At 39.4% G+C, this 253,310-nt stretch overlaps 1 long non-coding RNA gene and 2 pseudogenes across 2 annotated transcripts; 1 reads left to right on the top strand and 2 right to left on the bottom strand.

Annotated features, from left to right (window-relative positions):
* Nucleotides 1-340: 340 nt before the first annotated feature.
* LOC106828671 (uncharacterized) lies at nt 341-158,777 on the bottom strand. 2 transcript variants are annotated; one of them, XR_011506529.1, is made up of 4 exons: nt 158,487-158,777; nt 122,656-122,809; nt 870-974; nt 341-606 (listed from the first exon to the last, which is right to left on the bottom strand). It is a non-coding gene; the product is annotated as an uncharacterized lncRNA (long non-coding RNA). The 2 variants fall into 2 exon arrangements; XR_011506530.1 differs by lacking the exons at nt 341-606; nt 870-974 and adding exons at nt 38,562-40,082; nt 43,449-43,538.
* LOC106828667 (E3 ubiquitin-protein ligase RNF167 pseudogene) lies at nt 11,875-13,704 on the bottom strand (annotated as a pseudogene).
* Nucleotides 90,048-93,114, top strand: LOC106828670 (transcription initiation factor TFIID subunit 11 pseudogene; annotated as a pseudogene).
* Nucleotides 158,778-253,310: the final 94,533 nt, after the last annotated feature.

A 253,310-nucleotide genomic window follows, 5' to 3' on the forward strand; every position in this document is an offset into this window, starting at 1 on the left:
CCACAGAGAGAGCCCAGAGAGAGCTTCTCTGCAAAGGTGATGGGTGAAACAAGCCCTGAAAATGTGAAAGAACAAGCCATGTGGAGGTCTGGGTCAAGAGCACTCCGAAGACAGGAAACAGCAAGCATAAAGTCCACTGAGTTGGAATAAGCTTGATGTATCCAAGAAGAATAAATAAGGGTAGAGTTGCTAGAGAAAAGTGAGCAAGAGGAGAGTGAGGTGACATCTGAGAAATAGCCAAGGACCACATCCTATAAGGTCACGTATTAGTTATCCATTGTTATGTAACAAATTACCCCAAGACTCAATAGATTGAAACAATATTTATTATTATCTCCCAGTTGCTGTAGGTCATAAATCTGGATGTAGTTGGACTGGATCCTCTACTTCAGAGTCTCTCATAGGCGGCAGTCAAGGTGTTGGCCAGAGCTGGGGTCATCTGAAGTCTCAACTCAAGAAGGATCCACTTCCAAGTTCATTCATATGGTTGTTGCCAAGATTCAGTTTCTTGTGGGCTGTTGAGCTGGGCTTCAGCTTCTCAGCAGTTGATGGCCAAAGGCTACCCTTCATTCCTTGTCTTGTGGGTCTCTCCAGCATGGCAGCTTGCTTCATCAAAGTGAGCAAACCAAGAAGTAAAGAGTCTGCTAGTAAGATGGAAGTCATAGTCTTTTGTATTCTAATCTTAGAGGTCAGGTCCCATCGCTTTATTTTATTCTATTCGTCAGAGCAAATGACTGGGTCTAGCCTACATACTAGGGGAGGAAATTGCTTAACAGCATGAATACTAGGAGGCAGGGATCATTGAGAGACATTTTAGAAGTCTACCTAACAGAGGTCTCATGAATCAAAGAAAGGAGTTGGAATTTTACCTTAAGAGTGATTGGGAGGTATTGAGGAGTTTCAGTCAGGAAACTGTTACGATCTGATCTTCAATTCAGGACCTGGCTATTATTTGAAGTGATGCAGCAGGCCAACTGTGGAAACAGGCAGAAAATAAGAAGCTATTGTAATTACTCATGTGAAAAGTAATAGAGCTAAGAAGATAGACGCTGTCAAATCTGATATCTGTTTTAAAGATAGAGCCTACAATAATTGCTGATAGCTTGGTGAGAGAAAGAGACAGGGACCCTAACAATAAAGCCTGAAATGGATGGACCACTACCCACAGAAAGATTTCCCTGGAAAATCTTCCAAGAAACAGATGTCATTTTTCCTTGCACTTTCTTTATTCTTTCTTCTTCCATCTGCTTTAACAACTCTCTCATGATCTTCATAAGTGACTTCATAGTGTTGATGCCTAGAAAAATCTAGAATGTCCACACTTTTAATATACCACAACATAAAGTCACAGTGCTCAGAGCTGTGGGGAAGCTGGAGTGTAAAAACTAGTTGTCATTATTTATTACTAAAAATGTGACACTGCCTTTTTAAGTTTGTGCCCCAGTTTCTCTTATTCACCAGTAGATTTAACATGCCCTCATTATTCCTATTTTCACGTAAAAATGGAAATATTTTTATTCTCTTAAGCAAAAAAAGTTGCTAATAAAAAGAGAAAAGGAATTCATTTCTCAAAAACATTAGGGGGCTGACTGTATATTTTTAATGTTTTGATTTCAGTAATAAATTGCTGTACTCTGAAATCACAGCATGGTTATTAGCTATCCCTGGGAGAATCTGACTTATGGCACCCATCTCCCTTAAACTCCTGAGAATCCAACATATTAAACAGGGTAAGCCACATATTTTATAGGCCTCCTTGATTCACTTAATATATTGTCTTGGGCTAACTCTATGTGTAACCAAATGCCAAACAAACCAACCTCAACTAGGTCATAGTTAATAGTGAACAATACATTTTTTCTCTTCTGGTTGTAATCATTAACCCAGATTGCTTTATGACTAAAGTAACTGATACCATCTTTGCCCTCAGCAAAACGATAAAATTTCTCTTTGGAATGTATTTACTTCACTTCGTGCCCCTTTATCTCTCCCACCTACTTGCTGTACACAAGGTTCTATCTTGGGTGTGTGTTTCTCCTTGGGAATAGTATCCCCCAAGGACAGTTAAGATCCACAGGAAGAAATATCCCATAGAGCCTGAGTTTCTCCCATCACTCATCCTTGATATTAGCAGATGGGTAACCCTTACAGTTAACTAAAAGCATGACACCCTCCATTTTATAGGAAACGTGTGCACTCCTTCAATCTCTGTGACAATTCTTATGTGTATTCTACCAAAAGTCAAATTTAGCCCAATAACAAAATAACACATTTTTCCTGACTTTCATATTACATCCCTTCAGGAAAAAAGAATAGTTAGACTGCTTCTTCTAATGATTTCCCATGGTTTCAAGATGTCTGCTTTTTTCCTGGGTTGGGGGGTACAGAGAGAGAGAGAGAGAGAAAGAGAAAGGAAGACAAGGGAGGAGGAGAAGGCAAGGAGAAAGAGAGGCAGAAATGGAGAATATGAAAGAACAAGATTGGAACACTGAAGTTGAAAGAGGACCACTAACTCCAGATTTAGTCTTAAAGAGCCATGTGAGACTTGCCTATTCAGCTGAAAATTTGCCAGCTCTGGAACTATATACATATATATTTGATCTCAGGATACAGTTATGAACAAGTTGCTCAAGCAAAAAGAGATTGGGTGAGGTACCTAAAGGCACAGAGTTAGGAAAAAACATCTAAACAATAACACAGGCCTCTTGACTGCCAGACTTAGGCTTCCAAGGCGCTCACAGAGACCTAAAACTATTGCAGAGGCGCCAGCTCAAAGACAACTGCCTGAATTCATATCAGAGGCAGGAAGGGCTCCTCAAACTATATGCATCCTTCTTTTTAAATCAATTTCTTCAAAAAGTAGAAATAATTCCTGTAATTTTCACTGTCAGTGTCAATGGTGAGCAACTTGAAGCTTCCTTTAAGGAATACATACAATGTCAGGCGTGCAGAACACAAAGACGAATAAGACACCCTTTGTGATTCAATTCTATTTTCCATGTCTCATCAATAGACAACCCCCAAGAGACCAGCTTCTCTGCACTGGTTTTGGTTTCAATGTTCTCCAGTCCACCCTTCACACCAAGTCCGCTCCAAAATGCAATTTTTCTTTGCCCTACATTAAAACTCTTTTTTTTTTTTCCCATTTCCTACATTTCCATTTTCTCCTTCTGCCACTTTTCCACATGGATCTAAAGAACATCTTATGTTTTCTTACCTTACTCCACACCCTCCCACTGCCCTAATATTGCATAGTCTCTTCCTGCCATTCTACACAGGATCTTCATTTACAAAAATCCATTACAGTTCCAAGATTCAGGCCAAATCTCATCACTCAACTGACCTTCCTTCATACTTCCACTGACATTGAACATATGTCTACTTATCATTTCACAATTAGTGATTTATATGTCTATCTCTTCCACTATACCATAAACCCCTCAAGGGAAGGAGCGGTCCCTAATTCATCTCCAATGCCTAGACTCACTGTCCAGTACTTTGTAGATACTGAATAAATTTTTTTAAATGAAAAAATGCACCGTGTTGGTTAATGATAATGTAGCTAATATTTATTGAGTACTTTCAGGACCATAGGTACCATTATGAGCGCTCTTCGTGATTTAATTAATCTAATCCTCATATTAAGCTTATGAAGTAGTAGCTATTAATACCCCATATTGCAGACAAGAAACCTGAAGAGCAGACTTAGATAAATTGCCCAAGTTCACAAAGCTAGAAAATGGATAAGGGGTGATTTGAACCCAGGCATTCTTAACCACTGGGCAATATACTAGCTGTGGATTAGGAGTACGTAAACTTTTTCTTGAAGGGCCACATAGTAAATAGTTTTGACTGTGAACCAAACATAACTGTTGAACGTCGCTGTTGTAGCAGGAAAGAAGCTATGGACAACATTTAAATGAATGAGTGTGGCTGTGTTCCAATAAAACTTCATTAACAAAGATGGACAATGACCTGATTTGGCCCAAGGCATGTGGTTTCCTGACCCTTACTATAGACTCTGCCCTATGCATCCCAGTATTGCAGTCAAGCAGATAAGATTTAGAAAGCACATTCAAGTATTTGAGTACTAAAAATAGACCCACTAGGTCAATTTTGGAAAAGTAAGATACATCCATTCTCAGCAGCAGAGGGAAAATAGCTGCAAATGCTTACTGTGACAACTGAAGATTGACAGTGGTTGCAGTGGGCTGTTGATACGGCTGTTTGGTCTTATTTCCTGGGGAGTTAAACTCATCTGTTAGAGTTGCCAAGACTTTCCTAGACTTCATAATATGGTTGCAATGACTGCTGATACTGCTTTTAGCAAACCAAACCCCATTTCTTCCATCAATACCACACTAAAGACCTTTCCTGCAGTTTCATCTTGGGCTTAGGGCTTGGTGTGGCTAAGGAGAGGGCTCCAGAACTACTGTGCTGCTCAGCATTTGATGCCTACATGCCTAGGAGATAAATTAGGATGGATGTCAAGAAAACGTCGCAGTCTATTTCCTATCCATTCAGTAATCGCTTCTCTCAGAGATATCACGAGCCATGCCACATGCAAGCCTACAGGCCAGGTCAGCTGGGGGTTGAAGCCCACCTGTCACAAAGCAAAATAAATGTAAAGATATATATAACAGCAGCATTGTAAAGAGTCTCTGTTTGTTTGGTTCTGGAAGGGGAGTGGCTGCTGGTGGTATCCCTACCAAATTTTCAGATTCCTGAGAAAAAGAAATCAACCCTGATATATCTTTGTAACCCATGCATTGTACCAACCCCATCATTAGTGCTCTTTGCGTAGTGTTTGAATGAATCTGCCTTCTGTCTTGCTTCTGGAGCTGTGCTGACTGTTGACATTGGCTCACTCGCACTACTCTCAGTTCTACTCCCACAGACTCTGGGCAGCTGAAGCCCCTGATGTTTTATTCGATGCCAAGTCCCTGCCTGTGCTCTGTGGGACCCAATGGATTTCCTTTAAGCAGCTACCACTGTATTTAAAAATTTCTAAATTAATCACCTAGCTGCCTCTCCGCATTTATAGATTTAGTTCCGAAACTGATGGGAGCAACCTACAGCACACTTTGTTCCTCCTCATATTGTCCCAATCTCCTTGATCACCCAACCTTGCTATTTGCCTATCATTTACTTTCTTGTTCTTCTAATTTGACATAAAATCCTTTCTCTCTGGACTCAGCCTTTTCACTTACTTTTCTGACTTGGCTTTTGTCTTTTCTTCTGGGTTTGGGACTTTCATAATCCTTTTGACAGCCATGCTCTCTCATCTCTACCTACGTCCTCCCCTCCCAACAGGCGTCCCTAGGACCAGTTTGCCTTCATCAGTTCTGGACATGAAAAAGGAACCTGTGCACACCTTCTGCATCATCCTCCATAGCTTCTTATCTTTTAGGCATGGTTCAATCTCTTGCAAGCCACGTTCCACTCCATCTTGACATTTTTTTGTGCTTTCCAACCCTCTGTGTGAATAGAGAACTCTTAATGGGGCTTTTTTTAAAAAAAAAATCAGACTTGTTATTTCCCGTCCAAATTCTGACCAAGAAAATAATAGCCAAATAGCCCACTTCATTGAATATTTAAGAAAACCATTGGCTCGATTTGAGCAATTAAGAATAAAGAAATATCTCACTATTTTCTGTCAGTCACTTTTTGCCTATAGGAGAAAGAAAAAAACAGTAACATATTTGCATTCTTCACATGTTTTTCTGTGAAGAATACAGATGAAATGGGTTTAATGGCCCATTACATGAAGATTTTGTTTAGTTACTTGCTTGTACACTACGAAAGAGCTCCAAGAAGTCCAAATTTTATACTTACTGTTAGAAGCATAAAATTACCCAAATATGGAGTCTTTCCAGATATTATTTTATTTATTTGCTTTATTTTTTATTTGTTGTACCATCCAAAACAGATGTGAATATATTTGTTCTCAGTGAATTTTTAAATCACTCAAGGAAATATCAAATATTGTGTTTCTTCATGCATTGTTCAAAGGCTGCTCTGGTGGTTTGAAAGAGACAAAAGACATCTCCTAGTGAACACTGCTGTTCCTCTAGGGGAAAGCTCTACCCATCTAAGAGCTATTTTAAGATGTTGAAGATGCATTACCACAGGCTGCAATTACTCTGTGAATCCCAATTTGAATTGAAGTATCATCTCTCAAGGGTGTAATCCTAGGGTCACATTTCCTTTTCTAGGCAAAGTAAACCATCTCTTTGACTATTAAGGGCACTGCAGGCAATCTCAGACAATCAAAGTTCCTCTTCATCTTTAAGTAAATAAAATTATCTTTAAAAAACAGGCAATTTGAAATTCACAAAACAGTAACCTAAAGTGATAACAAGAACAAATCAGCCACAAATAATCGCTAATTATGGTCAAATGTTAAATAAAGATCGCATTTACTAATGGACAGCTTTACACATCATATCTATGTAGTACTGAAATAAATAGGATAGGAATACATCTACGATGTCTAAAATTTCGAATGGGCTTTTATAAACCAATAGGATCATGTCTTCATGCAACAATTATTTAATGTATTTATCTTCTTCCAAAATTAATGTCCCAAATGCCTTAATGCCTTTTTCAATCAAGAGGACAGAAGCTTAAGACTTGAAGTGCCCTCCCACAGTCTTCATTCCCTTCGAAAGAGACCACAGGAGACCCTGACCCTGCACGTAGTCTGTCCAACCACATTATGTTCATAGGCTTGAGGGCATGTATATTAAGCACAATCTGGCATCTTGTTTTGATTTTTCTCCCAAATTAAATAACACACTTACAAGATACCAGAAAAATATCTACTCTATTTAAATTTCCTGCTTTGTTTCTTCTACCTCTTCAACTGTAACAAAAGTTAATCGCTGTTGTTAAAAGGAAAAACTAAACAATAGCCCTCAAAAATAAACTATGAAAAATTATCACCTTTATGATGATGATACAACTGACCTACATAGAGACAGATGTTTGACCTATGTTTTCTGATTGTAAAAATTTATTCATTTGGATCTTTTCATGTTCTCCTAGCCTCTTGTAACTAAGAGTTTACTTGAATGATACCATTGTTTTTTCCTATCCCACAGCCACTCCTTGAGATCAGGGGACCATCCTCTCTCTCCTGGGTTACTGCACCATTTTCTAACTGGCTTCCCAGGCCCTAGTCTTTCCCCCATCCCCCTAGTAATCCATTCTCTACACTTCAGTCATGATGAGAACTTCAAATTCTCTAACCAGTTTATTGAGCCTTTCGAGTTCTAGCCCTGACTCATGGCAGCCTCACCACTCCTTACTGTCTGCTTCATAATCCAGGTCCTAGAAATACTGCAATTCTTTTTGTTCCTAGAAGATGTCACATTCTCTTCCCCTGTATCTTTACCTCTCCTCATTTCTTGGTCAAACTCATACACCCTTGAAATCGGAGCATAATTTTCATTTCCTCCCTCATGCTTTTCTAGATCCTTCTTTTTCCACTTCAAGACCTGTACTCTAAGAAATATTGGAGATATAAATTTTTCTATCACAGTATTTATCTCATTTTATGTGATGGACTTAATACTCTCTTCTCCACATAAAGGCAGGGCCACAGCTACCTTGAATACCATTATATAACCAATATACAACTTAACATTTACAGAATGAATGACTGGTTGATTAGTTGAGTGGAAGGATGGATGGATAGATGGATGAATGGGTGAAGAGATTTTTTAAAACGTGTGGAGTTAGAATGGCCATCTGAGATAAGAGCGGAGACAGTGGAACTTGCAGTGTCCTGCTAGCATCAATACATCTTCAAAAACATTCCACTGATTTCAATCCACATTGACTTGACACAGGACATACTCAGGAGAAAAAAAAAATGTTTACAACTTCAATTATATAATCAAGTTTTAAAGTAGTGATTTAAAAATATTAATTTATGTGTTCATTCAGGTATGTGGTGGTCACTGGGCTAGTACCTCTGGACAATGAGATAAAATTCATTATTTCTTCCCCTAAAAAATTTACAGTCTAGGGATGTGCTATACAATGAACTTTTTAAAGAAAAAAAAAGTATTTTCTAAAGAAAAACAAATTAAGCCATAATAATTCTGCATTGTCTTTTAAAAACTATTTTTACACATCACTTTTTAGAAGGATCTAAAGAATTCTAAAAATGGTTTTGACTGAAAAAACCCGTGAATTTTTAAATTTAAATACAAAGATATTTCTGATTTGTCTAATGATCAATCTTATGAATTCTACAAAGATTAAATAAAGTATATCCATATGAGGAAAATAGCAAAATAAGTGTGGAGGGGACAGACTCGATATCTGGGAGCTAGGAAAAATGATCTGAGGGGGATTGGGAGCAGAATCTTACTTGAAGAAATGCTCTCCTGTGGTGTGTTGAGAAAAATATTCCATGATAGTGTCTGGAAGGTGATGAGCTCCATCATGTCCAAAATGGAAACCAGGACCGAGGGGACATAGCCCTGCCATTTTTGGATAATGGATGGATAGCGCTTTCCAATGGTGAAGGGGAAGTTGAGGTTACGCCAAATAACTCAAGAAATAGTTCTAGCATAGGGAGCTTTCAAGAGAGAATCCACACAAAGCCAGGCTGCTGAGAAGAATCGTATGAGGAAAAGCAGACAATTTCAACAGTGCTTAATGGGTGTCACAGAAATGTGGTTGTAGCAGAAATAGGATAGACTATTTGAAGTGCTGTACTTGAATACCTTCATCTAGTCTGAACAATAATCGTGCATTTGTGATCAACAATACTAAAGGAATAATGAAGGAGAGCCTGTGAATTTTATCTTCCTCATGATCTGCTGCAAAGCAGAACACAGTCAGAGAGAAAGAGGAGGAACTTGAATTCTACTGATGATCTCGGCTCATTCTCCCTTTTCTTCTTCCTCGTCCCCTCATTCCATCCTTTCCAATTGTGCTCACACAGTCACTATGCAAATTTCTCTATTAGCTCTGCTTTATTCAGTGGTGTGCTGGAAAAGGTTTAACAATCTGCTCTTGTGGGGGAAAAAAATGCATGGATGTATATATGTATATAATTTTATTATAATTTTTACTGATGCAAAGGCGTGTTTAGTACACAACTTACAAAAACAATAAAATATACAATACTCTTTATTGTGAATATCACATAGCCAACTTATTCTCACAGAATACTTAGCCTGATTTTTGCTGAACTCTTGAATTCATAGCCAAACTATGGTTGCAATTCAACCATGATTTCATAAAATTAGACAATGAATAAATGCTTGATTATTTCCCAATTCAAAGAGATTCATATTGGTGACAAACTAATATAGTTCTGAAATAAATATTAGTTGGTATTTCCATGTATTTTAATGATTAAGACAAAAGGGGAAAAATAAAGATGTGACAACTTCACTGATTCATCAGTGATGTGAGGACTTCTTTGCCCAGGCAGATAATAGTTTTCAAATACTGGAAGACTATTTCCTCAATTTTTTGTGCTATTCATAATGTAATGGCTATAGATATGACATATATTTAAGTTTTATCTGCATTATTAAAATTTTCTCCATTACTTTCTTAAGTCTAGATAATCAACAAAGCAATACATCAAATCGTTATGGAGTGAGGTGAGGGAAGAAGCATTTGTCAATTTCTGTGGTGTAAATATTCCCATCATGACCAATTTCAAGCTCCAGTGTAATGTCACTGAGCACAGAGATGGGAAGATATGCTCAGTAGCACACCGTTATATGCTATTTTCACCAGACAGACCTAATAGACATAGAGAACCTCAAGAGCATAAATGATAGTAATATAATCAGTAAGTTATGAGTTTTGAGTATGTATTAACTTTATTTTTAATATAACCTATTTAATGGTTATTTTATATAATTTTATTTTTAATAAAGCCCATGTTTAGCAACAATGTGGCAAAGTTTCTGAAAATTTCACCTCTTGAGCCAGTATGAGCCACTCCAGCATGCCAGTGGATTACTCTTTCTAGATCAGTTATCCCCTCTCTTACTATTTGCCATGCTATGTAATGACTGTATACTTGTCTGTTTTCTCCTGAAGATTAGAGAATTGGGGATGGAATCTTTCTTCTCTGTGTCACCAGTCCTTGCAGTGCCTGGAACATTATAGAAGCTCAGTGGATACTTGTAATGAATACATGAAACACTGAACAATTGCCCCTTTCTAGCCTGGGATCTGGGGAAAATCCTGTTGCAAACATTTAGCAGTCTTTATTTTCTATTTTCATCTCATCACTGGCTCAGCTTAACAAAGGCCACTCTCTTGGTATTAACTCACATTAGAGGAAGCTCATAGAAATATTAATTAGGCACATTCTGTATATTGTTCACATTTGGTACTAACTTCAGAGTATTATATTAAAACTGAAAAGATCCCTGCACAAAGTGAGCTAGTGAAGTTTCTCACTCTTGTTATTCTTTGGACTCATCCACCCTTAGTAAATCCTTATAGTAGCTGCTGCAGCGGTCTCCCCAAACCCACCCTCTTCAGGACTGACCATTCATTCCTCCAGCTACAGAGGGCATTGGTAGCCAAAGGGTCTCAGCTGAGTCTCTCTCCAGGAATTGTCCTTGTCTGAACAAAGCTACCTAGCCCCAAATCACTCCTCTTCCCTGTGACAGCCTGAAAGATATGACTGATCGGGTCAGTGGCACATGGATCCAGCCCTCTTTGATTTGAGACAGCTCTGAAGGGCCATGCCAGTGCCACTGCTCTCTGGAGGATCTGCTGAGGCTGCCACTGCAACCACACTGACCTTGAACTTTTATCTCCGCCTAGTTCTGCTTCCCTAACTGCTCCATCAATTTATGCACACAAAACTCCACCTTAGGGTCTATTTCTTGGGGACCCCAACGTACTGCAGCCACTGATATTGTGTAATGCTTATCAATGCATAAATTTCAATACAACCTCATGCCAAAGGATGCATATTATGCGAAACATCAAAATCAAAAAACTGGTGCATAACATCAGTGACTAGAACAGATAATCAAGTGCAGACGTATTGACCATTGCCTTATAGGACAATCTCAGCTCTAAAACTGTGATTTTCAATGCATCCTTAGAGAAATAAAATATATATATTTGCTTAAATAATAGATTTTCTTATCACTCCTGATTCTGTTTTCCAAGATAGAAATCTTCCAGTGTGTTGTAAGAGGTTCACATGAAATAGAACATTCTAATCCAAATAACAGAGCCACACTGAGCATACTTAGTCATTTGTATTATCAATGCAGCTTCTGAAAGTTTGAGGTGAGTTTAAATTGGCCAAATAAGTGAGAACTAGCTTAGCTTCCATTAACAATCATTAAAGAGTGAAAATGACCTTAATTTCTAAAAAGAAGGGCATATTTAATGATCTCCTACTAGCTAACCCACGTCTCATACAATTACACATAGGCAGCTCCAGACACAGAAAATACAATTACCACTCTCAGGTGAAAAGCATTTCATGTTGCATGTTTCCTTCATTTAAATGGGTTTTTACTTCCAAGAGATAAAAAGACACAGCTAAAAAGCATTCTCTTAAAATTCTACCCTAATTAGCCATATTAGAATCCTAAAGGACCAAATGATATAAAGCAATTAAATCTGTTGTATTTACAAGCCACTTAACACACAGAAAAAGCAGAGGACAACTGACCTACAACCAAGTTATTATTTGCATGACTATGCAGATATTTCAGAGGTTTTGAACTCTTTAGGCATTAACTGATGACAATTAAACATGTAGATAAGTGTAGATTACTTAATTTATATTCACCACCATCAAAAATGGTTAAAGGAAATGCACCGAAATTTTTACAGATATGAGAAATTGCATTATGAGGCCAAATGTGAAATGTTAATATCCCAAAGTAAATTTGACACTCTGAGTAACTTAAAATAATGTTCTACTTATTTTTTGTCATTTTTGACACAAATTATAAAAATATGCTCTTTCAAATTATTTTTGACAGCTTTCACCTATGGTTTTCACATGTATCTGAATGATTTCTTTTTGTTTTTGTCCACAGAAACAATCTTATTAACCAAGTAAGTGAAGACCCAGTTCCTTTGCACCCCCAACCTCCTCAAAATGATGGAGTTGGCTACGAGAGGAACCTGAGGTGGAGACATCCTCTCACACAGAAGACTCAACATAGAAGAATAGAGGAAGGAAGAGGAGCTGCACAAATAGACAGTCAGAGGTAGGAAGGAAGGGGAGTGTTAGACCAGGATGGCAGCTGAAGAGAAAGAGGAGGAAGGAGAGGCTGAGGGATCTGTTGAAGATCCAGGAAGAACAAAGGGGACTGGGGCCAGGGAGCCAAAGGATGTGGGAAGTGTGGGGCCAGACCCAGAAGTGCAGTCTGTTCTGAGGCAGGTGGTCCCTTGGCTCCCCTTCCTCATCACCCCCTTGCCCCTGAGTTTCTCCCTCCCACTCCTCCACCCCAGGACCCCAGTGAAGAGGCTCCTTGCAGATGGGGCAGGTCTTCTGGGTCTGAGTGAGCTAGGGGTCCACACAGCGGCTGTGATAGGCATGAGCTGAGAGAAGTACCCACAGCTTGTCCCCATCCTCATATTTGCCCAGGTAGATGGCACAGACAGATGTCATACTGGTCTCCCTTCTGATAGTCATGTGTAGGAAGCTGTTTCAGTTGCTCTTTGGTCAATTGATTCTGCTGGAGCTGCTTCTGGGACCAGATACAATGAGCTAGCGCCATTGGTCCCATGGCCAAAATTAGCAGTCCCACAATCCCTGTAAAAAGGATGAGGCAACAGCCCAAGAGGAAGCTATTGTCTGGGACCAGAAGCACCTGAGCCCCCTTCTGGTAGACCAAAATGGCACGCAGGCGCTTGGTGCTCCTTTCCCTGATAAACACAGATGAGATGCAAATCTGCTGCTGAATTTCCTCCTGAGTCCACCCCATGCTCGGAAGTTCACGAGAATTCACACTGTATACCACAGCTGCATCATACCCAGGCTTCTGAGCCTATAGGACCTTGAGGGCAAAGTTGGAGTCGAATCTTCGAAACAGCGCAACAAAGACTGACCCGTTGACGGAGGCTGGGAGTGGTGGGGCAATGGGGCTGCTGGCATTGGCTGGGTGAGCCTCCACAAGGAAGCCCTGACGGCCCTCCTGTCTCAAGGCAGCCTCAAAGAGAGTTGGGAGGTCGGCAAAGTCCATGCAGGCACTGTGGTCCAAAACAGCTCCAAAGCGCCCTCAGTTAGGGGCCGCTCCCCACAGCCCAGGGGCTGCAACCACAGGAAGCGGGAAGGCCCCAGGTGCACGGCAGCTGGAGAGGAGAGGCTGAGGAGGTCGTGTCCTCGCAGCAGGAGCGGAAGCGGAGTTCTGTGCCCTCTCCGCCCCTCCTTCAGGGTCCCAGGGTACCAACCACCCCAGGTCCCACTTCCTAGCTACGTGCGGGTGCAGGGAAGAAATCTCCACTCCAACCCGTTTAGTGGAGCTGGATGTGAGACACTAAATGGATCCTTTTCTGGTATAGGGATAAAACGGGAAAGAGGACAGAGACAAGCACAGGTGACACAAAAACTTCCAGAAGGGTGCGGGAATTCAAGGAGGTGGGCTGTCCAGCGAGGTGAGCCATCTTCCTATCTCCTGGAAAAGCGTTACTGGTAAAGAAAGGCCGCTTTAAGCCCTGGACGCTGAAGATGAAGGACTTCCGATCATCTTCCGCGCCCTCTGGGCACCGCAGCAGCTGCAGTACCTTCAAGTCTCGCGAGAGTGCTCACCACGCTTCCCTCCAACCAGCTGAACTTGCACTGAATCTATCGCGAGAGCTCCAACTCTGGTTAACAGGGTTCACTCCATCTTGTGTCCAGGCAGGCCAAGCTGGGAAATTTCTAGCCGATTACTAATTTTAATGTAAGTTTCATGGCAGATGAATCTAAATTAAGAATGCACATCAGTATATATGAGTGTGAGTCCTTTGTGATCCTACCTTCCAAAAAGGTATCTGAAATCTGAGATAATTCACAAATAAATGCCACCATTATTTGTAAATAACCAAGGATCATCTATTTTCAAAGAATTTAACACTTTAATCATTTTATCCCTGTGATTCAGTACAATCAATACATTTCTATTTCCATTTCAAACAACATGGAGAGATGGTAAAATCTTGTTTCTTCATATGAACCAACTTAGGTTAGACGAAGTTAACTTGCCTAGTGTTTCGATGGTAAATTTTTCTAGACTGCTGTAGAGGCCTGGAGGTTTTGTTGTATAACTGGATCCACATGACCAAAGAAATAACCAGGATATAAAATTGTGGAAAACTGAGGTAGATTCTTCTTCTTGTGGGCCGTTTTATAACATGAAAAAGTATCCGTTGGTTCTTAGATTTTACATTTCCATACAGCTACCCTCTTTCTCTTTGTTACAGCTAAAGGTCAAAACCTAGATTAGCAAAGGAAATTATAGAGCACTTTAAATAAGACGTGCCTGATCTGCCAAGTCAGAAATGGAAAGGTTTTATTCTCAGCCCGCTGCCCCAGGTCGTCCCTCCAGACTTGGGTGGCCAGTGTCTCACATTACAGGATTTTCTTGCCATTTTGCCACTTTGGTTCCATTTGCCAAAATATTCTTCCAGACTTGTTTCTTCTCCACTTTCCTGCATTTTCCAATTTGAGAGTGTAACAGGTTATTAAATGCCACTCTTCCTGCTTCAACATAATCCCTCTGAAGTGAAACTCAAAACAATAAGCCCCAAGTACACCTAGTACTTGAGGACAGATGCTGGTCTAAACTATTCCTTCAGGATTTTCAGAGGTGTGGAGGAGTCCCAAATTGGTCCTGCCAGCCTAAAAAGAGTGAAAGACTGAGACAATTTCTTTAGAGTGAGTTGTCAATGAGCTATATTGACCCACACACCCCCACCCATGGGGAAGCAGAGGTGGTGCTTTCCCTTAACCTCAAGCCAAGGGAAATGACAGAGACTTGTGAAATTTGAAGCCCAGGGAAAAGGCTGGGGGATGCATTGGGTCACTGCATTTTCACACCCAGAGAAGTTTCTCAGAGTCCAAAGGTGGACCTTGCTATGGGACAGCCCTTAAAAAGTATCCTCCAGAGGGCTCTCCCTGAAAGGGCAAAGGGACACCAAAATGGAGGGGTGGATACTGGAACCTAAAGGCAGAGGAGGAGTCACAGGAAGCCAGTCCCAGAAAGACATCGTCCTCATCAGGTCAGTAGTTGAGAAGATTTAGGGGAAACCATTGCCAAGAAACCCACCAAAGCACCCTATAAGAGAAAAGGGATCAGTTTGGGATTTTTGCTGTGCCAGTAGGCACCCACACCAGACTGCTAGTGCACCAGCCACCTGTGGCTCTTCCTTGTCGAGACCAGGCTTAGAGAGGTCACGAACAGAAGCTAACCAGAGCAGGAGGGGAGCAAAGACAAGAGAAGCCAGCACTGCCCTCTTGGAAACCTTCAAAGCCTGATTTCAACCTGGCCTAGGGGAGGAGAGAATATTTAATGAGTCTTGAGTTTTATATTCTACCAGACTACACTAGAATTGTGCAATTATCAGACTAGACTGAATGCTTTTGTGCTTAAAGTGGTCAGAGATAGGGATGGGCCTGAAGGTTTTTTAGTCCTGGAGTTTATCAATTCGGAAATCTTCTTCAATTAAAAAGACAACTGTATTTTCAAAATCAAGAACAGGGCCTTGGAGGGGCCCATTCAAATGGAGGGCCCTGAAACAGTCTCCAAGTTCAGGAGAGTGAGGTGGTGTGTTCGAACTCTCTTGTCTATAGGACAGGGATTCTGTCCTAGAAATAAAGTTGGAGGAAAACTTTTTACCAAAACCTAATCACCTCATCAAGAGACTATAATATGACCAACTATTATTGGTATGTGTGTGTGTGTGTAATGGAGATAAAATATATTATGTAAAAAGTAAATATGTGTGTTATAACTATATATGTATGAATAGATAATTTTAAAATAATTCTCTCTTAAATCAAATACAAATTCATTAGCTTAACTTGTTAAGCTATCTTCATTTGGTGATTAGATATTCCAGATCAAATTCTCATCAGTTATCATGGATGACTGATAATTTTCTCAATCCAGAATGTTTAGCTTATAAAGACTCTCAAAACTATTTGCCTTTGCTTGCTGTTCTTCATATGAGTTGACGTATGTTTAAGGATCTCCACAACTTCAGAAGCCTCCTAACGCCATCTTTAACTTTCCCAAAGAACCCAAAGTTCTCCTCCCTTCTCCCCTATTCTGTGTAGTAATGGTCTTCCCAGAAAACCTTAAACAAAAGAAAATGTTGAATGTAGAACAATAGGGCCCCTTGATATGGTATCTGGGATCCAGCACAAGCCTTCAGATCCATATTGTGTCCTTCCAGTGGAGGAAAACAATCAGTCAATTCAGCAGTGGAAAAGAGTGAAGTTGTTGATGGGCATTGTGTTATCTAAACAATTGGTGATTATATAGATTTTTCTCAATTTTCAACTCATTGTCCAAGCTGCAGGCAGACACAAAATTATTTTATTGAAATATAATCATCAATCAGTCACTCCAGTTTGCAAATATAAATGATTTTTGAGTTAAAAAAGAATACATATTAATTGTGCAGTATTCCAACCTCCCGACTGCCCGATGCTTTACCACTTCTCTTTATGGCTTTCCGTGGCCTAGTCATCACCCTTTCCTTCCCCACTTGATTCTTTTGGGTAAGATTCTTCATTTTCCAGCTTGTAAGGGATAATTTACATTTAGGTGGTGGAGCCGTTGGAGAGAAGGAGAAAAAGGAAATAGAAGAAGCTAAAGCAGCTTCCAGAATCCTGACCTTGTCATTCCAATGTTCCCAGCCAAGGCCTGTCCAGCTCCTATGCACTAGATCCCATCCCTTCGTGCCCCTCAAAGTCCTCGCTCTAGCAGTTCTCTCTCTCTCTTCAGAGTCATCATTTCCCCCTCTTTACTCCATCCATTCTGTTAGCCTATGAACATTTCTCTCAGGATTAAATAAATATGAATGAATAAATGAATAGATAGATGATAGATTAGATAGACACATGGAGAAATAGAGAGATAAATTGATAGAGAGAGAGAGAGAAAACAAAAAGTCTCTTTTGACTCTCCTTTCCTTTCTAGCTGTTTCTCTCTTTCTCTTCTTCCCTTTATAGAAAAACTCCTTGCAAAGGGCCTTCTACAACTCACTTTCTTCAATTTTGCCCTTTCTAGTAAACTTTCTCCAGTCATGATTTGTCTCCATCACTCCACTGAAACTGCTCTTCTCAAGGTCACTTATGGTCTCCATACCGCTAGACCCAATGACTATTTTTCACTCCTCGTCAGACTTGACCTATGGGAAGCATTAGCCCAGCTAATCACACCGTTTCCTGGAAACACTTTCATCCCTCGGCCTCCTGATCTGTACCTTCACCTTCTTTTCTCCCTGTCTCTCTGACTGATCTTTCTTGTCTCCTTTGCATTCCTCTTCCTCACCCCATGTCTAAATGTTGGATGCCCAAAGCTCAGCCTTTGTATCTATTCCCTGTGCTATTTGCATTCACTCCCTCAGGGATTTCAGCCAGTCCCATGGCACCTGTATTCTCCCAAATTAATAACTACTGCTCAGACTCAGGCTCCTGCTGCCACATATCACTCTCATTACCATCACCTGGTCCCAGACACTATTGTCTCTCTCCTTAATTATTGTAAAAGTCTCCTGATTGAGTTTTTTGCATCCCCTCTTGCCTCCCTTTACTCTGCTACTTCTATTTTCAACTCAGAGCCTGTTAAAACATAAGTTAGTGTCACTCTTTTAATCAGAAATAGCCAATGGGCTCTATCTCATGCAGAATACAGGGAGAAGTATTTCAATTACATATAAAGTCACAGACATTCTATGACCCCTTCCCTCATGAACCTTCCCCTTCTGCTCTCTCCTTTAGCCACACAGGCCTCCTTTCCCATCCTTGAACAAGCCAGAATTACTCTACACACAGGTGTTTTGATGTTCCGTCAGCCTGGAACGCTCTTCCCTTGTATATTTGCATGACTTGCTTCTTCACTTCTCTGAAATTTTTATTAAAAATCCCCTTCTTAGTGAGAACTTCACTGGCCAACACCCTCTCCAACAGACCTTATAGACTTGTTACCAGTGCATTTGGTTCTTATCATTTACAACAGTCTGACATGTTACATATTTTACTTATTTTTCTTTTTTGTTGTCTATCCCTCCACTAGAATGAATGGCAAAGCGTCATGAAACTGAAACTGCTTTTCTGTTTTATCCACCAGTGTATCCTCACCATTCATGAGGTTATTGAACAAGTTGTGGATGTTCAACAAGTATCTGTTGCTATTTATTGGCTTCAGATTGGAATTGGAGATTGGGATGGAGATGGGAGTTTGTTTTGGGACTGGAGAGGGAGGGATGAGAAGAATGATTTCTGAGCAGCCACAGGATATGGGAAATATTGGTAGGGAGAAGAGCAGAGAAGAAGATTTTAAGATGCTAATGCAGTTTACAAATGAGTTCCCCTCTGTCATTTTTAATAATATCAATTTAATTTCTTTTAATTAATTTTTATAACTAGATTGTGTTTCTGTTAATGTGATCTATGCAGACAGTATACTTCTGAAGATCAGGTTTCCGAATTCAATAAAATCTAGTTTTAAAAGTTTACTTTTGTGTATTAAAAGTAGTTTTTAATCATTAAAAGAAATATAAAACTACCCTTGCTGCTAAGCTTAATTCTTTTTGACCTCTGTGCAACCTTAACTCAGATTTAAAATAGAAGCAAGAAACATCAACTTGTCCTAAAATCAACCATGAAATTTGTGACCTTTGTACCTTAAAAAGTTTGTTTTCTGTGTGTTTCTCAAAAGGGCGGCCTGATTTTATGTATCTTGTCTTTATGTATCTGTCTTCTTTCTACTTTTACCTCTGTCTCCCTTCTTCCATGGTCTGGGTGTTAACCATAATGCCTATGACATAGCACTGATTCCACAGATTGACTTCCCTCCATTTGTAAACTAAAGTTTAGAAGTCATCACAAAAAAACTTAGAATAGCATTTTTTACTATTATTAAGTTGGATTTAAAAGCTTGGCACTGAAACCTCCGAGGTTTGGAATATATAGGAATGTATTAGTTAGCTCAGGAATTTTGGAACCAATGTAAAATTCATTAAAATGGCATTATTCACAAGATGAAAGTGCATGGAAGGATTAAGTTAAAACATAGATTCACCTTTAGGAATAACCCATCATAGGGGAAAAACGTATTTCTCCACAGTCAAAAACTTACTCTAATCTGCAAAACCTAAGTAAATGTTACTTACTGTTATGAGGAACCATCCCCGGGGCTATGTACCGTTTCTCTAGTTTAAAATTTAAGTTCCTTAAATTCATGAAAGTTATAAACCTGAAATTCTAATACCAAAGCAGAAGCAAATCAGCTGATGTTTACAAATAATAACCAACTTAACAGGTTGCAACTCAAAGTAATTTGTTTTTCAGTAAAGAAAGAAGTGGAGATATAGAACATTGCAGATCACTTCTTAATAAATGGCATGATATTACTTCCTCTGTATAACATTATTCCCAACTCAGTCACTGTGCTTTAGAACTACCAAAAAAGAAAAATCCTTCTACTTCCTTCTTTGACTAGGAGTTGTCAGCGTAAACCTTCAGGCTCCTTTGTTCTGCTCTTTTTTTTTATGTTGTATCTCACGTATGGTTTCTAAAACAATAGTAGTTGATTGCCCATAATTTAGAGACAATGTGGCTTGTACACTCTAAGATCTTAAATCTTGAATTAACCTAGAAAAAAATGAATAGATACTCAACAAAATTCATGTATTCAGGTCATACGTCAAAAACCTCCTTGAAGGAACCAAATAGAATTCAAACCCAATAGGCTAAAATGTGTGCCCACGCCCCCACACGAATGTTCACCTTGCTTCATCTCAATCTAGAACTAGAAGATTTAAATGATAACAAGTTGGCTCCTAACTTGAATTTAAGAGCTCAAAGTCAATAAAATGGATAATAAATATGAGCAGAGACAATTTTCAGGAAGTAACAAGATGGATCCTAGAAGTGATGGTCTGCAAAGTTAAGCCTGAATGTCCAAGACAGCCCTGAGCCAAAATGAACAAGCTTTACCTAAAAAAGTTTGACTTGTGCATCTAACGAAAATGTCAAAACTAGTGAAAGGAGCTTAACTTTCCTACTCTGAATATGAGACAAAGTTTCTGTTAACCAGAAGTGTCAGTTACTCAGAAACCAAGAATCCTCTTTGTGGGAATAAGGTGGCTCTTTGTCTGCACATGCGCACATTCACATAAGTAGTAACTCTGCATGCAGACGTGCTGTTAAACGCTGTAGACTTACTCTGACTTTCATCCAATTGAAAAACTGTCTTCTGTTTTCAGGCAGGGCAATGTAGCTTCCTCTTGCCTGAATCTTGCCTAACTAGACTAGCCCAGTCATGTGCTCCATACTACTTTTTCATTAAAAAGCCCCCATGATGAGTGGTGTCAGGGGAAGCTGCTTCTTACCTGAGAAGGAGTTCATTCTCCTTGGACTCAGGAGGAGCTAGTCAGTATCCATTTTTGTCTCTTACATAGCAATTTCATTTTCTGCCACTCAAGTAGGCCATGTTTTCTATCACTTAGTGATTCCACTTTATATGGAGATGTAACCAGCATCAGCTGAATCTCTCAAAAGTGTGCTGAAAGAACATTTTAGTGTTTGGGGAGACTGCGGAGCCACAGAAAGCCCTAAGTGTGGGATAAACAGGTGTTTACAGTAGTAGGGTTGCTACTGGCAGAAACCTAAGCAGCTTAAGCAAAAATAGAAATATATGGATGCATGGAATTGATGGAACAGATAAAACAACAAAGCTGGAGTAGAACTGGGGTGTGGGTAGGAGTCCATGGGCTTGCACAGCATGGGGTTATACTTGTCCCTTATTTCTGCATCACTCTGTGTATTAGCCTCTTTCTCCCTTACTGCAAATTGGCTGTCTGCATGCAGCAAGACCACAGCCCCTGACAGCTCCTGAGTTCAGCTTCTTCCTGTCTACTTTCCAATACAAGTTTAAGTAATGGGCCTGTAATGCCAACCCTGAGTAAGAGAGATTGTTGTATCAATTTTGGCTGGACATGTCATGGACCATTGTTTGCCATCTCGCTTCACATTTTGGCGCATGCATGCAATACATTTTATGTGTTTGCCTTTATTTGATGGCTATGCTACTTAATACAAGAACAGGATCTATTCTTATAGATTGAATTTTACTCATGTTTTATGCCCTTTGGCCCTTTCAAGAAAAAAGCATAAAATTTCATGGAGTCAAATGTTTGATTGTAAGTTGGATGCTTTCAATTTGTTTTCCTTTACATATAGATAAATAAGTCACAGCTTATTATTCATCTTTCCATAATATTGTATTTTTTTATTTTTACATAATAGTATAAGTATTTATTTATTAATTTTTTTTTTGAGGAAGATTAGCCCTGAGCTAACATTTGCTGCCAATCCTTCTCTTTTTGCTGAGGAAGGCTGACCCTGAGCCAACATCCATGCCCATCTTCCTCTACTTTATATGTGGGACGCCTACCACAGCATGGCTTGCCAAGCGGTGCCATGTCCACACCCGGGATCCAAACTGGTGAACCCTGGGCCACTGAAGCGGAACGTGTGCACTTAACTGCTATGCCACAGGGCCAACTCCAAGATGTATTTATTTTTTAACTGAAGGGCTTATTTAGAGAATGTGAGATTACAGCATTGTGTAATGTTTCTTTTTCCTAATGTCATTATCAGTCATTAAAGGTAAATTTAATAGCAACTAAATTATGCATAAAATTAGTTTTTTCAGTTTATATTTTCAGTAGTGAAATAGACTGTGTACAATACCCATGACTTGGATATTTTCTCTTTTTTGGTGAATCTCAAGCTAAATTTAATAGGACCTTTTGGAGATGGGTGTTGAACTGACTTAGTTGTATTCTTGAACTTCTGTATTCCAATTAAGGTCTTCTGGTAACCACAGCCACAAGAAAAGTCATATTCATGTGATTTAAGTCAACAAACACTCTGAGGTCACTCTTCATGGCCTTCACCACTCCCAATTTCCTACTCTCTCCTCCCTGGTCTGACTTTGCAGAAAACCATCAAGTAGTCTACAAATCATTATATGCCCACCTCTATAATTTTAATTTCTAGGGAAAAAAGTAGTGCAGATTTATTACTGTTCTTAAGGGACTCATTTTTTATTAGTTTCTCTACTAATTTTTCTTAAATAAGAAATTAGACATGGGTAGAAAGAAAATGGACTAAAAGATCCAGGTTCTGTTTGGCATTAAGATTCTAAGAGATTCATTCATGTTGTATATACTTTTATAAGAAGATAATTCAATCAATTTCACAGATATTTCAATTGTGGTCTGAGAATTGAATATTGAACTCTTAAAAGGGTCAAGAAGCACTTGCAGACCACAAATGGAGTGGGCATCTTATCAGTGATCCTCGCTCTAGAGAGATGCATGGTTTCACTGCTGCAGAAAAAAGAAACCTGCTTGCCAAATGCAGGTGAAGATTGAATAATAGGCATCTTTTTTGAATGCATAGAATGTGTTTTCTCCTCAAATTCTATCTACCTTCCTCACACATAGATGCCTCTCCGTGATTCCCATGGGAACACAGATACACTTCACGAGAAGTAATTGAAATAAATCAACATTGATTTTTAAAAAGGATTTTGTAAAAGGTAACTCTCAGTTTTTTTCTGAAGATACTGATGAGCAAGAGCTGCTGGTCAATCAACCTTACTTGGCTGGTTCTCTCCACTTCCTCTGAGTTGAGTCAAGCCAACCCACATGAACTAGGCCCCTTTTGTGTGCCTAGAACTGGGAGAAATAACAGGAGGAGCCCCACTTTCAGGAAGAGAATCTGCAAGCTAAAAACAAAACCTTCATATGGCCGAAAGATCATTCTTATGAATTCATTATTCTATAATAAGGAGAATACACTTTAACATTATTCTGAAAGACAAAAATTATTTCTCAGACTTGTTGTTAAATTCTATTTTAATAAAACATTATTCTGAAAGATAAAAATTCTGCCGAAAAAATTGTTATGAAGTCAATTCATGAAAGTTCTTGAGAAATAATGATGACAACAGTGGCAACAGTGACTTAGAAGAAGATACAGTCCATTCCTGTTTTGAATACTTGTTTGAAATGCAAATTTTGTTCCACCACAATGATATGTTAGGGAAGAATTTGAATTTCGCAGTTGCTTATGGTTTCATCTGCGAGAAACACCAGGTGAATGCAGAAAATACAACTCAACTAAACTGAGCCAAGTAGGAATATACAAACATACAAACACTGGGCATCTACCAGCTACCTGAGTTCACTCATGTGCTAGGGACCACATGTGGTGTTACAACATTCTGATGACTCCAAAATAACTGACCTTCCACCACTTCACAATGACTCACAAACTGTACCAATTTTACAAGCAAATTCAGGTTAAAATGCCATGTTTATTATAGTATTAAAATTTTTCTTAACCCTTTAACATGTAAAAGATTGTGCTACCTGTTTTATTAGGTTTCTGTCTTTTCCTGTGTCAGTGACAAAGTTTTTGAGTATTATACCCCTAATCCCCATTTTCTCCAAAAACCCTGTCTTTAATAGTGTGATTTTTTCATCACAGAGTGATTTTTAAGAATACATATACCATGTTGTAGTAGATCTGACTGTACCTATACTTTTCAAATTTAAGGAAAGTTTATCAAAATAAACAACATCAAACAATCCAACAGCATACTAGAGTGCTGTGTAACATAAGGAAGTCCACTCCTGAAGCACATGGATGACCACTCGTTTATTTAGCTGAGAGATCTTGTTCTAAAATGAATATATTCAAACTAGATCCACAGCTTGAGCCCAGACACATATTACAGGAGGACTCTAACATACCATAAATGTCACTGTGTTGTCCCTTATCAAGGTAATTCCACCACCATCTCTTACTTTTCTAACAGACCTCCTTGAGAAACAATATGTACTATAAATATGAACATAGGAGCAGAAAGATGGACTGGAGAAAACAAAGGGCTTAAAATCATTTTAATGCCACTAAAATGGAATTAAATGATTTGATTCACATTTGCTTAATAATCAGAACAGAACTATTTTCAAATATCCCATTCTCGTATAGTTGCAAAATTCAGTTCCTGAAGTCACATAGTATGCAACATAGCACTGTCAAAGGGCTTATGCACCGGTGCAGCTTATATCATTGTAATTTTTTTCTTCTCTATCTTGGATAGAAGACAAAACCTTGTCAATAAACAACTATTTTATTTCTTCTCTGGCTAAGAGTTTAATAATGCCTTGGTTTTAATTTACAAGGCAGTCGTTAAATGTTATTGTAGGACAAAGGTTGAATTTGTTAACAAAATCTATCAGAAACCCGTGACACACCTCCTATTAAGAGTTTTTATTTTTGATTTTGTTTTGGGGGAGGGTATAGCATTTGCTAAATAAGTTAATTTTTGTCCTAATGCTGTCAGAATATGACACTAAAAATGGAAAAGAAAAATATGAGCATGGCTGCTAGTTAAGATTTTAGTTAAACCTTTATAATAAAAAGGTTTCCATGCTCCAGTTTTCTTCCTTTCTAGTAGAAAGAAGGATAGACTAAACAATAAGAAGCAAAGTGAAAATTTCACCTTCTCTGCTGGTTTCATCAATCAAGATAGGACTGGGTTTTCCAGAAAGAATTAACAAACCTGTTCCCTCTGCCTGGCCTTTTCTCCAAGCCTTAGGCACCCATGTCTTTAGTTTGCACTAGGTCTAGCTTACACCACCTTGGGCTGACCAGAGCAGACCCATCACTCATCTGCATTCATGCTTGTCCACGGCCCTGGATTTAAGCACTAATGTGTATTGAGGTAAGCTCTTTGCACCAGTAGGTGAGCACCGCACAACCATCTCAACTAAATCAACACAAGTGATCTTCTTCCTAAATTTTCCCACTCCAAAGTCAGGGTGGTTTCTTCTGTGACTAGAAACCTCTCCTCACTTGCAATTTCCTTCTTGAAGATCTTGTCACTACTAACCAAACTCTTCAATAATGCCACTGCACCCCCACCACAATGAATGACTGGGATTTGTCTCCTTATTTTCCACAAGCTATAATCAAGTATTCATTGATGAAGGTGGAAAAGAAGAAAATAGGATTATTTCTAAAAAGTCATCACATTTTACCAGGTCACATTAAGGGCCTAAACCTAAAGAATCTGATTGAGATCTGATGGAGTTCATTAACAAGTTTAAAGAAAGAATATGTTGCTCCAAAGTGGGCTAGGTGAGTTATGGAAGCTGTAAAAGGAGAGTCAGAAAGTACATGTGAGCATCAAACATTTTGAATAAGCAATGGACCTAGCCAGCAGACACAGAATACTGTAGTCCATTGTCAATACTATAGTCTTATTGTGGTGGTGGAAACAACAGGCTAATTTAGCTTATTGCTGAGAAACATTGCAGTTCATCAAACTAATGCTCTATGTTCTGATGCCTCACTGGCCAGTATTCTCATTGGAATTTGGCTTCCCTCACAGCCAACCTAAAGGGAGAGACATATTGGTGCTGAGGTCTTGGGTTCTCTGGTTCCCATGGCAGTTACAGCCATCACTACAAATGGGTAAATCTGCATTCTACATCCATATATCAGCCTCGAGCTCAGTTAATACAAACTGAGCCATGGAGATCGATGATTCTCAATTGCCTGACAAAATCAAGTTTCCAAGTCTATAAGTACAAGCACCTTAATAACTCTCTAATTTAATGCCTCCCTGACAGGTATCTAGGGGGAAAGAACTGCAGACAAAAAGTTGTTCAAATGAGTGAGTCATTTTTATTGAGATTTCTAAATTCCCAATCAGCTCATTTGTTGGGTCCATAGTCTACTGACACGCCTGACTTCCTACAGGAAAAGCCTTTTGAATTTTCTGCTGTGTAGACACCTACTCATTATCACTACCACCATCACCACGTTTGACTTCTCAATTACCAACATCTTCTGAAATCAAATATTAACTTTCCACATTCTTTAGTATAACAAAAATTTATTCCTACTTGAGAGTTTCCCCTCCAACAGAGTCAGTTCTCACTTTCTCACCTGATTCCAACTCCTCCTCTCTTCTAACAAAACTCGATGCAGGATAGCCATACAGAAATGAACACCTTTAAGACAAGATTCTCCAAGGTCTGCTGCCTACCTACCTGAAGCCCATTCTAGGCATGAAAATATTGACTCTACTAATCATAGTTTATACCCCATCAGGTGTCTTTACAAACAATATCCACAGAACATCAAGAATGTGGCAAATAATTTAGATGGGAAGATTGAACCCATACCCTATCATGAAAACAGTATTGAACTCATTAGGCATAATAATTGTGGTAATGGAATATAATGCCTACATATATCAGACTCAAGTTCCTACCAAGGAATTGGTGATTATTCTTGGCTTGTTATCACGGGTAACAGAAATGTTCTGGAACAGCCTGTATGTTTTCAGTGTGTCCTTTATTACACTTGTCTTGTAACTCCTATATTGGAATATCGGCCACTTGCTTCAGGAAGCTTAGTTAAAAGTCTTAGACTTACTAATGTACCTGATCAAAATACCACTTTTTAGAAGAGAATATTGACCAACATACTTTTATGGAACGCTTTGCCTCTCTCAAACATAATCACCCAATGTTAGTTACAGCTTTGTCAAACTGCCTCTAAAACCCAAATATTTTCTGCTCCTTTTTTCATTTTCTTTGACATTAAGGTTTCTAGCCCAATAAAGTTTCCCCTTTAGGATCAGCATCCTTTCTGCTGTATAGACACAGTACTGGGCTGGATGTAATGGTAAAAAGACAAGCCCTGCCCTCAGTAAGCTTCCAGTATGTAGGGAGATCAGATATAGTCATATAAAACAATTCTTTCTAGAAAGAGGAAATAAGCCAATGCCAAGTGATTAGTAACAAATAAAATACACCTATAGCTGAAGAGATCATTTTAAGTCAGAATGGTCCTTGAGATTTCTTAGAGAAAGGAAAGTTTGATGTGGACCTCAAAGGATGTATAGGTTTTAGACAACCAAAGGACAGAGAGAAAGGAAGAGCTAGGGGGCAGGGTAGGTTGAAGAGGGTGGAAGGGAAATGGTATATGCCATACATGTTTGGGGAATGGTAAATAACTGGAAGAATCCATTTGTTGGTAGTCCCCTCATGAAGTCACTGATTTTGCAACATACCAACCCTCACACAGACTCAGAATTTTCATGCATTCCCAGAACAATTCCATTCTTACCAAATGCATTACTGAACAAGGTCAAGTTAGCAGAAGATTTTGTAAGGAAGATGGAGGAGTATTTTCCATGACACAATAACCAACCCACAAATAGAGACCTCCACTCAAATGGTTTCCTCTCTGGGAAATCTTGTTGCCAAAGAAGCCAAAAGTCTTTCTTCGCAAGATTGTACCCACTGGAGCTCTATTCCATAGCATCTCCTCCCTCTCTCCTTCCTTTGTTATATAGAAGAGCTTCCCTCTTTCTATTGCTGAATGTCTTCCTGAGCATCACTTCTCCTTTTGGGGGTCTCATCAAGACTTCTTTTTCAAACAGTCTGCCATTCTACTTCCAGCTGCTAAGAAGTGGATATTTTCCTGCATATTACCCCAGTAGATAGGTGGGAAAAGAATTCACTTATGGGGTTCATTAGAAGTAAGGATGGAAAGTCAGGTTTCGGCCAAAAGATGGAGAGATCTTGGAGTTTAAACACTACCAGGGACCATTTAGAAATGTATAAGCAGAGTGACATAACAAAAAGGGTATTATATGAGAATTAATCCAAAGGCAAATGTTGCCTTCATGGCCATGTGGTATGTGCAGTCAGACACGCAGGGCCCTGGACTCAGAAGAGGCATACACATGGTTTAATGCTCTGCTCTTGCCATCTTGAAATTCTTAATACTTTTCAAACAAGAGCCTTGCATTTTCATTTTGCATCGGGTCCCTTAAATTAGGTAGCTGGTCCTACCAGGGACAGGCTGGTGCTCAGCCTCTAGCAAAACACCTGGTGCATATGGGTTAAATATTTGTTAAGTAAAAGAATAAGGTTTTTCAAAAAAAATAAATTGTGCAGAGGAAATTGAAAATGAAAGCTATCAGAATCCAGAAGCCTTTTGCAGATGTCACAGTACAAGATGATGGCGATTGTATTTGATCCAGGGGAGGCCGTGTGGAGTAGTGGTCAAAAGCATAGAACTGAGAGTCAGAAGACACGGACTTGAGAACCAAATTTCTCATTACATCAAAGTCAACTTTCTGAGGTTTGCTTTCCTCACAGGTAGCTAAGATGACATCCAGCCTCACTGGGGACTTTTCTAATAATATTTGAAGATATTCTCAAAAAAGAGAGAGAGAAGAAAAAGATAACTGTGGGAGACATTGCACATATGGTCATTTGAAATATATTGAAATATATCAAATGAGATATAGTCATTTGAAAATATATGGAATTTGAGAAATAAGGAAATGAGGCCCTTAGAAGGAGAGAAAGAAAATGAATTTGCCACAAGAAAATAAATAAAGCTAGGGGACCAGATCAAACCCTACCTGATGAGCAGTTGACCCAACCCAAGAAAAGTATCCCGCAGAAAAGAAGCACTTGATAAACTGTTTCTTGACTCAAATTTTTCTTTCTTCCAACATTTAACAGAAACTACAGCTACAGTTTCTGGTCGCTGTTAACCACACAATTTCTTCCTTCATTTATAAGTCCAAAGGAATCTATTATTCATAGTTTTGGTTTATTTACATTCAACTCCCCAAAATGTGATTTGTGAAGAGATATTTAATTAATTATTATTATTAATTGTTAGAACTCATGGTACAGTGTGATGGCAAACTTACAAATACTACAGACCTATAGCCTAAATGGCATCAGGCCTTTCCATTTCAAAATGGCCCTGGAGTTGGCAAAGGGTCTATTTCTCCCTTGAGTCTTTATTAATGTCCAAAATGCTTTGCAGGGGATAATAAATATTAATATCTGTTTGGCAAACATTTATAGTAGAGTAGATATTGAATTTGGTCTGTGGGGTTGGAGCCATGAGCCCTATTAAAGCATGCTGAGTATTGACTTTTGTGCCTCCTGCTCTGATTTTGTTAGTCACTCCAGACGAAGCTTTCTGGCCATGTTAAATGCTCTGCTGAAAGCAGAAACTCAAATGTAAACATATGGTTTCTAGCCTGGCTGCTTCATCAAATCCTGATATCCCCATATTTTGTTGGCCTCAAAATATACATTCACAACTACCAATATATTGTCGACATTACTGATCTTGTTAGTATGTTTCACAACTATTTCAGAGACCACCACCAAGTTTTAGTTCAAACATTTTATTCTACCACTAGCGTAATTTATTAAAATAAAACTTATTTGTTTCATATAATCTTACATCAAACCTCAAAAGTACAAAAGCCCCCCAAGGCTATTAAGCCCTCAATTAGGAAACGTCCCAAGCAGCCAATTACTGTTTTTTCTTCTTGACAGTAAAATGCCATTTCCAATTTAAAAAAAAAAAAAACAACTCTATGTTTATTCCAGACCTTCACTCCAGTATTAAATATCAGGCTATCTGTGTACTACATTATTTTTTGCATATTTCTAATGAGCATTACTGCTTGACTCACCTGTTTATGCCCATTTCTGTTCGTTCCATTATTAATTTGATTTTAAAATATTCTCTATTTTGGTACCGTTTCAAAATGTCCTAATTAATTCTATCTACTTCTACAGTTTCATCATTAAAATGAAGCTAGATGTGAGGTTCAAGATCAGGATTAGAGAATGTAACTTGGCAGATAATTTTCCCCAAATTGTAATTTTCTTTGTCTGCCAATGCAAAAGAGACACTGATCCTTCTTCAGCATCCTCCTCCCCTTTTTGCTGGCCCCACATCTTTAACACTTCTAAAGGAAAGTCATATATTACCTTGGTTTTCTTGACAACATTACCTTTTGTAACAATGCTATCTCAGAAATGAAACCTGGTTTGGCAGATCCATCACTTCTTTTAAATAACTAGGAAAGTATTTAGAGGCTGAGAATAGGTGCGCAAGTCAACAAACACAGTGAGTTCAGAGGGGCCAGGAGGCTTTCTAACTTCTACTTCTATCACTGTCTAATCACAAATGTTTGCAATTAAGTTAATAATGGGAGAAGCCTTTATTCGACATTTAGATAAGAATTTACATTCAACTATGTTGGAAGGGATATCACAGTGCATAAAATTCACAGTAAAGAGATTACTAGATACTTTCATATATTCATGGTGCCAGGTTCCATCACTGCAGCATAAGAGGAAATGCACCACCTCATAGGGGACTAAATGCTGCTTTTAGTAGCAATTAGAGAAATAATGAACTCCTCAAAACTCACCACTTTTGCTAAAGTCAGCCCTTGGAATGAATGCAAAATTCAGCTTGTGCCAACATAAATGAACATAGTATTATATCATATGCCAATGTAATACCCTACTCTGAAGCTGGTTGCTCACACACAAGCTGCATCAGCTTGACTCTGCGCTAGGAACAACCTGCTTCATCATGGAAATAGCCAGATTTATCAAGCTCATCATAGGCAACAATTGAAAAGAATATTCTACATGCTTAATACCGTGTCCTTACACCCAACAGTATGATTCAGTGTTCTATGCACCGCTGTAAGTGTGAAGCCATTAAACAATAAAACCTTAGTGAGGCAGAAAGCAGATGGCCTTTAATCTCAGCTCCGAGAGCCAATGGGATGCTTGATCTCCAGAGTAGGGGATGCACCCCAGAATGCACAAAGCAATTTATGGAACTGGAAGAGAAAAAGACGAGAACATCTATTTTAATTTTTATCGTGACCTTTTAAAATTCTGATACCTGTGTGTTTGTAAAGCAGGTGGTAATGCATGTATATAATTTACAATTATATATATAATAACTATATGTATATATACACATACATATATGTGTAAGATTATAAATATTTATAATGGTAAGGTTCTTGGGCACATGCCTAATAGGACAAGAGTTCCATACAAGGATAGAACAGAACATTTATACATATTTGAGAGAAGCATTCTGCACTAATTGTTTGTTCAGAGCAATTCTCAGGGGGAGAATATTTCACATTAGAGAAGAATAACACTCCCAGCTTTCCACAGGACTTTGAATGGGCAAATAAAAACAAAAATGGAACAGGACAAAAACAATTAGTGGACAACTTTCTCAACAAGGAAAGGATACTGAAACTGGGTGGAGGAGAAAAGTCATTGTAACCAGACAAGAACATGCTGCTATCAACATAATAATAATACCAGGAATCTACCAGACTACTGTGGGACACAGATATAGCCAACGAATACTAGCAGATGATTCAAACAAGCAAAACAAAAGGAAAAAAGAACGTATGTCAAAATCAATACAAAACTCCTATCTTAGCCATTCTTTGCAGGGGTGCTTAATGCTAAGCTAATAATTCTGCTGTAAGAATACTATGCCATAGTTCCTCCTCAACACTGCTTATGGGGGCTGTGTTGGTGGTGTTAGATCCATCATATGTGCCTCATTTTCTAGTAAATATCAGTTCTGATCAAAAGATTTGAACAGATTTAGAAGAAATTTCAAGTGAAATTAAAAGATATTTGAAGCAATTGGCTCCAAGTGATATTTGAAGTTACATTCTTGTATAGGCAAAGTAAGTGGCATCTTTTAGTGAATAATTTCTGAAGAAGGTTCATTAATATGTGATTGAATCACATCTTGGAGAACAGCCACATAACTTAGTGAAATAGGATTTTAAAAATGTATTTTGCTCCATTATGTCATTCTATACTCTGTTATGCTAAGCGAGTGTATGTATTATTTATTTTTGTCATATTTAGGCCACATAGAAGTATCAATCATAGTCATGTCAATTCATCATTTCTTCATTATTTAAACCAGGGGTATACAAATACTGAATCACTATGTCATACATCTAAAACTAATATAATGCTATATGTCAATTATACCTCAATAAAAGATAAATAAATAAAAATAGAGGTTGTCAAACCATAACCCGTGGGTCAAATCTGGTCTGCAACCTGTTTTTGTATGGCCTGCAAGTTAAGAACATTTTCAAATAGTTTAAAAAAAATTAAAAGGAGAATATGTCATGATACATCAAAATTATGTGAAATTCAAATTTCAGTGTCCATAAATAAAGTGTTATTGAAACACAGCCATACCCGTCCCTTTACAGATTGTCCACAGATGCTTTCACACCACAACAGCATAGTTCAATAGCTATAACACAAATTTGTGGCTCCCAAAGCAGAAAATACTTACTCTCTGGCCCTTTACAGAAAAAGTCTGCTGAGCCCTCATTTAGGCGGACCAAAATCTGGGATCATCATTTCTCATCTTTTATTTAAAGTCAGGACACACTTGCCTTTTTAAAGTCTACTTGATTCTTTTACTACTTTTTCAAAGGAGGTAAATTCTGAATGGTTTTACTGTGATTAGGCAGGAAAAGAAAGGCAGATTTTTCTTATGTATCTAGAACTATTCTAATTGCCCACATGGGTCATTTGTTCTAATGCCCGCCTTTACTTAATTAATTTTAGTGGGTAATTAAGGTTGCTAATTCATTTCACAACTGTACCACCCTCTGCAGCTGCGTGTCTGAACAGATACCGCCTCAGTTGCACCTGAGCCAGACCTGGTGATTTACGTCTTATCAAAATGAGCTTAAGGACGTGTTAAAATGGAATTAGATCAGCAGAGGAGATACTTTGTTCCCCTCTAAATGCTGGCACTTCTCTCCTTTCTTGAATAGTATCCACATAATAGCTTTCTCCATGGCAGACCTACATTGAGGGCACTTTCAGAAATACTACTAGGATGAAATTATTCCAGAAACATGGCTCTTCACAATAAACATGATGTAATGGGACAGCTGACTATTACAGAGCATCTTCATCTCTTTAAAAAATATCACAAGAGACATAAAATGACAACAAGACAAATGAGATGTGATGGGACAAGGCCTTAGAACAGGCTTGGAATTTGTGCCCTTTTCTCTTTCTTATGATTATCTTTCCCCTTCTATTTTTCTCGTCCTACAATGTCGTCCTCCCTTCTTTCCTGGCCAAGCACGTCTTCAGGTTTGAGCTCACATCGCTGCCATAATGATGTCTCTTCTCTGTTATTCCAAAGTACTTTGCTTATGTCCTTATTAAGACATTTTCACATGATGTTACAGCTACTTTTGTTTTGTTTTGTTTTTAACCTATCTGTATCTTTAGTTGGATGACTAGCTTGCTAGAGGAAGAATTCATGTTCTTGGCATCTTTGGCTCTCAGCAGCAGCCTAGTGTCGAGCTCATAATAAGTGCTCAGTAAAAAATAGTTCAAGTGATTTAACTTTTTTCTGTTCTACAATTTAAATATTTCTTTCAGTAGTCATTTCTCATTATCACTCCCACTAGTGACATATTGATTGTGCCTCTAATCAAAACAAACATTCAGGCATAAAATTAAAAAACTGGTCTATTTCAATGAAGTAATTTATCACTAAAAAATTAAAATGTTACTTGTAGCATCACAGCGACTAATTTTGGGAGGGGAAACCAGAACGCTGGCGTGTTCGTGTTTTCTCTCTCTCTCTCTCTCTCTTTCCCAGGAGGTACGTGGGCAGGAAAGAGAGCGAGCCATGCACAGCCGTTTGACTGTCGACCATCCGCGCTTCCTCCTCACACCACAGGCTCTCTTTAGGCACTACTTTTCTCCCACGTGCTTTGCAGTGCTAAGGAGAGGCTGTGCCCACCCACTGCAGAGGCAAGAGTTGGGCTGTCTGCCCCCAGCCCCGTGCAGCCCTGGGGAGCCGAGTACACCCCTCCCCGGGCCCTTGACTCTCCAGGGAGGAGAACACGCCACAGGCATCGAATGGAAGCTATTGGCCACCGTGACAGCGTCCACTCTGCTCCTGCTGGGTGACTCCCGCTGCAGCTCCTGATCCCAGACTTGCGCCTTCTCTTGATGTCTGATCATTTTCCAGACCCAGACCTTCAGCCTTGCTGTGATTGGCTAACAGTGTTTATCAAAAAACTTCCTTTTTGTCTAAGATGAGAAGTGCTGCTTTCTCTGGCTTACAAAAACCCTGACTAATAAAGGTAGTATCAGACAAGGCTATTCAAGAGCTCAAATTTAGCTGTCTGGAAAAAGTGCCAATGTATTTAGTGAATAACAATAATTATTATTGTGTGATTATATTATAATTATATATAAGTATACTATATACATTATTATATATGTATACACATGTATACATATATACATGTGTATATATAAAGTGTTTTGAAAACTGCTATCCATGTGAAAAGATATTAGATTTTTTAACCTGTATGTTTGGAAATTTGAAAGTCCATGCTGTTTATTGTCATTGGGTTGGGGTATCTAAAAGAAATGCATGCGTGGATGAGACTCGTTTATGAAACGTCACTGAGTGCATTTTAAAGAGCCAGAACATTCTAGAATGCATAGGACAGCTCTCACAACGAAGAATTATCCTGCCCAAAATGTTAATAGTGCTGAGATTGAGAATCCCTGGTTCAGCCCTTATGTTGTTGTTATCTGGAACTTTGTTCCAAAAGAGGCTTTTGGCTGAGAACGGTATATTTCTGTGCTTTTTCCTGAAATGGCACCTGGAGATTTTAAAAGACACATATCCGCTTGAGCTGCATGTGGATAATTGGAAATTACCCAACATAATTGCTTTTATGCAGAAATTCTTGCCCAAATGACTAGAAATAAATGCTACAGATGAATCACTCAATACATGATATCAAATTTCAATTAGGCAAATTGAAAGGAAATTCAAACAGGAAAATTATTGTTTCTTTCTCAAACATCAGAACAAACAGCAAAATATTTGGTAATGACTCTAAGATGGAAGAAAACAAGCAAGGTAAAAGGAGAGGAATGAAAATATTTTCCATCTTTAGCCCTGAAAAGCAAGTAAGAGGAGAAGTAAAGCTCAGTGAAAAATAAGACTCCTCTCCTAACTCAAGAGCAGTCTTCTTTATTCTTACCTCCAATTTGTTCTCTCAGTACATACCTTCCAAATGACCGACATTATTACTGCAGCGCAGAGATATTGGGCTCAAATTGACTCCCTGTTCTCCACCCTCGCATACAATACATAACCAACCGTTGTTGGGGATACCATGACTCCACCGCTGTCCTTGGTCCTGAGCCTCAGTTTTCTCATACTCATCCCCAAAGACAGGGTTGGTCCCAAGGCATCTTTCAGCCCTAACATGCCACTATGCTGTGATACCATCTGCAACTATTTAGACCATCAGCTGGTACCCACTAAGGCTGGGCTTTCAGAGAAATGCCTGAATATGGATAGAATTAGTTCACAGTTCCCTTAGGTGCATATATCTCCAGTGGAAACAGAGAGAAATAAAACAATTGTTTTGCCGTGCCTTAAAATTTTAAACTACATCATGTAAGTGTCAACGTAAGCATAGATGTAATTTGGAAGCTATGCCAGAGATGAATACTGTAAAATTAACTTTATCATTATCCTTCTGTATCATAATAGATTTTATACCTATAAGATGGTTGGAAACATCCTGAAGACTTTGTTGAGAGAAAAATCATGATATTTTCTTGAATAAATTAAGTACTAACAGTAATAAAATTTACTGTAAGAAAGATATAGTATAATCCAAATGTATCAAACTTTACTTGCTTGGAAATAAGATTGAAGATGAATCATTGCTTTTTTGTAAGACTCCACCAGTTTTATTGTCCTATATTGGCTCTCATGTAATTATCCCTTAGCTCTGAGGACTCATTTTGTAGAATAATATGGCAATTAGGAAGAGGGGCTTTGCAGGAAGATTGCCTGGCTTCCAGGCCTGGCTCTGACATTTCTTAGCTGATCTTGGACTTTCTTTAATCTTCTGCATCTTAATTCTTTTATCTGCAAAATGGGGATAATAACAGCAACTCTTAAGGTTGTTGTGAGGATCAAGTGAAATGATTCACAAAAAGTGCTTAAAATAATGCCAGGCACATAGACTTTAATAATTGTATTCAATCATTTATCATTATTATTATTATTATTATTATTAACATTCGCATTAGCATTACTGTTTTCTATTCAGGGTATCTTTTCTTGCTTCCAGACCTTTGCCTCTACTGCTGACCCCTTTCATAACTTCATGCTCTTCCCACATCGCGGTCTATATTCAGTGATCGCTGTAGAAATCTCTGTCGCTAGTATGGAAATAGGACATTGCCCATGTTGATTTCAACTTGAACATGGGAACAGGCTCTTTTTTAATTCCCTAGTTACAAGTGAAATCAGGTGACAAATTTTAATAGGCTGTGCCGGAGGTCAGAAGCCATGGATGGTTATAGAGTAAAAGGAATAATTTATGATTCTTGCACAAGCCCAGACCCATATCTTATGGACAGAGCTCTCTCTCTCTTGCTTACATCTGGCAGCCCCTTCCACTTGAACAGAGTCATATCATTGCTCCCCCAAATGCCCAAAGCTCCCTCTATTTTATCTACTCTAGATGTCTTCATGCTTTAAAGTCTAGAAACAAACTCACTCCTAACCCCCAAGTGAAAAAAAGCGTTTCACCTTACCCCTGTTTAATGACCTTCTCCCAAATTTCTCTTTCAAGATGATTAATGATAAAAAATATCCAATGTCCATGGGAAGCCTGGTAGTGAAATGGTCTGACCTTACAGACTCAAAAATACATGTAATATTTCCTATTAAAACTCTCACTCTCCAAACTTAGAAACAGAATAGATTCAGACAAAATTGGTGAGATAGGTCTATTTAGAGGAAAGGATTACCTCAATCCCCAACTCTTACTATTTAGTATCCAAAATTCAGGAATGAATAAATTCAGATAATTCACAGTGGTCCTTGTTGTCTGAACTTACTATTGGAACTCCCACTGTCCCAACTTAGAGACTGAATAGGTTTGAATAACAAGGGATAAGTGGATTATAATCATAGCATAGTTCAAAGTTTGTATATTTCCTAGAGCCTGGATTGATCATTCTTATTCATTTTCTCCCTATTAAGGTAGAAGAGAGGATATACAAATTTATTTCATGAAGCTGGCATACTTCCATATCAAAATCCAGAAAGGATAAACTCACCAAAAAAGAAAAAGGCAAAGGAGAAGGATACAAAAAAAAACAAAAAAAAATAGGTCCCTAATGCTTGCTGTCCATGGTTAAATGAGCATAATTTTGGATTGCTATTTCCCTGCACATAGAATACTAAAGATAATCAAATACAATATCTCATAATGTATGCTCCTGTTCTTTCAAAAGCCTGTATTTCCTTCACTTCCTAAGAGGATAAAGATTAAAAACTCATCATAACATCTGAGGCCAAGAAATTCTTAATTAAAAATCTCTCTGGTTAATTTTATTTTTCAGATTACATCTTTGATCAGCTCTGTCAAAATTAAGGTTTGGATTTTTGCCTTGTTTTGGATTCCTTCAATGTGATTATAAAAATGTATCGATCTAACAATGAATTTGAAAGGGCCCCCTTTTTGTAGAAACAAGCAAAAATACACACCATTTAGATAACGTTTTAAAAATAATTTTTCAACAGTTAAGTAATAGAACTAATGTGTATTCATGTGTGCATGGGCCATGGGTTGAGAATAATTAGTAGTATCAGCAGAAATCATGGCCACTGCAAACCTTCTGCTCTCCCCTGAGCCAAGTGATTCTTGAGACGCAGTCCCTCGAACAAGTGGGTGGATTGGCCAGCTTAGAGATAATGAGTCAGATGGGAAATAAAGATTCAGATCCCTGGGAAGGAGCACAAAGCCTGTAGAACAGATGCCCACACAGATGGAGGAATAGGGGACAGCCAGGGACCAAAGTATTCAAACAGCTTTTGGGTTTCTTGGACACAATAAGCTAATTAAGCACATTAGGGAAAGAAGCAATAGCATAGAAGCCTAAGATCTGTGTAACCATAGAGAAGTCATTTAACCTACACAACCTTCACTTTCTCACCTATTAAGTAAGAAAGTTGGAGTAGATGAACTGTAAATCTCCTCTTAATTCTAAAATTCAATAATTCTACCCAAATCACTTCCCTTGACTCATTTGTACTTGAAAACTGTCAACTATATTGGTTAGTAGAGGAAAGTAGTAAAATACAAAGATAAAAATCATGGATAATGAGTTTTGACTGTCATGGTGTGGGGCATTTATGGCAGTAACTTCCTATTATGTTTTAATTATGCTATTTTTAAATTAATGACTTCATATCAGGATTCAATTGAAAAAGATAGACAGCGACACAGAGGCAAAACAGTAAGAGAAACTAAAAAGAATAAACAAAACTGTATTTGTATCACAATCGTCTAACAAAGCATTACAAAAATCCATAAATTATGAGCTGCCTTATCTTGAGCCATTGACCTTCAGACATTGCCTATTCTGTATTGATAAAAAAAATTCATTCAATTATGAGTGAGCCATTATTTCTTCAAGAATCTTGCCATTACCACTTCATTAGCAGAAAGTGGAAATGAAGACAATCGATAAAAGGCTTTGCATAAAAAGAAATGTATAATATTTCCTACTTCCCACGATTTCAATCTAAAGATATAGTTGCAAGATCATAAAGTAAAGATAAATGTGACATCAATTTAGATAAAAGAAAGTTATAGAAGTCAGATCCATTTATTTGCACTTGATTTATTATTTAACCGATATTTTATCAGTCTGGTGATCTTTTACCCTGATATCAAGAAATCTGTTTAAATTTGCACCATTTAAAGAACACTGACTAGTTTTTCCACTTTCATAATGGTTCCTATAGAATGACTTTTTCTCTGAGTCTCAATTTGTTACAAATTATTCAGAGCAAGTTAGATTGTACCAACTGTTTTCTTTCATTGGCCATATCCAAACTAGTCATATAGAATCTGGGCTCTTTACAATACATTACAGTAAAAATAACTGTTTCTCCGTAACTTTTGAGTAGAAATTTGCATATTATTACTTGAACTGCTTCGACATTGTACTTTATGTTATTTAAACTCTTGTCATTTGGCATGCGGCCTTCTCCTAAGCTGGCTGACTGATTCCACCACTTCATTTTTATGAATGTCAGAATATCATTTTGTTAAAGGAAATCTCATTTTTATTACCTGGTTCCAACAAATGAAGTGGTTGAAAATGTGTTATGTGCAAGCCACAGGCACCAATAAAATTCATTTTCTGGAAGGAATGAAAGCACACATAATAAGTCATTTCTTCTTTACTGGTGTCAGAGCATGAGCAGCATATTCAAGCAAAGGAAGAGAAGAGAATGTTGTAAGGCAAATTGGCCCCTGGAAACTCATAATGCTCTCCTTCAAAATATAAGCAAAAGAGTGAGAGTTCTGAAAAGGTAGATATATTTCAACCAAGCAATTTTCTTCTGTTCTCTTTTTAGTGTCTTTATAGCTTAACTGATAAGTGTGCTTTTCTTGACCTATTCTTTAGTGTTCCTACAGTATTCATCTTAGAAGAACTATAAGCAAAATGTTCAGATTTTCATGTAAGTCTACAAAACATCATTTTGCTCTGTCACCAAATAAATGTCTGCTGTGGATATTTAGATCCAGAGAAGTTTATGGAGAAGGTTTTTGAGCGTGTCCTTTACGTGGCTTTGAGAAAATTTATTTCCCATCTTCTTCTTGACCTCACTTTCGGCACTAGGCTTCTTCCACAAACAACTGCTTTGATAAGTTGTGAGTGTTTCTCTTAATCACAGCAACAGAATTTTCTTTCAAAATACCCTTCTTTGACATTGCTCCCAGAGAAAAGGTGTCATGGCAGGTGAAGCATAAAAAGGAAAATTCTTTTGAATATTCTTCACACACCCAAATACCTTTTAGAATTTCCACCTAAAAGTAAAGAAAAAATAATTAGAGATATACAATATCATACTCTCCAGTCATCCTTCTAATTAGCAAAGTCCTTCTCCCTCTGTTGCTCCTGAAGAAGAAAACTCCGTTAAGTACTTGTTGACACAGGAAACACAATGATGGGAGCTGATCAGAAGCCATTCATGAATTTTAGGGTTTGTTTTCTTTTTAGACATTGCTGGTTACCAACAGAAAGAGGTGGAAGAGGGCTACTATGTTTCTATCCTGTCATGTCACAACCATAGGATAGCTTATGATGAAGGAAGACTGATGGCTCTGATGGAATTTAGCTATCGTACAAGAAGGCAAAAATAGTAACATATCCATTCGCACATACAGTCATGTACCTGTTCTGCAAACCAAATCGTCTTTACTCTCCAACCTGGAGACACGTAAACCCCACTTTGCCTAATATGTTCATTCAAAGCAGCTGTGACAATATCCTAGCAGCAGGATTCAGTTAACAGTCTGGGCAGAATCAAACAGCAAAATCCTCCACGTGCAGCTGCCACAAAACTGATGGGAATCCTAGGCCTACAGCACTATCCAGCAGAGATGTAAGGCTAACTAGAATCTTACACCCTGTTCATACAAGGAAGGTCATGCCTGAAAAATACTCCTATCAAAATTCCAATGGAACTTTTCACAGAAATAGAAAAAACAATCCTAAAATTTGTGTAGAACCACAAAAGACCCTGCATAGCCAAAGCAATCCTGAGAAAAAAGAACAAAGCTGGAGGCATTACACTTCCTGATTTCAAACTATACTACAAAGCTATAGTAATCAAAACAGCATAGTGCTGGCATAAAAATAGACACATAGACCAATGGAACAGAATCAAAACCTAAGAGCAAACCCCCACATGTATGATCAACTAATATTTGACAAAGTCGCCAAGAATACTGAGTTGGGAAAGGATAGTCTCTTCAACAAATGCTATTGAGAAACTGGATAACCAAATGCAGAAAAATGAAATTGGACCCCTATCTTACACCACTTGGCATGGATTAAAGACTGAAACATAAGACCTTAAACCATGAAACTCCTAGAAGAAAACGTAGAGAAAAAGCTCCTTGACATTGGTCTTGGCAAAGATTTTTTTGGTTGACATCAAAAGCACAAGCAACAAAGGCACAAAATAAGTACATGGGACTACATCAAACTAAAAAGCTTCTGCACAGCAAAAAATAAAATCAACAAAATGAAAAGCAACCTATGGAATGGGAGAAAATATTTGCAAACCATCCATCTGATAAGCGGTAAAAACCAAAATATATAAGGAACTCATACAACACAACAGCAAAAAAGCAAATATTTAAAAATGGGCAGAGGAACTAAGTAGACATTTTTCCAAAGAAGACAAACAAATGGGCAACAGGTATATGAAAACGTGCACAACATCACTAATCATCAAGGAAGTGCAAATCAAAACCACAATGAGTTATCACCTCAGATGTTTTAGAATGGCTGTCATCAAAAAAATGAGAGATAACAAGTGATGGCGAGGATGTGGAAAAAAGAGAACCCTGTGCACTGTTGACAGGAATACAAATTGGTGCAGCCACTATGATAAACAGTATGGAGGTTCCTCACAATTTAACAATGTAACTACATATGATCCAGCAATCTCATTTCTGGGTAGATATCCAAAGGAAATGAAAACAGAATATTGGAGAGATATCCGTACCACCATGTCCACTGCAGCATTATTCACAATAGCTAATATATGGAAACAACCTAAGTGCCCATTAACAGTTGAATGGATAAATAAAATGTAATATATATTATACACATACACACACACACACACATATATATATACACTCACACAATAGAATATTACTCAGCCAAGAAAAAGAAGGGCACTTTGCCATTTGTGACAACATGGGACCTTGAGGGCATTATGCTAAGTGCGATAAGTATGTATGTATGATCTCACTTATATGTGGAATTTGCAAAAGCCAAACTCATAGAAATAAAAAGTAGAATGTGGTTACCAGGGGCTAGGGTGTGGATAGGGAGATATTGATCAAAGAGTAAAAACTTCCAGTTATTAGATGAGAAAGTTCTGGGCATCTAATGCACAGCATTGTGATTATAGTTAACCATACTGTGTTGCATACTTGGAAGTTGTTAAGAGAGTGGATATTAAATGTTCTCACCACAAAAAAGAAATGGTAGTTATGTGACATGATGGAGGTGTTAGCTAATGCTACAATGGTAATCATATTGCAATATATAAGTGTACCAAATTGACACGTTGTACACCTTAAACTTACACAATGTTGTAGGTCAATCATCTCTCAACAGAGCTGGAAAAAAACATTTGAGCCAATCCACATATCTTAAACATGAATTGTTTCACCAACATCCACTATGCAATAATTCTTAACTTTCTAGGACTGATCAAAAATAAAGTTAGCTGGCACATTCTTACTAGTGACTTCTGAAGACTTATGGGGCTTTGACTAATTTTTCAAATGCTAACCATTCACTTCTAGAGTGTGTATTTCTGGTTAGAGTACTACGAATGTTAATTAACTGATCCAAGGGATAAAGTATACTGTGTGTGTCTGTATGTGGATGTATGTGCATCCCCCTAAATATGCCAAAGTATTTCAAAATAAGTTACACTCTGGGGCTGGCTCTGTGGCCGAGTGGTTAAGTTCACACGCTCCGCTGCAGTGGCCCAGGGTTCGGATCCTGGGCACAGACATGGCACTGCTCATCAGGCCACGTTGAGGTGGCATCCCACATGCCACAACTAGAAGGACCTTCAACTAAGATATACAACTATGTATGGGGGGGGGGAGGGATTAGGGAGATAAAGCAAAAAAAAAAAAAAGAAGATTGGCAACAGTTGTTATCTCAGGTGCCAATCTTTAAAATAAATAAATTACACTCAATATAGTCATTTTTGAGGATTCAGAATAAATCCCTCACTCAGCAAAAGTTATGGATTCTCTGGGCATTGTGCTAGATCTGACCTGAGAGATGTAAATTAAAGGTCATTGAATTAGTCGCCTTCCCCCTAAAATCCACCACCCCAATTACTGTAAATGACACACAGGAATAATCAACAAACATTTCTTAAATTGAATCCACTGAACTCAGAAAGAACAGTCTTCTCACACTCCTTTAGGCTCCAACTCCAGGATAGCCAGTAACCACCGCCGAGCCTGATTTATTGTTGAAAACATTCACTGCCAAGGCTCCAAGACCCCAAAGTCAGGTTCAGATAGGAGCTAAATTGTCCGTCTGGGGACTGTGAAGACAGCCTATGCCAAGCTCAGACTTTCCATTCAATAAAACTTCAGTTCTTAAAAATTTCATCAAATACTTACAATCATTATGCTTTAGATGACATATATTTCCTATGTCTTAATTCTTTTTCTCTGCTCCTTGAAAAAATGTTTTACAAAATTGCCAGGATTCTGTTAAGAAGAAAACAAAAAAGATGTTTATTAAAGAGAGAAAAACTCTGGGCCAGCCTCATGGCATAGAGGTTAAGTTTGCATGCTCCACTTCAGCGGCCTGGTGTTCGCTGGTTAGCATCCTGCGTGTGGACCTACGCACTGCTTACCAAGCCATGCTGTGGCAGGCATCCCACATATAAAATAGAGGAAGATGGGCACAGATGTTAGCTCAAGGCCAATCTTCCTCAGCAAAAAAAAGGAGGTTTGGCAGCAGATACTAGCTCAGGGCTAATCTTCCTCAGCAAAAAAAAAAAAAAGAGAGAGAGAGAGAAATATACACATTTGATAGCTCTTGCTGTGAGGATGTTCAAGAATCTGGACCAAGCTCCTTCCAAAGCTTGTTGACTTTTTCTGCTGGCAGACGATTGAATGGTGACAGGTCCTCAGCGTTTAGCTTGGTAGGACACTTCTGCTCAGCTCCCAAACTACGTGGCAGCTGGGAAACCTGCCAAACATGAGTGTTTCCTGCCAGATCTAATTGGTCTCACAACTGATGTCTTCCTACTTGTTGCTCTATTTTTCATACTTGACTATAGAGAAGAGCCGTGTTTGGGGACAGAAGCTTCTTTAGTTGCTCACAGTCAGAAGAAGAAGAGATTAAATTCATCCCATCCTCTTAATATTTAGCAACAAAAGCGATTTGATTTCAAAATTGACATTCACAGTGCTTGGTGTTTAGTGTTACCGTGGACATTCAGGCACAAGACAAGGATCACCTAGCAGTATTGTGTGAACCAGTAGCCACACCGCTGGTTTGTGCTCCCACTAGCTTCTTTCCTATCTTGCTTGAAAAGTTGACCTTTAACCCTGACTTCAGCTCACATAATTCTCTATGGGGAACACTAGCAGTAAATAAGAACATAGGAGTCAAATTATTTGTGCATGTTTCTCTCTCCTACTATCATACGAACTCTTTAAAACCAAAGGATTCACAGTTGTATTCTTAGCATTAGCACTGTGCCTGGCATGTTGTCAGGACCCTTGAGGGGCCCAGGGGTCTCTAAATAGCATGCACCTATTCCTACCCCTGCTAGACAAGTTCTCAGTCCAACAGATTACCCGGTGAGGCCATAGGCCCAAGAATATGAAATTCATGCTGCAGAATAAATCCATCAGGAGGAAAAGAGTGACTTCTCTTTCCATGATTTAAATATCAGAGAAGATGAACAGGACAAAGGGTTGGCTACTTTCAACATTCTGTATTTAAATGGCAAGAACAAGCCTGGGTAGACTAGAAATGGCATGAGTTTCCTGCCGGGCAGGAAAGGTGCTTGGGAATATGGGGCAAGAAGGCCAATCAGAGGAAGGCTGGCACCAAGACAGGCTTCCCTAAATTCATCATCACACCTTGTGTTGGCTCTAGCATGAGCATAGCATTAGGAAAATTTGGAAGCAAAAGAAATAAACAACCAATTTCAAAAACAAAATGAACAGTGAAAAGCATAAAAAAATCAGATTTCCCTGATCTAAACAGAAAGTGTAAATCACTATGGTTAACACAAGACAATTTTCCTAACTCTGCCACTATTTCAATACTGGATTAGCTATTAGCCATCCAATTAATCACACTACAAATATGAAGTATGATTGATAGCTAGCTAGCCAGCTGATACACAGTAGATAATCTGCTGTAATTTCTAAACGCACGGTGGGGTCAGTATCATTACATGAACCAGGAAAGAAAAGTTGCTTGAAATTAAATACTTTGATGGATCACGCACAGGGAACAGCAACAGTGAATTGCAATCTGGATGCCTGATCACACAGTTTGGTCTCACGTGGCTTCCCTTTCAGTTCTTACCTGTCAAATAGATGACATGAAAAGACAGGGGCTGACCCTGTTAGCCTAATCTTGATATACTCAAAGTCCAGAGAAGGAAACAAATCACAACATTAAAAGGAGAGGAAAAGAGGAGCATACCAATTGATAGGAGCTATTTTATTCAAAGATGTAAGAGTTAGCATATAAAGAAATTTACAGTTTGCAAACGCACTTCACATTCAAGGCATTAACATGTGAGTTTCATTGATGTGTTGAGGCCTATACTCTGCAGAATGACAACTAAGACGAAAGAGAAGCATTAACCTACCTTAGACCATTGCAACAGCACAGAGTATAGGGTTATCAGATAAAATGCAGGACACTCGGTGAATTTTGAATTTCAGATAAATAATATTTTAGGGTAAGTCTATCCTAAATATTTCATGGAGTATGCTTTTATACTGAGAGATTATTTGTTGTTTATCTAAAATTCAAATTTAACTGGGTATCTCATGTTTTTTCTGCTAAATCCAGCAACTCTATCTGGTTGTTAAGATAGACCTGAATTTTGAAACACAACAAAATATCTTTTGGGGGCCAGCTCAGTGGCGCAGTGGTTAAGTTTACATGCTCCACTTTGGTGACACAGGGTTTGCTGGTTCGAATCCCAGGAATGGACCTACACACCACTGCTCATCAAGCCAAGCTGTGGCAGGTGTCCCACATGTAAAATGGAGGAAGATGGGCATATATCTTAGCTCAAGGCCTATCTTCCTCAGCAAAAAGAGGGGGATTGGCAGTTGATGTTAGCTCAGGGCTAATATTCCTCAAAAAAAAAAAATCTTTTGGCTTGTCATAAAATTACAGTCAAATGGTCAAATTCCGACAGATAATCAAAGGCTAATAAAGTTTCCTGTCATTTATAGCAAAAATTGAACCATGAACACTGCCTGTATTTTAAATTCACAGCAACCAGACATATTAGGAAAAATAATCAATATTCTCTCCCTCTAGTACCTGACGTCCTGGCCTCACTATTTCCCTTGGATTTTTTTTGTGGTTCTTTTTGGTGAGGGAGATTGTCCCTGAGCTAACATCTGTGCCAGTCTTCCTCTATTTTGTATATGGGTCACCACCACAGCATGGCTGACAAGTGGTGTAGGTCTGTGCCTAGGATCCGAACCCAGGCCACTGAAGTGGAGTGCTCTAAACTTAACCCCTAGGCCACAGGGCGAGCACCCTTCCTTGTTTTTTAAAGTGAATCAGCAGTTGCAGGTATAAAGATTCCCCATAAAGTTCTAGGGTGGGGAATACAATGATGTAAGTGGGGCATTCACTTGAGCACAAAATTTTAGGAAAGATACCAAAAAATTCAGTAATCAAACTAAATAACATTTTAATGCAATATTTTTAGAAATCAAAATTAATGCAAAACTTTTATGATGAATAAAATATCAAAAATTTGAATGAAGAGAGGATGTGACCCTGCATTTTCATGAGTTGGCCCCACTTGCCTGCCTCTAGTCCCAGCCCTGGTTGTTAACCTTCAAGACACTGATGAACACTCATGTTCACCTTGAAGCTTTTCCTGCTTGCTCCATTGATAGTGAAAGCTCTCTCCTCAGCTCCTGTGGTCCAGCTATGTGAGTTGTTATCTTTGTAATGTGGACTGAGATTCCCTGAAATAAGCCCAGGCCACTCATACACCATCAGGCTGTGCAGTACACCGCAGTGTCATATCTAAAGGGACACCGTGATGCAGCCCGGTGGCATAGCAGTTCATGCGCTCCACTTTGGTGGCCCAGGGTTCGCCAGTTCAGATCCTGGGCATGAAACTACTCATTGCTCATCAAGCCATGCTGTGGCAAGCAACCCATATATAAAGTAGAGGAAAACGGGCACAGATGTTAGCTCAGGGCCAGTCTTCCTCAGCAAAAAGTGGAGGGTTGACAGCAGATGTTAGCTCAGGGCTAATCTTCCTTAAAAAAAAATACATAAAAAAAAAAGGGATACGATTTCCTTTGTAGACATCATAGATGAAGGCAATTTTTTTGAATTTGTATTAAAATGCTCTATGAACAAGCAGTGAATCCACGACTTTTAAGATTGAGTCTGAAATTGTAATGCAAGTCTAACCTTTCTCAGCCAGAAAGTGCTGTCTTTCAAGATGAAAATATGCAATGTTTGCTTGCCCTCATTTTAAGTAGATAGTCCTCTTTCTGCATGGTAGTACAGATCATATAAATAACTGTGCAAGCTGAAACCATGCAATGTGGTCTTACTAATCAATGGGGAAAATTACAGTTTTTCTATGACCTTTAACCTTTTTTGTCAAAATATCAAGAACTTTCTTACGGTTGGTTATAATGTATATGAAAATTTAAAAAATAATAAAATTAATATTTATGTAATGCACTGTAATTTAAAACATTAGAAACATTGAGAATAAAAATTTATTTCTCTGTTAAAAAACAAGCTTATCAAGGGTAGTTTGAATAACACTTGCTTTCCCCTCATCATATAATTTACAATGTGAAGCGAGCAACTTTTCCATGCCTTGGCAAATTGTCATACTCCTTTCAAAGTTTGGATCAACGTTCACCATTTTTTCCTTTACACTTTTATGTTGTGAGATGTCTCCCGTTCTTCTAACGTAAGGTTTCTTGCCAACGTCACTTCCTCTGAGACATCTTCATCCTTTTCGTCACAACCACTTTCTTCACTTATGTCGGTAAGTTCTCCATCACTAAGTTCTTCTGGCTGCACATCTAGAGGCTCTCAAACGGTGAGAGTGTCACCATTCCCACAGTCAGCTAGTCCTTCTACAGCTCTGCTGACTCTCGATGTGAATTTCACTCCCAGGGTTATCAGTTTTTGTTTCTCCACTGGTCTTTCGTCTCTGTTGGCCAATTTCCTCTTCCTCCTGTCTGATTTTGTGAAATGTCATGTAGGTTTATCACTGAAGTCAAGGAGGCAACACAGCTACATGCTTTGCTCTTGGCGTGTGAACCAAATAACTGATGCACAGTGGTCAATCATTACTTTGAAAAAAGTAATCTAATTAGTCATCTATCATGATGCCCATCTGTCATTTATGTAGTGATTTGTGGACTAAAAAAGTGGCAGTGAAGTTTATACTTTGTGCAATTACACACAATTAATATACTGTGGCAACTGAAATTTCAACCATATCAAGTTATTCAACTAGTCTGTGGTAACTGAAATTTGTGCATATTGGAACTTTACAAAGTCAGGACTGCCCATAGTCTAATCTCTCTCTCTTAATACTCCTTCTAGAGTTAAAGCAGAATTCGCTGAATATAAACCAAGTTACATAATTAAATTTGGCAGATTTTTCTCCCATTCCCAGTCAAAGTATATTTATACAAAGTGTATTTTCTTAGCTTCTCAGTCAATTTCCCCTTCTGAAATAATACACATTCTAATAAACTTGTCCGTACTAACATACTCACGGAAAAGGATAAAGGGGATTCCTAGGCCCATTCTCCTTCCCAGACAACACATGCAGGGCATTGTCTAATCCCTGAGCAGCCATGCTGAGGTCAAGCCCATCCCAACCTCCTTAGAGCATGCCCCCCTGTATAAATTAGAGCCTGAGTACTTCATAGTCTCCTCTGAAGTGAGGATACTGCAGAAGAGCCAACATCTGCTAAGCAGGTACAGCCACAGAGACTTGGAAGATGAAAGTTAGCACCAAGCGCCTCAGGCTCCCCTGCGGTCCGCTGTGGTGGTAGCAGCAGAGATTTTTTCAAGGCTCAGTCCCTAGTGTCGTGAGTGCCAGGAAGCAGTCCCAGCAGCAGCAGTGGCTTTCCACTGGAAGAGTCCCATGTCATGCTGTAGCATACAAGCCTGATTATCCAGCGCTCCTGGAAATTACATAAGCAGCCCTATACCCCCTAATAAATCCTCTTCTGCTTTAACTAGCCAGAATGGAAATTACTATTTGCAATAAGTACCCTGAGAGATACAAGTGTTAATTTGCAGGCTAGTTCCAATGAAGCTACATAGCCAACCGCTTTCTTTCCTGTGTAGATTTTTTAGAGAGAAAACAATTTCAGTGAAAGAGAAATTACCTCAGACAACAAATAAAAATAGTTCTACCCAAATCCAATGAACCATACAGATTCTATTTGCAGCTCATTAAACTTCTTAAAATTAAATCAATGAGCCATAAAATTCAGACATCTTTAAGTTCAAGTGTGATTTGATTTTTCCATTGGATTAAAAATTGGCTTCCTAAACACCTAGATTTCCAGGTCCTTATATCTGCCCCCTATGATTCCTTCTTAAAAATAGAACCTATACCTTCTATTAATGGCATGCCTTAGAAAACAAGCAACACAGAACAAAGGATGGAGATGAAACATAACAAATGCTGTAGGAAAAACAGTAAGAAACTGACTGGCTACTTTATCCCTTCAAAAGAGATGGACCACAGTTACTTCCACAAGAGAAGCAAATAAATAAAAAATTTCTTTAAGAATGTCATGGAGACACTTATCTCCAGTAAAAGCTCAGGTTTATTTCTTTAGTCTAAAATGTTGAAAGTGCCATGTTCTTTACCATTCTCCCTGTTGCCGTGATAACTAATGATTAGAATTAGAGTTAGGTAGTTGAAAGACTTATATTTTTATCCAAGTTCTGATACCAACTACCTCTGGGAGTGTAGGTCAATCGTTGAACCTGAGTCCCGTTTCCCAAGCTATAAAATGAGAAATGTGGTCTAAATAGTCTCTAAGATTTCTTCCAGTGCTAATCTGGTTAGTTTCTATGATTTTTGAATGTAAAACTTATATACTCCAGAGCCAAAAACTGTCATCAGAACTATGAACTCATGGTATGCCTTCAATGAGATAAAATAGATACCATGGGAACAGAAGCGTTCAGTTCTCCATAGGACATCCAAATAATATAATGTATCACTCTGGTTACAAATTTAATCATGTTCTCTTTATTAATGGTACATTTTCAGCTAAATGAGTTATTGTTTTTTTCTGCTTTATCTCCCCAACCCCCCGTACACAGTTGTATATCTTAGTTGCAGGTCCTTCCAGTTGTGGGATGTGGGACGCCGCCTCAACGTGGCCTGACGAGCGGTGCCATGTCCGCGCCCAGGATCCGAACCCTGGGCCGCCACAGCGGAGCACGCGACCTTAACCACTCGGCCACGGAGCCGGCCCCCTAAATGAGTTATTTTTAATTCGTATTTGTTGAGTGATTACTATCAAACATTGCCAACACTTTATGTATATGATCTTATTTGTCACAACCCTATCAGATATTGTCCATTTTTTACAGATGAAACAACTGAAGCAGAGAAGGGATAACTAAGTAGATCCAGGAAATAGAATTTCTGGGTAGAAAGTCTGGAACTGAAACCTAGAAATTTGACTCCAGAGTCTACGAATTTAACACCAATGCAATATTCTTAGCCCTCGTTAACCAACTTTAATTTTTTCCTGAAAGCCTTGCCACCAAGGGAAAAACCTTTAAATAAAAATAATTCCATTTAAGAGTAAGAATTCTGATACGTTTTATCCAACATAAGATAGTCAAGCAGTTTTGTAAATAGAGGAATACATCAATTGAACGATGAGAATGAGTTTATGTAAATTAATAAAAAAGCAAGTTGGAAGAAAATAAATTTACTATATACATAAAATATTGGGAAAAAAATGTAGGATACTTGACACGTAATATCATAAAGTTTTACTGAAGGCCCCAAAGGAGAATAGTACGTGATAGCCAGTGGAGAAAAGGAAGAAGGTAGCGTACTTTGCAAGGAGAATTCTTCTTTCCACACCATTTTGTTCACCAAATTTTTCAGTTTTGGGGCTCACTGTTATCTTGCATTCAAATTATACTTAAAGTTACAGCATAGAAAAATAAAGTTAAGGAAAAATAAAGCTAAACACAGCCTTCAGAAACACAGAAAGCAAACTACACGTGTACAACAGACTGAAGAGTCGCAGAAGATACATTATTTTCATTTTCTTTGTTTGGCTACATACCTGAGGGAAAACATATTAAGTTCTTTTAAAAACGGTGCATCTTTCAAATGCATTCCATATGTTATTACATAACTAGAGCCTGTTGTGTTGAGTAACTGGTGTGTCTTTGCTTGAAATATTAATGTTGAAGTAGAAACTACTTATAGCATATTTATTTAGTGTGTTTTGGGGTGAAAAAGTCGTCTGCTGACCAAATAAAAGGAGTTGTCTGAAAAATGGTTTCACATTTCAATAATTGCTAAAATTAAAACTAGTTAACTCAACAGTGATTATGTGAGAAAAGTCTGCATGACTTCACAGCTAACACATAAGCTCATAGCTCCAAGGTTATATCTCATTGATCTGACCGATGACACTCTGTTAGAAGCAATGGTATAATCGCTCTGTGATGTGTTAACTTGCCCAGGCTGAACTACAGTCCCCAGAATTCCCTTTCTAGTTTGTTTCTGGTTGGGATGAGCCATAGGAGAGATTCTCTTAGAAGAGGTGGAGGATAGCAAGCAGCAGTATTTTAGTGCACACACACCTCCTTACAGGTACTCAACCACTGATCCAGGCGCTGCTGTGAATGGATTTTGCAGATGTACTTAAAGTCCCTAATCAGTTGTCTTCAAGTTCATGAAAAGAGAGATTATCTTGGATAGTCCTGACATTATCTGTTAGAAGTCCTTCGAAAGATGGCTTAGGCCTTCCTTGAGCCCAGAGGCCCAATCAGCAGCTGAATCTGTAATTGCTCCCTTTTCCCTGGATCTTCTTTTTTGACCATCTGTCTGTGGACAGCAAGCTCTTGTCCACTCACGATCTTCCCTCCCCGCCTGTCTGCCCTGTGGTCTTTGGGCTTGTTTGGCTGGCTGCACAATTAGGTAAGACAATCCCTCAGAATAATTCCCTTAAAATGTGTATCTACTGATTTTACTTTTTGGGTGAACCCTGACTGATACATAGAGTATAATTGTAATTTGAAAATCACAGTTGGAAAAACCACTGTATCAAGGGGTATAGACACCAGAGGTTGAACAAGTTGGTTTATGAGAATAGAATATTAGACTATCTACTTCTATTTATTTTTTATCTCATTGAGAAAGGTATAGTAAGAAATTAACCTTCACTGATATTTATAATACAGATGAAATCTCAAACCCTCACTCAACCTCTATGTGAAAGGGACATTTGTCACCCCCAATACATGAAGTGTCCTGAGAGAAGACTACAGAGTTCCCTAACATGGAGGGGCTGACAGTGGAACTCTCTTCATTCACTATCAGCAAATCACACCACACTCGCATTTTGGGTTATATAGAAACCATTACTATGAATATATGGATTTGTGAAATACATACTGTCACCTAGAATAATATTTACAAAATGGACACCTAGTTTAAAACACTTTAGCAAATTTATTGAATTGAGTGAATATCAATAATTCAAGAACAAGTATACCATGGGAAAGTGGTAAAACCAGCTCTTCCCCTTCAGGAACAAGTTCTTCTTCAGCCAGAAATCCAGGTAAAAAAAATAATGCAATAATAAGGTCTGACAGGGAATTGGGGGGAAAAACTTTAACTACCAATAAGATTATTTTAAAGTATATATATATACATAAAAAATATATCCACATAATATATACGTCTGTATATATACGTATATAAATATACCTATATGTATATATCTATATATGTGTGTGCATACATGTATGTATATAAAATAGTGAATGTTGTCCTATGTATGCATTTTTCTTGAGATACTATGAAGTCATCCTATTTAGCAATAATTTTTTTATTATTATTTATTCCACTCTAATCCTTAATAGTTTCTTTTTTGGTGAAGATTTTATAATGTATACAATATATTAGTATAGTAATACGTGAAATATTCTAAAATTAAGTAAATAAAAAATTGTTGGTACATGCAAAGTTTTTAAAGATTTTTGCCATAAAAGATTAACATCTTTCAAAAGCTCTAAAATATTAGCTTTTCTTCTTTTTCCCTTTGAGACTCTAATAAAAGGTATAAAATGACTGAGTCAAATCAGATCATCTCTGATATTCCTTCTAGCTTTAATATCTTTATGCTATGAATCTTTAACAGCCTTTCCTTATCCATGAATTTTTAAATTCTGTGACCCACCTCTTGTTGAAAAACACTTCATATTTAACAAATAAGCTTCTTCCTATCTCGTCTTCATCTTATAACTTCCATAGTGAGCAAGACATACTTTTCTTTGGCAGGATGTTAACCTTTAAACTCCCAAGTGACAAATAATCAACCTCCTCCTTGGATACCACCTATTTCCTCCTCGTGCTGCCTGGACCACAGAGGCCACTGTTGTTAGTATCATCCAAGGCGAGCAACAAGGTAGAAGGAGTGTGGCACCCTCACGCCACAGAGCTCTTGCTATTCCAGCCCTGGATTCACTTTACATGACAGAATAAAAAATTCTATCTTGCTTAAGCCACCATAATTTGATATTTTTCTGTCACATGCAGTTTGACTTGACCTAAACCATTTACACAAATATTTACATAATATGATTTTCAAATATTTAATAGTATCATAAAATATTGTGCTACAGAATAATAACATATCTTGACAATCTTTCCAGTGCTAGAAATATAGAACTACCTTAATCTTTTAATGGCTGCATCTGTTCAATTAAAACACATTTATAAGGGCCAGCCAGGTGGCGTAGTGGTTAGGTTTGCACACTCTGCTTCAGGGGCCCAGGGTTCACAGGTTCAGATCCCAGGCATGGACCTACACACTACTCATCAAGCCATGCTGTGGTAGCATCCCACATACAAAATAGAAGATGTGCATAGATATTAGCTCAGGGCCAATCTTCCTCACCAAAAAAAAAAAAAAAAAAACCCACATGTATGGAATGTGTACATCATACTTTATTTAACCATTCCCCATTGCTAAAGGTTGTTCCCCGGCTTTGGCTATTTTAAACAAAAGCCCCAGTCAACATCTTTGACTGTGTCTCTTTTTATATATAGGAAAGCATTTCCCTAGCATTCATTCCCTAGTGTAACTGCTGAGTCTGGAGGTATCCACATTTCCATTACTCATAGAAATTCCAAGTTGCCTTTCTAAATACCTTCCTAGTTCATTCTCTCATCAGTCGTATGCCAGTTGTAAGTGAAGGTAATGTGTATCAATCAAATCTCTCATCTTTTTGCTTTATAGCTCCTCTAAAATTTCTCTGTTACAGACCAAACATTCCCTGTACCTTTTTCCTTTACTGTATAGCATAGTTTTCAGACTTTTTATTGTCGTAATAGCTCGTGCCAGTGTATCAATAACCTTTTTAACTATGCCAACCAAAACTGTTCGTATTACTACAAATCAAGAGTTGGCAAACCTTTTTTATAAATGTCCATAGAGGGGCTGGCCCAGTGGCACAGCAGTTAAGTGCGCACATTCCGCTTCACCGGCCCAGGGTTCACCAGTTCAGATCCTGGGTGCAGACATGGCACCACTTGGCAAGCCAGGCTATGGTGGGCGTCCCACATATAGAGTGGAAGAAGACACGCACAGATGTTAGCTGAGGGCCAGTCTCCCTCAGCAAAAAGAGGAGGATGGGCAGCAGATCTTAGCTCAGGGCTAATCTTCTTCAAAAAATAAAATAAAATAAAGGTCCAGAGAGTAAATATTTTAGGCTTTGCAGGCTAGATCATCTCTGTCACAAGTAACCAAGTCTGCTATTGTAGCACAAAGGCAGCCCCAGACAATACGTCAACAAATGATCATGTCTAGTTTCTGATTGACAAAAACAGGTAGTTGGCCAAATTTGACTCATGGGCTATAATTTGTCATAAATTATATTCTTATTGTGATTTACCATGCTCTGAAAAATAGAACTGATGGCTAGTGGGGGATTAGGTGTGTGTAAGGGGAAATTAAATCTAATTTAGAGCCCAGTGTACAATGGGTGCACACTGAATGTTTGTTGAATTAATAAATAGGACAATCATGTATGAAGTCTGTGAATAATTCTACAGCTAACCACAAAGGAGAATACATCTGAAAAACATTATTGTGGGCAAAAAAATTCATAAGAGAATATCTTCTCAGTGTTCTCACTAAGATGCAAGCATAATGTGTTAATAAAACTGGAGTGAGAGTTCATGGAAGAGAAAATGCTGAAAGGAAAGCAAAGATGGAGAGGAGCTGGCTGAAGAAACTCCAAATGCAATAACAAAGTGCAAGTCTACTTTCAAGGCAATAAGTTACATAATTGAGATGTATTTTATCTCATAATTTTGGATTTTCTGATTATAAATGAGGTTGAACATTTTTTTCTAATTGAACATTTCGTTATAGTTTGGCAAAGATTAATATTCACTCAAATAAGCTGAAATTGAGTGCCTACCTTAGGCCAGCCACTAAATAAGGAACGTTCCATCATTGTCTCATTGAATCACAACAACCATACGAATTCAGTAAGGTTTTTTTCCATGCTGTACAAATCAGGAAATGAGAGCTGAGGGCAGTTAAAGTAACTATACCAATGTCACAAAGCAGATGTTCTGTTTACAGTAACACTCGCTGCTCAAAAGCTCTTTGGTGCATATTAACCCTTTATATTCTCTCATGATTCTGTGAGACAACTGGTGTGTTCTTCTTCTTCTCCCCATGATTGCGGCTGCAGTTGGCAGAGGACTTGACTGGACTGGCTCCTTCACATGGTAGAAAATTGCTCTGGCTGTTGCCTGGGAGGTCAGCTGGAGCTGTCAACCAGAGAGCCTCAGTTCTTCTCCATGTGGAGTCTCCATGTGACATGTACTTCTCACAGCAAGGCATTTGAGCTCCAAGAAGCAGAAACTAAAAGGTACCAGTCTTCTTGCATCCTGAGCTACATCTTTTCCGTCGCATGCTATTAGTCAAAGCCAGCTGACTAACACAGGTTCAAGGAAAGGGCAGATAAGCTCTACCTTTTGATATGAAGAGTGACAAAAATGTGTACCAAGAGTGAAGAAATTATTGGTAGCCATCTTTGGCGCTAACAATCACACAATAATTAACAATAATATATAAGCAAGAAATAAACTATATGAATTATTTCTCACTTAAATGACAATCTGAAGTGAAGGATCCTCCATCATCAGGCAGCTCTCCTCTGTGCAGCAATTCAGACACCAAAGCCCCTTTCACAATTTACAAGTCACAATCATTTTATCTAGCAAAGGGAGGTAAGGAAAATATGGAGAAGGCACCCCACTTCTTATAAGCCTCAGAGGAAGTGATATATACTCCTTCCAATGACAATCCATAATAAATAATCACATAACCACACCCAGATATGTGCAGGGCCAAGAAATATTCTCAGTCACTGGCTGGACAGCCATTCCATCCATCTTTCCCTATTATCTCCAAAAATCCAACTTGGCTAATTATCTTTGCCAAGGCCACTAAGAGGAAAAGCCAGGACTGGACACTAGAGCTACATAATTATGGAACACATGTTCCTTCCACTATGCCTAGAGGAAAGAGGGGCACTTACTACAAAGACCCCACAGGAGGAGGACCCATAAACTGACTTAAAAATACACCATACTAATTACTACAATTACAATATACATTAGGTACTGTGGGAGAATTAGGCACAAAAGAAATGGAGAGTGGCAGTAGATGAGGTTAGAGAAGTAGAAAGGAGACAGATGGGGAAATATGCTATATGCAATAACAGGAAACCATTGAAGGATTTTAATGAGAGAATGACGTGCTAAGAATTTAGGAACATCATTCTATCTATAAGATTCTCCATAAAGATTGAACAATGGGTCCTCAATGAAACCTTGAGTTCTTCGATCCCAAAAAAGGTCATTTATCTGGGGCACAAGGTATCCTCATGAAAAGGATTTAAATTATCTTTGTTATTGATGTCTTATACATCATTTCTTTTATAACGTACCTATGCTATTCTTTCCAGTATAGAGATCATTCTTCTTATTAGAAAAGACAAAAGAAAGATAGGAGTTAAAAATTGTTTTTCTTACAAAAAGACAGCTTGTTCTTTTTGTTTCAGACATAGCTTTACATATATTTTTAAATACTCATCACAATTTTTAGCATTAATTCTACATGAAAAGACCAAGTAAGTTATCACAAAGCACTTGAGATAACTTTGGAAGATGAAGCTAACGGATTGATAAAGAAGTGAAGGGCAAGCAATCACGAAATTCCATGTCATCTCATTGGAAAGAGTAGGAAACAGATTTGTTCAATGATAAGCTTCACAGGAACATAATTAAAAGTGTTGCAAAGATTTTTTGAGGCCACATCTAGGAGTCGCAGGAATGACATATTTAGAAGTTGTACTTTGTCCACTAAAAAATGCAAAAGCCTTCAAACTAAAAAGCTTCTGTATGGTAAAAGAGACAATCAGAAAAGTGAAAAGGCAACCTATGGGGATGGGAGAAAAAATTTGTAAACCAGCGTCTGATAAGGGGCTAATAGCAAAATATATAAAGAACTCATACAACTCAATAGCAAAAAAAAAAAAATAATAAACAATCCTATTTGAAATTGAGCAGAGGAACTGAATAGACATTTTTCTAAAGAAGACAAATCAATGGACAACAGGTACATGAAAAGATGCTCAACATCACTAAACATCAGGGAAATGCAAATCAGAACCACAATGAGATATCTAACCTCACACCTCTTAGAATAGCTATCGCCAAAAAGATAAGAGACAACAAGTGTTGGTGAGGATGTGGAGAAAAGGGAACATTTGTGCACTGTTGGTGGGAATGTAAATTAGCTCAGCCACTATGGAAAACAGTGCTGTGATTTCTCAAAAAATTCACAATAGAACTATCATAGATGGTGTCAGATGGCAGTGTAGGCAGACTCTGAACTCGCTTCCCCTCATGGACACAGAAAATTTACAACTACTCTTACAACAATTACCCTAGGAGAGAACTGAAAACTGGATAAAAAGAACCCCCACAACAAGGGACAGTGCTGACCAAGGTGAAAGAGTCAGAAATTCCTTTCTGGAGAGAAAAAAGTCAGCTTTGAGCTGTGGCACCTCATGGCCAGCCAGGAGAAATCTTAAGGTATGAAGGCCTCCCTGGAGGAGTTGGGGATCCGAGCAGGGGAGTGTTACCACCATAAGCAGCTTTTGGACTTAGCACAACCAAGACAAGTGTCATAATATCTGGCATTGCTGGCTATTAACTATAATTGGGAAAATCCCCAGAAAAGCTATTGGACATAAGGGGGAAAAAAGCCTGTTGTTAAAGGGTACATACACAAATTCACCTGTTTCTGAAAGTAATCTAAAATAACAAGAAAGAAAGGTGCACAGTCCTTTGGTGAAAAGACACTCACTTGATAGGCTCTGGGTGCATCTCCATGAGAGGTGAGACCTCCCCAGGGACAGAGACATTGGCAGCAGCCATTATTGTGTACAGGCATGTTGACACATACACTGGCAGATGCCATTGGAGTTCTTCCCCTGGCCAGTTAGCACAGGGTTCTGCCCCACCCACTAGAGCACCAATTTGGTGCAGCTCAACCAAGGCAGGCAGCCCACCCTAGGGACTGGCATCATCCAATAGCAAGCCCTCAGGCAACTTATGGGCCCAGATTTGGGGAGGGGGGTGCCTGGAAACTCCACAGCCAGGTGAGTGGGTTCACCTCTGAGGGACAGGGCAGGCATGACAGGCAGGCCTGCAGTGGTGGATTGTGTGGAGCTTCTGCAGTGGGATGACTGTGTCTGCTTCAGTGATTTGGGGGACACACAGGGTAGGACAGTGTTGATAGGCTCTGTGGACCTGCAAGAGGTGGGGTTTGCCAGCTGCAGCAGACTCTTGCTTCTCAAACTGCCACATAGGGGATTTGCACCACCGTCCAAAGCCTGAAACAGTTGGGTGCTCCAATGCCTGGGGCCAGCCTCACTCAGCTACAATCCTGAGAGAGCCGAAAACAGCCTTGCAAACCAGAGGCCTATAGCAATTGTAAGCCCCTGAGCCTAGCTACAGCCACACTGGGGGCCTATTCACTTAACAGAAAAACTGCAACAGGAATGTACTATTAGACCTTGTAGCCAACTGTGCCGAGGCTTTCCACATCCAATAAAATGTCTGTAAGGTCCCTAGCAGCCACATGCAACTAAGAATGACAACCAGCCAGTGAGGGGGACAGTCTAGCCTCCCTACAAACCTACAGCAAGAACAACCCTGCCGCAACAGAAGGACACATGCAGCCCACACAGGGGACAGTCCTGGAACATTTGGAACTAGTGACAAGAGAGAAGCAAACTGCTGGACCTCATTAGGCAACTCTTACATAAGGCCATATCTCCAAGATCAGGAGTTGTAGCTGATCTACGTAATGCACAGGTATAAGCACAGAGAAAGAGGCAAAACGAGGAGACAAAGGAATACATTCCAAGCAAGGAAATAGGAAAAAAAAAAAAAACAGAAAAGAACTAAAAGAAACAGAAATAAACAATCTACCAGACAAAGAGTACAAACTAAGAGTCATAACGATGCTCACTGATCTGGGGAGAAGAATGGACGAACTCAGTGAGAACGTCAACAAAGAATTGGAAAATATAAGAAAGAACCAAACAGAAATGAAGACTACAATACTGGAAATGAAAAATTCACTACAGGGGCTAAATAGCAGAGTAGATAATACAGAAGAACAGATCAGCAAGCTGGACAAAAGACTAGAGGAAATCACTCAAGCTGAACAGATAAAAGAAAAAAGAATTAAAAAGAATGAAGACAGTCTAAGGGACCTCTGGGACAACATCAAGTACATTAACATCTGTGTTATAGGTGTCCTAGAAGGAGAAGAGAGAGACAAAGAGGCAGAGAATCTATTTGAAGATATAATAGCTGAAAACTTTCCTAACCTAAGGAAGGAAACAGACATCTAGGCACAGGAAGCATAGAGAGCACAAAACAAGATAAACTCAAAGAGGCCCATGCCAGGACACATTATAATTAAAATGTCAAGAATCAAAGATAAAGAGAGGATCCTAAAAGACTCAAGAGAAAGGCAACAAGTGACATACAAAGGAAACCCCATAAGGCTATCAGCTGACTTCTCATCAGAAACCTTATAGGCTAGAAGGGAGTGGCATGATATATTTAAAGTAATGAAAGGAAAAAACCTACAGCCATGAAAACTCTCCCCAGCAAAGTTATCGTTCAGAATGGAAATAGAAATAAAGAGCTTCCCTGACAAGCAAAAACTAAAGGAGTTTATCACCAAGAAACCAGCCCTAAAGGAAATTCTAAAGGGTTTTATTTAAGTGGAAAAAAGAAGACAAAAATAAGAATAAGAAAATTATTTTTTTAAAAAAGCATAAAATCACTGGTAAAGGCAAATATACAGTAAAAGTAGAAGCAGATCAACCACCTATAAAACTAATATGAGGTTAAAAGAGAAAAGTACTAAAATTATCTATTTCCATGATAAGAGGGTAACAGAAAGACACACACAAAAAAAGAGGCTAGATACGATATCAAAACACAAAATGTGGGAGGAAGGGAGTAAAAGAGTAGAGCTTCAAGCAAGAAGTCAAACTAAAGAAACCATCAATTTAATATAGATCCCTATATATGCAGGTTATTATATATGAACCTCATGGTAATCACAAACCAGAAACCTATAATAAATACACAAAAAAGTTAGAAGGAAGAAATCCAAACATAATACGAAAGTCATCAAACCACATGGGAAGAGAGGAAGAGAAGAAGAAAGGAAGAGAGAAGAGCTAATAAAACACCCAGAAAAAAAGTAACAAAATGGCAATAGCTACTTTTATCAATACCTACTTTAAATGTCAATGGACTAAATGCTCCAATCAAAAGGCATAAGGTGGTCGAGTGGATGAAAAAACACAACCCATACATATGCTGCGTACAAGAGATATCCTTCAGACCTAAAGACACTCACAAACTGAAAGTGAAGGGATGGAAAAAGATACTCCATGCAAATGGCAATGAAAAGAAATCTGGCATAGTAATACTTATATCAGTTGAAATAGACTAAAACAAAAACTGTAACAAGAGACAAAGAGGAGCACTACATAATGATAAAGGGAACAATCCAATAAAAGGATATAAGACTTGTAAATATCTATGCATTCAACATATGAGTGCCTAAATATATAAAGCAATTATTAACAGACCCAAAAGGAGAAATAGACAGCAACACAGTAATAGTAGGGGACTTTAACACTCCACTTACACCAATAGATAGATCATCCAAACAGAAGATCAATAAGGAAACACTGGCCTTAAATGACTCATTAGACCATATGGATTTAGTAGATATACACAGAACATTCCAACCAAAAACCACAGAATATACACTCTTTTCAAATGTGCAAGGAACATTCGCCAGGATAGATCACATATTGTTACAACACAAGTCTCAATAAATTTAAGAAGATTGAAATAATACCATGCATCTTTTCTGACCACAATGCTATGAAACTAGAATCAACTATAGGAAGAAAATCAGAAAAGTCACAAATATGTGGAGATTAAACAAAATGCTACTGAACAACGATTGAGTCAATAAAAATATCAAAGGAGAAATTAAAAAATACCTGGAGACAAATGAGAATGAAAATACAGCATGCCAAAATTTATGAGAACCAGCAAAAGTGGTTCTAGGAGGGAAGTTTATAGCAATACAAGCCTACCTCAACAAGCAAGAAAAATCTCAAATAAACAATCTGACAGTGAACCTAAAGGAATTGGAAAAAGAAGAAAAAACAAAGCCCAAAATCAGTAGAAGGAAGGAAATAATGAAAATCAGAGGAAAAATAAATGAAATAGAGACTAAAAATTAAAAGAAAAATCCAATGAAACCAAATGTTAGTTCTTTGAAAAGATAGACAATATTGATAAACCTTTAGCTAGATTCAACAAGGAAAAAAGAGAGAAGGCTCAAATAAATAAAATCAGAAATGAAAGGAGAAATTACAACAGATACCCCAAAAATACAAAAGATTACAAGAGAATACCATGAAAAGCTATACACTGATAAATTGGATAATCTAGAAGAAATGGATAAATTCTTAGAATCATACAACCTCCCAAAACTGAATCAGGAAGAAATAGAGAATTTGAGTAGACCAATCACCAGTAAGGAGATCAAAACAGTAATCAAAAACCTCTGCAAAAATAAAAGTCCAAGACCAGATGGCTTCCCTGGTGAATTCTACCTAACATTCAAAGACGACTTAATATCTGTCCTTCTCAAACTCTTCCAAAAACTTAAAGAGGAGGCAACCTTCTTAACTCATTCTATGAAATCAACATTAGCCTTATACCAAAAACAGACAAGGACAACACAATAAAAGAAAATTACAGGCCAATATTATTGATGAACATCGATGCAAAAATCCTCAACAAAATACTAGCAAATGGAATACAACAATACATTAAAAAAGGTCATACACCATGATCAAGTGGGACTTATTCCAGGGATGCAGAGATGGTTCAACATCTGCAAATCAATCAACATATTATACCACATTAACACAATGAAGAATAAAAACCACATGATCATCCCAATAGATGTAGAGAATGCGTTTGCCAAGATACAGCATCCAATTATGATAAAAACTCTGAGTAAAATGGGTGTAGGAGGAAAGTACCTCAACATAATAAAGGTCATATATGACAAAACCACAGAGAATATCATTCTCAATGGAGAAAAACTGAAAGCTATCCCTCTAAGAACAGGAACCAGACATGGATGCCCGCTTTCACCACTCTTATTTAACATAATATTGGAAGTCCTAGCCAGAGCAATCAAGCAAAAAAGAAATAAAAGGGATCCAAATTGGAAAAGAAGAGGTGAAACTGTCACTATTTTCAGATGACATGTTTTTACATAGAGAAAACCCTAAGGAATCCACCAGAAAACTTTTAGAAATAATAAATGAGTGATACAAAGTTGCAACATACAAAATCAACATGTAAAAATCAGTTGTATTTCTATACACTAACAACCAAGTAGCCAAAAGAGAAATTAAGAATACAATCCCATTTACAATTGCAACAAAAAGAATAGCTAAGAATAAACTTAACCAAGGAGGTGAAAGACCTGTACAATGAAAACTAAAAGAACATTGTTGAAAGAGATTGAAGAAGACACAAAGAAATACAAAGATATTCCATGCTCTTGGATTGGAAGAATTAGCATAGTTAAAACGTCTATACTTCCTAAAGCAATCTACAGATTCAATGCAATCCCTATCAAAGTTCCAATGACAGTTTTCACAGAAATAGAACAAAGAATCCTAAAATTTTTATGGAACAACCAAAGATGCCAAATAGCCAAAGAAATCCTGAGAAAAAAGAACAAAGCTGGAGGTATCACACTCCCTGATTTCAAAATATACCACAAAGCTATAGGAATCAAAACAACATGGTACTGGCAAAAAACAGACACACAGATCAATGGAACAGAAATGAGAGCCCAGAAATAAATCTACACATCTATGGACAGCTAATTTTCAGCAAGGGAGTCAAGAACATATGATGGAGAAAGGAAAGTCTCTTCAGTAAATGGTGTTGGGAAAACTGGACAGCCACATGCAAAGGAATGAAAGTAGACTATTATCTTGCACCATACACAAAATTTAACTCAAAATGGATTAAAGACTTGAATGTAAGACCTGAAATCATGAAACTTCTAGAAGAAAACAAGGGCAGCGTGCTCTTTGACATTGGTCTTAGCAGGATATTTTCAAGAACCGTGTCTGACTGGTCAAGGGAAACAATAGAAAAAATAAATAAATGAAACTACATAAAACTAAAAACTTCTGCACAGTAAAGGAAACCACCAACAAAATGAGAAGACAACCTAACAGTTGGGACAAGATATTTGCAAACCATATATCTGATAAGGGGTTAATAGCCAAAATATATAAAGAACTCTTACATCTCAATAATTAAAATCTATCAATCCAATTAAAAAATGGGCAAAAGATATGAACAAACATTTCTCCAAAGAAGATATTCAGATGACCAACAGGCACATGAAAAGATGTTCAACATCACTAATTATCAGGGAAATGCAAATCATAACTAGAATGAGATATCACCTCATGCCTGTCAGAATGGCTATAATTAATAAGACAGGAAATAACAAGTGTTGGAGAGGAGGTGGAGACAACGGAACTCTCATCACTGCTGGTGGGAAGGTAAACTGGTGCAGCCGCTATGGAAAATAGTATGGAGATTCCTCTAAAAAATCAAAATAGATCTGGCATATGATCCAGCTATTCCATTGCTGGGTATTTATCCAAACAACATGAAAATACAAATGTGTAATGATACATGCACCCCTATGTTCATTACAGCATTATTCACAATAGCCGAGACTTGGAAGCAACCTAGGTACCCATCAGGGAAGAATGGATAAAGAAGATGTGGTATATACAAACAATGGAATATTACTAAGCCATAAAAAAAGATGAAATCTGACCATTTGTGACAACATGGATGGACCTTGAGGGTATTATGCTAAGCAAAATAAGTCAGAGGGAGAAAGTCAAATACCATATGATCTCACTCATAATTAGAAGATAAAAACAAAAACAAACAAACACGTAGAGACAGAGATTGGATTGGTGGTTACCAGAGGGGAGGGGGGGATGGAAGACGGCAAAAGGGATGATTAGGCTCTCGTGTATGGTAACGGATTTTAATTAGTCTTTGGGTGGTGAACATGATGTAATCTACACAGAAATCAAGATATAATGATGTACACCTGAAATTTATATATTGTTATAAACCAATGTTACCACAATAAAAAAATGGAACTACCATATGATTCAGCAAAACCACTTTTGGGTATATTTCTGAGGGAAATGAAATCACAATCTCAAAGAGATATCACACCCCCATGTTCATAGGAGTATCATTCATAAAAGCCAAGAATGGAAACAACCTAAGTGTCCATCAATGCATGACTAGATAAAGATGTAATATTATTCAGCCATAAAAAAAAGAAGGAACTCTTACCTTTTGTAATAACATGAATGGACCTTGAGGGCATTGTGTTAAGTAAAATAAGTCAGACAGAGAAAGACAAATACTTAGAGGTGGAATCTAAAAAAGCTTTACTCATAGAAATAGAGACTAGAATGGTGGTTGCCAGGCACTAGGAGTGGGGGAAGTGGGGAGATGTTGGTCAAAGGGTAAAAACTTCCAGCTACAAGATGAACAAGTTCTGGGTATCTAATGTACATCATGGTGGCTACGATTGACAATACTGTATTACATAGTTGAATGTTGTTAAGTGAGTAGACCTTAAATATCATCACAACAACAATAAAAAGGTAACTATGTGAGAGGATAGAGGTGTAACTACCCTTATCACAGTAATCATTTTGCAATATAAGTGTATCAAATCATCATGTTATACACCTTAAATTTACATAGTTTGTATGTCAATATCATCTTAATAAAGCTGGGAAAAATCGCAGAAGCTTTGAAGGGCTTTGTGGAGATTCACCTTATCTAAGCTGCGTTTTTAGAAGGTAACTGGAGTACGGTTTTGAAGAATGAGAGAAATAAAATTAAAGTACTGTCTTAGTCCACTTGGGCTGCTATAAAAGAATACTATAGACTGGGTGGCTTATAAACAACAGAAATTTGTTCATCACAGCACTGAAGGCTGGAAAGTCCAAGATCAAGGCTCTGGCAGGGTCGGTGTCTAGTGGGGGCCCTGGTTCACAGAGGGCATCTTCTCACTGTGTTCTCACGTGGTGGAAGGGGCCAGGGAGCTCCCAGAGGCTTCTTTTATAAGGGTACGAATGTCATTTACGAGGGCTCTACTCTGATGACCTAAGCTCTTCCCAACAGCCCCACCTCCTATACATTGCAGATTAGGTTTCAGCATATGAATTTGGGGGTGGGGGGGGCACAAAACCATTTAGTCTATAGCAGGTACCTAGTGATGCTGAAAGCTATGCCACTGGTATTTCAAATACCAACAGGATAACCTATGGTGGACAGGTTTCAGTGGAGCTTCTAGATTTTTAAGACAGACTAGAAAGAAGGACCTGGCCACCCACTTCTGGAAAAATTGGCCATGAAAACGCTATGAATAGCAGCAGAACATTGTCTGATACAGTGCCGGAAGGTGAGAAGATGGCGCAAAACGACCTGGCAGGGTCCTGCTCTGCTGTCCACAGGGTCACTAGGAGTCGAAATCGATTCCGTGGCACCAACAGCAAGGCACCTAGACCAGTTCAGAGTTTATTACAGTCATGTAGGTAGGAGATATATATGAAGGGCTGGACTAAGCGGTGGCAGAGATTAGTGAGAAGATTTGAGCCCTAGAGGAGAAGTTGGGGAAATGGAAATTGACGCTGAGGTTTTTCCTCAATGAAACTCGAAGAATGGTAATGCGATGAACGCAGATAGGTCACACCTGAGCTTGGGAGGCTTAGGAGACAAATCTCTTTTTAACAATTTAAACTACAGGTTGTAACGTGGCATCAACATGGAATGCCAAAGAAAAGATTGGAAATTCACATCCTCTGACCAGGAAAGAGGTTATGGTTACATAAATTTGAAGACAAGAATAGCTGGTCCAGGTTCCCTAGCTACTGGTTCCTAGAAACTGGTTTTTGGCACTATCTTCGTAGCAACAGTCAATAAAGTTTCCCACATATATGTGGGTTATTTGGGATTTTAATGATGATACAGTCAATGTGATACACACAATGTGTGTGTGTGTGCGTGTACACACCCACGCACATATTCATTTTTTATTAACTAATAAAAGAAAATAATCAGAAATGAAAGTAATAAAAATTATTGAGTCAATAATTGCCAACTTGCTAGTTCAATACCACAGAACCCTCAGCACAGTGACAACTGGATTGTCCAGAGCAAGGAGAATGTATTTTCTTTCACAATAAAATTGTCACCTGACAAATTCTTCCTCTGTTGCTGTCATTTGACATTTACTTGTACACCGAAGGATTACTGCACAGCAGAAAAAGCACAGTTATTGTGACTATATAAAATTAACTTTTTATATCCCCCAAATCACAAATTCCTACAGATCAAAGCTCTGACTACCGAATAAAAAGTAAAATTCAGACATGATCATAAAACTAAACTCTTTAAAGTTCTTATGAAATTTGCGGTTAATAAAAGTCACAAGAAATAATCCCCTGCATATAAAAATCTATTGATCTACATTTTAATGAAAACTGAGCATTTCCTAGCAAAAGTAGTCTTTTAAAAGCATGTGAAAAGAAATTCACCTCAGAAACAGGTCTGGAGTTCTGAAAACTCTTCTGTCTTTTAAAACATAAATCCTCAGAAATTCTTCAGAGACCTAGAATTTGTAGACATACTTTATTCTTCCCATTCCTACCCCTTATCTCTCCTTTTTGATTCTAATTTACAGCATTTGTCAAGCCCAGATAGGATGAAAGTAATGTAAACAGGCAGCTATGGGCAGATTTTGTTGTAAAAATAGAAACTAAAGGCTTGAAGCTGTGTCTGAATCTCGTTTGCTCGGCAGTGACGTAGATGTTCAGACAGGACAAACTTTTGCTGGAAGGTATGGCTAGAAATAAAAATGTTTCCAAAGAGAAAGTAACAAAATGGCGTCTCTTTCTATGTGAGCCCACGGTTGAGATGGATCTTTTCCTCAGTTAATCAGACTTAAATTGAGTTCCCTAATCTCTAGATGAGACACATTTAAAGTCCTGGTTATAAGCTGGAGCAAAACCCCTCACTATGAATATGAACTGATCCATCTTGTAATTAAGCAGTCAGAAGAATTTAAAGGCAGTTCAGCTAGTAGTTGGTGAAAGGAAGAACTTGAGGATTATAAAGGCACATTCCTTGGTCCAGGGCCCATCACTGTCACTGCTACCTCACCCTCAATAAGACAGCTGTCCTGTTCTGTGTTCTAGCACCTTTGCAGTCTTCCTCATGGCAATAACTTTTTAAACCCATTTTTACTGGGATAAAAACTGGTTCAGAGAACTGATCTGTCAAGCAGTTTTAGGGGCATCCTTGGCTGAAAGAAGTTACGAATTATAAAAAATGAATAATGATATCACGCTTCAAGGGGGAGAAGACCATTCTTTTCAACTGAAAATGTATGTGATCCATAATTTTAAGAACTAGAAAGCTGAAAAATGATGAATGTTGACAGAAGAAAGGAGAAGTGGTATCAGAGGTTGATGTCAGATTAAGGCAGCAGAGTCAGAGGACGTGACCAAAAATTCACATTATCTAGATAGACAACACACTGAACCAGCCTGGTGGAGAGGCGGAAGTTGATTGAGAAATGGAGACTGCTTCTCCTGCCAGCCTGTGAGCTCTATAAGTGATCTGAAACAAGCCTGCTCACCTAACACTGCCTTGCCAGCCTTTTAGAAGGCGTACTCATCTTTTTATGAGCATTAAAATCTTATATCCTTTTTTAAATATAGAATTGTGTACAAATGCAGGTATTTCTTTATTTTGGAAATATAAAATAAGATACTAAATATAGTGTTTCCAACTATACTCAGGGTGCTTTGCCCTTCTATAAAAGCCTTCTAAAATCTAACAGTCAATAGTGTGTCCTTCCAGATGATTACAGATGCTAATTTAATTAGCTGCTATGTCACTGTGTGCTACCAGGAAATGTAGGTTGGTTGGAAATTATCAACTGTAGCTTCCGGTTGGGGAGCCAGTGCCACAGATGCTGGTTCCGCTGCCACAGTGCTGCCAGAATTCCCATTGCACCAAAAAACAAGTCTGTTGCCACCACATACCCACTTTTAAAACCCCCATCTCCTTCCTGTTGCTTTGAGGATGAATTCCAAATTTCACGCACCATAAACAACCCTTCACAGTTGACTCCAACCTGCCACTTCCGTCTCACCTCCCATCATCAGCATCTTTCTCACAAAATCTGGGCTGCAACTAAAATGACCCTCCCTTTCCATTCATCACTTCACCTGTACACTCTACTATTTCGACCAGGAATAAAATAGCCTTCTTTATTTCTTGTGGCAAAACACATGCTCAAAGTTCCTCCCTTTTGTGGTGAGACCCAGAACTACTCCAAGCAAAAATAGTTACCCTGCCCTCTACCTCCACATATCTATCTGTAGCATAGCTACAGAGCTGAAACTAGCCTTCACATATCCTGAGGTTCGGAGTTTAGGCTCTTCTCATTTACTATGTACAAAGCATTGTGCTAGATACATTGAAATGCAATATAATTATGTTTGATTGTGGAGATCAGAAAGAACTTACGCAAAGACTTGGTGTTTGACGTGAGCCGTGAAGCTTGAATAAAACTATTTACCGAGAGCTGGGTTAAGGGACTGAAGAAGGGTGTTTGGGGAAAGTGGATTCCTCTCATTGGCCTGGAGTGTGGGAAAGCTGGGGCGATAGGGTAGCAAACTTTGTTTAAGTTCTTCCTCTCGACCGTGGTCGTGCATTCCTGACTGAGAAATTTATGTCTCATTTCCATAGCAACCAGAAACCAGAGCAAGGAAATGTCAGGATCAGAGCTGCCCTAAATTCAGTAAAAGGTCCCTATGAAACTTTCAGGGATTAAGAAATTATCTATGCTGACTCTAAAAAGCAGAAGAAATAACATGAGCACTGATTTATATTGCTTGATTCAAATTAGTTTGTAGTTAACAAGAACGGCTGTCTCCAAATGATTCCACAAGCTTCAGCAGAGAGTATTAAGAAGAAAATTAAAATTTCTTAAACTGTACTACTTGGCCATTAAGAGATAGATAAAATAACATATGTGCCTGTTTGAATTAAGATAAACAGAGAAGCTGTTGCTATATGATACCAACACAAATTGTGTATTGAGTCAGCATGATTACAAAGTTAGTTAAGCAAAAATGAATTAATCAAACCAATTAACACCAAGTAAGTGAAGCAACGGGTACTGTGAAATTGTTGTTATTCAAATTTTTTGTTTTAATTTTCAACTGCAAACCAAGGTGAAGGAGTCTCTTCAAGCTCATGGTGTTATAAATATGGACAAATCCAAAATAAATTTACCCCTAAATTCCTGCTGTAACTATTGCATCATTAAATTAAATGTATATTCAAAATAATGGTTCCAAGTAATATTTAAATATATTTTCACTATACAGAAGTTAATATGGTAGCTTATTATAATATACTTAAAAGAATAATCCCCTTCTCAAAAGGGCAGTGATTTTTTAACCTAATGGGAAAAACGAATCTTTAGATAGGAAACAATAATTAGGCAGATAGACTCTAGAAGAAACAAATAGAAGCCTGAAAGAATTATGGAGACTTCTCAGAAACCAGAAAACGTTTTAATTTTGCAAGTCTTAAACTGATGATTTCGCTGAAAGCCAGTAAAATACATTTAGTCACAAGGTTGCGGAAAATAATATATTTTTTCATTCAATTAATCACACTTCAAGTCTCGACCAACCTATTTTTAACAGTAACCACAGCTGCTTATGTTCATGATAAATCTAGAAAGAAACCTAGTGCTATGTCAGCTCTTTTGAGTTATAAATATTGGTTTCTGCTATCTACAGGGGAAAAATAATTTTATGAAATCATTGGTGCTAAAGAAGACAAAGCTAAAATTCTACTCATTTTTCCCCTGAATTCCAGGAACATATGTTAATCCTAACTCAGGATTAAACTAGAAAATTTAAAAGTTAGCAAAAAATTTGGCATCGCTTCACCCCCACTGGATTTTCTCTGGTTAAGAAGAGGAAAGTAACCATTAAGGGAGGAATATGCATCTTCTCGAGGCATGACTTAGCAGCCACTGCATGCACCAACGCCATTAACTCGAGAAAGAGTTTGCAGAAAGTATCTAAGGATATGTATGCATTCACACTTAGACCTATAAAACCCGTACAAACAGGCACTAAATCACATACTCAGAAATATAAAGTCACATACAACCGAAATGGCCAAAAATATAAAATTTGATGATTTCTATAAGAGGTCCTTTCAGAACAATGCTTGCAACATTAGTGGGTTCTATCACGCCAGGATCCTAATCAAAATGATTCCCAAACCAACTGTTTAACATGAAATCGTGTAGACACAGCAAGATGGTTGAGAACTGAATGAAAAGTATTGAGTGTATTATGTACACATCACTTAGGGTATGCTGCTATTTTTAGCTATAAACAATATGTGGGAATAATCACAGTGCGGTTCTGGTGTTAATGACCTCTTGTCCAAGGTCAAAAGTCAAGATCTTCACCTGGAAGGAGAGAGTATCATCTCAGTGTGATATCACTTCTTTCCACAGGCTAGGCCTGCCTGCTCTCTGCCTCTTGCTACCTATTTCTACATCCTTCGCTCCTTCACACCAAACTAATCACTTCCTCGTATTAAACCAATATACTGACTGCATGCTTTTACATATGTTTGAATTTGCTCATAGTCTATTTCTTAAAGTGTTTCCCTCTGCCTCAACCAACAATGCTCTTGCTTTCTATTTCTGTTTCTTTTGGTGCTGCCTTTTTCTGCTTCTAATTACAATTAGAAAATCTGCATAAGGCTGGAACCGCAGGAGGCATGACACCCCTGAGTAACTTCCTTGGAATACAAATGCGGTTTGCTAATATCTTCTGTGGTTTGCTATGAGTGTCAAAAGAGGAATTCTGTATTTCTTCATAACTTCAAAATCAGAAAATAAAATAGTAATGGTATCTTTTGAGGGTAAGTGATGGACAAAAACTTTTCTTTTATCATTGTGTCTTGTCTCAAGTCACAGAAGTGGTTGAAGTTAAAATCTATTCCTTAGGATGTACTTTCAAAATTTCATATCCACTATGTATAGGTTACATATTAACATGTTTTCTTCGGGAAACATTTAAAAATATAGGCACTGTATTTGTTAGAAAACATCACTATCTATTCTAGATTCAGTACCAATATATATTTACTGAACAACTATTATTCATTGAGCAACAATAATGTACGTCAACAGGAAGTTATACAAAAAAACACAAGATAAGATCTGTGCCCTTATGAAGTTGGTAATGTGTTTATGAAGATAAGAAAGAGCGTCACACAAAGATAACAACATGAATACCAAATGAGGTTTATCCAGCCTTGTATCTACTTAGCACTTTACAAAGTACTCTCATATCCATTAGCATATTTAATTCTCACACATTAACCTTGTAAGATGGGCAACTCTATATTAAAAAAGAAAAGACTATAGTTCATAGGGGTGGAATTAGTTGCTCAAAGACATAATTAATAACAGCAAAGTTGGAATTGTTGTTTAAGTTCTTTCTTTGCTAAATATGGAGTTTTTTCACTACATCACTCTATCAGTTAGGGTCTAGTCAGGAAAAGATAGATGATGCCAGGAAGTTCCATAGAAGGAATTTGACTTGTGAAAACTAATTAAAATTACTAATTACAAGAGCTTGAAGGCCAAACATGGAAAAGCAAGCCATGTCAAAGATTAGCAACAGCCAATATCCCCTTTAGGTCTGGAAAGACATAGAGATGGTGTGGTGATATTGCCACAGCCCAGTGGCCCAGCCCAGGGCCCCCTGGAGAGAACTAGCCCTTTGTGAGAGATGCCTGATAGGGCTGAGACCATAACCAGTGGGCTTCCTGGAGAAAGCTAGAATCCTAGAGAAGTCACCTGAAGCATGTGAGACAGAATGCAGAGGGAATAAAAAGAAAGACAGACATTGGAACCAAAGAAAGAACACTTAGTAAGTTTACTTGCAGGCAGTAAACCTGATACAACACAAGAAAACATTCTAGGGACTGAGTCTTGGTAAGAAAAGTCCCTTTTTGTAGCTGGGAAACACAAATAACCTCAACCCATATTGAGTGCAATGGATTGAATGGTGATTCTGGGGTAATTGATTAGGCATTTGTATCAACCCTGGGCTGACCATTGTGGTCTTTCCAGGAAGTGATCCTTGCTGTAAATTTGAGATTATGGCTATGGTGCCCCATTTGTCCTCTCTGTGAGTGTGAGATGCCAGATTCAAGATGATGGTGCTTCAGTAGCTCTTTTAGCAGAAGAAAGATCGTCTCCAAGATCAACAGGCCAGACAAGTAGATCAGGTTTTGTACCTGGCTTCCTCCTTCCTCTCACTCTCCAGTTTCCCTCCAGTTCCTTCCATTGGCCTAACGTGGAGGGAAGACATTTGGCAAGGGAGACTGGCAAACATACTGGGAAAGGCCAGCTCTTTGAGTACAGAAGACAGCAGAGAAAAGGAAGAATATGGATCTGAGAATGAATAGGAAAATAGCCAGCCCAATTTCATTGGAATTGAAAAAAAAAATCGGGACAATTGGAGTTTAGAGGAAGAAAAGGTCATTTTGTGCTAAGATAATCAGGAGTGATTTTATGGTAAAGATGATCTTTGATGTAGGTCTTGAATACATTTTAAAACATGGAGAGCAAAGGGGCAGATATGGTAGGAAAGTAAAAGTAATAAGAGTTGCAGAGTCCAAGAAAAGAAATGTCTGAAGATAATGACTTAAGCAGTTGGCAGAAATGTTGGAAGCAACTGGGAAAGGAGATTGAGAGTACATTGGGGAGAGGCTCAAAGTACAAACCAAGGTGCACATGTTAAACCCATTTGATGTGCGAGGCCAATAATAGGAAATCTGGAAGGAGAATGAGACAATGCAAGTGATGTGAAGCCCAAGCAAATGTGTCAGATTAACAAAAGTTTGAGTTGCTGATCGGTTTTAACTACTCACATCTCCTGAAATTATCCACCCGTCCCTCTCCACACAGCCAGGACCCCAATCCAAACCACCATCACTTATCACGTGGGGGACTGTGTTATATTTCTAAGCAGTCTCCCCACATATCCTCTTACATGCCACCTACATCCTATTCCACAGAGCAGTCAATATGATCTTATAAAATTTTCACTGAATCTGGTCTTTCCTCTGCTTAAAATGCTTCACTGCTTCCCTATTGCATTTAAGAGCAGTCTTTAACATGCCCTACCACGCTCCCCATGAGGCGATCCTGCCTCCCTCGCCACCTCTTCTCCATCCACATTTTCTCTTGTTCTTTCTGCTCTAGCCACGCCAGAGTTCCTTTAGTTCCTCAACTAGGTATGTGACTCAATACCACTGTTCCCTTTACCAGGAACACTTTCCTCCTTCCCTCGTCTTCCACTTGACCCAGGAAATTAATTCCTCTAACTTCAGGTCAAAAGCTATTTCTCCAGGAATGCCTTCCTTGACTAACCAGACTAGATAAATTCTCCCAGTTGTACGCTTTTATACTACCTTTAAATGTTATTACAATTGAAATTGCATAATATATGAAGAGGCATGACAGAAAAGGAAGAGTCAAAAATAACCCCTAGAATTCTAACTCGCATAGTAATTGAGTGGTAGGAAGGACAGAGAAGGAGGAAGAGATTTGAGAAGGAAGATCAGGAATTGAGGATTTGGACATGCGGAGTTTGAGGGGCCTTTATGACAAGCAGAGGAGATTATCAGATAAGAGCTTGGTTGTCCTGGTCTGGGACACAGAGAAGAAATCACATCAGGAGTCCTTATGACTTTGTAATGTCTAAGCCAGTCATACCCAAGCTGAGCCTCACCCATCTTCCACCAGAGCCTACACGGTCCTCAAGCTATGTCATGAGTTCTCTTGCCACTTATATTTTCTTCCTAGGGGATCTCTTCCCTTCTCCTGGATTTAAACTTTATAAAGATAATCCTAAATTTCATACTCCAGCCTGATTTCTCCTCTGGGCACCAGAACCTGGAGGGAGTGATAGCATCTTGAAACACATTAAGTAGAAGGGAGAATATTCTAGGAATGTGGTGGGGAATTTTAAGCCAAAGAGGAAAATAAAAACTAAGATAACAAAAATAATTGTAGATTGTGTACATTATAAGTTATCATTTACATACTTCTAAATTGGGATAAATGTTATATGAAAAATTAAAAAGAGAGAGAATTAAAAAATGGAAACCTACATTTTTTAGGTTCATCAGAGTGCCAAGGAAGATCTTTCTGAAATTAAATTTAACCTGAGAGATAAGAAAGAGTAGATTTCTAAGAGTGATATGTTTGGACAAAGGTAAGAAGGGAGAGCCAGGCGAAAAATAAATATATTTCAGACAGAAATACAATATGTATAAAGGTTCCAAGGTGAGAAAACTCTTGGTAGGCTTGAGGGACTGAAAAAGTTCTTGTGCTTGAAGGAAACTGGCACATAGTGAGGTTAGAGATGTAGGTGGGAATAAAATGATGAAGGTCTCTCAAGTTCACCATTACCTCTAAGCCCACTCATAGCTTGGTCTGGAAGGTCTCTCACCATCTACTTCCATCTTCCTCTATAAGTCAATCTCCTATCACTTCACCCCACACATCCAGTGCCATAGCTCTACATCTCTTCTTTCTCTCTGCTGGAATGTCCTCTTTTCTTACCTCGCCTTTCTCTACCTTGTAGTCTTTCACTCAACTTTCATGCACAAAACCCAATAGTAAGCAGAGGCTGTTGCTCCATCCTCCGATGCCTGTAGGATACTTTGTTCATAGCTCTACAGTTTTTATTCCTTGCTGCAGTATTTATATAATTTACCCTTTCTTTGCTACTAGAATATGTTATCCTCTAGTTTCTTATTTAACCGTATCTTATTTATCTTTGTATCCTCAGTGCTTAGTCTTGGCAAATAACCAATAAAAGTTCCTTGAGGAATAGACAGATTTGTAGACAAGAGATAAATATTAGTGGGCTAAAATATTATTTGCTTAGGTAGATTTAAATTATATGGATTACATCAAAAAAGAATAATGATAATCAAATCCATGTTTTGAAATCTCTGCATAAGAACCGAGGTAATTTGTTCTTTTCTGAGCTGAAAGAATCTTGTGCTTTTTGTTGATCAGTGTGTTAAGGAAGATAATGACACTTTTAAACCAAGCTGAGTCTGTGAAACAGCATAAACATCTTCTCTTGCCTCCATTGATTCCTGCTTTCCATTCACTATTTCACATAGTCATTCCCATACCTTGATTATTTGGATGATATTCAACAAAGAGGGAGAGTTGATGTGGTGGAGTAGACAGAGCAGAGCATAGAGACAAAAGGCAAGTGCCAGCCCGGTTTAACAGCTTCCTCTGTCCTTGGCAAACGATGTAAAAAAGCAATGGCTTTCACCACCATCTAGTCCTACCTAAATACTAGCATTAGCAGATATCCTTTTTTTTCCATAACATTTTGACCCTCTACAGGTGACAGATAGAGCTACCAAGTGCCCTGGCCATTGAAAAGGGGAGTATCCGTAGAGGTCATTCTGGATGGAACTCAGAAAAATGGGAGGGCATAAGCCAACAACAATTCTATTGAAACGATCATGCCAGGCAGCCATGAAAGAGGAGCTACATGAGTCCTTAATACAGTTAACATGCAGGCTTTAGGGTGGCAACAGGAGTGTCTGCAGCCATTGACTGGGTTCACATATACTCATTCCCTGGTGTTGGTCACAGACAACACTGGGCCCTCCCTCAATGCTGACCTGACTTTCCCAGTGGGCCCCTAGGTGTTGTCCCTGAACTCAATTCCCACTCACCTCTTCCAAAGCCAAATCCCATCCAACTCTCTTTGCTACTCTCAGCCAGGGCACACTCAACTCTTCTAGCAAATCGGACTCTTGGGATTTTTTCCTACTCCCTTTCCAATACATCATTATGAATAAACTGTATATCCTGCCTCCTTCAGGGATCTTCCTTTTTTATTCTCAAGAGCATTTCTTCTCGCAGCAAAATCAGGCTCTTACAGACATGATTTTGACTAATCCCTTCTCTTGCATTGCAGGTACAACAATCACAATTTAACTCAAGGTAAAGTGGAAGCCTCTTTGCTCAGAGAAGAGTCATGTGCAAATGCAGAAGAGAAAAGCACAAGGATTAATAGATAACATTTCAAAAGCCTATCTCCCTGTGTATGTAAGTTCTCAGCCTTATTTACCTATTCTCAAAATGGAGATAATATCTGTCTTCTCTGCTTCATGGGACTGTTTTGACAAAATAATGCATGAAAATATGTAAGTGGAGTCTCATCTTAGGCAGGGCTTTGGTGCCTAAAAAGCAAGGTAAAAATCCTATATGGTAAGAAAAAAAAAAATTTACCCTTAAAAATTTCTTAAATTGTCAATAAGGAATAGCATACAAGATTTTGTGCCTAAAACCCTGTGCCATCATTCTTAGGCACACTAAATGCTGTGAACCACTCAGCTAGATAGAAAAAAGTAATCTATATGAAGATTTTCAAGCATACAACCCACTTCATATTTAAGAAAACTATCAAATGTTAAGTTTGATAGTTAAAAACTATCAAACTGTAAATGTTCTCTTTTGCCTACAAGGTCTAGTCCATCCGGGTTAATAATAAGTCATTATAACATCAATAGATTGGGGGGAGTGTAAAAATTAATGAAAAGAGCAACAGAGTCCCTTGCTTTCTATCGTGGCCACAAATACCAGGGAGACACCATTGCAAAGCCTTAAAGCGGTGTGTCAAAGGAGTCGGCTCACACAATGTCGCTGTGTCATGACATAGAGCCCAGTGGCCCATCAGAAGATGTTACTGCTCCTCTAAAAGAGCCCAAACCAAGGCTCTCTGCTCACAGACTCTGCCGTCAAGATCCAGTCCTCTCACCCTGGGCTGCACCTCTCACTATGCAAAGACACTGGCCCCCAACCTTTCACAACTTCTTCCTCTTCAGATCTAAATTCTTTTAGACTCAGACACCAACAACTCACTTCTCACTTCAATGCCAGACCAATGGTGACACCTCATAGGAGCAACTACCAGTGTGGACACAGTTGGCAGGCATTTTCTCTAATCACAACCATCCGATACATTAAGACCTACGGAGTTTTCTGGTGCCATTTACCTGGAATATTTTGGATGAGTGTAGAAAAGCTGGAGGCAAAACCTTCCTAGAAATTCTACTTTAAAGCACTAGCTAAACTTTTCAAAACGGGAATTTCCTCTTTCCATATCAGTGGGAAAATATGGAAATGCATGCCCCACATTTAGCAATCACTGCCCCTCTATTGTGCTATGTAAACAAAGATCCATCATCTACAAACCAGTGCTTTCATTTCGTCTTAAATGGCACTAAAACCTGCTCACTGCAGATCTGGTGGCCATTAGGAATATAGATCTCCAAACTCTCATAGCTCTAAATTTCACCTTAGCCAGTATAGGATGGATGCGGGCTCTGAATAGCAAGAAATACTACTCTTGCCTTCCCAAAAGTTAATGGCTAAGGGTTTAGGGCCAGGGATGAGAGGAGTGGATGTTGCTATAAAGAGGCAAAGAGATCTTTGCGATAGTGGAACTGTTCTGTGTCTTGATTGTAGTGGTGGTCACACAAATCTATACATGTGATAAAATTGCGTAGAGCTTTACATACAATTGAGTGCATGTAAAACTAGTGAAATCTGAATAAGTTCTTTGAATTGGACTAAGGTCAATTTTCTCGTTCTGACATTGTCTGTAGTATGTGAGCTATTACCATGAGGGTAACTGGATCAAGGATGCATGGGAGCTAAATCTTAAATCCTAAAGGCCTTTATTTTTGCCAGTTAGTGGTCACAGTTTACCATTCAAATTAATTTCTACAATATCAAAACCTGTATGAACACCTTTTCATTTTATCAACAGAAAAGCTTTAGGATTTATCTCTTCTTTCATTTTATATAAAGGTATATAAAATGATGAATCTGATAGATTTATAACCTTTAAACTATATGTATGAGTGATTTTTAGTCTATCAATATCTATTCCCAGGCGTTCTCAAAGTGTGGTTTCTGGACCATCACCTTTAGGGATCTTGTTAGAAATGCAAATTATCTGTCCCTTGCCAGACCTACTCTTGGGGCCTTGGAAAGGCAGGGAATCTGTGTTTTAACAACAAACCCTCCAGATGATTTTGACGCGTGTTGAGTTTGAGAACCACTGCTCTTTACCACCATTGCTGTGACATTTGGCAAACATTTACGTTAAAAAAGAGAAAACAAGCAAATATGTGCAATTTTAATGTCTGGTGTAATGCCCTCCTGTTGCACCTCCCTCCATAGTATATGAACTCCTGGTACTCCCTAAAGACCCGGGCCCATCATGCCAGGTCATAGAGCTCCAATTTGCTAATTCCAAAACAATTCCTAGAAGCTCTGTCAAGAATATTGAATGTAAACAAAGTCTGATTCACTGACATCCAATTCTGTTAAATTAATGCTTGAAAACTGTTGTCTTGGTGATAGGAAGTATTTTTCACACCCTTACGTTATAATTCCCACAGTAAATATTAATTGATTACACTTTTCCATATATCTGTTTGACTCTAGAATTTCTAAAGAAGAAATGTTGGTTGACAAGACTAACAGAGTACTCTGATATGGATAATTCAGATCAAATAAATAATCTCAAAGTCATTGCTGTTTAACCTAGAGTTAAGCACATGATCTTCCATTTGTTTATTTTGAGAACAGTAGATTTTCTTCTTAATTATACTTTTTAAAGGCTGGTATCAGTGAGTTCACAGTGCCAGGATGAGTATAGTTAGCCTGGAACATTCTGAGTGATGTTAATAAGAAAAGACAGTATTAAAATTGGCTACAACTAATCCCCAAAATATATTTCTAATTTTCATTTTAGCCAGTGTCCTGCAATGGGAAGTCACCAAGCCATTGGCTTCAATCCACCTCCACGTTCATTCCAGATGGGTAACTTCTCACTTGACACCACCTAGGTTGATGTAACTTACGTGCATAAGTGAAAGGGCAGTGAAACTCTCTGATCAGATAATCATACTACATAATCCCAGGTGCTTTAAAGTTAATTACTTAAAATCAAATATATGTAGACTGGTAACATGTAAGCCCTTAAAATGTGGGGCTTTCAGAGAAGAAATGGAATAACATCAGCTGGGGGCACAGACTCATCTCTGTAGTTACTAATATTCAAATAGGTAAGAGTAATACTGTATTTCACATGTAATCTCAAGACATCTCAACAGAACACGAATAATAACTCATATTTACAAAATTCACACCTGAGAACTCTGAATTGAGAAACACTTCCACTCTTTGGAGATAATTGCCTGTAATGTTAAATAAATTTATTTTATACCATCACTTTCAAGGCAAACATTAGAATAAAGCAGTAAAGAATGCGAACCGAAATTTCACCTGGTGAAGGTGTTCTCCAAAATGGTGACAGCCTTCAGGTAAATAGTGAGAACTGCGCTTACTCTTCGCCCCCCCCCCCCAAAAGAACTTCTTTTAATTTTTTTATTTCAAAATCAATATATGTTCACTGAGAAAAAAACTCAAAAAATAAAATTGAGCAAAAAATAAATGCCTATAAAACCCCCAAAAGGGGAAAATAAGAATGATCTTGCTAAATCTTTCTCAGTTATACTTCACCTGTGGAAAGATATTATGTCATGAGAGATGTCATACCGGATAGCAATTTAGAAAAGTGCAGTTTTTATTACAATAAAATTACTTTTCTGCAAAGCACCACAGCAAAACAAATACAGGAACTCAAATAAAATGATAAAAATAATATGAGGCCACTGTTCCCTGTTACCTATAACAGCAGGAATTTGTGTTTGTTCTGAGAAAGTAATTATGGGCAATGAAGGAAGTGCGATTGGAGTATGCGCCTTCCTTTATTCTTTCAAAGGATACCTACTCAGTGCCTATGAAGTGCTGAGAACATAGCAGTGACCAAGACACAAAATCCCTGCCCTCAGGGATCTTACCAGCTACTAGGTGAGACCAGAGGTAGATTTGCCCTGAAACTAAGGAAGCAGAGCTTCAGGGCCCCTCATTTGCCTGAATCTTTCCAAGAGACCTAGTATCTAATTTGGTACTCAGAATTTTGAAGTCTTTTCTTTAAAAGGATCACTAAAATTGTGTAAGCTTCAGACCTAAACAAAACCTGGCTTCATCTCTAAATCAGACGTTAGTGAGCAAGATATAAACAAGATAATTTCAAGTGCCCATAAGCACTAGGCAGGAAATAGAAGTTGACTTGATAGAGAGTGGCGGCTATGCTAAAAGGGGAGAGCAGGGAAGAACTCAGAAGCTGAGACCTAAATGAAAATGCCTCAGAGGGATTTGGAAGAGCAACGACTAAAAGTTTTTAAATCTTGCTTCTCATTGAATTTATTTACATACTTAACATATATTAGATAGATAAAATTTATTGTTGCAGTAGAATGATGTTAAATTTAGAGATTAATTCTAACTTTGCAGAAGTTAAGCAAGGCTCATATGTTGTTTTTCATGGGTGTGTTCAATAAACTCACAAAAAGAGATCCTTTTTATGACTTCCAGACTTTGCAATGAATATATTGGTGTTTGTTCCATTTGTTTTTTGGGTTTTTTTTTTAAAGATTGGCACCTGGGCTAACAACTGTTGCCAATCATTTTTTTTCTTTCTTTCTTTTTCTGCTTTATCTCCCCAACCGCCCCCTCCCCATACACATTTGTATATCTTAGCTGCGGGTCCCTCTAGTTGTGGGATGTGGGACGCCACCTCAACGTGGCCTGACGAGCGGTGCCATATCCGCGCCCAGGATCCGAACCCTGGGCTGCTGCAGCGAAGAGCAAGAACTTAACTACTCGGCCACGGAGCCGGCCCCGTTCCATTTGTTTTTATTCTAATGTCTCATGACTCTTCTCCTAGAAACATTTGAATATTTAAAAACTAATACAAATACCTACATATATTTATATTTATACAAATATATATTTATAGACAATATTTTAGCAAACAGTGAACTAAATCATTCTGAATTAAAACACAATGTGTGTATTTGTATGTGTATGTGTGTCTAGTTCTGGCTTTATAATGGTTTTCATTATTCATTATTATCTATTATAAAATAAATTTAAAAATTTGTATTGAAAGTAAAGGGGAAAATTAATGTTCATAAAATCTTTAAATTACTTTTATGTCTTCTACTGTAAATGGAATAATTAGGAAGTAAGAAATGGTTAGGTTCTAAATACCATTTTTTAGCTTTAAAGTAATATAAAAATATTAAGTGTGGTAGTTTATATTCATACTCACCAAGTAGCATTTTTTTATATCTTTTCATATTAAGAATTAGAGGCACCTTACTATAAGATCTATAAATTCGTGGTCTTTTTTCACTCCGAAGCTTTTGCTTGGTGTAAAATGCGTACACTACTACAGCTATACTTCTCTGAGCTCTGAGTCCGTAAGTAAACACTTATAAAGATATTTCTTACCTAATGTTAACTTCAAATCAACACATCTCGAGCCAAGATCTATTTGGAACATTTCTAGCTTGCTAAAATTAATTTAAAATAGCTTCCATCAGACTCACATCTAACTTCATAACTGTGATTTCCTTTGCAATAATGGGAAGCATATTGATGCTGCAATGATGGCTCCAAGAGTCGAAGAGGAGAAAAAACAAAAAGAGGAACAGAAGAAGAAAGACAAAAAGTCACAGGAAAAAAGGAGAGAAGGAAGAGTGGATATGGAGATTAAACTCCATAGGAAAGAAACAGCTCAGGATTGAGGAGGCATTGACTCTCAGACTTTGCCTTTTCTTGTCTTGGTGAGCTGGACCTCTACTCATTGTTTATTGTAGTAGTCAACTCCATTGCTGGTGCCTCAAATTCACCCCTGTGGTCAATGGCAGTCCCGCGTTTTTTTATTTCCTTCCATTCTACACACCAGCTAATTTTCCACAGACTCAGCTTACAAAGCAACCATGTCCCCAATCCACAATCCCACATCTGGACTCCTCCAGGTCTTTGAGAATTTCCAGGTCATGAAATCCTGTCTGACCCCTGATAGTCAATTCTACACTCTGGATTTTAGTTAAAAGAGCATTTACATTTTTTCATGAGTACCAATGTTGACATTACATTTCTTCAAATGCAATTACTATATGTTGGAAAAGCTTGGTAGAATACAGTGTCTCTATCACATAAACAAGAGTGCAACAGAATCACTCCCTCATCATCAGATCCACCTAGTCTCCGTATAAGAATGGAGACTCTTTACCGTATAAGAATCCTAATTACCATAATATTTTATATCATAATTCTAAATAGTCCATATAAAATTATATATACATATAAATATTAATAATTTTATATATACAATAATTATATATGCATATATATTAGTTGAATGTGTCAAGTCTGTTTGAAGTTGAAGTGTTGGTAACTGGATATTATCGATCTGAGGGCTCAGAGAAACAAAGTAGTAGAGTACCAAACAGAAAAAATTAAAAGAAATTTGTTAAAAAGAAATTTGTTAATGGTTGTTAAGAAGAATTTAGTGTTAATGGTACAAGGAGAGTGATTAAAAAAACAGGAAATAATCAATTTAGTAAGTTAGAGTTGAATGAGCTTTTTGACCTTAGGAAAAATGCATCCTGAACAAAGATAATATCTGAGATTAAAAGCTACAAAAAGTTGATTTGCTTCATGCCATAAGAATCAGATCTTTGTTGGCCCCCAGCTTCTTGCTATTCAAGGTGTAGTCTACAGACCAGCTTACCAGCAGCACCTGGGAGCTTGTTAGGAATGAGGAATCTTAGGCTCCATTACACACCTACTGGATCAGAACTGGTATTTTAACAGGACTCCCAAGTTATTTATATGGACATTAAAGTTTGAGAAGCACCGCTTGATCCTACAATCTCAATGATAAACAAACCTGCACATACATTGATGGGTCATGAATGTATTTGAATAAATAACAATTATTATGACTTTTCATAACTGAGATCTGCCAAATTATTGATTTCTGGTAGCCACTGAACAGAAATTATTTTTATAACATAATTTAGAAACACTGTTAAAAATACGTAATTCGATGGACTTGATATTACATAATAAGTAGACCACGTGAGGTAACAAACGTCATTTCTGAGCTAATGTGCATATATAAAACCTAGAGCACAGAAAGACAGTAGGAAAAATAAAACTTTTGTTTCAAAAACAAATTCTAAATCTTGATAAGAAACTGCTGATGTTAATAGCAAAGATGCTGACATTTTCACATACAAAAGTGAGTTCTCAGCTCCCAAAGACACCTATGAACATATGACAACATAATTATTATACACTTAAATGTCAAAAGTTAGCTTTTTTTCTTCCTAGAACAGAGATTATCTGACTGCCCAGAACTATTTATGATGTACTGGACAGTGGCTGCATCAGTTCCAAACCCAGTTCTTCTGGACTCCTTCCCGGATGATTCCATATGTTCTGGTAGATTTCACTGGGACTTTCCCTCATTTTTTTTCTTATTCTTGTATAAATAATCTCTAAAAGCTATTAATCTACTCAGGGCTCAAAATGTTAAGGGAAAGCCAATAGAAATAAAAAGCCAATACAGTGAAATGGTGTCGCTGCTATGGAAAACAGTATAGCAGTTCCTCAAAAAATTAAAAATAGAATTACCATGTGATCGAGCAATTCCACTTCTGGATTTATACTCAAAAGAATTGAAAGCAGGGTTTTGAAGAGATATTTATAGACCCACGTTCATAGCATGATTATTCACATTAGGCCAAAAAGTGGTAGTAACGCAAGTGTCCATCAACAGGTGAGTGGATAAACAAAATGCAACATATAATACAATGGAATATATTCAAGCTTAAAAAGGAAGGAATTTCCGACATGTTACAACATGGATGAACCAAGAGGACATTATGCTAAGTGAAATAAGCCAGCCACAAAAAGACTAATACTGTATGATTCCACTAATAGGAGGTAACCAGCATAGTCAAATTCTTAGAGACAGAAAGTAAAAGGACGAAGGGGCCGGCTCTGTGACCCAGTGGTTAAGTTCACGCGCTCTGCTGTGGCGGCCCAGGGTTTGGATCCTGGGCATGGACATGGCACCGCTCCTCAGGCCATGTTGAGGAGGCGTCCCACATCCCACAGCTAGAAGGACCTGCAACTAAGATACACAACTGTGTACGGGGGGTGGGGGTTGGGGAGATAAAGTAGAAAAAAAAAAAAGATTGGCAAGAGTTGTTAGCCCAGGTGCCAATCATTAAAAAAAAAAAAAGAAAGAAAGTAAAAGGATGGTTTTCAGGGGCTGAGGGGAGAAGGAAATGAAGAATTATTGTTTAATAAGTACAGAGCTTCAGTTTTGCAAGATGAAGAAAGTTCTGGAGATTGCTTTCATGACAATGTGAATTGGCTTAACACTACTGAACTTTACACCTAAACATAGTTCAAATGGTAAATTTTATGTGTATTTTACCACAATTAAAAATTTTTAAAGGGAAAAAATACAAAGACATAAAACTCAGGTGTTTATTGTAGCATTCTTCATAATGGTAAAACACTAGAAATAAAATGAAATTCCATCACTAGGTGAATGGCTGAATACCTTATGATATATCCACACCATAGGGAAAAAATGAAGATATTAACTTAAGTTAAATCAGTTGATTTGGAATGAATTCCACAAAGTATAACTCAGTGAGGAAAATAAGAGGAAGAAAATTGTGCATATATGATCACATTTTGAAAAGCAACCTATCAACAGATTTAAGAATAAAATAGTAATCACACTAGTGACTGACACTATTGAATATTCAATATATACTAGGTACTTTTCTAAGCATGTAGGATGAACTGATTCACTTAATCTCCACAACTTCTCTGTTAACCTCACTTTCAAAGTAAGGAAACTGAGCCACTGAGAAGTTAGCAAGCTTCTCCAAGGTCACACAGCAAGTGCCAGCACAAGGTGCAAATTCAAGAAGTTGATCTCCAGAAGCCTATCCTTCAATGTGTGGATGTGTCTCCAAATGCATGATTCCAGATGAAATACGCGGAAGGACACATAATCCATTGATGATGTGAATTATACTCAGTAGAGACAGGAATGCTAATGTGGGTGAAAGGGAGAAGAAATACAGAGGGTGGAGCAAAGAAAAAAGAGGAGAACCGGAAACATAAATGATGTGCCCATATTTATGCATTTAAGTAACGTCACATGTGTGTAAGGGGAAACATTAAAATCCAAAATAATAAAAATGACTAAAATTTATTCTAGAAATTTTTTTTTGCTTCTTGAAAGTGCAGCAATGTTATTTATGAAAATGAAATTTGAAATTATCAGAAAACATCATAGACCAATTTCTACAACTGCATTTGGTTTGTGTATTTGAATAGTTAACAGATATCAAATATTTTCGACATTTTACATATGCCTTTTATCTTGTTTCAAAAGTCTGAGATTAGTCCTACTACTGTTTCCAAAATAATAGCAAATATACATCCATGATCTATGGAATGATAGTAGGTGTTTGTGGCTGGGAGGCAGAAGGGAAACACACTTGGCAGTCAACAGTACGGAAGATACAAGGTTAAAGAATTTGTACCTTAGATCATTTGTACCTCAACTCATCCCTTAATATGCTGGCATTTATTGCAAATCTCCAAGAGGGACTGAAGTATACATCCCTTTCCAATGTTCTTTGGCTAGAGAACAGTTTTTTTAATGCCATGCCTATTAAACACTGTCCAAAATGTCATTCCACAAAACAGAATCTAGAAGGCAACAACCTACAATATAGGTTTTCTTAACTTTCAAAACTGCCAGAAAACCCTTCTGGAAGGAGGTGATGGAATGGATGAACAGAGAGTACAGAGAGGTTCTGCTTTTTTGTCTTCCCCCTCAATTCACCAAGTCACGTTTTCACATGCAATATTTTATCATGCATGATATATTGATAGCCGAAACTCAAATATGAGCTCAGCCAAATGTTGTATTTATCTTTTGGAAAATAAGGAGTTTGTTCCTATAATAAGTCAATTTATTGACCCTTGGTATTACAGTACCTGATTTTCATGCATGAGCTTAATATTATTTACAAACTGGTCTGTCTAGAGCTATTTTTATGTTAATGTACATTTCATGTCCTTTTACTGTGTCGAAAGTTTTGTTATCAAGCCTTAAATGCCTACTTCAAAGTAAAGAAAAATCCTAAAAAATAAATCAACTAAGACCTCTATAACTGCTCTAGTTCAATCATTACCAATTAGGCAGTCATCGATATTTAAAACTTACATGAAATTTACTCACTAAGTATCTACGTTTAAGACATTTCAGTAAAGGCCATGGAAATCCTAAAGCAGCTAATACCTTATACTTCCCTCAAGGAGTATACAATCTACTAAAGGAAGTAAAGGAAGGAAAATCTACACAGTGACTGAAATATGTTTAAGGAAATAGGAAGAAAAAGGAGGAAAAAAGATATTATATCCTAGTCAAAAATATCATTTCCACTAATGAGGTGCCTTTCTTAGAGGTTTGACAGCCATGCTGGGAGTAGTACTAATGTGTTACAAAATCTTATCTTAAAAGGCTGCTATTGCTGTACTTCCTAAAGCCTACCGCTCACTTTTGACACAGGCATGGATATTCCTGCTCTTTCAACTTCATTAGGTTTTCATGAGGATCTAGTGAGAAACAGATATGAAAGGATTTTGAAGATTTCCCAAACATAATTTTACTATTAGAACTGAAAATTGTGCATCTGTTCCACAATTGTTGGAATCGACAGGGCTCCGTGACAGAGACTCCCACTTGTCCTCCAAAATCTGTCTTCCCTTCTCCTCTGCATGTGGCCACCCAGCCTCATTTGTAGTTAAAGGTATGGCCATGTGTTTAGGTTCTACTCTCAGGCCTAGGTCTCAATTTCAGGGGCATGCCTCGTCTACACTCTCTTCTTAGTGCCAACTGGAATCCTTTGCAATCAACTTTCCCTCATGGAGATGATGACCCTGCCCAAGGTGATGATGGAATACCATAACTGGAACAACATGGATCCCTGAATAACTAACAACGTGGAGCGCAGCTACTCACCCATCTGGAATGATCAACTGTCTGTTATGTGGGAGATAAATAAATGTGAATTATTGAGTTATACGATACAGAAAGAATTCCACTACCTGAGTTTTAGTAGCAGATTTGCCAGTGCCTGACTGGATGATCTCAGACCAGTTGGCATTTCCTGATTTCTGAAATGAGAGCGTCTGGCTAGATCAGTGTTTTAACAACTGTGCTTCACAGAACTCCTCTTCTCACATTTTAAAAATTATTTGAGAGGATGGTTTTGGTGGAAGATGAAAGGATGGAGGCCAGAGGAGGAGACAGGCATAAGAATCACCAGGCTGTTGGTTTGCAGACCCCTCAGTTACTTCCTCATCAGCCAGGGCAACTCTCTGTTTTATGTATTGGACATCCAAAGAAGTCTTTGAACAAACAATTCTGCAATTAACAGTATTTGTCGAAAACCACTGAGCTATAAAACTCTATGATACATTTACTTTCTGCAATTCTATACTTTCAGGTGTTTAAAGTTGTTGCTCAGTAATAATCATAGATTTTTCCCTGAAACTTCTGTGTACTTTTCCTCCCTTGTCCTTTATGATCAGTGACATATATTTCATAAGTGATCTAAGTTAGTCATAGAATCCATGCTTATAAAATGTAATTTCCTTCGTGCAAATTAGCTAGGCTACCCAGGGATCTAAGATACGATCTTGACCTCATTAATATTGTACTTAACCAACTTAGCTAAAAAAGTAGTACGAAATATTTTGATGTACTTAATGAGTTCATCAATATCTGTTTGGTGTCTTTTATGTTTGTTTTGGAAGAATCATGAATGAGTGACAAAATTAATTGTTTCATCATGTATTAATGTCTCTTTGACTCAATACCCTACTCCATGTCTCTTGTAATGGTGTCCATTGTATGTCATTCTGCCATATAGGCAAAGTCTTTCCTTTGACTCACTGGCAATCGAAATCTGATCAATCTGGATACCCAAGATTACTTTAAAGAGGTAACATTTCTTGGTGTCAAATTTCACTCTTCTTACTTATACAATATAACACATTAACTTATGTCTAAGACTCAATATTTAGCATTCATTATACACTTCATAAGTAAAAAATCTTATTTTTAACAATTTCTCAATACTTGTTCTATCTGTAGACATGCCCAATTGTCCTTCAACAAGTCAATTTTTTTAAAATCTAAACCGGCACTGACAACAAAGCTCAATCAAAAATGGCAGCCTAAACTCCCAAAGCACTCCCAGCTAATGCCATAGGATTCAATCCTTAATAACATACTATTTTTTATCAAATAATTATTATAAAAAGTCATGGTAAAACTGCATACAAAAGCAGTGGTGTTTACTCATTTCGTGAATTTGATGTCATGGAATTTCATGTTCTTTAGGACATTAAACATGATTTATATCAGTTGTCATAACTTTCAGCCGCAAGTACCAGAAAAGTCTTTTAACAGTAGATTAATTTAGGGGCTTATTTTCCCAGGAAGCCAGAAGTCTGCAAGTAGTAGCTCTGGCATTGGTTCAGCAGCTCCGTGAGGAGAGGAGCCGCCACCTTGGGCTTCATGGCATTTCCATCCTGATAGCAAGAAGGATGGCTCAGCTCCAGGCATCACATCCACGTTCAACACAGAAGAAGCGGTAGAGGGGTCAGTGAAGTGGTATAAGTCTAATTTATTAGGAAAGCTTAAGCTTCCCCACAAGCCCCCGAGGGGAATTCCGCATAGCCCTCTTTGGGAGAAGAGTGCCAAACGGCCATCTCAGCCCCGCCCAGGAGGTAGCGAGAGGAACGGCTATTTAGGTTTGCTGTTTTGCCCTCCCCAGCCCAACATGTTCTCAAAGCACCTGAAAATGGACATTCTGCCTAATTAATTGAGGTAATTGTGCAGCCATTTAGGTTTTCTAAAATGCAGCTTTATAGATATGTCTTCTTTTTACTGCAAATGTTTCCGTTATTACCACGAAATGTAAACTTTCAGGAACTCTGTAGCAGACAGAATTCTAAGAGATGGCACGGTGCCAGCCCTTAGGGGACACATCCTGTGCCTCGCCCTTCCTGTGTGCGTCAGCGGAACCCTGCACAGCGTGATTAGGTTAGGAATCAGGTGACTGAGGAGATCCAGTGAGATTCTCGGGTGGCTCTGATCGCATCCTGGGAGCCCTTTATAAGGTACTGGGCCCCTCCTGAAGTCAGAGAGTTCCGCGCTCTGATGCGACTACACGTGAGGGAGCTTCTCCACTGCTGGCTTGGAAGAAGGACCCAGTGCGAGATTTCTGACCAGATTGTAAACCGGTAAGTCAGTGGGGTTTGTTTAAGGTGCTAAATTTCTGGGAATTTGTTGTACATCGCTGTAAAACTAATCTAAGCTCTTCTCAACGTTCTCATTGTAGGTCGCTGATCAGACAACCCTGGCGCAAAAGCCCACGTCTTCCAGCACCGGGATGCTCAAGGCCAGCACGTCGCTCTCGGACAAAGATGGGGACACAAGTGTGTCAGGTGAGATGCCAGCTGTCCCCATGGTCCTCGGGGCCAACGACAAGGACGGAATCCCTGGAGACGAATTTAGGGAATTGAAGGAAGCCTCCGAAGACGAAGGCGAGCTCCGGTGTCCGGACGGCTCAGATCTAATGGCAGGTGAAAGGGAAGACGCCTCATTATTTCCTCCTGCAGCCAAAAGACTAAAAAGAAATACCAAAACAGAGAAGGAGACGAAAGAGAAAGTGGATGAAGAGGAGGTTCAAAGGATGAAAATCCTGCTGTCGTCTTTGAGCGAGGAGCAGCAGAATCGTTATGAAATGTATCGCCGGTCAGCTTTCCGGCAAGAAACCATGAGAAGTCTGATCCAGACCATAGCGGGCAGGTCGGTGTCCCAGAACGTGGTCATTGCCATGTCCGGAATGGCCAAGGTCTTCGTCGGGGAGGTGGTAGAAGAGGCCCTGGACGTGTGCGAGAGTTGGGGGGAAACCCCCCCACTCCAACCGAAGCATCTGAGGGAGGCTGTTCGGAGGTTGAACTGCAAGGGGCAAATTCCCAACGTCAAGGGCAAGAAGATCTTATTCTTCTAGGCCAAAGTCAGGAAGGGCCTGTTGGTGAAGGAACGAGTACTGGTTGCAGACTTTCTATGGCCTGAGACCATGCCGTGCCCCTTCTGTATGCCAGGCCACCATGGATTTACCCAGGATTTTAACGTCTTTCTGAAAACTCTGATATTGATTCCACGTAGAAAAGGCCAGCAGCCTGTTTAATACTGGCCTTGACTTAATATCCTGACCTCTTAGGGCCTGTTGAGCATTTCCCTCTTTCTGGTGGTTAGAGGAAGAAAGGCACAGGGCCCTGGGATCCTCTGGTCTGGAAACTACTTTGAAAGAGAAAAAAACCCTTCCAAGGGAGCTGTGATGGTCTCACACTGAAGCTGGAAGTTGCCATGAGCAAGGCTGTTTCTTACACGTGGTTTAGGAAGTTGAAACAACCAGAAATTTTTCACTTGTGATCCTTTACCCTGAAGAATATGGGGATAACAGCAGAAGTGAAGTAGTTTGGCTTTGTCAATATTTAAGGTTATTTTGGCTTTTATTTGTGTGATCATTAAACTGTTTTCCAATTTGCAAAAATAAAAATAAAATCATAAATCCTTTTTGTCTCTAAAATGGCTACAGATGGTCCCAGACTTAGAATGGTTCGACTTAGATTTTTTGAGTTTACAAGGGTGCGAAAGTGATATGCTTTCAGTAAAAACTATACTTCAAATTTTGAATTTCCATCTTTTCCCAGACTAGTGAGATGCAGTACATCCTCTCTCGTGATGCTGGGCAGCAGCAGTTCCCAGTCAGCCCCGCGATCACGGGGGAAAACCACCGATACACTTACAACCATTCTGCACCCATCCAACCGTTCTGTTTTCACTTTCAGTATTCAATAAATCGCATGAGATATTCAACACTGTTATAAAATAGGCTTTGTGTTAGGTGATTCTGCTCAACTGTAGGCTGATGTAAGTGTTCTGAGCATGTTTAAGGTAGGCTGGGTTAAGCTATGATGTTCTGTAGGTTAGGTGTATTAAATGCATTTTCAGTTTATGATATTTTCAACTTACAATGGGTTTATCGGGACATAACCCCGTCATAAGTCTAGGAAGATCTGTATTTTCATTTTCCTTCCCACAGCGTTTTGTCAGTGACTTTTGACCATATTAAAGCAGTAACGTAGTCTTGGAGCCTCATATAAGACTAAAGAAAAACTCGGACCCCCCAAAGCCACTTGGAAAATAACTAAATTACATTATGGTTGTTTGTGCAGTTTCTGTTTGCTATACTGTGTGAAATTGCCAGTGTTTCTATAGGCATCAACATTTATTTCAAAACATTGTCTTAAAATACACTTGATTTTAGTCATTGTACCAAGAATGCCCTTAGAAATGAAAACCTGGGTAAAGCAGCAGGGGAGCGACGCGGGACTGCGCAGGCGTATCAGGACTTGCAAAATTGGTACATATTCTACTTGGGCACGCGTTGTACAAGAGAGCACTTCTTCATTATAAAATAAAGCTCTGAGATTTATTTTCAAGTGGCTATCAACATTCACAGCACAGCTCAGATGTCCATATCACTATTTCGGTCTGTTTAACTCTGCCAGGTGCCCCCCGAAACACAGAGTAAACACAGGCAAAAAGGTATAACAGCCCCCACCGGGCAGCTCTAATGCGGAATGGGTAATTACCGCCATTCTTCTCTTCCTAAAGCCAAAAATACACTCCCACAAAATGTAATTTTGTTTCCTCTTATATTTACTTTTTGCATTTTAATTGGGACCTATCATAGATAGAACCTGTGATTGTTTTGGTGTTTTGGTTATAGTAGGTTTTCAAAGTATAGCAAGAATCAGCAAATTCTATTTCACACCATCATATTCTGTTACACTCTCATTTACCAACTTCCCACATCAACGGTTGTAACGAGCTAGACCAGGAGACAGAGAGATGGAGGTTGCAGGTTCTTGGAAGGCGCTGGGAGGACTGTCTCAGGACATAAAGTGATAGAGACAGGAAGGAAGGAAGATGCAGGGATTCAAATTCTCCCAATCTTTACATGGCTCTCAGCTCATTCCTCTCCCCATGTTCAGTGGGGAAGTCTTGGAAAATGTTTTCTGGGTACACAAGGCATGTTTGTGGCTTTCTGAACAGTGGAAGCAGAGAGAACCTAACCCAAGCGGGTGGAGGTGGGGATCAGAATCTGGCAGGGAGCAGTGATGGTGTCAGTTGGATGCACAGCTGACAAGGTCTTCTGGCTCCTGTAGCACTCATGCATTCAGAGGAGCCCTTTCTAGATTTCAATACTCATATGTCCCCTCTCCTTGAAATTGATCTTCCGGTAAATTTCCCTGAAAAAAGTTTTTATGCCAGCACTTCTTTTCCTTCATAACTGCCCTCTTTCTTCTTGGCAAAAGAAAGGCATGCCTCTTATTCTGATATTATTATGATGCAGTTGTCTGGGCTGTAAAAACTTGCTGGCATACCAAACAATGGCATGATTTACAATCCTGCTTTCAGGAAAGACTTTAGAGGCCAAAGGATAGTAAACTCTTGGAAGGGCTTCAGGTCTTTCCAAATTATACATGCAGTTTTATTAAAGACACAATATGGCATTAGAAGCAAGTTCTTTTGCCTATGTGGGGATTTTCTGCATTCAGATATATCGTACTTTGGGGAAATGAGAGGGAGCACAACCTCTGTTGAGTGGCCTCCTATTGTAATGTATTGCTGCCCAGGAAGATACCTATGATAGGATTGTTAACGATAAGATGAAACGATTTTTCTTATGGACTTTCCTGACATAAAATGCATACCTTAAAAATATTTTCAAGCAGAAATCTGAGAACATAGAGTTTTACACAGTCAACACAATTGGCCTTGGAAACCTCTTAAGAATGAGCAGTACTCCGCAGAAGCCAGAGAATTTTACAAAACTCCAGAAAAGATTATAATTCCCAGGGTGCTATTGATGGCTAAAGGTGTTGCTTGCCAAAGCCAACACTTCAATTTAGTTAATTGCCTATTTAGATGCCACAATAGTGATGCATAAAATGGCAGAAGCAAGCATAAAATGGAGACAGAGTTGGTCAGCAGATTGTGGCAAAAATTATAGCCAAGAAAAGTTGTACCTTACAGTTGGACAAATTGTCATATGTTTCCTGTCATTCTCAGTTAAGTGTTTATGTCTGGTTAAATCAGAAAAAAGAAAAAGAATGCATTACGAATGAGATTATGGCCTTTTAACAAATATACTCCTATAGTAAAAGGAATCAAAATTAACACTATTTAAATTTATGAACACTTTCTAAGTAAAACAAACATGGCACATCCAGGTAAAAGAATAACAGATATAATTCACACTTTTTGGTATTTTTCGCAGAAATTGAGAGAGTGAATGACCATAGTGACTGAGAAAACATCCATTTTTCAACATAGATGGCTGCAAATGCTTTGTTTTCAACCAAATAGTAGGAGGTCCTAATTGAATTGTCAATTCATAGGTCACTAAAAATAATTTTGAAGCTGGATCACTGTGTGATTTGTGGATTATAAATCAGAAGAAATTTCATTAATTGAGTGTCATGGCTGTGATAAAACAGGTTTTTCAGTTCTTACACCTTTAAAAGCAAGCAAAAAAGGAACAGATGACGCAGAATGGGATCTCATTTTAGCAAAAAGAAATATGCTCACCTGGATATGTGAACTGATTAGGGAAAACATCCTTATCCATCTCATCAATAGGTGCATTTCCAAAAAAAAAATAAAACCAAAACTCTTAGAAATGTCTATGAGTTCCGTGCAAGAAGTAATATGGATAGTATATAAGACTATTAGGGGATTCCTTTTCTATAAGTACTCTAGAGATTAAAATATATATATATACTCCTGAAAATAAAAAGATGCCAGTAAAATATTTGGACATTTTCAAAAGGCCGCTGAGTATGAACTTTACATATTCTCTTTCTGCTTCCAGATTAGATTAAACCTACAAAATTTGAGGCATGTGGTTGTTCTCAAGTTCAGCTGATGGAGGAAATGTGCTGTTCATCTGCATTTATTCCTCTGGTTTTCATTGGCCTTTGTAGACAGGAACGTACCCCATGCGATCAGGAGGGTAAACTACTGACACATTTACAATCATTCTGTACCCATCCAACCATTCTGTTTTTCACTTTCAGTATTCAATAAATGCATGAGATCTTCAACATTTTATTGTACAATATGCTTTGTGTTAGATGATTTTGCCCAACTGTGGGCTAATATAAGTGTTCTGAGCATGTTTAAGGTAGGCTAGGCTAACCTATGAAGGACTTCAGCATAGGAATTTGGGGAAGATGAAACTTAGTCCATAGCAGTGGCTTTAGTATTTTGCATTCCCACCAGCAATGAATGAGAGTCCTGTTGCCCCACATCTTAAGAAGCATTTGATGTCATCAGCTGGATTTCGGCCATTCTAATAGATGTGTAAGGACATCTCATTGCTGTTTTAATTTGCAGTTCCCTAATGATATATGATATTGAGCACATTTTCACAGGCTTATTTGCCATCTGTGTATCTTCTTTGGTGAAAGTGGCTGTTCAGGTCTTTTGCCCATTTTTAATTCAGTTTATTTTCTTATTGCTGAGTCTTAAGAGCTCTTTCTTTATTTTGTGTATTTTGTTATCTGGTAATGGATAACAGTCCTTTCGGTATTAGGGTAAAGCTGTTCTTATAAATTAGTTAGTTCCCACAACTAGAAGGACCTGCAACTAAGATATACAACTGTGTACAGGGTGGGGTTGGGGAGATAAAGCAGAAAAAAAAAAAAAGATTGGCAACAGTTGTTAGCCAAGGTGCCAATCTTTAAAAAAAAAAGGAAGATTGGCAACGGTTGTTAGCTCAGGTGCCAATCTTTAAAAAAAATAAATAAATAAATAGATAAATAAGTTAGTTAGAAAGTATTCCCTCAGCTTCTGTCTTCTGGAAAAAATTGTAGAGAATTGGTATAATTCCTTCGCTAAATGTTTGGTAGAATTCACCAGTGAACTAATCCAAACCAGATGTTTTCCGTTACAGATGGTTATTAATTATTGGTTCAATTTCTTTAATAGATACAGTCCTATTCAGATTGTCTATTTCTTCATGTGTGAGTTTTGGCAGATTATGTCTTTCAAATTGGTCCATTTGGAGAAAGCCCTGATGGCCTAGTGGTTAAGTTTGGCATGCTCCACTTTGGTTACCAGACGCAGAACTCCATCACTCATCTGTCAGTAGCCATGCTGTGGTGGTGGCCCACATAGAAGAACCAGAAGAATTTACAAATATATACAACTATGTCCTGGGGCTTTCCGGGGGGGGGGGGGGAGGAAAAAACAAAAGGATGAAGATTGGCAACAGATGTTAGCTTAGAGCAAATCTTCCCCTGCAAAAAAAGAAAAAAGAAATTGGTTCATTTGATCTAGGTTATCAAATTTGTGGGCATAGAGGTATTTATCACATTTCTTTATTACGTTCCATATGATCTTGAATAGACAATGCATTCCACCATTGTTGGATGAAATGGTCTATAGATGTCAATTATAGCCAGTGGAGTGACGGTGCTGAGTTTAACTACGTCCTTAATGGTTTTCTCCTGCAAGGTCTATCAATGACTGATAAAGGAGTATTTAAGTCTCCAAATTTAATAGTGGATTCATCTATTTCTCCTTGCAGTTCTATCAGTTTTTCCTCCTGTATTTTGGCACTCTGTTGTTAGGCACATACTCATTAAGGATTGCTGTCTTCTTAGAGAATTGATCCTTTTATCATTATGTAACAGTTCTATTTATCGCTGATAATTTTCTTTGCCTTGAATTTGGTTTGATCTGAAATTAGTGTAGCTACTCTGGCTTTCTTTTGAGTAGTGTTAGCATAGTGTATCTTTCTCCATGCCTTTACTTTTCATCTATATGTGTCTTCCAATTTAAAGTGAATTTCTTTTAAACTACATGTTGTTGGGTCTTGTTTTTTGATCCACTCGAATGATCTCTGTTTGGTTTTTTTGTGTATGAGGAAGAGTGGCCCTGAGCTAACATCTGTTGCCAATCTTCCTCTTTTTGCTTGAGGAAGATTGTCCCTATGCTAACATCTGTGCCAATCTTCCTCTGTTTCTTAGATATGGGACACTGCCACAGCATGGTTTAACGAGCAGTGTATAAGTCCACGCCCAGGATCTGAACCACAAACTTGGGCCATCAAAGTGGAGCATGCGAACTTAACCACCATGCCACTGGGCCAGCCCATAATGATCTCTGTTTTTGATTGGTGTATTTAGGCCATTGACATTTAAAGAGATTATTGATATAGTTTGATTAATAGCTACCATGTATGTTACTGTTTTATTTCTTGTTCTTGTTCTTTGTTCCTAGTTTTGTATTCCACTATTTTTCTACCATATTTGAGCATTTCATATGGTTCCATTTTATCTCCCTTCTTAGCATATCAATTACATTTCTTTTCTGAACTTCCTTTTGTGGTTGCCCTACAGTTTGCAATATCCATTTACAACAAAGTACACATTCAAATAACACTACACTCCTTTACAGGTAGTGCAAATACATTATAATAACAAAATATTTAAAATTCCTGACTCTCATCCCTTGTATCAGTGCTATCATTCATTTCCCTTATACATAAACTATTATCATCAAATACACTGTTGCTGTTATTATTTTGAACAAAGTGTTCTCTGTTAGATCAATTAAGAATAAGAAAGAAAATTTTCATTTTCCCTTCACTTAATTCTTTTCTAATGGTCTTCCTTTCTTCATGTAGACCCAAATTTCGGACCTATACCTATTTTCTTTCCTCTGAAGAATTTTTTAAGGCATTCTTAAGAATTTTTAAGAATTCTTATAAGGCAGATCTACTGGCAATGAATTTCCTCTATTTTTGTTTGTCTGAGAAAGTCTTTATTTCTCCTTCACTTTTGAAGGATAATTTTGCAGGAGACAGAATGTAAGTTGGTGTGGTTTTTTCCCCTCTCCACCCTTAAAACATTTTGTTCCACTCTCTTCTTGCTTTCATAATTTCTGAAGAGAATTCAGATATAATTCTTATCTTTGCTCCTCTCTATGTATGTGCTTTTGCCCTCTGTTTTCTTTCAAGATTTTGTCTTTATCTTTGAGTTTCTGCAGTTTGAATATGATATGCCTGGATCCAGTTTTTCTAGTTTGTTGTTTTGTTTTGGTTTCCATTTACCCTGTTTGATATTCACTGAGCTTCCTGAATCTGTGGTTTGGTTTCTGGCATTTATTTGAGGACTTTCTCAGTCATTGCTGCTTCAGATATTGCGTCTGTTCTTTTCTCTCTTTCTTCTTTTTCTGGTATTCCCATTAACTTGTGTTACACCTCTTGTCATGGTTCCACAGCTCTTGGATATTCTGTTCCATCTTGTTCAGTCTTGTTTCTCATTGCTTTTCAGTTTTGGAACTTTCTATCAATATATGCTATAGCTCAGAGATTCTTTCCTCAGCCATGTCCAGGCTACTAATGAGCCCATTAAAGGCATTCTTCATTTCTGTTATAGTGTTTTTTACCTCTAGTTTTCTTCTTTGCTTCTTTTTTAGTATTTCCATCTCTCTGCTTACATTACCGATCTGTTCTTCCATGTTGTCTGCTTTTTCTATTACAGCCCTTAGCATATTAATCATCGCTGCTTTAAATTCCAGGTCTGATAATTCCAACATCCCTGCCATATCTGGCCTCTTGCTCTGCCTCATCAAACTGTGTTTTTTGTCCTTTAGTATGTCTTGCAATTTTTGTTGGAAGGCAGACGTGATGTGTTCGATTAAGGGAACTGTGGTAAATAGCATTCTATAGTCTTATGATTAGACCTCAGTCTTTCAGTGGGCCTGGACCAGTAGGCTGTGAGCTTCACAATGCTTCTCAACTTTTTTCACCCCCTTTGGTGGGACAGAATGGCTAGAGGGGGCTAGAGTTGGGTGTTTTCCTTCTCCCACGTGGAAGGCTAGAGGGGGCTGAAGTTAGCTAGTTCCCTTCCTCCCGGTCAATTAGGCTCTGATTAATCTCCAACAGATTAGACTCTGGTAAAATAGTTTCTCTTGAGATCAGGCTTTGCTAAGAAACCAGAATGCTCTGGCACATTTTTAAATGATTGCTTTTCTCCTCCCTCTGCCAGAAGCACAAAGGACTTTTTCTCTGATCTCTACTGTGAGAACCCAGTGGAGCTCCTGGAGGTAAAACTCACAAAAGTGAGAGAGCTATCCAAGGACTGGGTTCTCCTGGAGTTTTAGCTCTCATACTTGTCCACACTGGGCCTCTAGAAGTTTGTCAAGTACGGTTCAGATTTTCCCACTTCACTACTTGTTCCCTCAGAGGTTTCTGCTCGTGAGTTTCTACTCAGATGAGTTGTGATTCTCTGTGTCCATCTGTCCATCTCTCTAATTTTGGAGGCAAGGTTTTGCCCTGTGATTTCACTTCTCTGAAGGATCCAAGAAGAATTGATTTTTCAATTTGTTTGGCTTTTTTTTCCTTTAGTATGTCTTGCAATTTTTGTTGGAAGGCAGACGTGATGTGTTAGGTTGTTAGGTTGGAGTGATGACTTCTAAGCTCTTTACATAGCAGACCAGAAACTAGAAGTCCATTTCATTTTTAATATATATTTATCATGCTTTAACTTATTTGTCATTTTGATAAACTACTTATTCATAATAATATTAAAGATAAGTCAATTTCAAAGAAAATATCTAATGCTTAAAACCTATGCTCATAGAAAATATTGTTGTATTTTCATTTTTATGTTATACATATAATTGTTTTACAGAAAAACACAAAGAGAGATCAATAAAGTTATTTAAAGCATAAAAATATATTACACTAAGACATAATTCTCTTGGGGAGAGGGCATGGAAATTGGTTCAGAGAATAAAATAGACACTAAAATTTCTGGCTCTTAAAGAGCTTTTAGTATACCTTTTAAAATTTAGTAGAAAATATGATTTGCTATATTACTGACATTAAATTGAATAATTTAAAAGAATGATTTACTATTTTACTTTTAAATGCCCAATATACAATATGCCAAACATCATTTGCAACTATTTAAACTTGGTAATGAAAATCTTTAAATGTTGACATAAAAATGTGTGAAGGATACAAAGATTTTAAAATTTGAAAAGATTGAAAACCAATGTCCTAGACCATTTATTTATGACATAAGCATTAAACTGATTCAGATTCTAAGCAACTTGCTTTGTCTGCATTTCTTCACTAATTCTAAATTTTATCTTAGAAAATCAAAGATCTTAGGTTCTTTTTTCTTTTTTTTAAAGATTGGCACCTGAGCTAACAACTGTTGCTAATCTTTTTTCTTTTTTTTTTTCTGCTTTATCTCCCCAAATCCCCCCAGCACATAGTTGCATATCTTAGTTGCACGTCCTTCTAGTTGTGGCATGTGGGATGCCGCCTCAACGTGGCCTGACGAGCGCTGCCATGTCCGTGCCCAGGATTCGAACGGGCGAAACCCTGGGCTGCCCCAGCGGAGCGCACGGACTTAACCGCTCAGCCACCGGGTCGGGCCCCAAAGATCCTAGGTTCTGACTAAAGAATTTAGCAGCCACTCTCTCATATGAAGATATTAGTCCCTACTTGAATCAAATCAGTTAAAGAAACTTTCTTTTTGATAGATTTCCTTCTTTTTTATTGTATTGGGCTTTAATCAATATTACATTAAGTATTAAAGGACCTACATTTTAATATTGTAAAGTGAAAATTGGGCAAGAGTTTGATAAGTTTCTTTGACTCACGTTCTGAGACTTTAATGAGTACAGGACACAATAGCCAGATCTAGAGCTTATATGACAACATCAAACAAAAGTTCATCTAATACTAAAACTGCTGAATATTTCCCCTACTATAAATTTAAGGACAATCTAATCACTTGACTTTAGGGATAGAATTAACAATTAGAATAATATTATGATCTTCAAAAACAGGGCTTCGAATTGAATCCATAATAGAATATTCAAAGTTCTGGGAATTTATCCTGCTTTGGAGTTAAATAAAAATTTCACTTAACTAACATGAGGGTGATAGATGTGGTAGAACTACCCCTGTGAAATCCATGCTTAATTCAAAACCTTTACTTCTTCTCCAGCAACACATATTTATCCCAGAGCCTTTGCAAGCCACATAGGACCTTCCCTTTTCAACCTTCGGGACAATCACTAGAGACATGGCAGGCAGATTGCAAGTAGAAAGAAACTGCAATTCAAGGAATGAGAACCATTCATAAATTGAAAGTTAAACACTGGGAAAAAACAAACACAAATACATACAGTTTTGATAAACATCAACTATACAGTTCTCTCTCACTGTACTCTAATGAAAGGTTCAATTTCTCTAAGCTTCTTTTATTCTTCATTTTTCTCTTAAAAACTACGTGGTTCTTTACCCACAGGCTAGAGAAAGGCCTGAATCAATAGTGTCTGAGGTGGAGTAGGGGTGGGAGGCCATATGCCCTAAGAAGTATGCAAGATAGTCAATTGAGGCAGGAGGAAAAAATATTGACTTCTATTTGTTTATCTTTATCTAAAAAGAAAGAATTAAACATTTACTAATATTGAGTATACAAAATGACTATCACACATGAATAAAGACTACAAATAAGTAGCTGTATGTTGGGTTATTCAAAAATATTTTACTGATGAGATGCATGATAAAAGAAACATTGGAAGAGGCTACTGGGTTTAACTCTTCAAAACTACACATCTAAGAGATGCTAGTGAGTAGAGCCATCTGCTCTTTCCTGCATAGATTTGACAGCCTTCCACATGTACCATCATAGACGGGAGAACCAGCTCATGTTTCATAATGCTCCAGAGAAAAATTCCAGACACATTGTTTAACACATTTATCTGCTTTCCAAGCCTCAGTGTCAAGATCATTTTTTTTTTTTGAGGAAGATTGGCCCTTAGCTAACATCTGTTGCCAATCTTCCCTTTTTTTTCTCCCCAAAGCCCCAGTACACAGTTGTACATCCTAGTTGTAGGTCATTCTAGTTCTTCGATGTGTGAAGTCCCCACAGCATGGCTTGATGAGCAGTGTGTGGATCCGCACCCAGCATCTGAACCAGAGAACCCCAGCCGCTGTAATGGAGTGCATGAACTTGACCACTCCACCTCCATTGACGTGCTTTGAAAAGATAAAAGCACTTAACTTTCTTTTCTTACTAAAATGTGGCATCATTCTTGATCCCGTTACTGTTATTCTTGCTCTAAAACCCCTCATAATGTTTTTTTAAACATTACTTCCTTTTCTAGTCCATGCTCAGTTCGAATAAACAAAAGAAAAACTTATGCTAGAAAGGTCATTGTTATTTTGCAAAATATTTTCAAAAGTATTCCTAACAAACAGAACCTTCTTGGATCCAATTTATAGGGTACTGGCAGTGGGGAGTGGTGAAACTGTTGTTCCCCAAGAAGACGATACATAGTTAATTTTCAAATTAAAAAATGAGAGAAAGAAAGAAAGAGAATAAGAGAGAGGGAAGAAGGGAGAGAGAGAAGAAGGGAGGAAGGGAGGAGGGGAGGAAGGAAGGAAGGAACCAATGAACGAACAAAAGAAGGAAGGAAAGTATGCTTCCCTGTTTTCTAGATCTTTGACACCCTCTTTTTAGACTTATTCTACTACACACTCAAACAATTATTTTTCAACAAATATTTATTAAACATTTTTCTACATGGTAGGCATCATGGAGGAAATGGTATAAATATGTATAAGATTCAAATCTTCTCTTCCTAGAAATCAAAGTCTGGTATTTTAAGCTATTCTGAATTTTTCTATTCTAGATATGATAAGGGGATTCCCTAACCCCCACAGCCTTTCAGAAAACCAGTCAATATCTTAATGGTCCTAAGCCTACCAAGCAAAGTCTCACGATTATATTTCCTCCTTGGTTTGTGCTATTGCACTGTTTTAATTATGACACAGATATTTAATGTAGCTACACAGTTGAAAATGTCTAAAGTATTCAGAGACCATAAGCTTTCCTCTATATTTTTACAAAATTTGTTGTTGAGTATAAAGTTGGTATCAGCAGAATTAGCACTGTGATGACTCAAATAAATCTGGGGTTAAAAAAAAAAAGCACTGTGCTTACAAGCTATTTTCACACGCTTCCTTTTTTTAGCTGTACAATATGCAGGAAGAAAACTCACTAGTTGCAAAAGGAAGATGAGTTCCTTTTACGGTAGAACATAGGGGTCACATGGACCAGGAAGACCCACTCCAACTCTTCATTCTACTGGATCTAAGTTGGTCCTGCTCTCTCGTGGTCACCTACATCTGTTAGGGAGTGTGGAAAGATCAAGACAGAAGAAAATAGAAGAGAGAAAAGGAAAATAAGAGGGGGAAAAAAACAGAAAAGAAAGGGAGCTATGCTCTAGAGTAATTGGCATGTTCTTAGCGGTGGAAGGACAGAATTCAAACATTACACTGCTCTTCTCTCCCCTAGTCCTTCCCCACCCAACAATCTGGCTCCTCGAAGCCTCTGTCTAGAGATCTCTAACAATGTTGTGCAGGCTTTCCCTTGCCCTATTCATCTTTAAACTCTCCTCCCATTCTTGGATAATGAGAATCAGCTGGAGACATCAGCATCTACAGGATTTATATGCTTAACTAATTCTTATTATTGGACTTGAGTTCCAAGGAGGTGACAATCATAGCATACCAAAAAGCATATGTCTTTATTCTTAATATCTTTCATATTGACTCTAGGATATATTTATCTTGGAAGCATTTTTTCTTTCTTTTTTGTGTAACTATTGTCTTACCAATAAAACTCTCTAGGAATATGAGAAGCAGATTCTGGGATAAATCAGAATAGAAATTTTTCAGTGTCTTATCCAACTGAAGGTTGTCACTAATTCTTTAATTAGAAGGCAATTGGAATTTATTATTAAATGCACTATTTTAATAGTTGTATAGAATTAAGCTTATATTAACTTTCTTGTAAAATGAATGTACTTTATATTATGTAGTATAACTCAGTTATAATCAACCAAACTTTGAGTCATCTTCAAAATACCCCAAGTTAAGAGAAAAAAATTCACAAGCACAGTCACAGAGAGCATTCTAGACTGCTGTGTAAATTCTGCCATCAGAATCTTGCACTCCAAAATAAACAAATCCGGGGAAACAAGGGTCCTTTATAGGACCATCTCAGCATTGTGTACATTTCACTATGTGCAGGGAGGACAGAATGAGGAGTCAGACATGGGCCTCACCTCAGGGAGCTTTCACTCTAGGGACAAAAACAATGATAGATGCCTCTAACAAAAAAAGGAAAGCAATATGACATATCCCTGATGGCCTAGTGGTTAAAGTTGGGTGCTCTCATCGCGTCAGCAGCCCAGGTTCTCTTCCCAGTCATGGAACCACACCACCCATCTGTCACTTGCCATGCTGTGGTGGTGGCTCACATAAAAGAACTAGGAGGACTTACTACTAGGGTATACAACCATGCACTGGGGCTCTGCAGAGGGAAAAAAAGAAGATTGACAACAGATGTTAGCTCAGGATGACTCTTTTCCTGCAAAAAAAGAAAAAGAAAGCAATAAATTCCAAGGGAGCCCAAAATTCAGAAGTTGGGATAAATCATCTCAACAGCTCTTGAAACCCTCAAAATTGCCCATTTCCCCATTCCAACCCAAGTATTATCAGTTGCCTCTATTTGTTTGTCTGCCAGTGTGTCATTACATCTTTATGATACAAAATCCCTGGCCCACCAGGGCCCAGTTCCATTTTCAGTAGTGCAAGTCCTTTACCCCTGAGCCTCTCAGAGGAGATCACCATTCTCCTAAAAGCTAACACTGACTGAGCACCCTCCTAATTCCTTGCATGAATTATCTCATTTAGTATCAGAAAAACCCATGAAGGGGGTACTTTAATGTCCACATTTTATAACTGAATAAACTGAGGTGCAGGGAGTTTAAGAAATTTTCCCAGAGTCACAAGGTAATAGGTAAAGGGGTCAGAATTCACACCCACCAGTATCTGTACACAGCTTACACTCTTATTTGTTCTATTACATTGTCTCCAGACTAGGGAGAGCCGTCAAACTCCCTGATATGTGAAATATTTTAAAACAGAAATCCATCAGAGTGACAATTTTCGCTTAGAACTGGACCAAACATATACTAAATTCTATGTAAGTATTGGAGCTTGCATTCTGGATATACCTTCTTTCAGCTCTGCCTTATCCTCCCTTTTATGTATTCCATGCAATTCCTTTCTCATTCAAATCTGTCCTCAAGATCTAGATTGTTCTATCACTCTGTTATACATTTTTTGTTGTTGTTAGAAATTTGATGACTGGTTATGCATTTTCCCAAGGTTTGATCTTTACCTGTGAATGAATTGCTTCATCCAGTATGCTCCGTTTTCCTGGTAGTGGATTGACTATGGGAGTTCTTGTTGCATAGGCCTGTATCTTTCTTTTTCCTGGTAGAATACTTTGTTCTGACTATCTGCCTTAGGAGCTGTGCCCCCTGAAGCCCCATGGCCTCCCTCCCGGGTTCTATAACGCATCATTCTGGAATGGAGGGTTTAAACATGAACCCTTGTAGCAGGTCGGCAAGAAAAGGAACTACTAATTTGTCCAAGCCAAAAATAGATTCCCCTATTTTGTAGAAAGATATAAAGAAAATTACTCCTATGTAACACCTTTAAATACTCCTGGTCTGAAGGATTCTAGAATTATTGCTGCCTAACCATGTTACTTCCAACATCACTTAGGTTACATTTAACATGTAAATTTGTTCTTAAAATGAAGGTACATAAAAATAGTTACCTAATAGTAAATGATCAAATTATCTCACATACACTCACATGATGAAGAGGAAGGCTCATACCCGAGTACATGCACTTATACTAAATAAAAGTTAAAAAAATGGATGCAGATTGTGTAAAGTTCTGATATGTTGGAGGATTTGTTCTAAGAATAGAACATAGCCTGGATTTCATCTAGAAACTGGCAACGTGGATTTACAAACCAGAGAAGTGAGTACCTGCATAACTAAAACTATGCAAAGATTGTAAAAAGTAAAGCAGTGTATAAGGTACTTAGCAAATCTATGAGTCAACTAGCCCCTTTTAAGGATACATTGCTGTTCTTAACATAGAGGTCTCAAATATTTCAAATATTTTTTCTTGAATATCTGTGCATAAATGCATGCTATTATTCAGCTTTCTCGTATCCTTCATCATTTTTTGCATATTTTCCTATGGTGTTTTTGTATTTTGACCATCATTTTAGGTTATTCATTAAATCTGTCAACTCATCATATTTCAAACTCATCTTATCAAACATCTCCTATCTCTTGAATCCATGTCCCAAAGCAAACCAATACAGACACACATACACACATATACCAAGGTGCTAATGATGAAAACAAATTCACAAGGCCAATCAATAGCAAAATGGACACTTAAGTACAGATATTTTTACATTTTAGTTCAATCAGTGTTCGGCCACTGATTCAATCACTGAACCATGCTACTATGGTAGGACAGCCAGTACGTTGTTACTGATCAGCAATTGCCAAATGTTTACCAGTAAAAATAGCTTTGTGCTCAACCTATGAGTGATACCCAGATCAAAGCAAAACTGCTTCCTAACGCCACATTATTGTCCTATCTATTGTTCCCAAATCCTGGGCTATAGCCAGCCCACAAAATCAGCCTTTCTTGGTGGGCTTAATTACCTATTTTTATCACAGCCATAGTTCCCCCAATAAGAATAGCAACCCTGACTAAAGCAAATCACAGTGTTACCATTCTGGAAAGAAGGGCTTGAATGTAGGTGACTACTGGTGCCAGCATCACTTGCCAGGTGAAAACACAGCATAGTGTCATGGGACTTCCCAACAGAGACATTAGTTGCCTCCTGACACAGACGGTTGGATGTGACTCATTAGATATTTATTCAGTTTTACCGCTGTTCTTCATTTCGTCTGCCTACATCAAGCCACCTCTATCTGGAATTTTCTCTGAGGAACTGAACTTTTAGCAGTATCCATTTGACTTCCAAATCATCAGTCTACAATAGAGTTTATTCACTGACATAGGACCAGTTAAAAACATGTTCAAAGAGCATACGTTCACTTTTGATGTTTGCATATATGCCTTATTCTAGTAACTATTCTATTCTCTTTACAACAAGCAAAGAAGGTATTTTGAGCAGGAAATTAATTTGATATTCACAAAACTTTGGAGCCAGAAGGGTGTCACTTCTAAATTTGATAGAACAGAAAACTGTGGTCCAGAGAAGTTGAGAGACCCTCCTAGGTCTTACAGACCAGGCTAACATCTGAAGTGAGGTACCCAGACTCTCCGTGTAAACTCATCATCTTCCGCAATGTGCTGCTGCTTATTAGACTATCCACATCCAGCAGCCACTGTCTACCACTGGCCACAAGACATCAGCAAGTGACTTCCCATGACAGTGTTGGTTTTATTCTGATTATTGGCTGTTTTCTTATATTGATTAACAAAGATAAGAAGTACTCTAACAGCTCTTAGATGCTTACCTATTCTTAAACACGAAACAAGTGAACAAGTAGAAAATTCCTATTAGAAGCTAAATAAAATTATCAGTTATATTCATAAACATAGATAACAGCAACCAGAACTCTTAGTAATGGATTAGCTTTTAAAAAGCTAATTTAAAATATTCAAGAAGCCTTTCTTTTACTGTTAATCATCAAGATATCAGAATAATAAATACATCAAACATCTTTTTATTCTATTATTACTTAGAAAAAAATTAATCAATATTAACTGATTTACTTATAGAATTTAGTATCACAGGAAGCACAGCATAGAACAGTAGTTCTCAATCTTAGCTGAACATTTGAAACATCTGGGGGACTTTTTAAAACCTCAATAGCCGGGCCATAGTGAAGACTAGTTACAAAAAATCTCTGGAGTCAGGACCAAAGCATTGGCATTTTTAAAGCTCCCCAGGAAATTCCAATCCACAACTAAATTTGAGAATCATTGAAATAGTCAGAATAACACAAGCTTTATCTTCAACATATATGGCATCTGGCCCTGCCTCTGGCCCTCACTTTATACACTTGGGCAAGTTTCTTATCAGTCTGTGCTTCAGTTTTTCATTCTGTAAAATAATAATAATTATGATGATGATACCTACCTTGTAGGGTTGTTATGTGGATCAGTGTTAATATACGTCAGACTAAAGTTAGTATAAACAACAATTATAAACTTTAGACAAATACAAAAAAGCAACTGTTTGAGGGCATCAGTATACAATCCAAAGCAGGCAGAAACTGAAGAAGATGAGTCCTAAAGTGAGGGGAAGCACACTAGGTGAGTTCCATAATTAGTTGACTTCTCCTCCGAGGATACTTTCAAGGTTATTCAGTGCAAAGAGAGACTAGAAGTCAATCAGGAAACAGCATCCTATTAGAAAGAGGACACAAAGTTTGCAGTATGCACTTCTAGTAGAGCAATAAATTGGAAGAAAATCTCTAGAGAGTAGGGAAATACAGAGGGGATACCCACAATCACCAAACCATCGCTGATTTCAGGCCCCCCTCCAAAATAGATGAAGACCTGCAGATGGGAAGGCAGAGATGGTGAACTCCTCCAAATTTCTGATGGAATCTTGGATCGACTGAGATCATCCTATGTTCTGAGATTTTATTCTTCCAATCTCAAAATAAGGGTTTAAAAGAAAAGTGGCATTTAATAGAAATATACAGTTACATGTTTTATACTTTTGAGTTTATAGACTGATATTTTACACTTGCTATATGTGTCTGCATTTGTATAAGACCAAAAAAAAAGCCTGGAAAGATGGAAAGATGAATATAAAACTATGCATCAGTATATGTGAGGGTCCATTGGTCTGTTGGCTAAAGAACACCAGGATCTCGGTACTGCGATCCTCATGCCATGAATAAGATCCAGGAACTGAGGCTGAGGGATCACAACTTCATGCCTCCCAGCTCATTCTCATGGTGGACACACACTCACTGAATGGAATGAAAGGCATGATCACTCCTTATATGTAAATTCTTACTCTGTTTTTCCCTTAGTCAAGCTATAGTTAAATTTTCATATCTCAAACGTTCCTATAACATGAATCTGCTGTGTCAGCAGAGAGTTAATTCTTTGCATAACTTTTAGCATTCACTGGGTCTTAGAAATCAGGAAAGGATTCATGTGTTTATGAAAGATTAAGGACACTATCAACAAACGGAATAAGGATAAATATTCCTTATAAGCCTCTTATTCCTTTTTTATTTTTAATTTTTTTTCTTTCCTCCTTTCCTCTTCTCCACCCCCAGAATGGGTAGCATTTAGGTAGAGATTGTGTTGAACTAACCTGGTTCAGGTATACAGGATCAAACTGAAGGACTTTGAAATTTATAATACAAACAGTTCTGGTCATTTAATTTATGAAGAAAGGCAATGTCAGTGGGACTCAGTTGCAAGGCAAACTTGACAATCCTCCTCTCGCTTGCCTTTCTGAAACCTTCTTGTCTTACTGCTTATATACGGTCTTCCTACTGCCAATAGCATCATCTTCCCATCAGCTGCCCGAAGTCCCTCCTCTTTACCAAAAAAAGAAAAAAAAGCCCTCTCTTTCTAAATCCCTACCTTCAACTCCTTTATCTGATTAAAATAATTCATTTCTAGTCTGATGGAGAAAAAACTCACAAAACTTCCTGGAAATAATTTGGAATTTAAAATAATTCTCTACTCTAAATAGTCTTTGCTCTGCAATTTGTGGAGTATGGTAGCATTCCTGAGTTCTTCGCTTATTTCTTGCTACCCCAATACATCCCATGCTCTGTTTCAATGCACGCCCATACACATACTCGCATTGTGTTTAAAACAGAACTAAATAAAAATAGTTATTCTTTCAGGAGAATACAATGGCTGGCTCAACAAACCACAAGTCACAAATAGGAGGTAAGGAGAGTCTTTTAGACTTTATTTCTGGCAAACAACTTGAGCCAGTGTCCTCAAAAAATGCTTTTAGCCTGGTATTCCCTGCTAAAATTATCTCAAATAATAAATGTAGAGGAAGCTACCAAATCGATTTCTTTTCACCAGTTTAGGGGTTTTGACCAACTTCTCTATCACTATACAATCAATCATAACTTCCACGCAGAGGTCCAACTTTGCCGTTATCATAGCTAAGTGGTTCAGTTAATACATTCTCAAATCAATTTTTTAGTCACAAACCATGACCTCAGGCTTTTATGACCTTATTTTATTTCCTTCCGTTGTCATCAATATTTTCTGGTAAATTTCATAATTCCCTAGAGCTTGAACCTGCCTAAACGGTCACTCTATTACTAATTGCTAATATTATTAGAGAGATTGACTCTCCACTATTGAAAATCTAAACAGACAATGAAAATTAGTAATTAAAGTTGATTTTATAAGATATTAAATACATTGACATGTAGTAGACATTTAGTAAATATTTGATGAATGAATGAATGATCTAATGAGCAAATTAATTGGTACTATTTCTAAGCTACAATGTAAAGGATTGATGTTTGAAAGAGATTATAACTTTTTTGCACCTAAGCATTATCATACACTTTGAAAGAGTTCCTCTGGCTTTTCTTTATAGTTACAAATATGTTCCAGTTTTGAACTATGCATTAGCAAATGACTTTCCCCATTTGCTCCAACACCGCGGTCAGAGAGAACTTACTTTATGCAAACTGTATGCTCATGTTTTCTGGAAATTCCCTATCAGTTCAGTTCACACACAGGAAAGAGAAGATGAGGTGGCACTTGGCTTAAGCTTGAAGTCAATTTCATTCTTGCACCTGGTCCCACACAGCTCAGACTCTGTGCTGGGAGCATGATCCTTGTGTTCTAATCTTTGGCCGGGGTTATTGACCTTTTCTTTGCAGACCTGCAGTTCCCGGGCTCTTGATTCTCCAAGCTTCTCCTCTGAGTTTCTGATCTCTATTACCTGACTTCCATGTTTCTTACCTGCCTGGGACCCATTGTGCTCAATGACTTCTCTGTGACCAACAAACTTCTCTGGATCAGAAATCTTGACCTAGTCCAAATTCCAAAACCAAGCCCTCCAGCCTGTTGTGTCCTTTTGCCATACCCACTTGGTATTCTAGCTATTCATGGAAGGCAAACCGGGGCAAGTGCACTCCCTTTATGAAATTAGTTCCTGAACTAGCCTTTATCTTATCTGCAGTCCAGTTGCATCTGTCAACCTCATTCCAACCCTCACTATAATTTCTCAGTCTTCCCTGAGCTATGCTTTCTCAGTCTAGTAAGCTACTTATTCAGTTGTTTCTGGATCCCACCAGCCTGCTTTATTTCCCTACTACAACTTTGTCCTCTTTGAAGTGGTATAGCAGTAAAAACAAACAAATAAATAAATAAGCAAACAAACAAAAACAAAAGAAACCAAAACTTCTTTTTTTCTTGGATCAAAACACCCCATGCTTATGAACTGATGGATAATACTGACCAGGTAGAATTCAACAGGGATTTCAGGTGTAAAAATGATAACAATGCCTCTGCTGAAAATGAGGGGAAATAGGATAGTGTTAATCCTCAACTATGTGAAGGTGCGATGGCCACGTACTCACCTAATGTTCGGCTGGCACATGCTGGACTTTTAGTGCAAATTAGAAAATTTCCCCGTCCAGGTGGGTGATTCACAAAAAGACATTCTCTCTGGGTATTTGATGTCCAGAAGCTGATCCAGTCCTAAGAAACAGAGCCCCAGCCACTGTGCCCCACACTAAGCCAAGTACTTCCTAATTATAGTTTAACTTGCACGTGATCTCTAGAATTCCAGAACTCAAGGGATCAATGCAGTTCTTAAGTACAACACAGGTTATGGAATATGTTTGTGTATGCAGCAGGCCTCCTGAGCCCATCCCCCCCCTTAAATTCTGATTACTGACTGCTCCTTGTGGTAGACTGTTTTCGGAAAAGGCACAACAATTGCCCCATATTTAATGCCAAAAGGCATGGTGGAATATTGATTTAAATTTTTACTGTTCTTGTTTTGATCATCCCATTCTTAGCAAAAGACGGGCATGATTGCAAAATAGCATGGAAGATGCAGACATATGAGGATAAAATGTACATACTTTGGGTTTTGCCATGTGTCTACCTGAGCATTTCCAGATGCAAAAGGAAAGAGATAGATTGCTGACTAATCAGAGGGACTTGCTTTATTTTACATTTTTATAGTTGCTGTGTAATTTTTCCCACAAATTAGAAAAAACCTTCACCAGGGAGGAGTGGGAGGTTGAAGGAAGAGTGATGTAAAAATTCTAGATAACTGACTTCAAGTTTTGTGGAACAACTGGAACAACTCTAACCAAGGACATTATTTAACTCTGCTTTATGTTTGGGATTCGAACATGTAAGTATCTTGTCCTTTACATATACCTATTGCTGTGGGAAAGTTGCTGTGTGAGTTCTGCTCACGTTTCATTCTTTGAAGGGTCTCAAGACACAGTAACCCATGTGACCTGTTTTACACTGCTGAGAGAAATATACTAGTCAAAACCGCCCTTGGATTTTGAGAACCATGATTATAAACAGCCAGAGGAAAACAAATACTTGAGAAAGACTTTCCTCGGAAAGATATCAGTTATTGAGAGAAGGAAAAACCCTAAAGCGAAACATCGTGATTAATATAAACAAAGAAGCATACATTTTATTTATAATTCATCACTTAATTACACAAATAATTTCCATTTTTCATTGCTCCCATGATCAGTTTCCACACTCTAGTACACTAACACCCATTTCTATTTCCTAAATGAGATATTTTTTTTCTGCAAGGCAACTTAATACATTTCAAATTCATACTGTTTATCCAATTTATGTGAGCTTATGAGAATATTATTTAGCCCTTCTGCTCCAAGGGATATGAAAGAGAGGAAAAGACCAGGCAGAGAAACCCTTAAAAAGAAAACACAAGTCAGAGTAAATACCTAAGGAAAAAATTAAATATTAATGCTTGAAATGTTTAAAAAAGGAAATAAAATTGGGAGCTGGCAAAAATTCCTCAGTAGAAATTATTCTTGAAGTGTCCCAATGGAAAGGGCTTCACCTGTTACAAAAATTCATTTATATTCAAAGGAGTATAAGGGAATCCTTTGGAGGTGATGAAAATGTCTCATATCTTGATTGTGATGGTGATCTTACAGGCATATTCAACTGTCAGTACTCATCAAACTGCACCCTTTAAATGGATGCAGTTTTACATGTAAATTATACTTCAATAAAGTTGGTTACAAAAAGAAGAAAGGAAAACACTTATTTATAGTGCTTAGAAAACAGTTAAGTGTATCGAAAATAAATAATCTGTAAACAATTGTCAATTTTCACAATTACACAAAAGTTATTGCTTTGAATGTACTCTTATACTCTAGTATTTCCCAATAAGATTTTTAAAAGTTATGACATATAATAAATGTGAAGTATCTCAAATATAATATTCATCTGCGATCACAAGAAAAAGTGGATTTGTTGCTTTTTTTTTTGTTATTTGATCTAAAACTTAGAGTTCTACCCAATTAATCCTGAAAAAATTTGAAATATTTCATATATTATGGTAGAATATAGGGTCTATGGATTGGAAGATAGGAATCTGAAATGTGGTGAGTATCAAGAATTGTGAAGGGGCCTGCTCCATGGCCGAGTGGTTAAGTTCGTGCGCTCTGCTGCGGCGGCCCAGGGTTCAGATCCTGGGCGTGGACATGGCACTGCTCGTCAGGCCACGTTGAGGCGGTGTCCCACATCCCACAACTAGAAGGACGTGCAACAAAGATATACAACTGTGTACAGGGGGAGTTTGGGGAGATAAAGCAGAAAAAAAAAAAAAAAGGAAGATTGGCAACAGTTGTTAGCCCACGTGGCAATCTTTAAAAAAAAAAAAAGAATTGTGAAGGCCCTGAGAATTCACCCAACTTTCAAGCTGATAAGTCAGCCTGCCAAAAGTTTCATGGATGCTGGTAGAAGCCACAGGATCCCTGAGTCAGAGACAAAGGATAGTTTATTACTTACAGCAATAGCAGTAGCCAGAGTATCAGCATTTTTGGTGTCAGTTCTCCAGTCCATTATTCTTGCAAAATGATTCAAAGAGGGCCAGATGACATCTGCATGCATAGTGGGTTGTGTTATAGTGGAGGAACCTGAATTTAAGGAACTCAAATCTTTTAAAATGGGCAGTAAGCATGCCTTCCCTTTGCTCCAGAGGGAAACATTATCTCTGTCTTCCAAGGCTATTCACAATACACATATCCATGAAAGGATAATCCAGAGCAAAGGACAGTCAGTTCCTCATGAGACATGCAGAAATACTAAAGGCCTGTGGAGAATGGTCTTCCGATAATAACAATTCTATTGTTAGAGGAAGTACTTCAATGTACCTTGAATTCTTTAAAGGAAATTATAACTCATTTATTAAAAACCTCTGGTTCCCCAGATCCAATTTTTATGTTAATAAGCATATATAAAATTCTGTATGCATCAGAATATCAAAAACAACACAAGAAAATGTATATTAATTAATAGTCAGAAAAACAGACAGGGCAACGTTCAGCCCACCCCCTAAGGCACCCACTGAACTTCCTTGTAAATCACCTGTGCAATCATTAGAAAACCCAACTGTTAAGAGCTCTTTCAAATGATGAGCTGCTTGTCCAAGAAATTCATTTTTTATTTACCAAGGTAACATGGTTGAAATGAATCCAGTCTTCAAATCACCTGCTCATAAACACAAAGTACATATCTTTAATACATTAAAGAAGCCAAAATGGAGGAGTTTTATTTGGTTTACAGCCTGCTGCTATTTAGAAATAAGGTGCTAACAAATTCCATTCCAAAATAATTATATCCTCCACCAGCTCAGTAGCTGCAGCCAGAAATCCGTACATCACTCGAGATTCCAACCTCTCTTTACCTTCTCGCATGCGGTCCGTTGCCCACCCGCACCGTCTTTGTTTAATAGCTATCATCTGCTTGTGAGCAGGGACTGTGTCTTTTTTCTGGGTATCAACAACACCTGCCATTATGCCAGACACACAGTAGGTACATAATAAAAGTTTGTGGAATGAATAGCTCTACTGCTTTATCAGAATCAAAAAACAATGCACAAAGAGACGTAGGAGGAAGATCCATTTTTTTAGCAAACATGCATGCTACCTTCTGAATAATTGTAGATACTTTCACATAATTGATAACATGAGTCTATATAGTGTTTAATGGTAACCCCCAAATCCATTCAAAAACTGCAAAATTTCTTCTCTGGCCCTTGTTTAGATCACCCAGCTGCACTTAACTGTTTAGTTTCTTAGAGAAGAAGGGACTATCATTACGAGACATATGCATCCATGGATAAAACTTGAGATTTGAACTATAGGACACTGGTGGCATTCTTGGCCCCATCAATTTGATGCTGTAAAGTCTAAAATCATACCTGAAATGCGCCCCATTCATTAGAAATTATTTATGTTTATTTAGGCCTATTGTGCTTGTAACCAGGTAGTTATTCTCAAAATATACAGCTTCTGTTGGGGAAGATACAGGGAAAAAATTCAAAGAAATTAGTCTCCAGTCCTCATGGAAAAAATTCTAGGAGCAAATTCTTCCTGTTAAAAAAATATTAATTAAAAAAATTAGTGAAAAGATAATATCCAGGCATGTTATGACAGTTTAACCATTTCAAGATGATGTAACGGTTTTCTCAAATGTAGGTGCGGTGCATCTGCTACCCAATGGGACAATGGCTCGGGAGACCATTTCAGGGAGAGCTTTTAGTAACTGCCCCATACAGAATTAGCCTTCGCTATGGCAGTGTCTACACAGTCAGCATTCCACTCTGCCCTGGACCACAAAGCTTACTCTAAGGCAAGAAAAACGCCAATCATATTTTCGGCATACGGATAAGTCAAGACCTCATCCAAAAGATAATTTTAAAAATTTGTATTTTTAAAATTAACTTGATCTATAAATCATTTTACTCAATTTGCTTCTTGAGCACTAAATTCCTTCTGTCAAGTGTAAACTGTAAAATGTTTACAGTTCAAATGAGAAAAAAAGAAGCAGCACAAATAGAATTGGTAACTATCAGAAAACTTATTCAGAAAATGAGCTATATTTATAATTCCAACCAAACTGTTTTAGTCTTCTCAGGATGCCATGACAAAATACCATAGACTAGGTAGCTTAAACAACAGAAGTTTATTTCTTACAGTTCTGGAAGCTGGGAAACCAAAGATTAAGGTGACAGCTGATTTGGTTTCTGGTAAGAGCCCTCTTCCTGGCTTGCAGATGGCTACCTTCTTGCTTTGCCTTCAGACATAGGCGGAGGAGGGGAGAGAGAGATTGAGAGTGAGCGCTCTGGTGTACTAATCTTATAGGATTAGGGCCCCACCTTTAAGCCTCATTTAACCCTAATTGCCTCCTAAAGTCCTTGTCTCTAAATGCGGTCATATTGTGGATTAGGGCTTCAACCCATGAATTTCAAGGGAACACACTTCAGTCCATAACACACACCATAAACTGTTTTTAAATTAATTTTTCAGGTTTTAATGCAATTTTGAGAAACATAAATTTGATGTCTATATTTTAAATCGCGTAAGTATTACGTAAACAAATTCTGAAAAATTTAAATAAAATAACCTTTCAGTCTGGCCACCCTCATCACCCACCTCTGAGCACTTTTTTCTGCACATTTACTTAGAAACTGCTACAGTTATTAGAAGGTCTGCCATATATAGAACCATTTTTTTCACTAGAAAGAGCCACCAAAAGTGAAATTCCCTGCATTAGAAAATAGTGATTTGTCTATTGCCGGAAGTTTTTAAGCAGGCACTTGACTGATTTGGAAGGAGTGTTACAGAAGAAATTCAAAGTTTGGATGAAGGGATGAGAGGATGAGTTTTAAAGAGGTGTCTTCTTACCTTACTCTACACGATTCTAAGCCGTAATTATACCAAAGTTATCACACACACACACACACACACACACCCCCAGTTCCTTGACTTCACTGAAACCCACTTTCCCCTTCAGATCCTGTTTCTGCTCTCGAGTGGGGACTTGGGACTGTGTTTTCTTTCAAACCCCAAATATCTTAGGGTTGGAAGTGGTACTCAATGCCATTTCCGGACCAATAGTTGCTCTCTCTTTTGTAAGCTTCTCCTCTGAGCAGCTGGTCATAAGAACATTTTCTCCCTGTAGTCATCACTTCACCATCCGGTCACTCATTTAAAATTGAACAACGATTCACAGTCTTCCTTTCAACTCAAGCCTGCCATAATGCTAGGCAAATTCAGCATCATACGGATGCATGATCACCTTGGCGGGCAGTGTCCTAACTTGATATCCAGTGATCCTTTCTATCACTCCACCTCCAGTACCAGCTTCCACAGTCACACTATGAATTTGGTCATCATTAGAAACTGCATTCCAAATAATTCCACTATGACACATTCAGGTACACACATATACACACATGCACGTGTCCACACACCACCTTTAATCTTTTCTCTTTTCAGTTGCCTTATTGTAGTCCCTTCATTGCAACACTTCTGCCTGCCTCAAGATCTGCAGTCCAATGACACTGCCACTTTCTCTACATCCATCAGCTTCCCCAGTACCCCACACCTCTCCATCAGTACAATCAACACCGCTTCCCTCTCTCTTTTCTACCCCTAGCTCCTAGCTCCATATTTCATCTGCTTTGTTCCTACTCATCCTTCAGGCCTCATGTTAAGTGTCACTTTCATGGGAAACATCATCCCAATGTCTAAGCTCGATGAAGCTCCCCTATTAAACCATTTTCTGAATTCTATGTACTTTCTTCAAATACAATAATTATCATAATTATGTCATTGCGGATTTGAACATAGGAAGTCTGTTTTGTCCTAGATTGTAAATCGGTTAAGGGTAGAGACCATGGTTGTTTTATTCTCAACTATATCTCTACTAGCGTCATACCTGGCACATAGAAGATACTCAAGAAATATGTATGGAGCAACACACACGCACACACACACACACTCTTAAAGTTTTCTTCCAGTAGATGAACATCTGTATTATGCAAATGATGTTAAATCAAAAAGAACATTTTGGGGGTTTTTTGCTGCCTAACACCAAAACTAATTGCAGTCACTTTTTGAAAAATACAATAACTTACAAATAACCTCTTCCTGGTTTCTGGGTTACAACTGTCTCCATTCTCTGCTGGATGTTCACTGGCTGAGAGAGGCGCCCCACCAAGAGTCTCAGCACTTCTGTAGCAGAAAGTGTAAAGAGAAGCAGCAGAGATAAATGAATATGTGGAAGAGAAAGTCAAAGGGTGTTTGTAATTCAAAGATGCCAGAATAAACCTGCAATCAGAGGCTGTGTAACACAGGAGGGAGGAGGGAGATTCTAGTTTTATTGTTAAGAGCAGAATTCCTCAAAGATAACTACATTAGTAATCAAAGCTCAACGATGATGGAAACACCAACACTTCCTTCTCATTCAGGATATGTGGCTGCAACATAATTTCTCCAGACTGGGGAGATGGAGGAGTCTTACTTCCCCACCCTTCCAAACGCATCTCCCAGCCAATCCCTGATTTCCCAAAGAGGTCAACCCTATATCCATGACACACTACAAATTACTGTCCTCAGTATTGTCAAAACATATCTTCAACTAATTCTTGGTGGCGGTCTGAAAGAAGAGGAAGGGGATGGGTGGGGGGAGAGGGTGAGTTCCAAATTATTTTGCAGTGCATCAAAAAGAATCAATTAACACCAAAATACATGGAGAAATGAATGACAGAAATCACCATAGCAATGTGTTTCCTCATTACTCCTTCAACCAGACAGGCCCAAACCAAGATATATGAGCAACCTGGACAGCTGAATAAAGATGTCTTCAACATATATTTAGAGAAAAGGCTGAAAACCGAACGGGGTAGGAACAGGGAGAGGTAGGAGGGAGGCAGAGAATGGAGATGACTGGCAGGATGCTCAAGTGCATGGCCATTGTCCTGGGCACCTCAGCTCTAGCCCCAAAGTTGTGTGTCCTTCTCAGCAGCCCTAGAAGTCATAGGATCCTTACAGGCACTTTAGCCTGTTTCTTTGGGATCTCAGCCCCACCCCTCAAGTGGTTTCAAAGCATCCTCTATTTACATACAGCGCTCTCTTTGAAAGGAGGCATGATAGATTTTTATCCGTTTTCACAAATAAACAAACTGGACTTCGAAGGACTATGCAATTAGCAAAAATAGCTGGGTCTACACATTGCCGAGAAATAGAACAAAAAAATCAAAATATACAATCGTATGAAAATATGGGCTGGTATAGGCCAAACAGCTGACTGATTTAAATGAGTTGTTTTTTTTTTTTAAATCAGTCAATTAAGCACTTCTTAATTCAGTCACTTTGGCAAGAGTCAAACAAAATCTTTGAAACTACAACACACTGTAGACAGTAAATACCACTACTGTTCTTTTGGCAAAGAAGGTTACAAATAAATCTCCTGATATCCCAGGTGTAAGGAAATGCTCTAACAAGATCCACTTGTATAAAATCACTCGACTCAGGCAACTGATTTCTTACTATTTACTCAGAGCAAGAGAGAGGAGGAAGACAAGGCTTTAGGTTTATTTATAAAAGGCTGTGCCACAGGAAGGCAAAAAAGGAAGGAATACAATGTAATTTGATGGTGGATGAATTTGCAAGCAAAGGAGTCTAAAAAAGAAAGATTGTGCTGACCCAATGCTCACAGTTTACTTTTTAAAGTTGTGGGAAAAAGAAATGGCAAAGCTTTCTATTTTGGTAAACTTTTGTTCTAAAAGATAGAATTAAAAATAACAATATCCAATCATCTCTAAATTACTTCCACTAAAAACACCACCAAGGGACTTATAATGTTTTTAAGGACTTTATTCTCATAATTTCTTCCTTGGCTCTGAAAACAATGGTTTAAAATAACTTGATTTGCATTTCTTCCCTTACTGCCTGTCTACGCATACATTTTGAAATGCTTTCTTATGGGAAGGCCATTGCATGCTTAGCTTTCATCATTTATGAAATCTCTCTACTTTTCTTCACCCCAAACTTGCATGTCCTCTGTTTCTAGCAACATGGAAGATTTTCCAATAAGGAACATCCTTTGCTAAAAGACATGTTCAAAACATAGCTAAATATATTTAAAATACATAATTGAGCTCCCATGAAAGAAAAGAACTCAGATGCCAGAAACAGGAAAAATTGAAAGGCGGACCTGGAAACACGTGAGCTGGCCCAGTGGCAGCTGTAACTAGAGTTAGTTAAGTAACCAATACTACACCCCTAATGACATCTGCATTTGTAGCTATGGCGCCCAGGATAAGCTTCACAGAGCTGCAAGCATACTATTTCTTCAAGTGAGGATGAAGTCCTGGATGAGCATTTACTTATTGAACTATCCATTATATTAGAGTCAGAGCATTGTATTTTTAAAACATACACATATAAAGCTTACATTGTCAAACATTATTATTTCAGAATAGAAAAGGAGTTTCAAAATATTGTGTCAAATCATATGAAATTGTTGATGCTTTACCATTTTCTTTTTTTCTCTTTTTTTTTAAGATTTTATTTTTCCTTTTTCTCCCCAAAGCCCCCTGGTACATAGTTGTGTATTTTTAGTTGTGGGTCCTTCTAGTTGTGGCATGTGGGATGCTGCCTCAGCATGGCTTGATGAGAGGCGCCATGTCGCTCATTGATTTGAACCAGCGAATCCCTGGGCCACCAAAGCAGAGCTTGAGAACTTAACCTTTCGGTCACGGGGCTGGTTCGTATCATTTTGTTAAACTATCAAATTATCAAATGAGACCGTTGGGTCCAATAGTTTGCTTTGCCTTATACAACTGATCCTCAATCTCAGTGAGCTTGGAAGTCCATCATTCACTTCTCAGTTCCCCCATGTAATTGACTGTCTCTGTTTATCAGAGCATGTCCCTTAGGAACTCCCACTCCCTCACATCCCACCTCTCCTGGCCTCAGCTTAAACATCTGGTTATTCTGTTCTGTCCAATTTCCTCTAAGTGGATCTACATAGGGGAGAAAAAGTACTAATCCATGAATGAAGTTGAGACTGAAAGAGAGGCAGGAAGAAACTTGGACCTCACTAGTGCAATTCAAGGTCAAGCCAGCTCCAGGACCATTAGCCCTGTCACTCCCAAGGATGCTCACCTCATGCTGTATGATGCTGAGCATCTCCACCACTGGCTCTGCTTTGAGTTAAGTTCTATAAGTCCCCTTCCTATCATCTAAGCTTGGTGAGTGTCGGGCCCCAGAAAGGAAGTTATAGGAAAAGGTAAAACTGCCTTCCATATTGATTTGTGCAGAATCTTCCCTTTTCAACCATATACCAGATGGAAAGAGGTGTTCTTACTCTAGTATCATCTATCATCTCAGAGCTAGGATCAATTCATATAATGATATAGTAGGAAAAAAGCAGAAAAGTGACCTGGTTTTAAATCTTGTCACTGCTGTTACGGATTGTGCTTAACTTCTTGACCTGTGGTTTCCTTGTCTATAAAGTGGAACCTAGGCCACGCCTAGCCACAGAAGCTCATTATAAGGATCCAGTAAAATAAAGTCTGTCAAGTGTTTTGAAATGCCAAGGTACGACCAAGTGGTCAGGGAAAGTTATGTCGAGAGCAGAGGTAGGACGTCACAATGGTAGAAAAACCAGAGAGAAAATCAGAATGAGCCAAAGTGAAGGGTTCTACAAATTCAATCCCAAAAGGAATATGTATTTAGGAGACATAAATGAGTCTACTTAAGTCACAAACACAGCCCACACTTAAGGATAATGACAGTCACTTCCGTAGACATGAGTCCACTGACTCAGTGGATGTTCTGAGATCCAATGCTCTCCTGGGTTCACATCCAGATTAACATCACCTCTTGCACTGAGGTTTGCAGGGTAGGCTCTGTGAGCGGCCAGATATCTCTCAGTGTTCTCCTTCTACCCAACACAGAGAGAAAAGGAGAGTCAAGTCTTTCACATGGGTGCACCCCATGCCTTTAAGGTCCCATTATGACTTGCAAGATTTAATTTCAAATATTGCAATATTTCTTCATACAGTAATCACCTTAACAAATAATTCCCATATTGAAAAGAATGGAGTGACAAATTTGGCTACTGGAGCACAGTCATTATTACTGTACATAACAGAAGTGTAAATTGCCAGAGAACATAATTTTATTTGAACGTTTGACATATGAATTTAATATTTAAATTCTTTTTGTCACATACATCCACACTTTTCTTTGTGATAGTCTTACCTGAAGCTCCTGGAAAGATAGGTGAAGATCTCCTTAAAGCTCTTAGGTTGGAAGGACATAACTGCCCCAAACTCTTAAAAGTTGACTCCAATGGGACTTCTGTTTACAGGTAGAATGCAGTCAGTTGCAGAAGAACACATTCTTGGTAGACCAACTGAAAAATACAAATTGATTTCAAAAATCATATTTAAAGAGATCAGAGAATTATGGAAACAAAAAGAATTAAATGAACAAAAATTCTGGAGGGCAGAGAGCTTTACGAAGGTGAAGAGTCTTTCATGGGCTGTTTCCTTCCCTGGCACATTTGCCGATTCTGAGCACACTCTGAAGATCAGACCTGGTCCATGCAGAAGAATCATAAGAGGACAAAGAGAAAAACAAAGTTTTTGGCATTCATACAAGGGACCACAACCATTTAGAAACTAAAATATCCCTAAATGGTTGGCAGTTTTTTCTGTAGTACCTTTGTTGAATTCTAGAGCTGAGCACAAGTTTAGGAAGTTTCTGTCACACAGGCTAAAATCCCCAATAATCGCATAGTAACTAACAGAAAAACTCTCACTTGAGAAAAGAGGCCAGGCTCAGAAACATGGCTGGTCTCCACAAGACATCCATCTAATTTGAAAGGAAGGTGTGGCAGGATGCTAAAGAACAGACCTAACCTTCCATAGTCTTCCAGAGCTTTCAATCAAAACTGCAGGAGAGACAGGCCTAAGGGGATAAGGCAGAACTGGAGGTGAAGGGACTCTTACTAAAACTCCATCCCTAACCCAGATCAGTCCCCGTGGATGGAGGTGATCAGCTCCTCACCTTCTCTGCCCCACAGAGGAAAAACAGAGCCCCATCTGGTAGAAGGAGCATGAAACAGAGCTTCAATGACAAATTACTAACATGAAAAGAGGCAGCAAAATGTGACTATTAACCTAGTGGAACAAACAATATCAGTGGATACAAGGAAAATAAATGGATATAGTAGTTAGCATTCAAGGGCTTTGATACAATGATTAATATGTTCAAGAAATCGGAAGAAAATATAGGCAAAAGTGATGAAAGGATGTGGAATTTTATCAAAGAATTGGAATCTGTAAAAAAATAATCATTCTAAGATGGAAAAATGAAGTATCTGAAATTAAGACCTCATTGGATAAGTTTAATAGTGCAACAGAATATTTGGTAAATGATCCCAAAGAAGGATCAGTATAAAATATTTGACTAAAGCACTGAGAGAACAAAAAAATACACGTATCAGTCACATGCAGGTCATAGGGCAAAACCCTATTCCTTGCTATTAGAGTTAACTGGAGGAGGAGGAGGAGATGATGGTGATGATGAAGAGGAGGAGGAGCTAACATCTGTGCCAATCTTCCTGTTTTTGCTTGAGAAAGACTGTCACTGAGTTAACATCCATGCCAATCTTCCTCTATTTTGTATGTGGGACACCACCACAGCACGGCTTGATGAGCAGTGTGTAGGTCCATACCTGGTGTCCAAACCCGTGAACCCCAGGCCACTGAAGTGAAGTGCATGAACTTAACCATTACGCCAGCAGACCAGCCCCTCTGTGTGGGAAATTTTTTAATTACTGATTTTATTTCTTTAGTAGGATTATAAGAAGATTCGGGAAGAGGAGGAGGAGGAGAAAGGGAGAGAAAGAGACAGAGAGGAAAAGAAAGGAAGGAAGGAAGGAAGGAAGGAAGGAAGGAAGGAAGGAAACAGGACAGGATAAATATATAAAGAAAACATGGTCAAGAATTTTCCAAAGTTCTTAAAGAAAGCAACCCTCATATTCAAGAATCTCAACTAACCCCAAAGATGATAAATATAAAGAAAACCAAAACTAAGCACATCACAATCAAACTGCTGGGGACAAGATTCTCCCTGTTTCTGATAGGCTGGATGGCCACCGTGCTACAGGTCTTATGTTAAACTCAGATAGAATGTACGACAAATTATTTTTTAATACTGCTAATTTTAAAAGGAAAATTAACTTCCATATCTTCAAAATAAGACCAAGTGGAAGATGCATAAATTGTGTTTATTGTTTGAAGATTTTAGCTGCTTTTCAAAAATAATAGAACTCACTTGTTCCAATTTGTCCTATAATCAAGATAAATAAAAGCAATTTCAAGAAGAATCTCCATGCCTGACTAATATGAATAAATCGGAACATTGAGAAAGTAATCAAAGAAGCAGAGGTAAGAATACGAATTCTTAACTCTTCATGTATTTACTCTAGAAAACACAGATATACAGGGGCTGGCCCCGTGACCGAGTGGTTAAGTTTTCCTGCTATGCTTCGGCGGCCTGGGGTTTCGCCAGTCTGGATCCTGGGTGTGGATATGCTTATCAGGCCATGCTGAGGCAGCGTCCCACATAGCACAACCAGAAGGACCACAACTACAATATACAGCTAGGTACTGGGGGGCTCTTAGGAGAAGAAGAAGAAGAAGAAAAACCAGATATACAGAAAGCTTTAGAAAGCTTGGCTGAGGTTGTTCATGATAGAATAGTAGAGAATCAGGCATAAATTGTGGATGGACTTAGAGGTAAAGAGTCAACATTTACTGAGCCTTTAATTACAACAATTATTGAGCCTTTAATAGGTGCGAGGCATTATTCCAAACTTTTTACAGAAATCATCATGGATGTGAAATGAACTTTACATAGATACATACACAGATATGAAAATGAACTCATTTACAAGCTGAACTTCCATAGTGTAAATCATTTCAGACAGTACACTATGTTCAGGTCCACTAACTCTTTTTTCCTTTTAGTTAGAGATAAACATTCATTCTAGCTGTCGGCTTCTGCATTTTCTCTGGAGTGTCGCAGATCCCAGTGGAATCAACCTGGGTTCTCTCTGAGTCCCTTTTTCACAGACCAAGCCTGCTCTACTCTCCTTTCTCGTCTCAGAAACTGCCAACCCCTCTCCCTTCCTCAAATTACACCATCCCCTTCCAGCCATAAGCCTGGCTATGAAATAGGATATAGTCCCTCGACTTTTCTCTTCCCTTCCAGCACACACATCCATTTCCTCCTAAATTGTTTTTGCTAATCACTTTGGGAAACAGGGATAATTAAAATCATAACATGAAGGAATTTAAAAACTCATAATATTCTTGGAGCCATGCACTCTTTATTCTTTCTGGAGCACTCTTTTCTCTGCATCTGAAATTCTAACCAAGCTCAGTTGGGATTCTGCCCCCCAATATCAGTCACCAAATTTCCTTCTGGGCCCTATCCCTTGATTAAATTAAATCCTGCTGATGTCATAAAAACATCTGGTGTGTCTGGGCTCCAAGGGCTCAGTTCACAACTTGGAGGCCCCCTGAAGTCTCTGCTCTGACTCTACCAGCTATTTCCTCCATAACATGGGACTCTCCAAGGTAAAGGGTCCATCAGCACCCAGTACCTCTCATTCCCCCGTCCCCTGAGAGGAAAAAGAAAAGAAAATTTGGAAGAGAAAGGTTCTCAATATCTAACAAGGTGACATTATGTCCTAGGGCCTTCAGACAGACCCATGTGCCCAGCTATCATAAGTAGATCTACACAACAAGACATTTGCCATTATGAAATTCCTAACATTCAAGCCAACTATAGATATCGTCCCACTTCACTCAATTGAGTCATTATCTTCCCAAGCTGGACACACAGGAGTCATCTTTCCTTCTTTCTGTATCCTTTACATTCAGTCTAAGGTTACTATTTATTCCCTTTATTTTTATTTATTTATTTTTTTTGAGGAAGATTAGCCCTGAGCTAACATCTGCCACCAATCCTCCTCTTTTTGCTGAGGAGGATTGGCCCTGAGCTAACATCCGTGCCATCTTTCTCTATTTTATATTTGGGATGCCTGCCACAGTTTGACTTGATAAGCGGTGCATAGGTCTGCACCCAGGATACAAACCAGCAAACCCTGGGCTGCCAAAGCAGAACGAGCAAACTTAACTGCTGTGCCACCGGACTGGTCCCTTTATTCCCTTTATATTTTATAGTCACTTTTTCACCATCACTCTCTTTTTTCTGCTGAATGTAAGTATTTGCTAGTTATATGTAGTCACCTTTAAAATATCTTGGAAGAAACTGACACCAGTTGATGTTTGAAAGATTTCCTTTCTCTCCTGCTCTCTAATTTCTTTTTAATGATTGCCCATTCTGTTGTTTTGGCTTAATACTTATTTTTCGTATCTTAAATAATTTACTTTCCACAAGATAAGAGTTTTTCCAGCACTTCCTGCTTACGTCTCTGTAAACACAACAAAACCGGAAAGGCAGGATTATGTCATATGTACCTTCCACCAATCTACCTTTGATTCTAGGCGTTTAGCATCAAAAGCAAGTCTATAGAGCCGCATAGCAGTGAGAGGCGTTTATCACTCCCCATGCTTTCCTCCCCGTTATTAATCTGCCTACAGAACACATCACTCTGGCTGCTGGGAGATGTCAGTACTCAGAAAGGAACTTTAAAATTATGTAAGAAATGAGTTCACTGACCTCTATTTCCTTGCCTATTTGGTAAATAATTTGTGGTTTTCTGAAACTGGAAGCATATTTTAGAGTTCAAGCAAGCTTGGCAGTAAATTGTCCCAAGGCTCATAAAAATGTGCACACGGGGTTTTGCAGACACCAAATCAAGTAACTAAAGTGAAATGAAACCAAAACAGAGCTGCGTGTATGCACACAGCGTACCCCAGTCCCAGAACTATAGACACAGTGGTCTGTCTTCTGGTGTGTAGCACAAATTCTATAACAGTAAATAGTTCAGTAGTCAAGCTGTTTGTTCCAGTTGCTTTTTTCCCCTAATTTTTACAATATCTCTACAGTCAGTTTTGACTGCTTTAATGAAAGACATACATTATGGGTTGCAACCTAGACCTCCAGAACCTCTCAGGGCCTAGCAAGGCCATTGTCCGTTGTCTCTCGTCTTCCGCATGTTCCAAGGAAGGTCAGGAAGGCAAGTCAGAGCTGATAGCAAAGACACTATGAGGACGGAGGTGGGGTGAGCAGAGGCACACACTCTGGCTTTGGGAAAAGAAAAGAAAACCACATTTAGGGATCCCAGCAGGCTACACATCATGCGGAGGAAGAGGAAGTTGGCTCAGACATACACTAACCGTTCAGTTCTGTTTCCCTTTCTAGTAAAACGTTCAGTCATTGTCCCAAGACCCTCCAGCAGTTAGAAGGAAGAGCTCCTACTGGAACACAGAACTTGAGACCGGAAGTCCGCTGCTCGTTGGGCATAGGCCCAGTTCACAAACCCTTACAACTAGGACTCCTGTGCTCTCCTACTGTTTTATCTCAAGACACCTACCAGAATGATCCTGTTTTAAATAAGCCAGATAATAGAGCATGTTCACTCCTCTGCTCAAACCGCCCAATGGACTTCCATATCTCACAGAGAAAGAGCCATAGTCCTCGTGATAGCCTCCAGGGTCATCCACCATCTGGTGAGCGCACACCTTCACCTGACCCCTTCCATCCTATTGCCTGACATCTCAGATCTCATCTCCCACAGGACCCCTTCTCCGCTCTGTTCCAATCACTCCCTCTTGCCTCAGTGCCTTTGCACATTTTAGTTTTCCTGCTATTCCCCCTGATACCATCGTGACTTGTTCCTTCATCTCCTTTAAATCTCTGCCCAAATGTCACCTTCTGGTGAACACTGTCTGCCCATCTTATCCAAACTTATAAACTGTGACTCCCCAAGACTCCTTATCCCCAATCCCATTTTGCTTTTCCCTACACCTTCTTATATTCTATATAATATGATTTCACTTTTGTCTCACCACAATGTAAGCCCTATGAAGTGATGAGGTTTTCTCTCTTCTGCTCACTGCTGAATCTCAGCATCAAAAATAATGGCTAGTACACAGGAGGACTCAATAGTGATTTATAGAACAAATGAGTAGAATATAAAGACAGTTAAACATTTTCTTCATACTTCAATGTCATCACCAACTAGCTTTCTGATCTTACACAGATGACTATTAACTTAAACAACTAACTAGCTGTCTGATCTTAAACAAGTGTCTGCTCTCAGCCACTATTTTCTCATTTGAAGATAATCATTCTTCCCTATAAGGATCACATGAGATAATGTATTACAAAAGCACTGTAAAAAGTATTGTGCTATGTAATTTAAAATTATGATTAGTAAAATCATTGGTTTAGTTAGCAGCTTCTCATAAATGAGCAATAGAGCTCATCCAAAAGAAATAATGCATATCTATATATAGAGATAACATATATCTACATACAGATAGATACAGATAATATATATCTATATAGGTAGATATTGATAACATATCTATATATATAGATAGACATAGATAATATATATCTATATAAATATATATAGACAACATATATCTATAGATAGATACAGATAATACATATCTATTTAAATATATAGATACAGATAACATTTCTATATAAATAGATAGATATAGATAACATATATCTATATAAATATATAGATAGATAAATATTGATATAAATAGACAAATAGAGAGACAGAGATGAGAAATCAAATATCCATGGCTAAATTTGAGAATAGGTTTGTGTAATGACCATTTTTTCCCAATTAAGAAGTTAATGAAGAAACAAGAACTGACAAAAACAAGAATAAAGCACATGATGATAATTCAGATTCTCTCTTTTAATTTAGTGACTAAAATTTTTACAGCTTCCTCTTATGAAATAAATTATTTGGCAGAATGCAACTTCTTAGGGGCCAGGGATTTTGAAACGGTCACCAGCATATCCTCTGGGTCTAACAGAAAGTAATTTGCTCAACATTTGGTGAATGAATAACCAGCAGAACTGGTGACAACTGCAGCAGAAAAACAGGGACATTTCAAAATAAAGGCTGGCTGGGGACTGAAGTTTACTTGTATATCAAGCAGCCATCTCTTCCTTGATCTGTTACTTTGAGGATGAGTGGACATTTGTGAAAAGGTATATGGTGGTTCCTTTGCAGTTCAGCACAAGTCACTGTAGACTCAGGGTGTCCTAGACACAGGGAGCATGAGTGGGTGGCAGAGGAGCCCAGGGGGAAAGCAGTAATAACCATCAGGGTGCTTCGTAATTACTGTTTGAGCCCTCATACTTTTTTAGAATCCTGAAAGTTTGGCATTTCATTGCTTACTTAATCGTTTAAATCCTCACGGGCATTCGACCTCTTCAACCTCAACTTCAAATCATAAAAGAAAAAAAGGGGGGAGGGATCGGTGAATGAGAGTCTTTTCTTATAGCTGCCTTGAAAAAAAATAAAATCAAACAAAATTAAAGCCTACTGAAAAATAAACTAGTAAGACTGACATTTCTCAAAAAAATAATTTTAAAGAGACTGAATAGGGGTTGGAGGGGAGATGGAGTGTTCCTTTGTTGTTCTCTTTCGATCTTTTTCACTGCTCCAACTTTATTTTAATAACATGTCCAAAGACTGATTCAACCTCTCTCCCACTTTAATAAACGTTCAGTGGTGGATTAGGAGAGATTTGAAACTGAGCCCAGTGGAGTCAGCAGAGACAATTTCCAAAGAGCCACTCAGCGCATTTTGAAAAGTACCAAGCTAGCAACCTGGAAAAGATCCACCAATCAAATTTGGTTGTAGTTGTGCATGTGGAGCTCCACTGGGCAAGCAAACCATCTCCACTTCTAGATGGGCGAGAGTGACAACATTACCCATTGAAACTAACAAGGCAAAGAGTTTTGTGCTCCATTCAACCAATCCCAACAAAATAAACACAGTCCATCAGCATGGAGAATAATAAGGGGAAAGCTGACCATCCAGCATATATTATTGTGATAAAAATAAGCAAATAAGTGCTGCCACCTGGTATCTGCTACTCCGGGATCCCATTGTTCCTTTTGAAATCTGCAAAGTCCATTTCAATAGTAGCGTGTCCCCCAGTCCCACCTGGCCTAAAAAGAGATCATCGCAGAGTGGAACTAGGGAGTAAAGTGTCTATTTCTTCCTTTTTTTTTTTACTGTTTTCACAGGTTTTTCAAAATTGCTTCCAAAACTAATGACATCTTGCAATATACAGGTAAAAATAGTACAACTTCTTCTAATATTACCAAAAATGAGGATAATAGTTAACATATAAGCACTTATTATGGATTTATCTAAGAACTTTATAGCTATTAGCTCATTTCATATTCAAAACAACCCTGGAATAGACACTCTTGGTTGTCTGATTCAACCTATATCTATAGTCCCCTTTTCTTCCCAAATTCAAGCAAGGGTGGCCATGAGACGCAATTCAGGCCCATTTAACATAAGTGAAATTCCGCTTACCGGAACTTGAGGAAACGTTTGATTTTGTGAGAAAAGGGCAGACTCAGCTAAAATTTCCCCAGAGCTCTTTCCCCTTCTTCCTATGTAGAAAGTGGAACCACAGACAAAGTGTGACAGAGACAAAAGATAGAAAGAATCTCACTTCTCTGACACTATTGATCGGCAGCGCCAGCTCTTCCAACTTCTCTGTGTTTAAGCCACTAGAAGTCACAATTTCTGTCCCTTGCAACCAAAGGTATTGCAACAGTTTCTGTTATTAGTCCTATTTATAGATGAGGGGAAAATGGCACAAAAAAGTGAAGCAATTTTCCCAAGATCATCCAAGTGGCAAATGGAAAAGCTTGGGTTTCTATCCAAGCTGTCTTTCCCCAGAGCCCATATTATTAACCACTACAACATGTTGCGATGCTCCTGACAACTCTTGGCTTACAAATATGGTCATTTTTAAATCAAAATAAAGCAGGGATTTCCCCTCAGATTTTAAAAAAATGTAGCCATTATCATGATTATTTTACTCAAGCTCTCAACACAATTTTCTCATCAGTTACAAATGCCCAAGACAAGTTCTGGATCACATCACTTCACCTTGCATCTCTGTTGTCATTTCTCCCAAGGAAATCTAGCCAATATTTTCCTTTAATTCTTTAATCTTATGTTATTTTAACTTGTAGAAAATGCTGGTAAGCCTAGAGAGAGAGAAAGGAAGAAAAAGAAAGAGGAAAGGACGGCAAGGGAAGGAGGTGGGGGTAGGGAAGAAGGAGAGTGGAGGAGGAAGAAGAAAAAAAGAAAGAAGATGTGGAAAGGAAAGAAAACGTTTTTATAACTAATTTTGCCAGAATTGATACATTATAGTGTAGTTACTTTTTTAACTTTACGTTTGAAAACAATTTCAAAGTTATAAAAAGTTGCAAAAAATAAAAATACTACAAAGCTCATCCATTTAATCTTCACAGATTCTGCTGTTGTTAAAAGTTTACCCCTTCTGGGAGAAAGTTATGGCCAGTGACCCACGAGGAAAGTGTCACAAGACAGAATTGTAGAACTTCTCTACAAAAGGCTCCTAGAAGAGGGTGCGGTCAGCCACGACAGTGCTCACAAGGCTGAATGGCTGCACACAAGGAGCTCAGGTCTTTGTGGAAAGACACCCTGGGTCATGGTCACGGGCTAGCGCTAGACTCCAGCCAAGACCATCTCCAAGATCTTCCTGTGTGTTTCTTTTTCTGAGCATGTTTGTCTGGGGACTCATTTATAGAAATACAGTGTTCCTGCTGCTGGCAGTGACTAGGCACACTGAGACACATATTCTATCTCATCCACAAAAAGGAAGTTTATCCCATTTGCTTTGTCATTTGCTATACATGGTAGATAGATGAGTGTGGATGATAATGATATAGATAGAGAGATAATGAATATTTGTGTTCCCCCAAAATTCTTATTGTGAAACCCTGATCCCAGTGTGATGGTATTTAGAGGTGGAACTTTGGGGAGGTAATTAGGTCATTAGGGTGGAGCCCCCATGAATGGGATTAGTGCCTTTATAAGAAGAGATGAGAGAGCTAGCTAGCTCTCTTTCTGCCATGTGAGGACGCAGCAAGAAGAAGGCCATGTGTAAACCAGGAAGAGAGAACTCATCAAGAACTTGACCATACTGGCACCCTCATCTCAGACTTCAGCCTCTAGAACTGTGAGAAATCTATCTTTGTTGTTTAAGCCAACCAGTCTACGGTAATTGGTTATAGCAGCCCAAACTAAGACAGATGGTTGACAGATGAGAGAGAGAGAAAGAGAGAGAGAGAAATGATAGATTTTTTCTGAACGTGGTTCTTTACCCCTAAATACATCAGAGTATACTTCCTCAGTAAAAGAATATTCTTTTCTATAACAACCGTATAGTTATCAACTTCATACATTTACATTTACACACTTTTATCTCATCTACCAGCCATTCTAATTTTACCAGTTGACCTAACAATGTCCTTTATAGAATTTTTCTCCTACCATTGCAGACTTGGGGGAGCTTCATTGTAGGAGCTCTTTTTGTCATTTTTGTTGTTTATATATTTATTGAATTCTTTAGTGAAATATTTTTCAGTCCCTTGAATAGGGGTCAATCTATCGACATCCCTTCTCGGGATTCAAACTTATAAAAACAGTTCACACTTTACCCAGTTTCTCCCATATCTACTCTCTGTTTTATTTGTTTCACTCCTTTTTGTCACAGGAAGCTAAAAGATGGCAATGCTGACTTTAGACCCAGGTGCTGGGCTCCTGCCTGGGTTCCCATGCTCCAGGGGCCCCAAACTTCCACGTACCTTCTCTGAAATGTTCTAAGATTCTCTACCACCACGCCTCTGGTGCCTGGGCCTGACTGGAGCTGGTAGTGTTGTGTGGGCAGGTTCCCTGAGTCTGGGTTGAGCTGGCATGTATTCAGTCTCTGTTTCTACCCTTCAGAGTTCTCTCCAACCCTCTACCTTGTGCATGGGATGGAACTGATGCCCTGAAGAGCTCCAAAACTTGCGCCTGTGGGGTTATCCTGAGGCCCTAAGGCTGGGTTCCAGTTCCAGGAAAGCAGCCTGGCCAGTTTATCAATCCTGCTGACAGACACAGTATTGCTTTCATGGGATGCTGTGACATTGGGCTACTAGAATGGTGCTGACATTCTGATTTTGAGTGATTCTCGCTCACTTGAACACATGACGAGTTCTGGACTCCCAATAGTCCTCAGTTGACCCTTGAGTTCCAGCTACATGTGTGGTCTCCTGCATCTTCGATCTCCCTTCATGCTCCCACTGTGGTGCTGCCTCTGGTCTATAGCACCCAAAGTATCAGGTGTCACTTACCCTGTACACCGCCCCTGCTGCTGGCACCCAGGGCAGTCATCTCATCCTTCTGCAGGCTCTGCATCACACGTAATACAGTCCTTGGGGGTGACGCCACCTATCTTCTCCAAAGGCTTTCTACACTGTTGCTTTACAAGGTCAATGGACCCTTCTAATCCGTGTCCTCTCACCTCCAATTGATGTGGTGACTTTGTGCTCTCCTGGGTTAAGCTGAGCCAGATGAGGGTCAGGGATTCCTTGCATAAATAGAATCACTCTTCTTGCTCTCCTTACAGGCCCCTCCCCTATCCACCCCACTGGTGATGGTGGGTAGAAACCAGGGGTGCAATCAACACAGAAAGAAATCACATTTTAGAAATGCTGTGATTATAGCCTAAAGAGTTCAAGAGAAGACATAGTTGGATAATGTGTTGTTCTATATTTATGCCATAAAACTCCAAATGATAAATTTGACATGACCATAAAATAAATTATTGTTCACATTTTCCTGCATACGGTGTGCACTTGTGGTCATCTTCAAAGAAGCACAGGAACAATCTTTGAAAGAGCTATCGGAAGCCAGTTCTCACAGGCAGTAGACGGATGGTGCAGCATCGTGAATAATGATGTAGCAGCATGAAACAAATGGAATTAGGGCACTTACATCAAGAAGAGCTATATTGTTTCAACCCAGACATGTTCTGACACACTATAGGACTTGAATAATAACCATGTTACCTTTTCCTCACAGTGGGAGATATGAAATTACCCAGTACCTGCACATTTGACAATAAAGAATATGAAGAGATTATTCCTGGATTTAAGCTGAAAAAGATGACGTCTGGATATTTTGAAGAATCACCAAGTGCTTTGATTGGACAATAAACAAATAACATTAGTACTTCTTCTCTACCTACCATTCTAAATCTTTTACTGATAAATCACTATGCTGCCTATGTGTGCACAAATTTTGTGAAGTATTTTTAAAAGGCATTGATTACATAAATGGGGGAACCACAAAAAAGAATATTTACCCAAGGTCCCACACACCCTAGGGGCGGCCTTGAAGCAAGAGGTGGGGTATAGATAACCACCATGTCCCAGTTCTAAAAAGTGCATCACAAAGGATGAGAACAACACAAAGATGACTGAGTTTCCTGACAACTTGATGAATTCCTGTCTCTTTTTAACAGTCATGGGAAACAGAAATATTACAATTGGAGAATTTATCTGATGGAAGTCTTAGGTTCTGTACCAGGCAAAAATGCCAGTTGAAGCTTGAGGCCAATGTAGGAGAAACTGACTTCAGCCTCAAAGAGTGAAGTCACCAAGGCCATATAAACACCCTTTGAACAAAGAAGAAAGAGTCAGGAAAATATAGTTTTGCAGCTGGACAACTTGAAGAAATAGCATAGGAGGGATAGGCTGCCAGTCCACCTAGAGAATGGAATATACAATCACATTACTGCGAGCTGAGAAGAAGGACAATTGGTTATGACAAGAAGGTTCTCTTGCAATCTCTAAGGAGTCACTGTGGTTTTATTCACTACTAAAACAAACTTGGAAGAGAAGTCAATCTGTTTTCATGACAGGTTGAGTCCTAGTCTTTGTCCTAGTCTAGTTCTTTGGCAACTGTTTTCTTTTCTTTCCACTCATTTTGTACCTACTCATACAACATATTCCTAGGGCACCAAACCCACTGCTCTGTACCATGAGAGCTCAGCCAAATTCAGTCCATTCTGTCCCTCACTCAGAACGATGTTTGCACACTCAGAAGTACCAACCTATGCATGGGCTCTTCTGTCAGCTTCATTGTTTTGAAGCATAGTTATTCCCTCCTTTGCTTTGCCAGGATTATGCCTGTTGGCATCTCCATTCATTTCCCAAAAGGCAGTGAAAAAATGCATAACCAGAGCAACAGAAACATAACCTATTGCTACTTCCTTTTTCTGGAATCCTTTGCTTACGTCAGGGTACCACTTGCTATATTAATATTCCGTCAGGAAAATTTACAAAAATAAATTAGTTCTATTTGCAAAAGAACTCTAATCTCAGCCATTACTGGAAACCACCATTAATTCAAACAAAACACGTACGCAGTTACTCTAACATTTAGGAAAGCCAAGTTATGCTATCCTTCCTTTACTTAGGAAAGCATACTCCCCTAAGGAGTCACTAATTCTCTTTATTTCTGTCACTGAATTGGGAGGGGAAACCTGACAGAGGATACAGCTTCTTTTGGCAAATTTCAGACACAACAGAGAGAAGGAAAATATTAAAGAAAATAAAGAGTATGGTACAAGGAATCTGTGAAAGGAGGAGTGGGAAGGGAAAATAAAAGAAACAGGTGCTCAGATAGAAGGGAGTAGAGTACCTCCAGCAATGGCCCGTCTGTTCAGGGAGAGGCCCCTGGGCCATAGTTATCTGCCAGGTGTTTTATATATATGTAGTGTATATATATATATATATATATATATATATATATATATATACATTGGTAGTTTACATAACAGGAAAGCAAAGGCAGAGGTTGTGTGTTAAAATGAATTGGCTAAGGAGGATTGAGTATCTTTCTCAACATATGTAAAATGTCAAGGCTAATTATTACAGATCAGTATTATTTTTCATTGTTGCATTTCATTATCTCTCTTTAAATAAAAGTGAAGGCTGTGATGCAGTGACAATGAAGCCAAGGTTCACCTGGCATAATACTCTTTGTTCCAGCAATTCTATCAACATAACAATAATTGTAACAAATGCCAAATGGAAGACTTTGAACACACCGTTTTCATTCTGGCTTTACAAGGACCTCGGGGTATGGGGAGATTTCCTTACTTCAAATATTTTCCTGAAGTTTGTAAATAACATCTCCCATTTAGTGAGTTTTGATGATGCTCCAACACACTTTAAGGTACTAGAAATGTAATAATTGATGGAAATCTCACAACAGCCCTACTCTCACTTTGTACATGAGGAAACTCAGTTCAGAGAGACTAGGCCACCCTTCGAAACTGTCACAGCTAGTAAGTGGTGGAGCTGGGTTGTAACTACAAAGCGCTTTATTCAAAAATACCTTTGGAACTTGAACAATTCAAAGAGATTTATGCATCCCTATGTTCATCACAGCATTATTCACAATAGCCAAGACATGGAAGCAACCCAAGTGCTCATCAGCTAATGAATGGTTAAAGAAGATATAGTATATACATACAATGAAATACTACTCAGCCATAAAAAAGACAAAATTGTCCCATTTGCAACAACATGGGTGGACCCTGAGGGTATTATGTTAAGTGAAATAAGCCAGACAAAGACAAACACTGCAGGATTTCACTCTTATGTAGAAGATAAACACACACATAGATAAAGAGTACAGTTTAGTAGTTACCAGAGGGGAAGGGGGTTGGGATGTGAGCAAAAGGGATAAAAGGGCACACATATATGGTGATGGATAAAAATTAGAGTATTGGTGGTGAGCACAATTCAGTATACACAGAAACTGATAAATAGTAATGTACGCCTGAAATTACACCACGTTATAAACCACTATGACTTCAACAAAATAAGTGAAAAAAAATACCTTTAAACTCTCAGACATTCCAAAATGATAAATAAATTAGCATCCACTAGGAAAAAAAAAAACACATGACTTCTTGATTTAGTTCTACTTACTGCATCTGCAATTAATGCCACTTACCTACAAAATAAATATGCTTACTCACTGGCCTGATTTTTATAGAGCTGTGTTCCCCTGGATCTGGCAAAAGCTGAATATTCATTCAGGGAGCAAACAGCTGGTGGAATCTATTCACACTGTCAGGGAGAGTTTAGTGATTGTTGATAATCCACAACACCCTCAGAACTGGACAGAACGTGAAAGAACATTGTTCCTGCCCCAGCCTCTAAAATAAATCAGAGTGCCTCAGAGAGAAAGCGGAACTTTCTACCGCCTGTATCAGGTGGCACATCATATGCTGTTAGGGATGTCCAACCGGACTTGCAGTGTTTCATCTTTGACTTTGCACCCCAAAGAGAAAGCCAGCAGAAGAGAAACTTTCCTAAACCGAGTAGCCCCATACTGCTTTAATAGCAGGGCTCGTAAGGGCTGGGTGCTGTGCTTAATTTAATTCTGGGAACGAACATCCGTAATGGAAACCTGATCCTACAAAACTGTACCTCTGGGATAGCATCACCTTTCAGTCTCATAACCTTAATTACCTATATCAGCCGTGCTTTTATAATGTAATTATGGGCTCAGACCACATCTGCACACAAACTTTACACAGGCAGTAAAATGGACGTAAATCAATTACAACAGCCTGAAAATCAAAGACGCATCTCTTAGTCGTTACTTATCCGTATGCCTGTTTAGCGAAATTTACCCTCCCTCTTAGAGCTAATAGTTGTAATTCAAAGAAACAGACCATCCCTTCATTTCCATGTCTGTTTTGTCCAAGGACAGCTCCAAACTTGGTTTTGGAACTTTATCTCAAAAAATATTCTCTCAATGGTAGTACTCTCACAAATGTAGAAATAATTCAATATTAACAACCAGCCTTTGGTGAGCTTTTTAGTTTGCAAAGCACTACCCCTTATATTATCCTTCTAACACTCTAAACAATGCTGTGAAAAGTCAGGCCATGTGATGACCAACACTTTACACATATAAAAATTGTGAACTGAGAAAGGTGATGTAACATGATTACTGGGCACATGGCTAGGGGATATTACAGGTAAGATTCAAACTCAAGTTTTCTGAGGCTGAAATGTTCAGCAAAAATCCCCTTTAATACATATCAGTCCATAGCCACACAAATCTTATTAAACGAAAATCAAGAAAATATTCCAAGAGTTGACTGTAAGTGTTCCCCGGAGGTATTTTCTGTAAATTCAAGCATAATATAGCTCATCACCACACAGACAAAGGAGCAAAGCCAGGCTCAAAATGAAAACCAACAGAGCTATTTTTACTGCCCACGCTGTATAAAAGTCAGGGAGGAACAAAAAGTCAGATCAAATGACAAAGAACTTTCTAAATCTGTCACTTAGTAACATATTGCCAAATTCTTGGTGTTTTTAACCCAAGAAGTTTAAATTCTGCATCCGACTACCGAAGTGTTCATACTTTCTCTTTCTCTCTCTCTCTGATTCTCTATACACCACCCTCTGGGTACAATGGCAGAACAACAGGCTTTCTGATTAATGCATGTATAATTCAGAAAAGTTAGACAAAATATTTTCTTATCTTTTTTCCTTTTTTCTTTTTCTTTTATGTGGAAGACTAGCCCTAAGCTAACATACATGCCAATCTTCCTCTACTTTTTATATGTGGGACGCCTACCACAGCATGGCTTGCCGAGCAGTGCCATGTCCACACCCAGGATTCGACCCCTCGAACCCAGAGCCGCTGAAGCAGAACGTGTGCACTTAACCGCTGCGCCACCAGGCCGGCCCAATTTTCTTATCTTTGAGATTTTCTGATCCTCCCATTTTACTAATTTTCCAGGTATGACATTGTCTAATGAAGACACGGGGTACTGCAGAGTCAGATAAAACACAAAGGTCATAACTTATGCCTGGAGAGATGCATAGGTACACACAGAAACCGCCCCCTGAGCTGCTTCCTTCTTCCTGTCTCATTTCAGACCACCTATAAAACATCTGTGGGCAGCTGATAATTCTGTCCAAATCCATATTTAACCTTCTGAAGTCATATTAGCTGACATTTGTTGCCTAGAAAACAGATCAATAGACTCTATATTTTGAAGGGTATCAAATTCTCCCCATCAGGAGCAGAGAGGCTGTGGGGTGGAGGAGAGCCGGCAGCAATCAGATCAAGCCTCATGGAGCTGCTCCCCCCCGCCCCCGCCACAGACAGAATAGAACCTTTCAGAGGCTTGTGTGGCATTACTCGCACGGCAGGGGTAGAGATGGTGCGCTTATCCTGGGCACTCAGAAATCCATCAACCTGGGCCAACAAATCATGGCCAAAGCCCAAACTAATCACAGTTTACAGGTGGTCAGAGCAACCCCAATAATACCCCCATGGTTAAACCTCACAGGGTTCTGAAATGTCAGCAGATATGAACATTTCAGAGCTGCCTCATCTCTACAGCATCTACAGACCTTCAACGAACTGTCAGGCAAGATTACAGGAGATTCTCCTTTCCATAGCATGTATTCCTGTAACAACTGAGTCGTTTTAAATAATAAGCAGATAACCTTCTTATCAGAAAAAAATAAGATGCTTAAAAATTACCTCTAACTTGATACTCTTCCTAGTTATTGCTATACCTTGAATAACATGTACAGACGAAAAGTATCTTGCCTGTGTTTCAATTGACATGACAGTTCAGGGCTGGGATGCTTCAGTTCATTTTAAATGACGATTTCATTGTGGAAGGTGAGTAGGTTTTCTTAGGGTCTTCAGATCTGTTTCTAGGTTGCATATCACAAAGGCTGTGCCATTCACAACCATGAGTAAAATGACAATATGTGAGTAAAATGTAGAATTGCACACTGTTATGGGATGAATTATGGCCCCCAAAGGTCATATGTTGCAGTCCTAACAGCTAGTACCTCAGAACATGCTCGTACACTGCTGGTGGGAATGCAAACTGGTGCAGCCACTATGGAAAACTGTATGGAGCTTCCTCAGAAAATTAAGAATAGATCTACCATATGATCCAGCCATTCCACTGCTGGGTATTTATCCAAAGAAGCTGAAAAAACAAATGCATAAAGATACAGCTACCCTTATGTTCATCAAAGCATTGTTCACAATAGCCAACACGTGCAAGCAACCTAGGTGCCCATCAAGTGACGAATGGGTAAAGAAGATGTGGTATACATACACAATGGAATACTACTCAGCCATACGAAATGACGAAATCTGGCCATTTGTGACAACATGGATGGACCTTGAGGGTATTATGCTGAGTGAAATAAGTCAGAGGGAGAAAGTCAAATATTGTGTGATCTCACTCATAAATAGTAGAGGAAAACAAAACAAACAAACACACAGCAACAGAGATTGGAATGGTGGTTACCAGAGAAGAAGGGGGTAGGGGGGAGGGCAAAAGGGGTGATTAGGCACATGTGTGGTGATGGATTATAATTAGTCTTTGGGTAGTGAACATGACATAATCTATACAGAATTTGAAATATATTACGATGTACATTTGAAAGCTATATAATGTTATAATGCAATGTTACCGCAATAAAAAAATAAAATAAAAAGAAACTGAAAAAAAAGAAATAATTAAGGTAAAATGAGGTCATATGGTTGGGCCCTAATAGAATCTGACTGGTGACCTTAAAAGAGGAGGAAATTAGGACACAGACCCACGTGGAGGAAAGACCGTGAAATCACAGAGAGAGAGCCATGGAGAAGCCAAGGAGAGAAGCCTCAGAAGAATCAAGCCTGCTAGCACCTTGATCTCGGACTTGCAGCCTCCAGAACTTGAGAAAACAAATTTCTGTTGTTTCAACCACTCAGTTTGAGGTATTTGTTATGTCAGCCCTGGAAAACTAATACACACACACTGCAATTTGACCTTTTCCTTAGAAAAGCTGGAAACTCTGAGTTCATTCTGGAAATCCCTTCAATGGAGTAAGTTGGAAAAATTCCACCAAACTAAATTTATTTATTTATTTATTTATTTATTTATTTGAGGAAGATTAGCCCTGAGCTAACATCTGCTGCCAATCCTCCTCTTTTTGCTGAGGAAGACTGGCCCTGAGCTAACATCCATGCCCATCTTCCTCTACTTTATATGTGGGACGCCTGCCACAGCATGGCTTGCCAGGCGGTGCATAGGTCCACACCCAGGAAACGAACCAGCAACCCCGGGCCACTGAAGCAGAATGTGGGAACTTAACTGCTCCACCACCAGGCCGGCCCCCCACCAAACTACATTTATTTTATATATAAAACACACCACATCCCACAGCTAATCTATCAAAAATGCTTTGGGCTCTACCTTCAAAGGCTGTCTAGTACCTAACCACTGCTCACCACCTCCACTGCTACCACACTGGCCCAAGCCATTATCTCCATCTGGATTATAGAGTCTTGATAGATCCTAGAGAGCCCCCTGAAAGTCTATAGAAACCACATGGCCCTTTGAAAATATGTCAGCTCACGTTACTTCTCTGTCAAATACTCTGCAATGGCTCCCTCATTCCCTCCAAGGAAAAGCCAAAGACCATAAAAACAGCCACCATGCCCTACTTGAGTTGACTCCAGCTGGAGCTCTTCCCCTCAACCCTCTGATCCAGCACAGTGGCCTCTTGCTCTCTGCAATCACACCTTTGCTCTGGCTCCTCCTTCTGTCTAGAAATCTCTCCTCCAGATGTCTGCATAGCTACATCCCTCACCTCCTTCAAATCTTTGCTCAAATTACCCAGTTCCAGTGAGGCCTTCAGGGAGTAGCCCATCTAAAATTGTAACAACCACTCCCTTCTTCCCTCTGCCACTGTCTTACTCTACTGTTTTCCTTTCCCATAGCATTTAGTCTCTTCCGGAATGTTACACAAATTACTAACGCATTGTTTGTTGTTTAGCCTATGTCTTTGTTCGTTTGGTTCACCCATATATCTCAAATCACCTGGAGTCATGCCTGACCCATAGTAGGGGCCCAGTAAGTATTCAACCAACAAATGTTGAATGAAAGACTAGCTGGATATGGAAGCTAGAACTTTCTCTTTAAGCACTACAACTTTTCAAGCATTCTCCAATTTAGAAACCCTTACCAATACAATGCATTGTAAATGTTAGGAATTTTTTTTTCTTACTTGAGGTTCTTGTGTGTGTGTGTGTGTATGAGGAAGATTAGCCCTGAGCTAACATCTGTGCCAATCTTCCTCTATTTCGTATGTGAGATGCCTCCACAGCATGGCTGATGAGTGGAGTAGAGCTGCACCTGGGATCCGAACCCACAAACCCTGGGCCACGAAAGCGGAGCATGCAGAACTTGAGCCACTCAGCCATGGGGCTGGCCCCCTTACTTGAAGTTCTTAATATTGATTCACTTTTCCAAGACAATTCCCAAAGAAATAAAAGACATTTCAATCCCTCTCTTTCTACTCCAGCCAAAAATCATACTTTTGTAAGGAAGACAAAATGAAAAGTAGGCCCTTAAAGCATGTGAACTTGAAAATACTCAATTGTTCATGAAGGTTTGCTTATGTCTATGTGTTGCTGGAACGGCCTCACAAATCGTGACAGTAAGTCAGGCGAAGCCAAGTGAGAAAATTCAACTGGATATCATTTGAAATATCCATCAAAGTCATAAAGTTTTAATACTACGAAAGCATGCAGAATCATATCAAGATTAAAAAGATCTCTATTGTTCAACAGAAAATATGCTTTTAAATATCTTGAGATTCCATCAAGTTCAATGTTTTTAAGAAACTGAGGGAAAATATATTTAGAGATCTTATGATCAAAGAAATGTGAAGTTCTATCAAGTGACCAACCTGGGTGGAATCTAAAGACTTCTGTGAATAAAAAGAAGAATTAGGGAATGGGGACAAACAACCTGAAGCCAGAGATGTGGGCCCCAGGACTAAAGAGAGCCACCCTTTTGAAGTTTTAAAGCTCACGACATGTGAAACATAATACCAGGCCCATAAGCCACTTGTAGGGTGAAATATTTTACATACACAAATTTGAAAATAGGAAGTTTGACAACACGAACTTGAAAGTATCAACATTATCATAGAAACATGAACAAAAGGCATAAAATAGTAGTCCTAGACAGGAGCATGCATCAGAACCACCAGAGGGCTTGCTGAAATACAGATTTCTGGGCCCCACTTCCAGTCTCCAATTTAATAGATCTCAGACACAGCCTGAGAATCTACATTTCTAACAAACTCCCACAACGCTGATGCCACTGGCTCAAGGAGCACACTTTAAGAACCACCGGAATAAGCCCTAAGATAGTTCCGCATTCAATTAATGTGTAAAATGGGAACAGTAAATTGTCTTGAGGCATGAAGAAAAAGGTACGCATTGTTGGTAGCTATCTGTAAAGTCAGTCCTCTTCATTCACCTAAAAAGATATTTCTCCAGAAAGGATGTTACAATTTCGCAAGTCCTTTTTGTACATCACCTCCTTTGAAGGTAGGAAGGCATCCCTGGCAGCACCCTCCCCCTCTCCTATTGCTAAGGTGGCCTCCTCACAGAGTGGCTGCTGACCAGGGCCCATTTTAGAAGAAAAACAGTGAAAAAGCCCCTAGCTGGCTGCAGAGAATCAGATTCTATTAACATGCCCAGTTTGAGACAAAACATTCAGGTCCTCACTGGTGGGTGTGAGTGATGCCGGCCCAGAGAGAGCCATCCTGGGGTGTTTAGAGGCAGAAGAAAACCGCTTCGGGTCCCAGCAGTGCCGGATGCTTTGTGTGCGGGTCCCTCGGGCCCCCGGTGGCTGCAGCTGGCCGTCCATCTGTCTGATCTCAGCGCAATTTGCGGACGAGGTAAGAGGGTAATGCGAAGGTCAAGTCTAAGTGATTCTTTTTCTTTTTTCTTTTTTTTTTCCACAGCTACTGATGGTTGGCCAAGAGATTAAAAGCAGAAAATATCAGACCTCCCTTTTCAATCCTAGCAACAACGAATGCAGAGAAAAAGGCATTTTAGGGGAACTACAAAGAGCTATTAGACAACAACACGCATTTACCTTTAACAATGAGCCGGCTGCATTTACGATGCTCTCCCCGGTCACTGTCCTTCACATGTTTGTCCTCCATATGCCTTATTTTTCTTTTTAATAAAATTTGGTGTTTAGAGTTCAGAAAGGAAGTAAATATGATATATTTTAGATTTATTTTATTTTTCTCTAAATAGCTTTTTAATAAAAACTTTTAATCTAATATTCTGTTTCATAGTTAATGTTTTTGGGAAGTGAAAAAAAAAGAAAATGTCAGGGCCAGCCCCATGGCTGACTGATTAAGTTCACGTGCTCTGCTTCTGTGGCCCCAGGTTTGCCAGTTCGGATCCTGGGCATAGACCTAGCACCGCTCATCAAGCCATGCTGCGGCAGCATTCCACGTAAAAGAACTAGAACGACCTGCAACTAGGATATACAACTGTGTACTGGGACTTTGGGGAGGAAAACAAGGAGGAAGATTGGCTACAGATGTTAGCTCGGGGCCAACCTTCCTCACCAAGAAAAAAAAAGGTACACCTTTAAAAAAAAAAAAAGAATATGTTTACCATACTCCTGGAAAAATCATGAGACATATTATAATAACTTTTTCTTTTATAGGAGAGCTATCTTCTGTGTCAAGTTTGATTTAAGTAATACGTTTTTTTTTTAGATACACATTCCTGGTAATCATACTCTGAATTAAGCAGAGAATAATGTGCTTCTATGTCTATAAAACATGCTCTGTTAAGTCTTCAAGATAAGCAAGGATTTTCAAAGGAAATATTTATGAAGACAGTTTTCTTTTGAAAGCCCCAATTTCAAATATGTTTTTGTATCGTCACATTCTGTATGTCAGTTTTTTGTTTGGACAATATGGCATTATCAAAATGACAGAGTTAGACCACACATTGCATCACAGATCCTTCCATCTGACAGCATAGGACACTGAAGGTGAGACAGCTTTGAAGCCTTGCTCAGAGCCACACAGCGGGTTTGTGTAACAACCAGAGTTTCTGACTCCTAACTCAGTGTTCGCTCCTGAATCATGAAAGCTTCTCCAGAGTCCTCAGGACCCTAACTCTGAATCACCCACTTAAACAGCTCTTTCCTTGTTGAGAGAAAAGTGGGCTGGGATGGGAGCAAGGTAAGAAGATTTCCCTCAGAGTCTGTCTCCACAGTCCCTAGGGCAGAAAGGCCAGTAGGATTACCACTATTTTCTCGATTTCCAGGTGGCAGGTCATGAATCTGATAATATCTCGGTGCCTTACATTTGGGTAATGGTCATGATCTGTAAGCCCCTCTCATCTTTGCTTTTTGAATTGACTCTTCTAGCTACAGACCAAGGGAAATGTCTGAAACTCTGATCTGCCCACATTAGAGGTGTGAAACCAGGCAAATCTCCTTAGTATTTCCATCCAGAGGATGCTGGACAAATGAACAGTCAGAGCAGTCCCTGAGGGAAAGGAGAGGTCCCAGGAGTACACCTTGAATTCTGAACGAAAAGCGTGAAGGAAACTCAGCACGCAATTGGACATACAATCTTTGTCTTCACCAGGCTGGTTTCTTACCCGGCTCTCAGTTGAGAAACCTGGAGCTGGCTGGAAGTTGTTCGTGTGAATCTCAGTCTGTTCCTTCTCACCCCAAATTAGCCGGTGTTCCAAGATGGAGCCAGGATCCTTGATTACACCAGGGCCGGTCATCTGTCTGGCCTGAGCACTGTCCAAGAAGGGGAGGCCAATCTGTGTCATCTCTTGTTTAATTCTAAGAGCTCCATCAGGTCCTCAGTCAGAGAGCACCTGGTGACCAGTCTCAGAAATATATAGAGCATTCCCTTCCTCTCTTCATGTTCTTACTAACAAAGCAAATCCTTTCTTTCATATGTGTCAGTCCATGATCGCCAAGAAGCAGACACCGAGACAGAATTAGGTAGTGGAGAGATTTTGGTGGGGGGAGGGAGAATCCTTGTGAAGGATGAAGGGGAGGGGAGAGGGAGCAGGGATATTTTGGAGAGAATCTTCAGGCTGAGCTGCAGTTTGGATTCCTGGGAAAGGAGAGAAGAAAAGATCGAGGATGTGCTAGGAGGACGGTCAGCCTGCAGCGAGCTCTGAGACCATCTTGTCCAGGTTGGACGGAGCTCCCCCGTTAGAGGACATCTACCTTCTGCAGGAATGAACTAGAGCTGATACCGCTCACCAACCTCTCAGATTTCCTTGAAGGGATTGCTGAGCACAGCACCTCATGGCACCACACACATACATCTGCTACCTTGATGTTTGGTTAGCTCTAGAATAAAGCTCCTGACATGAAAGGGAGTAATTCTGCACCTCAAGAAGGAAATAGCGTGAACAGTATATGGTGTAGGCATGCTGGTAGTACTTTTCAATTTTTTGGATAAGGAAATAATTCTTGTCATGAAATAAGAATATCATGTTTCTTTCACACAATTACTATATTGTAGGGATGGAAAGGGGCTTTAGAAATAGTTGATTCAGTTTATAAATGCAATCCAATTTAATCTAAATAGGTTTCCTTCCTTACCTCTTACCCCCATACATTCTGGAGCAGGGTCTCTGACCCTTTCTTCCAGATCTTTCATTGAGAAACCAGACATCTAGATGGTATAGTCTGATGGCCCAGATGGACTGCCCAGATTTTCCCACAATTCTCAGAGAGGCTTATGTACGGATTTAATATCTAGTAGGTCATTCTGAGTCTCACCTAAAATTTAAGAAATCTTATCTCACAGAATTTCCCCAAACTGCACACATTTTATTGAAATAAACTGGGCTTCTCCTTGTTCTGTCTTACAAATACTCATTACACTGTCCCTTCTCTGCTCCTCTTTTCCATTAAACCTATTCTCATGTTATTCCCGTCTACGTTGCTCTTGGTACAGCTCATATTGGCTTGAGTGCTGCATTTTTTGAAATAGCCTAGAGTATGTCTGTTTTCCAAGTTTTTTGGTCTTCTAAACTCGGTTGCAGGATTTTTCTTCAAAGCTCAGCAACCTGATTCAAATTGCCTAGAAAGCTTTGAATAGTGGCTTATTTCTAAGGCACACTAACACCAAATATGTTCAATACTCTGTAATAAACACTGGAAAGCCCATTTCTGCTTTTTTTGGCACAGGATAACTGGAACAATCAGATTGTTATTTAGCTGGCATTGCATAAGAACAGATTTGCTTCCTTAACCTAGAAAAGCAATCAAAATACCACACTAATTGACTTGAACGTTAGAACATGCCTTCATTTCCTATATTAGATAGGATTCTCATTGTTTACGTAGAGCTCAAGACACCTCTTCATAGAATATTAAGTTTCAGGACAAGGGCCAGTCATTACAAAAATCCCTTTACCCATTACTCATTTGTTAACTTGTCTGTTTTAGTCTAGTATAGTGAGTTGACTTTGAACTTTGCTCATTCTTCATCATACTCTCACTTTTTCCTTAAGATTTTTAAGTAGTTCAAAAAATATTGAGTACTCTCTAGGTACTAGGTACTGTATGCTAGATACTGTGTATACAGTAGTAAACTGAGTTCTCTTAACTTACACTACAGTGTAAGTTCCTTTAGAGTAAGGGCTTTGCTTTCTTCATTACTGCTCCTTCTGTACCATGAAGAAGTGCTACCTAGAGCTACTTGAGTTGGAGAGCAAGTCTAGTCAGATACCTAGATAATAATAGCTAACATTTATTGAGGGCTCATTAGATTGATAGGCACTGTTCTCACATCTTTATGTATCTATACCTGTCTGGATAGACATACATTGGTATCTGTGTGTACATATCTAGATATATACACATAGATATCTAAGTATACCTATTCTATTCTCTCTTTCTGTATGTACATATACACAATTGATTCTCATTATTCATAGTCCTTATATTCTATAAAGTCACCACAAACACTAAATTAGCAAATAATGAGCATTACTTCTAGGAGAGTACAGAGTTAGCTTCCTGCAAACATCTGGTCACAATATTTTCATCAGCTGATCAATACAAAACTTTGTTTCTGTTTAAAGACACCTAATTTAATATAAGTGGTTGGTTCATTAACAGCAAACTCACAGCCAACAGCACTGTACCTCACAACTAAAAGAAGTTTATCTAACACATGTATTTTCTCCATAAGGCACATCACAGCCTTCCTGCACTTAGGAATACCAGACAGGAAGGGCTTCAGCACTGTTCTTGTGGGCCATTTTAAACAGTGAAATCACCAAAAGAAAAGCACAAAGATGAGAAAAATTAGCATTAATTATGTTGGGAAAAGTACACTCGTTTTCCTTATGAAAGCTGACACAAGAAGGCAGAGCATCGCCTTGTTCAAGCTCACTGGGAACATGGCATCAGGCGATTCAAACATTTTGCCACCTGTGCATGTCTGCAAAAGCCACAAAAGTGCCATGAGTATTGATTTGGGGGTTACAAATAAATTTTAGCAAGTAGGGAAATTTGCAAACACAGAATCCACAAACGATGAGGATTGACTCTATATGTGTATATAAGGATACACAAACCACGCCTACAGCAAAACTACACACCTTTAACATAGACAATGAAGACACTGACATTGTTAAAGATTTGGTTTTCTTGGTTCAGTCATCAATTTGAATGGAGACTGCAGCCAAGAAATCAAGAAAAGCCTGGGACTTGGAAGGGCAGCAATGAGAGAATCACCCACACCCTCCTATTTCCAGTTACTATGTATGGGTGCAAAAGCCAGACAGTGAAGAAGGCTGACAGGAAAAAAATATTCCTTCATTTGAAATATGGTGTTGGAGGAGAGCTCCACAGATACCCTGAACTGCAAGAAAGACAAACAAGTGGATCCCAGAGCAAATTAAGCCTAAACTATCGCTGGAGGCAAAAATGATGAAACTGAGGCTGTCTTACTTTGGGCACATCATGGGAAGGCAAGATTCTCTGGAAAAGACAGTAAGGTTGGGAAAAGTAGAAGGCAGCAGGGGTAGAGGAAGACCAAATCTGAGACGGATCGACTCCATAAAGGAAGCCACAGACATGAGTCTACAGGAGCTGAGTAGGACTGCTGAGGACAGGACATTGTGGACATCACTCATTCATAGGGTCGTCAGGAGTTTGAGTTGACTTGACAGCATGTAATAACAACAATGTATATGTATTTGTGTGTGTCTGTATGGCTGCTCTCAGCATTAAATGTTTGTACACGTTTAATACTGACAACAGCTATCTGTGGCAGATAATAACCCCAACTCTAGTTTATAAATGAAGAAAACTGAGGTTCAGAAAAGTTAAGTAGGTAGCTGAAGGTTATATTGCTGATAAATTATGTGAACCCAGGGATTCAGACTCCAGAGCCTACTTGCTTGATACTCAGTGTCAGTTATTAGTTGTTTTGTTTTTCCTCTATTTTTGAATATTTTCATTGAAATCTAGCATGAAAGCAGAAAAATCCATGTATCAGAAGCATTCACCTTGATGAATTTTCATAAAATGAAGAAACCCACACAACCAGCGCTTAGTTCAAGAAACAGATCAGATACCCTCAAAGCCCCTTGGGACCCCTTCCACTCACCAACCCCCAAGGGCAACCACTATCCTGACTTCTAAGTATTACCTTCTATTTAAAGTGTGATTGACACCACCTGGATATTAGTTTCTAATACCATTCCTCAATAAAAGGAGTTAGGGCTCCTTGGAGAAATGGCCGATTCTAGGACTAAAGCAGGAAATACACAAGATAAGCCTGGAGCATCTTATAGTGCCAGAAATTAAGGAAGTGCTTCAGAAAAAAAAAAAAAAAAAGGAGGGGCCAGCCTGGTGGCATAGTGGTTAAGTTCATGTGCTCTGCTTCAGTGGCCTGGGGTCTGTGGTTTTCATCAAGCCACACTGTGGTGGTATCCCACATAAAACAGAGCAAGATTGGCACAGATGTTAGCTCAGGGCCAATCTTCCTTTCAAGAAAAAAAATGGAAAGTCCATAATGATGGGCATATCACAAGGGCAGAGAAGCCAACTGAACAAGTTCCTGATGGCCAAAGCTTGAACAATTTAAACAAGAAAATCAATAAAACCTATTGGACTTATAACCCAAAGTATAAAATAAATAGCCAGGAGTCCATACTGATATAAATAAATGATTGAATAAATTTTTAAAAATGGGAGAGAGTAGACAAATCTCTCATGCATAAGGATTCCAAACAGTTTATGTAGATAATCGTCCCTCAAGAAGGTGGAGAATAACTCTCCACTCCTTAAGCAGAAGCTGTGCATAGTTACTTCCTTCTGAACAGCGCGGTCTACCCTGTCTGCCCCAGCCCTGCAGGCAGTCTAATCTTTACTGGTCTGTTCTTTAACGACGTCCCCGTGGAGGAGAAGCACCCTGTTATGCTGGAAATACATTCAAATAAGATTCAAGAGACCTTGCCTTATTATTGCCTTCATTCCAACACACACTGTTGTGCAAGCCACAAACTTCAAATCTTCAGATTCCTCTTTGAAAAACTGAGGAGAGAATTCCCTTACATCCTTATAAATTCACCAAATTGTGGTTATGTGGACAGGCTCTCTAGACTAAGTTCAAATTCCAACACTGCCACTGACTAGCTGTAGGAACCTAAACAAGCAACTTGACCTCCTTCAGCCTTAATATCTTCTCCTATAAGATAGGGATAAGAGTAGTGCTTACATCCTTGAGTTTTTATAAGGATTAAATGATAGAATACATAACAAGTACGTAGCACTTGACATTGAAAACAACCAATACATGCTAGAGATTAACAATAATAACAACAATAATATGCCTGGTTTTGGAAACAGTGTATCCCTGGTTTAGAACATCACCTGTCTAAGACAAGTCTTGGTTGAAAAGCACAAAGATCTCATTCTCTAGACTTCTTGTTCTTATGCTTTTATGGCTTTTCAATCCCCATCTGTTGGACACATTCTTCCTTTAAATACATTGGTACATTTAATTGGCCAAGAGTTGAGTCCAACTAGCTTAGCTCATTTTTGCCCTTAATCAATATCTGCAAATCTGTACTCTACACCCCTATTAATTCAGTTTTACAGCATCCTCAGGGGGCCTTCTCACTTCTCCTAATGTGATGGTCAGAGTGGACTCATCATAGTCCCAAGTTTGAGCCATATACTCTGACTAGAGAATCTTTGTGGTTTCTTTGAGTACATGAATAACTCTATAATTAGATTTCAGCTATAAACATACCAAATATGTACATACAGCTCCTTACCACTTGATCTCCATAAAGAGATAAATCAACTGAAAGAAAATGATGGATGAGGCTGTCACCCTTGCAAATTGAATAAAAATGTTAAGCACACCCATTTCTTTACAGACAAAGCCTGGTGGAAATGTACTATCTCATAATAGGCCTTTATTCAGTATGTAATTCCTATATATACTAGAAAAAAATACACTGCGGTTCAAATAACTCTAAACTCCTATGTACTTTACTTTCACATTAAATTCTTTCTTTATTAAAGAGCAGAAGTAGAGTACTAACCCTCTGCAGCTGAGACACAGACATCTCTGGCAGGCAACCATGAGCTCCTTTAGTCTCCATCTTCCCTCTCATGTGAGTGCTTGCATGCCAAAATTTCATCAACTGTGCAATTTTACAAACTTTACAAACTAATCTGTTTCCTTATTAGTAGTCATTATTAAATGTCTACAACACACACACGAAAAGATTTAAGCCCCTATGTACAAGCACTAGTAAAAAAAATTATTAGGATGTTAATAATAAATTAATCCCAACCCCATGATCCCCTCCCCACTCAATGACTGTGAAATACGCGAAGTGGTTAACATAAACTAACGTCTTAGAAAATCAGGAAATATAATTTGATGATCAGTAAGTTGCTCAAAGTCGTAAGGAGGCAAATGAACATTCGATGACAAGAGGTATAAGGGGTGATAAAGCGAAAACCACTCCCAGAACTGGTTAGACACCTTGAGCTGAGCGAGTCCAGAGGGTTTTGAGAAAAATAGGGCTTTAAACAAGAGTGGAGAGAGTCTTCCTAATGGATATGTATGTTATTACTTCACAGTATGTGTATTTATTTCCCAAATTATGACCATGTGGAAAGATAGCAAGGCCAGGAAAACACTGGACTTCGAATCCCAAAACCTGGCTTTAAATATCTACTATCATTTACTAATCAAACGTGAGACTGGGAATGAATCAGAAAAACATTGCAATGTAACAGTTAGCATTCAGCTGCCAATAGGAACTGAAGCAAGGCAGACATTTAATTCTCTCACATGGAAGGAAACCCGAGGTAAGTGCTTCCAAATTTGGCTGGGTAATAAAGTGATGTCATCAGAGATGTAGGTTTTTTCCTATCCTTCCTTCTGTCCTTTTTATCTTTTTTCTATCTTCTATATCCCAAATTTGATTGCTTTTTCTTCTCATGGTCCCAACCAAGATGGCTGCCATAAGTCCAACCATCATTTTCTCACATAAGTGCCTTCAGGGCAGGAAGATAGGAGAAGGGGCAGAACCAGAGAGCTCTCCCCTTGCACTTGACCCTTTCACAGGAAAGCAAAATCTTTCCCAGAAGCCCCCAAGTGGAATTCTATTTATAACTCATTGGCCAGAACACATGGTTCTGTCACATGGTTAGCCTTAATGGCAAGGGTAATCACTTTTCAATTCTCAAGAACTTTCCAAGGAAGAAGAAGGGATGATTCAATTGCTTGATATTCAACTAACAGTGCCCATCAAACACATACCTGGTCATTAATGTAATTTTGTGTTACTTTATGTCTATACATGCATACACAGAATCACTTGTATGTTTCAATCATAAAATAATTGAGATCTTTGTCCCCTTTTTGCAACTCACTGGAACAAGGCAGATACGATCAAAGGGAGATTTCCACCCTTGTCAAGAAAAAATTGAGACCTTTTAAGATTACTTTAAAAATTAATTTGCTAACAAAAATTCCTTTCAAATGTTCCTTAAACTTTGTACTTGTGCTTAAAAATAATAAACCTATACTTGTAATAATTTTAAACATATGAGTCTTCGCAGAATTTGTACCAATCACTGGAGTTTTACTACACCTGTAATTAAAGCCATTTTTAGTTTCATTTTTAAGACTTACATTTTTTCACTGTTACTTTTAAAATAATTTGTTAGAGGAAAAATATAACCTTTTACCAAAGCAATTTGGAGTGTAACCCGAACTTTTTTTCATTCCAACTCTGACTGTTCACTACTGTGGAGGAAATTAATGCAAATAATGAAAATGGTAAAAGCTAATAAACTCAATTCCCACTGGGAATGAGGAAAATTTTCTGCCTCTTATAAAAGGGAAAAATTATACACATCTGGCAGGAGTCATTGGGATATTCAATACCACAGAGATTGGCCTAAATAGTGACTACAGACCATTTGTAAAGAAATATGAGGGGGTTGGCCTGTGGCATAGTGGTTAAGTTCATGCACTCCGCTTCAGCAGGCAGGGGTTCGCGGGCCCAGATCCCAGGCATGGACCTAGCACGGCTCACCAAGCCATTCATTCAGGGACTTTGAATGTCATATTGCTTACGGAAAAATGACTATGCTTCTAAAATATCTAACACATTATAAGAAATCAACAATAAAAAGCAACCACAGGTTAGAGTAAGCAGGGTTGGTAATAGTTAAGTATTACCGATCACACACAGATACTCATTTATTTACACTTTGTGCTACATATTTGTCTTTTAAAATGATGTACGATAACGCTGCTATAAAGAGTTGCTCCTTTTTTCGTTGGTTTTTAAAAGACAGATATAAGTTAAGTATTAAAAAATCTTACTACCACTCCACACTTACCAGAACATAAGCTCCATGAAAAGAGAGACAGTTTCTAACTTGTTCCTTTTTATGCCTCCAGCATATAATACACCATAGCGCTCAGCGAACATTGGTAAAATGAGTGAATGCCCGTGAAATCATGCAGACCACAGTGCAGTTCATTTGAAGCCAAAATGATGGAGATAAACTTTCTCTGCTAAGAGTAGAGATATTAACATGTAAAGGAATACTGCAAATATCTCAAACATCCAGGAAAGGCGCAAAAATGTGTTGAGTCATCAGGATCTGCTTCTCCAGAGAGCAGTCATAGCTCTTTATGCAACATTTAGTAACCATTACTAAGTGACGACTTACCTGACACTTGTAGAATCATTAGATGGACTCTCTTTCCTTAAACTTTGACCTAACTCCACCCTCTCTCAAGAGGAGACAACTGGACCTCCCGCCCTACCTCCACCTACAGGGATTTCAAGAGGGAAAGAGACTTCCTGTGCCTCCTCATTGCTCCTCCAAACCACGTCTCCCCCACCTGGCAATAAAAACTGCAATGTGGAAGCTAACGTTATCTGACTCTATCAATCTCTTCTGCCAAACTCCTGACTGTCCCTGATATTTGCTGAGAATTTGGATATCCAGCCCCCAATTTTTCTTCTCTACCTCTGTTCCTGAAAACACTGGGTATGACATCCGTGTCTGAAAATAGATGATTGATTTTATACCCTGGTATTGAATGCTTAATACCCTTGATCTCCTCTACCACAAAAACCTTTCCCTCTAAACCCAACTTAGCCACCCCCTTCCACGGCAACCGTAGGTCTTTGTCTTTACTCTGAAAATCTCCCACTTTCACTTTGTCTTCTGTTACCACAGACTGCTTTTCTTCCATGCCCCTCCATGCTTGAACTTCACTATCTTGCCCTGTATTTAAAAACCTAGCTTGAACTCTCATCTTGGCTCGTGGAGCCCTCTGCAATCCATCCACTGTTATTCGTCTCACTTCCTTTTTACCCCCCACAAACAGGATTTTGTCTTTTCAGACATCCTGAAGGTCTTGTGTTTCCAAGCGGGCTTCAAGCTTCGGAGTGGTGCACATTTTGCCCTGCTTTTCCTCCTTTAATTCGCTCTCATTCGGTCTCTCAAAACTGGTCTTAAAAGCATGCATTCCTGTTAAAAGCCTTCCCATGCCCTGCCTGCCCAATCTAGTTTATTTGTTTTTCCTCCTGGTTCCCAGAACAGCCTTCGTATAACTCCAGCACACACGACTTCAGAGAGGGATCATGTTTTCCTCACATGTGTAACTGCAACACCTAAGACGTGTTGGGAAAATGGTAGCTAGTTCAAGCCCTGAGGATGCTTTCCGTTAAATATTGAGAATTGACACTGGAGAAACTGGAAAACAGCAATAGTTCCAAGTTTAAATTTTTCCCACTCCAGCTTTATATTGTTTGCTATACCTTTAGGTATTATTATTCACCCCTAGATAGTGATTGTATTTTATTGTCTTACTAAAGATAAACACTATTACTATTACACAATGGTGATGGGCAATATTTAGAAGTTGAAAATGGAGCGTGATCAAAGGAGGGTAGGCTTTCAAACTGAAAGATGGGGAAAATGGAAGAAAGTAAGTATTCCTATAAACTTTAAAAGTCAGCAAACAATAATTTCTGTTTCTGAAAGAGTGTTCTGCAAAATGTAAAGAGGCTCACCACTTGGCTAAAATTTTAGTTATCAACTAAATTATTTAAAACAAGAAATTTGAACTTGGTTCCATTTTCAGACAAGAAAGCAAATCAGCAAAATAAGTCTTCAGAATTATCATATAAGAGAAAAAGAATTTATTAATCTCATCCAATCCACATGCTACATGCAATTATTAAAAAGCTATTACACACAGGGGCTGGCCCCGTGGCCGAGTGGTTAAGTTCGCGCGCTCTGCTGCAGGCGGCCCAGTGTTTCGTCGGTTCGAATCCTGGGCGCGGACATGGCATTGCTCGTCAGACCACGCTGAGGCAGCGTCCCACATGCCACAACTAGAGGAGCCCACAGCGAAGAATGCACAACTATGTGCCGGGGGGCTTTGGGGAGAGAAAGGAAAAAATAAAATCTTTGGGGAAAAAAAAAAAAAAAAAAACAAGCTATTACACACAAATATGGGTGATTACCGCCGTGTAAGCACTTGCAGTTTAAAATAGAATTACAGCCAGTATCTACAACACTTAGAGTCTTCTCCATATCTGAGTTCTCCTTTAAAATCATCACCAGTACCCTGGTGGTCAAAAGATTAGAGTTGTAACTCAATCTGTGCCATTAATTGTGGAATCCTAGGTTAGCTGATTAACCCCTCTGGGTCTCAGTTCCCTCACTTGTAAAATGAGAAGAGATTAGATGAGTGGCTTTTCAAACATTTTGTTAATGGACAGAACACCCTTCTTTTTCCCAAAGGAAATCTTACTGGGAATTCTAACAGAGAAAATCTGCAACATAACAGCTCCAGCAAAGGCAAGATGAAGCTTCAGCCTCCCCCTTGCCAGTGTAAGCACATTGCAGAGCTCTGGGACAGAGTTGGAAAACTACTGGCACAGGGTGACCTTTGGGGCCTTTCCCAACAATTTTGGCAGGTCCTTGGGTGGTCTGGTGAGTAATGATGATACCAGGGCAGGTCTGTTAAGCTGAGCACCCAACTTTGTCCAAGTAGAAAATAGCACATTTTTCCTAGTTCTCTCTCAAAAAGTAGAATGGGAGATTTGTCCTGAAGTGGCCTTGGAAGAATCTGTGCCCACCTCCCCAGTTAGGATGGTGACTCTTTGAACGGCATTCCTGACTGCCTAACTGACTTCCATGACCACTTATCCCTCTCCACAGTCTGTCCCTGGCAGCTCCGTCCCCTGAGCCCACTGGCCTCATCCTCCTCCACCTTGTGTCTCTCAACACCTGCAGCTTGGCCATGGACTCCTTCTGAGCACCACAGCAGGAAGCTCTGATTCAAGAAACCTCAGGTAGATGAAACAGACACATAATTAGAAAGCTATAGAAACCTTGAACCGCAGAGTTAAGAATTTGATCTAATAGCCATACAACCCTCACCCCAATCACTACTGTCTTCTAGTACACGTGTAACATTTACAAATAGTGATCACAGAATAGGATACATGGGATGTTCCAGATCATACAGATAAGTAGAATTGCACAAACCCTAGTCTCTAACCAAAGTATATACAATTACCAATCATTAACAAAGAGACAATCACTCCTCCCACATATCTGCATGATCAAAACACACTAAGGCGTAATTCATGTGTTAATAGGAAAACCATAATGTCTGTCTCTTTGTTTCTCTGCCTGTCTCTGTCAGTCTCTCTGTCCCTCTATCTCTCTATCACTATGTCTCTGCCTTTGTTTCTATCTCTCTGTCTCTGTCTGCCTCTGCCTCCTTACTTTCTCCATCTGTCCATTTGTATCTCCCTCTGCCTTTCTGATTCTGTTTGTCTTTTTGTCCTTCTAATGTATTTAATTGGCATCTATTTGTTGGTATGTGTTCCTATAAAACGCATACTATTTTGTGAGTATGTCACAAAGTGACTAGTAAGGTAGCCAACAGTTTAAGAAAAAAAAAGAAGAAAAGAATCCACCCCACCCCAACCCCTGCCCTGGGGGGTTATCATAGCTGGGAACCTCAGATTCCTCAAGGACAGTAGGAGGAACTTTACAACAATTGACCTTGCAGGCCTTTAGGACCTAAAATCTCTAAAATCTCCTTCTCTGTCTTGCTCAATTAAAATAACCCAGGGCTTTGCTTTTCCTCTCACCCACTCACATTCAAAGATCCAGTGCACAGGGTACTTCATTGTCTACATTCTCAATCCCTAAGGCAAGGTGAAAAGATGCTTTCAAAACCAGGGCAAAATTTGGCTCCTTTTAACTCTTTAGGGAAGGAAAGAAAGAAAATCTCACTTTATTTCTACAACTTATTTCAAAATTTGCAAAGGAATTCCCACAGAACTATTGCCGTTAAAAAAAAAATCAGCCCACAAAATGTCCACAAATTCTTAAGCACCCACAGCCCAGTTGACAGTTGGTGACTCACAGATCACCTACTCTTCTCCTGATTCACTGTAAAACCCTCGCACACACAAATAAACAAACGTCAGAGAGCAAACACAGAGCTCTCTCCAAGCGATTATAGTTTAAGGAATTATAATTCTCGTGACTTTATCTGTCCACTGTCTAAATATTTACCTGTCCCGTCAACGTTTTGGGCATCCCAGACGTGCCTTAGAAGCCTGTATTGTAAAAGTGAGAAGACAAATAATGCATTCCAGGGGTCTCCTAGCTGATCTGCATCCAGTCCCATTGCAGTGGCCTGCTTCCACTCCAGCTTCCCCTTCTGGCTCCTTCAAAACCATCTCCTGGGGCTCGGCAATCTCTCCCTCCAAGGAGACCAGAGATGAGGGGACTTTGAACTCGAGAGCCTGGACTTTCTGTTCTAATGAGATTTCGTTGGTGCCCATTTAGTTAGTAAACAACAGGTAGGGAGGTGTTCGTTCTGCTTGCTGGGATGATGAAATAACAGACTCTTACCCGCTAATTTCCCCTTGCTAAAGTGCTAGCTCACCGCAGGATTCATGTAGTGCCCCGTGGGAATGGAGAAAGAGAGTGCTTGTCAATAATACATGAGCACAGAAAGCCCTAGAAATGTGTGCTTAAAGCCAACTTGAAATGAGGGTGGGGAGGGGGTGGGATAGGTCACACGGTGAGGTCTATCAGATAAAAAAGCTCTCTCGGAACCTAGATTCTCTACAAATTTTCTTTACGCAAACTGACTTTTCTCCTACTAACACTTCCACCTTCTGGGTCTATTTCATACTTAGAAATCCTGAAACAGGAAGAGTAACAAACACAGTGCTTTCAGTAAAAAGGCAAGAGAGGGGAAGAACAAAATGAAACAGGAGAGCATCGATCAAGTGTGTGTGTGTGAGTTTGTGTGAGTGTGTATACGTGTGTATCTGGGTGTTTCAGGCCATCTTTATTTTTATTCCTTTCATTCTTCAATGTTTATGTGTCACAAATTGCCCCCACTACGCTGGTAACAATTTCAAGGCAATGATTTTTTTCCTTTGAAATTTAACTTCCCATCTTTTTATCTCAATGGTAAGGTACAACACAACATCCACATCAATTTTCCAACATTTCAAGGAATTGATGGCTCTTTATAACACTTCACAGATCCATAAATTTATTTCACTCAAAGTTTTCTTTTAAATAAAACATTTCATTTATTATAAACTTATTTTCCTTCTTTAATAACATATACAGCATAATTCAAACTTTTCCTGATAGCTACAGATCCTTAATTATGAGCAAATATTTTATCATGTTGTAATATAATCAGCTCCTGATGGGCCAAGACACTTAAGATGGTGAGTTTCTACACAACAAAATGGTTCAGGTTTTCTTCCACTCAGAGCTGACCACAGCCCTTCTCCACCATCATGGCTTCCTATTCCCTGAGAGCCTGTGTCAATCATCATCTCCACTGTGGGCTAGTCGCCACTCCTGTACCCTTCCACCAGCCTATGCTCCCCGTATTTTATTTTATTTTGTATTGCTTTATTTTGTTCTACTTCTCCTCTCTCCTCTAAGCTGCTTTCCCTGCCCTTCTCCTGTTCTTTCAGCTCTTCTGATAGAGTGTGTGTGATAGAAGAATATGCTGTTTGGTTCTACTCGGATAAGCGACAATTTCACCACATTGAGCTACTTAGGTCTCCAGCTCTCTTTTTTTAAATTTATCCCAGCTCATTTTGCTGTTGGAAATGCTTTCTTCTCCTCCCTCCACATCTCCCAACTTAAGATTCGGTGCCATCCTGAGAATGGGAGATTGCCCCGAAATGGCCCTCCAGATGCGACCAGACTCTGCAATAATTTCTAGATAGGAGATAAGGCATTGACAGTTGGAGAAGTCAGAGCAAGAGGTTCTTTCCTTAAAAATATACCAACCACAAAAAGAGTTGGAATAGGCACATTTGGAGATGAAATTAGAATTTTGGCCCTATGAATGAAGAACCTAATATGAAATATAACAAGTAAATTCAGCAGAATATATGCTGCCCAAACCTGAAGGATGCTTCTAGTCTCCTAAATGGTAACCCGTGGTTAAACAGTGATGTTCACAGAGTCCATTCTCTAATGGGCTTTCACGTCAGAACCAGGCTGTGTTCACCCTCCACAGTTAGGGAGCACCATCTTGCCCACCCTTTGTATTTCTTCCTTTAAAGGAAGAAAAGTTGAGGGCTGTGGCAGCCTGTTTCACCCTCCCCTAAAGCTATTAAAGCTATCAAAATTGTAGTTGACAACGATTTGTTAAAAATAGACAAAAGTATCAAGTTTTCATTTGCCTATTCAAACGCCCAAGCTACCTTCCTAGGGAAACAGTAGTTTCAATTACATTTGAATTAAACTTTAGAGCAGGGGAGGGGGAGTTACGTCTGTGAGTTGTTCCTTCATTTCCACATTTCAGTTCCTTTAAATGCTTAAGAGACATAATGATACTTAGTCGGTCCTGTTTCCCCAGATTATCGTCAGGCAGGCCTGAGAAATAAGTTGAACTATTCTGGAACAGTACTAGTATATAATAGTACCTTTCAAGGAGTTAAGTTTCAAATTCCTTTAATATACGCAGTCGCCCACCACCCCTTTTCTCCACTCCCAGTCCATCACTTAAGTCATTAGTTCTTTCATAGGAAGTGAATGTATTCTGGTCCCTAAATGAATTGAGAAACGTTTTTCATAGCCTGCTAGATGCCAGGCACAGCTGTATGGAGCTATTCACACTCTTACCCTGCTGGGGCCACAGGTGGTCCGTGGAGCTGTGGTTAATGCAGTCCTGGCTGACTTGGAGAACACGTTGGGTTTCACTGAGGTGGAAAATACACAAACCTTTTCAACACAACTGCTAAATGAACAACCACATTTCATTCCACCCTGGAAGGTAATGCTGCTTGATCAGGAAAAAAAAAATGCATCTCACCTCATCTATGACCAAATCAGGCAAAGCTGAATGCTTTAACCGTTGGTTCAACCACTGTGAAGTAGGTAGGATTTGACTGCTAAAGCCAGTATTGGTTTGTCATCGCAACAGTGTCAGTAGATAGAAAGCTGCCAGGCTTTGAAGGAGATTTTGGAAGGCGAAGTCCTTATAAATGGCCAGAAATAACACAAATTTCACCAATACGACCCACACCATGGAACAATCTTAAGTGAACATTTAGTAGAAGTATCTAGTTGTGAGGGACTTATCGTAAATGAGAAGTTGCAGATTCCTTCTGGAGTCTATGACCAAGATAAAGCTTTATAACTGACCAAGATTTGAGCCACAAAAGCTGGGTTGCTCAGTCCAACTTGGTTATCTACCGTATTATTTGGCTAGGAGTGTGGTAACCAAGTATGACAGACTGGGTGGCTAAAACAATGAAAATTTATTGTCTCACAGTTCTGGAGGCTGGAAGTCCAAGATCAAGGTGTTGGCAGTGTTGGTTCCTTCTGAGCTCTGTGAGAGAGGATCTGTTCCATAATTTTCGCCACCTTCTGGTGTTTGCTGGCAATCCTTGGTGGTGTTGGCTTTTAGAAGCATTGTTCCAATCACTGCCTTAATCTTCACATAGTGTTCTCCTATATGTGCATCTCTGTGATCAAATTGCCCTTTTTTATAAGGACACCAGTCATACAGAATTAAGACCCACCCTAATAACCTCATCTTACTAAATACATCTGCAAAGACTCTATTTCCAAATAAGGTCACATTCTGAAGTACCGGGGGATAGGGTTTCAACATGTGAATTTTGGAGGGACATAATTCAACCCCTAACATCACTCTAGGGATGTATGCTAAGGTCCAAGAGAGGAGGCCATGATGCAAATCATGAGAGAAACCTATTTGTCAGCTGGCCACTGAGTGAAGGCACGGTTGAAACTGAGGCATATAAATCTATAGCCATGTGGGGTTTGTCATACCCTAACTTTGATTTAAAATCAATGAGTTTATTATATTCCATATTTAGAATTCAGCTTCACTTCATCTGAAGATGAAAATACATTCAAAAGAACGTGCAAATCTCCCTCCACTTACTTTTGTCATAATCCTGCATAGGTCAGTACGGTTGGGCATTTTAGACAAAAGATTCGAGAGAGTCAACATGGCATTGGACACATGCTGTTTACTCAGAACAGAGACAATGAGAAAGAGCTTGCACTAAGGGCTTTCTGTACATATTTCCTTTCTTTACACACACAGAATACAAGTCCACTAAGGGTAATATCCTTAGATTAAAAAGATTATCAAACTATGATTTTGAATTCCAAATAATACATGTAGATATACCTGCCTCCAGGTGGTGGAGCTTAATCCCTCCACTCCATTGAGTGTGGGCTGGACTTAGTGACTCACTTCCGAAGAAAGAAGGAAATAGTAACTTTACAGCGTAGAAGGCTGGTAAGCATGATCTTAACCAAGTGATCAAGTTAATATCACCAATGATGTCACGTGGACATCATGTCAGCTCTGATACTTTGTGATGCAAAGGACATTTCCTCTCTGTGGTTTTCTGCCCCCAAACCCATAACCCAGTCTAATCAGGAGAAAAACATCAGACAAACCCCAATTGAGGAACATTCTATAAAATATCTGACCAATATTCTCAAAACTGTCAAGATAATGAAAAACAAGAAAGATGGAGAAACTATCACAGAGCGGAGGCGTCTAAGGAGACAGGACAACTAAATGCAATATGGTATCCTGGATGAGATCCTGGAACAGAAATAGGACGTTTGGGGAAAACTGAGGAAATCTAAATATAGTCTGGAGTTTAGTTAATAGGAACATAGCAATGTTGGTTACCTAGTTTTGACAAATGTACCGCAATAATGTAAGATAATAATATGGGGGGAAACTGATGCTGGGGGAGGGGTATTCAGGACTCTATACTATCTTTGTAACTTTTCTGCAAACCTAAAATTATTCCAAAATCAAAAGTTTATTACGAAAATATCTATGTATAGATATATGTCATTATGAAGCAGACCATCAAGCCTTATTTCCTACAATATTTACGCAGCCTAAATGAAGTCTAAATATAAAACCACATTTAAAATCCTGTATATACCACAGAGTCTGAAGTAAAAAAACTTCAAATTTGAACAAAAAGTAACAAAATGCCTCTACTTGTTTACTTTATTAAAACTTACAAGCTTTCCTGTGTTCCAGAAGGTTGAAGGGTCACGGGCCATGTCATGTAGGATTATTCATGACACAAAACATACTGAAACTCCCTGCTTTTAAAACCAAGGCTCTTATTCTAGAAATGATTCAAAAAGTATCTTCTCCACATGTCAACGTTATTCATCCTGAACCAAACAAAAAACATCCTAGTGGGTTTTTAAATGCAGTTTTCTGCCCCAGATCTTGAAAGAATCTCAGTTGAATGGCCCGTCCTTAAAGTGAGCCCTGGGAATAGGGAGCCACACTAGAGTTTGTATGTGTTTTTCTTTGAATCTCTGGTACTCAATTTTCTCATACTTATTCAAAATTTAAAGCTCTGGTTGTTTAGATTCAGTAGAACACTTTGTTTACACATATATGAAGAACACTAAAAGGAAAGAGTTTATTTCAAGGTTCATGGAATTTTAAAAAGAAATAAAGCAGACATCCACTGTAAACTCACTGCATCGTAAACTAACATGGCATCTTGCTCAGAACAGAGGGAAAACCAGTTTTTATGTTGAGGAAATATAGAGAAGTCTGTTATATGGAGAGTCTACCCTATTGCCTGTACCATGCAACAAACTTGGAAAACCCTTTTATGCTAATTTTCACAGGCACTCCAGCCTTTCCTAATCCCACAGTCCAGTTGTTGATTTGGGGCCTTCAACTTTCTTCTTTCAGCCCAGGTCATCATCAGAACAAAGTAGAAAGAAAACTCTCATTAACACCCTCACTAACATTATTTAACTTAGGTACCTGCATAAGGCACTTCTGACCCAGACCACAAGTAATGTAAGTTCTGGTTCTAGATGTTCCACCTCCTTCCAATAGTATCACTCACACACTTCAAATTCCCTGAGATAGATTCCGTGTTCCTCCCTCTAGAATATCACTGGGTAAGCAAATATCTGAAAGCAAGATCCTGCTCTGTAGCCCCTCACTCATAGGATGTCTCCAGGGGTAATTCTATACCTGCTTCTCAATATTTATCCCTGCAACCAGGACCTGAAAACTTCACAGGATCCAGTTATTACTGTCTTCTGTCTCGCCCCTCCAACCACCTGACAAACAATTGCTTATTAAGCACCTAACATGTTTGAGATTCTGCCAACATATAAATGCTATCAAATTAAGAAAATATCAATTAAGAAATGCTACTTCCTATTTTCATAGAATAATATTAGTTCTCAAAATTCCCTAGGAACAATGGTAGGCAGAATATTACCCCCCACCATCCAAAGATGTCCATGCTTTAATCCTCAGAACCTGGGAGCATTTTAGGTTCCATGGCAATAGAGAATCACTGTTGCAGATGAAATTAAGGTTGCTAATCAGCTGAACTTACGATCAGGAAGGATATCCTGAATTATCTCGGTGGGCTCAAGTTAATCACAGGGGTCCTTACGTGGGAAAGAAGGAGGTGAGAGGGTCAAAACCAGAGAGACTGCAGTATGAGAAAGACTCTAGCAGCCATTGCTGGCTTTAAAGATGGAGGAAGCGGTCATGAGCCAAAGACTACAGGCAGCCTTTAGAAGCTGGAAAAAATCCCAAGAAAACAGATTCTCCGCCAGAAATTCCAGAAAGCAATGAGCCCAGCCAACACCTTGAGTTTAGCCCAGTGAGAACCATTCCTGACTTCTGACCTCCGGGGGAAATAAATTTGTGTTGTTTAAACCACTAAGTTTGTGGTAATTTGCAATAGAAATGATAGGAAACTGATAGACACTAATTATAAAGTTTATTTTCTTCATTGAATTACCTCTCTTTCTTCCAGAATTAATCATTGTATTTTCATCTTGACTCTTTTCTCTCATGCTGGCAATTTTCCTTAAATGTCTCTGATCCTTCGTTACCTGTTCACATTTAGGAATATAGCCTGCCAATGTAAGACTTTGTGTAGTTTTCTTCCCCCACCAGTCCTCTCCCTGATTGGCAGTACTGAATCCTAGCTCTCTGTACATGGCCAAGAAGTAGCAACAGAAAAATCCTCTTCAGAATACAGTGTTCCTACTCATCACTTTTGTGGTAGAAAATCTGCAAAAATGATCATCAACAATCTCCACCATCCATATCGATACATGCTGTATTAGTCAGGATTCTCCAGAGAAACAGAACCAGTAAGAGATGCTAGATAGATGATAGATAGAGAGATAGATATTGATTTATTATAAGAAATTGGCTCACTTGATTATGGAGAGTGAGAAGTCCCAAGATCTGTAGCCCGCAAGCTGGAGACCCAGGAGAGCTGATGGGTACTTCCAGTCCAAGTTCAAAGGCCTGAGCACCAGGAGAGCCAAAAGTGTGTGTTCAGTCTAAAAGCCAGCAGGCTCAAGAGTCAAAAAGAGCTGATATTTCAGCCTGAGTCTTAAGGCCAGAAGAGAGCAATGTCCCAGCTCAAGCAGTCAGGCAGGAGGAGTTCCCTCTTACTCATCATTTTTGTTCTATTAAAGCCTTCAACTGTTTGGATGAGGCCCACCCACATGAGAGAAGGCCATCTGCTTTAGCCAGTCAATGAATTCAAACATTAATCTTATCTAAATATTCCCTCACAGAAACACTCAGAATAATGTTTGGCCACATGTCTGGCACCCTGTGGCCCAGTCAAGTTACACAAAATTAACCATCATACATGCCATTCCTCCCACCAAATGGTAGAGTCTCTCTGTCCTCTCTTTCAACCTGGCCCAGCCTCATGACCTGCTTTAACCAGTGGAATAGGGTGGAAGTGATGCCATGTGACTTAAAGGAGCTTGCATCTTCCATACAGCTACTATGATAGAATCCAGCTACCGTGTAAAGAATCTTGGATTGGGCTATAGAACAGTGAGAGATCACGTGGAGAGAGAGAGGCCCAGCAAGCCCAAAGACATTGCAGACACTCCAGCTGAAGCACCAGACATGTGAGTGAAGCCATCTCGGACGTTCAACCCAACTGAGCTCCCAACAGAATGTAGGTGAATGAGTGACCTAGTCAACACCACATTGAGGAGAAGACCCACCCAGCAGAGCCCAGCCAACCCATAAAATCCAGAGAAAAAAGAAAATTGTTTTAAGCCACTAAGTTTTGAGGTTCTTTGTTATTCAGTAATAGACCTTTCATGTCTAAAAGAGAAAGGCTTTAGTCTTTGAGGTCAACCCTCACCTAGGAGTGCTAGCTAAATACATCCTGCCAGGTCTTTAGAGAACAAGTCTCTGGCTTTTCTTGGGCAGCACATGCTGCTGCTGCTGCTGCAGTCACTCCACATGATTCAGAGCAGAAATGCCCTGAGCAGGGGTAGTGGAGAAACCTGGCATCACGTCCTTCACTAAACCATCTCTCCAGTAGCTTCCCTTTCCCATTTTTTCTTGTTTGTAGACCCTGAGTATGAACCCTCTCAGCCTCTATCAGTATGAACAATTCCTTCCTCCTCCGTGGCCTTCTCTCTACATATTCTGGACTGTAACATCCTCAGCTCTCTTTCATCCATCCAAATGATATTTGTGTCTTCCACAAATGTATCAAAATCACTGACCAACTTAGGGCTCTTCATCCTATTTTCAGAGTCCTTGTGCATTTACTCCTGTTGTATTTATTTAATGTGATTCCAATGGAATCGGGGTGAATATGGGGTTACAGACACATGTTCAGTCCATCTTCTTTAACCAGAATGAAAATATTGAAAATAACCATAATCATAATAACTCCAATAGTCAATACTGGTGAAAGAGTGGTAAAAGAGTCACCTTTATATATTCCTGATAGGACTGCCAACCGATAAGGTAATTTGATCATGTATACGGACACAAATGACAAAGATAGACTGCTCACCTAAAGTCCGCATTCTCTAGAAATGGACTTAATGAAAAGACTTGGGCCTCTGAGACCTTGTCCCTGTCACAGGCTCTTACCCACTTTGCCAGTGCAGACTGATCCACAGCATCCTCCTGACCAAGGCAGGCTGGGATTAAAGTTAGTTCTCAAGGACTTTTCTTCCTGAAACTAAATCCAGTACCTTGTTACTGGTAGATGCCCAGAAGTTTGGGGAGGGTGTTTTCCCTCTGGGGAGGAAAAAAAAAAAAAGAAGCTGAGTAGCAAATGAATGAAATGAAGCTGACTGCGGAGCCCCGGAAAGAAATAAAGTCAGAGAAAGCCCTGGGGCCGTTTAAGTGCCTGGCTCCAGCCGGAGAGATGCACTTTCCCTTCCTGCTGTTCCAAAGACAAGATAGTTCACATCTAATAAATTCTCCCTTTATTTCTAAGCTGGCCAATGTTACTCAAAAAGAATTATGTCCTGAATAACATTTGTTTCAAAAGTCATCTAAAAGAGGTTTATAAATTTTCACACATTTATTTCCTTTGTAGAATTTTCTCCTGAAAAAACAGTCAAAATCCTAGAAGAATCTATAAACATAAAAGAACATGCATTGCAACATTTGTCTCATTTGTAACAACAACAAAAAAAAATGGAGTCTAGATAGCCAGTTGTATGGGAATTGTTAAATAAATATCATTTCATAACCAATACCTTTGGGGCTGGCCCACTGGCGCAGCGGTTAAGTGCGCACATTCCTATTCTCAGTAGCCCGGGGTTCGCTGGTTCGGATCTCGGGTGCAGACATGGCACCGCTTGGCACGCCATGCTGTGGTAGGCGTCCCACATAGAAAGTAGAGGAAGATGGGCATGGATGTTAGCTCAGGGCCAGGCTTCCTCAGTAAAGAGAGGAGGATTGACAGCAGATGTTAGCTCATGGCTAATCTTCCTCAAAAAAATAAAAATAAAATAGATAAAAATAACCAATACCTTTAAGAGTGCAGTGTGTTCATTGAGTATGGTGCATATTTCCTTGTTTCCAGATTTTTTGCTGTTATAAACATAAGTAACATTTAGAACACTACGTTTTAAAACATCAGGATAAATTCTCAGTACAACATGATTACAATTATTCTAAAAAATATGCACTGGAAAAAAAAGTCTAGAAGGAAATAAACCAAAATTACAGTGTGAATAATACATGCTACAGCTTCTGGCACACTTTTGCATTTTTACAGCAAGCAATCACTGGAAAATTGTTGGAAAATTAATAGTTATCAATTGCATAAGTGAAAAGTATGGCCCTTTCTGTCTTTTGACCCTCACAAGTACAAGAAGTTGAGGGGATCTTTGGGACCTACAGTGTTATAAATATTATATTCTAATTTCTTGAATTCTTAATCACCATTTAAAGATGCAAATCATAGGCACTTCGCTGCTCTTTGATTTTCAGTTAACCTCTGTGCTTTGCAGAACCAAAACGGAAATGCAGATCGCTACTGGACAAGCTTCATGTTATCCCTACCATTATTGTTTCTTAATCATGCAGTTAACCACCTAGGGCGACCAGTTTTTCGATGTCCCATAATCATTCCATTGAGGCAATGACATGTTCTCCAGTTTCATTTTTAAACAGCTTTTCAATGGAAGCAGAAATTCAACAACTTAAATCAGCTGTCCTTTGCCATGTGCTTGCACAACTGAATAAAATCTTCTTTGTTTAACAATTATTAACAACATCCAAATTATTGAAAAACTCTTTAAGAATTATTTAACATTAGTGCAACGTGTTCGTCATTGTATTAAAAAAGAAGAAAGAAAAAAATGAATCCCCAGCCAGTAATTAATACTTGTGACTCATTAGCCCAGAGCAGATTAACAAAGGAAAATGCAAGACAACTTTTCAGGAGACTCAAATTACTGCTCTAGAATTATTAAGGTAGCTATTACAAGTTAATTGAATATCAGTTGATTATGTAAAAGAACACTTGCTGGGTCTTTTCAGAGTGCAAGGATTAAATTCAGCAAGCAGCTAGCTATTCAGGTAGCAACTTTTTTTTTTTTACTTCCACCTTAATGTCTAGCTGATCCACATATGACCCAGTTACTCGAGTCAGTTAATACGCACCTGTTTAGTGTTTATTATATGCTTTGTACACACTGGAGATCCAGAGAGGAAAACACAAGAAGAGTTTCCTGCCCAGATGGAGCTGACTGCCAACCATCCTCTGATTTCCTCATTTGCATTCAGGATCTCACGTAAACCAGTTCTCACACGCTGCTTTGTGATGAAGTCTGTGGCACCTGTTATGGGCCCTTGTCCCTGGACAGATCAGAAACACAGTTGTAGAGCCAGCACCTGAGACACATCCCTGATTTCTTTGCGAAGCTTTTTCTTCTCAAAGGGCTAAAATTAAGAACTACTACAGCCTTGGGCTGCACAATGCCATATTCATTCAGACAGGCTGCCCAGAGGAAGCAAAGCGGAAAGTGATTAGAGTGTGGCCAGCTTCTAAGAGCACCGACTCTTTCCTCCTCTTCTTCTGTCAGCTCAATATTAGGTTAGGTCATCAAGAAAATCCTACACCTTCTTCTGCAAGAATCACATCTTTCTCTCACCCAAGGAAATGGGTTATGCCTAGTCAATTCTTCATCTATGTCAATTAGGTTGGGGTATTGAACTGGGATAAGATTGAAAGGCTCAAATTGGGAGCAAAGTAAGAAAGAGGAGGTCATATGTAACTAATAGCCAATTGCATAAAAATGCATACTAGGATATCTAACTTTGTATTTATCAAATGAGATGAAAAGGTTTTAATACAGAGACCAAACATGTTTTTATGTTCTGCAAGCTATGTTGTCTGTTACTCTGCCTACGAAGATAATGTTAATGTGGAGATGCTAGTAGACATCATTGCCATCACAAGTAAAGAACGGACCTCAGAATGACACCAGAAAAGCCCAGACGTGGAGTGACATGGTCCTAATGACAACATTTGCACTCCTGCTTCATCACAGCAAGCAAATGAAAAAGAATGCAAACAAGACAAAACTCACAACCTAATCTTGGAAGCAACAACCCATCACTTTTGCCATATTCTGCTCATTAGAAGCAAGTCATTAAATCCAGTGAACACTCTAATGAGGAGATTGCACAAAGGCATAAATACCAGGAGATGGGCATCACTGGGGGCCAATTCAGAAGCTGCCTACCTAGAACAAAGAAGCACATTGAGCTCAAGTGAGATGATTGGTCTTGGAGGAAGAGGAATACTTATTTCATCATAACGGAGCAGGAAAGAAATACAGGTGCAGGTGGAGGCAGATTGATATCATTGGTAGTGACACATTGCAGACTTAAGTCCAACGGCATTTTTTTTTTAGCTCCGTGAAGAATGAGGCAAGGTCATCTGCTGAAGGAGAAGATGTGGTAGCTTGGCGGCAAGAGGAAGGTATGAAAGACCCACCTCAGGTGAGAAAGCACACCTACTAAAGAAACACAGTAGAAGTACCAGACAACGCCAACTGGAAGTCGAAAACAACTTGAAAGTCAAAAACTAGTCAGCTCAGTTGTGTGATTTTCTCCACCAACTTTCAGCGGCCAGAGTACCAGCTCAGAGAAAGTGGCGAGAGATATATGCCAGCTTTGGGGTAGGAAAAACTTGTCTTCCACATGTGAATGCAGCCAAGAAATAATAGTGTGAATTATACTCATTTATATTTCTCTCCATCTGATTCTTCAAACCTACCCTGCCCAGCAGGTATCTTTCTACTGAGCAGGCCAACAAATTAAATAGCCTGGTGTGTGAGCTTTTGATACAGCTCTCTAGGATCTGTAGTGCATGCTAATTCTCTGGTTTTATTCCTCCCTGCACCCTATGTAGCTGCTCAGTGGGTAAAACTCTCCAGGACTTCAAAAGAGTCTGTAACAAGGAAAAGACCCAGGGGCCCTGTCTGCACACCACAGATAAATATTGATGATGATGACCTTCAAAATACTGCTATACCTTCTGTCCTAAAACTATTTAAATCTAGCCAACATTTCTGATAGGAAACATATACCACTTATGAAATAATAGGTTCTGGTGCACTTTTAAGATACCCAGAACTTGGTTGGTTGGTTGGTTGGTTGGTTGGTTGGTTAGGTCTAAATTTGTAGAAAAGACAAGCCACATAAATATAGCAAAAACAGCACCCCTCCCCACCAAATGCACATTTGTATTAATTTGCTCAGGCTGCCACAATAAAATTCCATAGACTGAGTGGCTTAAACAACAGAAATTGATTTTCTCGTAGTTCTAGAGGCTAGAAGTCCAAGATGAAGGTTCTGGCTGATTTGGTTTCTGGTAGGAGCTCTTTTCCTGGTTAGAAAATGGCCACCTGCTTGTGGTGTCCTCACATGGTAGAGAGAGAGATCCAGTGTCTCTTCTTCTTCTTATAAGGGCACCAAACCTATCAGATCAGGGTCCCACCCTTATGACTTCATTTAACCTTAATTACTCCCTTATTCCAAATACAGTCACACTGGGGGTTAGGGCTTAACACATGAATTTGGGAGGCACACAAACATTCAGTCCATAACAATGTGCCTGCTAGGATGACCAACTCATCCAGGTTTACCTAGGACTTTCCTAGCTTTAGCACTGAATATTCTGGGAAACTCATCAGCCTTGGGGAAACTGGGATGGTCGGTTCCCCAAGTTTACCTACTAACCCTCTCAAGAGTGGTCCAGCAGCCAGACTGCACCTGAGAGATTTCCTATGGCTGATCTTGTGATAACTTCTGATTCGCAGCCCATCCTGAGCCATAGCTCCTTCCTGACAACCCTGGCCCTGTATGCAAAGCTGACAGTACTTCCTAGAAAGAAACAATCTCTCAGTTTATCACTGTATTCATTTCAGAGTTAATTAAATCTCTCAAAAAGATCCCCTGGATGCTTATTATTTGCACAGTCAGTACCAGACATGCTGGGGACACGGAAGTATAAAAAATTCTTCCTGTCCTCAAAGAACTTATTTGTGAATAGAACAAAAATTCGTGGGATGAAAAAGGTCAAATGATAATAAAACTAACATGACAGGACTAGAATTTTTTTAAAAAATCATGAAGTGGAATATGATTAATTGCCAACATGCCCTTAGGAAAATAGTGGCTTTTAGAGTCAAAAGTTTTGGGGTTTTTTTTTTTTTTGGTTTCTGTTTTTTACAATACAAAAGCAGCATTTTTAATGACCTGCAACCACTGGTTGAATAAAGCAGAGAGGAATGGGTGTCACCTCAGACAACTTTTCAAGCTTGGAAACTGTGAACTTTCAAGAGAGATGCAACAGGTGTCAACGTCATCGCTACTCCATAATGAGTGGTTGCGAAACATCAAAACATCCTTTTCCTCAGCTGAAAATTCAGGATAATCTACTTCTATCTTAGGGTTGGCGAAAGAATCCCATGAAATGTGGTTCATAATCACTTAACATATTACCTAGCAGATGTCAAGTGCTCAATAAACAGTTACTATTATGATTTGTGTGATTATTAATATGTTGATAGCATGCATTATTTCCTCTTCTCTCCACATTTCATAATTGCTCTAATCTGGAAAGTCCGGTGCAATTCAAGTTTTATATTAAGTCGCAAATGCTGCTTCATTGCCCCCTAGATTTAAAAGGAATATAAGAGTTTTGCATGTTCTTGTCTGAATGTATTTTCATTTGAAATGCTGTTCATGTTGAAATTGCCAAGCTAAGGTCATATGTAACGCAAAAATTAGCACAGCCCGCAATGAATTTAAATTAACCTTATGTTTACAAACTTGTCTTTCCCCTCTTGCTGCTGTATTAGTTAGCCACTGCTGTATAACACATTACTCCCAAAAGGTACTGACTTAAAACAACACACACTTATTATCTCACAGCTTCTATGGGCCGGGATCCAGCCATGGCTTCCCCCCATCCATTAACTTCAGGGTGTCTCATGGGCTTCAATCCAAGTGTGGACTAGGCTGTGGTCACCTTATGGCTCAAATGGAAAAAATTCTGCTTCCAAGCTCAAGTGATTGCTTCCAGGATTCGGTTCCTCACAGGCAGTTGAACTGAGGATCTCAGTTCCTCACTGCTGTTGGCTGGAGGCCACCCTCAGTTCCCTGTCCTGTTGGCCTCTCCATCATGGCAGCTTGCTTCATCAACATGTTCAAGCCAAGAAGACAGTAAAGAGAGTCTCTAGCAACATGGAAGTCACAACCCTCTGTAATCTAATCCTGGAAGTGGCGTCCCCTCACCTTTGCCATACTCTGTTGGTTGGAAGCGAGTCACTGGGTTCAGCCCTCACTCAAGTGAAGAAAATATCACAAGACCACGCAACCAGGAGGCAGTGATCATTGTGGGCCGTCTGAGAAGCCAGCCTACCACAGCTATCCCTGAGAGGCACTCAGCCATGACTAGCCTGCAACAAAGTGGAATAACACAGATAACAGTGAATAACAAACGAAAGCTACAAAATGCACAGGGTCATCAAAACAACAGACACTGAACCGCATGCCTTACCCCTGAGGTAGCTGCCTTGTTGATTTGTAGTCAAAACTAGACCACTTTGGTGCATCCTACAACACAACATTCTCTGCCTCTTCCAGTATAATTTGAGCAAAATTGGGTTTACCTGAACTAAATCTCAGTCATTTGAGGAGTATCACAATCAGTGTTAGAAGCACTCACAATCAAGAGAACACACTCCTAGAAACTGCTGGAAACTTGCCCTAAGTCACAGAAAGCAAATAAAATTAAGCTGTATGCTTTGGGCCAAGGCACCAACCTCTGCGCCTCAGTTTCCTTTCAGAAACATAAGTGCTATACCAGACAATCTCTCTGGCTCCTTCTAGCTCCAAATTGTCCCAAGATTGTGCAACCAACTGTTGATCAAAATGCGGCTGCATGCGAAGGAACCCTTCCCAAAATCCAAGAGCCACTCACCAAAGACGTTACAGCCCTGGGAGTGCTAATACAGGGCGATTTGCAATTCAGAGGTCTCAAAAGCTTCATCTGCAAAGCAGAGCTCAATTTTGTCCCTCATTTTGCCACCCAGGAAGCTAATGAAAATTATCAAAGCCTATCAGAGCATCTGGAACAGCAGGGCCACATCAAACACTGAGAAGGACTCAAGTAAGGCAGGGAGCAGGGGAAGAGCTTGCAGATATTTCCAAGTGGAAACACATTGAGCCAGCAGGGCACCCCCTGCTCTCTCCCAAGGGACCCGCAGACTGGCATTAGCCAGAAGTGGATGCACAATGAATACTCATTGACTGAACAAATAAGAAAACGGTTTTATTTTCTACTCGCTGGACATGAGATCTGTTGTCTTTCAGGTGCTTTTTCACAAGTAACCAAGTATGCAAGAGGAGCAAATGTCCCTTAACTTATGCCAATGTCCACTGACTCACCAAACTGAGGAATGCCAAGCAAACCTATAAGAGGAAGAAAGAACTATCTTCAGTTAGTGGTCTGGTGAAGTTGGAATCAGAACACAAAGAGCCAGATTAATAGGGAATTTAATGTTATTAAGCTACGACCTCTACAATAGGCATCAACTGGGGTCCTTAGCACTTCAGGGTTCTTGGCTAAAACCCGCTTTCCCTAGATGGTGCTTAGATGGGGTAACAGCCCATCTGCCTTGAGCCTCTCCTTTTATCCAAGCTTCCAAGTGGCTGAACCTCCCTGCAGGAAGACAGTAGTGACACAGCTAAAGCAAGAGCGTTTTCACCAGGCTAGAGGGTCCCAAGAGCCATTTTGTCTTTTTAAAGAATTCTTTGTATAACAATATTCTAAGCCCATATGAGCTGATTTCAGAGTTTAACTCTCATTGGGAAATCTTTTTTCCCAAATTCTAGGGAAACAGGAAACAATAGTCTCAGCACCTACAGTGAGCTGAACTTTGGGGCAAATGCACATTCTTTTATGAGCCACAAGACCATAAAACAGGAATCAAAGCACAGAGAGCCTATGCTATACCCCGTCTACCAGCTCGTACAACATCTCGTTGATAAATCGCTCCATTTGGCAGCAAACATGGAAAGAGGGCAAGAACGTGAGCTTCAGACATATAATGAATATATAGTCAAAGCACCATGATTCGTGTGGCCATGAGACCAGATAATTCCTTCTTTGAGCTCTCTCCATAATGGGAAAAAATACAAAAAGGGTAGAAATATATTTTCCTCTCCAATTTAATTATACCTATTTTATTACTTTTCCTATATGCACATAAGCAATAACAGCTAACGTAAAGTGGATACTGTAATAAAATTTCCATAGTACGTCCTTTTTGTCTACAACATTATGTAAAAATCTGTCTTGTCCTTTTGTTGGGACCATTTGCAAGCCTGGGGGCAATTACGCAGAGTGTACTGGAGTCACCCGCACAAATCTCCTAATGGCAGCTTGGCTGACAGCCAAGCTTTAAGTCAAGCCTCAGGGAATTCAAATTTAAAAGTCAGTTACATTAGAGGCACTGATTCAGTCTGGAGAAGAGATCGCCTCTCATGATTTATTACAGCCAGCGCTCTCAGTACATTTAAAGGATGATCTAGTGTAGTCGCATCTCGCATCTCAGAGGGAGCAGTGCTGCCTAAAATGAGAAACATCTGAACTGGGAGTTACCAGAAAGGAGAGACTTGATTAGACCTTGAATTATGTGTAAAGTACATAATTTTTCTTAGAAATGATCGTCAAAACCCCCAGAATCTGCAAAAATGAGCTACATTTTCAACCTCTGCTATCTAACCTGCGGGTTGATGGGTCTGTTATTGCCAAGTATTTTTAAATGATTGCAAAGACGTTAAGTCCCGACATGAAAAGCAGTCATTTAGTATTAACAGTAAACACATGATTTAAAATATTAATCTTGCTGGTGTTTATAATCTATAAGAAAGCTGTACTCACTCTCAAAGACAACTCCAAATCTTTCTCCTCTCGGTAACCCAGGAGAATTCTCGCAAAGACTTATGACCTGAGGGATTCTCACTGGTTTTCTCCAACGTGCGCCTTTGATGTCTTTTATCTCTATTGGAGATACACGAGTGAGTCAGTAAATCTTTTCAAAATATTTATGTTCTGTAATATTCAATTCAGATTTAGAGAAAAAATAGAAGCTACAGTTCTATTTAGAACAAAGTAGTTTTGAAAAAATATTATTTCTGTAAAAATACATCGATCTATACATGTATTTTCCTTACTCATATATTTGGTAGGCAAAAACAACGCCATGAGCTTCAAGTTCACTTCCCACTAGTGTCTTCATTTTTATATTTTACTGCATTCCGCAGTGGTTTTGCAACCAGCTATATCAAAAGTTTCCAAGAGGAATGTAAATAAGACCTGTGCAATGACTCAGACTAGAACACATGAATATGACTGGGAGCAAAAATCTCTACTGAGAGATCCCAAGATGAATGGTCGTGCTACATTCCAAATCTCTGCCAAGTTCCTTCTGGCAAGCATAGCAGGAAATGAAATCTACCTACCAGAAAGGAACCAGAAAGACTCTTCCATCTTTAGGAAAATACCAACTCCATCCTCGTAATAACCTTGTAAGTAGGAGAGTTATCATTTTGCGTATATATGTAATAAGACAACATTTTGAGATATAATCGAAGTTTTTTTCCTGGAATCTGTGGTACTCCACTTCCTTGAGAAAACAGTAACTCAAAAAGACATGAGGGTCAACTTCACTCATTTATTCATCCATTATTTTTCCAACAAATATTTATTGAATACCATCTATGAGCAAAACACTGTCCTAAGTGCTGAAAATCATCTTTATCTTTATAGATCTTTACATTCTAGTGGGGAGAAGTCAATGAGCAAACAAACTTTTTAAAAGGACCACCTGATGGAAATGCTATAGAGAACAATTAAACCAGACACAGGGATAAAGTAGGACAGAAGAGCAGGTGAAAAGCGGAAAGTCTCAGCTTTTGAGTTTCAAAAGCCTAGATCCCGATCTAAAAAAACTTAGAAGCAATACTCAGGCAGAAGCTATTTTTTCTGTCCCCAGGATGAGATGAAGTTTGCTCAGGTGAGAAGAAGGAGGAGAGAGAAAGATTCAGAGGAGACAAGGAGAACTCGAAGCTGGTGGGGGCCTGAGAAGGAGCGCCACGTCCTGCCCCGCTCTCCTTCCTGTCCCCAAAGAAGACAGACAGACTTGGGCCCGAGACCTGCTTCCTGGAAGGGCCCAGACAGGTCCTGGGAAAGCAGGAGGACCCCAGATTTGACTGATCAGTGTGTTAGCACAGTGAGGGCGGAACAAAAGGACAGGATGGTTACACAGACAGGAGGGGGGTCTAAGCAACCTGCTGGAGGCAGGGGAAGACTTTTCTATGGCTCATGCTTGGGAGGGATTCAGACTGAGAACCAGAGGACCCGGAAGGAGTGTGATCTGAATGAACCAATGACCAAAAAGCTTGTAAGAAATAAGTGTCCCCAGCAGAGGGTGATGTGGATTGGGGGGAGCCAGACCCCCTCCAACTCCCACTGGGCAAAGGCATGTCATAAAGCTCCTTGAAATAAGGCTGGACCCAATACAAAATGTGGAAGCTGGGGAGTGGGGACTAAATTAACTTAAAGGTTTTGCTGCCTAGTATAATGAAGATTTACAATAGGAATTAAATTCCATTACCGAGAAATACATTGTTACATCTCCTGTACTCAGGAATCTGTGGCTTTTGATTTCCACTCACGTGTTCTTATGTTTAAAAAAAAAGAAAAGAAAAGAAAAAGACGGTCAGATCTATTCCCAAGTCCAGAGAATACAAAAGCAATGAGAAAGGAGAAGAGCTGGAGAGCTGGAGACGTTATGACAGAGCATCTCTTCAGTCCCCAAACTAAAACTTTTTCCAGGGTTGGAGCTCCCACATCAGGCCCCCTTCCTTTAGGGAGTTGGGAGCTGGGGATTGGCCCACATTTGCAGTTGTCAGATGATTAGGTAGCCCATTTCTAAATTAAATCAAATTCAAACTTCTACTCACCTGAAATGCCTATGGTTCAAAGTAACAGGATTCATTAGTCTTCTCCGAGAACGAATTATTATGATCAGAAAGAGTATGATCTGCATTACCTAGTTATTAAGCCCCGTGACATGCCCATTATCTTACCAAGCATTGGACAGAGTGAAGCATAGGAGAGAGAAAATAAACAAGTAATACGTGTGTTACATTATGTAGCATAGCTAATCTAAAATGCATATTAGATGTTTATGCTCTCAACCAAAAAAATAACACCAGCTGCAATTTTTTTTCAATAAAAAGAAAAAGCTAAGATAAAGTTTTCAATCCAAGACCTGAAAAAAGTTTCTGTTTCTGAGCCCCAGAGCGATGAGGAAGCTATGCTGTTAACTACTTCGTTTTTAGTCCTAACATTCTGTTGTGACTCCTTGGCACAGAGAATGGTTCCGAAGAAAGGAGTAAATGAGGTGAGGAACAGAGGGCAGGAGTGTTGCAAGTGTCAGGTTTAAGAGGCTAACAGGCAGGAGGAAGTGTCAGGGGCACAGCCTGTTAGCCGACTGCACCAGCCAGCTCTCTCTGAGACACAAGGTGTGAGTCCAGGACCTGCCTGTGGGCCTTTGGTCTGCCCTGCTACATCCGCACACAGGTTCCCATTGGGTAACCCCCAAGCTCGCTCCTTTTCTCACACTCTGACAGATTGCTGCAAAGCCCTGAATGTCCTGGGATTCAGAAGGCCCCTGACAAGGCTTCGATTAACTCACAGTGATGAATATACACCAGACTCCCTCAAGACTCAGCAGGTTTCCTTTTTCCCATTGTAACAGAAAAATGAAGGGGAAAACAGTGAAGTTCTCAAAATCCAGAGAGAATCAACTGCTATGAGAATGGTTAGAGCTCAGCAGTTTGGGGAAAAGAATTGCAAATCAGAACGACTCTTTCCTACGAGGAAAATTTAATAAAAAATTAATTATGAAAGAGTAAGCCCCATGTTTGATTCACAGAAAAATCGCCGTAGTGAGGCATAACCTGAAGCTTGGCACTATTTCACAATCTTTTGATAGAAGTAGTTCCATCCAGACCTGAACATGTCACGTGTCAACTATTCAACTCCTGCCTTCCTCACCCATCAGCAGGAAAACTGAGGCTTTTTGACTGAGATTGGCTAAATAATACTCTGCTCCTGTATCACCACCATTATCACCATCAACTTGGCTGCATCCATCTTTAGGCTCACTTCCTTGCCACCAGAGGCAGAGAAAGGGCACATCTCTTCTTGTTGGTCGCACCTGTGCGTTGCATTCCTGCCGCACCTCCCTTCTCCAGAGCCTTGGGCCATCAATAGTCTTGCCTCTCATCTATATCTTCTGTCTCTTCATCATTATCAGCTCCTTTCCATCAGCATTTAAGAGTTCAAGTTCCCCCATCCTGTAGAAGTAAAGATTTCATGAGAATAATTTTAAACATACCAATAAACTAAAACAAGAGAAATAATTGGAAGAAAAAGTAGGCCTATTCTATAACACCTTCAACAGCAACTATAAAAGTTGTTAACTAGTGGTTAGACCTTTAAACTTTTGATTACATGCCACATTTTAAGTTGATATTGAAAAATCTTTTATTGTTAGTTTAAATGGTTGCAAAGGAGAGACTTTCTGGCATCATACTTAAATTTTGATATTTTAAAACAGAACTATTAATTTAAATATCAGAGCAATTTGGTCCTTACCATTATCCATTTTTAAAATATGTGAATAAACTCTTTTGTGAAAATCACAAATTGTACATTATTCCCTTTCTCCTTAAAATCACATTTTTACTTCATTTTTCCACATAATTTACCATAAGGGATATATTTTTCTGATTGAATTTCGTCATTGATCACCGAATCATAAGAGATCAAAAATAGGTAGATAATTTTAAATTTATACAGTGTTTCAGTCACTGTGCTCACACAGTTCTAAGGGAAAGTTTGGAAAGTGGAGGTTTCAAGAATCGATAATATTATTATTAATCCACAACTGATCAAGACAACATAATACATAAGTTTTGTAATTAATAATCAACAAAAAGTAAAATTTTTTGGAAATACATCTCAATAAGATAAATAGGCGAGGTTTTGGTGCCTGAATTAAAAGAAACTTCTCTGATACCACTGTAGTATTTTGAGCTGTCCATTTTGTTTGGCCTTCCTGAAGATTTTTCATCACAAACAAGTCCATGTATTAAGAATTATCACATGAGAGGGATGTGCTGTTGGTTTGTTTTTTGGGTTTTTTTTGCTTTTATTTATTTATTTATTTTCCCAGCCTTATTGGGATATAATTGACACGAACGTTGTTTAAGTTTAAGGTGTACAACGTGCTGATCTAACACATTTGTGGATGCAAAATGATTACCACCATCCATGCTGTTCTTTGCAAAGAAGCAAAATCGAAATTGTGAAAGGAGAGGTGGGAAGAAGAGTGACTGAGCACCTTCAAGGACATGTTCTGAGTCAGATCACTTTCCAAGAAAGAGAACAGAGAGAAGTTGAGGATTGAGAATCTGGACGCATTCAAAACTCTCCAAGATTCCACCCAACCCTTGGAAAGTCTGCATCTACTGCACGAGGTATGCACGTTCCAGCTGGAATACACTAAGTGAGATTGTTGCTTCTCCATGGCATGGCTGACCCTCCTTCACCTCTTTTCCTGATGTTTCCTTCCCTAGGTTCTGTGGAAAGGGAAACTAATCTACAGCAAAAACACGAAGGTTTCTCCTCCTTGGTAGAAATAGAGTACTAGTCAGGCCGTGTAACATTTGGCATGACATTTTCCCACTATTCATCCCACAATTTGAGACCTTAAGAAAAGTGATATTTAAAAGGTCACGTCTTTAGTTCATTCATGGGCATGCCCCTCACCAGTGTTGCTGGGAGCATACCTGCATGTAAGTATCAAGGTTCTGGTGTCAGAGGCGTCTGCTACATATGGAGGACACCCCTTTTGGACAGGAAAAGCAGGCCAATGGAAGCATCATCTGAAGTTACTGTCACATTGCTTATAATTATAACAGACACATGCAGAGCTATGGCTGCTCCCTCACAATGCAGGGAGCAATGGAAGGACATTTAGAGGCAAGAATTGAAAAGATTACAGTGAAATATCACATACGGTCTCCTTCCTCTACTGGAATCTAGGACAGAGGTCAAGAACACATGGTTGACCATTGCTTCAATTTGGAAAACCTATTTGAAGAATCATAATCTAGGGCAAGCTGCAGGTAAACCATGGTGTCTCGTGTTTTCCATGGAGATACTTTGAGCAATTGGAAATTAAAACTTTGAGTTCTTTTCCAAACGTCCGTTGAAGAACCATTTAGGAATCTTTAAAACTCAGATTACTGGGCCCAACCCAAGACCAACTGAAACATAACCAGGGATGGAGAGAAACAGTAATCAGCACTTTTAACAAGTAATCCAGGCTTTGAGGACCAATGACTTAGAAAATCAGGCTCAGAAAAGAAAAAGTGAACCTGCGAGATTTCTAGCTCAGGAGTCCTAAACATTTTTATTGTGCAATTGGACTTAATTTTATATTATATTCATCGTGGTATTAATATTGTAACATCAAAAAATAGAAAAATGTAAAGGATGAAATTTTTAAAAATATAAATCCTAATATTTTCTTCCCACACCCAAATAGATCATCTGGTTCCCAACACCCAACCCTGTGCATACACCCCACTTTGGAGACCATCCGCTTCCAGGCAAGGACAGAGAATAACACAAAAATGGGATGAAGCCTCCAGAGAGGTCTGTGTTATGAGGAAAGGGTGGCCAATGGGAGGGGAAATTTTTAAATGAAGGTTATCGTTTTTACTTCCTCTTGACAGCTTCCCTGTGGCCACAAATTATTTCAGTTATTTTCACAGCTTTCTCAGACGTCTGAATAGCCTTTCAACTCATTCTGGAAAAATATTACTTACTAAAAATTGACTGAGAGCATGGAAGAGTTATCCTTTTAGAAACTGATAGGAAAGCAGACTGTTGTGGACTACCTAAAAGAAAGATATTGAATTGAGATCCTGATCTTTAGAGGTCAAGCTAATACAGTTTGAGATATTAAATGATTTTTTCCTCCAGTGTTTTTCTCTTTCCTTTCCAAAACTCTCAGCACCTTCCCCCACCCCATTCTATTTCAAGCAGAGTTCTGTTTGCATGAGTTCAGAAGCTCAGAGCTTTTGGTTTCCCAAAGCCTGATTTCCAAATTGAAGTGAAGTCCCTTTAGAATTTATGCTTAGGGCAATGCAAAACGAGAGAAGGAACTCTCTGACAGAAGCATGCCTGGAGAAGAAAGGGTTTTTCTCCAAAGACCAGAAAACAATTCTTCTAGGCTAGGGAAATGGGGGGCATAAAAAAAAGATTTGGGGATGCCTAGAGAAAGGACAGGACATAGAGGGGCCATGTGAGCAGGAAGAAGGGATGCAAGGGGCTTTGTTTGAGCCCCCCAAAGTCTTAGGGAAACTGAGCGATCCACCCCCTGCAGACTCTACAGCCACCCCGCAGTGAGCATTACCTGTGCCCAAGGACAGTGCTGCTGTCCTTCCCACCCTCATCCTGTGAGGACTTTGCTTCAGCAGCAGCCGGCTCACCTGTGATGGCAGCCAGCAGGAGGGATACCCCATCCTGCTGCAAAACTTTGCTCATACTGTGTCTGTTCAGCTCAAAAGAAAATGGAGACCATCCCTGAGATCAGCATACTGGTAAGGAAACTGCTGAATGGAAGCTGCCCCAAGACCCTGGAACTGAGACAGAGGTTCACAATGCTGCAGGCTTTTGCTCTCACAATACAGGCAAACACACGTATGCTCAAAGTTCATTCCTTCTCTCACACAGTGGGTATGAAATTACCAATCAACTTAAAATTTTTAAATATATCAGCTAGCACTTCTGACTCTTCCCCTTCTTCCCAGGATGTCCTCCTTGCCACTCAAAAAAGCGCTGAGGAAAGAACGAAGTCTTATAGTGTGATCTAAACAAGCTGTGGAAACCATAAAATTCAAGCTATGTCATATGTCTCTGTCACTGTTGAATAAGCTAAGACACAAGTACAATTTGGTGACACATAAGCAAGAAAGCTAGGAGTTACCTGTTGTGATGGATAATTTTATATGTTAATTTGGAAGATGTTTTTGGACGATTAACATTTAAATTGATGAACTTTAGGTAAAGCAGATTGCTCTCCATAGGGTGGGTGGGCCTCATCCAATCACTTGAAAGCCCCAATGGAAAAAGAGCGGCCTTCCCAAGCAAGAGAAAATTCTGCCACAGAATGCCTTTGGACTGGCACTGCCCCATCAGATCTCTTGGGTCTTGAGCCTTCCAGGCCACACTGTAGATTTTGGATTTCCCAACCTCCATAATTGCATGAGCCAATTCCTTATAATAAATCTCTTGATAGAAATAGAGATAGCGACATAGATATAGTACATACAGTATATATAGATGTAGTATATAAATATAGTGTACAGTATATAGATATACAGTATAGATATAGGTATAGTGTATAGATATAGTGTATATGCCATATAGCAATCTCTATCCCTATATCTATATATTATATATATACTACTGGTTCTATTTCTTTGGGGAACCCCAGCTAATACACCCATACTTTCTTTTTCCACATTCCCCACATCCAAGCCTATGCATTCTACCTCCAGTACTACGGTAGAATAAAAAATACATATCTGATCTTTGTTCCCATTCCTAGCACAGAGTTCCTAAAACCCTTGGAATTTCCTGAGTGATAGGAGTGCTTTGTTATTCATAACAAACTCCTGTCAACCATACCTGAGTTTGCTCTGATGAGACGACTCTTGGCAGGAACCCTAGCCAGCTTCAGGATGAGGGCTGGTCACCAGAGGAACCAAGCCTGTGATGAGAGGCTGTGAACTTTCACCACCTGGAGGGAGGCTGGCGGTGGAGTTCAATCACCAACAGCTAGTGATTTAATCATCACGCCTGTGCAATGAAACTTGGATAAAAAACTCTGAAACAACGAGGCTAAGGAAGCTTCTGGGTCGGTGAAGGCATCCATGTGCCAGGAGGACGGTGTATCCTGCCTCCACAGGGACAGGGGCTCATGCCCTTGAGACCCTTCCAGACTTCACCCTCGGTACTGCTCATCTAGCTGTCGGCTGTGTCCTTTATAATAACTATGATAGCAAGTATAGCACTTTCTGAGTTCTGTGAGTCATTCTAGCAAATTACTGAAGCTGAGGGGGCATCATGGGAACCCCAAAATTTGTAGTCAGCCAGGCAGAAGTGTGGGTAGCCTAGAGATGTCACGTGCAGCTGGTGTCTGAACTGGGGGCAGTCTTGTAGAACTGAGTCCTTAACCTGTAGGGTCTGTGCTAATTCTGGATAGTTAGTGTCAGAATTAAATTGAATGGTTGGACACCCAGCTGGTATTGGGGAATTGGCTGTTGCTAGAAAAAAACTGCACAAATACATATCCCAATTCCAGTAGAACTCTCCATCTCCACCACTGCCATTCCAGTCCAATCCATCTTCACCTCTCTCCTGGATTTTCCTGTGTAATAGGCTCCTTAATACTCAACCAGCAGAGTGGGCTTTTAAAAACATAAATCACAGTATGTCACTCCTTGCTTAAAATCCTCCATTGGCTCCCTATCACACTTAGAATAAAATACAGTCACCTTACTCTGGTTTTCAAGGCCCTCTGTGGTCTGCCAGCTATGGAACCTTACCATGTACCACACCCCTTACTCACTGAGTCCTTTCCAAGTGGCCTTCTTTCTAACTTTCTGTTTATCTAACCTCCCAATCTTTTCCTTGCCTTGGAGCTTTGATACTTATCCTCCCTTGGCCTGACATGTTCAACCCTCTTCTAAACAGGCCATCCTGAGCTATTATTCAGAATTCAGCTCAGAGATGCCTTCCTGGATGACCCAGAGGTGGAGAGTCACCATCACAGCGGGCTATTCTGAGTCTCTGCGCTCCTTATCAGCATCTGACACATTTTGTGTTTATTTATCTGTTTATTGTCTGACTACACCCACTACATTGTTAGCTCCATGAGAAATGGGACCTTGTCTGTCTCATCTATCACTTGCTCCCCAGCTTCCAAACAGGATCTGACCCACTTGATCAATTGATGAATATTTGAAGACTGAGCAGTTGAAGAAAACCTTCTCACAGGAGGTGGTATACCAGGGCCTTCCCGATGGCCGAGTTAATTTACCAGAGACCGGCAGAGACCATGATTACTCTCAGCTAATTCTGTGCTATAGTGTCTCACTGGCGATAGGGACTCATGTTGGGAATGAAACTATTTCAAGGATTTGTCCCATGAAAAGGACTGTTTATTAGAGCATCAGCAAACATAAACAACTTCTATGAAACCAAAGAGGAGGGCCAGCACCAAACAAGGTCGCTGGCAAGTTTCCTTGCTCAGTGCAGTGCATTCTCCACTGTTCCCATGAAAACCATTCATGCTGCAAGGCCATCAGCCTCCTGTCTCCTTGGGCACTAATTGCTCTGCTTGGTTAGGCAATTTAGGAAAATGCACCACTCTCAACATGGCGTAAGGGAAGGGGAGAGAGGGGGTCTGGCTTTTCAAAAGTACAATGTGTTCTGACAAAAAGAAAACACAGAAAATTATTCCAAGATAGGAGAATGCTTCTAAGTGGAAATGAACGATCTGAGACCAGGAAGGGGCCTTGGCCCTACAACTTCCATTCTCCAGGAAGCCCAGAGCACTACTCAGAGATGGAGAATTACGGCATTTCATTTCGTGAATCTGGCATTTGAAATGCAAAAGTCTTCTTCCTAAACACACAGACCCTGACTGCCATCCGCTGGGTCTGTTTGCTGTTCAAAAGCAAATAGACAACTTGGTACATACTGATATTCAAAAGCGTGGTTTCCATAAAAATGCGGCCAGCAGCTAATGCCAATGATTAACTCTGCATATTTTTTCTCTGCCATAAATTAATCCATCTCACAAGAGACATCTCAAATTTCCAAAGGGAAACCCACGTATAATGTCTAGTGAAAACCCTTTAAACAACTATAGCTTTTTATCCAATAACTCTACAACCAGAAATTCATCCTGAAAGGAAACAATAAGGAATGCAGACAAGAATTTATTCTCAGGAATGTCCAAATCCTAAAACATTATAAATGATCTAAATGTCCATCAATAGGGACACAGTAAAAAAAAAAAAAAAAAAAAAATCAAATGTGCCTGTGATGGAATGTTACATAGTTGTTAAAAATTATATTTATAGGGAAATTTTAAAAGCACACTTGTGCTTTAAAGAATTCCACCATGCTTCCAAAAGGTTCACAGAAACACTGGTTAATCCCAAAGAATTTCTTAATTTTCTCATATACTTTCTTTTTTTTTTTTTCCTTTTTTGAAATCAGAGATGTTGACATGCCATGGTGTTAAAACAGGAGAAGTTGGTTGCGGAGGACTGTAATTCTCATGTAAATCTATATGCACACAAACAACAAACTCTCCTGTCTTTGCAAGAGAGGAAGTATGGCAGAGTCAGAGTTTTGAACGTTTCTTCCTGCCATCTGCTGATTCTACACTTTCAAACTATTTCTTAAGCAGCTGCTAGGCAGCTGTTTCAGCCTCCTGAGATAGGTAGAGAGGAAAGAAATGAAAAAGAATAAAAACTCTGCAGAGACTTCCACACCATCCTGACTCTAGGTAGAGTTACACTATTTAAGATTTTTATGGAGACAATCATGTTAATTTCTCTCAATAGAGACCCACCTGGTTGGGTAAATGCTTAGATAAGTCTGCTTGGTGGCTGGCCCTCCAGGGCCTACGTCTTAGTCAGTCTGGGCTGGTCTAAATTGCTCTACCTATGAAAGGGGAAGTGGGGGTAGGATGTCACTTAGAAGCCACATGGATGAAGGATTAGGAGAAGCCTGGAAGATGAAGGAATGTGAGAGAGAACAAAGATACCTCATCCGTCTCCCAAAAAGCCACCAGAAAAATCTGTTGCTCAAGCAAAGCTAAATTTACTAGACTTCCTGTAATAAAGGAGAACAATGCTTGACGGAGTTTAGCAGTGTCTCAAAATGGGGAAATTGGGGAGACATATGTATGGAGTTTTGAGGTCTGAGTGACTTCAAGATAGGTCTTGCAAAGTGAGGAACTGGTCAGGATTGGCCAGAATTTATCACGTTAACAGCTATGAATTAATAGGAACAGTGATGTGAGGATTTTGGAGAGAGCCCTGGAGAGCAAGCTACTTAGTGGTTCACGGTCTTGACGTCCAGGAGCAAGTGTTTTCTGGGGCAAGTAGCTAAGATTTCTGTTATTGTGTTTTGTTTTGTTTTGTTTGTTTCGTTTTGCCAGCCTGTTCTCAGCATTATTTCACATACAGGCAGGAAAGTGTACCTGACCCCCGGTAACACAGGGACAGGAAAATGTGTTTGGTCCCCATGTTGTTTAGCACAGAGACAGGGAGGGATATTGTTTCGGTTCTTATAGGAATGCAATGCCATTACTGGCTGTGTAATTGCCGCCCTCTCCTTCTATCTCCCTGGACATCTTTGGTAAGATCTACATTACTCACTAATGCTTTGTGACGTGCTTTCTTTGGTGGCTGTAAGGAAATGTGCTGCTCTATTTCCAGGTTGGAGTAGTTATGAGAGATTGCCCTTTGAACCCTTGCTCTCGTGTGGCGGTAGACTATGTCTTCTACCACTATATGTTCAGTGCCTAACATGATACTCAGCTTACATAGAAAATAAATGAGTACTAGAGAGGAAACATGTAAAGATGAGCTAAGCATGTGATAAATGGTGCTAGCGATGAGAATGCAGAGGAAGACATGCTTGCTGGGTTTCAAAGCAGTGAGGGAAGACTGCAAGAATTTAAGATCACCCTTGATAAGAGGTGTGGATGAAGATGAAAGAGAAAGACAGTCAGGGATGAATAAGCAGGGTCTGTCCCTGTGGCCATAGGCCATTCTAATGCCAGTGACGAGGTTGTTTTGGACAAATAAGAAAGCTAAGGGCTCTGCAAACAAGACAGATGGATATAAACTAAGAGTGTTTGAATAGCAATGGCAAGTCAAGAGGAATTTTTTCAAGAAAGTAAGTCTAGCTAAAATATTCAGCTTGGAATAGGGAGGAAAGAGGAAGAAGCCAATTAGAAGCTTGTTGTGCAAGGTAGATAAGCCTTGGATAAGGACATTGGCAAAGTTCATGGAAAAGGAAGTATAGATACAAAATACAAGCAAGCTACAGAACTTGAAGCAGACCAAATATGAGTTATCAGACACAAAGAAGAGTCAAAGAGAATTCCACATCCCCAAGCCTCTTGATTGGAAGAATAGTGATGCCTTTGAGAATCAGAGACACGAGACACAATAGGGACAGGGGGAAGGACACGTACAGTTTGGGGCAGTTTGGGTTTCTTTAAACATGAGGATATCTAAGTTATACCTCCAGAAGGCAGTTAGAAATATAGGGGTGATGCTTTGGTGAAACTGCAGATGAATAGAGATTGTAACAACCGCCACATCTCAAGGGCATTCCACAAACAAAACACAGTGCTACATGGTCACAGAGAGATCTCTACTGGCCTCGAGTTAGTGGGAAGAGCAGGTAGGCACAATCCTCTCCCAGGAGAAAAACCGGCCATTTACAAACATGCAAAGTGTGAAGGATGTGTGAATGCATTTCAATCTTTTTCCAAAGACACCTTTAGTCTCTACACAGTGGGGCTCACGTGGGCATCGGGAAGTATTCCCAGAGTCTGTCTCACTCCCACTGCTTCCAGCCTTCTGATCTACTCAAGACAGCCGGTGTGTCTTGACACTTGCTCCAGGCTGGGCCTCTGGAACCCATGTCGCTAACTCCATCCTGGGGGTCAGCTCCTCTGAGTTGGGGATCCCCTCTGTCTCTCACGGGAGTAAACAGAAGTCTTCCAGACTCTTCAGTGTGAGGCAGCTACAACACAAGCAAAAACCTTTCTCTGGCTAATTTTGAAGGATTCTCAGCATAATTCCATGCTTTATTGTGATTTAAAAATAGCTTCTTCCTCACAAAAGGTGAGGAAGAGAGACAGAGTACAAAAAGTTGGGACTGGGAAATTTGTTTTTCGAGCAATGAAAAAAGTTATCCCCTAAAAATGACTTTATTTTGGTGCTAAGGCCTTTCTTGCAGCCCTCTAAAACTTTATTGTGTAAAGAAGAACGCACTTGAGCAAGTTAGAGTGAGAGAAAGAGAGAAATCAGCAGAGTAGAGGAAGAAAACTGGTCAGGGAAATGTAGTAAGATGTTGGAAGGGTAACTGCAGCAAAAGCCCTGGACAATAATGGCAGATGAAGTCACCGGATGTGACAGTGAGAGAGACGGTGACCTTCTAAAGAGGAGCGTCAGCAGAAAAGGGTCGATATGATCTGCTTGACTCAAATCATCCAAAAATCATCCCCTCTAAGCCTGTACGTCTTGACCCAGCTCACCTGACTTCTTATAAATAACCATGCGTCAGACTCCCCAGATTTTATTGGTTAACTCCAGAAAGCAGAAGAACACTTTGAGTAGTCAAACTGTGGGATTTGTGGCACTCGTGATAATTTGTAAAATCACATATTTTAACACACTCACTGAAAATTCACTTTCAGAAAACACGTTGCCAGTTTTCTGCTTTCTGTCACAAAGTGGCTCCTTGCTGAGTTTCCTAAAACTGCACGTTTGTGTCTGCATTTCTGAAATAGTACCAGGAATGAACTCTACAACCAGCACCTTCTCAAACAGATCTATTGAGGACAATTTTGAGAAGGTTCCTTAATTAGTCTGTACCCTGAGCACCCATGCTGTTCTCTATCTTAGTATCCTTTATCAGAAAACTAAGCCCCATCCCTTCCCTGATATTTGCTTTTAAACCAAGCTCAGGACCTGGTATCCTTTTTTTAAGGTACCGAAATTTTGTACAGGGATCCTTACCACATGCTTTGGACTTCTCCCATCTGACATGACAAATGTTCTCAATACCCCTCTCCCCAGTTCGTGTGTCCTTCCATTTGCAGAGAGATCCATATGATTTGCAGTTGTTCATGATTTTAGGCATTCACATTGTATTAGTCTATTTTTTAATAGATGCTCAACTCTAAGGAGTATTTGCCAATTAATACTTCCAAGGTTGAATCCCACAACTGTAAGATTGTTATAAGATGATTTTATAAGATGATACTGTCTAGTTTAATAAACCCTACATTTAATCCAACTTGCAAAAGGTTTTCCAGCTCATTAGTCATTCCCAGTAAAATAACTGTTTAGTCTACACAAACAGGTCCACAGCATCATGGCCTAAATGACTTCTATGTTCATTAGACTAAGAAATGTCGTATAGACACTGAATTTTAACAGATATATTTCAAGTTCAATAATGCAAATGGATGAGTCAAACAAAGTAATATTATTGTGTGTATCATTCAGGATTCTCCAGAGAAACAGAACTAGTAGGACACGTATATAAGTATGAATATGTTTGTGTATATATATATGCATTTTTTTTCAGAGATTTATTTCAAGGAACTGGTTTACATGATTTCGGAGGCTGGTAAGTCCGAAATCCATAGGGCAGGTGGCAGGCTGGAAACTCAGGCAGGATTTCTGTCTTGCAGTCTTGAGGTATAACTTATTCATCCAAGAAACCTCAGTGTTTGCCCTTAAGCCCTTCAACTGATTGGTTGAAGCTCATCCATATTATCAAGGATAATCTCTTTTTCTTAAAGTCAATTGATTGTAGATATTAACTACATCTACAGAATACTTTCACATCAACCACCTGGTCAACGTTCAATTAAATAACCAGGTACTGTAGCCTAGGCAAGTTGACACATGAAACTAACCATCACAGCGTGGCAAGACTTATACATCCACAATATCATTATGGTTCCAGTACCAGCAAAGACTATATCCCATGGGGGAGAATGTTACCAAGACATGGAAAGCATGACTCCTTCTTTGCAAGAGACGATCATCTAATGACGGAAACTGACAATCACAAAAAATTGTGCAAAGACACATAAACTATAATCACACAAACCGTAAAGAAACATCCTGTGGGGCCAAATCCCAGGACCAGTTAATTCACTGCATTTAGTCCTTGATACACTTTCATTGTCAGAACCAATCATCATTTGTTTTAAGCAAATCATATCACATTAATGAAAGTCATAATAATCTCAACTGAAAAATTCTCAAATTATCCAGATTTTAATTTTATCCAGGATTTCTGTTGTCAAATTGTAAGATTATTTTTTAAAGTGATGTTAGTATCTAAAATAATTATGAAGTAAATTCTGATTCATCAGCTTACAGAATATGTTTCCCTAATGGTTTTACCATATAAAAGCTCTATAATTAAGGAAATGAAAAACAAAATGAAGGATAAGGAAGTTGCTAGAATGATTAGAATCACTTTTATTCTAGCTGACATATTTCTTTTACATCCTAGTTTCACTTCTTTTTTATTCCTTACATTTTAAAAAAAAAATACCCGGGGGCTGGCCCCATGGCCGAGTGGTTAAGTTCGCACGCTCCGCTGCAGGCGGCCCAGTGTTTCGTTGGTTCGAATCCTGGGCGCGGACATGGCACTGCTCATCAGACCGCGCTGAGGCAGCGTCCAACATGCCACAACTAGAAGGACCCACAACGAAAAATATACAACTGTGTACTGGGGGGCTTTGGGGAGAAAAAGGAAGAAAATAAAATCTTTAAAAAAAAATACCCTTAGAAAACCAGAACTATCAAAATCAAACCTCTTGTTTTGAGGTTTGTAATGGTTAATCTAATGTGTCCACTTGGCTAGGCTATGGTGCCAGTGCCAAGTTGTTTGCTCAAACTCCAGTCTAGATGTCACTGTGAAGGTATTTGTGGATGCGATTAACATTTAAATCAGTAGACTTTGAGCAAAGTAGATTACTCTCCATAATGTGATGGGCCACATCCAGTCAGTCTCCTCAAGACTGTAACATAAAAATCCTGACTGTGGGGCCTGCCCTGTGGCCGAGGCATTAAGTTCGTGCACTCCACTTCAGCAGCCCAGGGTTTCACCCGTTCAGATCCTTGGTGTGGACCTAGCACCACTCATCAGGCCATGCTGAGGCAGCGTCCCACATAGCACAACTAGAAGGACCTACAACTAGAATATACAACTACATACTAGGTGGTTTGGGGGAGAAGAAGGAAAAAGAAAAACTCCTGCCTGCTTCTGGCTTGCTGCCCTGCGAAATTCAGACTCAAGACTGCAACATCAACTCTTAGGAGAATTTCCAGCCTACTGGTCTACCCTATCAATTTTGGCCTTATCAGCCCCCGGAATCATGTAAGCCAATTCCAATCAATCAATCAATAGATAAATAGATGCTAGATAGATAAATATACATATATGTGTACATCTATATATGCATGTGCACATATATCTATATTTGTGTGTATACATTGTTTCTCTGAAGTAATACGAAGCTTCTTCCTTAGAGTTCGCATAAATATTTTAGACAAGAAATACAACTCATTATAACAAAAATATCTTAATACACCTGTTTTTACCATGAATTAAATAATTTATTTCAGTGGTATGAGGTGCCTTAAGTTTTAACCTGAAAGGTTTGAGAAATATTTATTTCACTTTGTTTTGCCCCTTCAGGGACTCACATACCTGTTCATTCATAGACTGCAGTTGGCAAGACTGGATACAATCTTCCTCCTTCCAGACACTGCTTTATTATTGCCAGACGTTTCTAGGTAATGGATGCTGACCAGCCTAAATAGATGCCAGGTGTGCAATATGGAACCTGCATGTCTGTGCCTGGAATGGATAAGAATTTGCTGTGGTGGAACTAAGAAACCAAAACAATATGATAACTTTGGGTTATCTGCTGTGACTGCGAAGGCTCATTCTATTATTAGGCTCTCTTAGTGTCCGCTCCTGTGGAGCCGTTCACTCAATCAGCACGCACCTAATGAGCAATCCGAGAATTGTCATGGTTAAGGAATGAAGGAAAAGCATAGCAGACATTTACTGATGTGAACATTAGTCTCTTATGAGACTGCTTTATTAATAAGGTTTCACTCAAATGGGTAAGATTTGCCTGGTTGCTAAGGCAACCTGCCTACAGGAAGAACCAATCTATATATCATTCCAGCAAGCAGTCCTTGCAATTTAATAAAGGGAAAAATAAATGTAGCTACAGACCCATCTCAGAGAGAAGAACGAAAAATAAAATACAAACGGGAAAAAGATAATGTTTGGGATGGTGGGTGTTGGGTTTGAAGATTGAAGTTAAACGTTCTCTTCCCAGAAGAAAGCCGACTCTGTAAGGGATGCAGAAGATAGATAAGTCTTATAGGATCTTTCCCACTCTCCCCACCACTCTCTGATCTTATTTCATACCACATTCCTGTGCTCTCTCCAGCTTCATGGGACTCCTTGCCATTCCTCAAACATGCCACGTTAGCCCCTGCCTGAACTCCAACTTTCCTGTTTTGTCCCCCTGGAAACCTCTTTCCCTCGATATGCACACGGCCGCCTCTCTCTCATTCCTACAGGTCCTCTCGTCAGAGAATCCTTCCCCGGCCACCACGTACCAAACAGCCTCTCCCCATCCTCCTGACTGTCCTTCGCCATCACTTTAACCTACTTTATTTTTCTTCATAGCACTTATCACCACATGTTATTAAACATGCATTTATTTCTTTATTCTCCTGCAAGAACGTGAGCTCCTTTAGAGCAGATTATGAGCGTCTTGTTCACCGCTCTTTCATCAGCATCTTGAAGTGTATTTTGTTCCTTGTACAGAAAATTCTTATTTGTTAATAAAAGAAGTCATGTTCTCAATCTTTAAAAATCCAGTTAGGGGGATAAAACTAAGACATAGAAAACAAGCACATAATGCTAATATGACAGAAAATAACAAGACAAAACTTAAAGGTAGTTGCAATGAAATACAGTGTGGGGTAAAGAAAAGCATTATTGAAAATGTCGACAAAAACAATCCAGAACCAATCTATAAATGAAAATTTGGGATGAATTTATGCTGAGCCAGATCTGAGGACTAGCATAGCCCGGGGCCTTCCCTCCCCAAGGAAGGAAGGGCACCAAAGAAGTGGGGTGTACAGAGTGGTTATATACCCTCAAAGAGCATGTTTCACATATGATTGAAATGTCCCTTTTACAACAGTCAAGAAACTGCTCTGTCGGCACAACAATTGATGGACACAGAAGGTAGTAGGTCTGCTGTCTCAGTGGACATAGCAGGGTGGCAGGTCTGTTGTCTTGAGCTGGGCGGTCACAGGTGAGTGCAGCTGTCAGTTCCTAGCCTAGGGAGAGATGCTTGTCCTTAACGAAATGCCAATGTGGGGGAAGTTGCATCTTTATCTTAAGGCCATTTGTTCTTGTCTTTGGGACATAGCAAATGCTTAAAGCAGATATACAATGCACGCTCAATGGCCACGTCAGGCCCTTTTAGAAAAACAAAGTCAGGCCCAATTAGATTTACACCAAATGGCTGCCTCATATACTCCAATGTGTCCTATTGCTTGCCATTTCTATTGCTCAGAGACATGGAACTTGAGCCACTACCAGAGAAATCTTTCTAAAACAGCTCTTGCATCATCTCACTCCTGAGCCAGATATTGTCTGTTGGTTCTTAGCAGGGGCTAGAAGCCTGGAAACCACATTTCACAGACTCCTTTGCTAGCAGGGCTCCGGGGAGCATCTGTCAGCAGGGGGCTCTCACACAAGATTAGAGAGAAAAAGAAGAGCAAGGAACCTGGGCCAGGCTGAAGCAACAGACCACCACAGTCTCCTGCACGGCAGCTCGGGGCAGATGGGTTCAGGGCTACAGGGCTGGCAGCAGCTCCCTTTAGTTCCTGATCTCTGAAAACATCACCTCCTTTTCTGCTCCTCCAACCTCTCCAACAATTTTACAATCTCATCCCTCTTTCTTTCTTTTTTTTTTCTTTTTTGAGGAAGATTGGCCCTGAGCTAACATCTGTGCCCGTCTTCCTTTATTTTATATGTGGGACACTTGCCACAGCACGCCTTGATAAATGGTGCATAGGTCTGCACCCAGGATCTGAACCAGCGAACCCCAGGCCACCAAAGCAGAGCCTGCGAACTCAACCACTACCACCACCAGCCCCTCATCCTTCATATTACATACGTCTCTGTTGGAATTATCTTAAGTGGTTTTTGTTTTCCTTTTTTTTTTTTTGAGGAAGATTAGCCCTGAGCTAACATTTGCCAATCCTCCTCTTTTTGCTGAGGAAGACTGGCCCTGAGCTAACATCCATGCCCATCTTCCTCTACTTTACATGTGGGACGCCTGCCACAGCATGGCTGGATGAGGGGTACCATGTCCACACCTGGGATCCGAACTGGTGGACCCTGGGCCGCCAAAGCAGAACGTGTGCACTTAACCACTGCGCCACCGGGCCCAAGCTGATAACCACCTACTTCTTATTATATCAATTCTAGCTTTCTTTAATTCATATCCTCAATTAAATATCAATTTAATTCATTCTCATATTCTTTAATTCATATTCCAAATACTAAAGTTTATCTGGTAGGGAAGAAGGCTACACCATAATCACCCTCAGGAGAGCCCTCTCGAACGGCTCCCTCTGGCCGGCTTTATCTGTCCCTTGTCTGAACTCCTAATTTATGTATGGCATGGCCTATACCCCACAATTTTGCACTTGATTCCACACATTGTTGTATCTTCTTCCACTTTTTTCTTAAGTAAAAATGTCCACTCTCCAGTTAGATTTTAAGTTTCTAGAGGGCAAGGCTTGGAGTTGTTTCTTTTATCTCTGGTAATACCTATGACAATTTTGGGCCTTGTATCAGTACCCAACAAATTAACGTGCACTGGTTTCACCTGAAAGAGATCAAAGAGGGGCCAGCTCGGTGGCACAGTGGTTAAGTTCGCATGTTCCACTTCTCTGTGGCCCGGGGTTTGCCGGTTTGGATCCCGGGTGCAGACATGGCACCACTTATCAAGCCATGCTGTGGTAGGCATCCCACATAGAAAGCAGAGGAAGATGGGCACGGATGTTAGCTCAGGGCCAGTCTTCCTCAGCAAAAAGAGGAGGACTGGCAGTAGTTAACTCAGGGCTAAACTTCCCCCCCCCCCAAAAAAAGAAAGAGAGAGAGAGATCAAAGAAAAGGTACTTCTCACATCCCTTCAGTGTGGATGGGCAATGATTGGTCACCAGTCATAGATGATATTGTCCTATTTGTCAACCTGTCATAAACCACCCTAAACTTTGGTAATTGCAGGGTGAAGGGTTTGGGGAGAAATAAGGGAATAGGAAAAGTTAGCAGCAGAGAACTGCTGGAGGACCCTTGGTTTTGCACATCAAAACTACACTTTCAGTTCACGAAAGATGAGTTTACTAACCACTGGAGCCTGACCGCTGGTTTAGTCAAGTTCACCACTCTAAAGCTTGCCGAGATGTCACGGCACGCCGTCCAAACGTCCGGAAAAGCAGTCGACAGCCTAGTTCACCTCAACTCCCTTGAGTAGTCATCTCAACAGTCGCTTATTTTTTACCTATTTTCTACCAAACACAGATCTGTGATGTGATACCAATAATCAGTCTCTTATTATGATTAAAAGAATTATCTTCTGAGTGCATAGTTGATGGTAATAGGTAGTCAATTCACTTAAATAGGTTTGGGCAAAAAGACAAAAAAGCTGTTAACAAAAGAAGCTGGGGCTCAGCCTAGTGGCATAGCAGTTAAGTTCACGCACTCCGCTGCAGTGGCCCGGGGTTCGCTGGTTCAGGTGCTGGGCACAGACCTACACACCAGGCTCATCAAGCCATGCTGTGGTGTCAGCCCACATAGAAGAACTAAAAGGAATTACAACTAGGATACACAACTATGTACTGGGGCTTTGGAAAGAAAAAAAAAAGAGAGAGAGGAAGATTGGCAACAGATGTTAGCTCAGGGCCAATCTTCCTCACCAAAAAGCATACTTAAAAAAAAAAAAAGAATCTGAAAAGAAAAAAGTGGAGCTGCACAAGCTGGGTATCCTCTGAGAATTTTGGAGTGAACTGTCATAATGCCATCTTTGACTCTGCAAAGAAAAACCAACTAAGTTAAGAACAGAGGTTAAGGTCTGGAAATTTGAAACCACAAACAATTCTACTTCTTTATTAGAACACTGAGAGAGAGAGGGAGCGGGGGGGGGAAGGCTCACACCAGAAAGGACCTCCCAGCATCTCTTAGATGGTTCCAACAGGAGTCACCTGTTATTCAGAGAGCTAAGAAAAAGTCAATATCATCTTATTACTAATAAAGCCCTGAATCAGCTCCTAATTTGGAACTGGGGAAGTATCCAGGTGAGGAACTGAGAAGTGTGATTTTATTTTTAGATTCTAGAGACTATTAGGATCAGGTTTTTAGATGAGGTATGCATACTTTATTTCCTTGACTAGGGCACCGCCGTGCTGCTCTTTAAACACTGATGCATGCCTGTGGCTTCCGCTTGGCTATCCCAACCAAATTAGACAGTCCTTATTGTGATAAATTACATTATTCAGGGTTGTTAGTTGCTAACAACAGCAAATTGGCTATTTAAGCAGAAAAGGGATTTCGTCAAGGATAGTAGGTAGCTTTCAGAATCTTCAAATGAGTCAGAGAACAGGTTAATGGGTTGGCTATGGGATCAGCCACAAACCTAAGTGACACACATAAGTGACCAGAGGCCACTGACACTGTCCGGAAGCAAGGGCCCCAGCACAGAGGGCCAGGCGTCTGAGGCCAGCCATGCTCTCCACTTCTGCTCTCTTCATTGCCAGCTTCCCAACAAGCCAGCATGAAAACTACACGCAAGGCCCCTGCTCCCTTTGGTTGCTCGCCTAAATCCAAGTCTAGCGTGGTGCACCTCATTGGTACAGTCTAGGTCACATGGATACTGACATGCCTAGCCATTTGAGAGCCAAAGGAAAAATCTGTAATACTAGTCCTGTCTTTATTGGAAATTTTGTCCATCATGGATTTTTTGAATGTTTTTAAATATTGCATTAAAATATTTATCTTGATTGATGAGTTTTTTGTTGCGATCTTAAATTTGTCCTCTGAGGTGAGTGCCTCACTCACCACCCTGACAAAGGATGCTGGGAAAGTGAGCTTCTGGATAAAAGTCCAGCTTCTGGCCTGAAAGATGATGTGGTACACAGATCACGGCCCTCCAAGATGTCCATATTCCAATCCCCAGAACCTGTGAATGCACTACCTTACATGGCAAAAGGGACTTTGCAGAGGTGATTAAGGATCTCGAGATGGAGAAACTATCCTGGATTATGCAGATGGGCCATATCTAACCACATGAGTCCTATGGGAGAAGGCAAGGAGTCAGAGTAAGAGTGAAGGAGGTGTGAGGGCAGAGGCAGAGAACAGAGAGAGAGATTTGAAGATCTCATGCTGCTGGCTTTGAAGATGGAGGATCGGGCCACAGGCTAAGGAATATAGGCAGCCTCTAGAAGCTAAAAGAGGAAAGAAACCGATTCTAGAGACTCCAGAAGAAACACAGCCTTGCCAATACCTTGGTCTTAAACCAGACAGACTGATCTTGGACTTCTGATCTCCAGAACTATAAGACAATACATTTGTGTTTTTCAAGCCACTAAGTTTGTGATAATTTTTTTATAGCAGCAATAAAAAGTTGACAGGTGGGGAATTCTCCAGACATAAGAGTGTTCACAACGCGTGAGACAGTCAGAAACCGTGACCACTGCCCAACAGCTGAAGATTTTACATTTCAACCTATCCTTTCATCTTTTTACCCAAACTGCAATACTAACATTCTGCTGTGGTTCTTAGAATCAGGCTACAGACAAACAGCATTTGTCAGGTGAAATGAAGACACCTCCTCTTGGCTTCTAACCATCAATTCACTGAGTCTTAAGTCCTTTTGCGGCTATGTGTCAATTTCCTTAGGTTGATTTTCAGTTGTTAGAATGCAGGAGTCTTGTGTCTGCGGCTTTCCAAACATTGAGGACCAAAACACAGAAGCACATTTTAGTTTCCTCCCAACAACAACAGCAACAAAATGGAAGAGTAGTTTGTCTTGTGCTTTTTATTAGAAAATAATGACTTTATGTCTTTAGTAAAACTGACTTTAATCTACTAGAATGTGAGTCTCCTTACTGGAATAATAATAACAAGAAAACCTGCTTTAACTACTTGCTTAACTGCTTAAATTCTCCTGTTTCTTAGAAAAACTTTTGTGTTCTTCCCCCCAGGATATATGGAGTACAGTATGCTTTCAGCAGCTAACTGAAGGACACATTCGTGCATTTATATACTAAAAGATGGTCTCCAAAGTAAATACAGATTACATTCCAAAAGTTCAATTATTAGTCAGCCATTTGGAATTTATTTCATTGTAGTAACAATATGATTGTTTCGCCCTGAAGTGAAGCGAAATTTATTTTCTCCTGAAGAACCGTGAGTCATAAAGTGTATGAAAGTGGAAAATGAACAAAAACTTAAAAATTGTTGCATCTTCAGTCCTCAGTCAAGAAAATGCTACAGGGCTGCAAGGCTCCCTGAGGACTGGGTTGGTCTCCAACCGTATGTGTTCTCATGGCCCCACACTGTGTCTAGCACAACCCAACTCATCAATAAGTCTTGTTCTTTTGACCTTCAAATCTTGTCCCAAGTGCATCTGCTTCTCTCCATCCTCACTATTACTGCCAAATCCAAGTCACCATCCTCTGACACCTAAACCGGAGACTTCCACAACTTTTGAATTACTCGTCAGTAAAATATTTTTGAACACACACACCCCAGTTATGTATGTTGATTTATTTATGAATAATATATGTATTATGGTTTCCATATGTTATGCATATTATAATATAGAAACAGAAAGTTTTAAAGAAAAAATTTAAATATATACACATATGTATATGCACATATATGTGTATGTATATATATAAAAATATATAAATGTATATTTTCTTTCTCCAACCCTAAGAGATTATCCCACACACTCTCTGTGCTATGTGTACTTTGCGTTGGAGCCGCTGGCCTAGCCTACTATAATTCCCTTCTAATTGATCTCCCTACTTCCACTCTTGTTTCCAATAATCCATTTTCCATAAAAAAAATTAAATTGTATCATGTCATCCCTCTGCTTACAACTCTCCAATGGCTTTCCAGTGCACTTAAAATGAAATCTAAATGCCTTCCCCTGACTACACAGTTGTCCCTGATCCAGACCCCGCCCTCTTCTCTGAACCTCTCTGCGTGAGCTTTGTGACACACACCTTCTTTCTAACCCTCCAACATGCCAAGCCTGTTCCCACTTTGGGGCCTTTAGAGCAACTCTTTTCTCTGCCCTGAATGCTCTTCCTTAGGTCTTCACAAGCCTAACTCCTTCTGGTCACACAGACCTTGCCTAAATGACCCCTCCTAAAAGGGACTATCTCTAGCCCCCTCAACTAAGGTGCTGACCCTGTGAGTGCCTAGCCAATCACCTGGGGGGCGTTCTGAGCCTGGCACTTGCCTGTTGTCTGATGTTCATTGGAGCTTGTATGTTCTTATTCATATGTATGTTCATCGTCTATTTGAGTATAGTCAAATAAGAGTAGAGAACTATCTAGAACATTGACTGTGACACTTGACTAATCGTAAACCCTCAATAAATATTTGCTGAATAAGTGAATTAAGTCATTTATTAACAGAAATTTGATGAACTCTCTACATGAAGTCAGTCGAATCAAGCACAGTACAGTTTTATGAAGCCTATTTTTACTGAATTCCTTCTCAAAAGCAACCTATGAGAGAAAAAAGTAGGTGGTTTTATAGAAATAGCCTGACAAGGGCTCAGATTTCTTTAAAACACCTACAGTCAAAGGAGTGTGAGGCTAACAAGAGAATCACAGATTTCCAAAAATAAACATCCCTTGAAAAATAGGCAACCCGCCATGCTTTGTAACAGGAGCTCTAAAACTCCATTACTGAGCCCTTTCTAGGAAACCTCAGTGATGCGAGTATTATTCAACAGTCTCTAATTGGCTGTGTTCTTAAAGGGCCTTAAATAAATAACAGGCCTATCTGATTTGAACTCTATCCAAATGTTGTCATTTGGAGGGGATAACGCTCTAGTGAAAGATATCACATTGGGAAAGGAATGTTGAACTTTGCTCCTCAGCAAGATATTTAAGAGAAAAAAAGTTAACTCATATGTGCCTGTTGAAAAGAATTTTGAGAGAACTAGACTCATAGAATGCTAATATCCAGACAAATTGTAAAATAAATAGTCGAAGACATAAATATTCCGAGAGAGTCCAATGTCTGACTCTATGTTATTGTTTTGCAGACAGAATTCCTATTCAAAAACATAAATTGTATGTGGCGTGAAGTAGAATGAGAATTTAATATCATAATCCGCTCCAGGAAAAACTGTGCATTAGGCAGAGTTTGAGGTCCATGTCCCTAACCTAATTCACACACACACATGCATATGTCTCATCCAATAAAAAAATAATAAACCAGGAAAGCATTTGATATGATTTATTAACATTTTAATGTGAATTTATGTGTGTCCTAACTCTTCCAGAAATATTTGTGTCTAACTCTTTCTCTAACTATAGAATAAAATATTTTCTCTCTCTGACAAGGCATTTTGATATTGAACATGGAGTTGAGGATGTTATTCTGGAGTTAGAACCCTATCTCTTTCCTGAAATCACACCATTTGAGCAGCCATGTATTTGCTCTAAGTGTGTCATTTTGGAAAAACGGTTCTACTCATCCAGATGAGAATTTTGCCCTCATCATCCAGGGGGATGAAGCCATTAACAGAAACAGAGATTCAAGAACTTCCACCTGTCTTCCGGAAATACAAACACACCCACACCATCACCCACCTTCTTTTGACTAACGGCTCAGATAATGCTGCTGAATTCAGTATCAATTTCTTAATTATTCATTCTGACTGTGCTTCAGTGGAAACAAAGACATTTTTATCCCCTCTGCTTTCTCACATTTTCCTTCAAAAGAAAGATGCTGTCAGAAACTATCATGACTTGTTAGAAACCTAGTGCTTTTCAGCAAGCTAGGTGCTACTCAGAACACAGCTGAGGAAGAGCTTCGTAGGCATGGAACTGGCGTCTGAAAGAAGCAGCCTAGACAGAAGCTGGTAGACCCAACTAAATAAAAGGATAGAGGAAAAGAACAGAATTTTGAAACAGAATAGAAATGATACTCAGCCTGCCCTGCACAATCTACAGGCTCACCCCAACTCTCACCGTCCTCCCCTATCATGTGGTAATGCTTGCAGGCAGGGTCTTCAAATTGGGGTTGTTTCAGGCCCACAAGGGCGTTCCTTAACCCTCCTGCCCCCCTGCCATATCTTTAGCAGGAAATCTGTTTTTTTGTTTTGTTTTTCAATTCCAGCATCCACCCCAATGTCTGCCACAGTGTCAATGCCTGAGGAGGGTTAGACAAAAGAATGGATGGATATCGTTTGGTCCAGGAATCAGGCTGAACCAACCACAGCCCTTCCCAGAATTTTGAACTACATGCAAACATTAATTTCTACATAGTACAGCTGTAAGAAGGAGACCAAGAGCTGCCAGAAACCTTGGTGGTTGCCATGTGAAAGAAGCCAGTCTGAGTGAATGAGGCCAATGCAGAGAAACAGAAATAAGAAATGGGAGGGAAGAGCCTGGTGGGATTTGTGCCTTACGTCCAGCTGTGTCCACAGCCCTGCCCTTCCTTTAGCTACACAGGTCTTTCAGGAAATCTCCTTCTTACCTAAGCTATGGTTGAGTTCAGTTTCTATAGTTTTCCATGAGAAAGGTTCTAAATACCCAAGTGTATGCTCTGTTTTCTCAACTGTATCATAAAGGTCTTGAGGCTAAGAACTTGCCTCCTATGTTTCAGAGTCCCGCATGGTGCGCACTTATGGAATTTGGTACACAAAAGGCATTCAATCAACATACTGATGCTTTCCAGAAAATGTGCTCAGTGTCTTTCCTGTGTCATGTTGGAGCAATGTAGATGTAGGAAGCATTTAGTTAGGCATGGGGCTGGGAGAGTGTTGAACAACCAAGTTGGGCAAAAGTTCCCATAGTGGCCAGGCTCCGTGGTGGCCCCCAATGATCCTTACCTCCTAATAGTTATATCTTTTATAGTACCCTCTTACATTGTACCAGGGTTGGTCTATGTGACAAATAATATACAGCAGAGTGATGGGCTCTCACTTCTGATATTCAATTATAAAAGATTGCAGCTTCCATCTTAAGTGCTTTCTGGCTCACAGGCCTACATTCTGGGATACTACTGGCTCCAGAGAAAGCCAGTGAGGAACAAGGGACTGTTGAAGCCACATCAGTGAGGTTGGATGCAGCTCCTTTGACCCTAGTCAAGTCCTGAGAGGACTGCAGCCCTGGCCAACACCGTGGCTACAACCTCATGAGAACCCTGAGCCAAACCTCCCCAACTAAGCCACTCCTGGATCTCTGACCCTCACAAACTGTGAAATCAGAAATGTTTTCTTGTTTTAAAAAGCTAAGTTTAGGGGTAATCAATAACTAATACAGATTCCATGGTCCCATAAATAAATCAAGGGCCCAGAGGGGTCCAAGACAGTGATGCATCATCCAAGGATGTCATGGCCTCAGTTGTCAAGGTTGACACTGGGGGCCAGAAAGTAAAAAACACAAAACAACAACAAAATAGGGAATTAATGGGAGCCAGAGGTCTTGGAGATGGGTACAAATGGGAAGAAATCTCAATATCATGTTTGCTATGAGCCAAACGAGGTTTTGGAAATCAGGAAATCAATACCAAAGTGAGAAAAAGACCTCGAAGGGCTCAGCAGCTCAAACTGGCAGATAGCTAAAACCCGGGAGGGCATAAACAATCAGAATATAAAATGCCTCCTCCTAGGAGGAGAATGGTTTGCTCTGGGCTCCATTAAACTTTGTCTTGAGTGTGTGTGACTCTGTGCCCACCAGAAACCACAACATAAAGTTACAACTTATGGTCAGTGTGTCATTTACTGCTAGACAAGGGGCTGGAAATCTTCAAGGCTAGTTTTTGAAATTTTTTCAGGAATTTACATTTTCTACCTCTCTAGCATGTGATACCCTCCAAAACCCACCAACCCCATATCTGCTCAGCACAGACATTTCACTCCCATTAGTTCATGGCGACACTCCCTCATGTGTTTTCCAGGCTTGGATCACCTGTTCCACTTTCTTGACTTCTTTAGATTCTCCTGACTGTCATAGACTCAGTTGAAGCCTCTTGTCCTCCTTGAAACTTCAACCAGTTTTCTACTCTACACTAGTCTTTCCATTCTCTGAAAGTCTCTAGCACTTAGAATGTAAACCACAGAACTGTATGGTTGGTTATATGTTGTATTATTGACTTTTCCCCAAAATTTCTTGCCTTATCCAAATACCATAAGATACAGTTCTTTGGTGGTGTCAAGGTCAATGGTTTCAAAATCCAACCACATATCAAAATCATCTTTGATACTTTTAAAAAGCCTTCTAAAAAAATGCAGATTTCAAGTCCCCGTGTCAAATTTATTGACTAAGAATTTTGGGGAGTAAAATCCAGGAGAACATCAAGTTAGCAAACTCACGCAGATGATTATTATGCAGCGAGCCAGCACAGCTCCACAGAATTATTTTGGGAACATCATTAAATACTCAAGAACAATTTTTTGATAAACTGAATGAGTCTTCTAATCTGTCCCATTGATTGTACTTGAAAGTGATGGCAGACGCTACAGAAACAGGAACACAGGTAGCATAGACCTAACCAACTGGAACTCTGGCTGTCTCAAGTTGATTTAGTTGTTTCTTGCACAGTTAGAATTAAATTCTGTACACATCTAGGCTAGAGGGATGGATATATATGAGATAAGGCAAGCATAGTAAAACGTTAATGGTACAATCTAGGTGGTGGGTATACGAATGTTTACTTAAAATGCTTTCAAACTTACTGTAGGTTTAAATTTTTCCATAATAAAGTGTTGAAAAAATGAAAAAAAATTCCTACACATCTAGAAGATTTTATCAACCCAAATTTAGTCTCACTGGATTGCATTCCTCCTTCCTGTCCTTCTTTCATCCTTTCCTTTACCCTTCTTACTCTTGATCAAGGTCACTAAGAAAAAATCTTAAAAGATGCAGCATTTGTCATCAAAAACATGTCTCTCAGAGCTGAGTTTAGTTGGATGTTTTATGAAGGAAATATTCTAATCTTGCAAAGCATCAACTTTGATACTTGGGTAATATATGCTCCTTGAGCTACTTTATTATAACAGTCAGACTACATAAAATAATTCCACACTGAAGGTAAAAAGTTATTTTAGTTATTTTGAGGGGCTCAGTGAAAGATGTGACAAAGTAAAGAATACGCAAATTATTTGAGTTGTCCAATCTATTTTAGCATTAGCACTCCCAAAAAATGATAAGCTGTGACAACAGCAGATATATTTTAACAGATAACTAAATTTAATATGATATAAGCACTTATCTATTGATCCAAGACTGAATATGTTCTATCGTCAGGTCAATAAGTACATCCCATGGGCCTAAAATGGACAGTGCCAAGAATAAGCAATCTATCAAAACAGATAAATACTGTATGATATCTGATTAGCTTCGAATGTCATTTAAACAACGGTGAGAGAAGGTGTGAAGGGGTTCTCTGTGGGGAGTTTGACATATGCCCATGGCTTTATATTTATAAATAGATCATATTATGACCATTGTGAAGAATCAAATATGTACTCCTAACTAAAATGTTAGGATATATATCTTCAAACCTCACTTACAAGATGGTTCCAGCAAAAATGTACATATGCCAACGTTTTCTCCCAAAAATGACTCTGACACATTTTTTTCTTACTAAATATTCACCAGTAAAGTACTTTCCTGCCAACAAACTAAGTTACTTAGTATTCCTCAAGCACATCTTGCACTTTCTTGACTCTGTGCTTTAGTCTTATTAATCCCTCTACTAATACTCATGCTCCCTTTTCCATCTCCTCCCCACCTTCACCTCCACCAACTCTTTGTGTCCCCATCCAAATGATTGCTCTGCATGAAGCCTTCCAGACCATTCACTCCAGAGCACTTCTCCCTCTCCTGAATTCCACTGATGCGCATGCTCTGCAATACTTATTTGGGAACTGATAAGATTTCTTTCTCTCATATATTTTTCAAGTCATCACTCACTTACAATTCATCTTGCCAATTGTTTTGAATCCTTTTAGAGAAGACTTCGTCTTGCGCTTCTTTGAGAGCCCAACAGTATCTTACAACTGGGAGGACAACAATGTACTCTTGCTGCTTGACTATTTGTTTACTAAGTGTTTACTCTCTGCCAGGTACTTACTCTTCATGTTATTTGCATATTGTATCATTTAATCTTCTCATATCCTATGAGGTAGGTTCTCTTCTTAACCTCATTTTACAAAAGTTGTCTCTAAGGGAAACTTGCTTCTCTGCACCACTGAGCTCTCCCCATCCCTCTCACCCCCTTGGTTGAGTTCAGCATCGCCCAGGGCTTCTGATGAATTCTGGAAATTCTGTCCTGCCTGAAAATCTGGTTCAACAGCAAATGGTCTTATCAGCCTTATTTCTGAGCCGTGGGGCAAACACAAATAGCTCGGTCCTACCTGTTCCCATTTGAAGATTTGTGGTAAGGGATAATAAAAATGTCAATGTTGGCAATAGGTGGGCAAACGAATTCAACTTTTAAGAGAACAAAATATTGGAATATGTAGAACATTTTGCATAAATCAAAACACTTTGACTTGTTAAAACCAATTGCCACGATAACCTCACCTAAAAAAAAAGGCAAACATTTATTTGATTGGCAAATACTTGTACATTTCCTGCAATAATTGATTTAAATATCAGAAACCCCAAAGCAATCACAAGTTTTGTTCATTTTCCATCAGCCTACTGCCTAACACGCATCAAAGGAAATTAAACTATTCTCAAAGCCATGGTAGTGATCATTAACCATTTCTATCTTAAAAGGAGAGCGATTCTAGGCTCCATAAAGCCACAGAAGAAAGCGAAACTCAATTGCAGCCATCAACAGATGGCTACAGGAAGAACCTATAAAACTAAAAGGCATTAAAAGAATTGATGTCTCCAGCCCTCCTTTAGGGGATATCTAGGACATTCATAACTTATAAGAAAATTAATTATGAAACAATGCATCCAGGAGTTTCCCTATATTCACATAAAAAATTAACAATATGAATAGTGTTCCTTGATACAGCACCTGCCCCTGACTCTCCCAGTTAATTAAAGCTTACATGGTGGCTTTAGCCTTGGGCAAGCCTTTGAGTCAGATACCCTACCCATGTCCTCCTACCCAGAGATATTGTGCTGACAGTTTTATTTCCCTAATGAACCGAAGTGATTGAACCGAAGAATGCAAAACGAGCAGTCCCTGCTCTGTCATTTTCCCTCACAGTTTGTCCTTTGGTGAAGATGTAACTACTCTCTCTGGCTGGCTAGAAAGAACTTAAGAACCTGTAAGAGGGCAGTGTCTAACAGAAATATTTGTTGAAGTGACTTCTTAGAGAGGAGTCTTGAGAAATAATTTCAAAGCCAAAATTGAAGTTGATACTTAAATTGTGCGTTATGTTGTGGCAGTTTCATAGATGGTTAAACTTGTTACAGGCTCTTAACATCAGCCCTGATATCAGTTCCCCCACACTGAACCCAGCGTATATGGGGTTAAAACTAAAACCCACCACCCCCTTTCCTGCTTCTCTAGCTCCACTCATATGTAAATACCTGTTTCTTTAAACTTGGACTCTTTGAGCTTTACAACTAAATGGGAGTTACAAATTGTTAAAAGCCCAGGTGGCCTGGAGTTGAAGGCACACTAAAGTTTAGCTAATCATGTGTCTTCGAGTTTGCCAGCAAAGCCCCTGTCTCAAGAGTATCAAGGAGCGGAGGCTTCCCAGACCTCAACTCCTCGACTCCCAGCGCTCGAACCTGCCTCAAACAAGAAGATGAGACAACGGGCAAAGGACGCCCACCTGCTATCCTCCTATCTCACCCTCCCCCTGCCTTGCTGCAAGCAGCCTCTCAAGGCCAAACGCAGGCTGGTGGGAAAGCACAGAGCTGCACGAGCTACATGTTCCCGCCTCCCCTACCCAAAACCCCAAATAAAAATCCCTACCCATTCCTCATGGGGAGCTAGGAATTTCTGAGGCATGAGCCCTTGCTTTGCTCCCTGTGCCTGGCATAGTAAAAACCTTTCCTCTTCCACTCAAGACTCTGTTCTCGTTATTTGGATTGGCATCGGGTTCAGAGACCGAACTTTCGGTTACAAATTCATGGCAAACTGCATGAGGAAGGAAGAGAGAGAGGAAAGGGGGGGAAGGGACGGAGGGCCACGAAGTAGGGATTGCTGATGACCCGAATTCTCAGGCTTTGTTCTCATATGTTGTAGTCAGCACATCAGGGCAGCAGGCCTCTGAAGCCAAGTCTGTTTCTGAAATTTAAAGAGAAAGTCAGAAAAGATTATGTCTGCAGTAGAATCTAAGAATTAAAAAAGGGGGTAGGGGGGAAAAGATGGATTAACATGTACCTAAGACGGATCCGAGTTAGAGATGCTCTGTAAGAATGACACCAATGAGGTAGTATAATTTCCAGTCCTACTTGAAAAGATTAAACAATAACCAAGGTCAACGGGGCCATGATGGCATCAGCTATATCATGCCCAAGTATTGGGAACTAACTTAAACCAGTTTGACAGCTCAGCTGTCACCAAGTTCTTTCAGTTAAATTTGGGTAGTACTTGTGGTAATCATTAGGGCTATTTCACAAACATTCAGATACCCTCCTCTGGGACACAAGGTAGAATTGTGCTTCCTGGCATTCATGTGGTGGGATAAGTCATGTGACCAGCCCTAGCCAATGAGTTGTGAGGAGTCTTTTAATGGCTAGCGTGATGCCTGCCAGGCCTCTTTCACATATACACCACAAGCAGTAATGCTCCATCAGCCGGGCTAGCAAAGTGAGATCAGCAGTGCTGCAGAGCAGAGCCTCCGACTGGCCCACGGCAGGCATTTAGTGTGAGCAAGAAATAAACCTCTGTTATTTTAAGCCACAGCAAAACCAGCCCAGTGGATCTCAAAGGTAGTCCCCAGCCAGCTGCAGCCTCATTAGCTGGGACCTTGTGAGTCATGCAAATTCTCAACTCTACCCAAGACCTACTGACTCAGAAACTCAGGGGTTGGGGCCCAGCCAGCTGTGTTTTAACCAGCTCTCTGGGTGACACTGTGCTTGCTAAAGCTGGAAAATCTAGGACCTACTAACCCATCCTTCCGGACACAGAATTATAGGCCCTTTCTCTCGAAGGTCAATACCAGGTGGCAGATTGGAAAGGAGGCAAGTCTTAGTCCAATTTCTGACAAATGTAGGAATATTTACTAGCAAGCAGGTGACAGTCATGAGACCTATTCTCATAGCTCAGGAAATTCCTCTCCCTGTCCTCGGGCACTCTGATAAGCACCTTACACGACAGTTTCACTCTCAGACCAATAAAAGGATATTTTGCAGGCAGGACCATCCAGGTCCTGGTGAGATGCGTCGTCCTCCACGAAGAAGAATGATGCACGACTAAGATGGTTCTAGATCTTGAGCTCTATACTGACCATGGCAGCCCACTGGGCTTTCTGGTTCCCTATGCCTTGCACACTAAAGACACTGGGACCCAGTCAATATTTCACTTGAAAATGACTCACTACACAGTGAAAAATGATTTCCTGCATCCCAGTTGCTATTTATTAAATCTGTTAGCATAGATTTCCAGAGATTTGAAGTAGTAAGTAAAGAAAGAGTTGGTTCCCCATGATGATACTTTAAAGGCTAACTATTCACCCTAGAATGTGGATTCTGACTGAAGTATTTCAACTGCCTCTAGGGTGTAGATTAAAGTTAACTTTAACACAGGTGCATCACATTATTTTTTCCTTAGGAGACATTATTATAACAGCAAGTTATAGATTCCATGGGATCTAGTGAAAGGAGAACAAAGGAGCTTGAATTTGTCAGGGTATCAAACTCAAGAACTATTCAAAAAAGCAATTCTAACGGCGAGTTCTGCCAGCTGGGTAGAAATATTTGTAGGTTACAAAGGAATGATTTATCAAACTACCATAGGTTCTTGACAATATCCATTGGTATAATTCTATGCTTGCCAAGCAAGCTCCTATTATTTGGTCTCCTCACATGACAATGCCCTGGCAGAAGAAAGTGTCCTCAGCAAAAAGATAATTCCAGTTATCCTACTAGATATCTGAAAATTGTAAATTATAAATTGCCATTCTTGTGTTTAAATCAGCATATTGTGAGTTCAGCGTGCTAGGCTCAATAATGCTCCCCTCTCTTCTCATCAAAGATGCCCATGTGCTAATCCCAGAGCCTGTGACTATGTTCCCTTACGTGGCAGAAGTGGTTAATGGAATGATCTTGAGATGGGGAGATTATTCTGGATTATCTGGGCAGGTTCAACATAAACACAATACTCCTTACAAGAAGAGACAGGAGGCCAGCGTCAGAAAAGTAATGGGAGAAGCAGAGGTCAGAGAGTCAGAGAGGATTGAAGATGCTACAAGGCTGGCTTGGTAGATGGAGGAAGGGGCCATGAGACAAGGAATGCAGGCAGCCTCTGGAAGCTGGAAAAGGCGAGGAAATATATTCTCTCCTAGAGCCTCTAGAAGGATCCAGCCCTGCAGACATCCAGACTTTAGCCCAGTGAGACCGATTTTGGACTTCTGACCTCCAGACTGTAAAATTAATAAATTTATGTTTTTAAGTCACTAAGTTTGTGGTCATTTGTTACAGCAGCAATAAGAAACTAACACAGTTTGTGTAATTTATTTTACAGTCTGATAACCTCCGGATGAACTAAGAAATCAGATTTCTGAAAGAAGAAAATTGAGCCCTGGGCCTGTGATGAAGCCCTGAAATGTTCATTCTCTCTCTCTGTCTCTCTGTCTCATCATCATTGTCCCACAGCCTGAAAAAATAGAAAATAGGAATTCATTCTAGAATTGTATTCTTTGCTTTGAGCATTTAGATAGAATGAAAGAACACCACTTCTATAGAGTTCACCTGTCTAGTATCTTCAATTACTCACAACAGAAAAAAAGCCCAGAATTTTAAAAACTAGCCAAATCAAATACAGCACATTTCACTTACTGAATTTCCTCTATTTGACCCATGGGAGAGTCTCTCTGTGCCTAATCATTCTTTTTTATTATTATTATTTTTATTTTTTTATTTTATTGAGTCCACATGGGTCTATAACATCGTGTAAATTTCAGGTATACATCGTTATATTTCAGCTTCTGTACGTGTAAGATTTAAAAGCCTAGTGATCTATGTGTCTAGCCCATCATAAGATCTGAAGCCACAGACTGGAGAGGGGGTATGGGGAATAGATTGCTAAAAGAGATCTAATATTAGCAGAAAGAAATGAAAGATCACAACCTGACAGCATGAATGAGACATAAAAAATCTTCTTAAAAAACAGACCCCAGAGCTTAGGAAAAAAGAAAAAACAAAAAAGCAGCAGCATGAGGCCATTTAATGAAGGATTAACTAAACCTAGACACCTTGGCAGAAGCTCTGGGACATGAATGCGTTCCATCACAAGGTGATACCTGGGGTTTCTTTTGAAGAAGCTGAGTTATCAGTATGGTGTTTCACTGTGGTTTTTATAAAATGCTTAATAAGATAGAGAAGTATGCTCTGTAGTTTTGAAGACAATTAAATGCATGTTTGAATGCTTAACAGGGTAAGAACCCTTAATAATTCATTTAATAGGAAGCTTCTCATTCCTCAACTATGCCAAATAAATGAAGTATTAAAACATTATTAAATTAATTCCATGCTAATTAGTAATATTGAGAAATCAGAACTCCTTTTACTCCCTTTTTTTTTTTTTTTTTTTTTTTTACCCACAAGGGTTACAAAGATTGAGGAAATCCTAACACTAAAGGCAAGAACCTCCTCCATTCATCCTGCCCTTCATGGTATTGCCAACAGCCCCACAGAAGACGATTTGAAAGAGCAGCACCATAGGCAGGATTTTACTCATCCTAGAATTCAGAGAATTTACCAGGCAAGCTCTATAAAAAACCTGATCTTGTCCAAGGATGAGGGGAGAGCGGTGTAACAAAAAGCATTTCACTCATCAGTTCTCATTTACTGAGGCACTCAAAGCTCTGAGCCCAAGATCAAGTCATCAAGATGAGATGCAGATGTCAGATGTCATCTAAAGTCAAGTTTTAAAAAATCACTTTAAAAACTTCAGCCCTAAGCGTAATTTTCTTTTCCAAATGAAAGCTGAGCTAATTTATATGAGCCTACAGGTTTGCAGATGACCTAAGCCCTCCAGAATGAGAAGCTGAAGTCATATTTTTGGCACATACAGATCTCCACCACCCTCAGCCCTGAGTTTCCTCAGGCAAGGATTAAGACCACAACTGATTTGGTAACCATCACTTTGCATATCACAGAAACTGGCGTATTAGGTAAGTACTTAATACTCCCCCGGGGCCTCTGTTGGAGGAAGGAACTGGTAACCAAAGGGCGCAGCAATAAACTGGAGTGAAAAGACCTGTCAGACAACATGTGGATGGCTCCACAGCTTGGAGTTGCACCATCTGTTTCTTCATCTCCAGGCTCCAGATATTATCTCATTGAGCATCTCCAGTAAATCTGATGCTAGGAAAAAATGCTGAATGTTTCCCAAGCTTCAAACTCAGAGGAGAATGTGAGTGAAAATCAGATACCAAGATTTGTGTGAAGATATATGGGAATGTTTTTACATCTTTTCTACTCAGGCTTACTGACTCTTCATCAGAACATCACTCCCCAAGTGATGCTTTAAAGCCCCTTGTACCCCAATTCATTCGACATACCATGCAATCTTTTGGGGTTCTTCTATGCAATCAAAAGCTCTGGTCACTGAGAATAAACCAGTGAATAAGCTCCACATCGTCCTTGCCCTCAAATAGCAGGGAAATTGAACGAGGAAAGAGGAAAATACAATAAAATATGAAATGTGCTCTGACAAGAGTAATATGGGATCCTAGGGAGTTAATGCGGGGAAGGGTGGCTATATCAAATGTGAGCTGAGAAGGACAAGCAGGAGTTATAAGCCGAAGGAGGAAGCTGGGGTGGAGGATCTTACAGGAAGATGAAATTGGAGAAGCAAAGAGCTAGTGATGAGAATGTGAGCAAGGCATTGGCACAACTGAAAGAGGCTCAGGTCAGTTGCCCCTCACAGGCCATGTGGGAGCATTTCAAGTTGATCTGAAGAGTAATGAGGAGTCTTTGAAGGGTTTTAAGCATGCCAGCATCATCAGCAGGGTGGCATTCAGGAAGATGCTTCTGACTGCAGCATAATGGATTGTGGAAAGCTTGAGAAAAGGAGACTTATTAGAAGGCTGTGGAATCTCTCATAGAAGATCCTCATAGCATCAGAGTGATCGGGAAATACATCCTGGGTAGTATGGCTACTTCCGAATTAGGCTCAGTGTGAAGGGTCTGGTGTATATCTATCAGGGGCATCAATCTGACATCTCTGCAGGTCAAATCCAGTGATAAATGAACTCCTTGGCCTGCACAGTGATCATTTTTAATGAACTTAGATGTCTTTTTAAAGCAGGGCTTGCCCTCTCCACCACTCTCTATTTTCCTAAAGTCAACCCAGTTACACATTTATGTTACCAGCACGGCAACTATGGGCATTTGAGTTTTTGAACCTATGAGATAAAACATGAAACTTTTTTTACATTTAATCTACGAAATCATCATCACCCTGTTGGGCATTTGGGCCACCATTAAGTGAATGACCTGACCCTATCATATGCCAGGCAGACATTCAGGGTTCAAAGAAGTATAAAGTATCACTCCTGTCCCCATGAGGAGTTCACTTTTTTGGAGAAGGTATAAAAAGATAACCAGCAAAAGATTTGAATAGACATTTCATCAAGGAAGGTACACATTGAAAAGGGTCTCAACACCTTTATTCATTAGGGAAGAGCAAATGAAAACCACAGTGAAATACCACTTTACGCTCACTAGAATGGCTCACAAGTGTTAAGGAGGAAGATGTGGAAAAACTGGAACCCTTATACATTGCTGGCGGGATGTAACATGGTACAGCCACTTTGGAAAACACTTTGACTGCTTCTTAAAAAATTAAAAATGGAGTTACCATATGAGTCAGCAATTCCCTCTCAGGAAATTATCCAAGAGAAATTAGAACATATGTCCATGTGAAGGTTCATAGCAGCATTATTCATAATAGCCAAAACAGTGGAAACAATCCAAATGGCCATTAACTGGCATATGGATAAACAAGATGTGGGATATCCATATAGTGGAATACTGTTCTGCAACCTAAATAAATGAAGTATTAATACATACAACAACAGGGATGAACCTCAAAAACACGTGCTAAGTGAAAGAAGCCAGTCACAAAAGACCACATATCGTATGATTCCATTTACATGCAAAATCTAGAAAAGGCAACTCTATAGAGATAGAAAGATCATCAGTTGTCTGGGGCCGGGGGTAGGAACAGGGAGTGACTACAAATGGATACACAGGATTTTGGGGGGATAACAGAAATATCCTAAAATTGGATTGTGCTGATGGTCACACAACTCTGCAAATTTACTAAAAATCATTTAATTGTATACTCAAAATGAGTGAATTTTATGGAATATAAATTATACTTCAGTAAAGCTGTTTAAAAAAAGATAATCACATATTGTGAAACATGGTAAATGTCAAATCAATGGTTTAAAAAAAGGTCGCTAAACTTTTAATATTGTATTATCATGCACCCCTCTCAGTAAAAATATGAGTGTTCATCCTGAATATATATGCATTTATTTCTTCACAAATAATAAAGTGAACTAATATATTAGTATATTTTATGATGCATGAAATACACCACAAAAGTAAAACTGAAAGAAGAGGAGATTTAAAATACATAAATAGGTAATACGTTAATACAAAATTATTGAGTTGCTCACAAAGTTTTTAAAAACAAAGGAATCTAGGGATTAGAACTAGTGAACAAAGTGAATTCCAGAGTCATAAACATGTGAATATGGGGAGTGGCCAGAACTGATTGGGGAGTCTGTTCTGGACAAGACCACCCATGCATAATAAACCCTCAGATTATTCATCAATTTCAACATCATGTCCAAAGTAATGCTGTGTTTGCATGATGAACAACGGAAGAGCCATCAAAATAAGCCCAGCTGTCCTGAGGATGGCAAATATTCAGGAACAGGGACTGCAGACATTATTAATAATAAATGTCAAAGAGGAGAGTTCAAAGAAGAGGACAGAGAGAGAAAAGTTGGAGGAAGAATTGTACGAAAAGGAAGCTTCCTACACAATGTGAACTTTTTCTTCCAGGTGGGATGAATTCAGTCACATCGCTGTGTCTAGCCACCTATTGTGATCAAACAGTTAATTATAAGAAAGACTGTGCCAGGTTTATGTGAAGTTATAACTGCTATTAAATCTTTAAATAAGTCACATCCATTGTTGTTTATCCTTAACCTTTTTCCATGAGGTTTCACGTTACAAAAATAGTAATTTCTGTTGCCTTTGATGTTTACAATGCGATACTTGCTGCAAGTTACAAACAACAAATGAATGTAACCAAGACAGGAGGTTCTTATTAGCGAATTGTAAGAGACAGATAAAGTTGAATGAGGAATTTAGGGTCAGATGCTGAAGGGCCTAAAACAAAATTATGCAGTTCGAACTTTTTCTCTGTAGCCATCCTGGGGGCCATTAAATGTGTTTGAGCACAGGGCAATCTGAAATGTGTGACTTTTGGAGGAAATAACAGAGCGCCACACAGAGGGTGGACAGGTGGGGAGAGAGACGAGAGGCGGTATTCTAACCGATGGGAATTCTAGCGTACACAGCCCAGGGCAGGCTAGAATTGAGGTCCTAGACCAAGATGGCAGCAATGAGAACAGAAGGAGGGGAACGGCAGAAAGAGAAGAATTTCTAGACGGTGATATGCAAGTTTATAAATCTTGGTGCCAAAAACTCTCTCCAACACCAGGCCAGAGGGCAAGTTCAACTGAAGTGCACAAAGATAATCTACAAGCTAATGCTCCACTGGGCTTCTTTGGACTAGTTGTGTGGCCCGGGGCATTTTGAAGCAGGCCCAAGACTAGGAGCTGCTCCATCTTTTTTATTCAAAAAAGTCTCTCCCTCTCCTGTCCTGCTTCATTGCTTCTCAACAGCACTCTTAAAGGGGCAGAGGAAAGTACTGAAGGACATGTCATCAATTTTTTTTAAGTAGTAAATAAAATCATCTTACTTTGGGAAGGGGGACTTCCTCTCCATCCATATTTGAGGAATTTTTGTAAGGAGAACTAAAGTAAGAATTAAAAGATCCGTAAAATCCTTATCCAGTGATTGGAACTTGAGTGTGTTGTCGGTTACAATCGTCTTCGGCCACTCGGGGAGAAACAAGGCCATGTTGTTTTCAGGAGCCTGACATCTGCATGTTCTGTACGTGCTTGGAGGCTATAGCCAAGTGACTAAAATAGACACAGTAACACCTACATCTTGGTGGGGGAGCGGAGCTAATTGTGCATCCATGGATTTCTATTGCCGTTATGGAATCACTCTGGGGGAAATGATGTACTTGAAAGTCTGTCCTAATATTCCATTTTCTTACTTGCATACATAAAAACTCAAAGGTTTGGGGGCCGGCCCCATGGCCAAGTGGTTAAGTTCGCGCCCCCTGCTTCCACAGCCCAGGGTTTCACTGGTTTGGATCCTAGGCGCGGACACGGCACCGCTCATCAAGCCATGCTGAGGCAACACACTACATGCCACAACTAGAAGGGTCCACAACTCAAAATATACAACTATGTACCAGGGGGCTTTAGGGAAAAAATGGAAAAAATAAAATCTTAAAAAAAACTCAAAGGTTTGGATTTTGTTAGTGAACTAACTGAAAAAAACAAACATATAGAAAGATAATGTCTTCTATATTACCTGGTAACAAAATTCAAAATTTAAGATAAAATTACCTACCAAATTTATTCTTCCACCTTCCAACATCCTTGTATTTTCAGGTTGGCTCATGGTGATTGTTGCTCAGTCAAATTGTAGACCTTGGCTTCCTTCATCTGAGTAGTCACAGTTGTCAAACATTTGGCTCCCTATAGAGTCTATCCCAGAGGTCACGACCATAAACATCACCTTCCTCTTTCACTTCCCCTATAGAATTGCCGCTTTTTGGATCTAAAGGAACATTTTCGTCCTCTGAAGATCAAGAGCAGAAGCCACATGTTCTGGTTATTGATCAGGTCATTATTTGGTCTCCCTGGTTTGGAATGGACAAAGCATACCTTTTTGGACAATGTATAACCTTCATTGCTGCAAGAAAATTGAGCGTTGGTACATGGTCAGATGAAGTCAATGCTTGTATAACATTTTTGATTACAATAAAATAGAAAATCTTGGCATAAAAGTTGTATACAATCATTATTCTAGACTATTTCAAGACAGGAAATTAAACTTTGGCCTTGAAACTGTCTTTCCCTTCAGGAAAGTCAGTCACCTTCTTTCTTAAATATTCTCCCCTCTGATCTTAGTGAAGAATTCATAGGATACCCCTTTCTAGCAGTATGACCGCCATACTACAGAATGTCTCCCAAGAAGAGAACCTGGAAACTCTGAAAAGAAGGCAATCCCAAACTGGCTGCATTCTGAGGGGTTTGTACTGACCCTGGGATGCACTGAAGTCCAGGGTCATCCAAGCCAGAATCTAATAAGAGACCTTTTACCTAAAGCTGAGACTCCAGAGGGAAACAAGAAATACATCACACACAAAAGGAGACGAAAACCAAAGCAAAACAAAACAAAAACTACACACCTATCTCAAAATTGGTGTTGGATGAATGAAAAAGAAATCTTCTTGCACAACCAGGCACCCACAACTAGAATACACAACTATGTACTTGGGGGCTTTGGGGAGAAGTAGAAGGAAACAAAAGAGAAGAAGACTGGCAACAGCTGTTAGCTCAGGTGTCAATCTTTAAAAAAAAATTAAAAATAAAATTTTAAAAAAGAGAAATCTTCTTTAAGATTTTGCAGCGACAGTCTGGCCCTTATATGGGTTTTCAGTCTAAAGGTACGCTGCCCACACGATCTGAAACATATCAACAGGGAGTTGAACTAAAACAGTCTCACTTTTGTTGCAAGCAGAAGCAAGACATATCCTCTCTGGAGGATCTGAAGTTCAAGTCAAACCTCAAAGAATTCCCACTAATAAATTTCTGAGGAAAACGGGCAGCTCTCATTCAAAATTCAGGAAAACACACAAGGAACAGGCAACAATGAGAATCAGCAAAAATAACAAACAGCTGAAACAGACATACAAAATTTTAGATGTTGGAATTATTAGACACCATATAGATAACTATATTTAATAGTTTTTAAAGGACATTTGTGAAAGAATCTTTAAAATAGGAGGAGGAAAGAAGCAAAATTTTAAAAGAAAACAGAACTTCTCAAAGTGGAAAGGGTAATTGAAATAAAAGCTCAATAAATATAAACATTGGATAATAGTAATGACTAATTGTTAATGATTGTGAGTGTAATAATCATATGCTGGGGAACATCTTTATTTTGAAGAGATACATGCTGAAGTTATTTATGAATCAAGGCTCACAATGTCTGTAACTTATTTTCAAAAGGTTCTAAAAAGAGAGACAAATGGAAAGATAGATCAATGGATGGATGGATGGATGGATGGATGGAATGGACAAAAAGATGAAGAGATAGAGGGACAATGGATAATTGGACGGATGGATAAATAGACGCGTAGTTAAAGCAAATATAGAGAGCTATTAACAATTTGTTGAATCTAGCTAGGTAGATAGGTGTTCACTGAACTATTCTTTCGATTCTTCTGTATCTTGAAATTTTTCGTAATAAAAGTTGAAGAAAAAGTAATCTGTATAAACAGATCAATGACCTTCTCTCAGTCCTGGAGTCTTTTCTCCTTCCAAAATTCCCCATGCTTTCTGTTTTTCTTGACACCTGATGCTGCCCTATTCTTCTCTTCCCAGAGAGCAAGGAAGAAAAATGCAGTTTCCTACCTTCTCGGTTGACGCTTTTGGAAAGCTTCTCTTTATGGGGAAACAGACCTAGGTTGTCCAAGATAAAACATTTACTAATAATCAACCATAATTTTTGCTAAAATATAGACCTCCTTTTGTTTGTGTTTGTTGCCAGTTGAAATTTGCATGATGCTCCTCCTTCACTGTTTAGAGCTGAGTCTAGAACTCAGCCAGTCTTTCCCTCCTTATAAGAAGGCAGATGTACATGCGCACACACACGCTCCGTTCCCTCCGCTACACCAAATCAAAGCCCAGCTGGCCCTATTAGAATCAGTCAGGTGATGGAACAGACCACACAAGTACACTAAGACTGGATCCTTGGAAGAACTGAAAATTCATTGACATCTCCCCAGGGAAAAGTAAAGTAAAATTGTGTCATTCTCAGACACTCACATAATTAAATTAATGTAAAATTAAAACCAAAATGAAATATTCCTCTTCATGTTAAAAGTAGTTTACTTAAGTAGTCCGTGTACAACTGGCTGCTTCTGCAGCACATTATTTAGTGATTTAAAAGATTAATTTTAGCACGAATCCCAGGTTCAGTGGTTATTATGCTAGCATTAAGCAAACAAGCATACTGCCTCAGAAAGAAGCTGCTGGTTGCTGGGCAGAGGAAAAGAACAGAGTCATCTTGTTTTGCCATGGGCAATACAAGGGCATTCGCACTCCTTGCTTCGGTTTGCAGCATGTGTGTGTGTCTTTAACTCATGAACTATTAGGAGAGGACCCTTTTCAGGAAGTGAGAGTCTGAATTTGACAGACATATAATCTCATCTAGAATGACAACTGCCCCGTTCCTAAACCACAAGTATTCATTTCCACAATTTGCAAGAATCTACCATGTGCATGCCAAAGCATTCTAGACAGAGCCAACAGTAGCAGGCGGGGCTTCTGCCTCACAGCCTTTTCCGCTAAAACCAGATCCATAATCAAATGCTAAGAAAATGCATGCCCCAAAGCCTGAAACAAAAATGTGAATGCAAACTTTCTGGAAGCAATGTTCTCCTGAGCAGACACGTGTAACTCTAGTTTGCATATGGAAATAGAGGTTGCTTTGCTTCTCTGCACAACATTATGCCAGAACAGAGGTTAATTAACAACCTCTTTGACCCTGAGTTCCACCAGCGGATAGGAGACTATCAGTGACACTGAGGGACGCAAGCTGGCCTCAGACATGGGGAAAGGAGGAGGGTGGAGATGGAGGAAGAGGATAAAGGAACAAAGGGTTTAGAGCAGGGGTGAGCAAACTCTTTCTGTAAAGGGTCAGAGAGTGTATTTCTAGGCTCTGTGGGCCATTTGGTCCCTGTTGCAACTACTCAACTCTGCCATCGCAGTGTAAAAGCAGCCAGAGACGATCTGTAAATAAAGGGGCATGACCCAGGTTCCAATAAAGCTGTATTTATGGACAGACATTGAAACTCGTATTTTAGATAATTTTTACAGGTCATTTAATAGTATTCACCTTTTTTAACCATTTAAAAACAAAGAAGCCATTTTTTGCTCACCAGCCATACAATATCAGGCAACAGGACAGACTTGGCCAACAGGCCGTAGTCTACAGACCTCTGATTTAGAACATTGATTTCAAACTTGAACATGCATCAAAATCTCCTGCAGGATGAATTAAAACATAGATCCTTGGGCCCCACTCCAGAGTTTCTGATCTCATAGGACTGGGGTGAGCCTGACCATATGCATTTCTCACAAGTTCCAGGTGATACTCAAGCTGCTGAGGCCATATATGGAGAAATATGTAGTCTAGAAACAAGGTAACAAGAAGGAGAAAGGGAGGGGTTGGCCCCGTGGCCGAGTGGTTAAGTTTGCATGCTCCACTTCAGTGGCCTGGGGTTCATGGGTTCAGATCCTGGGTGCAGACCTACACATGGCTCCTCAAGCCATGCTATGGTGGCATCCCACACGGATGACTTACAACTAAGATATACAACTATGTTTTTTGTTTGTTTGTTTGTTTGTTGAGGAAGATTAGCCCTGAGCTAACATCTGCTGCCAATCCTCCTCTTTGTGCTGAGGAAGACTGGCCCTGAGCTAACATCTGTGCCCATCTTCCTCTACTTTCTATGTGGGATGCCTACCACAGCATGGCTTGATAAGCAATGCCATGTCTGCACCCGGGATCTGAACCAGTGAACCCCGGGCTGCCGAAGCAGAACATGCGAACTTAACCGCTGCGCCACCAGGCCAGCCCCAAAGATATACAACTCTGTACTGGAGCTTTGGGGAGAAAAAAAAAAAGGATGATTGGCAACAGATGTCAGCTCAGGGCCAGTCTTCCTTGTCAAACAAAAAAAAAAGTCATAGGGGCTGGCCCCATGGCCGAGTGGTTGAGCTCACGCGCTCCACTGCAGGCGGCCCAGTGTTTCATTGGTTCGAATCCTGGGCGCGGACATGGCACTGCTCATCAAACCACGCTGAGGCAGTGTCCCACATGCCACAACTAGAAGGACCCACAAAGAAGAATATACAACTATGTACTGGGGGGTTTTGGGGGTAAAAAGGAAAAGAATAAAATGTTTAAAAAAAAAAAAAAGGAGAAAGGGAAAAAGAAGTGCCCGTGTTGGCCAGCATAAGTCAGCAATAATCACTTTGATGTCTCTTACATAAATCCTATATAAACTTTGTACACAAATCAGGAGGCAGAAAATGATAAACACAATTGAGTTTCAATAATCAATAAATATCATCTCTGCCTCTGCCTGGGAAGTTCTACCTTTAGATATCTATAAGGCTAACTCCATCACTTCCTAAATCTTTGCTCAAATGACATCTTCTCTTCAAGGCCTACAACCTCAATCACGCATTAACGTTGTCCTCTGCCGCCACTCCCCACACCTCCCCCCATCCTCCTCCCTAATTTCTCAGCACCTGTCACCTCTAACACCCTATATAACTGACTTGCTTATTGCGGTTACTATTTATTATCTGTCTTCTCCCCAGCCCCCACGCTCCTATGTTCCTAGAATGTAAGCTCCATTAGAGCAAGGAAAACAGATGGGTATGTGTTGTGCACTGAATGTTTATGTCTCCCCAAAATTCCTATGTTGAAACCTAACCCCTAGTGTGATGGAATTACGAGGTGGGACATTTAAGACGTGATTAGGTCGTGAGGTGGAGTCCCCATGAATGGGATTAGTGCCCTTATAAAAGAGACCAGAAAGAGTTTGCCAGCCCTCTTTCCACCATGTGAAGACACAGTGAAAAGTCAATAACCCAGTCTGCAAACTGCAAGGAGTTTGCAATCCAGGAGGGGACCTCACCAGAACCAGACCATGCTGGTCTCTGATCTCAGACTTCCAACCTCCAGAACTGTGAGAAATAAATTTCTGTTGTTTATAAGCCACCCAGTTGATGGTACTTTGTTATAGCATCCTGAACTAAGACAATATGTCTGTATCCCAAGGATGGAGAACCGTGCCTGGCACTTTTATAAACACTTACATATTCTTGAGTGAATAGATGTATAAGTGATACTGATCTATTTAGGTTCAAATGAGAAGATATATGAAGGAAGTCTGACATTTTGATACAACTTTTTACTTTCTCAGAGCACATCTTGGAAATCACAGAAAGAAACTGAGGATGCATCTTTCCGTAATAATCCTGGAACTGCAAGTTTAGTCTGAAGCATCACAATTTAGGACTAAAAACAGCCTGATCAGCCCTCTCATCCAATCACTTCCTATTATGGAAGTTAGAAGACTTTGTCATTGTCCTTAACTCCAATCCATTCCAAAATCCTAATTTCAAGGATTTCATTCATGACCGTCCTCATCTCACTTTGCTCAGGTTGCCGTAACAAGATACCATAGACTGGGTGGCTTAACCAACAGAAATTTCTCTCTCACAGTTTTGTAGGCTGGGAGTCTGAGACCAGGGTGCCAGCATGATTGGGTTCTGGTGATGACCCTCTTTCTGGCTTATAGACAGCCGCCTTCTTGCTGTGTCCTCACATGGCAGAGAGGGAGAAAGAGAAAGAGTGAGAGAGAGAAAGCTCTCTGGTGTCTCTTCCTATAAGGGCACTGATCCCACAATAAAGTTACCACTCTCACGACCTCATCCAACCCTCATTACCTCCTAAAGACCCTTCTCCAAATACCATCACATGGGGATCTAGGACTTCAACATGTGAATTTTGGAGGGACACAAACATTCAGTCCATTACAATACCTTTTGTGTTTCCATCCTTCTCCCTGTAGTACCAACTCAAATAATTATTTAACATGAGCCAGATTTATAGTCCATTGATCCTACTACTTTTCCTTCTTCCTGGTGTCCTCCTTTCCCTACCTAAGCTTAAATTCCATAGTCTTTCATTTAAAGCATCCTCTTACATACATTCTTAACAACCAGAATCTCTCTCCATCATCCCATGAGGCAGATGTTATCGTTATCCCCGATTTACAAATAGAAAGAATTGAGGCACAAGGGAAAGAGCCCAGCCAAGATTCAAGCCCAGATTCCAGAGCCCCTCTGCTTCTTGTTTGATTAAGGTTTATCCACCTGGTCTTCTACCACAGTTAGTTGACAAGTGATAACCCTAGGGAGGTGGCTTAACCAGTGCTACTCCAAGTGTGGCCTGCAGATTGGTGCTCACTGTCAACTGTCGACCAGTCTGCAATGACAAGATGGGTTCAGAAAACGAGAGTCACCACTTAGAAACATAATTTGGGAAAGTAACTTAATATCTGTTGCTTCTAATATTAAAAGTGGGTGTGTGCATCTTTTGTATCTCATTTTTCTTGTAATTCATTTTGCAGAATGAATTATAGTATTTTACAGAAGAAATTGAAAAACAAACAGAAACAAAACATTAATTTTTTCACAGATAATTTGTGAAGCACTAATTTAAAGGCCTAAAAGTTCATTTATTCCAGTATGGTCTGGATTCAAATTTTATTAAAAGAGAAAAATCTCTCCTATGCAATTATTGCATCTATAAGCCAACCTGTTCAAATTCAATGACCCAGATAACTTTACTTAACATGGGAACTCAATCCAAAGCCTTTTGAAATAAAAAATTATTAAATATCTTTTCTAATTTGTCCCAACTCTTCGTATTCCCCTTGTAATAAATCTTTTCAGCTGACTATGTGAAGGATTATCATATGGAAATATTTTCATTTTCATGAAAAAGAAAATTTTGACTTTTCTTTGGCTTATTCTGCTATATACACCTACTCTTTTCTCATTATTGAAATGTAAAACTACTTAATAAAAAGAAATCAGTAGTACATGTTCTCATAGTTCCACCTAGTTTGGAGCTTCTTAGAATGCCCTGGAGAACTTTTTAAAACATAGACTTCGGGGCCCCACCCCTAGAGGCTTGGATTCAGTAGGTCTTGATGGGGTCCATGAATCTGCTTTTCTTTTTTTCTTTCTTTTTTTTAATGAAGATTAGCCCTGAGCTGACATCTGCTGCCAATCCTCCTCTTTTTGCTGAGGAAGACTGGCCCTGAGCTAACGTCTGTGCCCATCTTCCTCTACTTTCTATGTGGGATGCCTACCACAGCATGGCATGCCAAGCAGTGTGTAGGTCCGCACCGTGGATCCGAACCAGCAAACCTCAGGCCTCTGAAGCAGAACATGTGAACTTAACTGCTGCACCACCGGGCCAGACCCCAAATCTGCTTTTCTAAGAACCTTCCAGGTGGTGCTGATGCTGTGGATATGCTGACCACACTTTGAGGAAGCAAGAAAAACACCAGATTACTTTGTAAATTCAGTCAAAATATGAGTTCATTCGGTTATTTTTGTATAGTAAATATTTTTAAATATAATTTAACAACTTAAAAATGTTTTTAAACAGATTGATTAAAATCCAAAATATTGGAGAAACGTCAGCTCTTAAAGATGACTTATGCAGGTGATAAACTTGACACACTTTGCAGTACGTTCCGTTTTAGGTGTTTCATAAATGTTTGCAGCAAAGAAAAGAAGTCAGGAGTGACGGAGAGGATAGGGGCATCACCTAGTTCAATAAGATGATTGTGAATGGACTGTTATTTGGCAGCATATGTCCTTTAATCTATTCTAATACTACCATGTAAATAACACTAAACTGTACTTCGCCAAATATTGTATTCCCTTAATTTGACCCCTCCCCAATTCAAAAATGTTGCCAAGGAATCTCCTCAGATTGTCTGAAATTTCACAAAACTCTCAGAGAACTGTGATTCTGAGCTGTCCCATTCTCCATCTTCCCCCTTTTCCGTGCATCTTCCACAGGAGCACGTCCACAGAGCCCCACCATCCTCTACTTCATCCAGTCTTGCAGTCACAAGAAGTCGCTTTTAGACCACAGTTTGCATTCAAGACAAAACCAAATAAGCACCAGGGACATTAACTTTCTCAAAAGGCGCACTCCTTTGTCTTTGACTTACATGTGATTTATACAAACAAATTTAAGTTTTTACAAATTTCTGCCCCTGCTGACGACAAGATTGTAAATTACCTGCAAGGAAGAATTGGCTAAGAAATATAATAGCAAACTCTGCTGTTCTTTAATCTTTCCCTTCCTTGGTTTCCCATGCATTCTGATTGGTAGCAGATGTGTTTTATAAATTGATAAAGGACTTTCACTCACTCAGTTATTAATCTGACGGCTTTCACAGAAATTGATGGGAACTCGACAAAACAGAACAGCTCAAAGTTCTAATGTACAATTAATACCAAAACACTAACTTAATTTTAAAGAGACCTTTGGCTGTCAATTGCTTTATATATGGCAGCAGCCCTGTATTGGAATGCTTGGATATTGGGAAGAAAGTAATTGCACCTTCCAGTACCTCTTATTGCCTGGGCCAGGTAGATCTGTTTCCTTAGTCCACGGAAAGATTTCACTAAAAATAGCTTGCATTGTATAAACATAAATGAACACCTCTTCCTTCAGCGTTGATTCCCTTTGACATAGAAGCATGAAATAGCATATTCATGGTGCCTTCTGCACAGACACACATGAGCATTTAGTCAAACACATCATAGAACAGGGTATCCATCATCAATCTCAGAATAAGTAAAATTCCAGGTCAAGTTAATTAACTCTTTCCCTCCATCTGGGAAACACTTATTTAGCCGGGAGTAAATAATGAGTAACCTGAAAGAGTTCATTTCTGTCCAAGTCTTGTCAGTTAATTAGTCCACGGAACTGCAGAATTCTTTACAGTTGAAAATACTTCATCCTATAGATGAGCTCACACGAACACTGAAGGTATGGACTACATAAGCAACCCGATGTTCCACATCAGCTGATTGTAAGTTCTCCTAGGAACTGGTTTCACTGGGAGGTAACCTGACACCTTTCCCAAGGACCTACCCTCATTCTGATTGTTTCACGCCAATATGTGTACGGCTTTCATATGGCATTGTCAACCTCTGTGCTGTTTGTCACCAGCTTCTATCCTTCACCTCAATTCAACTGCTGTGCAGTTTAGTAGGAGCTCTCTGGTCTTTCCATTGACAAGCTTCCCAAAGGAACATGATTAGAATCCACATGACTTCAATGAAGGCGGCTATGTTTGGGGGTTTTTAGGGGTGGTATGGGGGTGTTCCTGCCGTTTCTTCTTTTCACACTGTCTTGATTTCTGTTTGGTGTCATTCAGGTCACACTATTCATTACTCTAGGATCTTCCAGTGATGTCTGTGGCAGTTTCGTTTCAGAAGTCACATAGATGACAAAGCGCTGGATACCAACCCTGTCCTGATGTGCGTAGTTTGGTGTTTAACTCAACCTCGAATAACAGTCATTCTCCCTGTCAGCCTCCCAATAGATGTGTTGAAGTCTTCTGGATTAGTCCAATTCATCAGTTTATTGTTAGGGAGTATTCAACCCAGCAAGCTGGTGGATTTACTGCCTTTACTACTTGGTAATACGCAAGATAAGTCCTAGTTAAGTATTTTATCTTAGGCTATCTCAGACTTATCATTAATCTAAGACCTCTATTACAATTCTTCAGCTACATCTTGCACGTCCATGCAACTAAATAAAGATTCAGTTTATGCTAATATAGGGTCAATTTAATAGACTGCCACCTATCAGCCATCTGTGCTGTCATTGTTCCTGACATCCATGAATTACAATTCAACCAGGAGTTCCAGCAATGAATCCAAGAGCTTACTTTTCCATATTTTACTGCCTATAAATTTTATACAAAAGGAAATTGAGGCCTAGAGAATTTAACTAATTTGAGCAATGGAACAATAGTTGCAAGGATTATAACCCGGTTCTCACTCTCATTCTGCTTGTTTGATCAAAGTGAAGAACCATAACAAATATTCAGCGAGAGTCCATATAGATGGGGGATGGGAGGGAGTGGGAAGTAAATTCTAGTCCTGGGGACAGAGGGAAAACATTATAAATAGCATGAAATAAAATGTACAAAAAAGTTAAAGTGTGGTAAAAATAATAATCATGCATATTTCAAAGAATACAGAAAGAGAAAATAAAATTATATTCTATATGAGAATAAGGCAGAAATGTTCCCAAAAGGGAGAGAGAATTAGGAGCAAGAAATTAGCCATACATTGTTCATATTTATAAATGACTTGGACTTTTTCAAAAGTTCTACCTCATTTTTATTTTCACTGCAAAACAGTATGTGTCCCAGAGCATGTATTCAGTAAATGTTTGTTGAATTGAATTTAAATTACTTTAGTTTGGCAAGATTATTTCTTTTTCATAGTGCTCTGAGAGAAAAATTATTAAATGGATTTTTATCTTGCCTTTCTTAAGTGTCTCTATAGTGCTGCCCCAGTTGAGGATTTTTTTTTTTTTTGCAAGATTATTATGCTTTGCTTCTTGTCTGTTGTAGCTCTCTTCTCTGCTCTTGTACTAAAACTGCAACTATGAGAGACCTGTCAATTTCCTACTGTCAAATTTCAAAGATTTCAGCAAACGTTAAGCATCTTGAGGCCAACTAGTTTCTTCAAGGAGCTGCCTGAGTCCTGATTGTTGTTTACATGATATTGTTGTTGTTGCCCATTTCAACCACCCCAGGCAGAGAAGAACAGAATTTTTGCTTGGATTTCAATTCTGTGTTTGTATTTAGTTAGAGTTTGCAAATGCCTTGCACATTATTATTAACAAGGGAAATCTTTGGGGAACTTTAGAACTCCAGTCAGAGAAATCATTGCAATCAGATCTTTCACTGGTGGGTAGGCTTAAAGACCCATTTAAGATCCTATCAACCTTCGGAATGGTTTTTAATACAGAATTAAATGTCCTTGAAAAGTTTACGTCAATAAGTCAAACTTAATGAACTCAATACTTTTCCAAACAAGATCGTCTCAAAAGGCTTAGAATATATCTTAGAACTCATTCTTGCCCACATTTCACAAAATTATACTAAACAACAAAATTCCGTGTTTGGAAGAGATTTTCTGCTTCTTTAGACCTGTCACGTGATCAGGGCCGGGGAGAGTAGCTGACATGATAACAATAACTTTCCCATCCAGAGTAGTTTTCCATTTATTTAAATGCATAGTGCTCTTGTCCTTTGCCACACTCGTGCATAATAATTAAAGTTTAGAATGGGTCAGAGAGGCCATCTGGTCCTACCTTCTAAATTTGCTGATGAGAAAATTGAGGCCCAGAGAGATTAAAATTCTCTCCTGGGAGGAGGAAAAGAGCCAGAATTAGAAATGAAATCTAATGACTCCCAGATGATTCTGGCCTCCACTCTAATATCATATTATTCTCCTGCATTGTCATTTAACTTTTTGTTTACCTATGTCTCATCTTGCTAACTAGATGGTCTTTAGTCTAGCTCCAAAACTATTTAATAAGCATCATCTCTATTCTGGGTATTACCCTAGACGTTGGAAGTAAAAGATAAATGACACCTACCCACCCCCCAAGAATTACATGCTTTCATGGCACCTGTGACGATTAATGTTGAAGAAAATCAGGACTCAATACTGATGTTCATTCATGCATTTATCCACCAAATGTGTATTGAGCACCTGTCCTGTGTCAGGCATTGTCTTAGGTACAACAGTGAATAAAAATAATAAAATTCCTCCTCTCGTAGAGGTTAAATCCAATGGGGAAGAGAGGCAGAAAAATTAACAAATAAAATATATGTCAGTTGGTGAAAAGTGCTATAAAGACAAACAAAGGGTGAGGGGACAAAAATGGGGATATCATTATGGATAGGCCAGAAAGGTCTTTCTGGGAAGGCAATCTCATTTTTTTTTAATAGAGTTCCCATTGGTTTATACCATTATGTACATTTCAGGTGTATCATTATATTTCGACTTCTGTATAGAGTACATCATGTTCACCACTAAAAGGCTAGTTGCCATCCATCACTGCACACATGTGCCCTTTTACTCCTTTCCTCCCCCTCTGTTATCCAGATAAGGTGACCTTTGAACCAAGACCTAAAGTAAGTGAGACCCACACAACTGCTGGGCTCATTTCCATTGGGCCTTTCAGAAGTGCTGAGTGTTGGGAATGAAATGGTGTGAGTCTAAGGGGTATAGAAAATCAGATTCCTTTGGTCCTAGCCTAGGTTTAGTCTTTTTAAATTATTATTGAGATGAAATTTACATAACATAGAATTAACTATTTTAACGTGGACAACTGAGTAGTATTTAGTACATTCTCAGTGTTGTACAACCACCACCTCTATTTCTAAAAGATTGTCATCACGCCAAAAGAAAACCCATCCCATTAGCAGTCACTCTCCATTCCCACCGGCCTCTGGTAACTGCCAATCCGCTTTTTGTTTCTATAGATTTATCTATTCTGGATATTTCATATAAATGGAATCATACAATAGGTGAAACCTTTTGTCTTGGGCTTCTTTCACTTAGCATAATGTTTTCAAAGTTCATCCATGTTGTGGCATGTATCAGGACTTCCTTCCTTTTATGGCTAAATAATATTCCATTGTTTGTATAAACCAGTTTATCAATTAATCTATAGATCAACACCAGGCTGTTTCCACCTTTTGGTTATTCTGAATCATGCTCCTATGAAAATGTGTTTACAAATATTTGAGAACCTGTTTTCAAATTTATTCCTTTTAATCCCTCTTCTTAATCCATTTCTGATCTTTTTGTTTGTGAGGAAGATTGGCTGTGAGCTAACATCTGTTGCCAATCTTCCTCTTTTTGCTTGAGGAAGATGATCCCTGAGCTAACATCTGTGCCAATCTTCCACTATTTTGTATATGGGACACTGCCAGGGCATGGTTTGATGAGCGGTATATAAGTCCACACCCGGGATCTGAATCTGCAAACCCCAGGCCACCAAAGGAGAGCGCTCGAACTTAAACCACTACACCACTAGGCCGGCCCTATCATTTCCTAATCTGTTCGCAGTCATAGTTGAAACTTTGAAAAACGTTTAAAATGATCCCCACAGTGATGAAGGACCAAATATATTTTAAGCCCCTAAATGAGTGCCTGGCACATAATCAGTCTACAGTAAATGGCAGTTGTTATTATCAACAATAACAATTAAAAGAACACAGTGCTAAATAACACATAGCTAAACACAAACTGCACAGAGAACTGCTCCAATCAAGAGGGCAGGAGTGAGTGGGGGAGCAGATCCTTGTGGAGAATCAAGCTTTTCACAGCCTGCCCCTACAACCCTTCATCCATCTCATACACTTCTAAGTGGTTGGAGAAATTGGCTGGAATTTTTGTCAGCATTCATGTCGTTTATACACCACACTGTAAAATATTCACTAGTCCCCAGATTTGCCAGGGACTTGCTCTGATTTTGCCCTGAAGTTACACAAACCTTGTTGTGAAAAGCAAATGGAAAGAGATTGTTGTGTTTCTGATTGTGTAACTTGGCATGAAATGAATCTCTAATTTATTTATTTAACATGCAACTGCTGACATCACTGCCTGACACCATATCAAGCAGGTCTGATTTCAGCTTGTTTGCCACCCAAAGTCAACACCATTTAAATGAATTGTGACAATAAAAATTCCATTTTTATCTAGAGTCAAATATCTGCTCAAATTGTCACTTGACGATCATTTGAGTTGTTAAGATTTTGGAGATGCACTGAGCTAGAAATCAGGAGACCTTGAGATACTCCTGGTCTTTCTGTAACTTACTTTGTGACCTCCAAGAGCATATCCTGGGCATCATTCTACTTCCCTGTTATACTAAGGTTATTTTATCTGACCTTATGTACCTCGCCAAAGGTTGCAAGACTTATCCTGTATTTATGTTTACCTAATCCGGCCAATTCAGTAGAAATAGTTATGAGTTGTACAGGTCACTACTTAATTAAGACCACATTTAGATTTCCAACATCAGTTATGCTTCTTTTTTTATTGTAACTGAAGTTTCCTTCATGTATTACAATATTAATCATGCTGCTGAGAGAGAGTTGTGACCACTGGACTAACTCTGCAATTTGTAGTTCCTAGCCAAGGTCAATTTAACATCCTCACAGAAGTGGCAGTTTTAAGAAAGACACGTCTTCCTTAAGCAAACAAACCAGTTTTCTTCACAATAAACAAGATCCTTGTTCATATATTTGCATAGCTGTTGACCTTCTCAATGTATCACATTGCAGACAGAAGGAAGCTTTCAGAAAATCCTCCCCAAATGTTAAAAGAGAAGCACAGCAAGAAGGGGTCTTCACTATCCCAGCGATCCAACTGAGTTATCCTCACAGCTTAGCCAAAATCCAAACAAAACAAATATCATTATAAGCAAAATTTCTCTATAATGAAAATATTTCCCAACCTTGACAACCTTGTGGCTGTTGACTCAGTAAACCAACATGGAGACAAACATGAGGTCTCTGATACATTGAGTCTATGAAGCTGCAATCTCCATCTTCTAACTAGAAGGTCTTTAAGAGCAAAGATTTGTCTGCGGTGCCTGGAAATGTGATGATGAACAAATATGCAAATGAGTTGGTGCTCAGTTCATCTTATGGGTAAGAAAACAAGTTCCATAAATGACCCTTCCCAGAACTTGAAAACTCAAGGAGCAAGTAGTTGCCAGGATTGCGAAGATGATCAGAAGTCTTTTAATGGTTTATTTGCAAGTATTGAATAGATTATTCTAGAAAAAAAAAGACCAATCATTTTGTAAGAAGGAGCCATTTTCATTTATTTCAAAACTGCTTCACTGTCTGTCAGTCTGTCTGGACAATAAATTGTTTCAGAGAAAAAAAAACTATATCTTACTCATTTATATAACTGCACCAGCCAGCACAGTGCTTAGTTCCATAATAATTTCTAGAACTGCTTGTTATTGTTAAATTGAAGGTTTAAGGGGTTAACATGAAATAAACAAGTAAGGTGGGATGGGGGCCCCACTACTAAAAGTAATTGCCTCCTGACTGAGAATTTTGCGCAGAGAAAATTGCAGTCTGGCTGAATCTTTTGTTGAAGGTACTCTTTCCCATTCGGCATGAGTGAAAAGCAGGAGGCCTGGGGGATTTTGGCCACCTCCATTTACAAAGGCCAAAAGTCTTTCGCAAGTCCAGTCCCCACGGTGTACAAATTCAGAGACATTATGCCCTGTATTGGTTTCTCCATGGAATTAAGGTTTCTCAAAGGAATTCCAGTGCTCTCCCTTGAAATAAAAATAATCCCATTTCCCTAAATGCCAGAGGATCTGCTAGGAATCTTTCACTGTAAGGTTAAGATTTCTGAGGCAGAGGATGTTGCCTACAGAAAAGTTTTCAGAACCAACACCCCCTCACACACACTTCAGCCATTCTCAGGCTAATATGTAGGGCCAGTCTCAAGGCAGCCCAGCCTCTCTGGGCCTACTGAGAATGGAGAAGGCTAGAGAGAAAGAGCATTGGCCCATCCCACACCGGGGACCCTCCGAAGGGAGGGGGAGTAAGCAGCTCCTTTGGACGTACACTACTGTATTTCTGAAAGGTGAACCATTGAATTTTCCAAAAGTTGTGGTATAGTAAAACAAACACTGGGGAGAAAAGAGAAGAAAGAACAATGGAAGGAAGAAAGGCAGAGAGGGAGGGCGGGTGGAAGGAAGGAAAGAAGGAAGGACGGAGGGATGTTCATAGGTCTAATGCTCATAGAAGCCTTATAAGCAGTGCAAAACACAGGGTTTTATTTCCACTTTACTAATGAGGCAGTAGAGCTGAGACTCAAACCCAAGTCCTCTGATTCCCGGCCCTGTGGTCTTTCTGCTACATACACTACAGCATCGTTTTTTTTCTTCATTTTCCTTAATTAGGCCTACTTAAAATTCCTGAGAAAGGTTTATTGACACATGAACGAAATGGCCTTGGTACAGGGACATTCACTGTAAGAGTGTCTATGATCAAAAAGTTTGGAAGTTCATCCAGAGGGGAATGATTAAATTAATTATACGTCTTCCCTAAAAGCATGAGACAGCTCCACATGCCATGATATGGTGTCATCTCCAAGACATACTGTGAAGTATGAAATAAGCGTGATGCACATCAGCCTGCACAGTATCAAACCAAGGTTCCCAGGATGGGGGCTTCTCAACCAAGGGAGAAAAAGCTGTAGCATCTCTGCTGTGCCTAGCTGGAACTCACAATCACTCTTCTACCCGACCCTGCAGCCCAGCTAGGATACAGGGCTGTGAAAATTATGCAGGAGTGCCCTTGGAGCAGCAGTCTACAAGAATCTCGTCTAGCCTCCAGGTTAACAAGGTTTTTCTATAGAACCTCTACATGGGATGAGCCCAAAAAGAGTATGTTCCTCCAGAGAGCAATTGACTCCAGGTAGACACCATGGAGTAATAACAAGAAAAGAGGACTCAGGGGCCGGCTGCGTGGCCGAGCGGTTAAGTTCGCACACTCCGCTGCGGCGGCCCAGGGTTCGGATCCTGGGCACAGACATGGCACCGCTCGTCAGGCCACATTGAGGCGGCATCCCACATCCCACAACTGGAAGGACCTGCAACTAGGATATACAACTGTGTACAGGGGGGGTTTGGGGCGATAAAGCAGGAAGAAAAAAAAGACTGGCAACAGTTGTTAGCCCAGGTGCCAATCTTTAAAAAAAAAAGAAAAAAAGAAAAGAGGACTCATCAATAGGAAGACCCAGCTACAGACAAACAATTCAGAGTTATAGACTGAGCAGAGAAAAGAAGGTGTACAACAGATTTCAGCAAAAACCCTGGAGCAGAAGCATGGGTCTCAGTATTTAAGTGACAGGGCCAATGCGGACCTCAAGGCAGTGGCTGAAGCTACCAACTGGCTGCTCAGCTAAGACCTCAGCAAATTTGCCACAGAGCAGTGGTGGGTTCTTAGAAACACCTAGAGTTACAAGGCTGGTGTAGATGTGAGGATTCAAGGCTGAGAGGGGTCCCAGGAGAAATAATGAGAAAACATTGGCAGTGAGCAAGGGCCCTCCCAGGGATGACACTGGCCAGGTGCCAGGCAGTGGGACTCTTTGATGACCAGGGTCATGGAGGCCATGAGAGTCTTCAGAATCACCTGGAGGATGACATCTAGGGAATGAAGTGCGTGGTTTCCTCCTCTCCCCTCAACCCATGTAGTTAAACTAGATTGACCCAAAGTTTATGCCACAAAGCCAACTCAAAACTGGTAAAAGACCTTACAATAATATCAGCCTGAGAATTTTATTACCCAAGGCTAAATTGGGGGGTCCTAAGACATGCATCAGAGGGATAAAAGGAAGTTATTAGTAGCAGGGGTGACTGTGTGACTATTCCAGGGCTTATTGAAGCCAAGAACTTTGCAAGGGGGTCATACAAGAGGCTGACAAATTCATATTTACCAACAGAAACTATTGACAGACCAAATAAAAATGCTGATAAAATAGTTCTCATGACTGATACAATCCATTCTGACTTTCCTATATGCATGATTTGATTAAAATGTGCGTTCGTTGCACTGCAGACATGACCGTAATCACATTTCACTTAATCTGAATTCTGTTCCTACCATCCTAAGTTAGCCCCAGGCCACATCTTAATAGTTTAGAGAGGTTTCCAACCACTGAAGAATATTAACTAGACCCTTCTTTCGTTCTATTATGAATTCAAGTTTTTAAGAATAAATTATGTATAGGTTTCTTTCCCCTAATATGTCATTTATAACTAAAGAGTACATATAATCCTTTGGGGAAATACATTACTATCCAGAGTCATATTATTATAATATTCTGTTATTATTATAGTATATATTATATATATCATTATATATAATAATACATTATATAGATTATTATTCAAGATTATCATTGTGATATAGCTTGAACTGGTGTTGTAATACCCATCTTTTTCCTGAATATATATCTTATCAGACACAGGCCAGCTATGAGGGAAACTTAGAGATTGGGTGAGTTTCAAAGATAGATGATGCTGAAGTGGGTGACAGATTCAAATCTATGGGCCAAATTTATCCCACAGACTGTTATATTTATCCCACACATTTTTAAATATTACATTGACTAACACAAAAATTCAGAAATCTCACGTAAAAATCCAAATTGGGGGCTTCTTTTGAGAAAAAGTCTGGCAACTCTGGGCCTGCATTCACTTATAGCAGCCATCTGTGGGAGCTGAGCAGCAGCCAACCCCAGTGCAGTTTGCCACAGTCCCCACTTGGCCCTACATGGCTCCTGCAGGGCCCTGAGTTTACAACCCCTGGGTTTGTAATTCCTTAGTTTGCAATCCCTGCCCTAGAGGATGAAGCAGGGTTAGGGAGCGAGGAAGGCTGAGGGACAGACTAAGAGTAGAGATGGGTGGAGAGTGAGGATGAGAGTCACAGCCTCTGTGTCCTATACGTACACATTGTGTAAAGCGTGTGATTTTCCAATTTGATGTCACACCAGAATATTCCGCTTAATGTCAGACTGCTTAGGGCTTTGCCCTGGTGTCTAGAGACATGGAGAAGAAGCAAAGGAGGAGGAAGTCGGTCCTTTTAACGGTATAACTAAGGAGAACACCGAGGATCTGGTGAACGCGATAAAAAGAAACTGACCCATGAACGACACTGAGTATAATTTAAGCTTTTCTTTGTGATCTGGTTGCCTTTATGCACATCAGCTATTTTCCTGTGCATTGTAGCACAGGGATGCTTTCAAGAACTCTTGAGAAATGTTGGTAGAGATTGCCTAGATTCACTTTTAATTCTTCTGCCTTTATCACTTGGATATAATATAATTCTTATAACCCATATATATATATATTTTTTGGAACTCTTATCTAAAATAAATCGACCATAAATATACGGGTTTATTTCTGAACTCTCAATTCTATTTCATTCATCTATATGTGTACCCTTATGCCAATACCACACTGTGTTGATTTGTGTAGCTTTCGTAGTAAGTTTTGAAATTGGGAAAAGTGTGTCCTCCAACTATGTTCTTTTTTTTTCAATTTTTACTGAGATTATGATAGTTTACAACCTTGTGAAATTTCATTTGTACGTTATTGTCAGTCATGCTGTAGGTTCACCACTTCACCCTTTGTGCCCTCCCCCCAGTTCCCCTTTCCCCTGATAGCCACTAATCTGTTCTCTTTGTCTACATATAAACCTATATTTTGAGTAGGCAAGAAAAAAAAAAGGAGTTCCTGAGAACTGTGTCATCATTTGCTCCACGTTTGATGGTCTCAGGCTCTGATTCGTATGCCCACTTTTTATAGCTTCTCTGTCCCCTCTCTCTACAGGCAATTCCTGCGTAATTGCCATCTTTCTCCTCCACTTCCATATTTCAGACTACTGTCTAAGCCAGGGACTGAGAAGTTCTGGAGAACAATGCCTAGTAGGCTTCCTAATAGCAATTTTCTTTGATTTCTGGTCATGGTTTTCTTTGGCTTATTTCTGGGTTCACATCTCATGAGCTTCCCATAAACCTGACCTCCCCAGAGAAGAGGGATGTCACAGTACTGATGCGTCCACATAGGGTACTGTTTGGTCTTCACGAAATACACTTACAATATTTCATTGGTTAAAAAAAAAACAAAGTATTTCTTTAAAACAAAAAAGTAATTTTTACTGTTAGAAATATGCATGGGTCTGGCTGCGAAAGTACTTCAGTTCATAACTGTGTATAATTTTTAACTCTGAGTATCACTTGTGAAGGACATTACCCCCAGTTTACATATGAGCCAAGAAAACAAATATATTTTTCTCAACGGCTAGAAAATTTATGATAAAAACAACTTTGGAAGGTCCAATCCTATTTCCATTCGTAGTTCTACTCTGGTTTGATAAAAAATGTTAACTGGCTCTTCCAGAAATTACTATTACCATAGCAATAATTCCTACACTCTACCATCTCAGGAGAGCAGAGAGTGATGGTGGCAACGTTGCTCTTCCTGTACTGCGCTGACCATCAGTCAACCCTGTGAAATGATCACTGGTGTTTTGTGATTACCGTCCATTCCTTTGGTATATTTCTTTTCCACCTACTTATTTGCACATTTGTGCACCTGCAAGTATACTTATACAGACACGCTTTCTACTAATTGTCCCTTGTTTGTCCACGTATAAATTTAAAATAATCTCAAGTTCATGTCTGAATCTGCAATGTCTCAGTCAATTTCTCTTTCCTCTTTCTATCTCTAACAAACACGGCATATCAACCACACCCTTATCTAAACCCCTTATCTATAAATAAGAACCCCTCCCAGACCATGAGTACGTCTCTAGAAATGTTGCCCTTTCAGAGTCTGATTAACTAGACAAATAGTGCATGGAACTCCAGCTGTATTTCCAACATGAAATACGGCCTTCCTTTTTAAATTATAATTATTTTCCAGTGAAAACAGTGACTAGAACTTATAATGATCAAAGCATAATTCCTCAAGGCAATATTGAATAACATCTTTCCTTATTCTAGAAGTCAGACTTTTGAAAACTCTAGCCATCTTGAGCACAGATATGAATGCAGAAATAAGCTAAGCATTAGTGTGGAAAAATCTAGATTATTAAATCAGAAAGTATGCCTGACATTGTATTCACTTAGCCAGCTGCTTGCTGCCCATGCAGCAAGTATGTTTATGCCCAGTAGTCACTGCAGTAATTCAAGCAAGACAAAAAATTACTTTTAAATAAAATGGCAATTCAATCAAGAATAAGTAAGGCTTTAAGGCAGATTTAAACTGAGACTAGCCATAAATCCATAGAAAGTGAAGCTATCAGAAAATAGCAATATAAAAATGTGTGGATGCTGTCAAACACCCATTTGAGATTGAGATTTCTATATAGTAAAAAAAATAGCAAGAATGTGAGCAGCACCTCCAAGGGCCTGGCACCATCGACCCCGTTCATCCCCACACGTACCCCATGGGAGGCACTGTGGTCATCCCCATTTTACGGATGAGGCCGAGGATGAGTAACCGAGCCAGGATTCTCAGCAATTAGAGACAGAGTCCTCTTCAAACCCAGCCAGTGAAACCTCCAAGTCTGCGTCAACAAACTACACCATCTGCTGTCACGGCACCAGTGAGCAGGAGAAAGAAGTATTTTCTCTTTAACTAATGATGTGGCTTTTGTAAGGACTTTGAAATGTTAAACTATGGTGCGTGTACCTTTCTTAAAAACACTTCTGGCCTTTTGTCCTAGACTTTATATTTTACATTCAGGCAAGCATACCTCCTCTGGTCCACAAGCATAGATGTTGAGTATTTAGGACAGGTCTTATCATCAGGCGAGGAAGACAGTCATCCCCGCGATAGGGTTGCAGGATGTTCACTTCCAAAAATCTCTCTCCCATCCACTGATTACACTGCCTAAAACTGCACCCCCAGAAAACTTGTGGAAATGGCCACATACTCCCAGTTGAAGGTAAATGTGTCTTCAAATTGATTTCTCCCATCCCGATTATTCCACAGCAAAGGGCACTGGGAGAATGGGGCCTCATTGCAGCCATGGCAGATCATACATGGTGTTTAAATCAACTCCTCTTCACCCTGCTGGTAAGGGAGGGATCCCCATCCAAGAGAATGGGGATGGCCACCCAGCACGGAGAGATGAGAGCCACAGCAGTGTATTCGTCACGCACACTCACAGCCAGGGGAAGGAGGACACTGCTCCATGCAGGGCCACTGTGGAGCTGCCCTTAGGAACGGAGTGAACAAGCAGAGGCTGTGGGAGGCAGGCTGTGTAGTGACAAGAGGGTGAGGTGCTTCCCCAGGGAGGATGTGATGGGCTTGTTGGAACCCATCTGTGGGCTGGCCGGGAAATGAAACCAGCTACTCAGGGATGAGCAGGACCAGCGCCCAGTCCCCATGATTCTGGGGGCTGGTTGGCTACAGGAGAAAAGAGGGAAGGGAAACATGCTGTTAGGCCATTCAAGATCCTCCCAGTTTCCCCAAGATGTCGAGGCAGCACATGACATCGGGCCGGAATTTTAAGCTTTACACCACAGGTGGACGAGTATGGAGAGAAACAGAAGATGAGAGATGAGGAAAAAGTGGAGAGTTTATTCTGAGTCCTGAAGCTCAGTGACGAGATGTTTGAAACTGAATGACAAAATTATTTGAAGAGTGGGCTGGAGGCAGCTCCTAGCAAATTTTAGTGACAGCGTTTTAAGGGCAGAGTCTGTACAGAGAAGGAGCAAATGATTTGCTTCTTCTTAATACTTTTTCTGTGTGAAGTAGCAATACGTTAGTGACACAGCCAGTTAAAGGAGTCTTTGATCTTAGTTAAAAGAGGACAGTGTGTGGTGGGATTCATCTCTCACTTTTCAACTGACAGTATTGGCAGCTTAGGTGCCATAGAAATTCTGTTCAAAATAACATGAACATAGATGGCTTCTGTTGAGCACACACAGTTTGGTCATTGTTTTCCATGCAGTGTGACATATCCCTGGGGATTGGCAAGATGATGTTAGGTGGTTCCAGAAACCAATATGAAATAAAAATGAATGCCATAGTGGTTTCCTTTTTAGTGCTCTTCAATCCAGGCAAAAGCCAGGGTAAAGACTCAGTTTAGTCTACCAGGTCTGTGTCCCCATTCTAACACTTACTAATCTCCTTACTTGAGCCGGTTCACCTCCCATGCTGAGCCTGTGGTGGCCCCGCCCACACTACCTGGCTAGAATTCAAGGATTTTTTTGTCTTCAGCTATCTCCTATTTATGGCAAGTTATAATGGTTTTCCATTTTGATGGTAAAATAAAGTTTCCTTTTTAAATAAATATGTCTCAGTAGAAATAAATAAATCAGTAAGCTAATTTGAAGAAAATATTAAGTAAACAAGTTCAAGTGTTACATGAATATAGCAAAATTATAAAGTTTATATGTGACTGACTGAAAGAAAACATTAGTTACACATCGTTTGTCTCTATGTGTCTGTATGTGTATATGTGTCCACATATCCATATATATTTATTACACTCATGTATCTTCTGACCAGTTCCATATCTCTTTAAGTCTGATGAAGAATAGCCCCTCTTTTTTTTTTAGGAGCTAAAAAGTATCTAAAATATCTGGTTTTTTGTAGCATAAGCTGTCAATTCCCAATGATAGTACCAAGATTAAACCTCTATTTCATAAAAGAAGGCTTTTTCCTGAGAGTTAATGTAGTAGATGATCCAACATATGTACCCTATAATCATTTTTAGAGTTGTAATTAAGTACGAAGACAATAAGCTTTATTCCTCACAGTAATGAGAAATACGTAGTTCCATGAGTCTGAGGTCCTGTCCAGAGATTAGGCAAAGAACGCTTCCCCAAAACTTTCTATAACCCCCTTGTCTCAAAATTTCAGGATGTGTTTCTTCTCTTGGGTGACAACATCATCAAACACCCAGAAACATCAGGAGCCAGCCCCTCCCTGGCGCCCACGTTTCATCTCAGGATGTTGTCGGGCCGAGTCAGATTCTCTGTGGCGGAAAGATTAGTCTAGAGGTGGGCCCAGGAAGAGGCTGCCCCTTAACGTGGGGAATGCCCTGCCTCCTGCCAGTTCAGAGATAGAGCCAAGTCCGGCAGCAAAACCCAGTATTCAAAGAATTTGGCAAATTCAAGCAGTCCAGGCTAGTTGAAGTTAGGATGTACAGGATGGAATGACAAAAAGGGAACCATCTGTACAAGTAAGAGGGGCAGGGGATCCAGGAACAGGAGAAATTCAGGAGATTCTACCGTCAGCCTCTGCAGAAATTTTGGGAAGCCTGTGTTGGCCTCTGACTGGGATCCTGCCCTTGGCCATAGGCTCAGGACCTGGACTCCCAGTTTAGAAAAGGACTGACAAGATCTAGGTAGGCCTCAGTTCTGGGGAAGCACAGTTTAGGAGGGCATGGGTTCTGGAATATGCTGCTTATCCTCTTACCCTAAGTGAGTCCATGGGTGGACTGGGCCTCAGGACCATGGCCACAGCACTATTATTAACCTCAAAGTTGAGCAAAGGCTTCCTGAGTCCCCAAACTCTCTAATGCCAGGAATGGTCCTCCATCCTGGAGGAAAAGATGAATCTTCATGTGAGAGTGAGATGTCCCCAGAGTCAGGGAGAGTAGGGATTCATAGGATGAGAACCTGGCAGGGGCTGTTCACATAACAGACAGTGACAGTAGGATCTTCCCATTTTTACGTAGAACAGTTGTGATCTGTGAGGTCCAGTGGTCCAGCCCTCCAAATCTAGTTAGTTGTTCTATGAATCAGTGATTCTTGCTCAGGGGCAGGGACTACATAGACTAGTCTATGTTCTTTGAGAGGATCACTCAGCAATGAAGACTCATTCACTCTCTAGCATTCTATAAATCTCCTCTTATCCCTTATGTGCAAGCCAAAGTTGTACAACCTTAATTTCACCCTAGTTCTCTCTCTTTTTTTTTTTTTTTTTGCTGAGGAAGATTCACCCTCAGCTAACATCCGTGCCAATCTTTCTCTATTTTGCATGTGGATCACCACCACATCATGGCCACTAACAAGCGGCATAAGTCCACGCCTGGGAACTGAACCCAGGCCACCAAAGCAGAGCATGCCCAGCTTAACCACTAGGCTGCAGGGCCAGCCTAATTTAACCCTATTTCTATTTTAGTCCAAAGTGAACGTTGAGGGCAAGGGATATGTTGGGAATGATCAGCCATCTTTTAAGAAAAAGAAAAAAGTAACTCCACAAGTATTTAAAGATACTGATGCTGTCATTTAGCTGTCTCTTTTTGGAGGCCAAGCAATATCCACTCAACATTTCACAACTTAAGCTTAGCAATCATTTAGATATAGAGATATAGACAGCAAAGCACAAAACCTAGGAATATTTGTTAAGTACCAGACTGGAAGACATTAGATACACACCTAAGACACACATTTCCAGAAACAGACAACTTCCAATTTTATAGAATAATATTAATTATTTGAAACCCCTTAAGATCTTGCTACTCGATGTGTGGAGCAAGGATCAGAAGCATAGACATCTCTTGGGAGCTTTTTAGAAATGCAGAGCCTTTGTCCCAGCCCAGACCTCCTGAATGAGCATCTGCAGTTTAACGAGAGCTCCAGGTGATTCAGATGCACAATAAGTTTGAGAAATACTCTGAGATATATACTAGGCCCTTTCCCTTTTCAGTGTGCTCAATGATGAAAATTTAGAAAATTACATTCATTTCCTATGGAGAAACTCTCCATCATAGTTACCATTAGTTATCTTTAAATGTAATTAATAATTGATGAAAGTAAATATGCTATGGAACTACTTCCTATCTCTACCCTCCACCTCTACCATTTCAAAAAGGTGAAAATTCCCCTTTACTCAGCAAGCCTATCATCCGAAATACAAGTGGGATGAGGAATGGTGCAAGCAGTGGGAGGGCAGCCACATGTTCAGGAAGAGCCCTGGGAGGACGGGGGAGAATTTGAAAGCATTGAGCATCCATGATAAATGCACATATGGTGGGGTGTTTGGCTTCATAAATCACAAACATCTCTGTTTTCCAACCTTGTCTACTGACTGGGTGCTCAGGTGGGTTATGGCTGCTTCTCCATTTGATTTGCTAGTTCCCGGTGGGCACGCTTATTTCTGGGCCCTGTCGGTTTTCAGGCATCTATCCTGTCTACAACTATTGCCCCAGGACCTTGACCTTCCAAGTCCTCAAAGATCACACAACACTCTCTTTTCACTCTTCCATAAACCCAAAACTGCTTCAAGGAACAACACAGAGCCATAGTCTGAGACATATAGAAGAGAGAAAAAAGGGAGACTGGCCCGGTGGCATAGTGGTTAAGTTCAAGCCCTCCACTTCAGCGGCCTGGGGCACCCAGATCCTGGATGCCGACCTAGCACCACTTGTTAAGCCACAGTGTGGCGGCATCCCACATAAAATAGAGGAAGATCAGCACAGATGTTAGCTCAGCCATAATCTTCCTCAAGCAAAAAGAGGGAGATTGGCAACAGATGTTAGCTCAGGGCCAATTGTTCTCACACACACACACACAAAAAGGCACCAAAATTCAAATTCAAAGTATCTTTAGGCTCAACAGAACAAACAGAATAATCTATATACCTTATAACCTTATACAGATCATTTTCATTGTATTATTGATTTGATAAATGAACAAGCTTAAGTATAATAACAGGATTTTTTGTTTTTAAAAAGGCAAGATAGCTGAAGCGTGTTTTTGTATGCCTTGCATAAATGAAAAATAATGGTTTTTTAAATTACTGAAATAAAATGAAGATATAGGTATATGCCTACTAACATGCTATGATTTTTGGAAATTGTGAACACATTTTTTTTCCGTCAGGGAAAAGAAAATACCATTGTTCATGAAAAGAAAATCTATGAGAATCACATATGTTTCCACCACAATTTTACCAAATTACCATGCATTAGATATAGACAGAAGATAAAATTTATGTTAGTTTACTAGAGGGTCTTTGCCAGAATAAACATACTCTCCAGTTAGTTAGTAACTCTGATGGGCGAATATAGACTTGGTATGTAAACTCCTAGTTCCTTGCTTAAAAAGATAAAGCTATTCAATAATTATTAGTTGTCTTTGGAGAGACTTAGAGAACCAGACAAGGCAAGAGCAGCTCTTCTAACCGGTCTATAGCAGCCCATTGAACTTCCTATGGGACCTTCAGGAAAAGGCTGAAACTCAGATTCTAAACAGATGTCAAATTTCTAGGAACTCACAAAGAATCCAAAATAAATATTACTTTGTCCAAAGAATATCAAGCAAAATAGAGGCCTTTCTGATTGCTTTTATTTTATCCAAATTTGAATAACAATATTTTCAGCAAGATCACTGTAAGGCCATCTGCTTAATTGCTGCCCAATCCCATATGAAGACTATTGGAGCTCCACTGGAATCTATTGAGAGAGAGAAAGCTAAGTGAGGCAACTCATTCACCATCTCCATAAAATCATAATGCTTGGATTCAATCTGTCATTCACAGATCTATGTTTTTCATTTATAGTATTTGAACTAAGACAAGCACTTACATCCCTTCTTTTCCAAATACAAGAGATTGATATATTTAAATTCACTAATAAGATAACAAGTTATGTTGCTACCAAACACAGGATTGGCCTTATTAATTGAGAGAGTCAAAAACGGCCGTGCCTGATACAGCTTCAGTGGCTCTAGGATGATCCTCACCAACAATATTGTCCTGCATACCCAAAGTCACTCCACTCTTCCCCAAATAAATACCTCTTCTCTGCCTAACCATTTGCTCACAATTGGACAATTGAGTCATTTTTACTTAAAATCTTTGTCTCGTTTTAAAAGGCAAACAGGTCTGGGAGAGGACATAGGAAATCATATTTATATAAGTCATTTACAACTCAACAAATCTTTTAAAAATGCTTCCTAAGTGTGAGGCAATGTTCAAAGCACTGGAGATAAGAAAAGGAGAAGAAATGTCCATGCCCTCAAGTTACTCACAGCTCAGTGAGGGAGATATGCACGCTTATGAGTTGATGCGATACAAGTTCCTGTTTGCTATGAAGGAGCCATGTGCCAGCAACAGGAGAGCTTAGGAGTGGTTATGCTTCAATCCTCCCGAGTCAGAAGTGCTCCAGAACAAGTAACAGTTGGAGAATGTGTAGAAACCTACAGATGCACCTTGGGTGGTAGGGAGGTGGTGAAGACAGAAAACACGCAGAGGTGGGGATTATGAAGGAAAAGAAGCCCAGGCACATTCAAAGACAGAGCAGTGATAACAGGCGGATTTGAAAAAGCCCCATAAGGGTAGAGTTTAGGGAACATTTGGAGAAGTAGGAAGAGACGAGCCTGCACACTTTCTTTAGTCCTTTACTAGGTTCCAGGTACTGTGTTCTAGATTCATTATGTCATTTGATCTTGGTGACAGCCCTATGATTTGGGTGATGTTATTATTCCCATATTACAGATAAGGATGATGAAGCACAAGGAGGTTAAGTAACTTGCCCAAGGCCACTGAGCTTGTGAAGTCTCAGAGACAAGCTTCAAACTGCCAGGGAGTTGGCTAGCATCCCCTAAGTGCAGGTTGTGCGAGAAGGAAGGTCAAGGACCACAAAGGCACAGGTCACTGTCACAGAGACTGGAGATGCTCAGATCGGTAGAGGAGGTTCACCCACTTGTGCTTTGTGTGAGGTCCAGCCTACAAGATCTACTGAGGCAAATGGAAAATATCTTAGAGAAAATTAAGGTTTCCTCCTTTCTACACATTAGAGCATCAGCCTCCAGGAAGTCACCATGCAGAGCTGTTCAGGAGCAGAAACAATCACCTTCTTACCCAGATGTTTGGAAGGACCTCACCCCAGGTCTTGTGAATCAAGATTTTGGCCATTAGGGCAAGAGCTCACTGTCCTCAAAGGCACTGCTGAAGCCTAGTCTCTAAGTCTCTCAGCTCCAGTTATCACCAGTCACTGCTACTCACTGAACCCCAGCTATTCCAGCAGAAGCTTCAGTTCCTAAAAATAGTAGTCTTGGTTTCTCCTGAGGCCTCTCTCCTTGGCTAGCAGATGGCCGCCTTCTCACTGTGTCCTCACATGGTTTTTCCTCTATGCACGTGTATCCCTGGCATCTCTCTGAGCCCAAATTTCTTCTTCTTATAAAAGCCGTCAGATTGGATTAGGGCTCACCCTAACAGCCTCATTTTAACTTAATCACTTCTTTAAAGACCTTATTTCCAGATAGAGTTGCATTCTGAAGTACTGGGTCCCCTCTTGCTGAGACCCCACCATCCCCATAATGCTCACACTCAGCTGAACTCTCCTCCCTTCTCCCAAACTCTGTCATTATGTCCTCTAGAACCACAGTGTCATCCTCTACCTGGGCTTTGGATCATCTCTGCCTGTCAAGAATCTCACATAACCAAGTCTCTCTTTTATCTCTTTGGTATTCAATTAATCCTCCTCAACTGATTCCTTTACAGCAATGTAAATACTGGGTCAAATCTTTCCGATCCAAAAAGAGTCCTTTCTTTTCTTGACTCTCAGCCCTATCACTCTTTTCTCATCCACACCTACACTTTCAAAAGAGTTTCTATGAAACGTGGCTCAATCTCCTCGCCTCCAACCTACTCCTCAGGTTGCTAGAATCTGGTTTCAGCCTCTGTCCCTCCAATCTGACAACTCCCACCAAGCTTGCCAATGCCCCTAGGTTACATTTTTTTAAATCCTCATCTTATTTGACTTCTTAGCAACAGTTGACACTTTTTCCCAACCTCTTTTCCTGAAACATTCTGTTCCTCTCATGCTCTCCTCCTTCACGGCTGTATGACTTCCCAATCTCCTTTGCAGGCTCAAGATCCTTTATCTCATCATCGAATAAAAGATTCGGTCCTAAGCACACTTCTCACTCCATCCTCTTCTTGGTCCTCTTCCTAGGGGATTTTAATCAGGCTCATGGCGTCAACTACCTTCTAAAGAATGGTGACTCCCCTTTCTGGGTCCAGTCCACCTCTATCCTTTGAGATCCATGTGGCTACTCAGCCTGTCAACTTCTATGTTCCCAAAACACCTCAAATTGAACATATTCATCTACAAAGTCATGAGCTTCCTCCTCAATCTTGACTCTGATTATCAAATTACCCATTCATTTCAATGAGTCAGAAATGAAGAGAAACCTTCTCTCTCAAACCTCCTATCACTGTAACCCAGTGTTTCTCAACTTTTACTCATTCTCACTCCCCCTCAGCACCTTTATTATTCTTTCCTAAATTTTCCCTCATCTCCATGAAATTTCAATACCTCAATTATATTATATATCCACATATGTTCCCTGCATTCCTGTACCTTATATATAAAAACGAAGTAAGATGTTTTTTCACTTTTGTTACGGGCTGAGTTATGTCACCCCAAAATTCACATGTTGCAGCCCTAAGCCCCACTATCTCAGAATGCAACTGTATTTGGAAATAAGGTCTTTAAAGAGGTGATTAAGTTAAAAAGTGATGTTATTAGGGTGAGCCCTAATCCAATCTGACTAATATTTTTATAAGAAGAAATTTGGGCTCATAGAGAGACATCAGGGATGCATGTGGACAGAGGAAAGACCATGTGAGGACACATCGAGAAGGTGGCCACCTGCCAGCCAAGGAGAGAGGCCTCAGGGGAAACCAATACTGCTTTTTTTAGGAACTAAAGCTTCCTCTGGAATACCTGTGGTTCAGTGAGCATATATCATGAGCCAGGTACTTCTAGGTCTTATTGAAAATATTCACAGCAACCCTATTGTTGTTATTATTATTCCCTTTTATTCTAATGAGGTAAGTGAGCCTCAGAGATATGAAGTAATTTACTTAAGATCAGAGGATAATCTATGAAACCCAGATTCTAATTCAGTCTCTGATTTCAAACTTTGTGAAAGTTACATTATCCCAGTGGATTCCCAAAGAGGAGATTTATGTAACTCTTCCCATCCTCCACCTTCTGTAAGAACTACTGAATCAGAATCATGACTTGGAGGCTGGAATGTTTTTATTTCAATATCCAAGAAAATTCTTATGTAACCTGCTTGTGTGGTACTTAGGAACAACTGCCCTGCCTTCTGGAATAGAGCTTCTTGTGGTAGAACATTCAAGATTCTCTTTTAACAAGCACTCTAGGGGCCAGCCCTGTGGCCAAGTGGTTAAGTTCGCGCACTCCGCTACGGTGGCCCAGGATTTCTCTGGTTCGGATCCTGAGTGCGGACATGGCACCACTCATCAGGCCACGTTGAGGCGGCATCCCACATGCCACAACTAGAAGGACCCACAACTAAAATACACAACTATATACTAGGGGGATTTGGGGAGAAAAAGCAGAAAGAAAAAAAATAGAAGATTGCTAACAGTCATTAGCTCAGCTGTCAATCTTTAAAAAAAAAACATTGGCAACAGTTGTTAGCTCAGGTGCCAATCTTTAAAAAAAAATAAGCTCTCTATATCAAGGACTATTTCAACTTATCTTAGATCCTGCATGGATCCTTCCTTAATCTCTCTGTTTTTCTCATAGATAAATGAGGTAGGGAGGGAGATGAGTAAAAAGGACAGGTAAGTTCCAAGTAAATTATATTTGTTCTTCCTGAACAAATGAATAATAAGGGTTATGCAAAGTCAGAAAGAACAGTACACTTAAAGTGTATACATTTAAGATGTATATAATTTTTATAGTTCTGGCCCCGTGGAAGCATTGGCCTCAGTGTGAAGTCGGTGGAAGGAAGGAAGAGAAGGAAGGAAAGAGGGAGGGAGGCAGGGCAGGAGGGAGAAAGGGAAGACAGTGACATCATCACTTAGAATTTAATTAGCTGACAAAAACAGGTAGAAGTAGGAGATGTGATGGGAAAGGCAAAATGTGGTGGAAACAGAATAAGGAAGAGAGGAAATAAAGAACAAAACAGTTATAATGAAGTTCTGACTAGCATCCGAGATGTAAGCCACTCTAATTAGTTTGTCTTCTAATTGTGTTATTTTTGGTTTTGCTGTTTTACTATATTGTGTGTGTGTGTGTGTTCATGTTTTATTTTGAAAAGGTAGAATTTGCTCCGAATGTCACGGCAATTGCAGCTCCTGCAAGAGAAGGCAGTTGAATAGGTAGCAAGCAAAATATAGTCTCTATTATCCTCAGCTTGAAAAAAAAACCCACCCTCTGGGGAATTTGCATACCAGTCAGACTTTGGTGCTCTGCAGTGGGTGGTTCCGGCTGAGAGGCAGCTCTATTCTTAGATGTCTGTGCTGAGCAGAGTAGGATGGAAATTGTTCACCGCTGCTAGAGGACCTTCTAGTCAGTTCTTTTAATGGGGTTCACCTGTCAGATCAAATTTCCCAAACCTGGGTAAAAGGCAATTGTAATCAGACGTGTCATCCTCCTCTTTTTACGGCAAATCTCAAAACAGGGCTGTTTCTGTCAGGAACGTACTGAAATGTAGTCTTTTCCTTCCATTAAGAGGATTGCTTTCTTTTTAGGGGGGTGGAGGAATTTTTTTTCTTCCTCACTCTTTTTGTTAACAAAAGTGTATTACAAGTGAATATGTTTTCCTCACCGTAAAAAGGGTGCCTTTTTCCCTTGAATAACGACATCACGGGCCTGACTTTCTGGTTGTGTGGCTCTTAAACACAACCCAATCGACATCAAGGATTAATTTATTCAAGTATAAGGCAAGAGTCTTCAGTGCCTATTCAAACACACTTTCTACTTGAATTCCTGGCTTGAAAAGCCAAAAGCTCCTGCGGTTGCCAATAATAAGTCTTTCTTTCTAGTGATTGGAACTCAGTCTTTAAGATAATTTTTTTAAAATGTATCAGAATATTTATGTAAGTTTTAGAAAACAGATTTCTTTTTAAGCTTTAGTGTACGTGTCTACACCCACAACTTCATGGAAGCTTGGAGCCTAACAATGTTTTGTTTTCATTATCTGCAACTGCCTCAGAATTAGGCAAATATATGAAAAATAATATTTAAGAGGAGAATTCCACAAAACAGCATTTTTATTGAGACACTTTTTTATTCTTATTCTCTTAAATCCCGGACTACATAAGCCAAAACATATGTGAAGAAAGCAAATAAGAATGTTCTCTGAATGATTCTGAATTGGTGCATAATGCTCCACCATCTTCTCATTTGACCTTTTAACACAATGACCCAAAGGAATTAAAGCAAAAGAATTGGAGACATTAGATAAGGCCAAGTAATTTATAAATAAATGATATTAAAGGTGAATTTTCCTGAACTCAGAGAAAAACTCAGGGGAAACATAAAACCACCTTCAAAAAAAGCAAAACGAGGAACAAATGTGATTTTTGGGCCTTAGAAAAATATGAAAGTCAAATGGACATGAGATAAGAGATATGTGATATTGTTATTTGATTTTTCTATTTCAATGTGTACAGTTGCACTGAGTATTCTTTTTAAATATCATAGTTATTTTTCAAAAAGATATCCTCTCTTAATTCACTTAAATATATATGTGAATGGCAGTATACAGCTTCAGAAGGAAAATCACTCAATAAAACGAAGACTGAGAAAAACTGGAGAAATGCACTAAACCAATGGTTCCCGTACTTCGAGATTTTGTACACTAATAAAATTTCCATCATGAAAAAGCATGAAGCATATAGACCCATGATAAGGAGTAGCTTTTTTTCCTAATCAAAAATGTATACCTTCATTAAAAACTCCCTATATTGCCCTTTTCACTCTTTCATTAGCAGAGAAGGTAAAAAAAAAAATTGTGATGCCCTGGCCAAATAGCAGTCCCTGAGCTAAATGTTTAAAAGATTAGGTACTTGGCAGACCAAAAACAATGTCAGTTATAAATGAAGCAAGTTTTGCCTCCTCTTATAAAGATGCATTTAAAGCTCATCTGATTAATACCGCAACTATTAGTGGTACTGCTATTTGGTATATTCTTTTTTTTTTTTTTCGGTGAGGAAGATTGGCCCCAAGCTAACACCTGTGTCAATCTTCCTCTATTTTATATATGGGATGCCACCACAGCATGGCTTGATGAGCTGTGAGTAGGTCCACACCTGGGATCCAAACCCCTAAAACCCATGTTGCTGAAGCAGAGAATGCAAACCCAAGGACTACGCCACTGGCACGGCCCCTGGGATATTCTTAAAATTACCTTCTGGGCATCCAGTTTTCATTATTGTGCAAATTAGTTTAAAAGGAAAGCTTAAAATAACTTCACTGTTATTTTGCAAAATAGAAACAGCAAAATAGGAATCAAAAGGATGGAGATTAATTTCATCAATGCTGAGACAAGAAGTTGGACAACATCAAAATAGTAAATTTTATAAATTTTATAAGTAGCAGACTTTTTTCCCTACAAAAGAAACATGACTGAAATTTGCTGTATGTCAAAGCCTTATAGCTGTAAAGAACAACGTACGATGGGTGTCCAAAAGCAAGCTCTGCCAGTGGATGGTAATTGACGTGCTGAATGTATGTTTCAATGAAGATAATGTTTCAATATATTATGATGTTTCATTTAATGAAAATTAAGATTTCGGGATGCTTTCTGAAAAAAAACCTTGTGCAGCTGCTGGCACTAATAATTTACCCTACTTAGGCAGCTAAACAACACCTAGATCTCGTCGGCAACAGATAGTTGACAACCAACTCCCTGTTGTACACTAGAACTGGGTCTTGACCCCACTGAAAGAAGACTCTGAGAATGAGGAACGGCATTCCTGGATCGTGTCCATGTGGGACCTCTTCATCACTGGCCAGAGATAGGCTGAAGATGGCCTTCTCTCAGGGTTGAAGCCACGTAGGGCCACACTGGGATGCCTGGTGCACCCTGGCTCTTGGGGATTTGGGTCCATCACCATCACGAACAGGACCTTCTGGACAGGACCTTCCAGCTGGAGGGGCAAACCTGGTAACCTTGGACAAGTTCATTTCAATTCCTGTTAGTTTCCCCTGTGCACTATGCACACAGGCACGCAACCAGTGTTAGACCTGGAACTCTTCATTCTTCAAAGAGGAGATGTTGTACATGAGGGAGTCAGTGAGCCAGTATGTGGGGAGTTCCCAATCAGTGCTGACTTGCCTGTTAAGAACAGCCTGTGCACTGCCTTCCCTTCATTGCAGATCATTTATGAGGACAGAACAATCTAGGTAAATCCAAAATTAACATGGATATCTAAGTGGTTCCCTTCCTGGCTGAGCCAGTCACTCCCACACATACGACATTTTCTGCTGAATGTACATTTCAAACTACACCTTACTTTTTTTAAGTATGGTAAAATTGAATATCATAAAGCATGGTTAGGTTAAAATTCTGATTTAAATATTTTGGTGACCACACTTCATTGCTTGAACACAATTCTAATGCAGTTAGAAAATAAATAAATAAATATATATATATATATAATATATATGTCATATTTTAATTCTCCTATACCCTACCTAACAAATCTAAGCATCAATAAAGAAAAATATCTCCTTGGATTCATTTATCCCTAAACAGCAATTTATATTAATAAATGTTAATGCAAGAGGCTGATTTGATTGTTCTGATCACCAAAAATTCTACTGAACTTTTTAATTTAAAAAAGAGGACACAAAGACTGTGAATATTTCACATATTACTTCCACCAAGCACATTTATCTGCAAAAATTGCATGGTATTTAATATTAGTAACCATTTAAATGGCCTCCATGGTTCACAGAATCTGCTCTCTCCCCACCACCACTGCCAACCCGCCCCCCAGCTATTTTATATATGGTAGACACATCAGCAATCATCTGGACATTCCTCTGTTGTTTTTCTCACCTAAAACAGATGCTCGGTGGTTAATGTGTTTACATATTTCTTGCATGCTGTGCTTTCAAGCATTAAGCGTTCGAATTTACTTCACCATAGAAACAAGGAAAAGCGCCAAACGTGATCAAAGACATGCATTGAACCCAACAGGTATAATATTTGCCTAATATTCAG

This window comes from Equus asinus, chromosome 10 (assembly GCF_041296235.1).
Source record: "Equus asinus isolate D_3611 breed Donkey chromosome 10, EquAss-T2T_v2, whole genome shotgun sequence".
In the NCBI taxonomy this organism is placed as follows: domain Eukaryota; kingdom Metazoa; phylum Chordata; class Mammalia; order Perissodactyla; family Equidae; genus Equus; species Equus asinus.